Here is a 278525-nt window from a genome sequence, read left to right on the forward strand (position 1 = left end):
GAGTCCCGAGGGGGCCTGAGAGACCAAAGAAGCCTCAGAGATAACAAGGAGGAACTCCGAAGGGGATTTCAACAAAGTACGGATGTTGTCAGGGGTCCGGGGGCTGAACACAGGCATCCTAAATGGCAAAGAGTAAGATGAGAGCGCTCTGAAGAGCACACAAAAATAAAATTGAAAAGGAGCTAAAGTGCTACAAGAGTGCTGTGGAGTACAAGAAAGGACTTGGAAGAATTTTGAGGGGGCACAGTGAGAAAAGAAGACTTGGAGTCGCAGCAAGGGCCTTAGAGTCTCAGGAGGGCATCGGGGTAGACTACAGGTGACTGAGAGAGGCACCGAATGGAGACACCCTCGATGGCAGAGAGAAAGACAAAGGAGCACTGCATAGCAAAGAAAGAAGGGAGGCGCTGATGGAGCAAGACAGAGAGAAAGGGCGATAAAGTGCCACGAGGTGCTGTGGAGATCGAGGAAGGTCTCGGTAGGCATCGTGACTGTGAGGAGAGGGGTGTCGAGGGGTGCTAACGGACAAGCCAAGGCTTGGGGATGACAAGGAGGAACTCGGGTGATCGTCTGAGCAGAGTACAAATGGTCTCAGGTGGTAAGGGACTGAACACGGAAATCCTAGATAGCATAGAGGAACAAATGAGTGTTCTGTGGCTCAAAGATGGCCCCATCTAAAGTGCTAAAAGATGGATGTGGCGCACAAGAAAGGTCTCTGGAGGCATCGTGACTGGGAGAAAAAATGTCCTGAGGGAGCCAGGGAGACAGAAAAAGGATTGGGGAATCAACAATTAAATCCAGAGGGCGTCTCAGCCAACTAAACGTGTCATCAGACGGCCAGGGAGCAAGTAGATGCGTGGCTAGAGGGAAGAGAGGAGAGAATGACCGGGCTGGGTCACAGATATGGACTCGGGAAGTCTTCTGAGGGAATGAGAAGGATGCGACATCCACCACAAGGCTAAAAGTGTGCTAAGGGCAACCTCGAAGACATTGTGACGCCATTAGAGGGGTCCTGATTGGGCCAAAGATGCCAAAGAAGTCTCAGGGATGCAAAGACGAAGTCTGGAGGGGATCTGAACAGAGTACATATGTCCTCAGGAGGCCAGGGACCAAATGGAGGCACCCTAGATGGCGGAGAGGATAAAAGCACTCTGCGGCACAAACAAACCCGAGGACGGCTTTCTGAGGGAACGAGAGAGGATCAAAGTCTGCGACAGAGCTAAAACAGGGCTGCGGTACACAAAGAACGTCTCGGGAGGCACGGTGACTAGGAGCGGAGGGGTCATGAAAGGCTCAGAGGCATAAGAGAGATTGAAAGGGAGGTAAAGTGCTACCAAAATGCTGTGGAGCACAAGGAAAGTATCAGGAGGCATCCTACATGGCATAGAGAAGAAAAAGAATGTTCTGTTTTGGGAAGGGAGATCTTAGGAGAGGTGTGATTGCGACAAAACGAGTCCAAAGAGGGCTTACAGAGCTAAAAGTCTGCTGCAGAGAACATCTAAGACCTCAGGAGGCATTGTGACAGTAGCAGAGGGGTTCTGAGAGGGACAGACAAAAGAAGGCTCAAGGACATGATGACATCGTCCAGAGGGGATCTGAACAGACTACAGATGTCCTCAAGGGACCAGGGACTGAGCAGAGGTATCCTAGCTAGCATAGACGATGACATGAGTGTTCTGGAGATGAAAAATGGCATCAGGAAAGGTTCTCAGGGAGCAATGTGGAATTATTGCTGGAGGCGACTTAGAAGTTAAACCTATATTTGCATTTTATAGGGAAGGTACAGCATTGAAGCAACTTTCAGGGTGGAGTATGGCGGTCATGCAAGAATTCCATCCCACAGAAGTTCCCTAGGCAACCTTAGGTGTTGGCAACGCCAGGGGAGCTTGGCGTGCTGACTCTGTACAGAGTGCTGACTCTGAAACTGTACGGAGGGTGGAGCGGAGTGGAGACACCGCGGCCAGGCTCTGCGGTAAGATGGGAACTGGAAGGTACTATGCAACAATGAGATGGAGACTCACCCTGATAATTGGGATATGTACCTGGTCAAAGACAATGCTATTGTACAAAGATACAATAACCTATTTAGTGTGTGTAATGGTGTGTAGAGGTGTGCCTGGGAATGGGCCCACAGTCTGCCACCTTTCGATAAAAATACTCATTATAATCTCATTATAATACTAAAAAACACACCTCCATCCCAAAGCTACCCACCTCCAAGGTGCAACCACCCCTCACTGAGCCTGTGCTCTGAATTTTTCTTGGTCTATACCTTTAAAAGCAAAGCGAGAAACTTTTACACTGATTACAGCAAAGACATATATGACTATAGTCACTCAAGCTCCACCTGTAAATTAAAAATACCATAAAAAGGCTTAAGAAAGGAGCAGTGTTAGGGAAGATACCATCGCAGACCTGCTCTGGCATCTGGGATCCGTTGACGGGCTGAATCTCTCTTCCCCCCCCAATAGGGACGCCTTTGGGTAAGATTTGGACACTTGGCTATACCGAGCGTCCCTGCCCCCGAGAGATTTAGCAACTTCTATAGAGTTGTTTTGTGATTTAATGCGCTTGTAGCTGGCTATATTTCTCATATTAACACTTGGCTATACCAAGTGTTTCCCCGGGAGATTTAGAAACCTCTATAGAGTTGTTTTGTGATCTAGCGCGCTTGTAGCCAGGCTATATTACTCATAATCTTGCTATTTGTACCACCTTTGTGGGCAGTAGTTCTATCACCAGCAATCCAAAAGAACTTGTGCATCTGTTGCTTTAATAAACTACACTATCCATTAATCTAGCCGTAAGAGTTCTCATTGAACGCGACCAAATTCCTTAAGGGTGGCTGTGCTAGTTCATGCAACGTGGCTGGACTGAAAGCGTATGGAGTTACAAGTGCATCCGTAATTGCTGAGATTATATATATGTGTGTATATATATAGAACATGATTGGACTTGTAATACAGGAAACTGGGCATCACTCAGAATCTAAGCCTAGCCGCCCCCAGCCCCTCTGATATCTGAGGACAAGCTAGAACGCAAGGGAGTTTATTTTCTGCCAAATTGCTCGGTCCTTTAACATGACAAGCGAGAAGGGTGCAAATTGTGCTACAGAGACAAAAGAGGGCTGTGGGGCACGAGGATGTCCTCGGGAGACACAATGATGGCAGGAGAAGGGCACCGAGAGTGAAAGAGAGACAGAAGGCAGCTGTGGGACACGATGCCAAACTCGAGAAGGTGTCCCAGCAATGTACAGAGATCCTCAATGGATGAGCAACAGAATGGAGACATCGTAGACAGCGACTAAGGTAAGAAAGCTGTGGGGCACAGACAGCCTGAGGAAGGGTTCTGTCTGAATAGGAGAGATACAAAGAGGGCTGCAGAGCTCCAAGGGTGGTGACAGGAATGAGAGGGCTGGGGGGGCAGGGGAGCATGGACACGGAGACAAAGGACTGCTGACACAACAAGGTACTCAGGAGGGGATCTGAACAGAGTACAGATGTACTCAGGGGACCAGGGACCAAACAGAGGCATCGGACGTGGCAGAGGGGAAGGTAAGAGTGCTCTGGGGCAAAAAGAAAGCCTGAGGAGGAGTTGTCTCTGGATAAGAAAGATACAAAGCCTGCTGTAGAACTGAAGGATGGCCGTGGAATGCCAGGATGCTTGCACGAAGCATTGTGACAGAGATAGAGGGGTGCTGAGGTGGCCAGAGAGACAGGAGAAGGCTTGAGGGACAGTAAACTGAGAGAGAGATGTAGAAAGAAAAATTAAAATGCAAGTGACACGCGGAAACAAACTTCACAACTCACAAAGAGTTAAAGCAGGTATTTTTATTGCATCGGCAGGTGCAAGGGGATTTCTCCTCAAAGCTTGCACACAGGGTTAAAATCATGACAGGTATTTAAAACAGTTAACAAAGTTAGTTACGCCTACTGGTTCTACCCGTTAATTAACTATTGGTTAATACTTTTCTTACTTCATCTTAAAGTTACAGTTCTCTTTTAATTCACCACGCATGCTCAGAGAGTAGGGGGCTTAATTGGGTTGGGGCTTTTCTAGCTAGGAGGTGTGTTCCTTAGTATTATAACGAGACAAGTTAACTCTAGGGCACTATTTTGGCAGTCTATTCTATTTGTCTATGATTCATCCTTGTGCTAATCGTTATTGCTAGTTAGCAAAGAGTCAGTGAAGACAGTCTTTATCTCTAATATGTCTAAGTGCCAGGCGCAGTTGTTATGAAGTATCTTCTTTACATTCTTCTTTCTTACTTTTAACCCTTGTTTTTCAAGATGCCCTGTAACACAAGGGCACTAAGGAAAGAAGAAATAATTAAAAGAAAAGACAGCGAAATACAGCAAATGGGATAAAAGTAGAAAATTGTAAAAGTGATGGGGATTACGGAAATAAATGGAAAAAAAAAATAGGGACAGCAAACTAAAACAGATGTGGAAAGAAAATTTATAAAGCACCGGCACTAAGGAAGGACAAGTAATAATTAAAAAATAAACACCAAGAACGGGATAAAATTAGACAGAAAATTGTAAAAGCAACTGGGATTAGGAAATAAGGAAAAAATTAAATCATAGCGGCATTGAACTAAAACAGAGAAGTAGACAGAAAATTTAAAAAGCTACAGCACTAAAAAGAGACAAGAAATTATTAAAAATAAAGATATTGTGGGGGAAAAAAGTAGGCATAGAAAATACATTTTAAAAGCAGTGGAAATTGGGGGGGAAGGGAAAATTAAATAGGGACAGCAAATTAGAACAGATGTTGAAATAAAATTTTAAAAGCAACAGCACTAAGAAAAAAAATATTTTAAAAATAAAGACAGTGAAATAAAGACAGTGAACAGGATAAAAGTAGACAGAAAATTTTAAAAGCAGCAGGGATTAAAGAAATAAGGAAAAAATTTAAAATAAGGATAGTGAACTAAAACAGATGTAGAAAGAAAATCTAAAAAGCAAAGGTACTAAGGAAAAACAAGAAAAAAATAATTTAAAACTGAAGACAGCAAACAAGATAAAAGAAAATTTTAAAAGCAATGGGGATTAAGGGAATAAATTGAAAAAATGAAATAGCAACAGTGACCTAAAACAAAGACATAGAAAAAAATCTAAAAAGTGATGCCACAGAAGAAAGAAGTAGTAATTTAAAAAAGACAGAAAAGGGAATAAAAGTAGACATAGAACACTTAAAGTGAGGGGGATTAGGGAAATAAATGAAGTATAAAAAAAAGGGAACAGTGAACTAAAACAGATGTAGAAAAAAAATTTGAACAGCGACAGCATTAAGGAAAGACAAGACATAATTAAAAAAGTAAAGGTAGGCATATAAAGACCATCTATGGGATAAAAGTAGAGAGAAAATGTTAAAATTTTAAAATTTTCAATGGTGATTAAGGAAATAAAGATAGTGACTAGGTTAAAGTAGATGTAAAAAAAAAATGTAAAAAGTGACAGGGTACATGATAGCCAGGAAAGAATTAAAAAACAGTGATACATAGCTTGATACAAGTAGTCATAGAAGGAAAATTTAAAGTGATTGGGTACAGGACAAACAGGAAAATTTTAAAAAATAGTGACAGTGAACTGAGAAATAGAAAGGAAATTTAGAAGTGATGGGGCACAGGACAGAGGAATAAATTAAAAAATGAAGACAGTGAACTGGGTAAAAGTAGACATAGAAAGAAAATTTTAAAAGCGACTGGGTACACGGCAGACAGGAAATATTTTTAAAATATTTAATATATCTAAAAATATTTTTTAAATATTTGAATATTTAAAAAATAGCAATAGGCAGCTTCATAAAAGTAGACATAGCGTTGTGGTTTAACCCTGGCTGGCAACTAAGCACCATACAGCTGGGATGGGGGAAGAATAAATGTGAAAGAGAGACTTGTGGGTTGATATAAAAAGAGTTTGATAAAAAGAAACAAAAAAAAAAAGGAAAAAACCCAAACAACAAAGAGGAAAATAAAACCCAAGAAAAACAACGATGCAAATTAAAACAATTGCTCACCACCATCCGACCGATGCCCAGCCAGTCCTGAGCAGCCGCCCCCCCCGACCTCCACCCCCAGTTTTATTGCTGAGCATGACATCATATGGTCTGGAATATCCCTTTGGTTGGTTGGGGTCAGCTGTCCCAGCTGTGTCCGCTCCCCCAGCAAGCTGGCTGGCAGGGCAGGGTGAGGAGCAGAGCAGCCCTTGACGCTGGACAAGCACTGCTCAGTGATAACTAACACATCCCTGTGCTATCAATGCTGTTTTCAGCACAATCCCAAAATGTAGCCCCATACCAGCTACTGCTAAGAAAGCCAACTCTATCCCATCCAAAACCAGCACACACAGAAATAAAATTTGAAGAGTTCTGCTACAGGAAACAGGAAAAAATTTAAAAAAGGGGGACGGGAAACTAGATAAATGGAGATGTAGTAAGAAAGTTTAAAAAGTGATGGGGTACAGGAGAGACAGGAACACAATGAAAAATAGGGACAGCAAACATAAATGTTGATATAGAAAGAAAATTTAATAAGCGATGGCATTAAGACAGGAAAAAAAATTAAAAAAGGATATGGTAAAAAATAGAGATGCACATGGAAAGAAAATTTTTAAAGTGACATAGTACATGACAGACAGGAATACATTAAAATATATGCATAGGGAGCTGGATGAAAGTAGACATAGAATGAAAATTGAAAAAGCAACGGTGCTCCGGACAGACAGGAAAAAATTTAAAAATAAAGAGATTGAATTGGTTAAAGTAGACACAGAAAGAAAATTTTAAAAGCCACAGGGTAAAGGACCAGCAAGGAAAAAATCAAAAATGGGGACAGAAACATGGATAAAAGTTGACATATAGCAAGATCGGCTGCTGGGAGAATGTGACAGTTCAGACGCATCTTTCTCTGTCTCTTTCTCTCCCCATCTGCCTTCCTCTTCTGTAGCTTTGGTCACTTGACTGTCACCCGCCTAGAAGACTAGATTGGTGTTTTACAGGTCTTACAACGTGAGACTTCCCAGATACATAGCCTCATACGCGCACATACCACATAGCCGTCCCGTGCTTTTGGCTATGCATACAGGCTCTGCCGTGCACACTGGTGATCGGATCTGCCGAGGACTACACTAAGAGGGATCCTTCCTCACCCGGAGAGGCAGGCTGTCTCCTGTTTGCAGCTGGAGGCAGCTGTCAGCTGGATCCCCCTGGTTTTATTCTTCAGCTGCTTTACCTTTTTCTGGCCTCTCCAGCTTCAGCAGCTCCTGCCCACAGTCAGCAAGCCCTCCACTGTCCCTTTTCGCCCAAGCTGCTGGGAGGATGAGGGCAAAGGCAAGCCACACAAACCTGAGCCAGATGCGTGAACAACATCCCTGGAGAGGAACCCACAACCGAGTCCTCGGTGCTGCCTCTGGGAGAGGGAAAGGACAAGCAACTGTTACCCACAGTGATTACTGCAGCTCTCCTCAAGCAGGAACCCCTCCTTCTGCAGGTGCTTCTGGAGACACCGCTCTTTCCCCGAACTGATGATAACGGCACCTGCATTTATGGAAAATAATTGCTGCTGTGAGGACAGGGCTTGGGGGCAGTCTGTGGCTATGGGACAGGCTTCAGGGGAGGCACCGGAGCTGGGGGCAGCTGCGTAGGGTGAGCAGGGCTGGAGGAGTTTTGTTGAGTTGGGGAGGCACCCAGCACCTTTTCCAGGGGGTGGGAAGGCCTCCAGGTACCTGGAGGGGTGGGGGCAGCCATCTCCTGCCCCTCTTCCTGCTTCCTCTCCACCAGCTCTCAGAAGATCCCTGGGATGGGGCCGGACTCCAACTGACCATCAGCCTGTGTCTTGGAAACACCCTTGTGCCACTCTCAGGCAGGCATGTCCCAGCAGCACCAGCCCCTAGGGCTGCAGCCCTCTTACACACTGCCATCAGCTTCACTGGCCCTCAACTGGCAGCCCACAGCCCCTCACACCCACTATGTCACCAGCTCCCCTAGACTCTCTGACAGCCACTCACCAAGTACAAAGGACTACAAACACAGCCATGAGCATTTATCTGTTAATGCACGTAAGTCCCAGGAGTGAGCCTGCTCTGGGGCTCGGTGCCTGTACGCTCACCCTTTCCCTGGGACAACTTGGCAGTCGTTACTGGAGCAGCAGATGCAGAGAACAAAAACACATCGATGGGGAGCACGAAAGAGGAAGAGAAAGATGAAAATAAGATGAGGGAGAAGGACTGAGGAGCGGAGAAAGAAATGTACAGGGAAAAGGACAGCAAGATGAAGAAATCAATAAAAAAAGGGGTAAGGAGCCCTGAAAGGACATAGCAGAAGAAAAACAGTGTCAGGGAGCAGGACAGAGGCAAAGAGAGAGAAAATGATGAGCAGGAAGCAGAACAGACAGATCAAGACAGAAATTTAATCAGAGGATAAGGAAGGAGGGAGGGAGAGAAAAAGACATGAGACAAGCCAGAGGGATTGAGGGGAAAAAAAAAAAGAGAGAGACAGATCAGGACAAAAAGATGGAGAAAGAAAAAGCAGTGATGGACTGCAGGATGAGAAAAAAAGACCAGGGAGCAGGGCAGAGGGGAATAATGGAACAGTGAGCTGGGCAGGGGGACACAGCGAGAAACAATGAGACAGGCAGTGGTATGGAGATATATGGGCAAAAATAAATACATTAACAGCAAAAAGGGGACCAAGGAGGATCTCCATCCTCTACTGGATGCGGCGGGGAACATTGTCACGAAGGATGAGAAAAAGGCTGAGGTACTTAATGCCTTCTTTGCCTCAGTCTTTAACAGCCACACCAGGTATCCTCAGGGTATCTGTCCCCCTGAGCTGGATGACAGGGATGGAGGGCAAAATAGGCTCCCCATGATCCAGGAGGAAGCAGTTAACGACCTGCTATGCCACCTGGACACTCATAAGTCTATGGGGCCTGATGGCATCCACCCAAGGGTGCTGAGGGAGCTGGCGGAGGAGCTTGCCAAGCCGCTCTCCATCATTTATCAACAGTCCTGGTCAACGGGGGAGGTCCCGGATGACTGGAGGCTTGCCAACGTGACGCCCATCTACAAGAAGGGTCGGAAGGAGGATCCGGGGAACTACAGGCCTGTCAGCCTGACCTCGGTGCCGGGGAAGGTTATGGAGAGGCTCATCTTGAGGGCGCTCACGGGACACGTGCAGGATAACCAAGGGATCAGGCCCAGCCAGCACGGGTTCATGAAGGGCAGGTCCTGCTTGACCAACCTGATCTCCTTCTATGACCAGGTGACCCGCCTAGTGGATGAGGGGAAGGCTGTTGATGTTGTCTACCTGGACTTCAGCAAAGCCTTTGACACTGTTCCCCACAGTATTCTCCTAGAGAAGCTGGCGGCCCGTGGTTTAGACAGGTACACTCTTCGCTGGGTAAAAAACTGGCTGGATGGCCGAGCCCAGAGAGTTGTGGTGAATGGGGTGAAATCCAGCTGGCGGCCAGTCACAAGCGGAGTCCCCCAGGGCTCAGTTTTGGGACCGGTCTTGTTTAATGTCTTCATTGATGATCTGGATGAGGGGATAGAGTGCTCCCTCAGCAAGTTTGCAGACGACACCAAGTTGGGAGGGAGTGTTGATCTGCTGGAGGGTAGGAAGGCTCTGCAGAGGGATCTGGACAGGCTGGATCGATGGGCTGAGGCCAACCGGATGAAGTTCAATAAGGCCAAGTGCCGGGTTCTACACTTTGGCCACAACAACGCCAGGCAACGCTACAGGCTTGGGGATGAGTGGCTGGAAAGCTCCCCCGCAGAAAAGGACCTGGGGGTGTTGATCGACAGCCGGCTGAATATGAGCCAGCAGTGTGCCCAGGTGGCCAAGAAGGCCAACGGCATCCTGGCTTGTATCAGAAATGGTGTGGCCAGCAGGAGCAGGGAGGTGATCATGCCTCTGTACTCGGCTCTGGTGAGGCCGCACCTCGAATACTGTGTTCAGTTTTGGGCCCCTCACTACAAGAAGGACATAGAGGTGCTGGAGCGTGTCCAGAGAAGGGCGACGAAGCTGGTGAGGGGTCTGGAACACAAGTCTGATGAGGAGCGGCTGAGGGAGCTGGGGTTGTTTAGCCTGGAGAAGAGGAGGCTGAGGGGAGACCTTATCGCTCTCTACAACTACCTGAAAGGGGGCTGCAGAGAGGTGGGTGCTGGTCTCTTCTCCCAAGTGACTAGTGACAGGACTAGAGGAAATGGCCTCAAGTTGCGCCAGGGGAGGTTCAGGCTAGATATTGGGAAAAAGTTCTTTACTGAGAGAGTAGTGAAACATTGGAATAGGCTGCCCAGGGAGGTGGTAGAGTCACCCTCCCTGGAGGTATTCAAGGAGCGTGTGGATGTGGCATTGTGGGATGTAGCTTGATGGACATGGTGCTGTGTGGTGTTGGGTGGGTTGTGGCTTGTTGTTGTTGTTGTGTGGCGTGGGTTTTGTGGTTTTTCTTTTTGTGGTTTTTTTTTTTTTTTTTTGTGGTGGTGTGTTTTTTTTTGTTTTTTTTTTTTTTTTTTCCCCCCAGGTTGGACTCGATGATCTTACAGGTCTTTTCCAACCGTACTGATTCTGTGATTCTGTGAAGACAGAATAAGAGAAAAGAGACCGGGAGCGGGGCAGAGATGGAGAAAGAAACATTAGAGACAGAGAGAGAAGGAGAGTGACAGGACTAAGGCAGAGAGATGGAGAAAGAAAAAAAAAGACAGTGATGGGTAGCAGGCCAGAGTGACAAGGAAAGGCAATAAAAGAACAGCGGAGGGAAGGGGGGAACAACACAAAACAAACCACATAGCTACACACTACAGAGCAAAGAGTGAATAATTAAGAAATAGGGACAGGGAGCCAGAAAAAAAAAGAGAGCTGGAGAGCGAAAAGAATAGCAATGTGTACAGAAAGAAGAGGGGGGAATTCTAAAATACGGTGATCAGGGAGCCACAGGCAGTGTGTGATGGAGAATGGAAAAAAAAAAAATAGCGATGGGCTACAGGGAAGAGGGAGGTATTAAAAAACAGGGACTGTGAGCCAGACAAAGACAAGAAGAAAGAAAAAAAAAAAATAGTGAGCTACAAGACAGATAGGGAGGAAATAAAAACTAGTGGCAGGGAGCCAGGCAGACAGATGGAGAAAGACAAACAAACAGCATGGGGCTATGGGACAGAGAATGTGGAATTAAAACATGGAAAAAGGGAGCCAGACACAGAGAGACACCAAGGAAAAAAATCCAGACAGGTTATGGGGGGCAGAGGGAGGAATTAAAAACTGGGGACAGGGAGTCAGACAGAGAGAGATGGAGATCACAGGGAATAGCAGTGGGTGCAGGAAGAAGAAGGAGGAATTCATAAATAGGGACAGGGAGCTGGCCAGAGAGGGATGAAGAAAGACAAAAATAGCAGGGCAGAGAGGAAGAATTAAAAATGGGGTAGTGAGAGAGACATAGAGAGATGGAGAAAAGAAAAAAGCAACAGGCTACATGGCAGAAGGGAGAATTCGGAAAACAACAGGATGGGAAGCAAGAAAGAGTGAGCTGGAGAAAGACGAGGCAGAACCCGCGCGACAACAGGACACCGGTGGCCTCAGCCCTCACCCACCGCCGCCTGGACCCGTGGGTCCCACACATGTTCTGCAGCTAGCGGCGCACCAGAGCAGTCGCAGCACGAGGCCGCACAGCAGTGCCGCATTTCGGCCAAAAGGCGGCAGCAGCGGAGGCCGCACCCCCATGCAGTGCCAGTACTGCAGTTCCGCACCTCATGTGAGGAGCGCGCACAGACACAGCCCAGGCATCCCCAGTGGATGACACGCTGGGATAACGCACAACGGATAATCCCCTCTAGATGACCCTGCGGGGATGACCCCCAGTGAAGCCCCTCAAACTGCCAGCGCTCCAGCCCCAGTTTTCCCCAAACAGAGGGGTTTTTTGCTTTTCCATAGTACAAAACCTAGGCTTGGTCCAAATGGTCCTCATCTCCCATTGGTAACCTCGAAAACGAACCACAAACACTTGGGCTCTGAACTTGTTTAGACAACTAAAAGTTCCAACATACACTCACTCTCCTGCTCAATCTGGCCAGAGCTCAGCACTGAAATTGCAAACGTCCAGCGATTGCTCCTACTTTCAAGGTGCCAGCACTGAAAGCTGTTGCTGGTCCTCATCTCCCACTGGTAACCTCTAAAACGAACCACAAACACTTGGGCTCTGACCTTGTTTAGACACTCAAAGGTCCAGACGTACGACCACTGGGTCTCGCTAATTCATGTCAGAGCTCAGCACTGAAATTGCAAACGTCCAGCGATTGCTCCTACTCTCAAGGTGCCAGCACTGAAAGCTGTTGCTGGTCCTCATCTCCCACTGGTAACCTCTAAAACAAGCCACAAACACTTGGGCTCTGACCTTGTTTAGACACTCAAAGGTCCAGACGTACAACCGCTGGGTCTCGCTAATTCATGTCAGAGCTCAGCACTGAAATTGCAAACGTCCAGCGATTGCTCCTACTCTCAAGGTGCCAGCACTGAAAGCTGTTGCTGGTCCTCATCTCCCACTCGTAACCTCTAAAACGAACCACAAACCCTTGGGCTCTGAACTTGTTTAGACACTCAAGGGTCCAGACGTACGACCGCTGGGTCTCGCTAATTCATGTCAGAGCTCAGCACCGAAATTGCGAACGTCCAGCCATTGCTCCTACTCTCAAGGTGCCAGCACTGAAAGCCGCATTGTCTGTCCCTCAGCCCCGGCCCCCCTGTCTGTCTCTGTCGCTCAGCCCTGGCTCCCGTGTCTGTCTCTAGCCCCAAACCTGGTGTCGGTCTCGGACCTGGCCCCTGTATGTCTTGGCCCCAGTCCCCATCTCTGTCTCCACATCCTGGCCCCCATTTCCATGTCCTGGCCCCAGCTATGGCCCCCATATCTCTTTCCCTGCCCCAGCCCCCATGTCTGTCTCTAGCCCCAGCTCCAGCCCCTCGTTCATATGTTAAAATAGAAGGACACTTGTAATTAGCTCATATTTGCTGAATCAATATTACAATACGTACCTTGTCTAAGCCTTAGATAGTGACCATATCTATTGTAGAATCCTTAAGAGACTCGTTATGAAAACCCGTGCTTGTGATGTTCACTGCCAAGGTTGTTGAGGAACTAACGCGTCAATTAAAAGAAAATTATAGTTGGATTGATGCTTGTTGAGGAACTAACATGTCAATTAAAGAAAATGATAGCAGGAACACTAACCTTGAAACCAGCTAAAGCTAGTTAGAAAATGCAGAATTTGCCAAGTGTCGAGGAATATGCATTAATAGCCAGAAGTTTGTCCAAAGGATAAGAGAGGACGAAGATGATGAGACCCTCTGAGGAAGTAAACGACCACCGGAGCCAGATCCGAGCATGCGCAAAGATAATGTGGACATTTTTAGAATTGATGACATAGGTATTTTAATTACTCCACCCCATTTATGAATATCGATGATTTTTCTTATGTAATCTCATGAATATGTATACTTTTGTGTAATAAATAATTGCCTGCTCGCCGAAGGAGTGTGCAAGCTTTGAGGAACAATCCCCTTGCACCCCCGCACTGAAGTAAACATACCTACTTTATAACTCTTTGTGAGTTGTGAAGTTTGTTTCCGCGCGTCACCGTCTGTCTCCCAGCCCTGGCCCCTCTTGTGTGTCCTGGTCCCCAAGTCTGTCTCGGCCCCCATCTCTGTGTCTCCCAGCCCCCGCCCACATGACTGTCTCAACCCAGCCCTGGACCCCATGTCTGTCGTGGACCCTGTGTCAGCCCCAGAACAGCCCCCATGTCTGTCTTGTCCCCGGGCCCAGCACCCATGTCTCTCCCGTCCCAGGCTTGAGCCCCTGTCTCTCTCCTATCCTGGCCCCAACTCTGGCTCCTGCAACTGCCTCTGGGGCCCGGGCCTGGGCCCAGCCCCTGTGACTATCTCTGGGTCCCAGTCCCAGCCCCATGTCCTGGCCCTGGAACCCCTGTGTCTCCAGGCCCCAGCCCCCGTGACTGTATCCCGGCCCAGACACTGGCTCCGCAGTGTCTGTCTCCCTGCCCTGCCGCACCCTCCATGTCTATCTCCCAGCCCCCCATCTCTGTCTTGCAACCTTGGCAGCAGCATGTGTCTCCTAATGCTAGCAGCTATATTTGTCACTGCCCCGGCCCCTATGTCTGTCTCATCCCCAGCCCTGCGTAAGATAAAATGTTAACCTGGTAAGGTAAAATGTTTAAGGCATTATTTTCTTATCCTTTTGCTAGAGGGGTTCGGGTCCCCTACCCGAGGGGTTCGAGTCCCCTGCTTGGAACCGGTTTTAGTGGGTTTTGAATCATTGGCTTTGCGTATCAATTTATGGTCTTGTCTTTGTGATCTGATTTTTGTTCATCGGCTTGCAGGTTTGTTTTTGTGATCTGGCCTAGTTAAAATCTAAATCAAGATGGGTTTGGGGCAATCTATGGGTGGAATTTCAAAGAAATCACCACTAGGCTGCATATTAAAACACTGGAGGCAAGTGTGTTTGGGGGTGTCTTTCAGGAGGAAATGTGATGCAGTATAATTTGATTAAGTATTGTAATCAATATAAATATATATTTATATATATAAATATATTTATATAAATATATATAAATATATAAATTGGATGAAGGGGGAAAATGGCACTTTAAAATATGATACTTTGCTGCAGTTGACGTTGTTTTTGAGGAGGGGAAGAAAATGGGATGAAGTGTTATATGCTGATATGTTCTTTAAGAAATCATGCAGAGCGGCAGAAAGAAGGTGTATAAATTTGGCACCTAGTGATCCTTTTGTTTTGGCTTTAGAGAAAGATAAAGGTATGTCTTTGAGAAGGTGCTGTTCTGCTTGCAATATAAGACAGAGGTGTTTGAAAGTTAACGAGCAGGAGGAAGATGATACTGATTTGATGATTACACCATAACGCCATCTAGGGTCCCAACACAACAGACGTGAGGAATCCGGGCCAGATGACACAAGGAAAGACGGCAATCGGAGAGGTGCAGCAGGACCGAGTGCAGAGGGATTTAGCCCAATTGCAGGGCAGATAAGAAGCGGGCAGAGAGAAGTTATAAAGGCTCCACTGCACCAAGCTGTGGGGAATGATGGACCAATAATGATAAGAGTTCCCTTTTCAATCACTGACCTTAATAATTGGAAGCTGGTGGCTGGGAATTGTAGAGTCGATCAGGATAAGGTGGCTAACGCCTTTGAAATTATGATTAAGACACAGGATCCTGACTGGAAGGATATTGAGGCCATTATGCAAGCATTGTTTAGTAGTACTGAAAGGGAAATGATTCACAAAGCAGCTAGGGCCCAGGTAGAAGCACAAGTTGCTTCCGGGAATCTGCAAGGAACGGTGGAAAATCACCTCCCCTCCGCAGACCCGAACTGGCATCCGAACATAGATGGGCACAGACAGCTTCTGACAAAGTACCGGAAATGGATCTTGTTTGGTATTCAAAATGCATTACCAAAAGCCAGCAATTGGTCTAGATTATACAAAATTAAACAGGATCAGAAAGAATCCCCACCGATTTTATGAATAAGCTAAAGGAAGCTGCCCGTAAATACGCTACAATTGATCCTGATTCAGAGGAAGGTAGAAATCAGTTAGCTCCCCTCTTTATAGGGCAGTCTGCAGATTATATAAGAAGAAAATTACAAAAATTACAAGGAAATGATGCCCGTGATTTGGAAATACTATTGGATGCAGCTTGGACTGCATACAGAAACAGGGATAGTCAGAAGGAAAGAACAAACAGCAGATTAAAGCAGTGTTAGAAGAAAATGCTCAGGGTAAAGAAAAAGGATTATACCAAAGCAGGGGACTGGAGAAGTCTCTCCCAGAGGAACCTCTGGTTAAAGCAAAGCTGGGAAACAAGAAAATCGAATGGTCGACAGAGGGGCTACATATTCTGTTTTAAATACACTAGAGGGAGAATTAAGTACTAAAAGCACAAATGTTATTGGTGCAACAGGCAGCTGTGATCTGAGCAGAAGACAGCCATCTGCCGGCTTCCCAAACCTAGGACAACTACAGAATTGCGAGCCTTTTTGGTAACAGTAGGGTGGTGTCGCCTATGCATTGCTAGTTATGGGCTGTTGGTGAGGCCTCTATATGAGTTGTTAAAAGATTCTCACAATGGTTATCTTGATTGGACTGACAATAGTAGAGCTGCGTTTAAGCAGCTAAAGCAAGTTCTGATGGAGGCACCTGCTCTTGGATTACCAAACCTTACAAAGACTTTTGAACTCTTCACTTACGAAAGAAAAGGAACGGCCCTTGGAGTTTTAACACAGTTTCTCGGGACACAACGGCGGGCAGTTGCATACTTTTCTAAGCAACTGGATAATGTAAGCCAGGGTCGGACAGGCTGTCTCAGAGCAACAGCAGTGACGGTGCTGTTAATTCAAGAAGCCCGCAAGTTCACCCTAGGACAGAAAATTACTGTATATGTTCCACATATAGTAATTACTGTGTTAGAACAGAAAGGTAGACACTGGTTAGCACCCAGCCGCATGCTGAAATACCAAGTGGTGTTACTGGAACAGGATGATGTTCATCTTAAAACTGCTTCTATTGTTAATCCTGTGGTTTTTCTCTCAACTGATCGGGCAGAGGGAACAGAGCGTGACTGCTTACAGACCATCGAAGAAGTTTACTCCAGCCGACCTGACCTCAAAGACACACCAGTAGAGTAGCCAGACTGGGAACTTTACACGGATGGCAGCAGCTTCATTCAAGATGGAAAACGAATGTCAGGATATGCGATAACCACTGTTAATTAGGTAATAGAGTCTCGAGCTCTACCTTCAAAGACTTCGGCCCAGAAAAATGGATTGATAGCTCTCACAAGAGCACTGGACTTAAGTGAAGGAAAAAGAGTCAACAGATTCCAAATATGCCTTTGAAGTAGTACATGCTCACGGGGCTATTTGGAAGGAGAGAGGACTTTTATGCGCTCAAGGGACTACAATTAAACATACCTCTCAAATTCAAGAATTACTGGACAGCATTCAGAAACCAGCAGCAGTAGCAATTATGCATTGCAAAGCACACGAAACAGGCAAAACTGCTCCAGAATTGGGCAATTAATTGGCAGATAAAACTGCAAGGGAGGCTGCAGAGAAAGGAATCCTAGCACTGATCCCAGAAAAGGGGATAGTGTTACCAGATATCCAACCAAAATACGATTATAAGGATAATGAAATAACTACTAAGTTACAGGCTAAGGAACAAGTAAATGGACAGGCTGTTACACCTATGGGACAAGTAATTGTTCCACCCTCATTGATGGGGGACATCACTAGAAGGGAACATAGTAAAGTACATTGGGGAACAGAAAATTTAGTGAAACATCTTCAGAAAACTGTGATAAGTAGAGCAATGGTGGAACTTATTCAGTCCATCGCAGAAAAATGCAAAACTTGCCTTAAAAATAACCCGAAGACAAATAACAAGCTAGTTTTTGGAGTAACCAAAGGGGGAAACTCTCCCAGAGATTACTGGCAAATAGACTTCACTGAACTACCTAGAAGGGAAGGATACCGATACATTTTGGTATTGGTTGACACATTTACAGGGTGGCCCAAGGATTTCCCTTGTCGCACCAATAAGGCACGTGAAGTAGTCAAAACTTTAATAAAAGAAATAATTCCATGATTTGGTACACCTTTAGGAATGTCATCAGATAATGGGCCAGATTTCATTGCTAAAGTTGTGAAAAGAACAGTCTCCTTTGAAACTCAAACTCAAAAGATTACGGTAACAATAATGGTGTTTTTAATATTGGGCCAGGTAGCCTCACCCCACACCTTCAAGACTTTAAGCTTACCTAGGGAGAAAAGGAGCATAAGAGATGGAACATTGGGACGAAAATACCCATATACAATGGGTAAAGAAAATCTCACTGGCAATAAATGCAAGTGAATGTTGGATATGCACTAAATTTCCAGAGCACAGCACTGCCGAGAGAATTCCACTAAATGGCATTCCAGTCCTTTTTTAATACTGCATGGAATGATCTTTGGGACAGGCCCGATGAGCGTTTTGCAGAAAATAGTATTGATTTGCAGACTGGGGAAATAGAGATCCTCAGGCTAACAGAGAAGATAAAATGCGTGACAGATAACTAATCTTCCAGGTAATTTCTCAATAGGAACTTACCCACAATGCCACTGGCTTTTCCAACTTCAACTACAAAAGGGGCAAGAGCATTAAAGGGGAAAATATTGGAAAATTCCCAAAGGAACTGGATGGTACTGGTTATGCGGGGAAAAAAAGAGTGAGAAAGGCACTACCACCCTGGTGGGCAGGGTTGTGTACATTGGGAGTAGTCCTCCCAAGAATTCAAGCAGTAACTCAGCTTTTTGGGACTGGATGGATAAGATTGCCTATGGGAAAACAGGAAAGTATAAACAACCCATTAATAAAAAGACGGACAGCGTTCCACTCTTTTGTTAGATGGCTTATTCCCACGTTAGGAGTTAGTGAATTAGAGAAGGCTATAGTAAACATATCGGGCATAATGGAAGAAATTGGAAATGCCACCTTTGATGCAGTAAGAATTCTACAGAAAGAAGTTACAGAAATATCCAAGATTAGCCTCCAGAATAGAATGGCCTCAGGTATGATGTTAGCCTCACATGGAGGGGTGTACGCAGTTGTAAATTCTAGTTGCTGTACCTATGTTGATGAAACAGGAAGAATCAATGCGGATTTCGGTATCGTTAAACGACGACTTGGTATCCTACAGGAAATACAAAGAGATGATTCTTCATGGGGATTTACTGAAATTTGGGACAAACTGACTTCCAGGTTACCTGATTGGAGCTGGTTAAAAAACCTGTTTATCATTATAGTAGTGATAACTTGTGTTTGTGTTTTAGCATGTGAACAATGGTGTTGGGAATGTAAGAATATGTATTGAACTATAGATTAAAGTGATCCATAGTTTCAAGAAAAGGGGGGAGTTGATAACATATGGAACACGTCTTGAAATAATTTGGTAGTTAGTGGACGCTCTTGACACATACGATGTGAGCAATTGCCAGAATAGCCAAGGACAGTAGATATTGTGCACAGGGGAAAGAGGAGCCTAAAGATAAAAACAGGTAAAGAATTGGTTCTCAAGGCTAGAGCCTGGGCATAATGAGATGAGAAGGAACTGTGCAGACGCAAGAAGGAAGTTCAACTAGCGGACACTAGAAAACGACCCCCAGAGACACCCCCCCCCAGAATTCTATGCCGCATGTGTCAAGACTATGCAAATATGTTAATTAGTTCCCGGAAATAAGATGAATATGTATAACAATTGCAGGAAATCTAATGCATATGTATGTACTATGCCAATATAGGCTGCAAACTAACACTGTTTAGGTATGCATGCTGGGTGGAATTATCTCTCGTGCATCTGGTGCCTCAATAAAGAATGCCTGCTTTCTAACCTACAAACAAGTGTTAGAGAGTTCTTTTACGACCGACTTTTCCAGTAGCATTAGCACCCGTCTCTGTGTCCCAGCTATGATCCTGGCCCCCATAACTGTCTCCAGGTCCCAGCCCCCACCTCTGTCTCTGGCCTATGCCTTTGTCTCACGACCCTGGCAGCCATGTATCTCCTGGCCCTGGGCTCCATCTCCCAGCCCTGGCCTCAGCCCCCGTGGCTCTCCCTCATCCCCAACCCCCATGTCTGTCCCAGCCCCGGACCTGCTGTCAGTCTCCTGGGCCCTGGCCACCTTCTCTGTCTCCGTGCCCTGTCCCCAGCCCCCATGTCTATCCTAGCCCCTGGCTCTGTCTCCTGGCCCGGGCCTCGGTCCCCATGTCTCTCTCTCGTCCTCAGCCCAGGCCTTGACTCCTGTGTCTCTCCCTCATCCCCAGCCCCCATGTCTGTCCCAGCCCTGGCCCCCATGTCTTTCCTGGCTCAGCCCCAGCCCTGGTCTCCATGTCTGTCTCGGCCCCAGCCCCAACATCCGTCCCAGCTCCTGTGTCTGTCTCAACCCTGGCCCCGGTCCCCATGTCTGTCTCAGCCCCAGTGTCTGTGTCTGGGTCCTGGCCCCCATTTGCCTCAGATCCCATGTCTGTCTTGGCCCCAGCCCTCTGTGTCTGTCCCCCAGACCTGTCCTCCCTGTCAGCCCCACTCCCCATCACTGTCTCTGGCCCAAGCCCCCATCTCTGTGTCACCCGGCCCCTATGTCAGCCACAGCCCACGTGTCAGCCACAGCCCACGTGTCAGCCACAGCCCCTATGACTGGGTCCAGTCCCAGCCCCCATCTCTATGTCCTGGTCCCAGAACCCATGTGTGTCCCAGCCCCAGAACCTATGTGCCTTGTCCCCAGCCCCCATTCTGTCTCCCTGTCCTGGCCCCCATTTCTGTCTGTCTCCTGGCCCTGGCCCATGTGACTGTCTCATCCCCAGCCCCCACCTCTGAGTCTTGGACCAGGCCCCAGACCCCATGTCTGCCCCAGCCAGGTCCCCATGTCTCTCCCATCCCAGGCTCCAGCCCCTGTGTCTGTGTCCTGACCCTGTATCCCAGGCCTGGCCCCCACCTCTATCTCAACCGCGGGCCTGGCCCCCACCTCTGTGTTCCAGTCCTAACCCCAGCCCCTATGACTGTCTCCGGGTCCCAGTCCTGGCCTTGGCCCTCCCACTGCCCTTTCCGGCAGCCCTCACCACTGGCTCTGACACAGCATGGCACCACAAAACCATGCTGCCGCTGCTCCATGCCTCCAACACGGACCCCACTGTCCCCCCACAGGCACTGCTGCCCTCCTCAGGGCTTTCCCCAGGACTCTCCAGTCAATCATGCAGCCCTGCTCACCTTCTCCCTCGGTGCAGCTGCAGCCCAGTGATGCTCAGCAACTGCTCCACTCCTCCCTGGGTACACACCAGCCCCTCCACAGCCCCCTGGGACAGGGCAGCACCAGCCTCTCCACGGGCAGCCACCCCTTTACAGGGAGGGGCCATCACCATCACTGCCCACACCTGGGGCTACTCCAGCCCTGGCCCACAGCTGGAGCCCAGCAGGAACAGGGGACTATCACCCAGCCCCCACAGCGCATCACCTCCTCCCCTGGGCTCCATCACAGCCCCTCTCCTGGTGTGTGTGAGTGCAAATGCAGCCAGAAGGGCAAAGCAGAGCGAGAGGTGGCCGGCTGGACAGTGAGGGTGTAACAAGAAAGCATGAGGCAGGGAACAGGACAGCAAGAGAAAGATGGGGACAGGGAGCCCCGCAGAGATGGAGAAAGAAGCAGCAGGGAGAGAGGATGAGAGGCAGCAGTAAGAGGGAGCAGGACAGAGACCAACAAAGAAGGACAGGGAGCAGGATAGAGATGCAGAAAAAACCTGGGACAGGCAGCATGACAGAGAGGGAGGAAAAAAGAATAGGGGCAGGGAGCCAGATCAAGAGAGATGAAGAAAGACAGAAACGTCACAAAGAACAGGGCAGAGAGGGAGGAATGAAACAACAGGGACAGGGAGCCAGGACAGCAAACGATGGAGGGAAGGGGCAGCAGGCAGGGGAACAACACAAACCAAAACACATAGCTACATGCTACAGGACAGAGAGTGAAAAATTAACAAATAGGGACAGGGAGCTGGGAAGAAGAGAGCTGGAGAGCCCCTGTGTCAGCCCCAGCCCACTGCTGTGTCTGTCTCCCAGCCCCTTCTCTGTCTCCGGGTCCCGGCCCTGGAACCCGTGACTGTCCTGGCCCCGACCAACCCGTGTCTGTCTCCCAGCCCCAACTCCCCCGTGTCTGTTATGCATGAGGGCGAAACACACGCCTATGCCTTCGAAATAGGCCGGTAGCACAGAAATCGCGTTCTCATGTGTGGCGCCTGAGCTGCAGTACCACTATTCGGACGCAGGGTGGCGCGCTACCGTGCATGTACTCTTCAGGCGCAGCCACACTGCTTGTCAGGGAGCGTCTGCAGCTGAAGGCCTGCAGTAAACCACACAAAACTGGCAGCAAAACCACACCTCATGCTACGCTGCAGGGGCCATGGTGGCAGCAAGGACTACGCCACACCGCACATGCCCAAGAGCAATGTGGCTGCCCAGCAGCCAACTCCGCAAAAACTGCACCAGCCGGCATGCACTAGCAAACACAGCATAGCCACCCAGAAGCTGAGTGCCAGAAGACATCTCCTGCCATGCTCTGGGGAACTAACACGGCTGACCGGAAGCCCTGTGACCCAGGACCCAGCTCATGGCATGCCACGAGAGGCATCCTTCCCTGCTTTCTGACCCTGCAGGGACACCATTCCCCCCTCCTCTGCCAACCAACCCGGAAGCCCCATCGAGCCTCAAGCACAGCCCAGTGCTCTGCAGCACAGGTCCAGGCAGCCCTCCTATGTCCCCCCCACCTGGCTCCATCTCCGGCAGCCCCCACTGCCAGCTCCAACATGACGTGGCTCCCCACTCCCTCACCACCCAACTTCCAGCAGCCCTCACCACTGGCTCTGACATGGCACGGCATGCCCAAAAGCCTGCTACCACCACTCTGTACCTCCAACACAGACCCCACTGACCCTCTACAGGCACTGCCACCCTCCTCAGGGCTTTCCCCAGGACCCACCACTCGATCGCACAGCCCTGCTCACCTTCTCTCTCAGTGCGGCTTACAACCCAGCAATGCTCAGTGACTGCTCCACCCCTCCCTGGGTGCACACCAGCCCCTCCACAGCCATACAGGACAGGGCAGCACCAGGCCCTCTACCAGCAGCCACCCCTTTACAGGGAGGGGGCTATCACCATCAGCCTCACTGCCCACACCTGGGGCTACTCCAGCCCTGGCCCACAGCTGGAGCCCAGCAGGAACAGGGGACTATCACCCAGCCCCCACAGTGCATCACCTCCTCCCCTGGGCTCCATCACAGCCCCTCTCCTGGTGTGTGTGAGTGCAAATGCAGCCAGGAGGGCAAAGGAGATAGCAAGTGTTTATTCAGTCACGCATGTAACAAGTACCAGGAGCAAGTCTGCTCCATGGCTCAGGGCCCCCAACGCTCCCCCTGCCCCTGGGACACCTCAGCAGTCATTCCTGGAGCCGCGTTCATCGGTTTGGCAGGGAACAGATGGTTGGTCGGCTGGCTCCTGGAGCAATGGGCTGCTGGGCAGAGGTGGAGGCCGCCAATGATGCGGAGCAGGGTGCAGGACACAAGGGAAGAGAAAAGAGAAGGAAAAAGAGAAGGAAAAAGGGAAGGAAAAAGGGAAGGGACCGGACCCCAATGTCTGTCTCGACCCTGGGCCCGGACCCTCTGTCTGTCCCGGCCGTGGCCCCAGCCCCTGTGTCTGTCTCCTGGCCCCCGTGTCTGTCTCGGCACCAACACCTATGTCTGTCTTGGCCCCTGCCCCAGCCTCTATGCCTGTCTCCTGGCCCCAGCGCTGGCCCCTGTGTCTGCCCCAGCCCTGGCCCATGTGTCTCTCCTGGCCTCGGTGCCATGTCTGTCTCAACCCCGGCCCTGGCCCCTGTGTTGGCCACGGCCCCCATGGCAGCCCTGGACCGGCCCCCGTGTCCTTCTCTGTATTGGCACCAGCCACCATGTCTGTCCCTGCCCCAGCCCCGGACACCATGTCTGTCCCTTGGCCCTGGTCCCCACGTCTGTATCTTTTCCTCTGCCCCGGTGTCTGTCTCGGCCCAGGGACTGGCCCCTGTGTCTGTCTCTTTCCCTCGGCCCCATTCCCTGTGTCTGCCTCAGGCCCTGGCCCCCATGTCTGTCCTGGCCCAGGCCCCGTCTCCCAGCAGCATGCGTGGCTCCCAAGCTGCAGTACAGCATTTTGGTTGCCAGGTGGCAGCAGCGCACGCGGCAAAGCGTGACAACGCGCATGCGCGGCACCCGAGCGGCAGTACCGAATTTTGGTCACCGGGTGGCAGCAGTGAGCACCAGAGAAGGCGTCGCCACGCATGCGCGGAGCCCGAGCTGCAGTATTGACTTTTGGTCGCCGGATGGGAGCAACGAGCACCGCAAAGCGCTCCAATGCGCATGCGCGGCGCCCGAGCTGCAGTACCGAACTTTGGTCACCGAGTGGCAGCAGTGAGCACCGCAAAGCTCTCCACGGCGCATGCGCGGCTTGCAAGTGCAGTACCAATTTTTGGTCACCGGGTGGCAGCAGCGAGGGCGACAAAGGACTAGACCGCGCATGCGCGGCTCACGAGCTGCAGTGCCGAATTTTGGTCGCTCGGTGGCAGCAGCGAGCACCCCTAAGCACTCCACTGAGCATGCGTGGTGCCCTAGCTGCAGTACCTAATTTTGATCACCCGGTGGCAGCAGTGAGAACAGCAAAGCGCTTGACCGCGCATGCGCAGCGCCAGAGCTGCAATACCGAATTTTGGTCGCTCGGTGGCAGCAGCGAGCACTTCAACGCACTCCACTGCGCATGCGCGGCGCCCGAGCTGCAGTACCTAATTTTGATCACCCGGTGGCAGCAGTGAGAACATCAAAGCTCTTGGCCGCGCATGCGCAGCGCCAGAGCTGCAGTACCGACTTTTGGTCACCGGGCGGCAGCAGCGAGAACCGCAAAGCTCTCCATTGCGCATGCGCGACTCGCGAACTGCAGTACCGAACTTTGGTCACCGGGTGGCAGCAGCGAGGCGGCAAGGCACTAGACCGCGCATGCGCGGCTCGCGAGCTGCAGTACCGAATTTTGATCGCTCGGTGGCAGCAGCGAGTACCCCAAAGCACTCCACCGCGCATGCGCGGCGCCCGAGCTGCAGTACCGAATTTTGCTCACTCTGTGGCAGCAGTGAGCACCACAGAGGGCGTCACCACGCATGCGCAACGCCAGAGCTGCAGTACCGAATTTTGATCACCCCGTGGCAGCAGCGAGTGCCGCAAGGCACTCCACCGCGCATGCGCTGCGCTCGAGCTGCAGTACCGAACTTTGGTCACCGGGTGGCAGCAGTGAGCACCACAAAGCACTCCAACACGCATGCGCGGCTCTGGAGCTGCAGTACTGAGTTTTGGTCGCCCGGTGGCAGCAGCGAGCGCTGCAAAGCACTAGACCGCGCATGTGCGGCGCCCGAGCTGCAGTACTGTCTTTTGGTCGCCGGGCGGCAGCAGGAGCTCGGTCGCATGCACAGCGTCCCCCCCTGCAGTACCGCGTTTCGCTCGCCAGACGGCAGCAGTGAGCACGGAGTGGGGGAGGCTGCCGCGCATGCAACGCATGCACGGCGCTTCTTCTGCAGCACCGACTTTCGGTCGCCGGGCGGACGCAGCGAGCGAGGAGGCGCACGCCAACGTACATGCGCGGCGCCCCTCCTGCAGTACCGCCTTTCTTTCGCTAGACGGCAGCAGTGAGCACAGCCGCGTGCCCCACAGCGCAGGATCGTCACCGCACCTGCAGTAGCACCTTTTTGTCAGCGGGCGGTAGCAGCGAGCGCGGTTGCACGCTCCACCGCGTAAGTTTGGCGCCCAAGCTGCAGTATGGCTTTTTGGTCGCCGGGCGGCAGCAGTGAGCACAGGCGCGTGCCCCACCGCGCATGTGCTGCGTTCCGCCTGCAGTACCACCTTTTGGTCGGGGGCCGGCAGGCGCGAGCCGCCTTGTGACAGGCATCACCAGGGACCGAGGGCCTGAACGGAGGCATCCTTAGTGGTGTAGAGGACAAAGAGTGCTCTGGGGCACAAAGATGGCCTCAGGAGGGATTCTCAGGGAGTAAGAGGAGACTAAGGGGCATTACAGAGTTAGCAGAGGGCTGCAGGGCACAATGAAGCTCCGAGGAGGCATCACAGTGGGAGAAGAGGGCTCCAGAAGGCACAGAGACAAAGCTCTGGGATGGCCCGAGAGCGTCAGGAGGGGATCTGAGCAGACCACAGCCATCCTCAGAGGGTCAGGGCCTGAACAGAGGCATCCTAGATGGCATAGACAGAAAAAAAAGTGTTCTTTGGGCAAAAAGATGGCTATAGGAGAGGTTCTGGGGGAACAAGATGGGTCCAAAGTGTGCTAGAGAGCAAAAGTCTTAAGGGGAACCTGGATGGCCTCAGGATACATTGGGACAGGGAGCAGAGGGGTCCTAGGGGAGCAGAGTACAGATGTGCTCAGAAAATCAGGGCCTGAACAGAGGCATCTGAGATAGCATAGAGGACCATTAAAAAAAAAAAAAAAACTCCGGGCACAAGAAAAGCTTCAGGACGCAATGTAATGGGAGCAGAAAGGTCCTGAGTGGGGCAGGGAGATGAAAGAGAGATCAAGGTTCTCCCAGGCCTTGCAGGAGCATGGGGGGCACCTGCTGCCCACTCTCTTGGTCCTTGCAGGGGAACGAGGGCTAGGCAGCTAGGTGAAGACATGGGGGGCTGGTCAGAGGGATGGTGAGAAAAAGAAGGATCAGGCATAGGACAAAAAGTGATACAGAGCAGCAGAGGACAGAATGACTTGGACAGACATCTAGACCAAGTTTCACTTTTATGTGAACACAGGACACCTATGTGGTTAAACGGGAACTGAACTATCATGTAAGGCATTGTACCAGCAGCTTGGGGATCCAGCATCTCCCTGGCTTAGGACAGCAGTGCTTTCTACTCATACTTATTTATGGTGTAACAAGTGGTGGAAAATTAAATGAGAAAACACATTGATCCTTCCTCTCTCAAATGCAGGTAAGGACATACACATCCACACCATGACAGATTCATCACAGCCCAGTGTTAAAAGCGAGTGTCTCTTTCCTTTACTGCCTTTTACACCCCTTGTCAGAGGCATATTGCTGAACACTCTAGAAACAGGAAAGTAGTAGCCATAAACTCATTTTATTGTTTTTGAAAAATGGAATGTTTCACTAACAGAAACTTTAAGTGATGTTTGAGCAAGAACACTTTTATTACAAAAAAAAAAAAAAGAAACCAAACCAACAAGTTGACATAGTATTTGGCTACAATGCAGCAGCAGTTTTGCTTTCTGTAATCACAAATTCAGGGTGACCCTGGTTAATAAAATTCACCACACCATTGTCATCTGGCATTAAAAAAAAAAATAGATATTTTTTTATATATATATATATATAGTGCTTTCAGTAGCGGCGGGTAAAACGGGGTTCAGTCGGTCTGTTTGTCCGCTCCTGGCCCGCAAACACTCCTTGTATTCCGCTACTCTGCATCATCTGGCTCTGGTTTCCAACTTGCGTGAAGCCTCCACGCCTAAAAACACCACCAGACAAATTGAAAATTGCCCAGAAAAGTTAATATTACTGTGACTCTGAGAAAAGATGATTGCTTAGGTTTTTTTCTACTTGCCAATCCATAGTCAAGTAGAAGCTGAAAGTATCATTTTTCCACAATCAACACAGGAATTTCTTCTTTTATATAGATAAGTTAATTATTATAAAAGCATTATAAGCACTCTGACAAAGCTTCTTACCCTGACATCCCTCCTCGATTCATCACATGGCCTGGTCCTGACTGACCAGGCATGCTTCTATCACCACCTAATTTAAAAAAAACAACAAAAAAAAAAGGACAGACTTTTGTGTTTTCCTAATATAAAAGCCACCTTGTTCCCAGAATTTCATTTGCTTTCTCGGTAATGCTGTTAAAGCTCCACAGGAATTTTAACTACCACTAGAATTTCAACAGCAGTAATTCATAGAAAAAAAACCACGATCACACTGGTAAGCAGCAAGTGTACCTTGCCATCTCTCATGATCCCGTCCCATCATTCCTCCATCCACATTTCCCTGCCATGAACGATCTTGGTGCCCCTCTAACTTTCGACCATGATCTCCCCAGTCACGTCCATCTCTTAAAAAAATAAAAGAACATCTTCTAGGTGTGTCCCTTATCCATTTAGCAGCATAGGGTAAAGCCAAACACCATACCCCAGAAAAAAGTGTATTAAATTGTTAATCAAGCTGTATCCATAGCCACCCAATCATTGCAATAAAAACTGGTCAGAGTAATGACAAGAAACTTGCTGAACAGCATCCTTTGCACAACAAAGCTCGTCTTTTTCTGATCTACAGCGACATAATTGGTATTGCAATGTACTAAAATACTTAAAACATGAAACAATTTATTGACTGCCATTCCTCTGTCTGATATATTTATGTAGAACTGAACATTATGCATCTGGAATATTCCTAGCTCGACCAGCCGGTTTAAGGAGAAACCGCTACAATTCCAGACGAGTCTCAGTTGCCCACCCCCACCATTGCAGAGATTCTGACTTGATTTCCTTAAAACCTGACGGCTAGCCACAAATGAGACTTTTCTAGGCGTTGCTGGAGCATCCAGTAGAGGACTGAGTATCATCTGTAGAAAAGAAAGTTATTTACAAGAAAACCACAGTTATGAGCAGCACTTCTTTACTCACTACAACGCTCCATTCTCTTGATGCACAGGGGAGCTACATGTGTGAATTCCTTGCTTCTCCAGCTGCTCGAAGAAACTATCCAGAGAGAGGATTCACGCTTGTCAAACTGCTTCCACTGTCACTCTTCAAAGGTTCACCAAGTATTAACATTTTAAGAACCAAGAAATCACTTCCCTTATTTCATATGCACTAACCGGGTTTGTGGAGGTATCCCTCTCCCTTCACTCATTCTTCTGTCAGACCCATAGCCACCCCAACCATCCCTGGAGTGACGATCGGGTCCTCCGTGGCGTTCATCTGGGTAATGCTGGAAGGCAAATGGTACAGAGTTATGCTAAGAATGAATACAGGTTTTCTTTTAAGACTGCAGAAATTCAGCTCCTCAGAGGCTGTCTTTCTATAAGCTGTCAGAAAATAAAACAGTATCTGTCTTCATTTTTTACTGGTTCCATTGTTGCTACTAAGAGTTGTTCACTCCAGGCATTTATTTCATTTCACAGCACAGATTCTGCTCCACTCATTGGGAAGAGAAGGCTTTTTGTTGGGTAGGGTGGGCTTTTTTTAAGGCTTACATATGGGCTCCAGATTTTTAATTTTTACATAGAGTATCTGCCTACTTCCTACCTCTCTTCAGAAATGAAAGGTTTTGTATACCATTGTGGTACTGGTTTTCACACCTGTCCTTGTACGGTCATCTGCCTTGCTCCATTATGACACCAGTTATTTCCTACAAACCATTTAAACAACAAAGAAGGGATCCCTTGCCAGCTAAGGATAAGACGCTACAGTGACTACCTCTTAACACAATACAGACACCTAAAATGGTTAATCAGAAAAACTTTATCGTCATGTACCAGCCTGAAAAGATGCTGTACCGTAGCTCCCATCGCTTGGAGGTTTCCCCCGCCCCGATCTGTGGCCACTGCCCTAGCAAGCGGATAACTTAGTAACTTATGTTCCACCCATTTGCACACAAAATCAGTTGCTGCTTGAACATGTGCTCCGTTTAAACCCAGTGGTGGTTGCATTAAAGAACTAGGCAGCATGTGCATTGTGTTCGTTCTGCTTTGGGGTCGGTTTGTTTGGCTTTTTAACTGAAGCAGTTATTTGGGTATAACCCACCTGCCCATCTCTATCTGGTATTCCTCTCGAACCGTCTCTTCTGGAACAAAAAAGAGAAGTTTCAGTTGAATCAACACGGTAGTCATAATTCCAATGTATGTATGAAATAGCGCATGAAAATTTATCTTCATTAGGCTGTAAATCTGAACGGCAATGTTCAGTGGTAAGATACTCAAACGAGTTCTTGTTTCACAGCATAGAAAGAGATCAAAATAACATCTGTTATTGTAATAGGGGTAAGCAAGGCATCACTGAGCCATGGTCAGGCACTCAATGGTACCAAGGGAGAATACTGAGTGAACCTACCAGTATCAGAAATGAGTGACAAGCAAAAGCAAAGCAGTATGGTTTTTGCCAACAATCCTTTGAGAGCAAAACAGAAGTCTCAATAGCACTATGCAGAAAGTATTTTTGCATTATGTGGAACTAAAAATCTGCATTAGCTAGGCTGCAAAGATGAAAGTAGGGAAAGTTTTAAAGCAAAAGGAAATGGCTAAATCTTTGGCTAATGAACAGGGATTCATAAACCAGGTTTCCATACGTGTCAAAAGAAGCTGTAGGATCTCCCTTGGCATCACAGCAGACTACATTAGGACTTGGCTTATAATCTTTATGCAGCCTCTTTCTAGTATGTCCGTCAACAATGGAAACACGGGATTGCAAGCACGTATAAAATTAGACACGAGAAATGCACAAGGGTCATTTGTTTTGCTCTTCTCTTTTGGCACCCTTCAAGCCATTAGTAAACCACAAAAAGACACCTAATTTCCATAAAGGTATAAGAAGAAAAGACACCGCCTTGCCAACCTGTCCAAACAATGATCTTGGTATCGGCCACGATCCCTATGGTCAAAGTCGTGGAAGCGGTCTTGACGACTAAATTCAGAATGATACCTATCATCCATTGACATTCGTTTCGCCTCTGGCCAGTACGGGTCATCTCGCCTGCAATAAAGGTTACGATTAGTAGTAATCTCAAAACAATCTTCCTTTCCTGCTCTGTTGATATCAAAACTCATTCAATCCAATTATCCAAACAATTATTTTTCATTTGTAATTATAAAAGCCTTGTGTGTTAAGCGGGCATCACATTTCAGTTTCAGAGGAAGCTAGGTGTATTGACACTATGCAAAAACCTTAATCTCAGCATGTGCTGACGTGAGAAGAGAATGAGTATCCATCCTGCTTTAGAGTCAATATGCTCAGTTTCTATTCTCGGTCTCTCCTCTTTGGGAAATAAGAATTTTAAACCTGCTGTAATAAAATTGTCCTTACAGGTATACGAGTATGACATTTGCTCTTTCTCAAGATCGCTATTAAAGCGTTAAAAGCAACATGTAAATAGTCTTTCAGTTCTGAGCTCCCATGACTGCTTTAGCAAGAGAACTCACAGTTTACATAGGCTTTAGAATGCTCTATCTGCAAGTGGATGTGGCCAAAGAGTTTGGAATCTCATCGCAGTTATCGTTACCTGCCGTCAGCATCATAAGGCCTTCTCATGGCAGATCGCCGTTCTTGTTCGTAGCGTAGCTGTTCCTGCTGACGTCGCAGCTCTTCCCTCTCTCGCTGGATTCGTTCCTGTTCTCGTCTCCTTTCCTGCTCTATGTGTATTCTTTCTCTCTCCAATCTCTCCCTCTCCAAGCGCTCTCTGTCAAGACGCTGCCTTTGAAATTCAAGTCGTTCTCGCTCTCTCTGGAGCCTCTGTCTTTCATCCCGCTCATGAATAGCTTGAAGACGTTGTTCGCGTTCTCGCCTCTCTCTCTCTCTAATTGAAAAAGAGGTATTGTGTTTTCAATTGAGACTTTTAAGTCTAAGCTTTATTGCTTCATTGCTTCTTTGTTTTGAGTTTCTTGTTTGCTTTTTTTTTTAAAGTTTCTATGTTCTTCCCACTACCTGCTTAAATGTGAATGATCTCTTCTCAACTAAATCGCAGTTGCTTAGTTGGGGGGGGGGGGGGGGGGGGGCAGTCCACACAGATGAAAGAAGCAAGGCTAAGCATTCTGCATAAGTAACAGGGTATCTACTCCAAGTCAGCTCTGAAAAAGCTTTCATAGAGCACAGCATGTCCTAACACAGAAGTCTGACAAACAGAAAGTATTTACGAACTTCCAGGGAAAAAGCAAGTATGGAAATTCAAATCTGAGCAAGCAGAACATGAGACCTCAAAGCACCTATGAAAGTTCTTATTCAAGAGACTCCCGAAAAGCACAGGCTTAGAGAAGATCTATTTCAGTAGTAAAAACCTTCATAATTTGGCATTATGTCTGTTCTAGCAATAGATTAGTATCAAAACGATCCGAGATACTTATGTTGGAGGGCCGGCACGACATTACTTTGCAGCCTGTTCAAAACACAGATAAGGGAAGTAAAAACAAATGCCATTCCAAGTTTAGAACGAGCTGGGAAAACTCACCGGCGTCTTTCTGTTTCCCTGATTTCTCGCTCCCTCTGTCTCTGACGTTCACGTTCTCGCTGTTCTTTTATTTTATCAAATGATAAAATATCTTGCTTTTCTTTGCTCTCAGATTTGCGATCCTGGCTTTTTGTACTCTGAGTTAAATCAAAACAATACACTAGCTGAAAACAGTGTATTTTTTAGCTAGAATTCCTAGGCGAAAGGCCTACCTTATGCCAACCTGAACAAAACAGACTATCGCACCCTCCCAGAGGTAAATAATGTTGGAATTCCATGGAAAAGTAGGTCAGGAAAAAGTACCTCAAATTTGGCTAGAACTTCTAAGGAGTTTAAATATATATATAAACACTAGGTGCACATGATCTGACTTGCACCGGTGGCAAATGATACACCACTTTAAAGGTCACCAGTCACCACTCTCTGCGCTCAGCAGAACACATCATCTTAACACCATTTTCATATTGCAACTCTACCTCTTCAACTAGGACAGCAGCGACAAAAACTATAAAGAAGGTGAAGCATAAGGATTTACCTTTGCAGCATCATTAGCACCCTAATGCTTTCTAAAAAGTGATAAAAAGATAACTGTGCCCACCACACAAGGCAGAAAACCCCTTCAACTATATGCATATAAAGCTGTTTGACACCTATTTTTACACAAAGACTTCTCTGACAGTTGTACTTACCCTCTCTTTTGATGTAGAAGTTTTCACACTAATAACTGGTTCTCCTTTAGATTTGTCCATTATCACCGTCCTTTCTGTTCCTCGACTTGCTAGAAAACAAAATACATCCGAGAATAAATAATACGCAAGACATTAAAAAATTCCTGCGAGATTTCAAACCATTGAGATACTAAGCAGTAAAAAGTTATTTTATTGAGGTTTTACGTAACTTATGGAAGAATACATTCATGATTCAAATAGCTTACCAAGATTTAGCCAAGTTGGGGATGGGGGCAGTAAAGCTATCACAAAATTACAGTAGTGTTTTCTGGCAGGGATGACAGTTAAAAGGAAGCAAATTTAATTTCATTCTTCTGTCTGCAAAATACATCCCTTTTCCACACTTAAATAAAACAAACCCAAAACAAGCATACAGAACTGCACACTGTGTCAGGTCTAAACCCAGTGATAGTTCCATGAAATTCAGAGTTTACCATTTCGAGTATTTAAAGTCCAGTGATCATGAAAACTCTGTTGCTAAGTTACTAGCTTTCTAAGTCAGAAAAAAAAGTTTTCAAGGTATTTTCTCGTGCTGGCTTTTGTTCCCTGGGAAAACCTCGGTATTACTAAGTACGTTTCATGGTCTTTTTACTGAATTATGAATGACATCTAATAAGAACACTGAGATTTGCAGAAGCTGAAGTCCTCTAATCAGCCACGATTCTGAATGTTTACGTTTGTTCTTCCATTTCCTACTTAGCTGATAAAGGAAATTTTTTTTGATTCAAAGTAGAAGCTTTATCGCAGTTGCTTATATTCTTTGTGCCATTTTTTTTAGATTTGGTTTTTAAAACGAGTATCCTTGAAAACATTTCTGAAAGGCAGCTAGAATTACCTGATTTGCTTGCCCTAGATCTATCAGAGGATCCAGCCTTTTGTTCATCTTTCTCTTTTCCTTCTTTTTCATCTTTTCCATCTTTTTCTGATTTCTTAGCATCATCTTTTTTGTCAGTCTTCTCCTCCTTCTTAATACCAACAGACCTATAAGTAAACTTTGCTTTAATAGAGAACCTAACAAAAAGTGCTATATAACCACTCTGATCAAGCCAACCGTATCAAAAAAACACCAACCCAAAAAACTGAACACAAAAACACTCCAAAAAATACTCTCAAAAAACCCACTCCCAATCCTTTCCATGCTGCTGTGCTGAAGCCAATGCATACTTGTATGCACGATTAAGAGTAGCAACCAATACTAAGCTAAAGCTGACTAAAAGTGAGAAACAACAAATAACCCTTCTGAATATTTGGAGATTTCAAGTGCTAGAAGTCAAGTCTTCTGTTCTGCCTATAAGTAAAGTTCGTGCTTAACACAGCGGGAAGAGGGCCCACCCAGATAGAGGTTAAGCTCCACCAGAAGGGCTTTTATAAACAAATACCTTAAACACCCGATACAAGCAGGCCAGCCTGCCAAAGCAGCTCCTTTGCCAAATCTTTTAAAATTTTATGAGAGAACAAAAAGTAGTAAAGCAACTTTCAAAAACAACAGACCACCTGAAAAACAAATACTGAAGTAGCACTCACTAACCATGCAAACAGTCAATCAAAAAGATAGACTAAATCCTGGAAATATTTGTCAGTTAAAAGAGAAGACCAAGCCAGAGTCAGATCAGAGGATGAATGATTCTGATAAAAATTATGGTTTATCTAGAAACGAGTTGATTGGGTATCTCCTGATATAACTGACAAGTTTTGGTACTAAGCCCTGAAGAGCTCTGTATTTCTGAACAGAGGGCCAATTAAGAGTCACTTACTGCTGCAGCACACCAATTTCAATGTTTCAAGCATTACTGCTTTTTCAGGTGCAGTATGAAGCAGCAAATCAAGATTTATTAGTTACTGTTTATTTTGGTCACGTGGCTGCATTTTAAATGAGTGGCCTTTAAACATAGAAAAATACCAAAAAAACACTTTACTTCTCAGATTTGGACTCTGCAGAATGGTGCCTGTCTTTTTCCTTCCTTGTTTCACCTTCCTTTTTGTCTGAAGGCTTTTTCCCAGCTGGTTCATTTTTTGCCTAGAATTTTAGCCAGAAATATTTTTTATAATAAGAGACAGACATTAAATTTGCACACTTTTATTTTCATTACACTGTCATGGAATAGCTACCACCTACCTTTTCTACAGAAATCATTTTTCCATGCAGCTCTGTTCTGTGGAGATGATTGATACACTTAGTGGCTTCTTCAGCTGTAGACATTGTAACAAAGCCATAACAGCGGGCACCAGGACTGCGAGCATTTGTCACTACTTTTGCACCGACCACCTTTGGGAAAAAAATTATTCTGTGTTTGCAGATCCATCACCAAATAAGTTCTAACTTAATCACCATTTGAGCAGCTCTGTCTACCGGTACCACACAGTATAGCACCTATCCACTTTTCACAGGGAGGAAATAGGCTCGGCACGCAACATTCCATCAGCATTCTCAGAAGACTACATTGCTAGGCTCGTTTGACAGGCAGCAAAGGAAAGGTTATCGTTTTAACTTGACCTCTACACTGTTGAGCCAATCACGTTCTAGAAGTGCCTCACTAAAGACTACTTCTCAGAATATGATGTGAACAGCATTTATACTCAAGTCAACAGCAATACAAACACAGCTGAAAAGACTCAAATTTACGATTATTCCACATGTGTTCTGAAAAAAGTGTAATAGTAACACAAAATTCTATGAAACAGATAAATCTGATTGTGGAACAGACTGTTGATACAGCTCTGCTAAAAAAAGAGACCACCATAATAACCAGCTCAGAAAATTTATCTTCAAGTTGCTGAACAGGTCAATAACTTAGGGAAGACATATATAGGCAGGGGAGAGTGGGTGTGTAATAATAAAAATAATAATAATAAAAAAACTACCAACACTTTGTCTTTTCTTACAGGACACCTCTGCCAGTTTCTATCCACAGATGACAATCTCTGACAGCGCAGAGGCACACTCTTAGTGACACAAACATTTAATATTACATTCAGAAATGTGTTAAGAGGAAAGGGAGATGGTCATGGAAAGAGTTCCCTTCCACAACTTCTGCTCTCATATCCTAGCTGGCACTGAAGAACAAATGGAAGCCTGCCCTCAAAGACCAGATTTCTCAAAGGAATACCTCTTGAAATGGAACAGTTGAAAACAGCATTAACTATCGCTAGGCACCCAAGAGGTATAATTAGACTACAGCGCACTAGATGATGATCCACTAGTCTCTCCTGTCGAGAATTGTCTCATTTTTACAGGCATCTGTACAGAGATTCTCCGAAACCTGGACTTCTGCCCACCCACACCCCCATTTCAGACAAACTTCTTTATGAAGTATGCTACTTTCAGATACAGAGTTTCAGAAGTACACAAGAAAGCTAAGCGCTTAGCCTACTCAGTTATTCATTAGGAAAAATAAGAGCTAAATTTAAGGTCATCCTTTTAAATTGATACAATGGTTTGTTAATTTATGTATCTGCTACATACCTTTCCATACTTGCTGAAAAGATTCTTCAAGTCTGTAGCTCTAGTAGAGGATGAAAGTCCACTAACCCACAAATTTCTGCCAGAACCACTACCCGCACGGCCTAAGGTACAAAAAAGCCAAACATAAAAGACCGCGTAGCACAAGAATGCAACAGTGAAAAAGTAATTGCCCTACAAACCCCTCTTTTTTTTCCTTCATAAATCTCTTCAAATGCAATTTTACTTCTACCTCTTCCAATCAATCTTAAAAGCAATAGACACATTGCAGCCTGCAAAAATAAACTTCTGAACTCCATACTTGATGTGCATTTGAATAGTTTTAATGAGTTTTCATCTATTTATTGTCTTCCTACACTTCAACCACTTTTATGAGAATTACAAAGTATTAAATGCTAATTCACAAGAGACTTTTTTTTAAAAAAACCTTTGTCAGTTAATAAACTTACAGCAGTTATATGAACTGACATTTACAACTCATGCTTTGAAGGCTTATGTTATAAGCGTATTGAGGGTTCACTGAATTAACAGTCCTCAACAGAACTACCACAGAGTATAAACCTACAGATTTAGGCACCTGTTGAGATTTTTCAGACAAATCCTGGTCTTGACAGTACCTGTCACCATCCACAAAGCTAATGGGACTCCAATATAACTATTACAGTTAAGATGTATGCATGCTTAGGGAATTAACAAGACAAAAAATGAGCAATGCAAGAAAGGCAAGTCAAAATGCGAGTAGAACTATTACTCCATTCACTCCTTTCAATGCTTACTTCCTACAACTGACTCACAAGTAATGGTTAGATTTGACCCAGGAACATTTTTTTCCAAGTAATTTGTACTTTTTTTTAAAAAACACATACCTTTCTCGTCTTTTGAGATTATCTTTGTATCTCTGTCCTCCTCAACAGGGCTAAAGACAAAACACCACATTATTCAACTGATCATATGCAAAAAGAACGTTAATTCTAGATTGCGCACTAAAATTGGATACCTACCAGTAAACTAGCTCTGAAATAAACGCTATCTTTGCAACTTTATAGAAGAGTGACAGGAAATATGGGGTTCGTATGCTTAAACGGACAATTCTGTTTTGCAGATGACAGAAACAGAGTAATTTAAGAAAACAACCTTTGAAGGTTGAGGAAGGAAAGAAATCAAACCCTCTGTGTTTAAAAAAAAAATAAAATCTGCACATGGAGAAATAAAACAGACTCTTTAGGAATAGGCTACAATTTCATCAGTCTCGGTGGCCAATTGAAGGAAACAGCTTATTCGCATCACTTAATGACCAATGAAAAAAAGATAGCATCTGGTCTATAACGGAGAAAAAACAAACCTCTTTTTCTGATCACCGCCCTCACTGGTTGAGGACTCTTTAGTAGCAGGGGATTCCTCAGAATTAGCTTTGTCTTCCGTTTTCTTGGCATCTTCTTTGCTATCTTTGGCTTCGGGACCTGCGCCTTTTTCCGCTGTTTCCCCACTAGAGGCTTCCAGGCCTTGGGAGCGTTTGCTACTCTGATCTCTTAGGGTCTCTACTACTAAAGATTCAGAGTCCGGTTTCTCTTCCTCTATTGTCTGTTCACTTGTCTCCCCTTTTGCTACAACTAAACGCTTTGCTTCCTTCCTTGCCATAGCTTGTGCTGATTTGCTGTCCAAATCTAAAGCATCTTCCTCCAACTGAGCGGCAGCAAGAGCGTCCTCTTCCTCTGCTAGCCTCTTGCCTGGCACCACGTTACTTGCTTCCTGTGCATGCGGCCGCTCTGCTTCGGAAGTTTCTTCGTTAAGTAGTTCAGATTTACAAGTTTCCCCCAAAATGTCGAGTATTTTCTCATTTTCTACGGATTTAACAGGAATAGAATGGCACAAGATTTAATCACCAGGGAAATACAGCAATCACAAATGTGGAACTGGCATGGCTGCCACACTAACACCAAGAGAACTTCTAAGCTACACAGAGATTGGAAAACCCTAGTGTACACAGTGTTAAAGCTACCACGCTAACTGCTGTCTGACAAACTACCAAATCAGCCCTAAAATGTTACAGGGAAGAAAAATGCCCCCACAGATTTAACAACAACCTTCTGGCTGATCCTTGATATTCTTCATGAAACCATTCAAGCTCTGTTTCTTCTCTATAGTTAGCTTCCAGAGTCCGAGATGCTTAACTGAACGTATCAGAGCACTGAGGGTTCAATTTCCAAATGTTCTGTGAAATTCTTTTAGCAGACAGTCCAACATGAGAACTGGGCATCTTCTGATGGTGCATGAGTGTGTTTGCAGTCCAGAAAGCGAATAGGATCTGTAGAAAATTCCTGTGATGACAGTGTTTTCCTTCTTCCGAAGTCCAGTCAGTCTTTAATTTCTGTTCTGTACCAAAGCTTTGTATTACCTACGTTCCTGTATTTATGTTCATAAACTACAGTACAGTGTGATATCACAAGATCTGTTTTCAGAACCTTTACATCTTTAAGGCTCATTCCTGAACTCCACTATAGGTAACAGTTCTATGGAACCATTTCATCACATTAAATACACGTTTTCAAAAACCAGTTATTCACAGATCTGGTGATATTACTGGGTTTCCAATCTCTATGACCCTGCATGACCTGGATTGTCCACCATAACAACGTACACTACAGTAATGCATTTAAAAAAAAATACCAACCAGGGACACAAAAAGAATTAAATGAAGAATGAAACTGTTTCAATGCCCAAGACTTTTTTTTTTTTTTAATTTAAACAAACAAAAAACCCAAACAAACAAAAAACCAACAAAATCACAAAAACAAAAAACAGTACCTGGCTCCAAAGGTAACTCTTGAAGTTCCTGCAGTGAAAAAGATAAGAAAAGGAGAAATATCACCATTTCACAAGAAGTCAGTATGTTATTATGAATGACACCTCTTACCCCTCCGAGATAGGAGAGTATTTAGGGAAAGAGATACTGTAATTTAGCCTATTTCAGCTTTGAAAACATTGGCTTTTAAATAAATTTCTCACTAGAAGGTTTCTTGTTACTTTTTAACATCTTCAAGTTTTAAGAGATGTGTAAAAACATCAATATTCCTCAAATTCAGACACCTGTTTAACACACGGTACACATTCCCCTGGGTAAATAAATCAACAAATGTAAGCAACATAGAGCAAAGCTTATCTTCATGTTACCCTTCTCTAGTCTACTTTACGAAGCCTGCTTTCTGGGAACAGGATTGATAGAAACACCAGCTTCACCTGGAGCTGCAAGTGTCCTTAACCTACCATGACTAATCTGGAAACAAGGCCAGTATTTCAGGAATAGACCATTTTCAGCTTTCTAGTCAACATCGGATATGTATACTTTTAATGGAAGTTAAATATAAGACAAGACACTGAGTTGGTTCATGCAACAGCTAACAAGAATCTAATCTACCACCCAAACTCAGTATGATATATACATCATATATATATGACCTGATAGATATATGTATATCTTTGTCCATATGATTAAATTAGAAAGGCATTAGTTCCTATTCTTTGCAGATTAAGAATGCACCCACTGTGTACTACCTGTACATATACTATTTCAACATACAGTTTATATGGCATATATTATGCCTTTTTGTTTATAAAGAAAAATTGGTTACCATTTACCTTTATTACAGTTAAATCAGATGAAGAAGCATCTAAACTGTTTCCAACATCTTCAACCTCTACCTTTAAAAAGTCAACGGAAGACATTTTGTTAGCTATGAAAGAATGGTATTGTGAATGAAACCTGAATGAGAAATCAAAAATTTTCTTTTCACTGACAACTGATATTAAGCAAAGATATCTAGCATCCAAAACAACCAATAAGGGTAAAAAATGACCAATGACCCCCATGCCTCTTCCCGATCCCCACCAACTGAATAAGCTTTCCCATTACCTCTCAAATGGTCGGCTCACAAAAATCTTTTAAGGACGGGGATTCCAACAGTAAACTTTCTCTTAATCTTTCTCTCTTATTTACAGCAACAACATAGAGCCAAAAAGTCTATGGGACTCAGTAACCGTTTTCTTTACTGATAAAAGATGACCGCAGGATCTGACCTGGACTCCGGTAGTTTAGTCACTGAAAAAAACCTACTTTCTGGGTATTTCTATTTGACTTGTGCGGGGCAGGGATATGCTTGGGGATAGGGGGTTAAGCTTATTTCTGCTACTTTCAGATTTCGGAGGGGAACCACACAACTTTAGAATCTTGTAGTCCAGACTGATGACACAATGTGCACACACAACAAAGAGCTATGCTTCTTATTAGATGGGGCCAAAAGAACTTTCTTCAAATGCTTTGTTGTACATTTCAGGAGATAAAGAATTGACGTTGGGGGAAAAAAATTATCTTCTAGCCCAGATGGACAATGTCATATAAGCAGTGCAACAGCCATACGAACATGGAAAGCCAACACAAAAATATTTTCAACAACTGAGTAACTGTGAGACCCTATCTTAACAGAAAAATAATCTAGAATATAGTTCCCAGAATGTTGCTGTTCAGCTGAAGTAAATAAGGCCACAGCATTTGTATGCCTCACATGTCCTCCTAAATAAAGGAAAGATATGAAAATAGGAATGTAAACAGAAGGTAAAGCAGAGAGTTCAAAGCATGATCAAAACGAATGCTTTCTGGATTACTATTAATTTGTACAGTCATATGTGCACAAAAAACATTTAAGCATTTTAAAATCAAGAATGCTATTTCAAAAAAAAAAATGTAAAGAAGAAAAAGCAACGATCATGAGAACTGGTAGAGCCCCAAATTGTTTCAAATACGCTTTAGCTACTGTTTTGCTATTTAATTAAAAAAAAAAAAAAATTAAAAAAAGAAAAAGGAAAAAATAATCTGATTCCACACACATAAGAGATGCATACCATCACTACTGGTATTTCTCTTGATTCTTCTTTAATTTCTGAAAATTGTGGGGATGCCTCCAAGTTACCTACAGCATATTCTGTAGGCTGATCTGGAAGTTCTTTCACTTCTGCATCAGTATTTTCTTTACTATCAGACAGTGAGTCAAGAATATTATCAGCACTGTAATCCTCTCCGCAATCTACCGCATTGCCATTATCTATGTCAGCTTCATCTAACACACTAATATCCATCATGTCAATATCCTGCAAGTTATCCAAACTTGCTTCAATATCCTCCTGTAAAAAAAAAAAAAGTATATATAATAGTCATTGTAATTTGAAAGCAATGCTATCACTACTTCGCTTCAAACACAGCCTCACATACCTGTCCATCTCCCGAATCCTCTTCCAGGCCATTATCTTCTACTCCCTCTTCATCTGGTCTACGTCCTAACAACATTATCATCGTTAGAATGAAAAGAAGGTAACAATATGTACCCTTCAAGTTTTATTTTTTCATCAGAGTTGGTGTTCCATTCAGTTTAGTTATCTGCTATTTCCTTATTTTCCACAACCGAGAGTTCATACCCCAGTTCAGTAACTGACACACATGCTACAGTCCAAGGTCTGTCACGAGTTCAGGAAGCACCGCTGTGCACTCCCCAGAACATCTGGCTCAGCTGAGACTGCAGTAATTTATTATCTCAACCTTTCATTTCTTTACCGCATTTACTAAAAGGAAAAACAGAAAAAAGCAACCAAACAAAAAGCCCAACACAAAACAATGAAAAAACCCACTCTACTTGTAAGCATTACTGCAGTGCTCCGTTCACCAGCTGGACACAGAATATTGGAACTGTCATTACTGAAAACAGTACGCTAGTTTCAGCACCAAATAGTAACTCCTCAGAGTTAAGTAATTGTTTCATCTTTCATGATTGTTATTCTCCTCTAAAACTACAAGCACATTACAATAAAACAGGGAAAGGGGTTTTAGAGCTAAGAGGAACAGCTCATCTATTTCCATCCCAACACTAAAGGTGTTGTAACATGTTAGGTGTTTTTCTGAGACTTGAAAATGAATGTGATTACCAAAGATCTCTCTGCTTTTACCCACAGTTGTGACATTTGTTCTTGTTCCAGGTAAGATTTCACACTTTAGTTTGCAAGCAAACATAACATCACTCCAAATTGGATGTAATGACAAAAATCTGGGTCAAACAAATTAGTTGGCAAAACATTCGAGCTTCATCTCACAGATTTACATTTTGTATAAATCAAAATTAATAACTTAATTAAAATCCTTCATCTAAACTAGTTATTCTGCTCAGCTCTAATACAAAAGTAAGTTTCAACATAATTTGATTACAAAATAAAAAAATCAAACTGTGCTAATTAACTAGTTTTAGAAAAATAGCAATTATCTTTTAAAAATAAGGATTATGTAAGACTGTGCCTCACCATTAGAAAAATCATGCCTAGAAAAAAATACCCAGTTTCAGGTATTGATTAAAAACTAGTCTTCTGGGGAGAAAAATGAGACTGCCATTAGCTATGAAGCATAAGCATAACACACTACAGACGTTATTTTGAATTTGCTAGAAAGTCTGCATTTCTACCTCAAACCCCCCCCCTTATATTTCTCAAAAGTAAAGGTACAGTCATGTAAAAAACCAATTTTCTATTTTAAAAACACTGACACTGCTTCAGCGTTACTTAGTAATTCCTCATACAAATTTCAGGGAACTCTGAGAACAAAACAACAGATCCTTTGAGTGGACCAATTCCTGCCTTATTAAATTACATGAAGCTCTGTGAATAAATGACCGGTAAATTTAATACCATACCACCCATCCCTAGAAACCTGAGCACAAATGGGGGGAAGAGTACCAGTAACACATGGCATTAAAGGTCAGAACTAAGGAACAGAAGACTCAAGTGTGCTTAATTTCTTCCAGAGGACCAGTTTTACCCAAATCTGACTCAGGCAAGTAATGTTAGCTATAGGTTTAGGACTGCAAAACATTCAGCAACAGTGCCAAAATTAAACCAAGCACTTTTCCAAAAGAAAAAGCAGACTTCAGAAAAAAAGATTAGCAAGGTTCCATTTCATGAGTAAAAGTTGCTAGAAAACTCAAGGGGGACAGGATGGAGAGCCTCTCTAACTGCCCTGTACCTTTGCTGCTTCTTTTTGGAGTTTTCTTCATGATATTTTCTGAAACCACTGGAATTTCATCAGGATTCCCCCCTTCCTCCTCAATAGCCTATTAAGGGGAAAACATAGATATCAAGACAGAGACAAAAATTCCATTTGTGCATTTCTGTTAAGTTTAAGAGCTGGACACCAGAGGCAGAAAAATACCGAAACAAGAATTCAGCACTTTGAATTAGACAGCAGCAACTTGGATATGCAAACCAAAGAGTACCAGATCAAAGCAACAAGCACACAGGAAACAGTAACATGTTGGTGTAAAGTTTCTGTAAATCAGTCAGCAGTATAACCTATAGGAAAAAAAAAAAAGTCACTCCTACAGCGTTTGCAACAGTGCACAGATATCCGGGGTGCTGAGACAGAGTAAGAACCTCAGCTCTAGGAGACAGCAAACATCAGTTCAATGAAGGCAGTCCGCATGGTACTAACATACCAAACATTCTGATGAGGATACAGCGTACAGGCTACCAGTTAGAAAGCCAGAAAAAATATCAGTATGCAGCAAAAAACCTAGTAGACAGTATATAGAACTGTAAATCCAGGAGCTCAACACATGGTGGAAAGCCCAGTGATGCATGAGGCTAGAAACACTTGGCCCGAGCGAGTACCACGACAGACACGCTGGGCACGTCTAGGAAATCGGAGGGGGACACGCTGCGTAGATGGAAACGCCAGACTCGCACACATACACCCCACCGCTACTACACGAGTCCGGCGGTCTTAGGGGCGAACCTGGGATGGCCATATACGGGGCCCACGCTCGCCACGCACGGAACGCTCACGGTGAGCCTGGCGGGCTCCACGGAACCACCCCCCGAGTCCGGCGCACGCCCCCTGCTCCCCGCAGCCCCATTCCCTCCGCTCTACGGCCGTTTGGCGCCATTTTCCTCAGAGGCGCTTGGCGGGCTAGGGTGTCGCAGGCGCCGGCTACGCCTCCCCCTCAGGCAGCCCCGGCGCGTCTCCGTGCTCACCTTCTTGAGTCGCTCCATGAGGACGCTCTTGTTTCCACCACTGTCCAAACTGCGGCGCTTGAGTTCAGCCCGCAAGTCTATCACGCGCAGCTCGCTCAGCCGCCGCCGGTTTTCAGACTCCGAACTGGAGACTCCAGACCCACCCAGGGACGCATTTTCTCCCTGCCCGGCCGCTGACTGACTCTCCGCCATAGGGCCGTTGTTTCGACTCGCACGCACAGAGCAAGGCAGAATAAAAATAACGGCGAAAAGCCGCAGTTGCAGCACAAAATGGTGGCAAAACCGAGACGCACTGAAGAGAAAGGGGGAGGGAAGGAAACGAACCGCAGCCCGCACGCGCGTTGACCAGACGACCCGGACAGGTCGCGCGCATGCGCAGAGGAACCTCCCCCGGAGCCGGCAATGGCATGTACGCATGCGCACTAGTTCCTTTGGCTGCCTCACCCCAGGAATGCGCAACCGCAGTCTGTTTCGGCCCTCGTAGGCATGCGCGAGAGCGCGCGAGCCGCCCTTATATGCAGGCGACGCTGTCTGCGCCTGCGCAAGAGTTGTCATTCGCGTTTTCGTCCAGGCCCCGCCTTTCCCCTCCACCCTGCTCGCCGTCGCCCTTCGCTCCGAGCCTGCGCGGTGCGGGCTTTTTTCCCCCCTCCCCTCGGCGCGTTTTGGCCTCCCCACCATTTTGTGCTGTGATCGCAAGGTTAGTTGCTTGATTGTGCTGTATTCTCCCGTACGTTCAGGCTTGAGGCGGAATATCGAAGGGGCCTTGATGGCGGAGAGTCAGTCAGCGGCCGGGCTAGGGGACTTCACATCCCTTGGTGGGGCCGCGGCTCTCGGCTCAGAACCCGAAACACGGCGGCTGAGCGAGTTGCGAGTCATCGACCTGCGGGCCGAGCTCAAACGCCGTAACCTAGACAGCGGCGGCAATAAGAGCGTTCTCATGGAGCGGCTGAGGAAGGTGAGGCGCAAACGCGGCCGGAGAGGGGGCGGGGGAGGTGTCATCCGGGTCCTTTGTGCTGGGCTCGAGGGCGCTTGGCGCATGCGCGCTCGGGGTCTAGCCCGGAGTCCTGAGTCGGGGTGCCGAGGGAGGCCCTGAGGGGAGCGCGAGCTGGGCTGCTGCTGCGGCAGCGGTGTGGCACCGCGCCACCGTGCCTCTCCGCTGCTTCCCAGCGCTGGTCCTAGGGAGCCGCGGGGTGTCCTTCAGCACCAGCGTGCCCCTTTCCTCGGACTGCTGTAGAGCCGTTGCCCTTGCCGGGACCTCCAGCAGCCCCGCCGCTGCGCTGCTTCTTGTCACCGTCCCGAGCCCCCCAGCGGAGACCCGTGCCGCTGCCCGCACCTCAGCCGTTCCTTTGAAGTGCTACTCTGATTTCACTCCGTGATGGCCCCAGTCTTTTGCTCGTTCCCTGTCCCTGACGTACGCGCATCCTTCCCCGATTTCCTCTCCCCTAGCGTATACGCGCTCCCCTGTCCCGTATCTCTTCTCTTGCTTCCCCTATACACGCTTCAGCTGACTTCATTTCTCCCACCTCTCCAGAATGTATTTTCAGACTTCAGTGAGGCCAGAACAGCATAGTCGGTCCAGACTCTTTTATGCGTTCTAACAGGCCAACATGTTGAAAAAAAAATACTGTCAGATACACTTGAGTTCCTGTAGCAGTCACTTTCAGTTTTACAGTAAAAGCACTTATCTGCTGAGTAGGGAGCCTTGTTTACAGATGAGGGGAACTTTGCTCCTCAATCATAGCTTGATTTGGCTGTGGGGTTGTGTTACAACACCTTACTATTCAGTGTTTCTAACCGCTGATAGGGCTGCCTGGCTATATGACCTGAACTAGGGTGAGACACTATTGTTTCCATCTGACAAATCCTTAAAAATACTGCCGTGGTTTAATCCTAGTAGGCAGCTAAGCACCACATGGCTGCTCAGTTGCCCCCCTCCCCCCAGCAGGATGGGGGGGAGAATTGGAAGTGTAAAAGTGAGAGAAAACTCGTGGATTGAGATAAAGGCAGTTTAATATTTTTTTAAAATGGAAGGACAAAAAAAGCAACAGAGGAGGAAAAAGAAAACCACACCTAAGAAAAGCAAGTGCTGTAAAAGAAAACAATTGCTCACTGTCAACTGACTGATGCTGAGCTAGTCCCCAAGTAATGGCAGCCCCACCAACTTCCACCCCCCCCCAGTTTTATTGCTGAACATGACATCATACGGTATGGAATATTCCTTTGGTCAGTTGGGTCAGCTGTCCTGGCTTGTTGTACGCCTCCAGCCTGCTCACTGGCAGGGCGGTGTGAGCAGAAAAGCAATAACTAAAACATTCTTGTGTTATCAACACTGTTCTCAGCACAAATCCAAAACATAGCCCTATACAAGCTACTGTGAAAAAATTTAACGCTATCACATGGAAAAACAGTACAAATACACACCAACAAACAATACAATAGATGTCGTGCTGCTGTCTCCGATAGGCCATTGAGGATGAAGGAGGGGATCCTGATGAAATTCCAGTGGCTTCAGATCTGACCAACAAGAGAACGCCAAAAAGAACTAGCAAAGGTATGGAGTCTAGACAAATACAGTTCCTTTGTTTCCATGTAGCTAGAACTTAGCATACGATGTTGATTTCTTCTGTTTCATTAGTTTAATTTTTAAAAAAATGAAGTGCTTTTTGTTTTTCCCATGTGGAAAACAGTAAAACTCTGTTGCGTTAGTGAGTGATAACAAGTTTAAACAATAATATGACACCTAACCATACTTCCGTTAGCAAGTCTTGAAACCTGTAGGTAAGACCGTAAGTTGCAGGTGTTTCTATACTTGTGACCGTGAGTGTAGTATTGTGTCAGGTATAGAGCAAGCAGCTGCAGCGTAAGTTCCCGTGGAAAGCTCTGCCAATGTATATTAAGGTGGCTCCACAACATCCCAGCTACTAATTTCCTTGCCGTAGCTATATACATTTTCCTTTTTTCATAGAAGTCCTTGAACCTCCATCACCATTGGGATACGTTTTTAGATGCGAGAAATTACAGAGGGAATAATTACAACCATTGTTGCACAAATAACAAATGTATAACTTTTGTTAGTTTCATATTTCATTTTATAACTGTTTTGAAAATAAACTGTTCTGAAATAGCTCATTAGTGATTTAAGTATATTTTCCTTCAGAAACATTAAATTTTGTGTGGGCTGTGTTACATGTGGTTTACTTGAATTGCTCATAGTCAGTTTTTCAAAGATACTTTCTGAAACTTACTTTTAAGCTGCTTCCTTTAAGATAACAGGGTAAAAATAGAGAAAGAGCAGTTGTTTTTGAATAGCAATACAAGTTTGCTGGTGACAGATGTGCCTAAACGTGATCTGTGTGTGCAAGATCTTAAAAGTGAAGACTAATTCTAAATCAGTTTAATTATTTCATTATTTAAATGGTAAGAGGAAGGTTTTTGTAACAATGATAGGGTGTTTCTTTTAAATGGAACACCTTCCTAGACAGTGTTGATTTTTTAGGTATTGAAGTGTTGTGGAATGAGAGGAGTGTAGCTGTTGAAAAATGTAGCTGGGCTACTTACTCCTAGTTCATACTCATGCCGTTTGCTTGTATCGAGTGGCAAGTCATCCTCCGTTATATCCAGACAGACCCAGACTTCTGAATCAGGGTCTTAATGCCTATTTGTTGAAACAAACTCAGTATTGAATGATAATTCAGTGAAGAGTAGACATGTTATGAAATTTAGTGCTATATCTCACTTCAGTGATACTATTTTTAGGAAGAAAACCAGAAGAAGAAGGTGTTGAAGACAATGGACTAGAAGAAAACTCTAGAGATGGGCAGGTAAGTGAAATCATTATTGCTGTTACTAAGAATATGCATTATTTAACCCACGATAAATAGACATCTACCCTTTTTCTTTCTGTAGGAGGATATCGAAGCAAGTCTGGATACCTTGCAAGATATCGACATGATGGATATTAGTGTATTAGATGAAGCTGAAATAGACAATGGCAGTGCTGTAGACTGTGGAGAAGACTATAGTCCCGATAATATTCTTGATTCTCTGTCTGATAATAAAGATAATGTTGAAGCAGAAATGAAAGAACTTCCAGATCAGCTAACAGAAAATGAGGTGAGTAGAGATCTTTGTAAATTTTCAGAAGGTACTTAATAATTATATGGGCACATGAACAAGTTATTTCAGTGTAAGAGAATATAGGACATGAATGTGTTATTGATTCTATTTTGCATTAACAGCTCTCATGTCCTACTCTTTAAGTGGTAGATGTTCTTGGACCTATCGGAGGCTTGAAATGTTCACAGTTGGCAGGTCACAGCCTTCTTTACCTTGCAGTAAAGTCTTTGCTTGCCATGAAAGAAACCTGGAATTGAAAGTAATGTATTAGTTTCAGTGTTTGCTCTTTCCATCTAGATATTTATATATGGGGGGGAGAGAGAGAGAAAAACGTTTTCAACTCACAGATAATTTGGAAATCTTTTCTGCAGAAATAATGCTCTGGTTTAAAGAATTTATGTTGTACATTTTTCTCAGAGAGATTAATAAAACAAGATCTTTGTGTTGTGCGTTGCCCTGTTCTGACATTGCTGGGCTTTTGACTTACTTTTGAGAGCAACTTGCAATGTCTTTTACAGACCGCACAGTCTCCTGCTAATGAATGAACAGGGTAATCTATATGTTACATTCACTCCCCAAGTATTATCCTTCCTTGCATCCTTCTGGTGTTTTTTTTTTTTTTTTGTAGGCTGTTCAGTCCCAAAACTGAACATATTATCCTTCCTTGCCTCCTTCTAGTTTTGGTTTTATTTTTATTTTAGGCCTGCGGTGTCTGTCTCAACTTTACATTCATTTACCTTCTGAAAACAGTCATTGCGACAACATCCAGTTAACCTGAAAGGCAATTCTCTGGCATTCTGTAAATTAGAGCTGTTGTGAATTATGTAACCAATGAGCTTTGGTTGAGTCTTACCATCAGCTCTTAAGGAAGCAAGATTTTGGGGACGTGTTTTGTTTTTGGAAAGTAGAAACCTAAGTCATCTTCATTTCTAACTTTTATCAGTTAGAAACTAAAGAAGTAAAGAAGTGGGAAAATGGAAAAACGCATTATGTACAGTAACCTCAGAAATGTGAAATAAATTTCCTTTCTAAGTAAGAGTAACTTTGAAGTAAACAATTTCACGTTGAAATTAAAATTAAAGGTAACTGGAGAAAGGTATTTAATCATCAAGAATATTTATATGTTGCTCCTCATTCTTGGGTCACAATCTGAAGTAGCAATTGAGATCTGTCAAATACTGGAAAATATTTCTCATATTATTGCTAGGGAAAATTGAATACAGTAGTATTTCTTCGTAAGCTAACGTTACTTTTTGTAAGAAATGCTATAATTCCTTTTTTACTCTTTTAGGAAGATTATGATGAAATTGAAAACAATTTAGATGCCTCTTCTTCCGATTTAATTGAAATGAAGGTAAATTGAAAATGTAGCTGTATTTCAGATTGTTACTAACAGTATTCACTCTGTGCTCATACTACAAAAAAGAAAACATGACCATAATATGAAACTGTAACAGAATCCAAGACATACATGATCTTGCTCAGAATACAGTCTGTCAAATGAGAACACCCTGTGTTTTTTCCCTACTTTTCAGTCCGCTATGAAGACTTCCACCACATTTGTGGCAAATAAAAATGGTCTTGTACTATTGATTTCTTCTTTCTCTTGCTGATTATATCAAGTAGTAGCTGGGTTTGGTTTTCACTCTGCAGTTGACGTGGTACACAAAGATACTTTGTTGGTCTCTTTAACATTCCAAGTTAGATATAAGAACGCAATTGTGGCTGATATTTTGATTTGGTTTTAATATGCCAGAAAAATTACCTATATAAAATACTCAGTTCCAGTGGATGGTGAAAAAAAATGCTAAATGTAGTAGGTGCGTTTGTGTAGTTTTCAGTCTTGGGATTGGGCAGGGGATTGCTATTGTTCTGTGTTACAAAATACATTTTATAAAATGGTCATTCTATGTTTTTTTCCCAAACAGAAAATGGAGAAGCTACACTTGGAGCCAGGTACTGTTAAAGAAAAACATATTACTGTCTTTTCAACTAATACTTTTTAAACCATTAACTATTAAAAACCCAAGCAAACAAACATAATTTGCATTATTTTTATGATGGACAATCCAGATCATGCAGGGTCATAGAGATTGGAAACCCAATCATATCCCCAGATCTGTGAAGTGATGCTTGTCATCGTTGAAATATTTCCAGTGAAATGAAATGGTTTAAAAACCTGTTAAACTACATAAATGGATTTAGAGAAGTTATTCACAGTTTAAAAGCTAAAGATTCTACTTGTAAACAGATCTTGTGATATCACACACACCTTAACTCTGTTATAAGTAGAGAGCAGTGAAAGCAGTAAAAAGATACTGTAGGGCATTAAAATGTAAAGATTAGTTACTGGATACAGAAGAAAGAAGAGTTTCTTCATGGAAATTTCATACAGATACTTTTCACTTTCTGGACTGCAAACACACTCATGCACCATCAGAAGATGCCCAGTTCTCATGTTGGACTGTCTGCTAAAAGAATTTCACAGAAATTTAAAAATTGAACCCTCAGTGCCTTGATACGTTCAGTTAAGCATCTCGGACTCTGGAAGCTAACTAGAGAAGAAACAGAGCTTGAATGGTTTCATGAAGAATATCAAGGATCAGCCAGAAGGTTGTTGTTAAATCTGTGGGGGCATTTTTCTTCCCTGTAACATTTTAGGGCTGATTTGGTAGTTTGTCAGACAGCAGTTAGCGTGGTAGCTTTAACACTGTGTACACTAGGGTTTTCCAATCTCTGTGTAGCTTAGAAGTTCTCTTGGTGTTAGTGTGGCAGCCATGCCAGTTCCACATTTGTGATTGCTGTATTTCCCTGGTGATTAAATCTTGTGCCATTCTATTCCTGTTAAATCCGTAGAAAATGAGAAAATACTCGACATTTTGGGGGAAACTTGTAAATCTGAACTACTTAACGAAGAAACTTCCGAAGCGGAGCGGCCGCATGCACAGGAAGCAAGTAACGTGGTGCCAGGCAAGAGGCTAGCAGAGGAAGAGGACGCTCTTGCTGCCGCTCAGTTGGAGGAAGATGCTTTAGATTTGGACAGCAAATCAGCACAAGCTATGGCAAGGAAGGAAGCAAAGCGTTTAGTTGTAGCAAAAGGGGAGACAAGTGAACAGACAATAGAGGAAGAGAAACCGGACTCTGAATCTTTAGTAGTAGAGACCCTAAGAGATCAGAGTAGCAAACGCTCCCAAGGCCTGGAAGCCTCTAGTGGGGAAACAGCGGAAAAAGGCGCAGGTCCCGAAGCCAAAGATAGCAAAGAAGATGCCAAGAAAACGGAAGACAAAGCTAATTCTGAGGAATCCCCTGCTACTAAAGAGTCCTCAACCAGTGAGGGCGGTGATCAGAAAAAGAGGTTTGTTTTTTCTCCGTTATAGACCAGATGCTATCTTTTTTTCATTGGTCATTAAGTGATGCGAATAAGCTGTTTCCTTCAATTGGCCACCGAGACTGATGAAATTGTAGCCTATTCCTAAAGAGTCTGTTTTATTTCTCCATGTGCAGATTTTATTTTTTTTTAAACACAGAGGGTTTGATTTCTTTCCTTCCTCAACCTTCAAAGGTTGTTTTCTTAAATTACTCTTATTTGTAAACATCTTCCTAATATAAGTCTGTTTAAGAATCTGACTTCATTATTTCTTGTCAGATTTCTTAAATCAAGTATACAAAGGTGTGTTTTCGTTTGCAACATATTTTCTGGTAGGTATTTAATTTTAGCATTTTTCATTATTTGTAGTTAGTCACTTTTCTTTCTGACTTGAATAATGTGGTGTTTTGTCTTTAGCCCTGTTGAGGAGGACAGAAATACAAAGCTATTTGCAAAGGATGAGAAAGGTATGTTTCTTTTCAAAAATAGAACTTTAATGATTGCTTGGAGAAACTGTTTTTGTATTGGATGGGGTATTTCAGTGGAAAAGCGTTGGAATCTGTGCAGTTGTTAAATATCATAAATTATTGACCTCTTTCTGGATTTTCTAAAATCTATTTATGCCAAAACTATTTTCCTTTTATGCATTTTGTAAGGATATCTGTGTTGCACCCTTTTGTTTGTATCTTGATCGTCAAAGGTAGATGTTAATACGTGGCAAATATGTCCTTCATGGTACCGAAGATGCTTACCAACAGCTGTTAGTGAGTCAAGAGCCTTTTGCAATTGTGTTTGCTCTACTATACGCTTCTGATTCTTCTGTTTTGCTGAAATAATTTGGAATCTAGTATTCATGTATTTAAATGCCACAGACAGTTATAGCTTAACATTGTCTTCAAATTAGATAGACGTTACTAAATCTTTGTCCATGCAGATCCTATTTACGGTGCAAATATGCATCATAAGCAAGATGAAAATTTCTTGGTCAGTAGCGTCAGGTGCCTGCTCCTTCTTTTCATCATACTTCTTCCTTTTAATACATCAGGCTGCTGAGTCTTTGCAGCTCACCCCCACCTCTCTATTCTCTCCTACCTGACCAGGGCAGAAAATTTTGAACTGACTGTTAACATCCTTATGTACTGCAGGCAGGTAGTTCAGCAGTGTAAGCATGGAAGTTCCAGCAATTCCTATAATAGGCAAGAAACTCATTATGAGATCTGTCTACCTACTGGGCAGGAAGAATTTGTTTGGTTTTAATTGGGTTTTACAACACAGACTGAACTCATTGTTGGCTGCTTTTTGCAAGATCTAGGGTTATAACTGTGCAAGCTACTGGACCTCACCGTCAGCTCCATTAGAGTCTTACAGTCCGTAATCTTGTGTCCTCTTATTTCAGAATATTTAAAGGAGTGTTTTGTGTATGCTGTCATTTACCCAAGGACTCGAGTGTATTTTTTTGTAGACTAGGAAAACTCTTCTTGAAGTTTGCATTCAAAATAGCCTTCAGGAACTTGGGTGTCTGATAACAACCTTGCCCCTGCATACCTTCTTCCAAAGGATATGCTGTGTTCCATAACACTTGTTTAAATAATTTTCTGGCTTAGTAAAAGTACTGGGGAGAGGTAGCTACTTGATTATGTAACTCTTTATGCATGCAGAGCAAAGTGGTTGAGCCCAAAGAAAGGTACAGAACTATATACAAGTCAGTTCTGACTCATACATTGCTATTTCCACACCTGTATGAAAGGATTTTATTTAGGATGAGGAGTTTTCCGTGTTCCATGCATTCATTATGAGAGCTGTATTAATAAGAGTGTAGGAAAAATAAATTTATGAGCTCAGAAGTCTGGGGGACTTAGCAGTCGATTTACGCATTATCTGAAAGATGTCTCCAGTATTGAGGGTTGGCTCCCAATACCTATATCGTTCCAGTTTCTAAGTTGGAGAAGATTTTATAGTCCCAGTCTTTCCTTGTCTTGGAAGTGCAGTACCATTGCAGGAGCACCTCTTTAAGTCTTATGGGAGGGCAAAAACTAGAGATGTTAAGGCTGATAGAAGCTTATTCAAAAAGGACGTTAACATAGTTTAAATAATCTAAAAGATCATCGGTAAAGTAGAAGAAAGTGCTCATTTTTCTCTTTCTCCAGGATGCTGGTGCCAGTGTAACTGCAGGTGGCCATTTTAAAATTCTAGAGGAAGTGTGTGGAGTAAAAGCATCAAACCCACCGGCTCAGCTTTTTGAAACACCAAAACAATGTATCTCCCTTGTCTTTGCAAGCATGACACACCTTTGTCCATGCAGTTCTTGAGACTAGAAGATGACAGGTGTAGATTTAGTCTCCTTTATACAAAAGACCTCTTTTTTTTTTTTTTTTTTTTTTTTTAAGAGATTGGCACAAATGATTGCATGCTTCCTCTCGTGGTTTAGCCCCAGCCAGCAATTAAGCACCACACAGCTGCTCGGTCACTCCCATCCTGCCCCTGGTGGGATAAGGGAGAGAAAAAAAATAAGTAAAACTCGTGGGTTGAGATTAAAAATAGTTTTAATAAGACCAAAAAGAAAAAAAAAAGAATATACAGAACAAGTTCTGTACAATGCTGTTGCTCACCACCTGCTGACCAATGCCCAGCCCATTCCCAAGCAGCAGCCATGCCCCCCCACCCGCGTTTTTCTTCAGCATGACATCATATGGCATAGAATATCGATTTGGCCAGTTTGGGTCAGCTGTTCTGGCTGTGTCCCCTCCCAGCTTGTCATGCACCTGGTAGTGCAGTGTGAGAAGCTGAAAAGTCTTCGACATAGTATAAGCACTGCGCAGCAACAACTAAAACGTCACTGTGTTATCAACATTATTCTCATCCTAAATCCAAAACACAGTACTATACCAGCTACTAGGAAGAAAATTAACTCCATCCCAGCCAAAACCAGGACACTTCCCTAGGGAACTTGTATAAATATTAACAACAATGTTCTCAGATGTTCTCAGAGATAAGCTCATGTTTGAGACAATGACAAAAATTATGAGGAAGTAAGAGATGGAAAGACACCCGAATAAAACAGCATTTTAGAAAGGTTCTGGAATAAACATCTCCCCTTGAAAGCAGTTCTGAGAAATTCCATATATCACAAAAAAAAAAAGGCAGATGGTTTGGAAGCAGGTAGCTGGACTGAAATGTGCTTCACTCCAGTCATTGAAGCCTTGGAACTGGACACTACAGAGACTGATAAAAGGACAGTAAAGACATTTCAAAGGAGACTGTAAACAGTATCCCTGCATTAAGTGCTTCACACTGAAATGCAAACACTAAAACTTGGAGTTCAGCTCAAACACTTTTTAATCACTACACGTTGAGTTTTCAGACTTTACAAGTACATAAGCATTAATAAAATTATCTTTTCTAGTTTAGATGCCAAATTGGACGGGTGTTCTGTAGTTCTTGCATAGTTAAAGAAAGGTAGGTCTTTTCTGACTCCTGTAACTGAAGTCACAGACTTCATATCCCAGCTGTGGAATCTGTGTGGGCAGAAATCAGAGAGATTTCTTTATGGTGAATGTTTTTCCTTGAGAGGTATGGTTAATCTGCATGCCTTCATCGTTCCTTTGGAGTTGAGGAGATAAGGAGGGCAAGACATGAGCATACATGGGTACTAACAGAGTTCCCGCTCTGGCAGGTCTTCTGTCTTTTCCTGTAAGTGCAAGGTTACTGGGATCTATCCAGGAACATTCTGAAGAGCCACAGTTACTTCAGAGATGCCCTAGTCCAGTTTCTTTCTTGAAGAATAACATAACATACTTCTGTTGCACATATCAAAGCTTGTAGTTCCATCTTAAAGTTTTTGGATTTGTAATACCACTTGCCTTCAGGAATGTGAATCATGGGGGGAGAATGTTATGCATTGCATTTAATTAGGTCTATGATTTAAAAAAATAAAAGATTTTTGGAACTGCTCCTTTTAAATTCAGAACTAGTTACTGAAATAATTAGGATTTGGGGTATGTTTTGGTTTTGTTTGTTTGTTTTCCTAATTAGGTCGCACTGCTAGCGGTTCTGGTAGAAACTTTTGGGTGAGTGGACTGGCTTCCACTACCAGAGCTACAGATCTGAAGAATCTGTTTAGCAAATATGGGAAGGTAAGGGGTTTTTTTTGTTTTGTTTGTTTTTTTTCACTTGAAACTGTCTTAATAATACTTCTTAAGTTCCTGTCACTGAAAATACAGTGAAAGGAATCAAATTATCAAAAATGTTGTGGGTATCACATTTTTCCTTGGATATTTTTCCTTGGAAAAAATTGCCGAAGTACATGCTGAATGACTGCTTTTTTATTCTGTCGCTCACTTCTGAACAAATAAAAAATTCCATTTACAGTCCTTTATTTGAAACAGTCAATGAGTGTTTACACACACTTCTGTCTCCTGTGCTGTAGTATAGTATCTTCACCCATTGGAAGTTCACAGTCAACTGTGAATTTAACATTGTTTATTAAAGACTTCCTTAGGACTAAGTAAACCACATGGTAAATGTTGAAACATAATTATTGGGGAATATCTTAAGAATTGCCTTGGTACCTGAAGTTTTATTTTTGTCTAGAGTTGGCAATTGCTTCAAAAAGCACTTGTTTGGGTAGTTTGGAGTGGGGGGGGGGGGTGTCCTATAGTTGTTGCTAATGATAGACAAAATGGCAAGTTAAATCTCCCTGTCAGTTGGGAAATTGAAAGAGCTAGTTTAATACAAGACTGATGACAGAGACAATCAGTAAGAACTTCTGTCAAACTGTTGAAGCCTATTTAAAGATGACTGTCAGCAGATTGTGGTAAAAGAGAACTGTATGTGCTAGCAACCTGCTGTTGAATGTTTAGCTAATGAAAATACTCTAGAACTTACATGCAACTTTACAATAGGTAGAAAAATGGATTAAGTGTAGCACAGCTTTGAGTTTGTCTGAAAGTCGTGAGACTAGTAAAACCTTTTTAACGTTCCTCGTAACAATAAAAATGCAATACTTTCCTTCCATTTATTTGTTCAGAATGCCATCTCGTAACCTGGAACATTGATCGTAGAGATGTACCATAAAATTTTAAATGTAATTTAAAACTATGCAACAGCCAACCTAGCATTTGCCTCTACTTAGATGCCATGGTAACATTTAGTCATTTTAGAAAAATTGCTGTTATTTTCTTTGGAGTATTAGCAGAGGCAAAGCTTCCTAGAAGTAGATGTACATCTGCAATAAATCAGATGCTAAAATGTATGTTCTTTATTCAGCTGTACTTTAAAATACGTCACCTCTGTAAAATATTATTGATTTCTGTGATACAGTGAGCTGTATTGAATATATGAGCATAAGTAAGCACCACTTATTAAAACAGGTGTTTTATGTGGGCTTTTTCAAGTTATACTTTTTGGGGAAAGTTCCTGTTTCTTAAACATTGTGGGTCTGCCTCTTAGCAGTGACGTGAAAACATTTTTTCAAGGGGAGATGGGACTAAGCAGTTCAGCTAATATTAGCATGGGGGTAGAAACTGGCTTACAAATTTTTATTAGGTTTTTACTTCTTTATACTTAAGCAAAATGATGTTGTTGATATAAAGTTAGCCTCTCTTTTTTTTTTTTTTTTTTTTTAAAATGGGCTTTCTTCAGAACAGAATTCAGTCTTTGGCTCCCATCTAGCGATGCAGCTTTTGCAGCATTGCATTGGCAACAGAAGGATGATTGGCTCCAAGCAATGATCCTTTTGTATTTGTTAATCTCTTAAAAATAGAAGTTTCCCAAATGATGATGGACAGCAAAAAAACAGAGTAGATATGGAGCTTGTACTTCTTGCTGTTAAATGGTGGGCACTTGTTACAGTGAATGTAATACCCCTTTATTTTGTAAAGGTGGTAGGTGCAAAAGTGGTCACCAATGCTCGCAGTCCTGGTGCTCGCTGTTACGGTTTTGTTACGATGTCTACAGCCGAGGAAGCAACAAAGTGTATTACTCACCTCCACAAAACAGAGTTACATGGGAAAATAATTTCTGTAGAAAAAGTGAGTACTGATCCTCAAAGATATTCCATTACCATCAGATTGTACAAATGACTGAGACCACATTCTCAGCTGATGATGTGCAAAATAAATTTCAGGCAAAAAATGAACCTGCTGGGAAGAAGCCAAGTGAAAAGAAAGAGAATGAAGCAAAGAAAGAAACAGTCAGTGAGAGGTACTGTTATAAAAATTCTCTGTCCGAAGGTGTTTTGCTGTTCTTCAGTCTATGTTGATTTGTCAGGAAAAACAAAGTTACAGCAAGAATTTCTGTGGCAAACATTCAAAAAGCGATAGATGCATTTCTCCAACTTCTACTGCAAGATAAACTTATGTTGATGTTCACTGCCTAACTTAAGATGTTTCTGTTATGTGCTTTAAGGTAGGCAATGGAAAGTTGCATTTTCAAGCATACCTTTTAATTTAGCTATATTTGGTTTTTAGTAAAGATTGTGGTGCTTTCATGTCACAAATCTATAGGAAAGGCCATTTGACAATTTGATCAGTATGTCGCTGTTTCTTTGTTAAATTTTTCTCTCATTGGAATAGGGCTTTCTCAGGTGGTTGTGCTCACAAACAGTTAAAGATCAGTTGTCCAAGATGCTGTTTGCAGAACATGTTCCTCTTCAGCATTATGCTTTTTCTCTCTAGCATTACTGAAAGTAGCCGAAAAAGACACTAAGAGAGTGAATAAGACACTAAGTCCTTTGCTTTAATTGTCTTCTTGAGGCATAACTCCTATTAAATGCTCTTTGCTGAGAAGTTTTTGCCTTTATTTCACCTAGTTGCCCAACAAAAATGATTCACATTGGCACTTCATAATTGTCCTGTTGTATAAGAAACTTTGTGGGCATTAAGCACACGGTGGTGTGATTTTTTTCCTTTTGCCTCCAGTTGAGATATCTGAATTACGGCCAAGTTTTTATGACAACTGCACAGCATGGTCTGATTGTCTTAATTTACGGTGTAGGAAGTTGCAGAAGGAAATGTTTGGAAATCTAATTATGACTGTCTTATCACATCAGAATTCTATTTGTTACTGTGTTGCTAGCATTCTCCTCTAATTTTCTTTTCTCTTACTCTGTATTAGTCTAATCTATATCAATATCTATCTATAGACCTGGCAGTGTTAAAAGGGATGAGAAATCTGACCAAAAAGATGATCCTAAAAAGACAGAAGACAAAGATGAAAAGGAAAAAAAAGATAAAGATGAACTGAAGTCTGGCTCATCAGATCAACCTAAAACAATTAAGTCAGGTAATTTTGCTATTCTTTTTTTCATAGAGTAAAAGATGTGATGAGGTATGAATAATTAATTGTAGGCTGTTCTTTCCAGAGAACTGCCAATATTCTAGAATTATTTCCAGTTCTTAGGTGGAAATCCAGAAGGTATAAAGAGGCGGGGGGACGGTGTTTGACATTGTGTCATCCTTAACAGAAGCACTTGGAATAAATGTAGTGAAAAAACGATTTTTGAAGAGAGGTTTAAATGCCCCCATTTTAGAGAACATAACTTCTGGTATAGCAATGAGTGGTGTAGGTTATGTAGTTTGATTGTTTTTTCCATCTCTTTCCGCTCAACCTCTGATTTATTTAGGAAGTAAAGGAACAGAGAGAACAGTAGTAATGGATAAATCCAAAGGAGAACCTGTTATTAGTGTGAAAACATCGACTGCATCAAAAGACAGAGTAAGTAATGTTTCTGCATGGGAAACATTATGTGTCAGTTTTCCTTAGAAACAAGTACTGAATCCTGCTAAGCTACATGTAACCCACGCTTGTCTTACTGATTTGTCCAGTTAGAGTTTCTATAATGTGGATTTAGATCTTAATTAGTAAAATATCTTTCATATGGCTGATACCATATTCAGCAATTAAATCCTGCCAAACAAATGTGGGAAGGTAAGTATTACTGTGTTAATATATGGTGTGTCTGTAATGTTAAAAAAAGAACAGCTTTTTTTTAAAAATGGGGGGACCAAGCTTTGAGACATGATATTTATGAATGGAAACAGAGCTTAGAGTATTGTTTGTGACAGTTGTCCTTTTATAAATGTACTCCATTAAGTTTCTCTACTTCAACATTAAATACAGAGCATTAAGAGCCAGGATCGCAAATCAGAGAGCAGAGAGAGACAAGGCATTGTGCCATTTGACAAAATTAAAGCACAGCGAAAAATGAGGGAGGCAGAGCAGCGCCGGTAAGAGCAACAGTGAAATTGTTTGAATTTTTTTTTTTTTTCTTAGAATGAATATAATTTTCTTTTGATTAAGATGATTAAAAGATAAAGAGGGATTTGATTTGGTTTTTGCTTGTAATTTGTTATGTGTTTGTGGGTCATATATCTATTGAATTGGGAAGGCTCCAATTATTGACTCAGTTAATATTAAGCTTGAAATTGTGTTTGGGAAAAAAAAATGCAGTTTGTTTTTTGTTCTTTTTCCATTTTGTAGATTTTGTGGTTTAGATTGATTTAAGTATGCTGCTCTCCTTAGCTGAGCATGCATTATAGTAGAGATGAAACAATAATTCTAAACTTGCTACACTCAAATATACAGGGAAGGACCAGGAGAAAAGTTGTCTTTCTCAGAGTAAGACCTTGTCATTCTTGTCATAGCATTCAAAGTCTCCATAGTGTTTGAAATAAAACAAGATTAATATTTTTATATTTAAATACATTGTGTCTATAGAGAAACTGGGGGATTTTCTAGCAACCCTTCAAAGTTTCCACATTGTATCTTTTTAGTTAAGAGCTTAATTCAGGTATTTAATTATTTTTGGAGAGCTTTTATTTCTGTTTGCATGACCTTTAATACAGGATAAAGGTGGTAATGGCCATTCTTCAAATTCCTTGCTGAAACTGTGACCTGAATTACATGTTAAAACACTTTCCACACATTACAAAACTTTTATTAGTTACCTAAAGTAGGTTGAATTGGACAGGGAAAAATGCTTTCATCAATCTACTCATAGGTAGATTTCTCAGCCTTAGTGGAGCCATACTATCCAGCATACCATTCTGGCTTCTTCAGAGTTGGATATTTTATTTGAGTAGAAGGAATGAGCTTGGGGCATTTGGATTCAAATTCTCCTGACCATACAGGATTATTTGCCCCCATAGGTGTGTTTTGTGGGAGTGATATGATCAGTCTCTAAATACAAGTAATTCGTGTGTATGCTGAGTGTCTTCACTCCGTGCCCTCCCTCCCACATCCCCCCCCCAGGTATAATTTCAAGGAGGCAATGCGTGTTTGCAGTCACTGTGGTTTTAATTCTTAATACTTCTTTTTCCTTTCTTTTTTTTTTTTTTCCTTTTTAACTTCCTTTATTTGTTGAAGTATTAGATCTGTAACCTTTTGTTTCTGTTAAAATAGCACACGTGAGCGTCGGGAGAGACAACAGCACCTGCAGACTATCCGAGAAAGAGAAGAAAGGGAGAGACTTGAGATTGCTCGTGAGAGACTGGAAATTGAAAGGCAGCGTCTTGAACGAGAACGGATGGAAAGAGAAAGACTGGAAAGAGAACGAATGCACATAGAGCACGAAAGGAGAAGAGAACAAGATCGCATTCAGAGAGAAAGAGAAGAGCTGCGACGCCAGCATGAGCAACTGCGCTATGAACAAGAACGTCGGTCTGCAATGAGAAGACCGTATGACATAGATGGCAGGTAAAGCCAGCAAATACAAATGATGCAAGTGGAAAATGTTGCTGCCAGGTTCTGTCTCATCAGCCTGTGCTATAGAAAGCTAACCGTATGCTCTCAGCTTCCATTATTCAGCAGTTGTTGATTGCATTGAGATGATCATGTTTAATAGCCCCAGTCAAACTATCCTCTCTGAGGTTTTTCAACTCCCTTTTGAACTTAATTACCCTTCTTCTGGTTCGCACAGTTTGGAAGGAGGGAACAATATTAAAAGTGATCATCTTGACTAAAATTAGTATGTTCTCCCTTTCAGGAGAGATGATCCATACTGGCCAGAGGCAAAGCGAATGGCAATGAATGATAGGTACCATTCAGACTTCAGTCGCCAGGATCGCTTCCATGACTTCGATCACAGGGATCGTGGCCGTTATCAAGACCATTCAATAGACAGGTTGGTGTCTTACCTCCACTGTGTTGCCTGAAATCAAAAGACAAAAATGCATTTAATGTCACATTTTGCTGCCTTTACTGTGTGTTTGGTTTGCATTTTATTTTTTAAGTGTGGCTTAGTGACTGTGGACTTTTTCTTATATAACCATGAAGAGATCTGTACTATGCCGTGAGTTAAACCTTCTGGCAGGCTTGTTCGGAGTGTTCTGCTTGCAGTGCTGTTTCACACATTTGTAGGATTTTGAAAAATTTCTAAATAATATTGTAGTCACCTAGCATCTTAACAGGAATGTTCTGGTTTATACCTTAGGACTAACTGGGTTTTCCAGGAGTCCAAAATGTGTCATGGTTTCCATACGTTCCAGCTGTTTGTGCCTTTTGTAGATAATGTTGGCACTATATGGAAGCAGGATTTCTCATCTGTGTTGTTACATAGATGGATTTTTATAGACTGCTCTATGTTTTACTACCACAATCTGATTTTAATTATCTGTTCGTAGGAGAGATGGATCAAGGACAATGATGGGAGATCGGGATGGACAAGTGAGTTGCTTTATAAAGCTACAGAAACATCTTAGTTTCTTAGAACCTGGTTTTCTATAGTGTGTGTCAGATTAAATTTCAGTAGTTAAGAATTAAATTATATCTCCCAAAGTATGTGTTAATAACCAGATTGTCTTGTTTTCTTTAATAAGATGAAATTTAGTTCAAAGACATGTTTATTATAAAAGTTAGATATAGTTATTCTGATACAAGTCAAACAAAACAAGTGAATTGTGTCAAAAAGGTAGAGTCCAAAAGATTGTGTAGAAAAGGCAAAGGTACAAAGTACGCATAAAATTAACTCTGTGAGGCTGCATGGGAACAACAGCAAAACTAGTAGAGATGTTTGCATGTTTTTGAGGGCTGGGGGGAAAGACCCTCAGGGCACATTCAAGCAGTGAGAGATTAATTTTGTGGAGTCACGGAATCCTCAAGTGCCCTTTGCTGATGGCTAAGCTGTGAGACTCAGAAGGACCTGTATAGGCTGGAGAATTGGGCAGAGGGAAATTCCATTAAGTTCAACAACAGGAAATGCAAAGTCCTGCTCCTAGGGAGGAATAACCCTGTGCAGCAGTACATGCTTGGGACCAGCCAGATGAAAAGCAGTTTTGCAGAGAAGGACCTTGGAGTCGTGGTGGACAACAAGCTGACTATGAGTCAGCATTGCACGATGCTGGCAAAGAAGGTCAGTAGCATCCTGGGCTGCATTAGGAAGAGTGTTGCCAGAAGGTCAAGAGAGGTGATCCTTCCTCTTCACTTGGGACCCATCTGACGTACTGTGTCCAGTGCTGGGCTCCCCAGTACAAGAAAGATAAGAGCTCACTGGAGTAAGTGCAGCCCAGGGCCACTAAAATGATTAAGGGCCTGGAGCGTCTTTTGTATGAGGAGAGGCTGAGAGACCTGGGACCGTTCAGCCTGGAGAAGAGAAGGCTTAGGAGTTATCTTATCAATGTGCATTAATATCTCACAGGAGGGAGGGTATGGAGAAGACAGAGCCAGGCTCTACTCAGCAGTGTCCACTGACAGGACAAGAGTCAATGAGCACAAACTAAAACACATGAAATTCCATCTGAAGACAAAACAAATCACCTCTTTTTTTTTTTTTCTTTTTTTTAAAAAAAAAAAAAAACTGTGAAGGTGGTCAAACACTGGAACAGGTTGCATGGGGAAGTTGTGAAGTCTCAGGCTGTGAAGATACTCAAAACCTGATGGGAGACTGTTCTGGACAGCCTGCCCTGGCTGACCCTGCTTGAGCAGGGGGGTTGGACTAGATGATCTCAGGAGGTCCCTTCCATCCTAAATGATTCTGAGATTGAGTAATTACAGCTGGGCAACTTTAAACAATTAGAGAGTCTGTTGTGGGCAGTCCTGTAAGTGTTACTTGCCTTTTAGCATTATCCAGATGAGCGCCATGGAGGGCCAGACCGTCATTCACGAGACTCTCGGGAAAGTTGGGGTAGCTATGGATCTGACAGAAGAATGAGTGAAAGTAGAGGGATACCCCCACAGTCACGGTTAGTATGCTTAACTGAAAATATTTTTTCTTGCACATTTAAGGAATTTTTCCATACATGAAAGTGGGCCACAGTTTTTGGAAGTACGATTCTTTTTTTTCAACTTTCACCCCTGAATCTGTTCTCTGTTGGATGGACTACAAATGAGTAGCTCTTTCAGCTTGCTTTGTGCATCAAAACATGCATCTTGGCATGATTTTTTTTAACAACTTCACATCTGAAAGTCTTCATGTTTTCAATTAATTTTATCTAACACTACTATCAAAGCTTGATATTTTCAGGGCAGTGGTTCTTACCCAGTTTGTAGTTGTTGGAAAGGAAAACAAGTTCATAAAATGCTTACAGATTGGGGGTGTGGGGGGTGTGTTCTGAGGTTTTGTGTTGTGTTTTTGGTTTTTAATAAGTCTGGTGAGTAAGCCAGCCTACAGAAATGACCAAAAATAAATTGACCGGTCGAAACAAGCTAGGATGTTCGGAGTAAACTGAGACATCAATGTAGCATAAACCACATTAAGAAAATCTTACTTTCTTATTTGTTGTGTTAGTTGGATTGAACAGAAGGCTTATTACTGAGATTTGACTTAACAGATAGCAACATAAATACAAGATTTGCACATACCTTGGTAAAGCATTTGAGTAAGTTTGCGACTTAGTTGTTTTACTTGGATCTATTTTGTGTACTGTGACTAATGTGAGAAGGTATGAATTTCATACTTTTGCAGGGATGGACGTGATTGGGGAGATCACGGTCGAAAGTTTGAAGGACATCAAGATCGTTCATGGCAGAGCAGTGTGGATGGAGGCATGATAGGACGGGATCATGAGAGATGGCAAGGTATGCTTCTTGCACAACAGCTCATTAGTTGTCCTATGTAAAGCAGAAAATACAGGCATTATTATCCTTGGAGATGAAGTAAAACTATTACTGTGGATATAAAGGAAGCACTTGAACTTTTTCAGGTGGAGGTAGAGGCAGACCTGGCCATGTGATGCATCGTGGAGGCATGTCAGGGTAAGAACTTAAAAAAAGCAAAGTGTTTGTTTCCCTTTTAAGGGGCATCTCTTCTATTTAAATTGGGCAAAGAAACATCTTATGGGAGCATCAGTTACCTGATTTGTTATTTAAATGTCAAGGAATAATAAAATCCTATGATTTTTTTGTAGTGCATCTTAATGAAGAGTGAAAAAATCACGCAAAAAGTTTTAAAAGAAAACCCATTATATCAACCTCACTACTGGAGTCATAAGAGAAAATTAAAATGTCTGAATTACTTTCTAGGCGTGGAGGTTTCATGCAAGGTGGCAACCAAAGTCAGATGATGCATGGAGGAGGAATGCAAGGAGAAGGATTTGCTGGCCAGGAGAGAGCAAACAGACCTAACGATCCTCGTTTCAATCGTCGCTACTGAATGTGTTTTTAATTTTTAATGCAAGGTGGCAACTGAAATGAATCTGTTACCCAGGGTTACCATTAATTGTAACTTACGGGCTACTGTAAGTGTAATTTTTTTTTTAAGCTGCTGCCATATTATGTCACTCAATCCAATGTGAACTCATCTGTTTTGTAACGTGTTGTTCATATCCCATTTAAAATGTTTGTTAATGAAGCATTCCATTTTCCATTAATAAAAGCCAGTTTACAGTTAATTGCTGTGTTTCAGCAGTCCCTGGAAAACTAATTTATTCAGCTCTATGTTAAACCATGTAACTTTCTTTCAAAGGTGAAGTATCAACATGCCTTACAGGTGTCCCTTTGCACTTTCAGTAGCACACAGCTCCCAGAAATACACTGAAATACTGTGTTACTTCAGACATGTCAAAATTAACTAGTATACACACCAGCATGAGAGAATGTTAGTAGACTGCAGTTGTCAAAGTTCAAACACCCTGCCACTGCAAAATTGACTTAGGATCCTGTAGGACAAGTGGTGAAGAATTTTTTTCATCTTGTCTTATGTTGGTAGGTACTGTGCAACATAATACTCTGAAAAAGGCTACATACTGAGTTACCAGCACAGCTTCTATAAGAGAAAATGCACAGGTACTTGTGAAAGTAATGACTTTTAAGTGCAAGTCAGAATATTTTTTGTTTAGCTTCTGATAGATCAGGGTAGTCCAAAGTTCCACCAATTTCAGGCCAGTAATTTTACCTAGCAATCCATAATTTACTTGAAGAAGTAGATTAGAAACAGCCAGCGGCTGTGCTTTGGCATCATTTTAAGAATGTGTTGAGAACTAACATGATAAAGATTGGTGCAAATGTTCTGTTGTTTTGTCATATTCTAATTTTAATTTGTCTTTGTGCAGTCATCTCTGGAGCAACATGGCCTTAGCGTTACCCACCAAAGATGGCTTTTGTGATGCCAAGGGAAAAAATCCTGTTACTTTCATTAGTAGGGTCACTGGGTTTTTTTCCATCTTCAGAGATTTTTTTTTTTTTTTTCCCCCCCCTCAGTTACCTAAAGATTTTTTTCATTCATTTCCTACAGCCTACATTGTTATGGAAAGTGAAACTCTTCAGGTCTTTTCCATCAAGGTTGAGACTTCCTACACTGGAGAAGGATCCCTGTGGACAAACCATCTAAATTCTAAAAAGCTGCTTTGATTACAGTGGGGAGTTGCCTGAGGCTGTCTGGATCACACGGACATAAACCTCAGTGTAAAAGTTAGGGGGTTTTTTTAATGGTGAAGCTAAGGCCCAGAAAGACTTGAGTCATTTGTTCAAGAATACACACTAGGAATGCAAAGAGAAAGAATAGATTTCCAGACTGCTACGCTTAGTAGCAACTAACTAATAATTCTGTGGGTCTGGATAGAATCCAGTGCCTCCTTGCTTTTAATCCTTCAGATGTTCACCTCTGATACAGAGAAAGAAAATAGCAGTGACAGCCCCAGACCTGCTCTGCTTTGCCTTTCCAAATTCAGATCATTGACCACTAAGCATGAGGACAAGGGAATCACTCCCACTAGATAGAACCTATGGTTGTCCCTATTATTGTATCTGGACCTTCTTTGCAGGAATTGCATGGAAACGTGAAGCTCCAGCACAACTGACCTGTCCATTTAGAGCTTTAAGGAGAGCATCTTTCCTTGTCCTCAGCAGGTATGTAGCATCCCAAAAGGAGTTAATGAGATTTCCCCTCCAGCCAGGGCAGGCTCTATTTACAGCACCACACAGTCATTTATAAGCATGAGGAACACTGCCATCTCTTGGTCTACTATTTAAGGAGTTTGGAGAAGTCGAAAAAGTCATGCCTGTGACTCAGACCATTGCATCAACAACTTTCGTAGAGACTGACACCAAAGGGATAGTATTTTACCATCTGGGGGAGATAATTATTCTAATAAAAGAACCTTTTTGACCACCATGGGAGGAAAAAAAACCAACAACCAGCCAATCAAACTGAAGCCTCTCATTATCTCATTATGATGTTTACTGCATCTGAAAATCATATTTACTTTAGGATGAAGGCTTTTTTCTCACCAGGTTTTTAACTGAACTGCATGTCCCTCTAGTTGCGCTAGATGGCCACGCTGGCAACATGCATGTTTCTGACACGGTAGCAGCCAATCCCTCAAACCTTGACACCCAGGCAGTGGCTATCATATCTGCCCAGTCTTTATTAAATCCAGTGCACGGAAATGATGGGACAAATTCTGGTTTTGGGTTTGTGGGTTTTTTGGTTTGGTTTTTGCCTGGTGCAAAGATTTCTATGGGCTATTAAAAAAAAAAAAAAAAAAAAATCCACCCAGCATAGGTGGAAACAAAGCCAAACAGCTGCCTTCTATTCCCCAATCCCGAATAAACTCAGGAGAGAGACAATGTGACCCAACTCTAGCAGAACCTCAGAATGTCCACTACTGGTGTAAGTAGGCAGCATCTCTGTGGTTAATTACTGCTGTAATCAACTGCTGTAACTTGTAAAGCACACAGTAAAACATAAATATGCTGATTCACTCAGGTTTGCATAGGGCTTTTTTTTTTTTTTCCAAACAGCAAATGTGAGTTCCCTGATTTTAAGAAATCCTCATTCATTGAACTTTTGCAGGCTAGAGTCCTCCAGGTAGTTCTAATGAATGTTACCAAAAGCATTCAGGTGGTTTTTTGTTTTTTTTTTTAAGTCTGTTAAATTAATCAAAAACAAACAAAAAAGTGATTCTAATACTGCTTATGCCTGCCTTACTCATCAACCTTACTGCCTCTGCAAACCTGTTAGAAGTCTCAGCAATGGAAAGACAACTTCTAGACCAGTCCCAACCTTTCTGGTCCTTAAAATGAAACCAAATGAAGCATGCAAGCTCTGTGATGAGAAAAGCTAAGTAATTGCATTCAAAGGAGGTGGAATAATCCTACTAACTGAGAAACAAAAGCCAGGTGTGTTTTATCATTCAAGGCACTATGGCTAATGGTAATCTCCCAGCGATTTCAACCTCACAAATAAAACCTGGCCTGCAGATGAAGAATGTTTGATGCTAACAAGCATGCAAGCAGTATCCTGAGCATTTGCCTGTTTCCAATTTAACGGTGCCCTCCAAGGAAAGAGCTAGTTACCACAGTGCAGCAGAGTGAGCTGCTTGCCCTACCATGTTTGTCCCTCGGTATTTTAGTTTAGTTTTATTCAGTGTTGCTGTTGTGGCCTCTCAAGTTGGTAGTTCAGGTAAAGAAAGTTTTTGCTTATGTTTGTCCGATCTCTGAAAGCTATAGCAATGTCAAATGTAGCTCTTACTGAGTCTGTCAGCTGCTGCTTGTTTTGCAAAGGAAGAGAGACTCCACTGGGGCTAGCTAATTGAGTCACCTAACAGCTCTGTCCAAATGGAGAAAAACATCTCCAAAAGTTGTGTGAGGTTCACGTTTGACCTGGTATTGCATAACTCGGAATGAAACTCGGAGAAAAACATCTCCAAAAGTTGTGTGAGGTTCACGTTTGACCTGGTATTGCATAACTCGGAATGAGTGGTCTGTGCTGTTAGCGTAGAGGAACTTTCACAGCACCTAGCTATTAAAAGGCCACCCTAGCATGTCTACACTAGAAGCCTAGCCTCTCTTTATCATCAGTGGAGGGAAACAGTTTCTAACTGTTTTGGAGGCTTTCACTCATTTTGGAAGTCTGTGTAACTAATCTGATGCCATAATTAAATGGCATAAATCCTCCATAATTCATGTTTACTTCATAAACATACTAAAGATGCTGGTGGTGCAGGGTGTCATCTGTGCTTCTTGGGAACAGTGCTGGAATGACAAGGCTGCAGGAAGTGTGAGGATGAGAAAGTACACCTCATGCCAATTCTCTTGCCTTAAGCAGGCAACTGAAGCATTTGTGCAAGCCAAACTAGGATGCTTAGTAAGTGCTGACATACAAGAGAACTGTATTCACTTGTACATACCTTTCTCTTCTGTTTAGTAAATAACTTGAATTACTTAAGAGCATTCATAAAATACCATTGAGAAAGCATATTACAATGAAGACGCTTTAGAAAGCAATCATGAAAGGGCAAAAAAAGTGGTAGAGAAGATCATGAAAAGCATGGAGAACTGAAGTTCCAAGCATGCCAGAGGTGCAGTATTCTACCTATTTGTACATAGTGTGTGTACATAAACCAAGACAGTGCTTTGTTTGAAGTGATTACATCTTGTTTTTAGCAAAAGCTAGAGAGATGAAGACTCTCTCGATGACAGTGTCAGAATTTTCTTCGTAGGAGGTCTGGCCTGGTGGGATGGGGGAGTAGAACCATTCACTGGAGTCCTGAACCTCACTCTACCTCTCCCCTTATCTTCTGGGACATTCAAGCTGAGGGTAAGCGTTTTCAGAAAAGACTTGAAGATAAGCACAGAGGCCATCCTGGAGACAGGACATGATTCTTTTATTACTTACAGTGATTTGCAAGGCAAAAATGAAACACTGCTCTGGAAAATCAAGTCCTCCATTTTACCAAAGAGCAGTGAAGGGGCAGTCAATGGTAGACTGAGCGTCTCATGCAGACTGACCCTTACTCTAGCGGGAGAGATGGGAGGTCTGTTCCCATAAACTCACATTCCCAGTGCATCTCTAGCTGAGCTATTTGTTATGTGAGATGTGCTGCTTTTCAAGGTCAGTTGCCTAAGCCACAGTGAGCTCATTACACACAGGCTGTAAAATGGCAGACAGCTCCTGTCTCACAGCTGGAGTTAATTTGATTATGTACTGTAATTGCCAGCATGCCCAGGAGCCAGTCTGCTAAATAGCAGCTCTGCACAAGTATCTTAGCTCCATAATTTTCTGGTGTGTATGCATGGGTAGCTGTGACAGAAACTCCTGCTAGAAAAGCTGTGCTGCTTCAAGGGCAGTTGCTATTGGGAAGCCAAGGAAGAAATGGGGATATTGATAGAGGTTATCAAGGTTCTAGAATGAGGTGAAGCACCTGCACAACAGAAAGAACAGAAGGAAGGGGGACTACTAGATAAAGGGCTGAAAGTAAAACAAGACTTGCCCATAGGTCTGTAGTGAAAAGCTTGCAACAAAGAGAAAAACAAATTATTTATGCTTAAGTCACTGCATCAGGCTGTTTGAGAAATGCCTTGTTCAGTTGCTTTTTCTCAAAAACCACACCCTGGAGGCCGTTCCTCCCTCTCAGCAACATCCATTCAAAAAGAACACCCTAACTTCTCAGATACTAATCACTGTAACTGTCGTGTGTAATACCTAACTCATTTGTGTTGAAAATAGTTCCAGTCAGCACCTGTGCTGCAGGCATGGCTGCTTTCAAACCTTAGGGGGAATTCTGCCAAGGGAAGATAGACCAGGCCTTTCAGAACACTAACTGGGCAAGTTGAAGAAATGCTCTGTACTAGCTCCCAAGGTCAATTAGCCTTTCTGCAGCATGGGGAAACAAATCTGCTTAAATGGGGTTAGTAAAAGCTGCTTGTGCTTTCTTCCCCCTCCTCTTTTTTTTCTTTTCCCCTCCTCTTTTTTTTTTCTTTTCCCCTGTGCAGCCAGAGATATTAAGGGCTTGAAAAGACACCAGTAAGTTTGGAGGTGGGATGGGAGCATCCCATAATTCTGCTTAGTGCCACAATGCTGCCAGATGTAAACTTTTTATCCTTCTGTAGGACAGGTCCACTAGAGACAGCCAGAGTGCCTGATAACTGGCGACAGAAAAAGGCAGCCGGTGAAAGTCATTATTACAAAACCTCTATGAGGCAAAAAGCTAAAAACTGGAAAGGAGGACTGAGTATTTATGCAAAAATAGAGTACACAACTACAAAATGCACTGAGGAGTTTTTAGACCTACCCACTAATGCCAACTCTTTTTGTGAGGAAGATATTCCAGAACTGTTTGGTGTAGTGGCACCAGGCCACTCTGCAATAGCCAGTGTCACCATGTTCAGAAAGAGAAAAGGTAATGAGTGAGCTGAACAAAAGTAAACACTTTTTTCTTGACAGGTCCCTTCCAAGCTCAAAGATTCTGGGAGCTGCAGCACAGGTACTATTTTAACAAGTCAATTTCTACACTGCCACTTGTCTGCTCAGCAAAGGAATCTGATTAGCACCCCGTCTTACCTACAATTATTTCTATAGGTCACAAACTAGACTTGGCAAAACATGCAACTTAAATCCAGCAATTGTATGAAAGGATCAGTCCCTTATTGAATGTGCACATTGTCATCGAGATGTAATAAGAGAATAGATGTACTGGGTCAGATGAAAAAGTCCTTCCCACCCAGTACTCTTTCTCTTTTAGAGGCAGGTCCGTAAAGAAAAGTATGTTAGAACAGGGTGCATGTAGAGCCATCCTTCATCAGGTGATAAACTCCCAGCATCTGGCACTCCAAGGTTTACTGAGCTGTAGCTTCCATCTGGACCATTAGGTTTAAGAGCCACTCCACCAGGAATTAACTTAGGCGCTTTGTAAAGCTATTTATACCTTAGCAAAACCCTCTAAAATCTCTTGGCACTAAGTTTCATCATATAACTATTTGTTTAAAAAAAGAAACAAAACCCCTGCAAATCCTTCTTCCTTCTTATGTTTTAAATCTGCTTCCTAATCTGAGTAAGCACTCATCCTACTCTCCCTACCTATTTCCTGTCCTGTAGCTGTGTCTTGGCTCATTCTGTAACTGCACAGACTAGAACAGTGAGACTGTGTTAGCACATCAGTGTGGGAGAAATGCTGCCTCTGCTGCCAGCAGCCAGGACAATCTCTGTCCCTAGTTTTGGAAGCATGAGCGGCAGCTCTGGGACAAAGAGAGACTGGAGGACAGAGAGGTTACAAGCTGCGTATTTACAACAACCCATCCGATATACATACAGATGCTTCCTGTGAGGAGGGAACAGACTCATACTAATGCTATGCCATCTCTTAATGACTTCTGCAACCTCATGCCACAACCCCATTGCAAAGGGCTAAAAATACAGACTAAATCTGTAACTCCATCTTACAGTATTGATGCCCTCTAGGCCATCAGTGCTCCTTATATATATGCCTTGGCTGTGACTGAAAAATGACCTCGGGAGATTTTTCATCAACATTAAAATTAAAACATGCACAGGCCACAAACTGGAGCATATTGCAAGCTAGCAAAATGTTTCATGCAGATACACTTTGCTCAATTACTTTCCCCGTGCTTGTATAATGGCCCTAGGCCATGCATGCACACATGTCAGCCCATCCATTTCTCTACTGGCATATTACTACAATGCTACACAGTTCCTGCAGACACCAGCTTCCTCCTGCAGAGGTAAGATGGCCTACTGTGAAAAGTTCCACATCTGCCAGCACGTGGATGAAGACGGACCCAGAGCAAGAGTGAGCAACTCCATTTTAGATCTTACTGAGTTGGAAGACACTGCCACTTTGAAGGTGAGCATCAGTGAAGGATTTTGCTTCTCCACCTCAGACCAGCTTCAGAAGTGCCAGTAGGAAGGAGAGACTAAAGCACGGTGAAGGTGCTGAAATTCACTTCTTGTATACAATGCTGCAGCTGAACTGTATCAAGATCTGATAGGTCCAAGCTATGTGACTCCAAGACTCCCTCTGGAGTCCAGCCTGCAGAGAATTGGCCTTTAATGTGTTCTTTTTTTTGTCCTCCGGACATGCTGGTGGATTGCACTTCTGACAGTCCTCACTCTGGCATTGATAAACTCCCAGTCTTCCTTTTTGCAAGAACCCTTCGTAGCAGCAGGGTAAGAGGTAACTGCAGATAACTGATGAGCTGCTTCTGTTTCCTGCCTTTTCACGTCCTGGGCATGGCTGGAGAGGTTAAAAAGTAACATGCATTAACAGAAGATGTAGTTTATGGCCTGTTCTAGGGAAACCAAAGCAAACAGCTCACAATGCAGAGCACAGCGCAGTGTTGCAGGAGCTGTGGAAATTGCTTCCCAGCTACTTTGTTAATGCTTGGGGGGGAGTGGGGTGGGGTGACGACTAGACGACACATGGCAGGACTGAACACATACATCAAAAGTATTTTGGAATTAATTACTGTAGATGTCCTGCTAATGAGCCACTTCGACTTCTAAACCTGCCATGCTACAGCCTCGTTCTCCATCCCTAGAAACACCACTGTGATAAAACATCACTTTAGCTTTTACAGCAACCCTCATCCCTGCCTGGCATGTGCCCACTAGTATTTCCACCACGAGAACAAAATGTTAGTACCTAACCCATCATGGTATGTATGTTCATTTTGCTCACATGAAAAAAAATCCTCAGAAAACTGATGGCAGGAATGAGTTGCCAGGAATCCACTTTCTGCCCAGGCCTTAATTTAACTGTACGTTCCACGCTTCTGTTCTACCAAAAAAGCGTTGACTGCTTCTTCTACAGAGGTCTACCACCAGCAAACAATTTTCTTGCTCTTAACTCTGGTTCTTCTCCATATGTCTCCGATAGACAGTTACTTCTTCATGATGGTACCTGACAGAGTGAAATTTACCCTATTTCTTGTGCTGATTTGACAGCTAGTTGTTACTTTCGGCATCTTCTGGACCTACTCATATTTTGGCAGGGAACTGAGAAGTGCCCTGTAATCTTTGCTCCTTCTCCTCTTCAGAGGAGCTATCTGTCTCCTGTGGAAGAAGAGATGGATAGCAAGAGAACGTTCTTGCTTTCTGGGAACGTCCCTTCCCATCTCACATTTTGTATTGCTTCTCATCAGCAAACAAGGTTTCTGTTTGTTTTTGTTTTTTAAAAAGTCACATTTCTGGTTTTATTCATGCAAAATCTAGGAGAAAGTCTGGTAGGAAAACACCGCTTGAAGTCTCCAGGCATTCAAAAAATAAGAAAATGAAAAAACGTCCACACAGATTGCAGAGTTATTCACTGGCCAGCTCCAAGTTTAGCTCATGTTCATGTATTTGTTCATAGCTCAGCTGCAGAATAGCATTGTTCCTTTGCAAAGAACTTATAATACACAAAGACAGTTGCAGTCAAAGGGCTCTGTTCCTGAGGTACCTCTGCCTAATTCTTCATGGGGGCACCAGGTTTAGATGAAGTAGGAAATCCCTCAGCCTCATTCTCCCTTCCATGGGGACTCTGCTGTGATTGGAGATCCTTCCCATTTCCATTTTCTCTTGCTCAGTTGCCAAAAAGCTTTACACACAGAGGTGCCAGCATTCCAGCCCTATTTTACAGGCATTTAAAGAAGCCAGCAGACAGAATACTTTTTCAAGTCGAGACAAACTGAACCCACTTAGTTTTAGCCAACAGCTGGTAAAATTTAAAATCTAAACCCTTGCCTCCAAATAACCTATGCTGTGGAGCTGAGAATTCAGATACAGGTGTAAATTTGGCAGTGCTACTGGTCATTGGCTATGCATCCAAGGGCATATTTGGATCAGTTACTGGAAAAGTTAAAACAGTACTGTGATTTTGCTGTTTAAGCTCAGGTACTAGGAACACTGGCAATACCCACAGGCCGAAATAGACTTGGGGGGGTTAAAAGTTTCCTATGACTTGCTAGCGTTTTACATCACAGACTTACAAACTCCCTTCTATTGCACACTGTCATCAACAACTATTGCAACTAGTACTGGCTACGCCCAGTTGGGTGACAAGTCACAGACTTCACGTCAGATTTCACGTCAATAATGTGCTCTTTGTCTGACAGAGGCATTCCTTCCTCTGCTAGCTTGAAGACAAGTGCTTTGTCTTCGAATTATATCTTTTACTGTTACCTTGGATTTCTTAATTTTTTTAAAAGTCTTGTTGGCTTGTTTTGAATTACATGGCATTCACCTTCAAGATGAATTCATCTTCAGAATAATCTGTTTAGTTAGCAAGCCTGGCAGCTTTAGAACACAGGCTACACCTCAGCATATGGCCGCCACTTCATTACAGCTGAGCCATGATCTCTGCTGAAGCCTCTGATCACAGGTAAGACAGAAAGCAATTATTGCAGTCTGTATACTAAAACCAACCCAAATACAAATGGAAGTTCCAAAGTCTTTTATTGTAGCCCTTGCATGGCCGAGCTGCTCTCTAGGGGGATGGACTATGCATCATCCCAAAGACAACATAAGATGGAGAGAATCATGAACCCTGGAGAACATGTTCATTTGACAAGATCCTTCAAATACTTCCAGCCTTCCACAGTGTATTCACAGGCCCTGGTGGGAGCTACAGACAAGGCAGACATGACTGTCTGCACTCCTGCAAGGAAAGCAGAGAAGAATTATCCCAAGAAGAGCATCAATTCAATCCAAATTTCCTAATGTTATCCTAGCATTGTAGATCTCTTTAAACATGGAGAGAAAAATCTAGCTCTGTATCAGAAGCTTTGAGACACACTGAGGCCTGAATGATCCTTGGTTCAAGTACAGCTTTATTGTCTCAGTAGCATTTGTGACACAGAGAAATTCCAACTTCAGGACCAGTATAAGGGATAGACAATTCCAAGACTGAAACAAAGAACTGAGCTAAGTTCCATTTTTATTTCTGGCCTTGCCACAGACTCCATGGGTGATGCTGGACATGTCACAATATTTGTGGACTGTGTTTCCCCACAATTACATGAAGACTTTTTCCTGCACCATAAAAACTATAAATTAACTTACTAGGTATTTATAACACGCTTTGGCCTTCAAACAAGATCTCTAAAATTCTAATAATAATGGGAATACTCATCCCTTCTGAAAAGTTAGAGGCTGAGTTCAGACATACTAGCATCTGAAAAGTTTATAAATTTCAATCTTTAACCAAAGGTTCACCTTTCTTTAGAATAAGTCATCATTTATTTTTATGCTCTAGGTCCCTTATCACTACCAGTGCTGATGAACTCACTGGTGCATAAACTCTATCTATTTATTGTGGGGGCCACAGGCCTCCCTAAACACTTCACTGAAACATTCAATCCTAGATTCTAGGATAGCATAGGCATGCCTGTCTTGGGGCACTGGTGGGCAGCAAGCTTTGCAGGTAAAAGAAACACCAGCTCCTCTGGTTAGAAAAGGCAGACAGGTTTATGGGCACACATCCTCCTCCTTATTTCACAGTTGGAACAACAAGAAATTAAGTCCAAGGTCACTCAATGTGCTAGGGGTAAAACCTGGTGCAGAATACGCTTCCTTACTCCCAGTCCCAATGCTCCTTCCACCAGACTGTAACATCTATCACCTCCTTCTCCATCATTCAATTTAGGAGGACAGTATTGAAACAAGACTGGCATAAGCTACATCACTCTTGGCCCCTTGCTATTTCCGGGGTTTGGCAAGAAGTTACGTTTACCTTTATTCCAGGAATCAGAGGGGGAAAAGTCAAATTTTGGAGTGGGTGGGAGCTAGAAAGAGAAAGAGAGACAAAATATCAGCACTTGAGGGGTTTCACTTCTAACAGGATTCACATCACCTTGGAGAAGCCTCTTGACCTCAGATCGCAAAGATACTTAGGTGTCTCAAAAGGGATCAAAAAGTCTTAAAGTCTGGACTTTGCTCTTTCCCCCAGTATAAAGCAGGGGCAGAAGGTAGTACTTATCATTTGGGTGCTCCTGGGAAATCATCTCCATGGCTGTCTCCTTACAGTTATCTATTAGTTTAGAATAGTCTCTAATATGAAAAATGCTTTTCAAAGTTTCAGCAAAGGCTTCTCCTGTTCTGAGGATTTTAAAAACTAAGAATTACTCAAAGAGAAGGGTCTCTTCAGGCAATTTCATCTTGACAAACTGTTAGCAGCTTGAGAAACTGGGAGGAGAATCTTTTCATTCATTTTTTAAAAGCATGTAGGATCCTTCAAGAAAAGCAGCTTAGGAATACCACTACATAGTGAAATATCTCCCAGAACATGCTTGCAATCCCCTCCTTGACCCTGGATAGGCTAGTTACCCCTTCTCCTTTGAAATAACATCTGTGAGCAATGTCTCTCCCCTAAATTTAAAATTTTATCTTCCTTTCATTTCAATCCTCTTCAAAATATTCTTCATGTGAAATCCAGTTTCAACAGCAAAACTCCTGCCAGCATCACTGGAACCAGAATATCACCCCAATGTTTTCTCCTCATTCAGAGGATGTGTTTGTTTTGCTGACTGTGTTCATCTGCACAGTCCTTACCTCCCAGCCTATGTAACTTGTCCACTCTTGGATAGCTGGAGGCAGTGCTGCTTGAGCTTTTTTCAGGGCTTCAGCAGCTTGTGTGCCACTGCCCAGCAGCCCCTGATCATACGCCACGTATACAGCAGCTCCGGCCAGGCTTCCTTTGATGACAAACCTGAAAGAATCAAAAGCAGCAACAGTTCAGTTCACGTTATGACCATCAATGCATCTCTCTCAGTAGGTTGTGACAATCAAAGGGAGGGTATTGATAAAGAAATCTGAGCGTCACAAATACTCTACTGTAATGTCTTATTACAGACAAAAAGCAGCAGAAAAAGATCTAGCTACCTTCTTTTTCTTCCTAAGCCAACTATTGCCTGTCAGCCCCTTGAAACCATACCCATTCACATTTTATCAGTGAGAGTTTTCAAGAAAAAATGAGTGTCAAACACCTTGGAGTATGTGGCACTTTTTAAAGTCTGAGAATTACTGGCATATACCTTTGATAAAAGGAACTAAAGGATTTTGCAGTGGGTAAGACACCCATGTTAATGATGTGGTTCTTGCTGTCTTGTTAATAAGTAATCTGATTAATTTGACAGACACCAATATCTTCTTAAGGTCATTACAGTCCAGTTAACACCTGGCCATGCCTGTTCCTGCATTGCCTAGGCTTTTGAAGTTTACCAGTAGACTGCATGGAGTGCAAACACTAGTTTTACAGCTGTAGTGGCAACCTGCAAAATGGAAGCCATGAAGAGAATATTTGACCTCTATTTACTTTTTCATTATAGACAAGAGATTTGGAGAGACTGACTTTTTTAAATTCACAGGGCAGAGAGTTGTTTCCCCTTCAAAAAAACCACAAACCTATTGCACATCTAGGAAAAAAACAGCAAACCAAACAAAAACTTGCCAGATAGCAGTACTGCAGTAGTAGATATGATAGATACAGCCCTCGAGGGAGGCGAGAGAGAGTCAATATTTAAACCCATGTATTCACAAGTATTTTGGGGAAAAGGGATTTCCCTGTTAAAGATTTACTACTCGCTCCCAAAAGCGCCCTTCCACACCTTCTCCCTTCGAGGGGGCTGTATGTCCAGACCTGAAAGCGTTCCCTCAGCAAACCAGCGCCCTTGGGCGGCATTCCTGGTTTTATTTTACGTATTCATGCTCGCCACGAGACAACCGCCAGGCTTCTGCCAGGCACCTGGAGACACACAAGAAGCTGCCGAACGGAAGTCACGCCTGGCACGAGGGCAGACGAGGTCAAGGGCGCAGCGCTGCAAGGCCAGCCCCGCAAGGCCTGCCGGTGCCCTGGGAACAGGCCCGGGAGAGTCGGAGGAGACCCTCTCCGCACGGGAAGCCGCGGCGGCAGAGCGGGCGCGGGCCGGGCGGTGCATGCGGGGGGAGGGTGAGCTCTAGAGCCGAGCTCGCCGGGCAGAGGAGCGTGGGCGCAGGGACTCACTTGACGGCGGGGAAGAGCCTGACGGCCATGGCTGCAGCAAGGGCAGCGCGCTCGGCCGCGCGCCGCAGGGACCTTCCGGAGCCGGTCACGTGGTCAGGGGAGCGCGGCGGCTCTGCCTGTCCCCGCCTCCTGCTTGGCGCGGAGCGGCGAACGCGGGAAGGCGCGGCCGCCGCGACGGTTGCCATGGCAGCCGGGCCGGCGCTGGGGAGGCCACGCGGCGGCTGAGGGGTGCGCCGTCGCGCGCCCCCTCCACGCGCCGCGGGGCGCTGGGACCAGCCGCGCGCGCCCGGGTGGGTCGGGCCGCGCGGGCGGGGGTGATGGGGGCCCGGGCTGGCGGCGGCGGAGGGCGGGGCCGTCCCGCTGCCCGCGCTCAGCGCCTCCGCGGGCCGCTCCGCGGTGAGCACGCCGCGACGAGAGCTGCTCGCGAGGCCTCCGGCACATCTCCCTGCCTGCCATGGTAACGGCCCTGGCGGCAGTTTTCCGTGCTGTGCCGTAACATGCCGGTAGACGGTCTCTTGCTGCTCCTCGCGTCTCGGCGGAAACTCGGCCAGGGCTTCAGCCGCCTTGCTCCTGAGAAGTGCCGGTTGTCCTGAGGTACGGCTGTGATCAGCTATGAGCGCAGTAGTTCTTTAATGAATTAAACGTTCTGTAAGACTGGAGATGGGGGTTCTCCCCTGTAGACGAGGGAGAACTGGTGTGTAGAGGCTGGCTCAGTTCGGAGAGCTGGGGTATTGCTAGTGAAAGATCTTTTTCTTAGAATCAGGTGCGTTCTCTTTGTCTCTTTCTTTTAGTACTCTCTCTCTCTTTTTTTTTTTTAATTTATAGAGCTCCTAACCTTTTAGTCGTTGTACATCCTTACATAAAATTTGGCCAAAACGAGGCCAGCTCTTGCTGTGGGTGCCTGTTGCATTCGGAAACCATCGCAATTCTTATTGCAAGCATCTGTTTCTCACTTTTTTCTTAATCCCGAGAAATTCCAGACGGGTCCAAACCAGAACGTATTTGTTGTTTTATCTGCCTTTAAGCAATTTTAGATGGTCTGAACTACTGATACTCAGCTGACCTGGATCCTCTGTTCGTAACAGGGGAGTAGAAATAGGTACAATTAATAGAAATAGAAAATATGTGTTGTGTTGTCAGATCACATTATGCTTTTAACTTAAAACTCCAGAGTTCCAAATCTACCTGCTAACTTCTCAACTTCAAGAATATCTACTGCACTATCTCAGAACCTTCCAGCTGCCGAAGTTCATACTTGTTCCCATTTTTCCCTTTCACCTTCTCCAGGCCCCAGTCCTGCAAAGACTTCTGTCCTCGATCGTCTCTGTACCCTGGGTAAGACTGTTAATTTCATTATCTCAGTAAGTATGAGCCAGATCCTGATATGCTGTCCCCCCAAAAAAAGCTAGTTTTAAACGTGTTTGCAGAACAGTGGAAGTTGATGAAGTGAATTTTGCAGAAGATAGCTGCTGGAACTACTGCAAAATTTCTTTTTTAATTCCTCCTATATTCACTGTATCTAACTGCTTCTGGCTACTAAAGAATTTGTGCAGACAGAAGAACTCAGAAAATGTAGAGAAATAGTACTGGCTAATGATGCTGAGCTTGGTAAGTGAATGCTATTAGTATCAGTAAGTTTCAATACTGACTTAAGTTTTGAATTTTCCTTTTGCAGGACAAGTTCTAAAGAAGAAGAAGTACAGAAATAAATCCCTCACCTTTTTCCCTGCCTTGTACACCATTTTACGTATGGCAGGCATGTATAATTCCCAAAGCATGGAAAAGCACATCTAAACCTAATTGGTCAGCGATCTGTTTTAAATTTTTGTTGACAGCTGCAGATAATATTTTTGAAAAGAGATAATAGTTTAATTAATTTTGCTTTTCAGATTTGATGTATTTTTACATCAACTATATCTGTGAGAATCTGAAATAGAATGCAGCAATACAAAATGCAGAAGACTTTTACAGTAAAATCAGACTTTCAAGTCATGGTTTAAATGAGGAATTGGTGCTGACTGCACAAGTTTCTGTGGAGTATTCCATTAGGGACAGGCATTTTAGAAATAATTCCCCCAGTCCAGTTCATTTAAGACAGACTGAATGCCAGCTGTCCTGGAGCAAACGAAAGGCTGAGAAAACAGTAGTTGAGCAAGGCAGGAAAATAGATGAGATGATTTCTTGAGCTTTCTCCAGACCTGTTTTGTGCCCTCTTTGGATCCCTTCCTCTCGTGTGAGAGCAGGTTTCATTGTCTTCAGGCCTGCAGCTTTACATTTCTCATCCTGCTAAGGTTACTTCCTCTGAATAGAGAGTTGCACTGCTCGGCACAGCCAAGCCCTAACCTTTCTTGGGCAAATGCAAACCATTCGCAGGACTGTGGTGTTCCCTCCCTTCAATAGGGAAACAGCAACTTCTTTGCAGCTTCTTATGAAAGTGTTGATTGTCCATGTCCTCCCTATCTTCCGTTCTTGACAAAGGTGACTGGCTCCGAGTGGAGAGACTTCTCAGATGGAGTCTCAGTTCTGCACAGCACCTCTGTTACATGCAGGACAGAAAGGACTTTACATGCCTCTTTCAGGTTGGCTTCCAGCATCAGAGGAAGGAGATTACAATATTTTGGCTGGAGTGCTCAGCTTCAAGACTTCACTTTATACTTGGAGGGATATGAAGCCAATTGGAAAAGTGCTTTGTGCCGCAGGGATCGTAGCTGGGCTCCTAGCTTTCTTCTGGAAAGACCCTTTTAACCCAGGTAGGTTCACCAGGCGGGTCATTCCAAACTGGAATATAAACCACATAAGAGGATGAATTTCCAAACTCTGACTGGTGGTCTCATTCCTGCCCATAGTCTTAACCAGAGTTGGTGGCAATTGGAAGCAATGCTTCATTCCCAGAAATAAAGAGAAGCTTGAGACAAAGAAGAGGATAAAATGGTCTAACAGCATTTACAAGGCATCCTGCTGTCTGTGTGGGGAAAAAAATGACATGTACTTTGCCACTGCCTTTCTCTTTTTTTGTTTTGATTGCAAACTCCTTGGGGTCAAGAGACATCTCTATAGATGTGCAGTGCCCAGCACAAGAGGGCTGACATGTCTCCAGAATGATGGCAAAGAATAAATGATACGCAGAAGGCAGGAGGCTGAGAGGCTGGTTTATGTTGTACAGGTTTTTATAATGTGAAAACCAACTTCATCCTTGAAAGATACTGGTCTAGGAATGCAGGCAAAGGGCATGTGACATAGCTAGCTTGCATAATCATATCATTATTCACTGGCAGTGATAGCCTAGGCATAATGTCCACAACAAACATGCAGTAATAAAACAATGCACCTCTTGGGCAGTTGGGCCTGGGGGTTATTCCTTGGCAACTGAGCCATGCCGGCTGCATGGTTTTATCCATTATTCAACTCCATGGAAGAATGCTGAGCTGGGGCAAAGGGATGGGAATGGTGAAGCAAGGCTTGGCTGTTTGGTTTCTAGCACGCCAGCTGCTGTCTGAGTAAAGTGGGTGAGACTGAGCCTCCTGCTCCATCATTGAAGTATGAACCTGGGGGTTGTCAGAATGGAGGAGGGAACTGGCTGTTGCATGGTAGTGGAGCTAAGCCAAGCTGACTGCTGTGTGCTGGAGCTTGTTGAGCTAGCCAAGCTTTCCTGTGACCTGAGCCAAAACAGATCAATATGGCTGGCTACTTGACATGAGGGGGCTGATGACTAACCTTTTTGTTGTAGGCACCTGTCATAAGGGGAAAAACAGCTCATTCTTCAAAGATTAGGTGATTTTTTATTATTTTCAGTCTAGAAAGAATTGGAAGGTATTGTTAATCTCATGGCTTCTTCAGGTCAGTCCTGCCTCTTCTAGTTTTGGAGAAGCATCAAGACTTTTGACCACTTACACACACCTTTCTACTTTAGAGCTCTGCCAGTAGTTAAGGGCAGCTCCTCTGTCACTTCCTTCACTTACTTCTATGTCTTTTATTCTCTTTCCCGTAAATAAGAGAGCTTGTCAGGTGCCCGCGTCCTCCTGACTGGAGCTAGTGCTGGGATTGGAGAGCAGATGGCATATCATTATGCCAGATTTGGTGCTGAAATTGTTTTGACTGCTAGGAGGGAAGCTGTGCTGCATAAGGTAAGAACTTCCGTGTATGAGGGAAGACATAAGAGATATGGACTTTTACTGAAAAACCAACAACAATAAATTAGTTGTCAGCGTGATAAAATTTTCCTTCAGAACTGTTGTTGAGCAAAAACAGCTTAGTTACTTTCGAAATTCTTTCCACTTGTGTAGAAAGATGGAACATGCCAGTGATATGTTTTGAGCCTCATTTGCTGGCAGTGTCCTGTGCCATTCTTCTCTGTAACTGATCTGGATGGGCTACTTTGTGTTGCCATACATCAGTGCCTGCTGCAATATGCCCGGTTTTTCTTACCAGAATGCAGTGACAATGCATACTGGGAAGCTGTAACCTAGAAGGGAGCTTGGCCTGTACCGAAGATGCATATACACTGCCTGAACTTTTTACTGCCTGAACATTTACACGAGGAAATGGTATGAAGCTGCATCAGGGGAAGTTCAGATTGCACATTAGGAAAACATTCTTCACTGAGAGGGTGGTCAGTCACTGGAACAGGCTCCCCAGGGAGAAGTGGTCATGGCACCAAGCCTGTCAGAGTTCAAGGAGTGTCTGGACAATGCTCTTAGTCATATAGTTTTGTTTTAGGTAGTCCTGTGAGAAGCAGGGAGTTGGACTCTGTGATCCTTATGGGGCCCTTCCAATTCGAGATATTCTATGATTCTATGAACTACAGTTTCTGTGCGATACTGTGCAGCTTTTCAGAGTCCAAACGGTTCTATTTGTAGCTGTTTTGTTAAAGACTCAAACCTTTTTGTAGGTTAAATAATTTTTGACTGGCTTGAATGGATGAGACTCCTTTATCTGTAGTTTATAAAATGGGACAATATTTAGAGAAGGTATCTCTTAAACTGTGCGGATAGCTGACTTGCAAGAAAAGTTCTTCACTATGAAATGGCGCAAAAGGAGAGTTGGGGACAGTGAGCGTAAGAATAGTTCCTAATGCCTGGAAGGCATTATTTCAGCAAATAGCTAAACTGTGTATCATTACGGGGCACCTTCACATACTCAACATAGCAAAGGAACTATGAAAGATGAATACTGCTAGAAACTTACCAGGTATTTTGGAACAAAAAGAAGAACTTAATGTAAAGCATAACCCTTATTCCAGAAGAGTTCTCCTGAAGAAGACTGTCTTTTGGGTGACTCTTGATCCTTTTCCAAGGTGGATTGAATCTGCATCCTGCTAAGAGTTACCTCTATTTAAGTGTCTGGTTAAACAAAGTCTGGATGCAAAATGGGCTGAATAGTGGTAGATTTAAAATTAAAATGTGTCTTTGTCCAGAATTGACTCTCACTGACTGAAGTATGGGGAAAAACCAGTGCCTTACAGTGCCATTATTTCTATTCGTTTTACCCCACTCCATATTGTTTAATCTTTAGGTGTGTTTTCTTTTTCAAGGTGGTGGAGAAATGCCTGACACTTGGAGCAAAAAAAATATTTTATATCCCTGCAGATATGTCTTCCCCTTCAGAGCCTGAAAAGGTGGTTCAGTTTGCTGTCCAAAAGCTGGGTAAGTATCTTGGGCATCTCTTTGGCTTTCAGGTATATAGACAGTTCTCATTCCAGTAGGAGCTTCCTGCTTCAGTTCCCCCATATATGTTCCTCACTGAGGGGGATGTTTAGGATGGGAGTGTGTGGGACTTGTAAATACCAATCTGGATGTGGCTGTCTTTCTAGCTGCCTTTCATGGGGAGGGCATGTTTTTTGCTAGAGGAGAAAAGTACTTGCTCACAGTACTTCACTAAAACCACACCCCATAGCAACAGCTGCAGTACCTCACCTGCCACAGGGTGCCACACGTATACGCATTTGCCTTATGTGAGTGGGTACCAGCTGCACGCACCCAACCCCGAACATAGTGCCTTGTGTTGAGAGAGACAGAAGCTGGGAGGTCTGAAAGCAGTGACATGCCACTGTCGCAAAGCTCAGTCCAAGACTGTATAGAAGGGGAAGGAGGTCTTATTTTAACTAGAACCGATTCACACTACTCCCACTGTCATGCATTCACATTCACTCATTCTTTGGTACTCACAAGCAACAAGATGCATATGGCCAAGTACCTTGGCCAAGCTTACTTGTGGTGATACAAAAGACAAGGGATGCCCGCTGTCCTCATTGTGTCTTCTGGGTTCTTGGTTGGTGACCATGTGCTGATTTTTGCTTGTCTTTTGTGCCCTGTAGTTGAGTGATTATGATCTTTTGCCTCTCCATTTTGTCTCATTTCGGTCAGATGGTCATCAGGCAGCATTTTCTATTATACTCACTATCCTTTTACCCATTATTTGAGTGTCTTAATTACTTCATTATGCTCTTGATTTTCCTGATGTGGGTGTCTTAAGAGACTGTGTGTAAGTGTGCTGTGATCAGGATGACCTGCCAGTCCAGCAGCCATCAATTCATACCTTTCTTTTAAACCTTCTGCTGTTTCTGCTGATACATTCCCTTACCAATTGTAATTTTTCTGTTACAAATTTGTATACTTATAACTTTGAAAATAGAGTGTACCACCAGAACTAGGTTCCAAGTCTGCATTACCCTGAAACATCATTTTGGAGAGCTGCTGTCAAAGAACAGCTTTCCTCCCAATTCTACCCTTGAAGAGCAGGCAGAGCTGCTCCCAGATGGACCTATTTCATGTATCTTCATGGTAAAGCACTTCTGGCTTTCTGAGGGAGTGGCTGGTTGGTTCAGCCCTCCTGCCGGCATTTCTGAGTTCTTTGGTTACTGATTAGGGGATGGCCCCTTTGTTTGACTGCTTTTTCTCCTGTCCACAGGGGGACTGGATTACCTGGTGTTGAACCACATTGGCGTGACCCGTTTCCAGATGTGGGCTGGAGATGTGGAATACACCCGCTGGCTTATGCAGGTGAGGTTTCCCAGCAGGAAGAGCTCACCTGGAATTGGGTGAGTCTGGGTTCTCCTGGGGCAGCTTTGGGAAGCTCAAAGGCAAATTCAAGTCTATGGCAATGGTTGAGAACAAACCTTTTATTTCATTTGTGTTTCAAGTCAAATGGTTTGGAGGCTTTGTTACTAGACAAGTGTTTTGCTCAGTTGTTGTATATGTGTGCAGAGGAATGACTGGGAAGAACTTCACTTCTCTCCTTCCTTCTGTCCTTATCTCCCATTAGCCCAGGACTGTTAGAGATTGATGGGTAGTTACGGGCAGTTATGCAATGTATGTCTAGTTTAGGAAGACCAATAGGTGAGGAGCAAGCACTTCCTAATAATCTATACCAAGTGCACATGTCATTGCAGAACACAGTAAGGTTGTTTGAAATGGTGTTTGCCATTTGAGTTTCTGCTCACAGGTTTAGAGTTTTCCTATAGAATCACCTTGGTACCAGGTTTTGGGACCATGGAGATGAAGAGCTGTTTTCTTGATTCAGTCTTCTTAGGTCAGGTGGGTCATATTAGTTCTGTTTCATGTTGGAAGAAACCTGTTTGCTGGAGAGTAGGGAACTTGGGATCACAGGTAAGAAATTTCTTACAAGTTAGAGAGCAGTCAAGCTCAGAAGAGATGCCGAATGTTATGCTTCATTGTAGTCTGAGGTCATTCAAGAGAAAAGGGGAGCAAATTGACACACTGATGGTGTCCTTGTTGCTGGATAGGGATTGCAGAGTAAAGAATGGCATATAGAGCAATCAAGGACAGCTAATTGTCGCTTGTCAAGAAATCTGTATGTTAAAGCCCAGGAATAACCTTTGGTCTGACTCTTTGTTGCTTTTTCTGGAATCTGAAGGACTTCATGGATGCAATGTTTGTCCCCATCTTCACAGAGATTATTCTTTTCACTTGATGTTTGAAAAAGCAAATCCAAGCCATGCTCTTTTCCATTTCTGACCACTGTATTGGCTTTCTGGCTCATGCTGACCTTCCCTCCAAACCCTCTTGCTTTTTCCATGTCTACTTTTATCATTCCAGGTGAATTTCTTCAGTTATGTGGCACTCGCAACAGCAGCTCTTCCCACCCTGGAGAAGAACAAAGGTTCTCTGGTGGTTGTTTCTTCCCTCACAGGTTAGTGTCTTTAACTGGCATAAGTGCTGGCCTTGTGGAAACAATGGTTCCCAGCACGTCATGTTTCTCTGTGTCCTTCAACCCCTCAACACATTTTCAAGCTGTGCATTTTATAGTAGCAAGGAGGATGGTGGCTGGCTGGCCTTACTGTTTTCTGGAAGACCTTCGCTGTGTTGCACCATTTTGCATTCCCTTGGAACTTTGCTCTTCACTCACCATGTGCCCAGATCTGGTTGTTTGGCTCCTGTCCCTCACAGCCAGGCCCATCTCTCCTGCATTTCTGACACAATATTAAGACCATCCTGCCACTCTAAGGCCTTCTGGCTTTGGCCAGCCTGAAGAGCAGGCTGCTGAGTAGCTGCACCTACTGTACGGGATGGAAAGGTAGGAGAAAGTCTTCAGTGTGTGCTCAAGGGAGCTGCATCACCATACACACGTTCAGACTACGGCTCATCCATGCCTTGTGACCTAACGTGCCTTGGTGTCAGGGAAATGTCACAGCCAGATGCACCAGCATGTGACCTAGTCCACGTGTTTGCATGTGATGGGGGAGGGGAAGTATGCAGGTAGACCATCACACTGGGCTTTTTTCCCCAGCATGTGACCTGGTTACTGTGTAAGTTACAAGAAATTTCCTCCCCTTATCCACATATGTGGTGGCTCTTGTGCTGGGATGTGCTCACATGAAGTGGTACAATTTTCTAAGTGCCTGTGTGTGACTAGAAATAGAGGGAAACTCACGTGAACGGAACATGGGTTGATGCAAGATGGCAAAGCCTCTGTCTTTGCCCAGATTCCCTCTCCGTGGCACCATCCTCCTTACAGTCACTTTCCTGGTGTTTTCCATTCTCTACTTTTCCTTTCCAGGGAAAATACCCACTCCCTTCACCACTTCTTATTCTGCCACCAAGTTTGCACTGGATGGATTCTTCAGCTCGCTGCGCCATGAACTCATCATGCAGAAGAGAAACATCTCTATCACACTGTGCATCCTGGGCCTGATTGATACTGATATGGCATTAAAGAATACCAGGTGTGTATTTGGAGGAGGATGTAGGAGTCTGGGAGGGAGTGTGTCTGCAGGAACATGTCTCTTCTTGAAAGCATGCAAAAAATGCACCACAACTGTGTTTAAGATGGTGTGTGCATCTGTTTGGATGTGCAAGAAAACTAATGGAAAGAGCACATCTGCTTGGGTACATCATGGAGGTTGTGCATGTCCACCTCAGCATGAAACATGAGCATGCAGAACCCTGTGGCAGTGAGTCTGCACAGTTAAAACCACACCAAGGATTGACTGGCTTTGGGTGATCCTCTGACTGTTTCCTTCCAGGGGCAAAGTACACCTAACTGCTTCTCCTGCTCCTGAAGCTGCGCTCGCCATCATCCGGGGCGGTGCCACACGGGTGCAGGAGGTTTTCTACCCATGGTGGCTGCAGCACGTGTGCTGCCTCTGGGTTTTGTTCCCCAATAACCGGAACCAGGTTTTACAGAGTTACTATAACTACAGCAGTCCTTAAGGGATGCCTAGTCTCAGTCTCCTCTCCCACCCATCCTACATCCCTCCTAATCACATTCCCCCCGTCCCACCAAGCATCCCATTCAACCACTGGTGTCAAGCAGGAGCAAGGCAGCAGTGGTGGCAAAGTAACTTTGCACCCTTCCTTCAGCCTCACCTGTCTGCTTTTACTGCCTCCAGTCCTATCTCAGCTCCAGCTTTAACCTCTGTCTGTACAGGATGTCCTGTCCCCTGTACATTCCTGGGACAGCCTGCTCCACTGCTTCATTGTTTTGTGGATTCTGTGAACCTTCTTGCTTCCTATAAATAGAATTTTAATCTCTATTTTAATTAAACTGGGTTTTTGTGTGTTGGTGTTACATGTTGATGCTTCTGTGAAGGAAGACTAGTGACCTGGCTTCTGTGAGCACAGGCCTGTTGGTAGGTATTTGCTGACTGCATGGGACCTGTTAAAGCAGCTCTTCCTTGCTGTAAATGCCAAATCGGGTTGATAATTCCTGCACTGAACACGAGAAATAATGTAGAGGGAATACTTCCCTAACACGTTATTCCTATGGATATGTGTCATGGCTTGTAAGTTCTGGCAGCTGAGAAAAAACAGTCTCTGCTTGAAATCTCCCTGGGCTGGGGATGGATAAAAGATCCTATGTGGGCTCCTTGGTGTCTGAAAGGGTGGTTATTTTGTGTGTTGTACCCATTTGCAATGCATTAATCCTGAAGGAATTTTAAGTAGCTTTGAAAGCTGAACATTTTGTAGAAATTTGTTAACAGGTTTGGAATTTATTGGAACAGCCAGGTATTGCTTAAAAACCAGGCTGTCTAGGGAATATAGAACTACAATGGAGCATGCAGAGCCTTGCCAATTGCAGTCTTTCTTCAGTCATAGCTGGTCTTCTCCAAGGAGAGAAAAAAAGCAGGTTGAGGGGTACACTCTAGCTGGTGAGAGGCGGCTTCCTGGGAAAGGGTCACTGCATGGCCCCCTCCTTCTTTGCTCTGTTGACAGCTAGGTGCTAGACTAGGTACACTCTTGTTCTGAGCTAAATATAAAAACTTGTGTGCCTGCAAGAGATGTCACTGCAGCTTCAGTTCTTATTCTTGTTACTGGGAATGGTGTGTGGCTTTTAGTCACAAGTACATTTTATTCACATCATAGGAACAGGCACCAGCTGAGAGTTTTCCTTCCTCCCTCCTTGCCATTGACTGGATTTTGACATGACAAAGCTTTCTACAGAGCTTTGTGGAAATAAGAACTCACTGCAATTCACAAACTCTGGAGTTTGAACTTGCCCCTTCTAAAACAGACACTTGCTTCTCATGACAGTTTGCAGTATACGTCTTGGCTCAGTTACTGCAGAATTGTGTTGGTGCAGGGGCAAGGAGGCATAAAAAATTGAGGTAGTCCTAGATTTCATTCCTTGCTCATATTCTGCCTTTCTCCAGCACCATTAAATAGGTGTTTCAAAGCAGAAGAAAGTCCCAGGAACACTGGTGTTTTTACAGAAGGCGGGGCTGAACCATGGACATGGCAAATGGAGTTCGTTCTCTACCAACGCCAAGCATGTTCCTCACCTTCAGGGCAGAGAAGAGGAGTCTGTGCATTTGCTTTCCCTTTTCCTGGTTCTGTGCATAGCACCAGATGGGGTGGGCTCTGGCTCTCGACTGATTGATTGATTTCCATCAAGGTGCTGCTGAGAGAACTAGTTTTGTTCTCTCAGGTGTAAGCAGAGTACACAGGAGTTATTAATTGATGTCTGGTATCTGCACACAAGAGCTGTGACTGATTTGTGTTTAGCTCTGCTGGAGCTTGGCTGTTGAACTCACTCATTGCAATTGGGCTAATACAACAAACTTGCACTTTGGGGATCATCATATGCTGAAGACTGGAATAAAAAATCCACAGACAGCCTTCTTAGAGACACAGGGACACTGTGTGGTGTTCAGAGTAAAGCACGGTTGTATTCTGTAGGACTTGGGCTCTGTCATCCCCCTGTGAAATGCTGTTTAACTGACTACACAGATGATTTGCTGAATGGAAATAGACTTTCCTCGCCCCAGGCCTTTGGTGATTGTCTTCAAGTGTAAGCATTATGTCAAAGCAGGTGCAACTTAACACATGAAGTAAAACCCCAGTTACTTAGCAAGTAAAACTTTTATTAAATAAATTTAAGATTTTTTTTTGACCAGAGTGAGGAATTTGACATTGACAAAGCTTATATCGCACCTGCAACATTGTACAGTCACATCAGTAACTGTGATGGAAGAAACTGTAAATGCTTGTTTTAAACCAGCTTGACCTAGAATTTCCAAAGTCCTTTTCTTCCCCATTTTGCATTTGTTGGTCTTTTTTTTTTTGTTTTGTTTTGTTCAAAATTAGATTAAGTTTAAACTTCATGAAATTACTTGTAGCAGAAATAAAGTACATTATACAAATCACATACATAATAGATGTTAAGTATAAAAATGGTATTTACAATAAGTAAACATGGACTATAGAAACACACAGACTTGCACAGCTTCGTCCATCTCGTAAACTCTCGGCATCAAATACAGAGGGGTGGTTAAGGAGATGTGAAGGTACTTTAAGAACTGTGCCACAAACATCTGAACAAAGAGAAACTGGAGGAGGATGAGAATTGGCTGAGGTTCTCTGAAGTCCCCATATCTCGCTTCAGTATCAGTTGCAGCAACCTTTCTCCACCAACCCTCTGTTCATGTTTGAACGCAGACGCGCACGCGCACACACACACACACAGAGGGGAATGTTCTTGGTACCTTAATCACGTTCTGGAATATTGAAACTAATCATTCAAAAGGTTTGTGGGATTGGTTGTTTTTTCTTTCCTTATTTTGGTAGAAACGTAAAGAGACTGTTTAAAGTGGTTAAAGGGATATGCCTTGTCAGTATGACTCTGAACTATGTTCTGTGCTTAAGTGTATGTGTATATAGCTGCATCTATATATGCTGCATAAGGTATAATCTGTCCTTTGGAGGGGATGGTGGCGAAAAAAACAGAAGGGCAACCCTCTTTCATCATACTGTCCTTGTGTCTGGTTGGGAAAGCTTTGCAGAGGGTGTAAGAGGTGAGTCCTCTTGCTAAATTCAGATGGAGAAAATGTTCCGTTTCGTCTGGGAATCGGAACTGGCCGCTAACCAGCATTAGGTTACTTCTGACATGGGGGGGGCAGTGTCTAGTCCCTAGGAGGCTTCTGTCACTCTGGTTTTGGAGATTGCATCTGCTCACACTCTCTCATCTTCTCTTGCCTTGATCAAGAAAATGCTTCGTTACCATGGAGAGCTATGAAACACGGATCTGTGTCACGTGTGGGGAGGCAGTACTGTTCCTGTAGGTAAAGGGACTGGTTTCCTGTGCTTTCAGCCTAATCGAGGAGTGCTCAGGATAGGCTTTGGCACCAAATTCCAGGAGCTTTGTCTGCAGAAGTCCTTGGAAAGGTAAGACTGAGAGCTCTTGAGATCCTTAACCAAGCTGGTGCTAAGGTCAGTGAATGAGTGACTCGAGCTAAGCAGCTGGCTGTACCCTAATCCTGGAGGTATGTAGTTCTCTTTCTCCTTGCGTCTTGCTAATGTTGAGCAGAGAGATGCGTGCTCTCTCTCTCTCTTGCTCTCTGTCCGTCCAAGCATCCTCTTAAAATGTTCAGGCCTATCTGCAGTGCTTGCTGGGAAGACACTGTTGCAAAGGTAAACCCTTAACTTCCAATCCCTCTTGCAAGGAGTCAGTCTCTGAATGGAAAAGTTTGGTCCTGTGAGCCACTTCAAAAAAAAATAGAGACTGTGTATATATATATATATTTTTATATATATATATATATTTATCTATGAAAGGGCCAGAAGACAGGGCAGTACGGAGGGAGAGATGGAGCTAAGTTTCCATATATCACTGCAGTAACCTAGAGACACAGCAGTGGATTCTCTTGGTCCACGTACTCCAGGCATACCCCAAGAGAAAGAGCTTCGGGTCCCCAGGGGCTGCTGGTTTTCTGGTCCCCTTGCTATGCACCAGATTAGCAGCAAATACGCAAGTCCGTCATGGCAAGAATCTTCCTGCTGGGCAGGTACTGAGCCTTCTCTTTAATTGCATGTTTTGGGGAGGAGGGCAGAAGGAGGATGGGGTGGGTAGGTGGGGAGCAGAGGAATGAAAGGGGTGGTGTCAAGAGAGTTGATAAATTTACTGGTCTCTGTGTAAATCAACCTGAAGCAGAAATTCTTCCTCTGGCCTTTCCCTTCACCTGAATAGAAAGGGAGGAGGGAGGGAATTGGGAGATTAGGAGGACATCTATGCAAACCTCAGGCTTTGAGTTGCTTGCTGTTGCTTAAATGTGGAGGAAGATGACCCCAAAATCACCCCTCCCTTGCTTCTAGTCTGTTGGCTGGTAGGAGCTAGCTCTTTGACAGCTAGCTCCCATGTCAGGCAGCTCTTCTGTGGCCCTTCAGGGTCTCACCTTTTCTCTGCTTTTCTGTGATCCTTGTGAATCATGGGATTGTCTCTTCTTACCCTGGAAAGCATTCTCTGCAGACTAATTTCAGGGCACATGTAACAATTGAAAACAAAACTATTGGGTTTTAAAACCTTTTTGGGAAGATGAATGCTTTTTGGGAGTTGTCAGAAAGTAGACTGAAACCTTGCTTAGACTACAGGCAGGTAATTTGAACCCATCTGCCTGTCAGGACCCTGAGTGCACTAATGGTCCTTAATGGCCTTGACCAGCCTCAGCTGCAGCTTTTGTCCACACTCCCTGCTCATGGGCCCAGGAGTCTCATTACAGCTCAGGCCTGTGCCTTCAGTCCTTGTCTGATCTACATTGCGGCAGTGGCGGTCTCCACCTGTCCATGGACCTGTCCTGTCCATGGATCTTACTACCTGGACTCCAACCCTTGGACTGTCTTCCCATCTTGATGTCAGATCTGTTTATTATTCTCATTATAGACCTGCCTGGCAATCACTGGACTATGTCTGACCCTGTTTACCTCCAACAGACCTGATCCTGATCTTGACCTGCAGATTGACTCTCTAGCTTGGCCTTGGGCCTGCCTCATTGCTACCAACTTGCCTGATGATCTAGACTCCTGGTTGAACCTGGCCATCACTTCTGGGCCTGCCTTGGTCACCTTGCTCAGCTGCTGGGGCTGGGCCCTGGCAGGTGAGGCCTCTGCCCCGCTAACTGTGTTACTGCAATCAGCTTCTGGCTTCCCACCCTGTAGGGAGCAGCCAGACCTTGCTTCCCCCTGACACTGGCTGGCACTGTGTAGGAACTGTGCTGTGATGGTGCCAGCTTTACCTGTGCTGTGGAAGTGACTCCTGCTTGCTCACTGCCGTCAGTAGGGATGGTTAGCATCCTTGGGTCGTTTTAACTGGACCTTCAAACGTTTCATGCCAATCTGGAAGCCATTCATGGCCTGGATAGCAGTCTGTGCACTGGATGGGTTGTCAAAGCTTACAAAACCTGAAGGACAGGACACAGGCACGGATAATAACGGCACTGCTGGTGCCATGCCCAGTGCATGAGTGTCCTAGTTATCCATCATGCTTCCCTTGCCCGCTGGTGTCAGCACTCACCAAAACACTTGCTCTGGTTGGTGGCACGATCCATGAATACCTTGGAGGAAATGATGTTGCCAAAGGGCAGGAACATTTGCATCAACTCATTGTCTCCAAACTCCTGAGGGAGATGGTAGATGAAGAGATTGCAGCCTTCAGGACCTGCAGGCATGGGGGCAATGGGGAGGGACAAAACAGAGAGCCCCCAAAGGGAAGGGGAAGAGAAATGGGCTCAACTCAGAGCACAGCATGGGAAGAGAACCCCAGCACTGCCTCCTTCTGTCTTGACCTCCCCTTGCTTGTCTCTCTCAGTCACTGGTCCAGAAAGGGTTCTGAGGGCTCGCTAAGAGCAGCTGGGAGGCAATACGCAGCGCTAGAGTTTCTGGACAGCAGATTCACTTTCACTTGCCCCGTTCCCAGGTGGGGTGCTGGAGACAACAACTCTGTTAGTGTCTGGGTGCTGTTTTGCTGGAAGGAAATTAGCTGAGGTGACAGCTCCTTGTTCGTAGCTCTCCCAGTCTTAGGAGAGCAGCAGACACTGCTATGTGAAATCTGCTGCTCTAGTGTTCCCTGCCCACAGCTATGCAGTGGTTGCCTTCAGCCCATAAGCCACAGCCTGAACTGGAAATCTGGATGCCACACATCCGATTTATGGGCTGACCTAGTCCTGCCCACTCCTTCACTTGCTCCCTGTGAGCCTGATGAGCACAAGGAGCTGTCCCCTCGCTGACACCTGCTGTATGAAGCAGGAGCAGACAGAGGATGCCTTTGCCTCCAAATTCTGTCCAGGCCAGTTTTGAAATAAGCTGAAAAACAAACTCCTGAGGCTAGGAAGGCTGAAGAGAGAGGACAGTATGTTGGAGAAGCTGGTTTGACTGGTACCAGTGTGGTGCTGGCATCAGTAAAGGTGGGGAGGAAGTGCTCCTTTTCCCCTGCCTGCATAGGGAAGGTGCTGACTCTATACCCTTTGGTGTCAAAGCCTGGTGTTCTAATGCTTGCTGTCCCCTTTGTACTTGGCAGCATCTGGCCAGGGATGAGCTCAAAAAGTTTGCATGACAAGCATCCTCTGAACCCTTCCAGTCTATTCACTGCAGAGACATGGTTGGTTCTGTAACCCAGCTCCAATATGAAAGATTAGCATGGACAAAGATTAGTTCTGTCTCCTCGCCATTGGTTCTGTGATGCAGAAGATGAGCTACACAAATCCCACCCCCGCCAGACACACACATTCCCACCCTGATCCTCACCTTCTCGTTGCTGCTGCTGCAGGATGGGAGGTGGCTGAGGAATGCTCTGAGCAATGGGGGTGATGGTAGGGGTTGGATACACAGCTGTATTTCAGGAAGACAGAACAAACTGTTTACCTGAGGATCTGGTCAGTCACACAAGGGCCTGAGGGAGACAAGGGAAGCTGGTACCTGCATACTGCTGAACTCCTGTGAAGGCTGGGTGCAAAGTCTCTGCTACTGAAGGGCTCTGGGCTGCAGAGAATAACATAATCAGAAACACAGCAAAGGTAATCACTCCTGTGTTCTCTCTGTCTCTCCCCCCACCCCAACAAGTGAGTCTCAGTGCCTGGCTGGTAGGGAGCTAGAAAAAGTGTTCTGTGGGGGAAATCCAGAAAAGAGGAGCTAATTGCAGTTCCTGAGGTTTCTGGGTGTTTGTGGTTTTTTTTTTTTTCTGCGCTGCGTACCTGAGTATGGCACAAGGCCATTGGTGTAAACTGTTTCCAAGGTTGGATGCCCATTTGGGAATGGTACCACTCCAGTGAAGCCATTTGAAATGGGTGCCACCAGTCCTGGCATGGCTGCTGTTCCCAGGAGAGGTGGTGAATGTAGCCCTGTAGAGCATGAAGAGGACATCCCATGAGAGTCGAGGTCCCACAAAGCCCACGCTCCCTCCTTCCATCTGTCTGGCAAGACTGCTGTGTATGAAGCCATTATCTCTTCTCGTTGGCACATGGAGGTGACAGACTAGTGCTAGAGCCTTCACAAAGTTAGATGCAGCACTAGTGAGAAGAGTGTGCGCAGCATTGCTAGTCCTCCCTGCTGTCAGAGCTTTGGGATGGAACATTTTCAATCCAGGTTTGTACCACACCTAGCATGATACAGCCCTGTTCTTGACAGGTGTTCAAACCTAATAGGCATTATTGCTGTTACTGTGGGACGAGGATAATGAACAATAGCACTGCTGTACTCAGAGTCAGGTGCAGTCCTGGCAACTTGGTCCTTCTTTACTACATCAAAGGGAAAAACTGCAGCAGAGAGGAACAGCAGCAGGACAAGAGAACGTGCGTTGAACATGTGAGGGTGTCACGGAGGTTGCAGAAATACGCACAGACCTAGGGACTGCTGTCCTCAGAGGCTGCATTGTTAGAAAAGAGTGGCCTAATCCAGATGCTGAGCCCGGAGGGATGTGGGAACTGTTTTACCTGTATGAGCACTGTGCTGAGTGGTGGGGCAGGAGGTTCATTGGTAGTGAAGGACTTGCTGCATCCTGGCCCACATCAGGCCCTCACCTGATGTTGGTGCAATAGGAGTGGCTGGCAGCCCGTTGAGACTGACGGCACCGATCTGTTGGATGTGGCAAGGCGAAAAGGCGACGCCTGGGCTCAGGTAGCTGCCGTGGGACGTGGAGAGAACTGTCGTCTGCTGCTGCATCAGCTGCAAGGCAGGACCATGCAGTCAGGGCCCCATGCTGCCCAGGGCTTCGCGCCACTTAGGGCCTCGCGCTGGCCGGGATCTCACTCCACTCGGGGCCACGTACGGCTCAATGGCTCGCTCCGCTCACCCCAGGCCTCGCGCTGCTGGGGGCCTCCCGCCATCAGGGCCCCACTGCAGCCGCGGGCGGAGCTCGGGGAGGCTGCGCAGACCACCGCGGCCTCCGCCTCTCCCTCGCCGCTGCCTGTGGCCGGGGACGCGCCGGAGCTGCGGCCCCGCCATCTCCCCCAGCCGCCACTGGGGGTCGCCGGGCTCCCGCTGGCTGCCCCGGAACTTCCCGCGACTCAGCGGGACCCGCCGGGGCGAGCGGCCGCGCCGCCGTCCTCTGAAGCCCCGCGCCCCGCCCGGCTAACGGTCCCCGCGCCCGGGGGCCCCCGAGGTGCGCCTGGAGCTCCCTGCGGCTACGTACTCACGCAAGGGCTACCCCTGTCGAGGCGGGTCGGCGGCCTGGGCCAGGCCGTGCGTGGAGAGCTGGGCACAGCTTCCCGCCCTGCAGGCGGAGGTCCAGGCGGGCAGCCTCGGAAAAGCCGGGGCCATAGCCTGACAGCCCTCCACCCACCCTCGCCCTCTCCGCATGCCAGCAGCCGTGAGGGGTCTTCACTCACTCAGCTACGCGCTGGGCCGTAGGGATGGGCCCTTCCTGCTCAGAGAGCTCCTGCACTGGGGAAGAGGGCAGGGGAAAGGGTATGCTCCTGGCACCCAGCAGCACCCTTTCACCACAGGCCCTACCACTCCATCAGGCACAGCAACGACATTGCCTCCCTGCCACACCCCCTCCTCTGAGCACTGTCACGTCAACTGGGACAGTGCCAGGTATTAAATAACACAGCTTTGCCTTGAGGAATGGGGTCCGAATCCCTCTCCTTTTGCCCAGCCTCAGCAAGGAGACCGTGCTGCTGCTGCTGGGAGACACGTGGAGCTCATTCTGGTATGTGCACCCTGCCGTACTGCCCAGCTCTTACTGCATGCTTTGCTGTCTGAGGTCTGCCCCATGAGCCACTAAGCTCAGTCTTTGCTCTGGCAGAGGCCTGCACACTGGTTGGGGGATAGCAGCTCCTTGTGGTCCTATAACACACCTGACTAGGCAGAGATGCACAATGCAAAAAAAAAAAAAAAAGGGGGGGGGGGGGGAGTGTGGGACATGAGGTTGGGAGGAGGGTTAGGAGGAAGAAGAAAACTCCTTCTGGTCCTATTTGGCCATCAGCTGGTGCTCTGGAGCATAAGATTAAATCAGACTGCACTCAGAGTGCAGTGATAACAAAGACTGAGTTGTGGATGCAAAATTATCTAGACACTTTATAAGCCTTGTCTTCACCATCAAGCAAGAAGAGCAGGGGAGGCACAGGCACAGCTCTCTGGAAACTGTACAGTTCCACAGGAGGAGCTGGGGGATGGCACATGGCAAAATCCAAGAAAAATACAAATCCTCCTTACATTAACTACAACAGTATCCCACAGTCTGCTTTGCAACATAAATATACCCCATTCAAGCAACCTGCCTCATCCAGAAATGGCTGAGTCAGTAAGCCAGTTTGGCCCAGGTCTCAGCTGGAGAATCTGGTAACTCGGAAAAGTTTATGGCTAGCTAAACGTTCCCTTAGTTTCCTCTACACAGAAGCTGATTACTGCTGTTGTGTAAAAAGAAGAGGAATTGCCTAATTTCACGGCATTGCTGTCTCTGTAAGCTGGCACAAGCAAAGCAGCTGGGGTGGAACTGACTCTGCAAAGCAGCGCCGGGAGAGGGGAGAGCCCTTTTTGGGGCAGAGGTGGGACACTCCCAGGCACACCACAGAGCAGGGTCTCTGCAGGCAGGCAGGCCTGACTGACAGCAAAGGAGTTCACTACCACTTGACTCCAGAAAGCAAGCGCCCTGAAATCACCTCATCTATTTGCTGCCACATTGTCTTTGGAGTGATTCCCCTGAAGCAGCGCTCACTCCCGTTACTGGGAACCAGTCACCCTGAGCCAGGATTACAGCAAAATATGGCCTTCCTGAGAGCACAAAACTCTTCTAAGGAAGGTGTCCCTATGGCAAGCAGTCTGGACATATTCCTGGTCCTATCTTCACACTGTTCCCATTTAAGGATGCAGGAACCAATGCCTTTCTTATTTACTAGATGAATATTGATTTTCTTTTTTCTCATTAATGCCTGTTCTGTGCCAGGCTCTAGCTGAAACAAGACCTGTATCCAACTGCACTTGCACCAAACTAGCATTCTGAAATTTTCATTACTTAAATAAAATTACCATAATGAACCATAAGAGCAGAAAGAAAAGGGGCGTGTGTGAACAAACTATGTTTTGTGTTTAGAACTAACTGATTTATGACATACAAGAAAGATTCAAGCATTATAAGCAGTTAGTAAATTGCACTGGCTGTTAGTAACTGGCAGTTAGTAAACTGACTTCAGGCCTCTTTCGTATTGACAGATTATTATTTTTTCAGCTCCCACTCAGTTCCCTGATTCCGTCTGAACTAATCACTGAATTCAACTTGAATAAACTGAAATTAAGGAAATACTCACTTTTCACTTGCAGAAGAGGCACCTGGGATCAAAACCTGGTTTAAGCAATGAAATAAATTGCTTCCAGATGCTTAGCCAGTCATATTTCCCAGGTAAGTATGAGAATTTTTCTTACAAACTGTATCAGCTAACATGTAGTATTTGGCTATTTTTAATATCTTATTTTGTATATTTGAGTAACAGAATAACTTTAGACCTAACATAGTCTGTGATTATTTCATGTTTAATTTGAGACAGTTTTTACAGGAAAATGCAATTAATATAAATTTAAAACATCCAACTAAAAAAAAAAAAACCAAACCCAAAAATCAAACAACCCAGGTTCCAAACTTCTTCTTCCTAGGCCAAGGACTCTGGGGACTGCTGTGGCTTGGAGAGGCAGCACATCCCATGGGGACAGGGAGAGAAAAGTTGTTGGCATATTAAATTGTGAATGTAAGAACCAATGCCTATGATGCACAAGTTCACCCCAGCAGCACACGTTCCTCTCAATCTGATTTAACCACATACGTAATTGTTAGCTGCATCTCCTGGGCCTGTGAGTAACCTTGGGTGCAGCATCTACTACTCCAAGCCCTGCACCATGCAAGCATGAACTATGTTGGAGTTCCCTTGAGTCCTGGCTTACCAGTGTTCCCAGCTCCCAAGAGCTGCCCATGGCAGGTATGCTGGTTTTGGCTGGGATAGAGTTAATTTTCTTCATAGTAGCTAGTATGGGTCTATGTTTTGGATCTGTGCTGAAAACAGTGTTGATAAAGCAGGGATGTTTTAGTTATTGCTGAGCAGTGCTTACACAGACTCAAGGCCTTTTCCGCTTCTCGCACTGCCCCACCAGTGAGCAGGCTGGGGGTGCACAAGGAGTTGGGAGGGGACACAGCTTGGACAGCTGATGACCAAAGGGATGTTCCAGACCATATGACATCATATGACATCATGCTCAGCGTATAAAGCTGGAGGAAGAAGAAGGAAGGTGGGGATGTTCAGAGTGATTGTGTTTGTCTTCCCAAGTAACCGTTAATACGTGATGGAGCCCTGCTTTTCCTGGAGATGGCCGAACACCTGCCTGCCGATGGGAAGTAGTAAATGAATTCCTTGTTTTGCTTTGCTTGCGTGCGCAGCTTTTGCTTTACCTATTAAACTGTCTTTATCTCAACCCACGAGTTTTCTCACTTTTTACTCTTCAATTCTCTCCCCTGTCCCAACCGAGGGGAGTGAGCAAGCGTCTGTGTAGTGCTTAGTTGCTGGATGGGCTTAAACTATGACAGCAGGACATTTGGAGGTGTTGTAAGGAGGTTCAGCAAAGAAATCCCTCCCTTCTGTCCCCACTTCCAGAGATACTACATGGCATTTCAAAGGGTTGATACCTTCTCCCTCTGATGGGGACACTGTATGCATATGAGAACTGGCTAGAATCTCTCCTCTGGGAGAAGGGAGACCAAAGACTGGGAGAGAAGAAACAATCAGGTGTGAGGTCAGTGCCTCAGAAAGAAGAAGGAGAGAGAACCAAAACCTGTGGAAAGGAAAAGGAGGAAAAAACCTGAAAGAGTGTGAGACAAGCTGAGTCTTGAGTCAAGGGGAAAGCCAAAATAAAGTCACAGAGCAAGAAGGCCAGTGAAGACTCAGAGACAAAGCAACAAATTTACAGACAGAACTGAGGAGAAAGAAGATGCAGATAAGCAAGGAGCACAGCCTAGGTCTGACTGGCTTCTTGTCATCACCAGGACTTTCTGAAGATTGGGGGGCACTTAAAGACCAAGTCTAGAAGGTCTCGCTGCTCTCCTTCCTTACACACCCTGGACCATAAGCTAATTAAGTGCTTTCTGCCACCATAACCTCACTGTGTGGTCCATTCCTGCCTCCTTCACCATCATATCGTGCCCAAGTTAGCACCGTCTCCATGACAACAGAAGATACACCAGAATGACCATCTCATAGCTGACCCACAGCTGAGCTAAGCTACAACCTTAGACCTCAGGTACAGCTGGCTTGTGGATTACACAGCTGGATAGAAAAGATTGGTCCTGGCAAGAGATACTGGTGTCTGGTCAGAAAGGGTTCTCCCCTCTAACCCATTCGTCTGCTGGAAGTCTTGGTGCTTGGAATGGTATAGCTGTTAGCCTCATTACACAAGAAGAATCAAATAATCTGTATTGGACAAATTCTACGTTTGGTTCCCAAAATTCCCCAATGGTATGGAGCCTCATATGTATTGCCTCTTTTCTTTTCCTACTCCATGCTCTTGCCACACACTCAAATGGCATTTGGCAATTTCTGGGGATTCTTTGAGAGGAAATGGCCAACAACTGAGAAACAGTTCCTTCTCTGTCATGTAGATGGAAGGGAGATGCACCAAGTAGCCACTGAAGCCAGAGGTGGAAGAGGTGTCCACATATATGAGAAAAACAGGTTTATTTGTGTTCCTCCTCCCCCCCCTCCAAAAAAAAAACAGTAACAACATCTACTTTTGAGTTCTTTCTTTGACACAAGCACCTCTCATGTCTTGAGCAATGTCTGAGCCTCCTTCCATGGGCTTTATACTTGGTAGCAGAGACCTGAAAGTGACAGTCACCAAGAAGACCCAAAAAATGCTCCACCACAGCTGATCGGGGCTTGTTGAGTTCGGGGCCAACCTCAAACATCAATGGTAATCACCACCATTGCTCCAAGGCAATGAGGTTCTCTCAGTAAGATCCAAAGCACAGTCTTGCCAGCGGAGGCCAGACTGCTGAAACACCTCTGACCCTCTGCCACCCACTGCTCCCTCTGTAGCATCCTGCAAACCCCACAGTCACACTAGCCAAGAGAGAAAACCCTGGGAGCCAACGACAGCACTGGGGGGATTAGGGCCCTCCTGAGAATTTCAGCAGAGAAATAAACACATGAGGCTGGGCCCAGGGCTCTCATGGTGCTCCAACAACAAAGAGAGACACACATTTGTGCCATAGACCCAGAGGAAGAGTTCACAAGCTGGCAGACTGCCATGTCTGGCAGACATCACCCAGGAATCATGGCTCTGAGCTGTCCTCAAAACAAGACAGAAAGACACTGGATCATGCTTGACCTGTTCCCAGACACCTCCGCCAGTCTACACCACATCAGAGAAATCCAGCCTCACTTTGAGAAGGTCCCAGCTCTCTCCTGTCACCCCTTCCAGGAGATAAATACACAAAGACTAGGCTGCTGACCGGAGAAACTGAAGCCAGGAACAACTCCCAGGTGCTGGGAAGCTTTCACGCATTTGTTACAGAGACCCATTTGTGGTCTCCAAGCCCAGGTACGTTGATGCCCCATAGCCAAGAGGGCAGCCTTTCCCCCCCACACACACGCGTGATACTCACAGCCTGCGCATAGGCGCTGTATGGGCTGAACGGCAAGGTGAGAGATGGAGTGAATATCCCCAGCTGCCCCACCATTTGCTGCATACGACGCAGGGTCCTCTCCTTATCTGTGTCAGCAAACTTCACCACTAGACTGGAGGAGGCGCCCTAGGCACAGAGAGAGGAGACAGACAGAGGAGGCAGGGGGAGAAGAGGCGATGGGACAGCCAGAGAGTCAGCAGTCAGGCAAGGTGGGATGGGGCAGAAAAGGCAGCAGAGAGGAGTGGGAAGAGGAGCAGAAGAGCAAATATTGGCGTGAAAGTGCTCGGGAGCTGCCTGGAACCTGGGCTGTGCCCTTCCCCATCCATCCATCTGTCCATCCAACCCTTCCCTCTCCCGCCCTTCCCCTCACACCCTGGGCCTTGCACAGCTGCACAAGTGGGTGCACACACCCCTGTCTGCATTCACCAGGTGATGGATGGTGCAGCCAGGAACACCCAGGATGCTGTCAGCCACAAGCACCATCTTTCCACCACCATGAGCTTGGCTGGATAGGCAGAGCAGTTCCTGGCAGCTGGAGCAATGCAGCAATACAGGTTAGAGATTGTGAGAGACAAGATCACAACTGCAGCTCCACTTGCACAAGAAGGCACAGCTGCGGCTACACAACCCCACACAATGCACGAAGCGTTCCCATCCACACCCAGCCTGCCCCAGAGGCCTCCTCTACTGCCTAAATAAGAGAAGGTGGGGAGCGTGCTCAGACACTGGAGTCCTGACTGGTCACGTAGCTCAATTGTTAGGCTTGCACCCCGCTCAGTTTTGAACTACTCCAGCTGGCTGTCTCCAAGACAAATTTGTGGCCTGGTTCTTGGCTCTCTTTTATTTAGCCTTTATAGCTATAAGTGCTGCCACTACCAGTCTGGACAGACATAGATGCACACACACCAGCCCAGGAGACAGGATGGTTCCCCAAAGACAAGAGCACAGATGTGCACACACACACACCCAGCCCCCACAACCACACGAGCTGGAAACTGCAGTTGAACCTGTCATCGTTTTGGACAGTGAGGGGAGGTCCCTGCAACAGGGTGATGGGAAGACGATTAGGACGAGGGTAGGTACCCTGGCCTTATACTCACGGGCATTGTCTGGCTGCCATGGAGTGCGTGGATTGCTGCCTGAGCCTCTGTGTGAGATGAGAACTTTACAAAAGCACAGCCTGGAAAGGGACAGAAAGAGCACAGGAGATTGCAGTGACAGGACTGCTGTGAAAGTGTCCCTTGCATCATCACGCAAGAGACAGTATCTGGATCTCAGGCAGGGCAAAGGAAAGCCATCCGAAGAAAGCAGGGAACAAAAAGGATGACTCATCCCAAGCCCTCTATCCTGGAAAAAACAGGAAGGGTCTCAAATTGCTACTTCAGTGATATACTATGTAGATGATGTCACCATCTCCATCCTTGCCCCTGCTTACCTCTTCCCCAAATTCTCTGTGCACTCCTAATTGTGGGGACAAACATTTCAAATTGCAGACCCAGACTGAGCCAACAGGCTCACTAGTGATCCTGATAACCCAGCTACTCATCGTGCTCTGCTTCCCCTCCTTTCATCTCAGTCTCTGCCCATCTTCCCCAATCTTTCCTTGCAGCAGACAACTCTCCTGCCCTGCTCCCTATGCTTGGCTGTGATATGGGTTCCTATAAAGATGGGGTGGGGGAATAAGTGCCCCAGTGGAAAGGAGGCACAGGTGGTGAGGCAGGTGAGCACTACCTGAAGAGCAGGGAGAAGGGCGAGACACACAGAGGGGTTCACACCTTTGCTGTTACCATCAGGTCCACGGAGCACCGTACATTCATCAATCACCCCAAATGGTTCAAAGAGCCGGAGTACGTCATCCTCTGACTGTTGCTTATTTAACATGCCCACAAAGAGCTTCCTGTCCCCTAGGGGCAAACACAGAAACATCAACCTTCTATGAGGCTTACAGTCCAAAGCAGGAGGATAGGGACACATAAACACAAAACAGCCTAGTGTTGAAAACATGCCTGGCACAGAAATAATTTGCTGTTGGCTGAAATGCTTCCAGGGGTGAGTATGCAGGGTCCTCCCAAGCTCCTCACACCTGCAAAGGTTTCTGTGGCTTCCCCTGCCCTACCCTCCCCAAAGGAAAACAAAAGGCTAATAATTTCCTTCTATTCATTAGCCCTTTCCTTTGAATGATCCAACACAAATGGTAATAAGTAGAACTGCCTGGGCAATTATACTCTTATTGAATAATATGTGAAGTCCAAAAGGTATCTTAGGAAATACAGCAGACCAACCCAGGCAGGGTGAATAAATTCCAGGACCCTTGGCTTATGTTTCCTTTTCCTTCTCTCCAAGATCACTGTTTCCACAGCTGCTACGTAACCAAGCATCTTAGCTTCAATTTGCCCTTCCCTACGCCAGTCTAACCAGTATGTCTACCGAGCTGTCCTCTAAGGCCCGGAATAAACCCTGGCATCCTGGGTCCCAATTTGCCTCACGATAGGATCAGCCAAATGCAAGACAGTTGGGTGAGGGCCAACAAACAGCTCCATGGTTCCCACTCCCTTTCCAAGGGCATTTTGTACCCATGTCACACTGGCAGGGGGCTGGAAGGCTGGCCAACACATCCAGGATTTTGAGCTCAGGGTCCTTCTGGGTTCCTCCATCAGAAGGGAGAAGTGAGGGTTATGGTTTTGTTGGGATGGCCAAGTGTGACGGTGGGAAGAAAGGTACATAGTCCTTTCTCCCCCTCCCTACCCCCATCAGTACACACGGGGGCCCATGACACAGCCTGATGCCATCCAGCACAAACACAGCAGTGGTTGGGGCAACATCCTCCACAGATTGCTGTGAACAGCTATTAAAATAGCACGTTAAAATCCCAGCCTAAATGCCAGCCCAATCTCCATTTTTCACAAGGAGATAGTTGTGCCCACTACAGAGTTAACCCTCCCCCACTGCCCCAAATGTGCATGGGGAGACATGGCCCATAGGAGCAAATGTGTCAGGATATGGCTTGGGAGGAGCAGTGAGAGAGGATTCCTTATTGTTAGCGACAGGATCAGAGGGGCTGGCTTCAAACAAAACCAATGTAATGTGACGCACGTCAGAGAAAATAGCAAGGAAGCTGCTATCTGTTTGAGAGTGCAGTGACCTGAAAAACAACAGGTCTTGGAGCTACAGCAGCATAGCAGGCTACAGGGGTGGTGGTGTGTATGTATGGCAGGAATGGATGACACATTAGACATTCACACTGCTGGCAAAGCACCCCCCCAGCCCCTTCCTTTCTCTGCTTGGCCCAGAGGATGGTTCCCGCCCAGGTAAGTAAGCAAGCTGCCTCGCCCACGCTGCTCTGCCACATACAGCCACACTTGGGAACACATGCAGGAAGTATCTACACATGCCATCGGTCCCTTGCAGAAAAGCAGATGCACACACACAACATTAAAGTACAAGCACATAGGCTCATGCATGCACAGGAACACGCTTGCACATTGACCCAGCCTCAGCAGGTGCCTTTAGAAACAAACTTCCTCAGTGAGCAAGAGGGATGTGCAGACAGATGCACTCTTCCACCATGCAGTCACCACAGGAGCCACTTCGGCTGCACCACCCCACAGAGCCCAAGCACAAGCTCATGCAGGTACAGCTCTCCACTAGGCACTAGATGTACATGTAACACAGATGCCAGTTTGATCCATCACAGATAAAGGGTTAAAAGTGCTGCATCTAAGGCTCATACCCAGTCCCGGACAGATACTCCGGATTTGTATCACTGGAAGTAGCTGAAATATTTTTTAAAGGCCAAATTTCCCAGCTTCCCCATTTTCATGATTCCCTGGATAACTGAACCTGTGGGAATTTCATCTCCTTCCATTTTCCTTGCGATTCTTTCTACATTTCTCCCTGCACCTGCATGACAATGGTTCCATTTTGGAGACACTATTTCAGCTGATTGAGTCCATCCAAAATTCAGTGCTCTGGCAATGCCCAGTAATCCTCAGCCAAGGCACAGGAGCTAATAAACCAGATGCTGTACAGCTGCCTTCTTAGCAGTAAGACAGCATCTGCCCCCACCCAAGGGACAGCTCAGAAATGCTGGTGGGCAAACCAGCCAAAAAACAGCACATAGAGAAGGTGAAAAATCTGACTGGAAGGGGAGTGGAAAAAAATGGGACTGGTCAGGAACATATTTACTGGGAGGTGGAGAGAAGAATGGAAACTAAAGGAGCAGTAGCTCTGTGGTCCCATTAACATCACCTGGTGCCATATGTGATGCCAGTTTGGCTATGGGAGGGGACACTTGAGCTCTGTGGTGTTCCCCCTTCCTCTATCCTGAATCTATATTGCAGCTGCAGCCAGGCCTTATTTCAGATATGTGCGCCATGCTGTGGCCTTTGGATTGCAAACACAGCAGGAGTTCCTCAAAAAACACATCAACAAAGGGGAGAAACACACTGGGAAATATTTGTACTGACTTTAGATGCTGCAAAATAACCCTCTGTTCTTTGAACTAACAAGCAAATAATTGTGGAGTAAGACTTAACAGCCAGAAATGCACTCGATGGTCTTGCCTTGCTCTTTAGGGACCCCAGCAGGTTGTCTGGCTGTTTGGGTCAGGGTGGCGGGGGGAGTGTCAAGACAACTGGGAAATTCAGTTATATTAGAAATTTTAAAAGCTGGAACTCCAGGTACGGGAAACATACAGCTACATGGACGTAATGTTACTTTTGTAACATTGGCCTTTTGTTTCTGGATCTGATTTTGTGTAAAGTGAGGTTTTTGCAGAAGAATAGTGGGTAACCAGCGGAGAGTCAGGTAAGTGGTTCCAGTTTTGGCTGACCACTAATTCAGCGCGAAGACCTGATGGTTACCACAGCCACCCAAAGCTTAAGTCTCCGCCAAGCAACAGTCTAATGGATGCAAGAAGCAACAACTTTGCAATGGAGGCACTGAATGAAAAGGAATCTTGTCAACTTGCCATCAAATCAACATTAAACTATGAGTTACTAGTTGTTTTCTCTTTCAGAGGGCCTTGAAATTTCCTGGATAATTCTTGTGGTTTCATCCTCATATCATTTCTGTTGCATCAAAAGCATTTTTCTTTACCCTGCACTTTGGGAAAGGTCCATTGAAACAGTGGATGCTAGTCTCCATTCTTGCAGTTTCACTGCAGGTCTTCTGTTGTCTGACAGGGCTCACTACCGTAACATTTTGGAAGTCCTGTGTTTATGTGGAAATTTCAGCTTTCCTTTTTTAAATTTGGAAGGAAAAAATGTCAGCCTTCCTGGCTATGCAGAACAGGTTAAAACTGTGGTACCTGTAAAGGCAAATATAAAAATACACACCTATTGGTTTTGAACCTTTTCTGAATGCCTGGAACGGCAATATTAGAACGGGGTGAAGTCACTGACAATGTAAAAGAACGATTTTTTCACAGTTATTTTCATTTCATACAGCCCAGTTCCCAAGAATGCACGTAGGAAAAGGATCCAGGCTTCTTGCCCTAGGATGCCTCTTTGCAGCAATTGGGGACCTGTGAAAGGGCTCCTCTGCTGCTAACCTCTCTCCCTCTCCATATGTTGGAGCGGAACCCATGATCTAGTGCCCTCTTGCTTCGGGCAGCTTCCAAATAGGGGCGTTCCCCTACCAATAACCAAGCTCCCCCATCTCTCCACAACTGGGCTGAAACCCTGCAAGCCTTTTCACCTGATGTCTGCTGTCACCACTCTTAAAGGGGTCGATCCCAAATCAGCTGGCATCCTCAAGCCACTGCTGTGGGACACCGGCTCCCCAGCAGGGACTCCTGCAGCGCTGGAAGATCTTCTCTCCCCCACTTGTAACAGCACACCCTCCTCCTGCCATTTTTACTTCACTTTCTCTCCAGCTCTTGTTTTTCACCCTCTGATTAGCAATTTCCCATGCTGTCCAGCAACCAGGAAAATTGTCTCTGATCTCTGACTGTTGAGTTCCCATGGAAACATGCTCTGGACACAGTCAGTCACCCAGGCAGCAGGAGGAGGGCCAGTGCAGAGCAGGTTGCTGATGAAGATCCCACAGGAACAAGGGAGGGGTTAAGGCTGAATGCTTCGGCCATGAGAGAAGAGAGCACACAAGCACTGGACACTGCTGCTCTTTAAACCCAGTGGATTTAGGTCATCTGGCCAGCAGCTGTCAGCAGCAAGGATCAAGGAGAGGGAAGAAGCCCACTCAAGAAGTTGGCTGTGGGTGGGACACAGCAAATCTCTTTGGGTATGCAGAGAGCTTCCTTGTCTCTAAGGCAGTGCTAATGGGCTTGGGCTAGCTGTCATATCACATCAGTGCAGCAGAGTGCTCCACATCTCACAAGAAGCACAGACAAGCTCCTTTGCCCCCTCATTCCATCTCCTCCTAGCACTCCTGGGCTCACATCAGAGGCGTGAAGGAAAGAGGAAAGAGCTGACAAAGCCTGCACCAGAATCACAGGTCCCCCTCTGAACTAATGCAGGCAGCATCTTTTTACTAGTGAATTCCTTCTGCAGGGTGCAGTAACACTGAGCATCCAGATATACCCATACAGCCCCTGTGGGGCTTGGCCAAAACCGCCCCTTTGGCACAAAAATTAGCATCTCTTAGACCAGGAGACAAATTCTGGTGCTCTAACTTCATGTACTTAATTCAGGGTGCTTAATGTGAGAAATGTCAGTCCCTGAAGAGGATAAAAGAGGTTCCCTTCAAGGATAATGCAGAGCAGAGCCTCACTGATGCATGCAGCTGTTCCCTTGATAAATTCCTAGTCCAAGCAGTTCTGCCCTGCCCCAAATCTTTCTTTTACCTCCTGCCAGTGTGGGGCTATTGCTATAGGGAATGGCTCTTCCCGTATCTGCAAACTTGCTCATCCACTTCTCCGACAAGTGGAGCATCACGACAGAAACCTTTGGAAAGATCAATCTGACTCAGACAAACATAGGGTGCTGTCTTGATGCTGCTTCTGCCTCAGGAAAAATTCCAGTTTGTCATGGATCCTGAGGGAGCTACTCATTTCTAAGCTCTGCAGTGAAACTAGAAGGAAGCTAGGCACATGGGCTGGAGGCAGGCAGGTGTTCAGACTCCAAAGGCTGCTTTTCTCTATGACCTTCTCCACGGGAAGCCGAGCTGATGCCCTGACATTTGCAGTCATTAGAGGTTGTGGCACTTTTCATAAGCTTAGAGATTTCACAGTCCAGTGCCTTGACCAAAAGCTTGCCTCCAAATCAACATCCCGTTTTTGAACATGTTGGCCTATTTCAGCTCAATTTGACAGAGGAGCTGAGGCATCAGAGATGTTAAGTCCCAAGACATTTTGTCATACTAGGTGGCTGTGTCTAGAAGAGAGTCCCTAGTAGTGTCCCCACCAGCAAAAGAAAGACTGCAGAAATTACCTCAGCCTAGTATTAAACACCAGAGATTCCAGAGTCGCACTCAACAGAGATACACCAACTATTAAGAAAACAAAGCTGCAGTGGTCTGTTCACTGCCTGAATCGTCTGGTTTTACTGATGTTGTGCGAGGGCTTAATGCAGGGGCATCAGCTGTGCATGGGTGGTACTGGTGAAGGTAAATGTGTGCATTTGCCTATGAATGTGTGTGTCAAGTGGGCACATGTATGTATTTGCAAAGCAGTGCACATACAGGACATCCCTCTGTAGGTACAACTGCCTGTGTCTCTGTGCTGGCTGTGAGGGTTCTATGCAGCCATGTCTTACAGTCTGAGAGCGCACGGGATCTGCCACTGTGCATATGTAATGGTTTTGTGAGGTTGAGTTATTGGTACAACTGGCAAAGGCCTTCCTAGTCTCCTATGCCTTTTTTTTTTTTTTTTAAAGACTCATTAGGAATAACCTCAGATACAATTACACAATTCCTGAATTAATTAGAAATCTGGGGTGCAGATTTTTAAAATCAGTGTGGTGGGGGAAGGATTGACCACCTAATGGTTGTATCTAGAGGCAATATGAGGTGTCAGTGAGCAGCCAGCTTCCTCTATCCCCACTGCAGGCACCTCTAAAGGACAGCTCATCCACTCCTAATATTGGTGTCAAGAGTGAGAGAGTGAATCACCCTGAAAACACTGGTCTCTTTTTACTGTCTATAGCATGGACAAGGACCTTAAACTCAACCCTGAACCCAGGGGCTGAAGTAAGGTGAGATGAATTCAGTCCTATGTGTTTTAGGCATGCATTTCTTTGGAGGCTTAAGCCACGGTTCTTTTCAAAAGGAGCATGTCTATAGGTGGCACGTCTGGGATTCTCATTACAGCCCAAGGGAATAAAAATGTCCTGACTCCAGTAAAAGTCAGGTGTCTTATTCCTCAAGTAAATAATTAAAAGTCATAGATTCTATTTGGAAAAATGATCTGACTTAAACAGATAAACTTTCTTTTTTTTAAAGGAGGATCACACAACCATAAATACGCACATTCATATAAAATATCATAAAAGATATCTCATGTTCCTGCCAGTGCAATAATTGAAAGTCACTACATACTGCTTGGAAGTGACCCCTTAAAATTTAAAACAAAAGCCTTCCAAATCTAAACACAGCATGCAGGATATGCTGCCCTACAGGACAAATAGTCTCACACAAATTTTCCCCTCCCCACTGCTAAACTGCTTTCAGAGGCAGCACCAACAGCACAAGGCATGGAGAGGCAGATGCAGGAATGGAGAGAAGAGGAAAAGAAATGTATCGGTACAACAACGAAAAGCAGCAAAACAAGTTCATAAATTTGGAAAGGGCTGGAGTTGCAAACCTTCTCCACCTGGAGGAGGCATCTGAGCTGCTGTGAGCTCCCCATTAAATGAACAGAGATTCTCCTGTTCCCAATCTTTCAGCTCTGAACTACTCAGTATATGCTGCTCTAACCAAGCTGGTTCCCTGCAGGCTGACAGCACCTCCATCTCAGGCCTAAACTCAGGATCCTTTCCCTTCAGGCACTATTTCCCCATCACATGCTATTTTCTGCAACAGCATTTGGGCCCTGACAGTGTGATAGGGGCTGCTGCAGGACTGAGAGTGGAGAGGCTGAAACAGTCCAACAGTGATGGGGGAGGCAGAGGAGTGAGCTGCAGACAGGAGAATCAGCTGCCGAGCAGCTGATTAAAAAGCCAGCACTGCTGTAGGGATCTGGCGTTTATTGGGCTGATCAGGCATAAGAATTAAGAAACCTCTTCCCAACTGCTTACACCCTGCAGGACCCCTGGTGCCATACACCAAAGTGCATGCCTGCTTCAGTAACCTCCTGAGGCAGACAGTCAGGCTAATAGTACCCTCAAAGGGCTGAGAAAGAGAGTGGAGCGGGCAGCCACGTTATTACCCTTAGGACTTGGGTACAGGCTGTGCCAAGCTGAAGGCTCCCCATCAAAGCCTATCCCTAGACTCTCCTCCTCTCCCCCCAAATCCCTGCCACACACAAACATCCCTTCATACAGACTGCAGGGAGAGGAAGGCCAGGTCAGGACTCTGTCTCTTTGCTTGGTCCCCTTCACAAACACAAAACCACCAAAGAAGAAGCAAGGAGAGATGACAACTACCTCCACGGCTCTCGCTGTCTGCGGGTTTCACTTGAATCGGGCGCGCCATCTGCAATGAAAGAGAAATGCAGAGGGTTAGAGCTTAGCCCATCTGCCTGGCACATGGTGCTGATGGCAGTGGCACCAGGGTGCCCCTTTCTGCCTGCTGTGCAGAGTAGGAGAGTGGCAGAAGGGAACCAAGACATCATGATGGCAACCAGAACCCTTGGAGAAGGGACCACATGGATTGCAGACTTCTCAAAAGGAAACCTGGTGCTTTTCCCTGCTCAGCTGCTTGCCTGCAGGGAACAGCTTTCCTGGAAATGCCCGCCATGCATAAACCTCTGCCTCCTCAGACACAGCAAGTGGCAAAGAAAGGACTCCAAGGAAGCTGCTCATCACCATGAGACTGGAGCCTGGACAGTGGTCAGGGTGGCCTAAGGTGAGACTAAGCCTGCAAGCTCTTCCTATGCTCGCCCTGACTCAGTGCAGGCATGGCCACCTCACCTAATTGAGCCACTTACTTTCCTTGCAAGAGGGAGGAAGACTGCCTCTGAACTTGGCTAGGAGCAGTACAGCAAGCAGGCATGTTATGTTTCCCCTTCCCCAGCCCTCATGCAGTCAGAGCTCTGTGCATCAGAGCGGCTCTAAAGAAGGGCAGTGCTGCTTTCCAGCAACATCTCCTGCCCACAAGGGAGATGCTCAGGTTCAAAGTGACAAAACTCTTGTTTGCTTGTGGAGAAGAGCTGTTTACCTCTCTTGCACCCGTTAGTGTCATCAGCAATAATCCAACCACAAGCAACAAGCCTGAGGGGTAGCTTAGCTCACGTGATATGGGGACTCTCCAAGTAAGATAGAAGAACGCTTCTACCCAGGAGTAGCTGTATTAAGTAACCCACAGCTTTAACTGTCTGATTTGCAAAACAGGGCGAAACTCCTGTCTGCTGGAAGGTACGCGTGTCCTATGCCACCCAGAAAGGCAACTGACAAGCTGTAGCCTCCTTCTCAGGCTAGCAAGATCCACGTGAGCCAGAATCTCCTCCAAGGAACGACGTACAAGTCAGATTCCCACATTCACAGCACATCTCGTTCCATGTCTCTCAGCATCATTCACAGAGGATGACAGTGACTTTAATCAGTGACATTCATAATAAAAAACAATCAGAATATCGTAGGTAAAACCTGCACACAAGTTGCAGGTCCAGGCTTGGTCTGCTCCCTCTCTTAGGAAACACCGTCAGGAAAAACAGCAACAACAACAAAACAGAAAATAAAATCAAGCCATAAAAGTCATCAACTGAAATGTGTTTAGAAGCCAGCATGCAAAATGTGGACTGCTGTCAGTCTCCAAATAGTGGCTGAGCCAGACCAGCCAGAAACGAGGGGAAGAGCCCACATTCACAACAGCTGGAGGAAACTCATGAAGTAATTTGTAGTTCACAAGACAAAGATGCCAACCAGAAGGTGACAAGGCTGCCGTGGCATGACACACCACTGCTGAAGCCTAACTGCTGGGCATAGGAGAGCACTTGTGGCAGCTGGGGGCTGTGAGCTGGCTTCCACTGACTGGTGGATGTCAGGCAGGATGAGAAGAAGCTGGGACCAGCCCCAAGCAATACCATCCCTGCCTCAAGGAGCGGTATGGGACTGCTTGGCAGAGACTGGCTGGCAGTGCCCCAAAGGAAGGCCAAGCTGCTGCCACTCTGCACCTCGGTACGCAGCAGTGCCAACTCCAACTCCATCTCCCAGGACTTGCTGAGAGTCCCTTTCCTACCCTGGATCAGCTCCATGGATTTGCAGAGCTCCTAACATCCTGCTGTGCTGCCACGTGGCCCCAGCATGTGCAGCACTGGCACTCTCCAGCCTCTGGGCTGCTGCTCCCCCCAGGAGCTACCAAGGACCAGGCATCTCTTTCAGCCCATGAGCTGAGTGGGATGTGGAGCAGGGGTTCAGAAGGATGCGGTCAGACATTGCTCCAGAAAGCCTCAGATTTCCTTGCTGAGAGGCAGTGGCTCCTATTGCTGCTCACAGCCTCTGGCAATATGCCTGTGCAAGCGGAGACCGAGGGTGTTTCGGCAGCAGGCTGGGTGGGAGAGGGCAGGCAGCCCAGATGTGCGCTCGGAAGAGAGGGCTCTGTGCGGAGCCAAGAAGGGCAGCTGGCCACCTCACTCCCCAGTGCTCCCACAGCACTGAGAAATAGCTTTGTTTCTACCCAGGATGCAAAACCAGGATTAAGCTAAACAGATGGGGAGGGAGATGGAGGGACAGACTCGGATCTCAGCTTCTGTGAGGAGCAAATCCATTTGGGGGAAGGGAGGGAGGAAGGGATGCTGTGGAAGCCAAGAACATCACACCGCCATGTGAGCATGGATGCATCCAGGGATGCTGGGGCTGAGGGCTTGGGGCAAGGAGTCGGAAAGGATGGGGGGAGGTGAGGGAGGGGGTTAAGTACCTGAGGACATCTCCCTGTCCCCTCCCCCAACAGGGCTGTCACTCCAGCTCCCAGCACCTAGGGTAAAGGAGGTGTTGTCATGGAAACGGTTATTCACCACATGGAACCTGACATTTGTGGTTGCCATGGAAACCCGCTCTTGGGGGCACTCCCTCTGCTTTGCACAAAAGAGACGTTTTGATATGATCTCTGGGGAGGGGGCCCCCTCTACCCATCTGTCCACCCCTTTCCTTCCCCCCATCCCAGGGACTGCTACACAGCCTCAGCCGAGGGTGCACTGCAGGGCCTGTCCCTGGGATGGTGAGCCATGGCTGCCCCTGCTGAACCTGCCCTCCATGGGGGAGTGCATCCCACAGGGTCACACATCCTCAGCGGGGCGGCATGCCCACAGCAGGGCCGTGGCACGATGCCTGCAAGACAGCACTGGCGGTAGAGGTGCCAGTGCCGATGCCAGCACAGGGATGTGGGTTAGCCCTGGTGCAAGTCTGGAAGCAGTGTCTGGCTGTGGCAACAAGAGGAAGCAGGGCTGCCTAGGGCAAGAACAAGCATGTGGGCTGCTCTGCACCCCACAGCTGCGGCCACAGCTTCTCTCTTGCCTACCTGACACAGCACCTTGGCAGGGCACAGGAAGACTCACCCTCTGCCAATGTCAGACCAAGCCCTTGGTCAAGGGCTGCCCATTTCCAGAGACCTTGCCAGCTCCAGTGACTGTGAGAGCCACCCACTGAATTAAGGTCTGGTCTCTGGGCTGGTTTACATCTGCTCTGGAAGACGGGGATAAAGAGGAGAAACCAAGATACAAGAAGTTTGTCCACATGCTGAGGCTTGGAGAAGAGCAGCAGATTTCTCTGCCTGCTGCTTCCTGAAGTGGGAGGCCTCCCAGCTGAGGCAGAGGCAGACATGGTCCTCCTTGCAGAGAACTGGACACCCAGAGGCTTCCACAAACAGGACACCACCACTTTAATCCTTCTAAGTCCCATGTTGCCATTAAAGATGAACAAAATGACAAAGGCCTCTCAAGCAGAGAAGTGAGCCTACAAATGCAAAGAGAGTCCCCAATTGCTTTAACTCAACAACATAGGTCTCAAGGCCTTGAGAAGTGTCCCTCCCTCTGGGGTCCTAAACTTTGTATACAGGTCTCAGACAAAGAGCTCTGTCCCCTGCAGGAACTCAACGCACAGAAAGGATGGTCAAGATTTACCCCTTCCATTTGAGGGAGAAAGAGAGTAACAGGACAGCAGGGAGGACATGCTTCTGGCTTGCACAACAAACTCTGGAAGTACAAATTATTCTGGCCTCCAGTCATCATCCCAAGCTGCACAGTAATCAGAGAACATACCTGACTAAGAAAGCCATATTTGTATATGCCCATCTGGGCCCAGAATCCAACAGTCAGGATGTGCCTGCCTTAAATTCCAAGTGCCAAGTAGATGCACATGCACAGACATGCATGCCTTTACCACACAAGAACACAAACATATGTGAACACACATGTGGCACGGAGAACTTCAGCAAGTTATTTAAATGACTGCCTCACTAGCTGAGCTTTATTTTTCTCATTAAATTATTCAGCTGAGCGTTATTCTTCATTTCTGAAGAATATCACATTAACATTTAGCACATGCTGTCAGGCCACCATGGGTCAAATGTCCCCCACAGCTGCACTTCATGGTCCTTCCTACCCGCTGCTAATGTCAGACTAAGAGCTGTCAGCTCCATGACCCACTGGACTCAAGAAACCTTCTGGAGCCACATGCAGCAATGGACAACAGATGGGCAGCACATGGGAGGGGGCAAAAGTCCCACTGCCCCCCTTCAGCTTCTCCCTTACATTTGCCCTCCTGGCTGGATGCACACCTTCCCTTTCCAAACACAGCCATGCTCACCCTCCACAGCCCACAGCTCTCACAGACGACGTTCATCTGTCTGCATCATTCTCCTTCTCACAAGCACACAGCTTTTGTTAGCTTGCTTTCTTTGGGGTTACTCGTGGGAAGCAACTGGCCAGCCTGATGGGGACACGAAGCGATACTGATCACCGGAGCGTTACATGCTACACAGCACAGCAGCCACATTTCCTGCGTAGCCCTCAGGGAGCAGTGAGGAGTTACCTGGTGGCAAGAGAGTCACTGCAGCCCAAGAGGAGCCTAGAGGTTTCTAGGGAAGAAGCAGGGGTGAGAGGCCTTGCTGGCGAGTGTCTAGATTACATCCCACCCCATCCCCAGCCATCTGGTCAGCACAGAGAAACGGGGAACTGTGCTCTGTTTGGGCTTCCTCCCTGCTTTCAAGGAAATGCTCCCCCACCCTTGTAGCATTCTTGGTATCAAGGATCTAAGGAAAATTCCTGGCCCTGCTAAAGTCAGAGGAAGCTTTGCTATTGGTTTCACCAAGGCCAAAATGCACTATTTCCCTCACCGCATCCCAGAAAAACCCTTCTGGAGGTGAACTAGCTCCCCACATTTATGCCGATGCCCAGCATGAGCTGTCATCTCAGCAATTTGGTAGCCATGTTCTCTCCAAGGAGGAGCAGTGACCCCTAGCTCTCTCTTGCTCAGCTTTCAAACTGCAACAGCCAGATAGACGGAGAAAGCCTCCTGGGATGGCAGGGCAAGCCTCTCTATTAATTAGGAGTAAGTGATGTAAAATAGCCCCTCAGGTGCAATGCAGGGGAACCTCATAGCGTTAAGAGGGTCAGAGGCAGAGAGCATGAAATGCACAATGCAGGCTGGATCCTCTGGGACGTCAGGAACCAAAAGGCATCCAAGGCCATTGGCAGAATTAGGTCCTGGGCTCCTAGGCTTTGTAAATTGTGGGCTGGTCTTCTTCTGGGCAGTTAAAAATGCCCTGCCTGAATGATCACAACCACTTCTAGCAGTGCAGAGCACATAAATCCAAATGCTGATTTGCTCATTTGGATTCTGTTTCTGGTTGGGAACACAAGCAGTGATAGATTGGTGCCAGTCTCAGTGCTCAAGTCTCCTGCTTGCATCTTTCCACTGACATCTCAGTGTACCTTGGTCCTATCCAGAACCACCATCCTTCCCTGAGAAAGGGGAGCTGTCTCACACAGAAACATGAGCAACATTAGCACCAAGCACCATTCTGGCACAGCTCTAAAGGCTGTTTATGAATTCACCCCATCCAATCCCATTATGAAGGAGACAAAGATAATTATGAGTACTGTGTTACAGGTGGAGGAATCAAGGCACATGACGATGAAGGTCATGCAGGAAGTCTGCGGCAGAAGCAGGATGCAAAGTCCAGAGTTCAAACCACACAGCTCCTGCCTGCATGGCTAAGGCCATCTCTTTTTACATGAGCAAGGAAGATTGTTGGAGGACTGCTTTGTGTCACCAAGAAGACGACTCAAACTCCAACTCCTCTCACAACTTTCTTTGGGAGGTATTTTCCCTACCCCCAGCACAGAGGGCAAATCAGGCAGAGCAGGGAAGTTATCCCCCATTCCCCACCGAAGCTGAGTGCATGCAGGAATCAGCAAGCAGACATTGGACCAGCACGCGGGCCACAACACACATGGACTGTCTGCTTTGCTTCTTGGATTCTCTGCTGTGCTGTGTTCCTTCTCCCTTAACACAATCAGACATCCTTGTCCCCACTGTAGCTAGTGCTGCTCTGGGAGGAAGGCAAGTGACCTACCGTCCTGACTCGGAAAGCCTTTGGATCTCCCTGGTATTGCTACGGAAGTGACAGTACCATTACTGTGCATCAACATCAGACAACCAGCAGGGAGGCCAGCCCAACATAGCAATTACAGCCCCTATCGTGTACATGACTGTTTGGCGGACACATTTAAGTGTGGTCTCTCAGGACTCCATGGTCAGTCTGTCCTCATGGGGCATCTTCCTTGATGTTTCAGTGCACTGCAGGGCACTGTGGCAAGGAGGACATTAGATGATCTTCCCTGTTGCCCTGATCTCTTCTTGTCATTTGTGATTAGTGCCACTGAAGGTCAAAGGAGCTTTTAGGTGAGAAGAGGGGAATGCCAACTTTCTCAAATCCTTTTCTACAGCTGCTAGGACAAGTTTCCCCCAGAGGCAAAAGGAAGAAAAATCCTGGGCCAAATTCAGGCGAGTACCTTTCTGGTTTCAAGGGGCTTCTCAGCAGCGTGAAGAGTAGTAGTATCTGGCTCCAAACTTCCTCCTGCTCCTGCCCACTCGTGCAAGGCAGGGCTGAAGGAACCAAAAACCCCAAAAGCTCCTCTAGCAAGTTCGTCAAGACCACAAGAGACCATTCTGGCCACCAGAAAGCCAGGGCCTGGGGACCCAGGCGCAGCTTGGTGCTCAGTCCCATAGTCCTGTGTCAGCTGCAGTATCTTGCTTCAGCAGAGACAAGGTCTTGCCGTCCTCGGCTTGCCCAAGGAGGCCCTCATCACTGGAGCCACTCCCAGCTCAAAGTAAGGTGGAAAGTGCTTAGCAGGCCTACAAAAAGCAGGAATAAGATGCTATGAGATGGGTCACCAAGTTATTCTGAGCAAGTGCAAGAAAGCTGCAGAGGGGAAAGCTGGGAGCACTGCTACACTCACCTGGCTTTGATCTTTCTGTCAGGCTGTTGGGAGAAGGCATTCAACACCCAACTTCCCCTGTGCTCACTGGTGCACCACTGACCCTGCTTCACTGGACACCTGGTACAGTGAACATGCTCAGGTGCTTCTCCATGCACAAGTGGGAGCCTCCAAGGACCTCAGCAAAGAGGCAAAGGGCAGAGCGAGGGGCACGGGAAGCCTGAGCTGACAGACACAGCCAGGCCTGCAGAGAGCTTGCACAGGCCTCTCGGGGATGTGCTGGAAGGTTTACACGCTGCGGTCGGCCTGGGCCTGACAGTCGGGGGGTACTGGCAGTTCCTCAATGCTGCGGTGCCCCCACCTCTTCTCCCCCCATAGCAGGTTAATTACAGCAGCTGGAGAAAGAGGTCTCGCTAATTTAGCACACTTTGGTGGCTGCGGACAGGGCCAAGCAGACCGCAGCAGGGACCCTCCGCCCCGGCTCCAGCACGCAGGCTGAGTGCACCAGTTCCCATGGCAACCGTTAACGGTCCGAGCAGTGCAAAACCTCCTGCAGTAACAACGTGCCATGGGAAAATCCACTGAAAATGGGCCCGAGTCCCAGTGCCACAGTAAGAACCCCCTGAGCCACCTCTTCTCTGGGCTGAACCACAGAAGTTATGGCTGATACTAGATAAACTATTTCATTCTGGGGGTGCTCACAGGCTGGAAAAGAGGCCCAGAGCAGTTGCAGGATCTCCTTGGGCATATTCAAAACCCATTTGGAGAAGGTCCTCAGTGATCTGATGTAGTTAGCCCTGCTTTGCGTTGGGTTTGACCAGAGACCCCAGAGGTCTCTTCCCTCATAAATTATTCTGTGATTCTATATCCATATTCACAAACACTTGTGTGCACGCACACATACCAAAGGACCCTGGAGAGATGGGAATGCAGAGTCATGCTCAGGAGTGTGGGTGCCTTTGCAAAGATGAAGGTCTGCGTGGGTTGGTGTGCAGGTGCATGTGTGTGTGTGTTCACGAGCACAGGTGAGCTCACCAGGGAACATGCCAGCTCTGGGAGACAAAAGTCTAAGCTCTGTGCTACAAGGAGATGCGAATGCCCAGTTGTGCAAAAGGCAGCAATTTCCAGGGAGAAAGGGAGGCCCCTTGTGCACGGGACAGAGCCTGCACGTGTGCATTTGGTCAGCATGTGGGAACCAGTCCTGATCTTTAATTTCATTATCCTTCCAATTCCGTAGGCAGCAGGAGCCAATGTTTGCCTTGGCAGCTTGCTCTCCCCCTGCCTCTTCAGGGTATGTACTTTGTAAGGCTGCTGCCCTGCCTCACTGCTAGTTCTCAGCCCCTTAAGCCAAAGCCCCACCAGCATAAGCATTTGCAGTTCTCTCTGCAGTGAACAGGCACTTCTGTTGCTCCTTGCCCAGGGGCCGCTTTAGTCCCGTACCTTCATGTGCTGGTGCTGCCATTTCAATGAGACAGCCTTGACATGCTCTCTGTATTGCTAGCTTCTACTGATCATGTTGCATGGCTCTCATGAATTTGCTGATATTGTCTATCAAACCTGCAGGATGGACACGGGAAAATCTTCTCCACCCCACCCGGCCCAAAGGTTCAAACTGCAGAGGCCACCTCAGAGATTAACAACCGGAGTCCAGCTTCAGCCCCCAACCAAACATTCAGGCCCCCTACTCCACTCCTCAGCATGACTCCCAGCTTTGCCAGCTGCAATATCCTGTAGCGTTCACATGAAGAAACTTTGAGAAATACTGGTCCAGGGTGGCTTCACACCAGCACTTGTACAAAAGAGAGGGGAGGGGAGAATGAGATGCTTTGACCTCTCTACCAAAACTCCTCTAGTCACCTGTGTTCCCTTGTACCATCACAGGCTGTGGATCCTGACAGATGGACCATGGTGAGCCCTTGCTCCTGGCAGCACAGGAGACAGCCTGCCCACAGGGATGCCCTCTGCTCAAGCTCTGCTGGGTCTCTGCATTAATCCTTGTGCCCAACCATCTGAGTTAGTGCTGCAGCATCTCAACCCCTGGTGCATTCCCAGTCTCTCTCTGCTCTGATGCTGCTGCTCTCTGTAATTTTCCATTCCTGTGTCCCTGCATTCCCAAGCCGTCACTGCATCCATGAGTTCTCCCCCTGCTGTAGCCACATTTCAGTACCCCCATCACTGCTCTTAAACTGCCCATATTCCCATCTTGGATCAATACCAATTTCTGCCACTTACTTGCCTACCTTTCAGCAAGCCCTTCTTTGTTCTGCATAGAAATAAAACTGTAACTGTACCTTGCCAGAATTACTTTTTTAAACCTCCCTCCCTCCGCTTCCTCCCTCTATTCTTCTTCCCCTTCTTCTTCAGGAGCAATTTTATGTAATTTGCAACTGTCTGGCTGCAAATGAAAAGAGACACAAAGCGTTTCTGCGAAATATTGAAAAGCTGGCTGCTTTTCCCTCAAATTTCACTTAGCGAGAGGCTTTAACTTGGTGTGTGATCACTGTGTGTCATTAACAACCTCTCAGATTCCTTTCAGAACTCAGTAAAGTGAAGGCACAATCACGAATCAAAGGCATGGGTTATTGAGATATAATATCATTTCACCAAGCCAGGGAGGAGTGTGCCAGGGAGTGGGGAGTAGGTGAAACACTGCACTGCTAAGCTGGCTGGCAACTGAAGAGGACGCTACATTTAGGAAGAAGCATAAAGGCTTGATTCTCTCTCTGCTTTTCAGATCCAAAGATTTTGCCTCTGTTCAGCCTCCATGGCTTGTGTGTCTTTCCCCAAGCCCTGTAGACTGCTCAGGCCACAAAGGGAGCTGGTTTCTGTTTCGTTCCTCAGGCAGATCTGTCTCCATCTCGGCTGAGTCTTTGGAGCCCATCAAACTGCTTTATTGGGACTGAGTCAGACTTAATTGTGCAGTTCCCCAGCCTGTCCGCAGGGTGCAAAACTGGGGAACACGAAACAGGATCCTTGCACACACGCAGGACACAGAAAGTACTGTGAAGGGCAGGGAGGAGGAGTGTGTCAGGCTGCCTAGGAGGTGGTGCTGGGCAGCGAACTGGCCGCGATGCTGGTGCTGTCTATATGCTGCACCACGTGAGTCACCGCGAGCAAGGTGCGATGTGCTTCCTGCTTGTCAGGTGTACCGACTGGGTTAATGGGCAAACCTGTCTTGCTGTGTGCCAGCCCTTTGGCTGTGCTGAGGTTCACAGGGTGCTGTCCACACCTGAGGGCCCACACCACAGTGTGTGGAAACACACAGCCACACGGCAGGGCATTCTTCCTGCTTACCCCAGCTGACAGCAAGGGCATCCTTTTAAGCTCCTTATCAAGCCTGGGTGATCAGACACTTCTGCTAATTCACCAAGAATGCACTTTACCTCTCTGTTCTAGGAAGCTCCATCCTTCCTTCCCCAAAGGAAGATTCGCATATTTGTTACTCCAGACTGCATTGACAGCAATTCCCCAGCTCTGAAGGCAACACAGGTGTTTTAGATAATACAATATACAGCTGACAGTCTTCTTGCTTTACACCCTGAGCACACTAGCCCTTACAAAAGGGGGTGAAAGCCATAAATCTACCTTCAGAAAAAGATGCTAAGACTTACTGTCAAAAAGTAAGCTTTTTTGAGTTTAAATTCTTTAGCTACCATATATCCAACAGCCCTCAATTTAAAAACAAACAAGAATTTTGATCTCCCAAAAGGAGAACTTGCCAGAAATGCCATAAAAGCAAATAGAGACCATGGTGATTCCTACTGACTTATGTGGAAAACTGACAATATAAATATAAAACCTTAGGAAAGGTACACTGCAGGTATGGCCCTGCAGGAACAATGTGGCAGCATTCTTAGATGGGCTGACATGACTAGCATCAGACCTGGAGGGCTTAAGCAATACTTCTGTGGGCACAGGCCTGCCCAGTGACAGACTTGGAACAGAACCCAGAAGTCCTGCTCCAGCTGCCTGATCACAGCCTAAGGACCTATCAGAAACCATATCAAAACATTTCCATAAATCTGTCCTTCCCAAATCTCCAGTCTAGACTAAGAAAGCCATTTGTCTCTATTCAGGTTCATGACCCATTGAGATCAGCCACTGCTCTCTTCATTGAGACCAAGAAAGGAAGATACTTGGGTACTTGTGGCATCTATGGTTGCTTTGCAATACAATGGCAAGTGTAGGATTATCAACAAGATCCTTTCTATGCCAGTTTGATCCCTTGCTGCCTCTAAATATGCTGATGCTTGGTCATGCATTCAGATGACAGCTTGTATCACCCTACGCTGATGTCATACACTCAAACTTTCTTCCTACTATTGCTATGTGCAATAAAGAGATAGTAAATGGGTAAAATGAACAAGAAATTGCTTGTTTACCAGACTACGGCCTGTTTACTGAAATCCCAGTGATGTGGTCCATTACATTCTGTTCTCTGTCCTATGCTAGGGTCCTCATTATATTTCTGGTGAGAGGCTTTGCCACAGAGTTCATCGGAAGATCATCTAGATGTGAATGTACAGAGACGAAATTTCACGGCCTTGTTCCCAAAATAGGGAAACAATCAGTTACCTAGCACTCCTGCCTGTGACTCATTTCCAGAGTATTCTCTGTGATCAGTTGGGTCAGAGGGATGGGTGATACAGACACAAGCAAACCAGGCTAAGAAAACAGGGCTGAAAGCTACCTCAGGTCACCCAGCCCATGTCCATGCCAAGACCAACTCTATGCACATCAGGATGGAGGTCTGTTCCATTCTGGTAGTAACCATCTCTAAATGACCACTAAAATGACCAAAGAGAGAGAATCCTGCCTTCTTGGTCATTGAGAGACTTTCCAAAAGAGAAACTAAATGTGATGAAGTGGTGTATTGCCAGACTGAAAACAGACAGCTACAAATGCAGCACAGCTCATCTTCATCTTAATCCTGAAGCTTAATTACACCACACTGCTCATTAACTGTCTCCAGACAAACATGTTTGAAAGCACTCAGCTAGCACAGGCTTCTTACTGTTCCCAAGGAGCTTCTTACACCTCCCTTAACGTAAAAGCCTTTAAATCAACACATCACAGATAAATTGCTGCTTTAAATACTACTCCATGCAGCACTCTATAATCACTAAGAGCACAAACAGTAGAGAACATGGCAAAACATGCAACAAATTCCCGATGTAGAACTGCAGCAAAACTGAGATTGCCTTGAATCCACCTAGCCTCACGTGAATAACCTTTCAGAGTCCCTCTACAGGTACTAGGTAGAGATATGTCTGTCTTCTCCATTGTGTTACAGCACTATACCATGACTCATCACAACTGTTCCTCCATCACGACTTGTTCTTATAGACTCTGACAATTCTGCCCTGGACCAACACACACAGAAGATTACATTGCTTTAGCCTGTAAGGCTGACCTTCTCCCCTCACACAAAATTAATTCAAACAGTATTTGAACACCTCAATGTCTGCACTCTTCCCCCTTGCTGCCCTGAGATAACCTGAAACAGTAAAGAGCCTTTTAAGCGGTAATTAAGTTACGTGACTTTTCAGCCCTCAAATGCCAACACAGGCCCATGCAAAAAGGAAGCACAGGTAAGCAGGTACGGAAAAAGATGCGTGCATGTGGAGGTCTTGAGGGGAGCTGGGAGACGTGAGGGAAGCTATTTGGACCTGCATAGGTTAAAGAGGAAATGTTATGGTTAAGAATTCCTAACCCTTCTCCAGAGACCCCTGGTTTACATTAATTATTCTGTTGCCTTGAGCACTCAGGGCTTCCTGTGAGCTTCTGTCTATAAGTACCCAGCTCCTCTGCCTACTCACCTCCAAATGAATCCTTCCAACATGCTTGATCAACCCCCTCAGCGCAGCAAGGGAACTGTCCAGTCAAAGCTCTTGAATCATACCAAAATGGGAATGGCAACAATTCAGAACTCCTTTCAACTCACCAGCAGGTCCCACAGAGGCAGAGGACTTACCTATGAGGAGGGACCTGTTCCACAGTGCCTGGTCTCCTGTGATGCCTACTGCACTTTGCTCCCAACACCAGCTGTGGAGTGAGCAGGACCCAGCAACAGACCACAGCTAGTTCAGCAGTCTTGGTCTCACCTGTATAACCCATTTCTCTTCCAAACAATGGGATGTGGCAAGTGTATTGTTTCTCTTCTGAGAAGCTGATCCAACTCAGCCACTGTACTCAAAGTCATTTTGTGTCCTGCACAGAGCCACCCAACAAATTGTCCAGGCACCCTGCAGAGCGATGGCAGACTAGGAGCAGATGCACCAGGAAGTTCTGCACACCTGGAGGAAAAGGGTTTGGTACCTTGTCTTGTCTCCTGCCAGCTTTCCAGCATGCCCACTGTGCAGGCTGGGCCCACACACTTCACCCCAAAGCCCACAGCTCCCTAGTGACAGGGACAGATACGTGAAGATGTCATGTCACACCAAAGAGACCAAAGAGCAGCACAGAAATTGGCTTGGCTGGACTTACACAGGGCAGCCTTGGCAAGGTGAAGAAAAGAGCAGCAGCTCTGTGAAGAGCTGTGCTTTGGCTCCCACATCCCTGTTCTAACCCCAAACCCACACTTCTCTTTCACAAGAAGGAAAATTAATCTAAGCCACTTCTCACCCTCACTCCCTCCCCTGACAATCCCCCATCCGCTTGCCCGTGGTATGAGCTCCATGCACAATTCACTGGGACTTACCCCTGGCAAAGTCTTCTGTTCATGCAGTGCTGTCTGGGCTTTGATGGCAGAGTCTCTGGCACAGTACGTGAGGAATGCGCAACCTGCAGCGGATACAGCAAGAGTCAAGTTAGACATGCAACTGCAGACGCACATCGACACAATGTTCCTCTTTGGTAGCAGCAGGGGACTGAAGTACAAGAACTACAGATGCTGCCCCGTTCCAGCAGACCTCTGTCCCAATGTTTCTGCTCAGGTACAGAGGAAGCGCCTAGGCCAGCCCTTGTGCGAGACCTGACTTTTTTACGGGAGGGGCAGAGGGGGAGGCTTGCTAATTAAAGGTGCAAATGTTACGTAATTTTGATGTGTTGAATACTCTAGGGAAAAAGACAAAGAAACAACATTAAAGGACTTGCATGCCCCATCCAGGGTCTGTTGAAGTCATGGAAAAGGGTCCCAGTGAATCAACTAGGTTTGAAACAGGTGTTGAACAAGGTGAGAAACAACAGAAGAGCAAAACGCAGGCTAACGTTGCCTGTGGGAGAAACAGCCCAAAACACAAGGATCAGAGGAGATACAAGGACCAGTATGATTATTGATACCCAAAAAAAAAAAAAAAGGCAAGGAACGAGGAAAACCATATGGAATTTTAGGCTCATATGAAAGTTCCATGGTCCAGATCCACGGAATCATGGAAAGCTACAGAAGGAGAGGCCTGGCTTTCTGTGCCATACATACACCCGTACCATGTGCACAAACACAAACAAATAGATACATGCATGACAAGGGAAATACAGAGAACAGCAAAGCATAATGCATTCTGCAAGGGCCAACTTAAGAAGCAAGATAAAAAGCACGCGGAAAAGGCCAGATCCTTACATTCTTAGTCAAGATTTGACTCAACATCTTTGCCTAATACTGGAGCCAAGGGAGGAGGGGAGGAATTGTAGCCCCTCCAGGAAGAAGAGGGATCATCTTTGGGTGTTCTGACGCTAAGAATAATCAAATGAAACCAAGCAAAGGAAAAATTTGGCTGGTTATCAAGAAACATTTCCTAGCAGAGAGAGATTTATTAGACTGTGGAATGATCTCCCCAGGGAAGTGCCTGGAGCTCTGTCACTTGAGTTGTTTCAGATGAGGATGGGCAAAGCACTAGAGAACGACTCAAACATTAGAATGCATCTGACTCCCTCACTCATCCCCCTCCTGTTCGCAGTGGCATTTCACATCCTAAGCAAAGACAGGACAATGTCCCTTCAGCTTGCTGCTAAATGTCCATGTCTATATTGTTGTGCTGGGGCTGCAGATGCATTGTTATGGCCCAAATAGAGAGGCCTGTTCTTTTGCCCCCACCTTCTCGTGCCTGGCTTGGGGTACTCCAAAGCCGCTTCAGCTCTCCGTGGTTCCAAAGTCGGATGCAGGACAGGGGCTGTCCGGATCTCTCCCCTCTGCCCCAGAGTGACTCCATGGTAGGCAACACTTTTAGGCCACATGGAAGCCAGCTGCTCAGGACAATCCCAACCCACAGCAACAAGATTATGCTGTTCTTTTATCCCAACTCCAATAAGTCGCTGCAGCTAAGCAAATCACATCTGTCCTCATAGCTCTTCCTAGGGAAAGAAAAACCTCCACAAACAGCACACAAGTATTAGATAGGTAATTAGAGCTCCTTATTGCCCAGGTTTTGAATGGAGAATGCTGCACCAAGGCCAGATGTGGGAACACCAGAAAATTTAACAAATGCAGTGAGGCCAGGAAGCATGCAGGTAACCTTCGCTTCTCATGGCAAAGGCAGCTAGCGCTACTGCGTAGGGGAAGCACACCTTTGCTTTCGCTCTCCCCTCGAGACTGCTAGGATGCCAAGCATCAGGAAAAGCCTCAAAAGCACCTGTATAACTAGAGAGTCCAAACCCTATTTCTAACAGATTTGGAGGCCTGGTCACCAAAGTCCCAAATGCAGATGCTTGCCTGATTCCACCTGCTGCTCCAGTCCGCTACTTTGCAAGTCACACGAGACCCATTCTAAGATAATCAGGCTCAGGTTTAGCACACAAAACTCTGAAGTCAGGAGTTGGGAAAAAGCAATTTATTCCACCGAGCGCTTCAATGCACTGGTACCACGTCCACATGCAATGAAGACACCATCCTTGCCTCAGGAGAATTAGCCATCAAACCTATGAAAACTAAGGACAGGAGAGGAATAAGTCTACATGAAGCTACCTGTTGAGTTAAGCACTCAAACCCAGTCCCTGAGTCCCAATTCCAGTACTCAAGAACATCAAAACTGAGGTAATGCACACTGGCAGGCTCAAAAACCTCAGCCCATGGGAGGACAAGGATAAAATAAGGATTGGACAAAGGTGCACCATTTAGTGGGGATAAAGGAGAGACACTTCTCACACAGGGAGAGTTATTTTGCAAGGTACTGACATCATGCCAGATCAGATATTTGTAAAGCCCAGCAACACCCACATGCACCAAAAAAGTGCCATGAATCCCCTCCCTAGAGCCCTCTGGTCCTTCTCTTCCCTACAGCAAAGGCAGCCCAAAATACTGTTCATCTTTTAGGTGCTTGGGTATCTGTACCAAAAGGTAGCAGCCTCTGGAGACAGAAGCATCCTGCAGCTATGGAGCCTGAAGATGCCTCACGCAAACCTCCTGCTTCACTCCCAGGGCAATCCTTGCTGCTGCTGTGCTTTTCAAGGATGTGGATATTTGCTCAACAGGAGCCAGCTTGTACTCCCTCCCTTCACTCAAGCGTGGAACAGCATTTGGGCAGCCTCTAAGAACAGGCTGTGTCTGGGCTGGAGTGGGACAAGCAAGCCTATGGGCACAGGACAGCCCTGTCCACTGCTTCGTCCCTGAGCTCTCCATGTCTCCAAGCTTTCAGGACATTCAGCTCATTCATTTAATCTCATTCCTGCTTCCCAAATGGCAGAAATGTGGGAGACTGTACTGGCTGTGGAAAGGAGGCAGCTAAAGAGGTCAGCTACGTCCTTTGGAAAACATGATTACTGCCCTCCACAGCCAGATGTTCTGGAGGTAGGACGCAGGAGTCAATTCTATTCTCTTTGCAAAGTCCTGGTCAGAAATACAGAAAGGGGTTTTGCAGAAACACTACACTCTAAGCCTAATTGTGTAAACAACTATTTGGGAAAAAGAATCTTCCTTCCTGAAGAGACATTATCTCTTGCAAACTAACTCTTCAGCTACTCCTTAGGATGCAGCAAGTAAGTGAAGCACCCGGCATTTTCCACAGCCTCCCCTTGTCCCCTGCCTTTGCCCAGGTGCCTGAAGCTTACAGAAGTACCAGAAGCTCAAGGAAGGCCACACTTTCCCAGCTAGGAAGGGTTTCCATGCTGTGACAGGACCCTGCTTACCATATCTTTCATGGGTTCTTCAGGCTCCTAAAACTTTGAGCCTGACAGAATCACCCAGGGATCCACCCAGCAGTAAGGAGATGTCCACAGAGGTGCAAAGGGGCCCGTCACTCTCACTAGGTTTTCTCACTTCCACATTTCCTGCTTTAGTTAACGGCAAACTCAGGTCGACAGGCTTATGCCCCTTTGGGCACTTTTAACACCAAGCCAGTTATGCCTGCTGAGACATGGGCTATGGTGTTAAGAAGTGCTCAGGGTGTTAAAAAGTGTCGGCCTTGAAGGTCCCAGGCACCCAGCCAACCAGGTGGTGTTGATGATGCAGTCTCAGAACAGGGAAGCGTAACAGCACCCAGAGCACTGTCTATAAAATCAGGCTGTTACAAGTCCTAAACGGGGGAACTTGGAGCTGTTGCTGGACAGCGAGAGCCATGACCCCGGCGGCCAGGGACGCCTTCACCATCGCCTGCTTCCTCCAAGGACTGAGTGGCTCACCTTCTTTTATATGACTTTCAAGCCTAGATTATGATTGTTATATTGATACATCAAACCATGTATTAAAATCTGACCCGATCTGCAGGGGGCCCAGGTGACAAGAAATCGTAAGTGAAGTTGTATTATAAATTCTGTAATATGCTACTTACACATTGTACTATAGTGATTCTGCTTGTAGAAATCCTGTGCCATTCTGATCATAAATTCTGCGCTATACTAATCATAAAATTCTGTTAAGAAAATAAAGCTTTAAGTGTAACTATGACTTAGTGCCATCATCATTCTGCCAAGGATCCCTAAAAGAACCTGCATGTCCCCTTAGTGTCGGGTGACACCACCCTACTCCCACTGGCTCCAGGAGGGTTTCCAGCTCCCTGTAACCAGAACCCAGCCTAGTTCCACTTGCAAGATACTGCAGCAAAAAAAAAAAATATATTCTGTGCCTGATCCTCCATACAACCCACACATTGACTCTGGGATTTACAGTCCCTTCAGATCCTAAACATTACTCCAGACATCAGCAGTCTAAAGCCTTGAGCAAGAAAAGGCTGTCAGTTTGCAGAAGAGAAGGGTCTCTAGATTCAGCTTAGCATTAGAAATCACATCAAATACTTCAGCAGGGGAAGCATCGAGTCAGCAGGGAGCTTATCTACAAGCCTGCAGAAGCTGAGTCAAAACTCAGCTGCCAGTGAGGCAAGTTAGGCTGAGGTTGTTATTGCCCCCCTTGCCCTTTGAAAAAGCCACCCATCTGTCCACACACTGTACGCTTCTCCATACACCCTGCGAGAGGGCTGCTCCTGTCCCTGCCATGCCCCTGCAGTTCAATTCAGTATCTCACGCTCCAGAATCTCTCCACTTTCCCTACCACGGGCAGTGCTAGGAAACCCATCCAGGAGAGTGGAGTTGACACTTGTGGAGGAACTGCCTTCTGCCCAATCCTGGAACACAAGGCCAAAAATTTCCACTTGACTCTCCCTGCTAGGTCTCTTCTGACCCATTCCTGTTTAAAAGCCTCCCTGCTCTTCCCATGAAAATATTAGCTCTAAGACAAACACTGCCATTAACATGCAAATGTATCTGTGATTAACATAAACAGAAAAACTGCCTCATGAATAATATTAGGAGGCTGGAACAGCATCAACTACCAGTAGTCAGGTTGCTGAGACATGAATAGTCAGGCACTAACAGAACCATTTCGTACCAGTGCTCATGTTTCTAGCAGGCCCGTAAGATCCTCCTCTGCCTCCAGTGAATTCATCATTTCTCAGCACCTGTACAAGACAGGCCTAGCCAGCTCTTGGGCTCTCGGACTCTGCAGCCCAATTCACACCCTCCTGTCCCTGGCAGGCCTTTTCCACCCTTCTTTGCTCCCTGGGGGCAGACACAGCTGCTCAGCTCTGTGTCGAGCTGCAAGGATTGCGAGAGAGGCTGCTGGGCTTTACCAGCAGTGCTGGCTTCTCACACAACTGCTTCTCCCCATTTAGGGAAAGAAAGGGAAAAAGCAGATGGAAGCCGCACGTGAGCTGTCAACTGGATCTCCCTGCAGATCAGGGGACATGGGGAGAGAAAACTGAATCTGCTCTAACAACTGCCCCAGAAAGATTATGGCTTCTGTATGGCACAGGAATGAGTGCACAGTTACCCAGATTTACCAAAGCCTTCCCCTGATCAGGGGCCGTGAAGCCCTGGCCAGCTCCTGTGACAGTGTTTCAGGCTGCTGTGACTTCTGGGCCAGGCCTGGCACCCTCCAGGCTGATACTAACGGGAGCGGCGGCTCCTCGCCAGGTTGGCCTTCTTGCATGAAGCCTAAGCCAATGCAGTCAGACCTGATAAGATGGGAGGGGAAGGCTGGGGTCAGGGTTGGCTGGATTGTGGGTCTCATTTCTTCACTGCATGCTAACCCCCCCCCACATCCTTGTGGTGGAATGACTTCTTTGGAGAGGTATATTGCCTATTCCCAAACGAGGTTGAGAGTCTACATGTAAACCCATGCCACCAGGAAAGGAATCCCAACCTTTCACTTTGTACAAAACGGGGCGGGAGCAGAGGAAACTGAAGATCTGTGAAAAAAGCCTGTACAACAGCCACCAGAAGAACCAGCACATCTCAACGGCCTTTTCTGGACAGAACAGAGCACCAATAACCCCTGACCAACACCTGCATCCGCTCAAAAATGTGAAAACCAAAGGGATATATTTATTTTGCTGTAGGACTCCTGCATTTAGCAGCAAGTTAACGTCACACAGATCTGGCTAATACCAGTGCTGCCCCCTCTAATTTCCATATCTAAGTGACAGATCCCTAGAATCTGCCTCCTGGCTGGAACCTGACCTCAGACCACACAGTCTATATTTAATATATCAACTGAAATGAAATGTGCAATTGCCTCTTGCCTCAGGCCCGTTCTCCTCTCTGGGTTTGAAACCTGGCAACTCACTGTCAGATGGTAGCACGTTTGGACTCACTCCCTTGCACACACAGACACATAAGCACATGGCATTTTGGTTCTGAAGTCCCAACGAGACATACTTCTTCAGCTAAATTCAAGCCAGCCCAGCTCCCACAGGCTTCAATGAGGAAGTGTTTTTCTTTTGTGCTGGGGTTAGATTTGGTGCTTTGTTTGAAAATAAACTTATTTTTCTGTTGTCCCCTTCCCTCTCTGTTCAGTCTAGAATGGTTCAAGTTGCCACGGCACTCACACTTTTTCTTACCTCTCCCGGTAAATCTGAAACCAGAGGCATCAGGACTGAATGCAACTCACACTCCCTCCAGCAGGCACCAACCCAGGACCCCATCACAAACCGTTTTAGGGCACAGAGGCCCAGGCTGAGCACTGGCAGCTTTCAAGGTACTTGCTGTGGGTTCCCTGCAGGCTTGCTCTACATGTGCCAGGGAGCAGTGCTGCAATCACTCTCTCAGATCGCAGAGCAAACGGGCTCCCATTCACGGCTGGAGCTGTGGAGATCACAAGATCACGAACACCTGCTGGGGGTGGGCTAGAACCGCTCCACAGAAGGGAGCCGACATCCCGAACGCCACGGCTTTTCAAAATACAGCTTTCCAATACAACAATAAGCGCAGCTAAACAAGCCCCCTCAAACTTTTTAGCATCCGCTAAAGGTCTTTCAGCGAAGAAAGACCCCTCATCTATCCCAATCTGTCATCAAGAAGGCCCCTCATCTATCCCAAACGCCACTGGCAACAGCAGATTTGCGGCCGATATTCTTTGTTGCGCGGATTTTGAACCGTAGCGCGCTACTGCTGCCTGGGAGGAGGTCTGAGACCGCAGGGAGGATGGCTGGCCGCTCACCGCGGGCCCCCGCTTCAGCCCCAGCTGCGCGACCTGCAGCAGCCTCAGTCTGCCCCACTCTGCACATCGGCGCTTTTCTCGCAGCACCCCACGCCCCGGCGCCAGACCCCGGGCTACCAACGGGGTGCCGGGAGCGGGGCAGGAGGGCTGCGCGGGCGCGGCCGGGCTTCGCGGGGCTCTGGCGCGGGGACGCCGACCCCCGCCCGTGGGCGCCGCGGATGCAGACCCTTTCCCGGGCCGCCGATCAGGGGCTGCGAGCCCCCGCCGGGGCGGCAGAGGCAGCACGTCGCGGTAGGTCACGCGTGGACCGACCCGAGGGCGAGGGGGGACGGTGGGACCCGCCGGCCTTTGTGCGCGCCCCGGGGAGCGGGCCGGGCCGTGCGGTGGGGGCCGGGCTCACCCTTGTGCATGCCGGTGTAGCGGTCCTTGAGCACGGTGAGCTCGTAGATCTTGCCGAACTGCTCGAAGAGCGGCTTGAGGTCCTTCTCCTCCAGGTTGCGCGGGATCTGCCCCACGAAGAGCTTGATGGCATCCAGGTCCTTCATGCTGTCGGGCTGCGCGGGGGGCTCCGCGCCGCCGCTGCTGCTCATGGGGGAGGCTCGGCGCGGCGGCTGCGGCGCTGGCGGGAGCGGCGGCGGCTGCCTCCTCACCTCGCCCTCGGTGAGTCTGGCCATGCCCCGCGCCCGGCGCGGCTGCGGGCGGACGGGGGAGGCAGCGCAGCTGGAAACGGCCCCGCCGCCAGCGCCGCCGCCGCGGCGCCACAAAGAACCGCTTCGCAGCGCCCCCTGCGGGCGGCTGCGCGGGGCCAAGGCGGGGCGCGGAGGCCCGAGGGCGGGGCGGGGTGCCCCGAGGGAGGGGCGCGGGGACCAGGGAGGGACGGAGGAGAATCACAGAATCACTACGGTTGAAAAAGACCTGTAAGATCATCAAGTCCAACCTGGGGAAAAAAAAAAAAAAAAAAAAACACACAAAAAAACCCAAAAACCCACCACACAACAACAACAAGCCACAACCCACCCAACACCACACAGCACCATGTCCATCAAGCCACATCCCACAATGCCACATCCACACGCTCCTTGAATACCTCCAGGGAGGGTGACTCTACCACCTCCCTGGGCAGCCTATTCCAATGTTTCACTACTCTCTCAGTAAAGAACTTTTTCCCAATATCTAGCCTGAACCTCCCCTGGCGCAACTTGAGGCCATTTCCTCTAGTCCTGTCACTAGTCACTTGGGAGAAGAGACCAGCACCCACCTCTCTGCAACCCCCTTTCAGGTAGTTGTAGAGAGCGATAAGGTCTCCCCTCAGCCTCCTCTTCTCCAGGCTAAACAACCCCAGCTCCCTCAGCCGCTCCTCATCAGACTTGTGCTCCAGACCCCTCACCAGCTTCGTCGCCCTTCTCTGGACACGCTCCAGCACCTCAACGTCTTTCTTGTAGTGAGGGGTCCAAAACTGAACACAGTATTCGAGGTGCGGCCTTACCAGAGCCGAGTACAGAGGCATGATCACCTCCCTGCTCCTGCTGGCCACACCATTTCTGATACAAGCCAGGATGCCGTTGGCCTTCTTGGCCACCTGGGCACACTGCTGGCTCATATTCAGCCGGCTGTCGATCAACACCCCCAGGTCCTTTTCTGCGGGGGAGCTTTCCAGCCACTCGTCCCCAAGCCTGTAGCATTGCCTGGGGTTGTTGTGGCCCCCAGAAGAGGGGCGCAGGGACGGGGGAAAAGGTGGGGACGGGGCGGGCCCAAGAGAGGGCCCCCTTGGCGAGCAGAGCCACGAAAGCGCTTGCAGCCATGGGCAAGGAGGCAAGGCAGCTTGGCCTGCCTCCCGAGGGCCGAGGAGGGGACACAACGCCCGTCTTTGCCGGGCAAGAGAAGAGGCACGTTTTTAGGGCCCAAGTTCTGGAAACGCTGAGGCCTTGGGAGCAAGGGGGGGAAGAGCTCTGAGCACCCACGAATAGGCTCCGCGTGCTCAGCAGGGGTGGGAGGTATTATTTGAAGGACCTGGTACGTATCTCAGAAGGACAAATTGTCATCAGTTGTCAGGAAATTGGGCATTAGAGCTTCTTCCACAGTAAGAGCTTGCTCTTGTACTGCTAACAAAAGACAAGGTGGAGTGCCCGTCTACATCCGTATCAGAAATCAGTGTTTGACCCCTTTTTCTCGGTGCTTCAGCACCAGGGTCTGGAGGAACAGAAATTATTTAAAGCAGAAAATTTCTAACACAGCCCTCCCCCAAAGTGAAGAAACTGTGACAGGGCGGTGAGCACAGCCACAAGCACCGATCCTGGAGGGGGCTTAGCTGCACTGGGAGGTGATACAGAGCCCCAGGTCTACAACCCTGGCCAGGTGTCTCCGCCCCAAGTCCCCTTTCTTCTGAAAAGCTCAGCTCCCTCCTAACTGTGGCTTGGCAGATGTGTTTCCAGCTAGGTCCCATTCAGACTGTGCCAGACGGTTGGAAGCTGGTCACGTATCCACATTGAAGCATCCACTATTGCTACCAGGGTCAGAACTCCTCACGTGAGGATGTGGATTGGTCTCCCACCAGCTTCCCCAGTTCTGACAGACGACATGAGGCAGCAGGGGATGTCAGTGCTCTGAGCAGCACCGTCCTGGCCCAGGCTGTCTCATCTCTCTGCTCCACCTCTGTTATGCCAGGGTGATATTGAAGCACAGCACACCCAAAGCTCATGCTCCACAAGGAGCAGCTGCCTTCAGCAGCGCGGCTGCAAGGACACAGCCCAGCCCAGCTCTGCGGCCCACGGCCACACACTGCTTGCATATCCCACAGGGCACTTCCTCTGCAGCATGCACAGCTCTTGTCATCGCACCACACATTTTAGCCTGTCATCCTGCCCCAGTGTCCCTGAAGATGAATGGACTTCTGTACCCTTGTGCTGAGAGGAGGGAGGGGATGTGTTTGCTGGATTGTTTGCAGAGATAGCTTTGGCAGAGCCAGGTGATCAGCTCTCCTCAGCATGCCAGGCCTGAGGCTTTATAAAGGACTGTGGTGCAGGCACAACCTGGCCTCTCTTCCCCTTGCTTAGTCTCTCCACTAGGAGCTTTCTGTCATCTCCCACTACTCTTGCCCTGGATCCTGCAGATGGAGGCAGTGAGTGGAGGAGGGGACCCTGCTATCCAACACACATACCCAGTGCAACAACAGCTCCATGCTCCCACACAGCAGCCCAATTCAGCAGACTGCCCTCTTGCCTGCTCCCCATGTCCCATCCTCCTTCCCGCCCTCACCCCACATACTAGCTCACACCGCTCACCTCCCAGAGCACTGGCTCGAATACTACCCTGATCTGTTATTCTTGATTTTACCCAGAAAGGTAGTGGGCTGATTCCAGGCCCCTGCAACAGGAGACACTTGTAGCAGGTTTCAATGCTGATAGCTGTGCAGGAAAGGTTAGGAAAAAGGGTGTGGGTTATCAGGGGAAGAAGAGGGGTCCCAATCCTATGGAGCAGAGGGAGGAACTGCAAGTACTGTTCATGTATGAGCACCCACCTGGCTCCCAGGCTAAGTCACAGCAAGAATGACAGATGACCCTGCAGAACCAGAGGCACATGCTGGCCCTCAGCAGGAAAGCACCATGTATTCCTTCCTCTTCTCCCTTGTGCTCAGCAGAGAATCTCAACCTTTCTCCAAGCTACAGTTCTGTACCCTTCTTTCTCCAGCCCTGGCTAGTGTCCCCACCTGTGTGTGGAGCTGCCAGGACATGTACTCAGGGCCAGCAGGTGCAAGAGCCTGGAATTTGCACCCAGGCTTTTCACTGAAATGGACTCACAGAGGCCCTCAGCTTTTTGCAGGCTAGCCTGAACCCAGGGGCCATTGCAAGGTGTCTCAAGACTCTTGCTGTAGAGCTTCCTTGTGTTTGAGGGTGGTACTGCTCCTAAAATTCACCCTGAAAAAACAGAAGTCCTCACACTGGTCAAACTTTCTGTTTACATCTCTTGTAGAGACTGCCAGGGTTCTGCCATCTATTCGGAAGCCACAGATGCATCAGCTGGGAAGCCTATGACAAGTCAATCTGTTCTAATTTTTAACAGCTGCAAACAGATAAGGCAATCTTAAAAACAAGAGACCATTATCACAACAGCAGCAAACCTCACCTTGGATGAATCATGGCTAAGCAAGTAATGTTCTCAAGTACCTTTCCATGTCTAGCCTGCCTTTTCATGTCAGCTGCTGCAGCACAAGCTGTTCTAGGCTTATGTTACAGCTTGAGGGACCCAGAGCCTCAGGTAGAAAATGTCTACTTAGGAGGAAATCTTTCCTCCTGGATATCCAGTATCTTTTGGAGTCTGTGAATGGACCTACTATAATCACCCCGACTGCAGTAGAGAAGAAAACAGACATGAAAATACTGCTGGTATATGAAAAATAGAAAAGCTGTCAATCAGCACCTGGAAAGAGTTTACAGAGCCAGACAGAGAATTATATACTAGAGTAACAAGATTAAGGGGTAGATAAAAGATAGTCATAGCACCAAGAGAGAGTGAAAAAGGGAAATGACAGGTCACCTTTGCAGATGAAGAAACATGTTGCATCTGTCACTGAGGAGGCTGCAAGGGAGAGCTAGAAGGGGCACAGCAAAGCTCAGATGCATGATTCCCAGAGGATGAAGGAACAGATTCTGCCCAAACCTGAGACTCTGCTTCAAAAAAGAACTGTTAAAAGAAAACCACATTGTGTGCCCAGAAGTTTCTCTTCTGCAGAGAGACATTTGCTAGTGAAAAAAACCCAGGGTGTTTTCTGTAAACACATCTATACTTTCCTGGCTTCTTGGGGCATATAAGTGTTTTGATTTAGACAGAGGCAGCTTAAGATAAAAGGTGAAGAGGTGCAGTCCAGCGGCCCAAATTTGAGAAGGGCTCAAACTAAGGGCGCAGGAACAGCAAGATACATTTTGCATTAGGAGTGCCTGCCCTTTCCTTCCAGCTCCTAAAGGCATCAAGGAATGGAGAAAATACAAGCTGGAGCTCTGAATTTCCACATCACCTAGGAGACAGCACTCAAGGCAGGAAATCCTCACAACAGCCCAGAAAAAAAAGGGGGGGGGGGGGGGAAGTATCTTCCAAGGATCCTTCAAAACAATCTGCCTTCCCTTACCTATTTGCTCCCCAGACAGAAGAGCCAAAGGACTAATTAAGACAGTCCTGGCAGAAAATATCCAAGCAACAATATAGTATCTCAAGAAGATAAAAGTTCATTCCTGTAATGTGATTTTTGCTGGTCTGGAGCAAAGGGTTCTGCAGAGAAAACTGCCCCAAAACAGCCAGATTAACAGCTTAAGAGAAAAACACCCTCTCTGTGTAGAAAAGATTACAACTTGCTATAAGCTTTCATCCTCCCTTATTTACCAAGACCTTGTGGTTTACCCTTCATTGGTTATCTGTTATCCCAACCAATTTAAGATTAGGGTTTTTTTTAGTATTTTAACTTTGGAACAAACCAAAAATTAATTAAGTTTTAAGGCTTGTGGATTTTATGACCAGAAGTTGTCTATAACAGTGGGTAGATTAGAAATGCACATCAAAGATTCCAGATACCTTTCTGATGAAGAGCATCTGTTCTTCGCTGATTAAAAAAAAAAAGCACCTTGTTGCCTGTTACACAAAAATTTGGGGCTGTTTGCAAACTGTTTCTTCCAACGCTTGAAAGAAAGCTAGTCAGAAAACAATGGAACATGGCCCTCCTTTCCCAATTAAGGGAGGCCACTCATCAGCTCTAGAACCATGCAATATTCATTCAGTTGAGCTGATCAAGTTCGGTTTGGACCTGTTTTTAATCAAAGACATTAAGCTCTGCTGATTTGATCTGGCTTCTCCCTCTGCCCCCCAAACACTCCTGGAGCATGGATCATGGACAGAGGTGGTTGTTTCTGTCACATGCTTTAATCTGGGTAACCCAGGGCTGGGACAAAATAAAAAGACTGAGCATCCCTAGCATCTTCGGTTCATACCTACATCATCTGCTTCTCTATCATCTCTTTCTTTTTTGTAAGTAAGTTCTTTATCTTCCCATTACCTTTAGTCTCTGAACACTGTAGTAAGACATTATGTAATAAATATTCCATGGGATTAAGTTTACAGCATGAGCAACCTGGCTTTGAGACATAGTCTAGTATCCTCATGCTCTCTCTCACTTAGTTGAGAGAAAGTAATGTGACACTTGAATAGAGAATAGCTGAACACAGGATTAGAGGAGAATGCCTCAGTCATTAAGTCTACTACTCCCCACCCCTGCCCCAAGCAACTACAGCACTGAGCCCTTCAAAATTTTTTTAAGAGACAGTTTTATGAAAAAAATTTTTTTTTTTTTCCTATCCCTAGTGAAATGTCAACCCAGCAGTTACAAATTCAGCATTTAGGAAAGCCTAGTTTCAATTCGCTGCTCCACCCCACATCTTCCATACAACCCTGAGCGGTTACAGCCCCAGCACCTCTATAGAGCAAGGGCTTTAGTACCTCCTCCTTCACCAAGGTGTTGCAAGTGTCAGATATATTTAAGAGCATGAAGCATTCAGATACTATGGAAACCAGGGCAACAGAAAAACCAAAAATAGATGGAAGACACAAACTGTTGAAAAGTCTAGAAAACTCTTGCTGAGGAAGGCTGTGCTTGCTGCAGCTGATCCCAGAGTGGGATCCATTTAGAGCTCAAGCATAAAAAATATCCTCTCTTCACTCTTTCCATACCTTGTAATTTTTCTCTGCCACAGGGAGAGGAATATTCTTTTTTCTCCTTAGGCCTTTAATTTCCCCTCTATTTAATAGGCCTCCTAATTACCAGTTCCTTTGAATGATTTGCATTCTCGCTTGCCCTTCCCCCATGACCTGGAGTAGATCACTGTCTGACTGCTTCTGTATAGCAGGATTATTGGGAACATATAATGAGAATAAACACTGCAGAGCACTCCCCTTCTGAAAGAGAAATCCAACAGCGACCTACAAAGAAGGGTGCACCGTAGTGATTCTGTGATTCTGTGTGCTTGAAACAATGAGTTGAGGTACCAGCCTGTGAAACACCATGCCTCTCCTTTTTATAATGCAAACACATTTATTGTGCATATCCACCCTCTACAGACAGACCAGTTGCTAAAGGATAATAATCCCTTTCTTCACTCAAAAAACCCCCACAAAACCCAAAAAACACTAAACAACCCTCACCAACACAGAAAGTACTTGAAATAGCCTGAATGACATGTGGAGGAAACACAGAAGATGCCAACATGAGGTATACAAACCATCTTACTCAACAATCAACCAACTGGAAGACAGTAACAGATGTAGAGCAGTTAAAACTCTCCACAAGGTAGACTGAAGCCATCCACCCCTGGAAAGCCAGGTTGGGGTCACGTCCCTCACCAGCACAGACCTCAAGTCTGCTTGAGACCAGAGGTGCTGAAGTCTCACTGCACAGTACTGGCTCTAGTTCCAGATGCTCATTACAAGCTACTTCTTGAAAATAGAGGAATCCATGGTCTTTTCAGCATGACCACCACCACCTCAGTGAGGAAACCCCAGCAAGGTGAGGGGAAGGCTCTAGATGAGAATCCTTGGCTTTACAGTTGTCTTTGCACTTAAGGGAAAGGAAACAGAGCGAAGGTGTCCAAGATTCTTCATCTTACAATTTCTTGACTGCAGCATCAATCTCAGGAATGATCTCCTTCAGCTGGTTCCACTGTTCTGCAGACAGGGCAATCCCTAGAAACAGCAGAAGGAGAGGTTTCGGAGGATTCAAGGGGTAAGCATCAAACAGCACACCAGATCCGCTCCTACAGACTAGCTACAGAAGGGAAAGTTGGAATCTGAGGCAGGGGCACAGACCAGAAACAGCAGTAGCCCTCGAAGCATGGCAGTTGTGCCAGCACCTTAGCACCCATATCAAGAAGTACCATATGAGAATATAAGCTCGAATTGCCTTTCAAGAGTCCCACAGCCCTTCATAGCCTATTCCCTAATACAAATTCCCACCCACATGAGCTGGGAAGAAATTCTAGGAGAACCTTACTCCACATAGCAGTTAGGACACCATCCTTTCAACTGCCCAAAGGGAATAATGCCAACTCTAGCTCTATTTAAAAGAAAAAAACCCACAAAACTGCTGCTAACAAGAAATCAGTAGTGTGGCTTAAACACTAGAGAAGAACTGGCTTCTTTTTAGATGCAGCAGAGATAAGGTCTTGATGTCCTGTCCCTCTCCCTTACAAAACAAACACGGGAGTGGAATTGCTGTGTGGGTTCCAGCCAGATGTTGTCAACTTGTTCCTTTTGGCTTTGTTAAGAATCACATTAAAGAACTAGGGCCCAAGCTTTATTAAATTCTCTAGCTAAAGGTTAGGGGGCAAGAACTCTTGAGAAAAACAGCAAAGGCAGTATTTAAATGAAAAAACATTTCTTCATGATCTGTTTTAACTGACAGATCTTCTGTCTTGCATTGTGGGTGTGCTTTTTCCAGCCTGGAAGGAGTCCACAATGCTCGTTTCCCTCTTTGTCCCCAATGGCACAGAAAAGCTTGAGGGCTTTGCTTCCCATTTTCATTACAGGGTACACAGTTCCCTCTAAGTGAGTTAACTTATACTTGTAACTTCTCTGAAGGAAATTAATTTCTGGAGGGAAAACCATACTTAGTGGTTATGAAGCAAACCAAGCTGAAACAAATTCATCTGCCCTGACACAAAAAATCTGTAGCAAGGACCAAAAGGTTCCTCAAGAAACCCCACATTAACTGAATCTTTGCTGGGCACAACACACAGAATAGGTGAAAAGAGCCCAGGGCCTGTGAACTATGAGGCAAGCTGGCAAGTCACTGTCAAAGTCCCAAAGCAAAAGGCCTAAGCTGAGTGGCGACTCATCAGCTGAAGAGCTCTGGAGAAAAACATGTCTTCCCTTCTCTAGCTGCCTTTCCTTGCATCATCTACTCAGGTAGTGCCGCTGTGATGGGCCACCCAAGTCATGCCACTTTATCACATTATCAGATACCTTGCTGAAAGAATAAGGAACACCTAACACAGCAGCACTGGAGTGTCTTGGTGGGGATCCAGAAGGGTTTTAACCTTCCTGTCCCCGCCTAGATAGGGAAGGATGGATTTACTTCTGGGAGGCTCTCCCTGCCAAGCATAGCTCCACCAGTACAGATGAGGGGCAAACACACAAAATGCCACCTTTTTGCCCTAGGCATCACCAGTACCAAAACACAAGTTTTTCAGCTAGCAGTAGGACACAAGGAAGCAACATCAGAGCCAGTGTTTTCATCCTCCCCTCCTCCACCTTGCAGCTCTGCCCCTGCCAACAGCCAGAGAAAGGCCTAGTGATCAGAGGTGGAAGCAGAGTCCTGCACAACAGCTTCCTGCACTGCTTCTCAAAGGGGTCCTGCCGAGTTCCGGCTCTCACTGGAGGCTCACACTCACTCATTCTTTGTGCTTTTCCTCAGTTGTTGCCACCCAGGCTGAGAAAGTGCTAAACCCTCCCGTGTGGTTTGCTCAGCTCCCCAGTCCCTCAGCACGGCATGCACAGCTCTCCCTACCACCAAGGGAGACCGGCTAAGCCAGAGCTGGAGAGCCAGCAGCCGAGGTGAAGAGGCCAGCATGGCCCCCGCCTGCCACCTAGCAAATGCAGTTGTACCTTTCCTCCCCGGTTTCATGCCGCCCTCCTTGTCAGCGTAGAACTCTCTGATGTCCACGAGGACCTTCCCCTTGAAGCAAGACACTCTGACATAACGCATCTTCCCAATCTGCAGTGACACAGAGCCTGCATTAAACCCAGCCCTGCAACAAGCTGCTCCTCAGCCCATAGGCCTGTTGAGTCACCCAACATGCCGGAGGACTAGTGAAGGAGCAGCAGGCAGCCCAGGCAGCCAGCTTGGCTACAAAAAAGCTCTGCTACAAGTAGAGGAGGTAAAAGGGAGACCTGTATAACGAGAAGGAGGAAGACACATTCCCAGAGTGGATCCCTGCCTTCCATACCTGGAACATGCCCTCCTCTTCACTACCTTGTCCCACAGGTTTTTCTGTCACCTTTGAAGGTTTGGCCTCTGTTTTCAGCCTTTTCTCTGACTTAGAAGACATTTCTTTCTTTCTTTTCTAGAAAGAGAGATCACCAGTTTGAACAGCCTGGTCTGAGGAGCCACAGCCCCTCTCCTGGGCCATACCTGAGCCTCCACAGCACACCAGTTTTGTGGTCCATGAACGAAGCGCACATGCCACTGGGTGCACTGCAACTGCCAGGTGCCTCTGCAGCCGGCGGGGGAGAGAAGGGGCGCCGCCGGGCCCCTGCCCCGCGGTGCGGGCGGGAAAGGCGTGTCACCTGCCGTCAGGACGGACACCCGACCGGGGAGCTCTGCTGGCGGCTCTCCCTCCTCCCCGGGGTGGCAGTACCTTCCCCTCTTCTTCTTCCTCCTCCGGGCCGCTCTCCGAGCTGCTCGTCCCCACCAGCTCCTTGGCCTTGGGCATCCTACGGGAAGAGCCGCGCGTCACGGCCCGTCCGCCCAGGAGCGCCGGGGCCGCCCCCCCGGCGCTGCTCGTACCTGAGAGAGCGCGGCGCGTGCGGCAGGCGGCCGGCCCGCGGCCTTCTCGAAGAGCCAAGCCCCGCCCCGCCCCGCCGTTCCCTGCTCTTCGCCCAGGGCCCGCGCCCGCGCCCCCGCCATCCGGCCAATCGCTGCGGCGCTGCCCTCGCGCCCCGCCTCGTCCGCCGGGGCCGCGCGGACAGCGCCGAGCGCCGCGGGCGGCCCGGCCGCAGCCCCGGCCGCGACAGAGCTGGCAGCGGGGCTTGGTCTGGGTTTACGAGAACGCTGTTCTCCCTGTGCCCTCGCGCTGAACCGGGCAGGGAGCCCGGAGGCCCGCGCAGCCCGGGAGGGCAGGCCACCGCCGCCGGGCTGAGACGCAGCGAGCAGGCGCCGGCCCGGGTGCGGCTCTGCTGCCGGCGGGCACCAGGACGCGCTCCAGCCGCCGCGGAACCAGCCCGGCAGCGGGCCGCAAGTCCCCGCAAGGGAACAGCACCGGGGAGGCAGCAGAGAAAGGCATTCCTGGGGCTTGGCAGATTCACCCAGCGGCTCCAGGGCCCCAGCAGCAGAGGGTCTGGCCTCCTTCAGACAGCCCCCAGGGAGCCAAACATCCCGGCCAAGCAGGGCATGCACCGAGACTCGACTTTGTACATCCTTACAACACATGTGGGAAGCTGGGGCAGCTGATGCTTGACAGGAAAGTCTTGCCAAGGAGAACCCCTTAGATACTCGGTCACTATGAGGAGGCAGAAATGAAAGTACAACCTCCATCTTTTCCCTTCTGTTGTGTTTCAGTCAGTCTCCCACCCTGCAACTATGACCACTGTGGTTTGTAAGACTTGGACTGACGCGTGCTCAGGGAACAGGTCTCTTGCAATGTTTATAATTTGAATAAATAGTTTATAAGTGTTCAAACAGTCCTTTGGTAATTGACAGAGGCACAACAATCTACCACTAGCATACGCTGTGTTGGCTTCTCAGGTAGCCACTTTTTCCACAGTATTGAAGCTGTCTTGCATAGAAACTTTAATTGCTTCAAATCAGTACAAACCCTTTGAATAAACAGGAATTTGCTCACCGCAAGGTGCTAGAGTCTTGCTCAGGGTCTGTAAATGTTTTCTGTCACACTATTTTACTTTTGACTATGTAAGAGCTTACATCATCCCTTCTAAACACATGCATTTTCTCCCTTTTTGCAGGGGGTCTATTCCTTCAAATAATGCAATGAGATTCCAGCTTTTTGAGCTTCCAGCAGCAAATAGTTCTCCAACAAACCTGTTCATCAAACCTACTGACTTGGTTTATTTTTCCAAGGGAAAAAGGGACAAACAAAGAAAGAAATGAAAAATGTTTAAATACTTAAATATTATTACATTTATAGTCAGAAAAAATATGTAAATCAACTGCACTGAATTTTCTATTAGCTTTTAAATATTCAGCTCAATATACATTTGTTCTTTAGAACACACAAGAGATAAATAATTGAGTTAACATTGCTAGATAAATCGACTCTTTTTCCTGAGCTGCAAATATTCAAGATTATAACCTTGAAGTTGCTATCCAGTAACTACAAATGGAAACCAAACAGATCAAAGTGAGCAAGCAAGAGCCCACACTTGAGTATCCAGAGGCCCAATTTACTGAGACACATAGTAGCACCCCCATCATTTCAGATTGGTAAGTCAAGACTGAACGGCTCTTAAATGTAAAACCCAGTTTGGCTACGAGGTGCAGGAGAAGCTCGGTATTTTGGCTTGTGCTATGAACAACATGAGAGTGCATGATTTAAAACAAACAAACACCACCACCCCCCCCTCAACCAAGCCCCACAACAATTTTAGGTATCCGTGGTTTTAAGCATCTAGATTGTGGTGACTCCTCCACCCACAGACAGTGGGGCACCTAGCTCCATTTTGGCTTCGGAGTCTTTTCTCTTAGTACTGAGTACAAGGCTGGGGTTCATACTGCACAGTAGTACTTATTTCACAACAATGAATCAACCTCTCTTATTTGGGAGATCAACTGCAATAGTCCAAACTACTTGCATACAATCCCCATTAGTGCCTGTGTGGGTGGGACTGGACAGAAGGAATGAACAGCTTCAGTGCTTAAAACCTGTTGGAAAACCAGATTTTTGTGAGCTGCAGACTTTGACAGCACCAGGACAACAGGTAAAGTCAGACAGACAGCAAAGAAAATTGTTTTATGGCTAGAAGCATCAACTGCTAGCCACTACTGTATATGTGGACATAAGCTTTCCATGCTTCTTCCTTCCAGGTCAGGCAAACTCCTGATAGAAAGGCTAGGTAAAAATAGGGGCAATAAGAATCAGCTACGCAGAGCTGCAATGTTGTGGAGAACTTTTATTTTACTAGAACAGCTGTTGGATTTCTGCCTTTGCATGTCGTGTTGGTGACAGAATTGATCAGATATGCTGCAGTATGGATCAGCACCATTTTTCTTGTTTTTTCAAAACCTAGCAGAATAGCAGGGTCTATTTACAAGCTTCTCTGCCAACTTCCCAAAGGAAACAGCAATGTGGGAACTAAGTTCACTCCCAGGATGGGCAGGCACTCTGTTCTAACTATGAGAAAGTTGGAATTTGACTATCTCAGATTTGAATATATAATGTTTCAGTGCACATGCACTTTGATCAAAAGCATAAACCCTTATCTGTAGTAAAAACTACTTTCTATGGCAACCAGCTACAGATACACAAAATGCATCCAATCAGATTATAGGACAAATTACCCTTGTGTGGGAGACAGTGATGTACAATCCCAACTGCCCTTCAGGTTTATGAACTCTCATTTACCTCTATCCACCTTTCTTTTAGATAGCTGCCACTGGCTTCCGGCACTGCATCAGGAGTGTTAGCAGTTTATTGTTGAGACCACAAGGAGCTGAAGTGTTTGCTTTAATGCTACAACCTTGACAGGGACATAGCTGCAACCACACTGGGTTGCCTTGGTGGAAGTTTTTGACTCTGAACTTTGAGCTTCTCATCTGGAAGACTGAAGGTTGACAGTCTCCACTGCAAGGAAGAATGCTCCAGGCCCGTTCTGTTCTCTGTTGCCCACCACTTGCAAATTTTATATGCATCAAGTCAAGCTGCAGCAGGATTGCTAACGATAAGTAATCTGCTGGATTGGAGGGAACACCTCCTCTCCAAGTGTAACACACTAGAAATGTATGATGCAGCTGGAGGCCTCTGAAACTACTTCCAGATATTCAGAACGTAGAGAGAAGTTCTTCAGATAGTCACCGTACCGTGCATGTTCTGAACCTACACAGTCCAGAGCATGCACCTTCCCATAGCACAACATATGTAGTCTCTAAGGGCAGAGCATAAAAGCCAGCGGAAACAATCAAGGCTCGACTTCCAGCCACTCCAACAATTTCTAAAATCATAAATTCATTTGGCAGAGGAGTGTCACAAACACTTCATGCATGCAGAGAGACATATTTTAAATAAGCACTCAAAAGACCAGAAAAAGGCAAGTTTCCCTGTAGGACTGATATTTCAGGAGCGCTTGGTACCATGCCACCTTCTGATATTACAGTGAGCCACTGACATCAGCATGCTCTCCTGGAAAAGACCCTTTAAAGAACAAGTTGCTACACATCTGAAGTAGCAGAAAGCACACATCATGGGGTAAGGGTACTCCAAGAAGGAGACTACAGTGAAACAAAGAAAGATGGATGGAAATCAGTGCTTTGGTCCCCATCCAAAGGACAAGGACAGTGACTGGCCACAACAATCCCTTTTCTAACAAGTGCACGCGCAGCAGCTGTGGTACAGACAAGGATGCACAGCTTGAATTTTCCTTGCATACAGAAAAAGGGTACACCTTCATTCAAACCCACAAGAGCTTTTCAGCCTCTGTAAAAGATGCTATTTTAAATATAAGTAGTCATTTTAAAAAAAAAGGTAGTCACCATGGCCTGTGAAGAGACCTCATGTGCACAGAACAAATTACAGAAAGGACTGAAACATTGTGGAGTGGCAGGACAGTAGTATTCAGCCAGGACACCTTCTAGAACTACAACTAGCCTAGGACTTGTAGTCAGCATCTTGATATGTTTTCCAGAACTTGAGGGTAAACAAAGTGCAACACTGCCCAAAAAGGGCATTCAGCTATCATCAGAAAGTGGTAACAAGTATCCTGCTTACCTTGGATGGTAGAATTCAGGAAAGACTTAAACTTAAGATGATGACAATGCTTGAGCAACTGGTTACCTGGCCCTCCTGATCTTTGCACAGCACTGGCAACTATTTTGGGCAACTACATAGCGCTCTCCATCCAGAAGCATCAGCAAACTAAAAATAAGGCTTGCTGAAGGATAAAAGTAACAGACAGCATATGTTCCAAGATACATTCTCTCAGGCAGAGTTCCAGAAACAGCCATGTTTAAAATGACATTCATAAAAATGCATTCTTTGTTTTGTTTTGCTTTTTAATGGCTAAGTGACCTGCCTCCCTTCATACTGTGGGCAGCACATGAAAGGACAGCAACAAGCACTTTGGGAACTTGCTCATATGTGCAGGCCAGGAACAGAGTTTCCAGAAATAATAGAGCTGAAAAATGTGAAATGAGACCCTGAGATGCAGGTGAACATGCGAAAACACCCCAAAATCCAGAACTCATCTGGAAGTGAAAACTAAGGAATGAAGATTGAAGGGATTACAGACCACAGGTCAGCAGGAGCTGGGCTGCTCTTGCTATTAATATAACCAGCTTGTTTAAATACATGGAACAGTACAGAACACAATCCTGCAGCAGTTGGGACTGTAGAACACCCCTTAAAAACCAAGCAAAAGTTTAGCACAGAGTGGTGGCAGCCATGAACTGTTCAAGGACCATAAACTTTAAGAGAAATCAAGTACACAGCAAAATGCATCCTCCAACAGAGACAGGAGAGAACCTGTCCTGATAAGAACCCTAATGCAAGGAACCCGTTTTAACAATCTTCCCTCATTCTGTCAATAACAGTCAAGATCGTTTACAGTGCACCTCCTGAAAGGGAATGAGTTATTGCACAGTTTAAATAAAATGCAAGACACTTGCTGCAGACACTGCTTGCTCAGCACACCTTTGTAAAGCCAGGCAGTGAACTTAAGGAAGAGGTGCCATAAGAAAACATGCTAGTAGTATTCTCTTTAATTTGCATGTGCACTTTTTTTTCTTTTAAACAACTGCTCTGAGTTCTTGTTTGCTGGGCAGAGATAACACGTCACTCTACTCTGTAGTTTAGTTTCCAAGTTGGTTGTATGGCACGTGTGTCTATGAAGGTGCTGGACTTGGTTTTACACTCATAGAAGCTGCTCAGAATCAGCTGTTCAGTGTTTAAACAACCTGCAGAACTACTGAAATTTCTGAGCCTCTCCCTCGCCAAAAAGCAAAAGGAAAACAGACATGGTGCAAGTCAGGGGACAAAGGTGAAGAAAAGCACTTAAAAAGGTGCACAAGAGTTAAAATTTCATTTTCTTTCTGCCTTCCTCCCCTCTATAGAGTAGCAAAGAGGAGACAGAGGAAGAGAAACAGCAGGATTCAATGGAAGGCAGAAGGTTCTTGATGGGCTCACCGATGGCTCAGTGCTGCTGTATGGGTGATGACTTGTTGCTTCACTGCTGCTTGGTTTTAAGGGATAATCTCTGTATCATCTTGTAAAGGAGACCAAAGTGCTGGAAACAGAAGGAAAATAAGTAACCATGAGTCCTTATAAATTCTAATACAATGACTGTGTTCTACACAGAGAGAAAACTTACTAGAAGGCTTAAAACAATACTCATGTGCAAATGCAATACCTCGTTTGGATCATCCACTAGCACTCTCATCCTGAAGACAGAGTGGGACTTGGTGAATTAGGAGGAATTATTACCACGAAGCCAGTTACTTGAAGTTGTACAGAAAGTGACGGCTTACAGAAGTGTTTGTGCAGGCCTGTATCACCCCCATTGTGAAGATGCAAACACTTGTTTAAGATTTTACATTTTTGATGCAATTCTGTTCCTCCTGAAGGGGAGGAGGAAGCTTCAGATTTCAACACCTGCATGATACTGGTCACTACAGAAACACTGCTGCTAGCAGTTTCAGGAATGTAAAAGCAAACCAGGCAAACACAGAGATTCCCAGTAGTTCACAATCCTTTAACTGGATCTTCTCTTTCACCATTTCACCAGTGGCATAGAAATTCACTTAATTCCTCTTTCGATTCTGCTTTGATTAATTGCATTTTGATTCAGTAACAGCTACTGCAGATATCTGACAGATATAACAAGATCCAGGTTTCAAATAATTTGTAATAACAAATGTGATGAAGACAGGTGACGGAAATAAAAGTATATGTTTTCCGTCCTGTTTATGTTGTTACATTGGATTTTTAAATGCTTGTTGTTTCCCCAAACAAATAATGAACACAAATAACATGAAGAGATCAAAATTTAGATTGACCCAAAATGCTTCCCTTTCATTCATGTTCTTCAGAGAACCTGGCCAAGATCAGAAGCCTAGCTCACAGTGGCTTTGTTAACACTTAAGCAAAACCACTAAATTTAAGCTGGCTGGCCAAGGCATGGAGTATCATGTTTCCAGGAGTATGGACACAGGATGTATTTATGGTTTCATTGAAAACAAAACAAACCAAAACCCTGAAGATGCATTTCTAAGCTGCATCCCTAAGCTGCATCCCAAGTTCAGATACTGGAAGGATCTCCTAACACTCCTAACTTTCTACAAACTGCAAACCTTTACCATTACAGCAGATTTTACTCACCTTGAGAAGTTTCAGTCTGAAGCTGTTACATAGACAAAATAGCTTAACAAGTGAGTTGTGCATGTCCTTGACCAAGAGAAGGTCATGTGCACGACCTTGACTCTATAAAATAGTTTTGCACTAGAATGGCAAGAGATTGCCTGCAGCACAGCCAACTGAGATACTAAAAAACATACGTATCAAAACAGCCAGACATTTTGGATTACTGCTTTTAGAGTGGGGTGGCATTATTGTTCCAACTTTGTTGCTCAGACTGTGTGAGCACCAGCTACAGTAGCTAATGTGATTTATGAGAAAAATAATACATCTGTCTCCTGCTTCTCTTACCTGCACTGCAACATAGGCAACACCAAGGTAGGCTGCAATACAGACAGCCAGAAGCAGGTCAAAGATCGCTGGCTTGACCCTGCAACAAAGAACGAAGACATGAAATTGCTACAGCAAGTACTGCCACAGAGTGAGACAACAGCCCAACATGCCCAAGGTAATTCCATACCTGTATGCATTCATCACCTGTTTCAGCTGGTCATAGAAAACAAACTCAGGGTCCCTGTGAAAAGAAGAAATTCTTCAGGTTGTATTACACTTCTTGACACTGCAGCAAGGACAGCCCAGACCTCTGCTCTCAAGGAGTTCATCGAACCAGAGACAGGTAAACACGACCACCTTGCATACCAGTTTTGAACTGATTTTAGTTGTCAAGTCTGTCTTTTCCTATAATCAGAAGCCTAAGGATACAATTCAGAACACATGCTGTTCAGATGTCTCAGAAGAGGCACACGGAAGACACCTCACTGGGTTCATTAAACAGCTTCAACCCAAGCACGTTAGACAGGATGGAATCTGCCTTTTTGCAATTAAATAAAGCTTTCTAGGGGACCTTAGTCTTTTCCTGCATTCAGAGAGAAGCAGCACTCAGAGTGGGAAGGGTGGAACCAAAACAGTGAAAAAACAAGCTCTTCAGACAGAGGGAGCTGCTGGGACTTGTTACTGTGCCGTGATGAATGATAAGAGCTTTCTCTGGGAGAACAGAGACCATGAAGCAAAACTGACAGGAGAGCAGGAAAGAGCAATCATTTCCAGCTACACGCCAAGAAGCCAGAAAAGCTGCAGCTCAGAAACAAAATTCATTGGGGGGGGAAGACCGTTTGCATGGCCTGGTTGGTTCTTTCATCTCTTTTCTTACCGTTTGTCTGCCTTTACATGATGCTGTTTGACATCCTTCAGGTAGCGACCCATATAATATTCTAAGGTGTTGAGGAAGGTGCTGTCTTTATCAATCAGCTGGGCAGCCCTGGGCTGACTGCTCAGCCAGTCCATCACCGATTCTAGTTGCTCCTGCTGGATCTGCTGCAGAAAAATACCACCAAAGAAAGGGAGTCAACCACACATATGCTGAGACCAGACCTCTCTCCCAGACTCTTGATTCCATCTTCCCACTGGTTACAAAAATGCACTGTGCTCACCATCTGATCCGTGAAGATCTGCAGATCTGCAGGTGCTCCCTGCAAGGGAAAAAAACCACCAGGCTACTGGGGAGAGCAAGTGTGGTTGGGCAGGACAAATCTGGCTAGCACTGCACGATGGGCAGCTCTTACCTTGTCTGTTAGATTGTAGATGACCCTTGTCAAAGCCTCAGCAATGATCCTAGTATTCCTGGTTAGTGCCTTAGTGTCTATTCGTGCCCTAAAGCAAAAGAGGGGATTATGGACTTGTCAATGGGATCAGCTTCCTCTAGAACCCACCCTTTTCCACCGCATCAAGCATGAGCCTGAATCCAGAGCCCAACTCCCAGTGTTTTTTCACCCATTATTTGACCATCAGAACAGCACAAGCAGTCATGAGGCCAATTTGTGTTTATGGGCTGGATTTCAACTGCAGCCTTCCCTAAAGCCTCTAACCTCCTATCCATGATGCTGTTGCGCAGGCTGTCCCGATGGCTCTCCAGATGGGAGATGGTGAATGCTGGCAAGCGTCGGATTGCAAAACGCTCATGCTCCCATGCCAGCATGTCCTCAGCCAAGTTTATCTTCTTGTGCACCATGGAAAACTTCACGTCTGGAAACTGGCTGGCAACAACCTGAGGGAAAGGACAAGCCATCCAGGGTGTCATGCTGCCCACTGCATAGTCCCATCTTGCACTGTCCAGTCCACCTAGACTAATTTTTTTTGTGTTCCAGAAGGTAAATACAATTCCACTGTAAGGTGCAGTTACTGCCATTAAAAAGCTGTTTTCATGTCAAAAAAGCTGTTTTAACGTTACTACAGGGTAGCTTTTGCAAGCAACAAGCCATATGGAAGTGCAGTGGAAAATGCAACAGATCTAGTCTGCTTCATTTGGGACTGTGGCATGACGATTTGTCTGCACTTCAAATCAAGTGACCATAAACAATACATGAAATATTCCAATGGCACACCCTTTCTTCACATCTTCCTTCCTTCATTCCTCTCTTGGAGAGCTGCAGCTCCCCATAGTAAGTCCCAAGTTCCCATCTACTGAAAATGTTCTCATTACCATCTCCAGTTCTTTCAGAAATGCATGCTGCAAGGTCCCCTCCTTGGGAGGCTTTGAGACATGGAGATGAAGGCTATTGCCTCGGCCCAGAGTATCAAGGCAGAGAACAAATGCTACGTTGTCCTGCAGCAGGCTGGAATCTGGAAGAGAAAAATCCAAACCTTTATTGCTATGTTTTGTGCTGGGATTTCCATCCCAAAAAAGCAAGGCCTGCACAAGGAGATTCTCATAGGAGGGCTGACATACTAGACACTTAACACAATCGTATTAACAGAGGCCTTGACACAGAACATGCTGGAATGCCAGCCCCTTACTCACCAGTGTGGTCCAAATTGTCTTCCAGCCACCGCTTGGTTCCTTGATAATTAAACTTGCCACCTCCAGATGCAAAGAACAGCAAGTTATACCTGCCCACCAAAGAAGACAGAAAAGTGTTAGCACACTGCACTCCATGGCTACAGAACTCCTTTACTCCTTCTGAGCTGGCTAAAACAAAATCTTTTCTCCAGCAGTCCTAAAGTTAATAATCATGAGCAGCAGGTCAGTAAGATAGTAAAGCTATTTACAAGGGAATACATGGAAGGACTGAACTGACTTGTGGTCAGACAAAAAGCTTCAGCTTCTACCAACACACTGTAGTCACTTAACGCACTCACCACACTTGGAGGTGTGGTGAAATCACAACAGCTAGCACCTGACATTTAAGGCAAACTGTCCATCAACAAATGCTTCCTACATGCCACATACTAAGGTAATGGCAGGACAGGGGTAAAAGGAGGGAATTCCCAGTGCCTGAGGATGGCCTCTATTTCCCACATCATTCCCTCCACTTGTCCCCAAGTTTGAGCAGAGCTACAGCAGAGAAACCAAAAGAAGGAGCTTGGCCATTAACAGCAGCTGTACTCAGAAGGAAGCAAAACAGAGCAAAAGTAGTAAAAGACTGCTTGTAACACTCTACAGGTCTGCAGCAAAAGCCCTTCTTATCTGATCTCAGCTATGCACATTCAACTAAGAATAGGACAGTTTCTTACCCAGCATGGGTACGTCTGTAGGTGTAGAGCCGTGAAAACAGCCTGGCTAGTTCCAGTAGCACTGAGATACCACTGCCATTGGAGTCAGCACCATGTGACAGCCACTGCAGGATGAAGTGTGACAGAGACAAGGTGACAACCCTACATTTATTGTCATATACCAGAATAGGCTTCAGGATAGCACACCACCATGCTCTACCTATAACTGCCCCGTGTCTCTAAGGCCAAGAAAAAACATAGGGGCAGAGGCCACATGGGAAAAAAGACAGGAATACACAGTCAGAAACAGAGAGCTGCAGGAAGAAAGAATACTCACTGGAGCCACTCCAAAAGAATCATAGTGGGCAACTATCACAACAGTGGGCAGGTCTTCTCCACCCAGCCCCGTAAGCCTTCCCTGCAGAGGAAAGAGATCAGTGTCACTCAGCATCGCCCTTTGTGTGCCTGTACAAAACCAGCCTGACTTCTACACACCTGTGAGTCTGCAGTGACCTCAGTTCTGAGGACTTCAGATACTTACCTGGCTGAGACTCCCCTGACTTCCCCTGTAAGTCCAAATGTCTGATGAAGTCCCAATAAAAGAAGGCATCCCATCAATGCTGCCAGTTTGAATCCATACACAACTCACCTCCACACTGGGTATGAGCCAGTCATTGATAGCTTTGCTTTGAGCCCCACTGGTCACCATCTGGAAGCCATTGGCAGTTGCCGTGTGCAGCAGAACTAGAACAAAAAAAATAAGTACACCTGGAGAAGTCTCATCCCTTTTTTTCCCTTGCTAACTGAACTCTGGAGAGACCAGCTTTAAACCGTTTAAGCCCTCTCACTTGTCGCTTGTGTTTATACATTGACACGGAATCCTGGTGACCATGCGTTTTCATTCTGGCCTGAAATCCCAATATTTTGAGCTGGCTAAGACAAAATCTTTTCTCCAGCAGTTCTAAAGTTAATCATGAGTAGCAGGTCAGTAAGACAGTAAAGTTATTTACAGGGGAATACACGGAAGCACTGAACTGACTTGTGGTCAGACAAAATGCTTCAGCTTCTTCCAACACACTGTAGTCACTTAACATCTCCAATGTTGTTTTTAACTTGAGTTTTGCTTTCTATCTTACTTGCAACAGTGTGAAGCTGAGAACTCACTCCAAGCAACTGTATTTCCAAATACAGTCAAGTAATTCTCTTAAACTGTGTTTTCCTTCCATTAAATCTCAAAGCACTTTAACAAAGACAGAATAAACATGAAGGCAACAGAACACTGGTTCATGGTGCGTATGACACAGCAGACTGCTTCCAGAGGTGGGATCAGGACTATCTTCCTCTAAACCTTTCCCCCACTTGTCAGAACTCACCTTCTGCAGCTGAAGCAGAACCCTGAGATGCAGAAGCAGCCCGTGTTTGTTCATAGATAGACAACAGCTCTTCATCTTCCACTGCAAAGTAGACTGGCACAATGGTTTCCATAGCAAGCATTTCCGGCTCTATCTCCATGAATTGCTGAGGATTTAAGTGACACACAAACTTAGCATCTGCTAAACATGCAAGAGGGCAGAAAAAAATTAACAACCGAAGCAGAGAGAGAAAGTTTTAAAATTAGAATATGATTTGTTGTGCAGGAGCATTCAGTCCTACAGCAACCCAAGACTCTTTCCCTCTCAAATACATCTCCCACTGGAAGAGAAAGGGAACTTTTTTTTTTACCCTTACAACATCCTGTGGGACAGAAGAGATAGATCGCGGCAAGATGATCACCACAGCACCAGCTGACTGGCGGAGAGCCTTCTGGTACTGCTCATAGGAGAAATCCACCAGCCGCATCATGACGCAGCGGCGGCTCAGGACATCCGCTTCTACAGTGCGGGCTTCAGTGTTAAGCACTGCGCTCCTGGTGCCTGTGAGGAGAGAACAGTAAGAGGTTTTGCAAGTGATTTCATCGCATCCCCTTTGCTTGAGCCTAGCTCTTTCTCAGAACAGTCTTGGTGACAGTCTGATGAACTTCAGAGCAGCCAGGACCTGCAGAAAGCTAAGTTCATCTCTTACCCCTTGTCCAAGAAGGAACAGAGATCTGTTTTTTTTCCTTGCATCCATCAGAGCAACATCTGTGCAGCCATGTCCTGCCAGGCTCCCCCTACTCCAGCACTACACAGCCTTGACCACCTTCCAGTCTTCCTCTCCACCTCAACCACGCAGGCTACCTGTTTGCTCACCTGCACCCAATACCTGCAGACAGCAATACATGTGGAGAAAGCCTGGCCTCTTGCTTTGCAGCCTACTGCATCCTCCAGCTGTAGGATCATGTCTGCAAGCAGAGGATGCAAGCTGTGCAGAACCACTTTGTGAAAGGACACAAGGCTACCCCATGTCCATCCAAAGGGCTGTTCTAGCTCACCCACTGGGATGTTTCTGTGGCTAAGAAAAATCACAAATGAGCAAGCTGCTTCTAACTGCTCGCTCTTTCCTACTCTCAGTTTCAGCATATCAAATCCCCCACAAGAAAATGCAATCCTTTGGAAGAACAGCAGTCTGGAGGCTTGCCAGCAGCTCCAGCATTTTCCAAGAGAGGACCACAAGGAAATCTTGTATAAACAGAGACGTTCAAATCCACTTTACGATTTGTAATGCTCCAAATCCAATTTCTTCTTGTATAACTCTGGCACCTACGTTGAAGACTTCATCACACTGGGTCCCCAAGCAGCCAGGGAAGGAGCAAGATGCTCCAGAAAGCATCTCAGCCTATACCAAATAGGAGTGTTCCTAAAGATTAGCTTTAAACCTGGCTTAACTTAACTCTAGCTTTAGTTTGGTCTCATCAAATGTCAAATCACCTAAACAAGAAAAACCTGTACTTCCACTGCATAGTATCAGTGAGGGCCATACACCCAGAAATGGAGTTAAAGCATGACCTGAATTCTCCACACAGAGCTTCTACACTGTATAACAAACAACTATTAACAGCAGACCCCTGCCCCCAATCAGAGAAAAACAATTCATAATGAGGACAACTCCTCCACTATTCCCAAAACAATGATGTGTAAACATAGCAAAGTGTGGATCCAGAGTTCTGCTCCCAGCACAACCCTCTGATATCTAAGCAGAGCAGACCCAACAGTATTTTCTGACAGCACAGCAAGTCAAGTTGATTTTCTGTAGCTTCACTACAGAGAACTGTTTAATAATAATTCATTTACAATCTAAAGAACTCTACTCTAACAGTATTAGAGGAAGTCCAAGTCTGTTCTTCAACTGCTCTATGACTGATGTTGACAAAAAACTCTTCTCCCCCCTGCAAGAAAAGGCTCAGCAGCAATCTCTATTTGGTCTTTTTGGAAAAGAATATGAGAATCTGGAATAACAAACAGCTTTTATCCTGAAGGACATCTGGCCTCAGAACACACATGGAACAGGAACATCAGCTACCCAAAGGGGCTGGTAAGGAACAAAGGAAATACATAATCCACTGAGCTAAAAGGCTCCAGAAAAAGAAACAGCATAAACAATTAATTGCAAGCATCTTAAAAAACAGCGTGTGGCTTTTTGAGAGTTCACAAAATATTCCAAAATATGTTGTGAGCGCTTGGCTAGAGAGAACACTCATGCAACCAAAGTCAAAGCCAGCTGAAACACATGCCTCCTGCCCCCATCAAGCCTGCCAACAAAGATTTACCACCACATGAGAAAAGAGATAGCTTAATATCACCATGAGAGAGCCTACCTTGGATCTAGTGAGGTTCTCAACAACAGAGGTCTCAAGATGTGGACACATTTTGAGAAACTGTGATGGAAGAACCCAGGAATAATTTCAGATATTCAGAAGCTACCAGTAGCATCTGTAGTTTATACAAAGTGTGCAGGCATAGCTGGCATTTCATAACTTCTACTGATGTTTGATCTTATGAAGATCTGAAAGATCTAGAGACCGAGTCTCATGGACAGTACAGAATAAATGTCAGGCTGTAATGCCAGACTGTTAACAGACATCTGAAACTTAGGCCACAAAACAGACAGCAGGAAGAGTCACTCATGGACAGAATACATGCCCTGATCTGGAATAAAATATCTACAGAAGACTCAGAAACAACACTTGATGCTGGGTTAGTGAGTACAAGGGGGTGGAGGCTAAGGGTTACAACACTTCAATGATTCACAGAACAGGTTGTATTTCTGCCCCAAAGAAAGGTGTTGCACAATCGGCAGCCTGGAAGCAACAGAACAGAAGAACTGAAGGTCAATTGTAACATAAAAGAACTGTAAAAGAAAAGACTCTTGAATGAGGAGACACTAGAGCAATAGACACTGCTAACTGAGGCTGATGAAGAGGCTGAAGAGCAAAGAAAAATCAACCTGTCAATAGAGGAGTCAAAGGCAAGAGAATAACACTACACTTACAACCAAGTTCCCCAGTATGCAAGAGGACTGCAGCTGACTACTTGAAACACAGGGAGTTCAGCCCACAGACAGGAGCCTGCAAGGGCACAGCAGGGTCCTTGGATACCTCTAGGTCACCATGTGGGATCTCTCAGCACCCTCCTCCTCGTGCTGAGACTGGGCAGTAAAACTCAACGGGACGGGGCCCACCTACGGCCTCCCCTAGGTCTGGGCCCAGAGCCGGGCCCGGCTGTAGCCTCCCAAGGCCCTCCGAGCTCTCCTGCAGCCTCCCCTGGGCTGGGTCGACCTCCCCGAGCCGCCTGCAGCTTCGCGGCCTACCCTGGGCTTCTCCCCGAGATCGGGGCTCTTCTCAGGGCCGCATCGGCCCTGAAGCGGGCCGCTGCCAGGATTCGTCCTCCCGGAGGACCGAGGCCTGGCGCAGGCCGGTGGCGGAACCGCGCCCGGCCAGGCCGTGCAGTCTCTCACCGTAGGGCTGCCCGCCCAGCTCGTACTGCTGCATGCGGTAGACCGTGAACTCGTGGGCGGCCTCGGCGGCGGGCGGCGGACCCAGGAGCAGGAGCACGGCGGGCACGAAGAGCAGGAAGCTGAGCGGCAGGCACGAGGCCTTCAGCACCGACTCCAGCACCTCGCCCGCCTCCTCCAGCATCGCCGCGGCCCCGGCCCCACCGCTGCGGCCTGCTCCACCGGCACGCACAGCACGCACGACGCAGCACACACCACCCGCGTCTCCCGCGGTCTGCCGGGAGCTGTAGTTCGTGAGCCGCCGCAAGGGGCGCTGGGAGCTGTAGTCGCGGCAGCCCGTGCAGCGGCGTTGCCGCCCCGCCTGACCTGCAGGGGGCGCTCCGCCGCGGCGGCCGCTGCCGGGTCGGACTACGGCGCCCGCAGCGGGGCCCGCCCGGCGCCGCCCCTGGCCCGGGGCAGTGGCTGCCTTCCCCAGCGCTCCCTCCCGCCGCCCTCCGCGCCGGACAGACGGGCAGGGCTTTCCGCGCCGGCCGCCCGCGGCAGTGGAAAGTGTGAAGCGGGCCCGCGGGGCCATGTCACGCGCGTCGCCGAACAGCGGCGGCGAAAGTGCCCGGTGCCGGTGCGTGTGCGGGGCACAGCGCAGCACCTCCCCGGGCCGTGCTGCCGCCGGCTGTGCCGCCTCGGGAGCGGAACGGGGGCCTCCCGCCGCCACCGGGAGTGGGGTGATCCCGCTGCCCCGGGAACGGGACGGGGGGGCTCCAGCTGCCCCGGGCCTGCGCACGCTTGGACACGGAGGGCGCAGTGGCGAGGCCTTGCACCGAGCAGGGAGGTGGGCCCCAGCCGAGGGGCGCGCTGGGCCGGCAGCCGGGCCCTGCCCCAGCTCGCAGTCCTGTACCGCACTGGCCGCCTCGGTGCCTCCCTTGGCGGTATCAGACCTCCTGCCCTGCTGCGAGGAGGCCCCTTGCCTACAGGACCCGCCGCTGGGTACCTGTCCTGCAGGAAAATCACAGCAAATCAAACAAAGGCTTTCTTATCATCTAGATTTATTGCAAAACAAACGGGCTGGAAGCTCAGCACCTCCTGCTGATGGGCTGGGCCAGCAGGTTTTAAGTCTTTGGGAGCTTCTCCGCCTCAGTGCTTGGGTGGCTTTGGTCTCCTTGCATGGTGAGAGGAGGCATTTGGGTGCTGCTCTGATTTTTCACTTGGTTGGGGAATAGAAGAGCAGGAATCTGAGGTGCAAGCTGGCAGTGCCTTCTGAGCCCCACTGGGTCTCTATCAGACCCAGGCAGGAATGGGACTATTTTGGAGCCAGACATTTTCCATAGCACAGAACAGCCCTCCCAGTACCAAGGATGAAGCCTGGCCCCAATGAACTTCAACCTGCAAGCCTGGCATGTGGGTGTCCTTGTGCCTGCCTGCCCCCCACCCCCCACCCCCCCACCCCATGCCAGCAGGCATTCTGCATGTTCTGTTGGCTCCTTTGGAGCTGCTAGTGCTCCTTGACCCCTGTCACAGCCCGAGCCCTGCTGCAAAGGTCTCCAAGCCCTGCAAAAGCCTCTGCTGGCCCCAGCCATCCTTGCCCTGTGAGCAGTTCCCACACACACACTGCCATGCAGCACAGCTATCTGCCTGCCGACAGAAACATCTGTTTCTGCTGCCAGCTGGGCTGTGTCCATGCACAACTTGGCAGCCTCTTAAGCTTCCTGCCCATGAAGTTGCAGCAACTTGGGATCTCTCCTGCCACTTCAGAGATACCAGCCAGCAAACTGACGGGGCCAGAGGCCGCAGCCAGGCAATCGCTGGCCTGCAAGCTCAGGGGAGAGAAGGCATGGCATTCAGAGAGGCCAGGGCAGCAGTGCTCAGCCCTGGGGCAGCAGGGAGAATCCATATGTGACTGCTGTGAGCCTGGGGTCCTTAGGTGCTTTCTCTGCTGTTGATGCTGCCCAGTTCACGGCAGGTGGAGATCCTCAGAACATTTCCTCGGCAGAGCATGGGCAACCCCCTTCTCCAAATGTAGTAGCGCTTAGAGCAAACATGCTAGGATAGACCCCTCCATTCCTTTCCCCAGCTGTGCTGAACTTCAGAAGGGCTTGGGGCAGGCTCCACGCCACTCTTGCCAGGTGATGACTCTGTTCCAGCCTATTGAAGTGATTCTTGCAAATCTGTTCTGTTGCAAACACTGTTTTCAAAAAGGTTTCTGGAAGGACGCAGCCTTTTTGGCCCAAAAAGGAAGAGGAAACAATTCCTGCTGCTGCTTCTGTTCAGGTGTGAACCAAACCCCACTGGAGACAATAGAATGCAAAGCCATGTAGAAGCTGCTGTTCAATCTTCCAGTGCCCACCCACCACAGTGGGCACCTCCCCCCGTGTGGGGACCTTAGAACTTGGCAGATTTGCTGGAGCATGACCAACGTCTGTGGGAAGCCACAGTGCTGTGAACCCTCTGCTGTACAGGGTTATGATGTTACCTGAGAGGTTCAGCCAGATGGGAGCAGGTAGCTTTGCCATGCAGGATGGCACCAGACTCCCCAGTCACTCTGAGTACCTCCTTCTGCCCGTGGTGGTGCCAGGGCAGTCACTGCAGGTGCAGCCCCATGGCCAGAGGCATGCAGGGCTCTTACTTCTTGCTGCCAGGCTGTAAGCACTGTCGCACCATTTGCCCAGGCACAGTGCCCAGCCTCTGCACGCTGGTGAGGGACTGGGCTGTTGCTGCAGCCCTCTGCCATCCTGTGGCTCATTTGTGCTGCACTACAGATATAGGCACTTTGTTCCTGGCCAAGGGTCTCTGACCTGCCCCACAGCTGTACACACTTGCACTTGCAACCCAGTTGTTCTTGACTCCCTGGCAAGACATCAAGCCTGCATCCTTTCTAGCAGTTGTGGCCATCACGTCAGTTCCTGAAGGCTGTAAACTGCAGGAGAAGACTCAGGTATTGCCTCCAGCCGTGCATGACATGCAGTGGCAGCACTGCCAGCCCAGCCTGATCCCAAGGGGTTGGGGGGCAGTCTGGTTGGAGATACCCACACTATTCCTCACTGTGCCCTGGAGCAAAATACCCTCATCTGGGCACATACAGCATCTATATACATGCACACACAGAGCAGGGTCCCCTTATAACCTAGGCACAGCAGTTGTCTCAGCAGTGCAACTATCCCAAAATGTGCCCATATCCTTCACTCCCATCTTAGTCTGTCCCTATGCTGCACCCACACTGAAGCAACATCCCAGTCTGAAGGGGCTGGAAATCCTGGCCACAGTTAACAACTGGGGTGGGACTGCACCTGGTCAGCCTGAGATGCGTGTAGACTACAGTTCTGCCAGGCCAGGACCAGCAGCATGAGGTCCTGGTGGGCTGTCTGGCATCTCTTGCTCTCCCCATGGCCTCTCAAAGGCTGGGGAGATTGCTCATCATGCTGGAATTGCTGGAGAGAGGTGCTCTGGGCCGGGCATTTAGTGCTACAGAGCTGCGGAAGCTCTCCCGGTAGCGAAGGGAGCTCTCTGTGGATGAGCCAGAGTTGATGTCTGTGATGACCAAGCAGTTCCCAGGCTTGCAAAGCCCAACCCTGACACAGCAGCAGCACAGCAGGCTTCCCACAGCACGGCGCACCTCCACGCTCCGGAGGGAGTAAATGATGGGGTTAATGCCTGAGTTAAGCATGGCCAGAGCCAAGGTCCAGTCCAGGTTGTGGAGGTGTGTGCAGGTCTGGGTCTCACAGAAGACGTCAAAGAGCAACAGGACAAAGAGAGGGCTCCAGCAGATAATGAAGGCACCCAGGATCATCAGCACAGTCTTGAGCAAGCGCAGGGACCGTTTGCGGCTGTGCCGAGAACTGGTTTGCTTAGAACTGGCCTGGACCAGCTGGAAGATGGAGATGTAGAGGCCGATGATCCCCAGGAGGATGATGCTGAACATGACTACGGAGAAAAGGATGTAGTTCTTGGAGTAGAGAGGCAGGAGGACAGAGCAGGCATTGAAGTCACACAGACAGTTCCAGCCCAGCAGCGGAAGCAGTCCAATGATGAAGGCCAACAGCCAGCAGAAAACAATCAGGCTGCGTAAGCGCAGGGTCTTGCTGGCTTCATTCTCAGCAATCGGCCTTACCATGGCACTGTAGCGCTCGATGGCAGTCACAAGCAAGCTGAAGGTGGAGGCAGCCAGTGCGATGAAGAGGATGCCTTCCCGCAGGAACCAGAGCTGAGGTGACAGCTGGAAGGTCTTCTTGCCCGAGAGGCAGAGATTAGAGAGGTAGGCAATCCCTGCAAGCAGGTCGCTCACGGTGATGCTGGCAATGCAGGAGTAGACCCAGCGGCGGGCTCGCAGACACCGCAGGATGGCCAGCAGCACAAGCAAGTTCTCCAGGATGATGATGCAGCTGATGATGGCAAAGGTTGTGCGGATGAGACCCATGCCCTCATCCCCAGACTGCCGGTTGGTCAGCTTGCCTGTGAAGTTGTAGTGCTGCAGGATGATGTTCACATTCCTCATGGCAGCCAGCTGCAGGCAGGAACCTTTCCTGTCGAGCAGGTCATGTCTGAGCTCAGGATACTGAGCAGAGCCCAGTGGAAGGGGAAGGGAGTGATTCACCAACCAGCTCAGCTCTGGACCATCCATCTTCTGAGCCTAGGTCAGCAGCCAAGGGATGCACGATGGAGCAAGGGTTGAGGTGGGCTTTGGAGCAGACCCTCTATTTGAGGGCTGAAGACAGCTGTGAGACTCTGCCACACAGGACCGTCTCTGAACCCAGCAGCCCTACCCAGCGTGGAGAGTTAGAGCCCTGTCTGCCAGCCCCACGGCACTGAAAGAGCAAGGGGAGAGGAGGGTGAGGTGTTTTGTAAGTCCACACATGAGCATGGGCTTCCTGTTGTTTAATAAAGTTTCCTGTTGTGAGCTAGAGTATTGACATAGTTTCTAACAGCTGTCATAATTTCTCAGTAAGGGTTTGGCTATTCTCAGCTTTGCTGTGGTTGTGAAGGTGGGACATGAATTAAATAATGTGTCAGACCCCTCTTTGAGTCAGGGCAGGCTGCGTTGAATGGAGTAACACCTCCCACCTTTATGGGTAGGGTGTGTTGGGCTGAACAAGGCCAAGTGCTAGTAAAAGCACCCAGACAGCCTGAGACACTAAGTGCTTTGCCTTTTGTGGTGTTAAATTCACCTCTGAGCCTGGCAGAGAGCAACTGCCTCTTCATCAACTGCCCTGTGCACCAACCATGCCCAGATACATCCTTCTCCGAGAGGAAGCTCCATGCTCTCACCCCTCTGGGCTCCTCCATGGGCCCAGATCCTGCCAGTCTCTCAGGACACATCCATCCAAGTCCTGCCCTGTCAGCGCAGCAAGTCCAGGCACCTGTGTGTCTGAAGCTAGGGCTCAGCTCCATCCAGTTCAAAGGAAACCAGCTGGTCAAAGCCCTGCATGTGCCCTGACACTGCACCCGCCACCTTCAGGTCTCCAAGGACCTGCTAGAGATGGGTCAGGTTCTTCCCATTGTCCAGGTCACAGGGAAACAGAGGCACAAAGCTACTGCCTCTTGCCTGGCATTGCAGAAGGCGCAAGGGGCTGCACTGAGACCAGAACCCGGGAGTCCTGACATGATTGTAACATTAATGGCTATCATTGACCTATTCCCTGCGTCTGCAAAACTTGACTGGAGAGAAAGTCTTGCAATGTGCTATTCCCAACCCTGGCTGTTGAATTTGCCTTATGACTCACCTGTCATGACTGGCCTGAGGCTCTTGCTGCCGGAGGGAGGTTCAGCAACTAGCAGTGCTCTCCAGCTGCTTGTCTGAGGCCCAGCACAGAGTACGTAGTGGGGAGGGCTCCTCGTGTGAAATAAGTGAGACTTCTACCTACCAATGTGGAAAAAGGGAAGTTACAACATCAACCACATTTCTGTGCAGGATGGACCCCACCCAAAACAGCTGCAAGGGGACATAGAGAAAAGACAGACAGAGCACCTTTTAAGTCAGGATCACAGCAGAAGCTGTGCCCTGCTTTCTGCTTTCACCTGTGTTCTCACTCCAGACTGGCACAAAGCCACAGAGAGGTCCCCAGCTGAGAGCAAAGAGTGGTGATTTCTTCCATCAGCATGGCAAGCAGGGACTTATCCTGGGAGTCCATCCAGGATGAGTGGAGAGATCCCAGCCTGGATCACAGCGTAGACAAGTGGAAAATGAAAAGGAGGTTCCTGCTGCAGGAAGTCATGTGCAGGCAAGAGTGGTTCTCATCAAAAGCTGAGGGCTCCACCCTCCACATTCACCGTTTCAACTGGTGTTTTGGGCTTTTCTATCAGCAACATGGAAAAAAACTTACGCTGATAAAGTCAGAAGATGACCCCAAGATTGAAGGAGCGGAAATCAGCAGGAAGGCTGGGCCATGAGCGCAGTGCAATCCAGAGGAGTGCAAGGTTGCACATTCAGCACAAAAAGCATGCTCCCAAATGGGCTGAACAGATGCTCCTGGCACAGCACTGGAATCAAAAGGGTCAATGTGATTTTTGCACATCACCCCTGCTGCCTTCTTGCTTCAGGCTGAGCCTCCAGCTAATGTGTGTGCTCAGGACAGAACTGGTGGGTCATCCCTAAAAGATCAGAGGATGAAGAAACTTGCCTTGTCAGCGGCCCTAAGTAGCTTCTCAAACAGCTGGCAGCATGTGAGCAGTCTCAGGAAAGAGATATCTGACAGGAACAAGCTCTTTGTCAGTGAGATCTGTAGAGAGTGTGGGGCAGGTGGGAGGCAAATGCTTTTGATGGCAGGAGGGCTTGAGGCAGATAAGCAGATAAGCTCAACTCACTCACCCATGGGGTGACAGGTCCTCCGGACCAGCAAAATATCATTGGCTCTTCCTCATGCCCCTTCCATAAGCACAACAGGAGCTGCCTAAAAGGCAGGATTGATTATTTTGTCAAGACCTGTTCCAGTGAGACAAAACCTAGTTCCTTGCTCTGTCCTAGCACCTGGCTTGTTTGGCCTTTCCATAGCGGAGGGGACTGGGTACCTGTGAGGCACACCACAGTTTCACAGCGAGTTGTGAGGGGGACTGGCTCTGGGAAGCTGCCTGAGCTGTGTCCCAGCCCTTGCTGCTGCCATTCCAGCACCCTCTCACTCCTACTCCCCCAAGAGCCTGCCGAGCTCCCTGCCTGGTGGCAAGTCACCCACCACACACCTCAAACACTGCTCCCACCCCACAGCAAGTCAGGGCACAGTCCCGTAGCCTGGGGCGCCTGGGGGGACTTGGGTCCCCTCTACTCCATGCAATCAGCTCAGCAGAGCGGGACCTCGCTGGCTGGCACAAATCTGGCCCCACACCCCCTCAGAGCTGCTGCCACCAGACCCAAGGCAGGGAGTCCCCAGCTGCATGGCTGGGGGCAAATGAGGCTGCCCTTGAGCTGGGGACCAGCACGAGGGAGAGTTCCTGTTGTTCTGCAGTGGCTCCCCATTGCTGTCTGCACAGACGCAGGCTGAGCTTTATCTTGGTACTTCTCCTTTGTTGCCATTTCAGTTCAGATGTTCTTTCTCTGAAATGAAGGGGGGTGGGGGAGGGACACCCCATCTGCAATGTTTCTCATCTCTTTCCTTCAGATCAAGACCACAATCTACTTGAAACTGCCTGATAGCTGCTGAGTGCTGGGCTTGGAAGGACCAGGAGAGGTATGGGGGCCAGCTGCAGCCCCCTGAACCCTCTGCCAGAGCCATGGCCGTAGCAGGTGTTCACGGATGCTGAGATGGGGTGCCTTAGCTGCAGAAGCTCTGGAGCTCTCCACAGCCTGCTCCTACCGAGGCCAATGGGAAGGCAAAAGCACCTTGGCCCCAGAGGCAAAAGTTTGCAGATAGAGACACCCAGAGAGGAGCAGGGCAGGAGCAGCCTGGAGCCTGGCTCCCTGGCTTTGCGGCCAGTGGCATGCCCGGTCACTCCTGCCCTGAGACTGCCCACTCCCAGGAGAGTGTCCAGCTCCAGATTGTGGGGGGTTACGAGCAGCCGCGGGGGAAAGACAGCAAGCTACAAATGCAAGATAAAATACCGATGATTTCTGTTGAGGTTTTCCTGCTGTGCTGCTGCACAGTCCTGATTAAAACTTGTCTTTTCAGACATTCTGATTAAAAAAATCCCTGGGTGAAGCTCTGTGGAGAGCTCTGCCTGGTGGGCCTAGCCAGGCAACCCCCAGGCTGGCTCATTGACAGCTGGCATCTCCATCTCTGTCCCACAAGTCTCCCTCCCCACCTCCCCACCCACCCATCCTGTCTCCCCCCCTGTGTGGCCCCAGCACAGCCCAACATCAGCCAGGGCATCCATTCGCCCGCAGGTGTTTTTCTGCTCCAGGAAGGGTGGAGTTGTGCTGGTTTAAAAATGACTGATTGTTCCTGGCAGTTGGTTGGTTGCCCTTCCCAGCTTTGGTCTCTCTACTGTGCAGCAGCAGAGGGTCATCTTTCCAGTGGCGCATCCCAGTGTCCAGCATGGTAGGATGCTTCTGGCTCCGGAGGAGCTGGGAAGAGCCAGCGAGGCCCCTCTGACTTGGGCTGATACCAAACCCTGGGGACCTGGCCCTTCACAGTGCTCAAAGAATTGTCCCAGGCACAGTTGTGCCTGGGTGTCAGTTAAATGAAATTGGGTGGTGGTGATGGTGGGTCCCTGTGGGAAAAGAGTCTCTGCAGTGCATCGCTGTATTTGAAGGAAAACAAGAACATGAAAGAGAAAGTTTCAGGATCATCTCCTTTAGACCACATTAATGACCTTAAATGGCAAAGTTTTGTTGATTTTTTTTTTCTTTAGGTGGCTTTTCTTTAGAAACTTGTGTTTCCTCAATGCAAAAACATGAAACAGAAGGCAGACAGCTGCATAAAATGCCCCTCCCCACCTCCCCCCCAAAAAAGATAATTACTTGTCATCCCAATAAAACATATCAGCAGTGGGCCAGCCTAGATCCTGTCTCCCATGGTGTCACACCTTTCCCTCCTTTGCAACAGGTTTGAGATTTTGACCTTTTGGCTGATCTGCAGTGAAAGGCACTGAGTGTTCCCAGTGCTCAGTGCCTGTAGGATGGGAGCTTTGGAGGCACTCATGCCTCAGCATCCCTCCAGAGTGAGAATGCCACAAACGTAAACTCACGAGTCTCACTTCTTTACAGTGTGGCATTTCATGCAGCTCCTGACAGCCGCTGGCAATTGCCAGAGAAGCAATTCCTCCCCTCCCTGGGGCTGGATTTTAGCCTGGGTAGCTCAGAGGGGCTGGAGAAGCTGGACCAGCTCAGTGCCTGGTCTCTAAACACTGCCCAGCACTGGCTCTCTTGGTGTGCCTGGGACAAACTCAGCTTCCCCCTAGCATCTTCGACCGTGTAACCACGTCTCCAGTGAGCAGTCACGTCCCCAGGAGCGAGGGAGCTGCGGGGTGCTCCCACCACCCCCACTCAGTCTGACATGGCCAGCCATCGTCAGCATGGCGTGACCAAGGCTGTGAGGCTGCTCCAGAGACCTGGGTCCCCTGTGCAGGATCCATAAAATCCCTCATGTGAGCTGACCAGCGCTGCTTTGCACCCTCTGGGGCAGGGCCTAGCTCAATGCCAGACTTGATGCCACAGGCTCAGAGCTGAGAGCTGTTTCTTCCCATGTTCATGTGGGGATGGCAGGGAGGAACCAGTCCTCACACAGGAAACGTGCCAGGGAGGGCTCAGCGTAAACAGCCCAGTGATGCCTGCGCAAGGGGGAGCTGGCAGGGGTGTGGTTCCAAGCACTGCGCAGAGGAAATCGGGCTGGTTTGAAAGTTAACCCAAGCACTGTAGAGGAAGGACAAGCAACACACCTCCCTGCGGTTAGTGCTGCCTGGCTGGGGCAGGGGCAATGTGTTTACTGGCAGCAAGGTTGGTGCTGCTGCACTGTGTCTGGAGAGCATAAATTTATTCCAAGCTCTGCTGCTTACCATTCTGTGCATCACTTCCTCCACCTGCTGTTTCTCCTCCCTGCTTGTTGTACATAAGAACACCAAGCAGTTTGGGGCAGAGAACTGCTGTGTGGTTTCTACTGTCTGCAGCATAGCCTGGCCCTGGTACTGCTGACCCACCGGCTGTTACAGAGCAATAATGGCCCTGGGCATCTGAGCTTGGAGCTTTCAGCTCAGCACCACTGGGACTGAGAAGAAAGCAAGACCTTTGCACGAGGTTGTTTCAGGATACAGACTCATGGAGAGAGCTGCTGCTCACAGACAGAAACTAGGGATCAGAGTGCGGTGGGAGCCCTGTATTTGGAGTACAGTTTTAATCAAACAAATGCCCTGATGTCCAAGGACTAGTGTGCAGGATAGCCTATGCTCCCAGACCTCCCTGCCCAAGTTAGTACAGCCCTACCACGAACGAGCCCAATGGCTCTTCTGATGTGCTGGAGACTGCTCTGGGCAGTAAGAGAGGGATATATTTATCTGTTGGTTTGTTTATACCTACACACATATTCTGATTTTATTTCCAGGAACTGTTTCAGGGGTTTTCCATTCTCATACCACAGCTCTCTGTCAAATGCCCTCCTCCCAGCAATGCAGACTAACTGACAGATCAGCCCCACTGCCTCCCTGTGCCCTCCTGGGACACTTGCCCTGTCAGCTTGCCTGTGTGCCCCCAGCATGGGTACCCAGCTGTCACCTTGCCCAGAGTCCCCCAGTTTTGAGCCCTGACTGGGAACAACGAGGACTGGCCCAAGCAGACAGGGGAGGAAGGGCTGGGAGAGACAAGTGTTGAGCCTCTCCGACCTGTGAGCAGGGTGCCAGAGGGCATCTTATCTGAGATGGCAAAATCAAGCCAGCACCAGCTCGCCGTGCACACGGTGGGCAGAGGCAACAACAGTACCTAAGCACTGTGCTTGTGCCAGGCCCAGCAGCACTGCCTGCACAGGGCATGTCTGCCACGAAGCAGCACCCTTACTGCGTGCCAAAGGGGTTTTTAGGACAGGTCTTCCTCCTGATCCACTCTCCTTTGCTGGGAGCCTTGGAGCTGTACGCGTTTTTTAACCTGAAATCACACTCAGCAGGAAGCAAAACTGATATCATGTCTCGGGCAGGCACAGCTGAGTTTAAACCACTTGTCACAGACCTACATTAGGACTGGTAACCAGAGACTGCTCCAGAGATGGTGATTTAGGATTAAACCAAGCCTCATATTCTTCAAGTGATGTGCAGGCCCTTGAGGAGAGTTGGCAGAAAGTGTCCCAGGGAATGGGCACGCAGGCAGGGTCTTTGGGTAGAAAAACCTCCCATAGCACAGAATCATAGAATCACAGAATCATTAAGGTTGGAAAAGACCTGTAAGATCATCAAGTCCAAACATCAACGCAACACCACTGTGCCCACTAAACCATGTCAAGCAGTGCCATGTCCACACGTTTTTCGAACACCTCCAGTGATAGTGACTCCACCACCTCCCCGGGCAGCCTGTTCCAATGCTTCACCACTCTCTCCGTAAAGAAATTTTTCCTAATATCCAGTCTAAACCTTCCCTGGCGAAACTTGAGGCTATTTCCACTTGTCACTTGGGAGAAGAGACCAACACCCACCTCTCTGCAACCCCCTTTCAGGTAGTTGTAGAAAGCGATGAGGTCTCCCCTCAGCCTCCTCTTCTCCAGGCTAAACAACCCCAGCTCCCTCAGCCGCTCCTCATCAGACTTGTGCTCCAGACCCCTCACCAGCTCCGTCGCCCTTCTCTGGACACGCTCCAGCACCTCAATGTCCTTCTTGGAGTGAGGGGCCCAAAACTGAACACAGTATTCGAGGTGCGGCCTCACCAGAGCCGAGTACAGAGGCATGATCACCTCCCTGCTCCTGCTGGCCACACCATTTCTGATACAAGCCAGGATGCCGTTGGCCTTCTTGGCCACCTGGGCACACTGCTGGCTCATATTCAGCCGGCTGTCAATCAACACCCCCAGGTCCTTTTCCGCCGGGCAGCTTTCCAGCCACTCGTCCCCAAGCCTGTAGCGTTGCCTGGGGTTGTTGTGACCCAAGTGCAGGACCCGGCACTTGGCCTTGTTGAACCGCATACAATTGGCCTGGGCCCATCGATCCGGCCTGGCCAGATCTCTCTGCAGAGCCTTCCTACCCTCCAGCAGATCAACACTCCCGCCCAACTTGGTGTCGTCTGCAAACTTACTGAGGGAGCACTCAATCCCCTCATCCAGATCATCAATAAAGATATTAAACAAGACTGGCCCCAAAACTGAACCCTGGGTAACACCGCTTGTAGGACCAAGGATTTGGGGCGGTGGGGGGCATTGAAGCCTCAGAATGCTAATTGTTCTATTGCCTTTGACTGTTGTGTTTTTTTTATCAGTTCCTGGCTGCAGTTACAAGCCCAAATTAGCTTATTTAAACCAGACGCCTGCAGAGAATCTGTAGTGACCTCAACCAGGCTTCTGGGAGGATTCCTGCTTAGGTGAACCAGATTGAAAGTACTCCAGGGATTATAAGGAGGCATTATCCCCTACGCCTCCAGCTGTCCCCATTCTGTCGATAGCAAATTGTTCATCTACACAGTAGAGGAAGGTGTTTTGGAGTAGCTGCTTTGCTTAAGAATGGCTAGCAGCTGCCCACAGCTTCACTGGGCATGAGAGGAGAGGAGAGTACTGCTCCAGCTTTAGCAACTAGCATGCTGGCCAGAGACCTGGCTGCACTGCCTGGCAAGTGCTCACACAAGCCAGTGGCACTTCCACCCTCTTGGGCTCTGTCCCTCTTGTCACATAAGCACAGCCTCTGGGGATGAGCAGTGGCTGCGGGCGGGCAATTGCCTCCTGGTTTGCCCCTAAGACAGACTTTTGTGCCCATGGCACAAAGCAAGGGAAAGGGCTAGACTTCAGGGCTCAGAGAAAATTTCTGGGGAGAATCTGAGGGAAGGTTTAATCCTGACCAACACTCAAAATAGGAGGAATGAGGCTGGGTGCAGGAGGTGTGCAGAACCTGGATGTGCTCTCATGACAGCTCTTGCCCTTATGGCAGCAGAGAGGCCACACGGCTCCGGTGTGCACTCTGCCCCCTCCTCTATGGCCCCTCTCTGCTATGGCTGTCCCCAGCCCCTCGGATGCTCTTGTGCTGGAGCAGAGTCAAGAGTTGTTGAAAGTCTGTAAGCATGGAAAAGATGTCCTTCCAGTATGCCACGTGCAATCCCTCCTAAGCAGAGCAGACACTTCACAAAGCCTTAACCCTAATAGAGTCACACTTTGCTGTGGGCACACAACTGCCCACAAGCCCCAGGGAGCAAGAAACAATGCAGCAAACTGGGACAACCTGGCAGTGGGGAAAATTAAGGTAGATAAGGGCTAGGAAGTGCAGACAGGAAGGACAACTTTAAACAACACAGGACTGTATGGCACAGCTCCCTCTGAGGTTGCAGCCTGAGAGTCAGGCAGCTCTTCGCACAAAGGACAACCTCAGCTGCCATCACAGGACACATGTAGGCATTTGGAGGCCCAAAGATCAGAACGGAAGTGTGGACAGCCACTAGCTAAGGCAGTGTGAGAGCCAGGAACAGGAAGAACACAGGTGTCCTGAGCACCAGGTCCGTGCTCTTGACACAAGGATTTGGTCACCTGTTTGAAACAGGGTCACCTGGGGCAGCCCAATGGTGGTTTCTGTTCAGGACCACAATGCCAGGAAGGGACAAATGCGGCAGGATTGGTGCTCGGTTTAGCATTTAATCAAATCACACTTTGCTAAGGGCAAGGTGAAGACAGCAATTGAGCCTGGTTTGCATTTCAGGTCAGGGAAGGGAGAGAGCAGGGAATCCAGAGCAGGGCAGATGAAGGCTTAACCCTGGTCCCATTTGAACAGCTGTGCCAGTGGTCAGACCAGCTGCAGAGGGGAAACCATAGAGGTGAAAGAGCATCTGCAGTCATTGTGCTTGCCAACAAAGCATAAAATGACCTGACCACCCCCAGGAACAAGTGGCATGAACTACTGAAGGTACAGTATGAGACAGCCTGATTGCCAGAGCTCAAAGACACCATGCTTTAAAGCAGATGGACATGATTTGTCCTGCTGCCAAACTGTGGGAGAAATGCTAAATCACACCTCAAAAATACCCAAGGACACCTCTCCTCAGCCTCGCTGAGGCTTTGGGGCTGTGGCATACCACGCTCTCTCTGCCCTGGCCTTTCTGTCCTGCTCTATCACTCATCAATCACAGCCTCGTGGTACGTGGGACGTGTGAGCAGGCCGGGGCAGCGGAGATGCAGATAGACCTGCAGGGATGCTGCACTGCTCTGATTAGTGCAATCAGGCCATCGCACATGGTTTTCTGGCTGCTGGGTACAGCTGGCCCCAGAGTATAAGACCAGCCCTTGGGCACTAGGAGGCTCAGACTTCCACACATCTTGGAAGGAGTGTCCAGCTGTGGGAAGAGATGTGCCAGCCCCAGCTGCTGCTGGCCCTGCTGCTCCTGCTTCCCTGCCCATGGGCCAATGCCAGTAAGCTAGGGTGCTGCAAGCTGCTATGAGTGAGGCTGCTGGTCTGGGCTCTGACCTCAGCAGCCACCGGCTCATCCTGCAGTGGGGTGTCTTGCAGGTGCTCTACAGGGTCAGATTGTGGGAGGCCATGAGGCTCAGCCCCACTCCCACCCTTACATGGCATACCTGAAGGTAGGAATGTTAGCTTGCGGAGGCTTCCTGGTGGCCCCTGACTGGGTGATGACAGCCGCACACTGCCTGGGGTGAGTACTTTATACAGGGGCTTTATCCCCTTCTTCCTCCCCTAACTTGTGAGGTCCATCACTGGAGTAATTTTGGAGTAGGTTCCTCTTCCTCCTGTGCTAAGCAGCTCTCCCCACCTGCCTGCAGAAGGGGAGGGACGTGGGTGAGACCCAACCTGTTTTCTCCCTTCTCCCCGCTGCTGCCATGGCCAGTAACGCCACAGTCATCCTGGGGGCTCACAACATCCACGAACCAGAAACGACCCAGCAGATCCGGGGAGTTCTCAGATACCACCAGCACCCTGAATACGACCCCAACGCCGTGTCCAATGACATCATGCTGCTCAAGGCAAGGCAGGGCAGCAGGCAGTGGGTCGGAGGGTAGCGTGGGGCTGTGGGTCTAGCAGGGTAGCGTGGGGCTGTGGGTCTAGCAGGGTCTAGGCAGAACACATTCTTGCTGTTAGCTCCTTCTGCAAACCATCAGCTGCTTCTGCCCATGAGTGCCGGAGGCAGGCAGGAATGGGAGGGACCTGGGAGGGAACCGTGGGCAGGGCTTGGAGCCACATGCCCTATTCGCAGCAGCTCACCAGACTTTGCAGTGCTGTGTGTCCTGCTAGACCGCCCCTACCACTGCGCACAAAGTGTCCTTCAGCTGTTTTGCTCATAGCCTTCTCCAAAAACCTTGCTTTCTCCCAGCTGACAGCGAAGGCCACTCTCAATGACTACGTCAAGACCATCACACTGCCCAAGACAGTCAGCGACCTCCCCACGGGCACCAAGTGCAGCATAGCCGGGTGGGGCCTGATCGATGACGACCAGGCAACCAACAAGCTCTTTGAAACCAAAGTCTCCATCTACAGCCGCAGGAAATGCATCCGCTTCTATCCACATCTCAACACCGGCACGGTCTGTGCTGGCAGCTTCCACGAGCTCAGGGATTCCAGCCAGGTACGGGCTGCTGACGGGCTGGGGGCTTGGCTGCGGGGCAGGAGGGTTCTCTGGTAGCAGGGGCTGCTGCTGGCACAGACTTAGCTGGTTCCCAGGAGAGGTCACAAGCATTTGATATGTAGCTCCCATGTGGACTAGCTCTCTGGATGCCCTGATACCACAGTCCATGCATAGTCCCAGGGGTGGAGTCCCAACTCACCTGCTCCTGACAGCTCCTCCAGCACGTGGGCAAGTGGGGCAGGAGTGGAGCTGCAGATCTGAGCAGAGACACAGCCCTGCTAGCAGTGCCTGGGCAGGGAGGGACCGATGTGGAACCAATTGCCACAGGGAAGAGGCCTTTAAAACCAGTCTCATCTGTCCTCAGGGAGATTCTGGTGGGCCCCTGGTATGCAATAAGGTGGCACAAGGCATCGTTTCCTTCGGGTACAACACCCCGCCTGGAGTCTACACCCGCATCTCCAACTACCTGCCCTGGATCAAAAAAACGCTGAAGAAGTAGCAGCAGCGGCACTTGCTCCAGCATTGGTCCAGCCCTGGAGACTGCAATAGTTTCCTTTTTGCCCCTGCTGAAGGCTTGACTCCCTCCTCTCTCCTTGGGAACCTGAGTGACCTGATGGGTCCACACAAAGGTCCCCTTCTTTCTGTTCTGAGGTTGCTGGCCATCTCAGGCAGCCAGTTCAGGGCCATGTTAAATCACCCTGACAGGAGCAGGGACCGTCCCAGATGGCACCAGAAAGAGTGGACCCCGTTTCCTTTAGAGATAACCCCATCCCTGCTTGAACCTTGCTGCACTTAAAACACCCACAGTAAACTCAGAGGTGCATTTCCCAGCATATGTCTTCTCCTTTCTCGTACCTTGCCCCAGGGAGAAGGGAGGGAAAGGTCTAGCTGGTCAAAGTGAGAGGTCAGCCTGTTGGGACAGAGGCAGTTGTAGCTCTGCATCCACTGAATTGCTGGCAGACTTGGAGGACAAGAGCTACAGTTGCCCTTCCTGGGGTCATGGGGATGAGTGTGTTGCAAGAAGAGAAACTGTCCTGGTAGAAACGGGCTGGGAAAAGTGATGTGCACACACTCCATTCACCAACTTCAGGAATGTCACCACCTGCCTGGGAGCAGCTGACAGCCAGGATGTGGTGTGTCAGCAGGTACCAGCGGTCAAAAGCTGCCATTCCTGCAAAGTAATGACTGTCCCCTCTGCAGGGACCTCGTGCCTGGGCAATGTTGCACCCTAGGACATAGGGCAGCCAAGACAGCAAGCTGGGTCACAGGGGAAACCAGGCTAAACTTTTCAGCTGTCTTAGCTGTGAGAGGCTCCAGCAGGTGAAGGGAGCCAGACTTTTTGTAGACTGTGCTGTTTCTGCTCCCCCTTGGGCATAAGGCAGGTGGCAGCTGAGATGCCAGTGATGGGGCTTTAGGATCCCAGAGAGGAGACATACTCAAAGTCCCAGCTGTTGCACACCAGTGCTTTCAGTCTTTGCCTCTGCCATTCTCCAGCAGTCACAGTCCTCCATCTCCTGAACAGCAACATGATATCCTGGGTAGAGACATGGATACAGTCTCTGAAGGGATTGTACTGAAAGGACCCGGGTTCACAAAAGCTTCTGACCCCATGCCACTTCCTCCTTTCCTTCCATGCCAACTACCATGGGGGAGTCCGACTCTTTCCCTGGAGAAGGCAAGGGTGAGTCCTAGCTGGGAGCTGTCTGCCTTTGGAGCTCCCTGGCATGTTTCTGTCCCTCTCAGGAAGGCAAGCCCAGCCCTAGCAGTACAGCATGAGCAGAGACTATTCTAGCAGTAGCACGAAAGCAAAAGGGCTTGAGACTGTCCCCTCAGCCGGGTGATGCTCAGAGGCAAGCTTCCCCTCCCCACAAAAGATGCTCTAGCACTGTTTTCAGACAGCCCCTGCACTAGAGTCTGAATAGCTTGCACCAGCCCCTCCTTCCATGGCCTGCGCTGGGTGTAAAGCAACCTGCCCAGACTCTGAGCCCTAGTCTCCTTTGTTCCAGCTAGCTTCTGGTGGTGTCTCTCATACACAGATAGGAGAGTGCTAGACACTTTCCTGGAAGAAATTACACGGGGCAGAGACAGTGTATTGGGAAATAACTGAGCTGCAGAACTCCTGGTGCAGGATGACAGATATCTGTGCAAGTTCAAGAGGAGACCAGACTGGTTTGCTGCGGGGAAACCCAGTGGGGAATTTTAAGCATACAGAAGCTGTGTGCAATTCAAGGGAACGGGATGCTTGCCCTCTTCTCATCATCTCTCCTGGGCTCCCAGTAGCCACCTCTGTCAGAGAGGAGGAGATGGCTTGCAGTCCGGCCCTGGATGTGTGCTCGTATGTTCTCCCTGTTCTTGCCTGGGACGAAGGGAAATGATGTTGCTTTGCCTTCAGCACCCATGTCACCCTGGGGAAACTGAGAAGGGTCCACGGTTTGGGCTTCTGCTAACAGCTGCTATCAGCTAGGAAATCTGCAAGTGAAAAGCCTGCAGCTGCTTATCTGTGTAGTACAAATCTTTGTCACGTCAGGGTTTTCCTTGAAGCTCCCTTGCTGCAGTCTTTGCACGAGAATGGCAGCTTTTAGCTTAAAAATGGGGTTTGCCCTGTGGGACTGGGGGCAGATAGGAAAGCATATTTACCGGCAGCCAGTGCCCTGGCAGCAAGGACGTATCAGCCCCATTTCGTCACAGCCAAGGAAGGAACTGATGACCATCTTCCACCTTTCGCTGGAGCCTGCACTGGTGCCAGTGGGGAGGCAAGAGGACGTCCTGGCGGGGGTGGGGAGCGTGTTCAGTGATTTGCCACCAGCCCTTCCTCCAGCACAGTCCCTCTCGCCGCAGGCTGGAGGAGGAGGAGGTACAGCTGCCGCTGGTTCTGGTCCAGGGAAGACAGATCCCCACCATGCGCTGCAGAAAGGCACCTGGGGCTTGTTTCGCATTTAAAAATCACCGCCTGCCAGGGAGGGGGCAGCGCTGACTGTGACACACCTGGACATGACCCTTCCCAGAGGAACAAGACCAGCTTCAGGGAGACGTGTCATTGGGTTATCTCTAGCTAGAGAAGGGGCAGAATCCCAAACCTGCGTCCCTCATCTCCATCCACCCTCAGCACATCAGAGGGAGAGTGAGCCCTTGCCCCAGGGTCAAGGAAGTGTCCTGTCTTCTCTCACATTGGCTGGTAAAAGACAGCGAACTCCCCAATTTAATGGTGAACTGTTACATCTGGAAAGAAACACTTAAAATGGTGTCTTTTGCTGTACAAAGCAAAGGCCTAAGTCAGCAGCTGGTGCAGAACAGAGACCTCACGGCAACAGCAGCAGTCACACTGCTGTGGGCCATGCTCGTGAAGCTGCCATAACAACTTTTTGCCCTCATATATCCATGACCAGTGTGGCGTTATAAATGCACTCACACTAATTTTGCTCTATTAGGCAGGACTGCACCTACTGAGAAAGAGCAGGAAGGTCCTCAACTGCCACTGCAGAGTCTTTGGAACTGGTACATCGAGTGAAAGAAGTCTTGTTTTGGCAAGACTCATGATAAAAATCAAGAGAGTTTGCAAGTGCACAACAAATACAAGCTGCAAGGGATGAGCCCAGTGGCAGGCAAAGTGATGAGGGTGGGTATAGCTTCCAGCTCAAAGGCAATCAAAGGCAATGGGTTAAAATTGGCTCTGGGTTTAGAAGGATGTCAGATACCCCAGATCAGGCCCAAGATGAAGGTGGTTGATGCCCAAGGCTAAGGCTGACTGAATTCCCCTCTCAGATCGCTGAGGCATGCAATTTGCAGATAGATTAATCAGATGAATCTGACTTCTGTGGTTTCCTGGAGTCTAGTCTCAGGCTATAAAACCTTGCTGGGAGCAGGAAGAGACCCCAGCTGCAGCCTCACCTCCAAGGGATCCACTGAAGCTGAGAACGCTATGATGAAGCACCTGCAGAAACTCCTGCTCTCCCTCCTGCTGGTGACATGCCCCTCGGCCAAAGCCAGTAAGTACAGTGGCCCAGGGGTGCGGAGAGGGCTGGGGAAGGAAGAGTCCCAGGCAGCACGTCCTGTGTCCTGTGTCCTCCAATCCTCTCATCCTCAGTCCCGTTCATTGTAGATTATTCCTGGAATCAGATGGAGGGAGGAGGTGAAGCCAAGACCCACTCCACACCTTACATGGCATATCTGCAAGGAAAGAACAACCAATTCTGCGGAGGCTTCCTAGTGGCCCCTAACTGGGTGATGACAGCGGCTCAGTGCTTCGTGTAAGTTTTTGCTATGTTTATACAGCACCTGGCATGAGATTGTCCCACTGACGTGATCCGGGTAACATCTCCTAGGTGGAGGTCTAACAGTTTGAATCACTTCCTTCACAGCTGTGGCCAAACTCTTTCCCTAGCAGGGAGTGCAGGCTGCATTGCTGGGACAGGGCAAGGCTGTGGGGGCTAGCACCGTCACAGCAGGGGTCTGGCTGCAGCTCTGCCTCGAGCCATCCTTCCCCATGTCCCTCCCCAGCCCATGTTCAGATACTTACCTTTATTTTTTTATTCCCCCTCCATGACTCATTTTATTCTTCCCAGACATCAACAATGAGAAGTCAGACCAGCTTCTTCCCTTGCTGTCACTGACCTGCTGGCATAGCAGGGATTGCTGGTCTCAGGCTTTGCCCTTTCTGCCACCAAAGACCTTGAAGACTGTTATCAGAATTAATAATCTCTTATGAGCAAGGTGCTTGCCTAGCTCTCTTCCATCCCTCCAGCTGGAGAAACCGGGGCATGGAGAGGCAAGAGGGCTTTTCTAGAGGCGCGTGACTCTGGGTGTAGCTACTACACTCCTGAGGGCTGACAGCTCTGCCCCGGTGCCAGTAACCCAGGCTCAGGGCCAGTCCACACATCTGAGCAGCAGAAAGGAGGATCAGCAGAAGCCAGGAGCCCGGATGCACAAGTCCCACGTGCTAGATTGAGAGGGACTCCCACCCATACCCAGGGTCCCTCCCAATTTTCCTAAGGCAGCCACTTCTGCTGATGATGTAGAGGCCAATAAAGGTACATTGGCTCAGAGCAGTGTTCTGATTTAGAAATCCCTCCTTGGTGCCATGGACTTTCATGGGCCTATGAAGCTTGGAACAACAGCCCACATATCTTAGTACACAGCAGCAGCATTGGACCAAATCTGCTCAGCTCAAGATCCAGAGGTAAAATAACCCTTGCAGAGCTCCAGTCTGTCAGACGGGAACTTGATCTGCCTCTTGGCTAGGTAGATTGACTGGCAGAGCTCCTTGCTCCCACCATTCTTCTTTAAAGCCCAGCCAGTCTCTTCTCGCCATGCCCCTGGGAGATGCGCCTCAGTGTTACTGGGGAACACAGGAGGAAGCTAATGACATACACTGTGCTTGATTTTACCAGACACAAACCTCTGACTGTGATCCTTGGAGCCCACACAATCCAAAGGAGAGAGGAAAGCTGGCAAACATTCGAAGTCCAAGAGTATCACTGCCACCCAGACTTCATAAGTCCTAAGAAGGGAAATGACATCCTCTTGCTGAAGGTAACTACTTGCCTGGAGCACCTGCATGGTCCCATCTGCCCGACATGCAGGGCTGAGCTGTAACCCTGGAGCGGGAGGGGACAGCCTTTGTCAGAGAGCATTCACAGACCAAGCACTTATTTCTGTATTTTCTGTTCCTTTGCCCAGCTGAAAGGCAATGCCACCAGCAACAGCTACGTTAGGACCATTTCCTTTGAAAAATCAAAAGTCCCTGGTGGGACTACATGCAGCATAGCTGGCTGGGGCTACAAAACACCTGCTGCCACGTTACGCGAAGCCACTGTCACCACCATCAAACAAAGGGACTGCCTCAGCCACTACCCTGGACTTGCTGACAACTTGATTTGTGGCCACAGTGGATCTGCTGGGGTACCTGAAAAGGTCAGTCTCTGACTTAGGCTGCGGGGGAGGTTTCAGCCAGGTGCTGGGCACAAACCTGATCTGGGCTGAAAAAACTTCACTGAAAAGGTACTGTCTAAAATTGCTTCTTGTTGTCTGTTCACTCACCCCCATCTCCATGCCCCACCCCCCACCCCCACCCCCCGCCCCATCACTCAATTCTTCCTCACCAGCATCCCTCTCTCATGCTGCCCTGGCACAAGAGGTGCCCTGGGTCTTGATCTCTAAGGATCAGACCCTCAGAGAATCAGCAGTATTCCTGCTGACTTGCAGGCATCACTATTGTGCTCAGCCCTGGGCCAAGCAGAAGGGACAAGGGGATCCTTGTCTTCCCACAGCAGAGGACCTAGGAGTCAGCAACATCACAGCAAGACAACAGCTTGGCTGAAGAGGGGTTTTCCCTAAATCTCATAGCTGGTCTGGGTGCATTTTGCGGTGTTCTGCAGCCAGCAGAAAGGCAGAAATGAAGCAATACTTTAAGCTTCAGTGTTTGCCCAGCTATAGCTGTGCTAGATCCCGTGCTGGGTCCCAGACAAAACTGCCAATGATCCCTTTTGGACCCAGAGCTATCCACATCCATTGTGAGTCCAAGCTTCTCCTGGGGAATCTCTGTCCTGATATTTAGATCCTCCCTGTTCTTTGCAAAAGCACCCTTTTCCTGGGGACCCCACATAAATCAACACTGATCTCTCCTCCCCCATTTTACAGGGCGATGTCGGGGATCCACTCGTCTGCAACAACAAAGCCTATGGCATCTTCTCCTATAGGCATAACAATTGGCTTGGTTTCTACACACGCATTGCTCCTTACCTTCCCTGGGTCAACAGTGTCATGAAGTCAGCATGACCCTACTCTCCCCCCAGCTGCTGCCCTGGAAAACTCATGCTTCAGGGCCCCATGCTCACCTGCTTTTTCTTCTTTCTCCCTGGAAAACATCTTCCACTGATCCTCATGGACATGGCAAGCATGGCAAGGACTTCTCTCTGGCAAAGCCAAACTATGGCAGTGGGGGGCTTGGCACAGAGATTGCACCTCGACTGTGTTTGTTCCCTGTGCCAGCCAGGGAGTGCCCATTGACACGGTGTATGCTCCCACACTTTGCTGCTCTGATTTACCCCTTTGTCAAGCTGCTTGTGGCTACAGCTCTAGAAAGGAAGCAGCAGGACAGCCCTGAGTGAGGTCACAGTAGCTGTTGGGATGTCTGCCGCCCTTTGGGAAGGCAGTACAATTAGATCGGGGCGGGGGGGATGGGGATCCAAAGAGCAGCTTCCTCCCTGCCCCTTGCATTCGTGACACCAGATGCGTGGGTCTCCTTTGCCCAAGCCCTGGGGTTAGAGGGTTGCCTCAGCTCCAAGGAGGACACTTTCAGCTTCTGCTTCACTGCTGCTGCTGGCCCCTACCTCTGAAACCTGCTGCCTCCTTTCTCCCCTCTTGCTGTAGCACCAGTGTGTAAGAATACATAAAAACAATAAATTGCATCTGCATTTGAGAGCCTTTTTCCTTCTATGATTTGGATTTCTCTTGGCCTCTGGCTTCAGTCCTGAAACGCTCAGAAGAAAGTCACTGCTCAAACAGCTGACTCCCAAGCTGTAAGTTTCTACCCTAATCACTGGCCTCCATTTTCTGTCCCACCTAAATCCCCAGATTAGGTGGTGTCAAGCCTGGTTTTCAGGGCAGGGGAAGCCTCTTGGCCTCCTCTCCCCAGTGTGGAATGTTCAGACAAAACTGAAAAAGATGGTACTCAGTCATCTCCTGGCAGAAGATCGTCTTTCCCCTATATGCTGCAGTGTGAGCAGGCAGGAAAGAACTCGGGGGGCACCGAGAACGAGGGGTCCCCGGGGCTACGGGAGCGCTTGCAGCACGTGCCCACCAGTCTTGCGTGGGGACAGAATTAGCCCATCTCATCACAGGGCAGCCTGGCCGCAGAGCACAGCGAAGTCAGGAGCACAGAGGAGGCTCTAGCCTCTGCAGTGCTCTGCCAGACAGGCTGTGCCACCGGGCTGTGCCAAGCCCTCTGCCGCCTCCGGCTCGCTCAGGTTCTCCGATGCCCAGGGGAGCGGCAGCCCACCTTGACAACACACGCGTTTGGCTGCTCGAGCCATGCAGCTGCCTGAAGGAGCACGTTACCACAGAAGGTGGTAAAGTATTGGGCTGTGTCTCAGGCAGCAATCGTGTCCTCCAGGAGGTTTTTTTGCTCAGAAAGAGGATCCTCGGTGTGCTCTAGAGCCAGGGCAGCCCTGAGCAGAGGCAGGCTCTCCACCACCCTGCTGCAGTGATCTGGGTGCATGCAGAGAATGCTGTCCCTCTGCTCTGACTTCTGCCCACCCACATCCATGATCCTTCCAGGCTGGAGAGTCAGCCAGAGGCTGAAGTACAAGTGAATGCAGAGAACCTTGTCCTCTCCTGAATTTTGAAAGCCAGAAACAAAGCCAGAAACTTTTTGAGTGAAAGCTTCAGATCACAGAAGCACAGACTCTTCCTACCAGTAGAAAGTGACAGTAAACCTCTTCTACTCTCTACAGAATTACAGGGGAAAAAGCCAGAAGAAAGCTTTTTTGAGAAGGCCTTTCCCCAGACACAGCAGACGTGCACAATGCAACCCCACTGAAGTGAGAACGAAGGAGGAGGCTGTACAACCACATCAGCCGCCTTTCACAGGAAGGTAACTGCTGCTGACAGGGGAAGGTGAGGGAAGGAGCATGATGGACAGTGAAATGGTAAATGTATTCTCTTTTACACAGACAAAGGGCATTCCAAGACCTATAACTTTGAGGCTTGTCTTTGAACAGATATGAAAACACTAACTTCGCTTGCTTTTTCTCCCCACATGGATTTCGAAACATACCAGTTTTGACTGGGATCCCAGGTAAGACATTGGCAAAATTCCATAGTCTATCCAATCTTAATGCACGGCAGGGAAGAGAGGAGGAGTTTTATAACAATCATCTATTTATGCAGATTTCCTGTGCTGTAAGCAAGCCTGGTTTCTCTCCTCTGTTTGCTACAATAACCACTCCCACCAAAACCACTGGAGGTTCAGGCTCTCAGAGCTGCAAGGCACAGGAACCCCTGTGAGTGTCACACTGCAATGACACTGCCAGACTCAAGAAAAACTGAGCCTGCACCTGCAGAACAAACATCTCACTCACTCTCCTTGATGCCACATTTGCTTTGGCCTTAACTATGGCTGCACACTTCGGGACTTACAGCTGGGGAATGGGAGACCCAGCTCTCCAGACAAAGAACAACAGAACTTGAGTCTTCAGAGACGAGATGAATTTGACTGGAATCTGCCCAGCTGAGGTGTGGAGCTTTACTCATACCCAAGCAGTGGGGATGCGCCAGTAACAGAAAAAGCAGTCAGAGAGCTGAAGACATTTAAGCAACCGTTGGAGAAAAATGGGATAAAATCTGACTCTATTATTAGAGGCACCCAGGTGGTTTTGCAGTGCATAGAGGTTTTGAACTTGACAATATTTGCATCCTTCTAACTGCATAGAAAGGAGGAGAAAAAAAAAAAATATCTGTTTAAAGCACAGGAATCCAAGGTATTTCTTGAGATTAGAACAGACAAATGAAATTCTAAAATCAAAGACTAGGGGACAAAGTTTACAAAACTACTGATAAGGACGTCTGTCTTTTTGATGTGGAAGTTTTGATCAAGCCCAGTTTCACCAACCAGCTCGTGTTCTGAAACCATTTTAAGCCTATAGGTACACTTCAGTTTGCAGGTCACAACAAAAGTTTCCTGACTATAGAAACACAATCTCCAAAGTTTTTGAAAAGCAGCAGTCGGACTGAAGTTTTTGTGTTAAAAGAAAACCCCTAATGGGTTTTATTTTTCAAGATGTGCTTCTGGGCAGTGTTTGTCTTTCCTTATGTTCACCTTTGCACAAGGGTGACTTGTTAGAGCTCACATAATTATCTGCGGCAGCCCTGGATACAAAACACTAGGCGATTTTAAGATTCCAAGTACTTTCCAAACCTAGTAATACAAAACATCTTTAAAGCCCCCCACGTCATTCACGTGACTAAAAAAAGCTATAACTGAAGAAAGTTATCGGTGATTTTTGCTGCGGATGATGATGTTGCACAAGGAGAGCACGCCTATCCTGTGGGTTTTACACGCACACAGTGCCCTCTTTAGGTTAGCAACAGCACGTGTTCTTCAAGGTTCTGTCCCTAGGCAACTTCTGAATTGCTCCAAAAAAGCTTACCTCTAAAAAACCTCTTTCAACAAAGCATAAGATTGCAGTTTGGAAGCAAATTCGTGGCTAAGCTGAGAAAGGCACCTCTTTCCCCTAGGGTTCTTTACAACATTTGATCTGCTCTGAATCAAGTGTTGCAAAGCTGACATTGAGCTGAGACTTCTTTTCTAATCAGGCTGCCAAATCCTTTCCAGAAGAATTCCAAGGATGTTCTCATCCTACATGGCCTCTACTTTGCAAAGAGCCTCACTGAAGCTATCTGCTCTTTGCAGTATTAGAGATTGAAGGTCTGAGCCACTGGGAGGGAAGATACGAACCGGCATAGCAGGAGAGACCTGCCTTTTGGATGCTTCATACAAGCACCATTTATTTCCATGGCCAGGAGCTATAGACAGACACCTGAGATGAAGGGAGGAGCAATTCTGGGAGCAGTGCATAGGAGCGGCCAGTGACAACGGGTAGTAGCACCTGACTGGGCATGCAGAACAGTCTCCAGGCTGCATCTGTAGTCCCTGCTGAGCCGTATCCTCACCCATCTCAGGAGCTAGGTTACCTGGAACCTTTCAGACAGCCCAAATGCTGAGTCTTGTCATACAGTTCAGTATGGGAACCACAAAAACTCTTCAGAAGCCTTGGGTACCATGTGCCTCTGACCTGCATGCCATAGATTGCAGAGTCCTGCATAAGGCAACTTAGGGTCAGGCTAGACATGGGACAGAAAGCTGAAGTGAAAGGAGGGAGGCATTATATTCCTGCTTTATAAAATTTCATACGACATTTTATTCTTCTCATGCTGAACAGATGCTTCCCTAGCTTTCCCAAGAGAGCAAATGTAATGCTCAAAGAAGAGAGCTTTCTCCTGCTACGAGGATGATGGCTGTCCAAAGGCACGTGAATCCCAAATTCTCTCTTCTTTGCCCTCTTCTTCTGCATGGGATTTTTTTTAATATAAAAAGATGGAAATTGATTTCCTTAATGTCTGGGTCCACCTATGTACACAATCCCAAGGACCTGTTCTGGTGTGGGCAGTGACGTCCAACAGCCAGGTTCGAAGTGACTTGCAGCACTAACAAAACCCCAGTCCTGGGGCCAGCACACCTTACCAGAAAACTCACCTGGTCCACAGCCCAGTTTCGACTGCCTTTTTTTCCCCCAAGAGTCCCCTGAGAGCAGGATGCAGGCAAAAGGAATTGTCCAGGCAGAAGCAGGCTGTTCCATGCCACAGTCTCTCCTGGGTTCCCAAGACTTCTCCTTGCAGGATGGGGTGCTTCCTGCCCGGGACAAAGGAGCTGAGGGCCTCTCACCCCCAGCTGCTGAGGTGGAGGTTAGGAGCTCCCTGTCTTGCTGGAAATGGTTTACTCAGTCTGTTTGAGGGGCCCTTGGGAAAGATAGCAACTGTGAGCAAGCTGCATGGATTGTTCTATTGGCTGCTGCTCCCAGCTGCCTCTTTCCCTGGGCCACTCCAAGACAGGCAGGGACTCAACCTCCTGCATATAGGCTGAACAAGCTGCAATGCTTCAGAGACAGCACCCGTACTGCACACCTGCAGCGAGTACGGGCAGTTTGCACACATATCATGGCCGGTGGCTGCGAAAGGCCGAAACACAAGGCCCTCTCGCAGTCAGTCGGGAATACTGGGCATTAGCTTTAAGACCTTACCTTCTTCCTTGAAGAGTCTGAATCTGTCACTATGCTTTATTTAAACGGAGCTCTTTGCAAAGAATGGCACAACACATGATCCACATGGAGCTGAAGGAAATAAACAACAAACCAAACACACTTCTTTCAGCTACAATTTAATGCTTTCCAGCTGGTGAGAACGCAGAGCTACTGAGAAAAGCAATGTACACTCACCCTTAATTAGACAACAGCAATGACACAAATACCTGCCATTATTATGGCCAACCAGATTGGAGTCATCTTCCTGGTTCAAGACGAAACACAGCATCTCAGGTTGTCCAGTACCTGCAACTTCACCTGTGCATTAAATGACATAGAACAGAGCAGAACGTCCTTGGTTGCAGCTTCCTGAAAACACAGGAAACCTTACAGAGGAAGTTAGACATCTCTACCCACTCCCAGTTGATTTAATCTTAAATTCCTGGGGAATGATCCTAGGGAAGGAGAATTAAATTCTAGGAACTCCATCCCAGAAAATCCCTTTGTGAAAGCTTTCACAATCATCCACCCCTGGACTCCTAAAGGGATAAATTTAAGCAGTGTTTCATATTTCAGTCCATGTTGCTAACAAACAAGACTGAAGGAGGTCTGGTCCCACCACCATTTCTGCTATTGTTAATGTATATCCTGCAAGAAACGTGCCTGAAATGTGCTGACGCTACAGCAAAAGGCAACAGCGAATACTGACAACTTCACTTAGCAATTCTACTCCAAAATCCTGTAAAAATTTAAGTCAAGGTGCCACCATTGCATCCCTACGTCTTAAAACCCGTCAGCCACTGTTCACACTTGAGTTCCAAATTATTAGTACAGTATGTTATATATAGTTGTTGCATATTATGTGCAATATTATATTTATATAATACATAACATATATTAATGTAATTGCAATATTATATTTATATAATATATTGCATATATTTATGCACCTTATATTTACCAAAACACACTTTGTTTCTATGCCTCAGAGTCCTGATTTTCTGAGCAGGGACAACATTGCTAGCTAGGAAGGCAGAGTGTGCTTCAATCAGATGCAGGTACCACAGGGTACAGAAGTTGTTAAGCCAACCAGAAGCAGGGATAAAGGAGGGACAGGAGTGAAGAAACACATGCATGACCACCACGGCTTTTAGGAACAAAATTTATTCCAATTTCAAACAGAGAATTTATTTCAGGAGAAAGATATGAAAATCAACTTCCATCAGATATTTCTGTAATAAGGGTTGTTGCCCAGCAGTCAGAGTGGGATCATTCCAAGAAACAATCACACTCCTGGACTGGAATGAGACAGTTTGGAGCCTGAATAGATCCTGACACTGGGCATCTTATTCAGAAACTCCTTTACCCTACCCTCTTCCCTCCCCCCACCCCAACACGCACAACAATACATGCATTGCAAATGACAAGGTTTAAAAACAGCATTTTATATAGTATCTTTTTAAATAGGATAATGTTTAAATTGTCTTAAATCAGGATCCTATAATATACAAGTATAACCAAATAATTTCCACCACATTGGCACTTGTAAAGAGTCTCTGGCACTACTAAAGAAGGGGCATTGGCACAAACCATACTCTTATAAAACTGGGTGCTGCATAACACACTTTATCTCTGCTGGACTCTAACAACCTGGGCTCTGTACAGTACAATACAATGGTCAGCACACTCCGGAATTATTTTTTTTTAAACCAATAAAACACATGAAGAAAAAAAACAGTTGAACGCAAGGCCAACATTGCTAGGAAGCAACAACAAGAGACCAAAGAATCCAACTCCGGGAGAAGGGGAGACAGGCAGAAAGGGCAGGAGCTATCTGACATGCTGAAGCAGTAAGGGGCTGTTGCTCACCAGGTAGCCAATCCACACAGAATGGTGCAAAGAAATGGGATGGTCCTCTCCTCACTGACTTCAAGTTTCAAATTGGTTCAAAGCATGTTGGTTTCTTCAGCAGAATGAAGATAAAAAGTGCACAAGGAGCAGAGGTTAACCAAGAGACTACTTCCTCAGACTCAAGATTCTAGATTCTCTACAAGAACCCAATTCTACCTCTTCTCTGAAGGTCAATCTGTTGTCTCAACCTGTAGAAAGTTCTGACGGGCCTCACTTTCAGAAAAGATGATACAGGCAAATTTGGTTTAAGGTTTGGCACTTTTGCTAGGGCAGGCATTTGCCAAAGGGCCAGCCAACAGAGACATGAACCAGTTCTGCAGGAATGCTTCACTGGCCAAGCTGGAGGCACACAGGCTACTGCTTGCTAAGAAAAGCATGTGCTAACACTGGTATCTTCTCACATATAATATAGTCTGCAGCCAACTCCAGGTCATGTCTACAAATCTGACCCATTCCTCCCCTAATTCAGAATAAGGTTTCAGAAACTCATGAGACAGCCATCACAATGTTCTCCTCTTCCCTTTGCAATAATCACCATACTAAGTCAGTTATCAGGCCAACAGCTACACCAAGCAGTTGCTCAGTAAGGTACAGCACATGCCTAAATCCTTGTGCCCATAGCCTCCCACAGTTCCCCACGACAATGCAGATTCACTCTGCAAGAGACAGAAGTCAAGATCCCTCCTCCTGTGCCAGGGCAGCAGCTCTTAAAGAAGGGGAGGATACAAACCAAAAAAAGTTTCTGATTCAAGTGGAAGTACCACCATCATTCACCTTGGAAGAAAAACTTCTGGGAAGTTATTTCCAAGAACCTATATATCTCAGTGCCAGGTTCATTGCTGGCAATAGTTGTAGTGTGAACCATTTACAAGAGGATCACAGAAGCAGAAGAGGCTGGAGCTGCCATCCGCTTTAGATGAACAGCACGTAGAATACACGAAGATGATTATAAATTCCTCTTTATAGGACAGTTTCTACAAAATGGATCATTTTGGCATAAAGACAAAAAAAAGCAGTAAAATTGATGCAAAGCTGTCTGACACATGGGAATCCCTCTCATTTCTCCCAAGTGTTAAATGCAGTCCAGAGCATGGCTAGTCTAAAGAAATGCTGCGTTTCCTTCAGCATCATCACTCTGCCAGACTGGCTCTTCAACTGTTGGTCCCATAGCTACTGTTCCAACTTGAGCTCTCTAATCACTCTTAGCAGAGCTTGCTTTCTTCTGTAGTGCTCTGAGACATACAGAGGCTTCCCTCAGCTATTCTGGAAAGCAAGAGGGACCTATAAACAGAATTAAGCAAAATTATGTCCCTCCGTATTTTAGTGTTCTAGATGAAAGCATCTTAAGCATCTCAGACAGTTAAGATTTACTCTTACATGTTGTGCAAAACACTGATGTAGTGCTCTGTCTACAAAAGAGACAAAATATCAACAGCCCCCTTCAACAGTGCAGCTCATTTAGTCTTTATCTACTGGCAGCCTGCTAGCCTTCAAGGGGGCAATCTGGTTGATCCAGAGAATTTGGACCCAATGCTACTTGTTGGAATTGAAACAGAAGCATTAGTGATGGCTAAACAACACACATCCAGAGGTGGGTCTCATTTCCCTGTTTCCTACTCACTCCTTCCCTTGTCACTGCAGTTATCTTCCAGGCCAGCAACAGGTCTTCAGCACATTTGTTCACTTGCCTTAGCTCCTGGAAAAAGCTCTCTAATATGCAAAGGCTTCACATCCTTCTGCTTAGTGGAGTTTCATTTGGCATCAAGAATCCAGAACTACTTTCACTCTACCTTCCACCTGCACCAGCAAACCCTGCTGTCTCTGCCTCTACTCTCCTGCTAAACAAAAGTGCAACCACAGCAGGGCTTTCTGGATTCCATAGCAGCCGCGTACTCCAGCCATGATTACTGTAACTTGATTATCACATGCACCCTGGAGCAAGTATGTGTGCAAGTCTTCCAAAGAGGATCCATACTCCTCTAAAGAGGAACACAGCAGCATGTGCCTCAGGGGAATGCATAAACGGGAGAGAGAGAATTGCCACTCCCTCCAAGAGCTATCCTCAATCTTTTCAAGTAAGAATCCTACCTACGTCCCGAAGTTTGTCACCCACCAACTCTGGTCCTTTCTAAAAATCTGCAAGCTGGACAGGACCGAGGAATTCTTACAAAGTCATTCAACACACTGGCACAAAATGCAATAAACAAGGCTTGTTTCCTACTAGCAGCAAGAAAAGAACTAGAGAGTGGCACGAGACTAAGATTTTCAATCCAGCCAAAGTCTGATGTTTAAATGCCACAATTACTCAGTGTGCTTTTGATATTTGCTGCATAGAGAAGTTGCTCGCTTGATGTCATATATTCTACTCAACAAAACGTAGTTTCTCTCTGCAAATTGAGCCTTGTGCGCACACATGCGCTTGTGGTGTGAGAGGGATGTGTGTATGTGTGTGAAAAAAATAAAAACAAAAACAAAATAAAAAAGAACAATTACAGTCAGGCACTTCCCCAGGCTCAGCAGCTATTGCTCCAAGAGCTTCCATCATTTGTAGTCCATGAACAAAATACAGCAACACGTAGCAAACTATGTATAGAACATCAATAATTTAAAAAAAAAAAAAAAATCACAGTCTCCATACCTGTTATAATTGATAAGAAAAAAATAACTCAGAACTAGAACATATAAAGAATGGAAAAGTAATGGCTTTTTTTGTTTTGCCTTTTTCTTTTTTTGCACAATAGTTGGAGAGCAATCACTCCTCCCCAACATTTCATCACAGTGAACCATGGAGCGTGTCCTGGGGAAGGGAAGGGGTGGGGGGTGGGTGGGGGGGAGAAGAAAGCAAGCAGGATTAGCAAATTACACCAGAGGCACCCTATAGCACAAGGCAAAGGCACCAGTAGCATTCTGCACTCCCACAGTCCAGTGAATTCACAATCTCGGCTGGAAAGTTGGGGGTTTTTTTCTATATATACCCTGGGAATGAAAAGGGGGAAAAAAAAGTGGCTAAGCAACAAAGGAAAGCTCAAGATGAGACTGCCTTAGCTGTTTGGCAAAAATTAAGAAGTAAGCAAGGTGCTGAAGAACTGAGGCATATCCCCGTTAACTGTGAAATAAAAGCAATTTGTTAAAAATATGAAATCAACTACTCTGTGGACAGAGACATGAGACTCCAGGATAACACTGAGCACTTGCCACTCCACAGATCAGACAATTTGCAATCATTACATCATCAAAAATTAAAACTTTTTTCCTGTCATATTTAAAATTTCTTTTTTTGTCTTTTCTTCACAACGAAGCCTCTCAAGGGGCCAAGAGCAGAGCAGGTCAAACCAGGTTGTACTCCTTCAGGTTGAGCTGTAGGATGGTGTCCTTGACAGCTGCAAAGACGAAACGGATGTTTTCTGTGTCTGTGGCACACGTGAAGTGAGAATAGATGATTTTATCGCTGTCTGGATTTAAATCCACAAACATCTTCAGAATGAACTCACGGGCTGCCTGTGCATCCCTCTGTGGGCCTGCAGCAAACAAAGAAACCAGTTAATGGATTTATGCTAAGTGCATTCCCCGGGTTGATCCATCAGAATAATTGCTAGCGCACTTTTTCTTATGGGTTACAGAGCTATAAAGAAGAAATTAAGATCATTTATTGCATAAAAAGTCCCAGGAGCTGAAGTGTCTTATGCTTTTCAGTTATCTAACCAAAACGTACAAACGGCATTTTTCCAAGGCTGAGAGTTTTGACAGACACTAAGGCGTCATTTCAGACTGTGGTTTGAAATTTGATATAACCCTCTATGTGCTGCGTTCACTAGATAACAGCGACAGATGCTGGATATACATAACACAATGCTCTCCTCTGGAGATGGGATGTATATTTCTTCCTAATATATAGATGGATCTTATGCGCTGAAGGACACAAGCGCATGTTTTGCGAACAAGAGTCATCTTCAGCCAACACAGCAGTCTGTCCTAACTGGCTAGTCAATTCACAGGAGCTAAAACCTGGAATTTTTGCCAGTATTTACTTCATATTGCTGACAACTCCTCAGAAAAAAGTCACCTACTGATATTTCTTTCACAGTACTGGTGTTGTCACATTCTCCACGGCAAGGACCATCTCTTGAGAGGCGGTCTGATGGGCTGCCTCCCACTCACAAGCCATGCAGCATCCCTGGTGGAGCTACAGTAAATACTTATATGAAAAAAACTGAAAGTATATGACACTTCCTGATGTTGCAATCTTGTCTCCAGCTGTCAAATTAGAAGCATGCACTATTTGACCAATAAGCTCACCAGCCATTCCCAGCCTGCTGTAAAAATGTAATGTTTTTCACCACTGACAATTTCAGAGTGCTTGTGCTTTCAGACAGCAGGGGGCATGAAACTCCAGGAGTGGGAGGACAACTAATAAGGAGCAATTTCATTAATCATTTAAAAGAAGAAAGCTGTTTGCAAAATGACAATTCTTCCTTTACCTTGTATTTTTAAAGCACATAATAACAGAGTTAATACATGAGAGCATGGCAAGAAGTGTATTGCCTGATCTTATTCTCCACTACTTTTATTTATTTTCAGCCCTGTACAGATGTGTTATCAGCCAACTTTAAAGGCACTCAACTGAAGAGTTTGAAATGCTATTTTGGCTAAGGAATTTTGTTTCAGATGGGAATTTCTCTATTTCACATAGCTATTATTTTTCCACAACTGCAGATGGCACACTAGTAAGAATTTCATGCTACCTGAGATTTTTCAGCACTATTATTTGAACAAGTTGAATCCTTATTTTGAGAAACTGACTGGTCAAATACCCAAGTCACCTCTTGACTAGAGGGTTAAAATGCCCAGTATACCAGCAAATTGTCACATGTTTATGAAACATGTTATGTGCACAAGCATACAAGTAGAAAAGTTAGACTTCCATTATTTAATACTCTAAAGTGCATATTTGGGGGGGTGGGGGAGTAATTCTTCATCTAGGAGAGGTTCATTATTTGACCATTCTATCAGATTCCAGTTACCTACACATGATTAAGACATTTTTGTGACATTTTCTCATTGCTGTAGGTATTCCTTCTCAAATTAAGATGTTTCCCCCATCTCTAGATCTGAGTTTTCTTTTTAAAAAAAAAAAAAAAAAACAAAAAAATTCTAACCAAACCACTGCCACCTCTTCTGCTAGATATAGAGTGTTCCTCCTTAAAAATAACTCACCATCAAACTCTGGGAAATAGTCAACAAGGTGGGAATATAGGATCTTGTCTTCCAACAGATCTTTCTTGTTGAGAAAAAGGATAACAGAAGAGTTTTGGAACCATGGATAAGTGATAATGGTTCGAAAGAGAGCTTTACTCTCTTCCATCCGGTTCTGAAACAAGAAAAAGAAAGCCTTGTCACAAATGAGCACGAAGGTGCCTTTCTGCTACCTGCACACGTACTCAGATCTATATCGATCCAGCATCTCAGATACTGTACACAGAATATTTTGGCCCCAGGTAGGTTCTGGCTCAAGCTGCACCAGTAAATGGAAAGGAAATGCAAGATCTGATGGACTCAAGCTTCATTTAATTGGCAAGCCATTCATATCAAAAGGCTTGAAAGTCATTTTATGCTTTGACAGTCATGTGAGGACTGGACGCAATACTTTGTGATCATGTTTAGTCTAGTAGAAAATGAATAACTGCTGTTACCTAATTGCATTTTGTTAATCTATTAGCAAGTGCAAAAATTCAATATTGCTCCTTCAAAGAGACCAATCACCATCTAACACAACAGCAGTCACAGCATGAAGTAATTCAGCGTGGAAAAGAGGAATGGGTGATTTTTAAGAGCACGCCATCACATTGCACAGTACCATCCAAGGCACACAGAACTCCGCAATTTCAGAGTATTTCAGTATTACTTGAGAAGTACAGATGATTTGAATGCACTGTGCATTTTCCATTCTCAGGGACATCATGACCCATTGAGGCTCATGTTCCCTTTGCAATAGGAAGAACTGAAGGCCAAAACCAACAATATTTGCTAATCCAATTTGGCACCAACCACTTTGGTACCAACCTCCAAGCAGCTAGACAGACACTCCTCCTTTCCTTCCACCTTCCTGCAGTTCCTATTCTTTGGCTTACCTCATTATCAGATTCCACCAGAACTTGGTCATATTCACTAAGTGCTACTAAAAACATGATGGAAGTCACATTTTCAAAGCAATGGATCCACTTCCTTCGTTCTGATCTTTGACCTCCAACATCCACCATTCTGGGGAAGAGAAATACATACAGTATCACAGAAGTAGCTGCAGTTCTCTATCTGAATACAAAGGAGCAGCATACAATGAGAATGAACACGGCTCTTACCATTCAAGTTAACCTGGCATGGAGATGTAATAATATGTACTTCCTAACAAAACCATCAAGTCTACAAAATATCCTGTTCCAGAAATGTATCAATCTGAAGAGATGGCCATAGGCGAGTGATACCAAATTCAAATCCCAAGTATCAGCATTACCATTTTTGGTTGCATTCTGCTCTGGTTTACTAAGTAGCAGTCCTGAGTCTGAAAAGACAAGTCCTTCAAAACTCTGCTCTGTCATTTGCTCATTAGCAAACTATTTTTATTTTTCATTAAAGCATCTGCTTGCCTCAAAACTTCTCTCGCACAGAGAGCTTTCTTTACTTACTAAACTTTTCTTAGAACTTGCTGTTTAACAGTTACGCACTTCAGCTCCTCAGTTTTAAGTTCCACCTGTATAGTACGCCAAAATTATTTTGTCACTCACCTGAAGTGCAACACACCGGTCCACCTTTGCTAAAACCCTATACCTATTTCACAGATCAGCAAACCAGAACAGGGAGAGGAACTTCCTGTATATCTGTAACTGAATGGTTTAAGAGAGAGGATGCAGGCTTCTTTATTCCTCTCTTGTAATGTCAACACTGCAGTAGAGAAGCGCGAGGAGCATGTAAGTACTAGAGAGCTAGAGAGACAATTGCTTTGCAATACACAGGCACATCATTGTGCCCTTTATGCCATGCTCGATTGCTGGCTTAAGCCTCCAAATATCATCTATTGCTGCAGCAGCATAGGCAGCAAGTTATGGTGCCATCCTGAGAGCACAAGCTAGGCACAGAAAACCATCTCTGAAGGCAGATGCTAGGTATCAGATACAGGGAAGTATTCCTGCACAAAAAGTGGTCTCTTTTTGAAGGAGAAATAAATGGTCAAAGTTGCTTGAGCTAAGGATTCTCAAAGGGAAATACGTTTCAAGTCAAGCACTGCCCAGAGCAACCTTCCCTCTCCTCCCCTTGGTGGCTTAAGCTACCAGCAGTTCACTCAGCTGCCTCACAAGCCACCACTTCAGCCTCAGATGCCAGCAATGCAATCCTTCCCAGGAAGGACACCAATTCCTGTGAGATGGTTAGCTGGGCTTCAAGTGTCACTAATTCAAAAGCACATTCTGTTTTGTGACAATCAATGCTTCAGCTTGGAGTTTTCCCTTAATCAGAAAAAAATGTTACACTGTCCCCATTACAGGAGCACCTGTCAGCAGATACTTCATAATATCACAGCACATACATCCACTCAAGCCTCTCAACTAAGCACCTGGACACTCTAAAGCAATCCAGAACTCATCCTTCCTGAAACGATATCACCCCTCTCAGTTCAGCTGTAACATGAATACACTTTCAGTACCTGAAGATAATATTCTCTAGGTCAAAGGGGTACTCTATGATACCGGTTGTAGGAACTCTAACCCGTAGCACATCTTGCTGAGTTGGTAGATATCCTGGGGTAGCAATACGATCCACGTCGCTAAGATAGCTACAAGAAGCACAATGGAAAAAAAAAACCCTTAGGTTGCAGCACATAAATACACAGATTTAAACACTGCTACATTTAGTCTTTCCCTAGTATAACAAGAAAGTCAGAAGTCACCTGAACCATTTAAAATGTGATGTGGAAAAATAACAGAATACATCTTTGGGGAACAGTAATTCACCAGCCACCCCCTTCGGAGGATAAACAAATACATTAAGGACAACTTTATCAACTCTGTATAGGAGTGTGGAAGACAATCTTAACTACAGAGAAAGTTTAAGTACAGCGGATGCTTACATTTCAGAATCAAGTCTTATCTGAGGTTTTCTATTTATAAAAACAAACCTATGTAACCAGACTTAGATTTTGTTAATAATAAATCCATTAAGTTACACATCCATGTACACCTGTAGGCCAAAGGACAAACCTGAAGAGAAAGAGCAACACTGCTGCTGCCTAAGAGTCAGGACCAACATAGATGGCACAAGGTAGAGATTCTAGCCTCAGGTATATCCAGAAGCAGATGTGTGAACAACTGCCTTTATCACCCACCAGAACACCTCATACCCTTATGAAAAGTAGCAAATGGTAAGGAATTTCCAGATCTAAATCTATCCCCAAATAAACATAGCTTCCCCCATCTCCAGCAAAGTTCTTTGCCTTTCTGGAGCCAAATTCAAACAAGTTACCAGTTACCTGCTCCCCCTGCTCTTTCATCTTAACTTTTCCTAAGGATACTTCTGTCTGATAGAGGCAAAGTGCCCCTCTCATATGCCCATGATTTTTATCCCAATACACGTAGCCAGCAGAGACTGTGCAGCTTGTCTAAAACGCTAGCAAGACTCATCCGCCTCAATGAAAAAGATAAAAGGTACTTTAAACAAACTATGTAGTGAAATCTACAGCAGTGTTCCTGCCCTTCGAAACAAACTCTAGGCTTTAATAAAAAAATTGGACAGTTATTATTTGTTAGACCATCACTACCAGTGCATGCCAGTGATGATATACTCACTATTTAGCTGAGTCAGAAAGCTGATACTCTCTTCTCCTGTCATAACACTCTTGTATTCCAGGGTCGTTCCACAATGTTTTAATTGCACTTACATATGGCTGCTCAAATGTCATGACCTTTTCTACATCCACTTCCCGGATCAGCACTGCATTGGCCTGGTGATTCAAAAGCAAAGAGAGGGGGGAGCAGGGGTCAGGAGCAGGGGGTAACGGTCACAGGCAGGCAAAAAAATTCTCAGATGAACTAAATCCTTACACTATGACTTCAAGGATCCACATGCTGGTTGTGGATCAGGTTGCTAAGACCAGAGGGACAACAGGTAAACTACACATCTAAGACAGAGCAGACATCAGCAAAATTCCCCCAAAGCATCATACACTCCTTCACAGAATAAGCAGCAGGTTTCACCTATCATTAGATCACCAGGTGTTTTGAAACACTGGTTTCCAAGGCAAAGCATTCCCTGTGAAGAACCACAGACTGCCCAACTTCTGAGGTTAAACTGCAGTTGGATAACAAGTTGCTATCCCAGGTTTCTAACAAAAAAAGTTACATTTTGAATAGCAATAGACATTGTTTCGACGTACTTCAATCATGATCCCTTTTGAGAGACAAAATAAAAACGCCCACCCTACAATCTATAAGCAAAGGAAGGACTACAGTCATTACAACAGACTGTGTGGCATCTGTGAGGTTATTATCCACACCAAGCTGCTTTCTGAAATCTTTGGTACACTTGCCACAGGAAGGGGCTTTTGCCTATACCAGCTATACCAGGAAGAATAAAAAACAAAGCCACGCGTTATCGTAAGTAAAAGTTGGCAGATTGTATCTATCAAAACACCTCCACCATGCCCCACGTAAAGCACAGGCAAGGCAAGCTTCCTCACACCCTGCCTATTTTCATCACTGAGTTGCAGAACCTCTCTAAAAGCAAAAAAGGTATTCAGACTCAAGAACTCCTGGTGCACCACCCAGTCCCTATAAACAGTTATTAAAAATCATCTCCAAGTTACTGTGTAGCAGAACAGATAAAATACAATTTCACTTAAAAATATTAAGGTACTAAGCACTAAAGAAGCAAAACATGCTAAAAAAAGATCTAATTTCCTGGTGCACCCTCACCCTCCCCATCCTCCCCCAAAAAAGCTAAAATAATTTAGACCAGATCTGGCTGAAAAATTTGTTCCTGGACCCAAAAACAGTAAGCCAGACTTCAGCTCAAATCACGTTTCTGTGGTTGAGACCAAAACCCTTCAAAAAAGGTTTGTACCTTTGGTCACTACCTATGAAAAACACTGACAGATTGCAGTAATAGTGGTAACTACTAGTAGAGGTGTCTTTTGGGTCCACCATGTATTTTGTCAGCTTCAAGTTCCGATGTGAATAGTAACTCATGCAAAGAAAAGCCCGACATATTTAACAATACTGAATCCCTGAAATGAGTAAAAAGGACACCTCTCCTATACCCTGTATCATATCCCAACCCCTTGCTCCCACCACTCACCATGCAGACCAATGCACAAACCATCCTGAGAAAGTTGCTCTATCCCTTAACACAACCAAGTAAATGGAGTCAGATATCAGCAAAGTGTCATAAAAAGCAGTCCTCAAGCACAAAACATTTATGGGAAAGAGTTCAGAGAGGTTGAGATTGCAATGCAGAAGGACACAAACAAACAGGAACTCAGGAGTCAAACTTCAGAATCCTCATTGCCTAAAAACATATGCAAAAATTGTGAGAAACTTACCTTGTTCTGTTCATATTTGTACAGAATCTTCAGGGTTTCCATGGCCCTGATCATAGACTGCATGGCAGTGAAGATGTTTTGGTACACCAGCTTGGTGAAGCCTTTTTTGTCCTCTTCAGAGTAGCCCGAACCATGAATTATACGCATTTGCTTAATGAACGTGCTTTTTCCACTCTCCCCAGTGCCTACAGAATGCAAGAGAGAGAGTTAGGAGCCATCACAAGCAAGGCTTGCTACAGAAGAAAGCAAGCTAACATTAACCACATCATACCCCAAGGTTCCTATTACTATACCCAAGTACACACTACTTCCAACCACTTTTTTAGCCGCTTTCCAGAATATTAGAAGACAGTCTGGATGGTCTTGCTCATCCCCACTATGAACCTAACAGCGTGGAAGGAAGACATCTTGTCCTTTACAGGAGCCTTCAAAAGCAGCTCTGGTACTTATTCCAAATCTCACATTACAGCCACTCCCACACGTTCTGCGTCAAAAGGCCCTTGTCCGTCACACCTGACCTATTCCCAGATACTCCAGCAAGATGCTACAATCACAGCACCAGCCAGAGAGGGCCCAGATGCACTCTCAAGTGGTAAGTACTGCAAACTGAGATGATAGTGAGTGGGCTGGGGGAAGCCTATTTGCACAGTAAAGAGCTAATTTTCTTTCGCTGTGATTTGGCACAAAATGCTCTTTACCTTATAGACTACGTGTCTTTTCATAGAAAAGAACTGAACACAACAGAAAAAAAAATCAACTCGAAAGGAGAACGGAGCTCAAGAAACTACTTGCTTATCCATCCGACGTGAACAATCCAGTCAGTGCATCTGCCTAGTATCCCAAACTATTGTGCAAACACAATGTTTGCTCTTAAGGACTGAAACGATAATCATCATTGTGGCAAGATATCTCTGATACTGCTTCCAGCCTTTGGATATTATAGAGTTAAAAATAGCAACTGTCAGGGAGAACAGAGTAGGACATTGCTCACAGCTGTCTGCACCCTCTCTTCATCCATAACAGACAGCAGGCTGCTCAGCAAGGCTACCGGTTCCTTATTACACAGGTTTACTGCCCCAGAGAAGCTGGGTCTTACAGTAAATGGAAGAGCAAGACACACTCGCACCAATGCCAGTGCATTAAACAGACTAGCCCGCTCAGCACCTGCTTCCTGCACAGTCAATTGGGCAGGTCATCTCCTACATTTATGGCCCCAGAAAAATGTCATTTAACACGTGAAGGCCAACAGACGATATAAAAGGACGGTGGGAACTTTCTAACATGGTAAGTATGAGGGAAAAACATCATCAGGTAAAGTATCCATGCCGTTACACAGCCTTGTTAAATTCATGATTCAACTGGTATTATGGAAAGTACCCAGCAACTCTCATTCTATATGTACACAGTACCTTTTGTGGAGGGGACATATGGGTCAAGTCTTGCATGTGATTAGCATACCTCCTCCACACTTCATCCCACAAGCAACAACCTAAGCGTATACCATTGACACTTCTGTTGAGTGCTTTTGTTCAATCTTCTAAAATTTGCTATTGATATGCAGAATACAAAAAGAAAAAAAAAAAAAGACAGCTCTTTTTAATACAGTGGCCCAGCTCACTTGACTCCTGAGAGCAAAAACTAAAACATATCGCATGAGTGACAAATCCTTTTGATCTCCATCACAAATAAACATGCTGGCAGAGCCCTGGCTTTCACCACAGGAACCACCAGGTACTCACCTCACACTAGGGGATAGATATATTAAGACAGGATCTCATTCATCACAATACACAATTACTACTCACATGCAGATTCTCAATTACTCATGTTTATAGTGCCAGGCTAAAAGGCAAACAAATAAATATGCTCAAATAAAAGCAGCAAGCACATTTAAAATAAACAAACTCTCTCCATATCCAAGAACTGACAGAAATTATATCAGCATAGTTAAAAATTACAAACACCATTAATATGCAGCAAACTAACTCCATCTCAAACAGAAAGCTACACCATAAATGGGGGGAAAAATGGAAACTGAAATCTTTTGTGGTTTCTCTCACTGTGGTGAGAAATACTTCCTTGTCTTTTACCACAGTGACCAAAACTGAGAAGAAAAAAAAAAAGTGGTGCTTCAAAGCATACCAATAACGAAAACATAACAGAAAGCTCAGCACCAGCCATTCACTTACTGCAGAACTTAAGAGTTCAAACACAGATTCTTCCTGTCACTCCATCATCACCTGTTTTTTGGTGGGGTTTGGTTGGTTAGTTGTTTGGGGTTTTGGTTTGGGTTTTTTTTGGTTTGGTTGTTTTTTTTTTTTTTTTTTTTTAAGGTGACTCCTGCTTTTAGCTAGGCCATCAACAATACAGAAGAGCACTACACGAGAATGTTATGAGCTCTGGTGGGTATGGTCTCCTACATTCATGAGCACAATAACCTTTTTTAATATGACAATGTTGAGACAAGGAGATAATCCGAATTCACCATTTTTTCTGTCAACACATGAAAGCAGCAGAGTTTACAGTAAGTTGCTAATGACCCCCAAGTACCTGACAGGCACTTGTAAATACATCACTCAGTCAATAGTATCCCGTGCCTAATCACAAGTAATTTTTGTACAAAATATTCTCCCCCCTCCCCGCCCAGTAAAAAGACGAATGACTACCTTATACCAGAGGGAAATGCCCAATATCTTGAAATCAAATTTCTTATTACCAGGTTCATCACTGTTTAGCACTGTAACTCTTCACCCCAGTTTTCTGTTTCAGGGTTCAACAAACTAACTGTCACTAGATGTAGTGACAAGAAAAATTACCAGCAAGGCAGAAACTCTTTCCACACACGCACTCTTTTCAAAATTTTGAAGACTTGGGAAAGCCCTCTCACTAATATGATCACTAATACTTGTGAATGTAAGAACTCCACATAATAGGAGCAACACAGAAGAAATCCCTGCAGGCAGCAGTTACGTCAAAGAGAGAGAACACACATTACCTGTCACAACTTAAGGTAGGCAATGTGCTGTATCCAGTGAAAAGCATCCAGCAAACACATCCTAAAACTAGGAGTGTTGCTTATCCAATATTAACCACCTCATGTATATTTTTTCTTTGTAAATGTGATGCTGAATCTTACTTAACTGTATCTTTTAGAAAAGCAGAAAGGATTCTTGAACAATTTGAATTGTTTCTAAAGTGAAATCTTTAGATCCAGTGGGATCTTCTTAACCCAGATCTATCCTATAGTGCCAACCTATTTTGAAACAGCTGCTTCTGTGGGACTGTTTTAGGGAAGCATGAGAGCGAGAGACACATTCCCTAGTCTACAAGAAGCCTCACAGAAGCTGACACAGCATCTTCAAAGAGCACAAACGTTAAGCCCTCGATTTTACCTTTCACCTGAAGAACAGCAACATATTAATCGTCGGTGAGATTCATGGCAAGAAGGAAAGCCCTGGCCTTCACTTAACAATTATCACTATGCAACGTCAGTATTGAACACCTCCAAAGGACTGGGCAGATATGGCCTCACTTCACCTGTGTAAAGTTTTACATTTGTTTTTACAAAGATCATCCTAATTCTTCACCTGTACCATAAGGGCTAGCCAACTCACAACAGACCCCAAGTGAATAAACTCAGTCCAGCAGATCTGCTTCATATTTCAGCTTGAGATGATACAGTATTTAAGACACAAAGCAGGATACATACACAAGCAATGATAAAGCACAGTGCCATGAAAACTGTAACTTAAATTTGAGGGCCACCTGGACGTGAACATCAAACTCACTGCTGAAGAAGGATGTAAATGCCTGAAATCTTAGCTGGCTGCTCTTGTAACTGATTACCCAACCCTATAAACCTTATCTAAACATGGAATAGTTATCCACCTGCACAACCACAGAACCCTACTATGTTTCCATCTGAACACCTACACCCTTATCACTGAACAGGTGATCTCTACCTCTGAAGGTAATACTAAACACTATAGCCATTTCCTCATCAGACACAGAACTCTTGCATTCTCACTGCTTCATCTCCCTTCAGATTCGCTACACCAAGCTCCTAACCCTGCCGGCCCTCCCAGGACTGCGCGAGGGGAACTCTGTGATTTAGGAGCTGGAGGCCAATTTCTCCACAGGCGTTCACTCAAGGCCCAGGAGTTCACTGGCAATAGTGAAAAGCATCACCTCCATCAGTGAATTTCCATACACTAGTAAAGGCCAGCACGCTCTGGGAAGCATTTCCTCGAGACAATTTTCACGCGTGTGTGTGCGCGCCTGCATTTAGAACCAGTCATTTCAGCTTCATAGCTCCTGCTTATGTCAAAATCCATTTTGACAGAGAACGCATCACAAAAAACAAACAAAGGGCAGCCAATGAGACGGCCAGCGCCGGCACCGACAGGAAGGCCGCCCCGAGCGCAAGGGACAGAGGCGGGGATCGCTCGTGGCTCCCGCCACTTCCCCACCACACCCGCTCCCCGCCACAGCCCGGGCACGGCGGGCCGCGCAGCCCCACCCGGACCCTGTCAAGCCCCGCGGCAGCCGCGAGCCCGGAGCCGGGCGGGCGGGCCTGGCCCCGCGGCGGGAGCGGCGGCCCCGCGGGCCGGGCCCCGGCGCTCCTCACCCAGCAGCAGCAGCTTCAGCTCGCGGCGAGCGTCGCGCTTGTCCCTCCGCAGCTGCTTCTCGATCTCGGCGTTGATGCGCTTCGACTCCTTCACCTCGTCGCTCAGGCAACAGGCCATCATGGACTCCAGAGTCATGGTCGCGCCGCGGCCGGGACGCCCCCGCCCACCCCCCACCCCCCCGGCACCGACCACCGTCCTCCGCACGGCCGGGAACCCAGCCCGGCCCGGCCTGGCCCCGCGCCCCCTTCCTTCCCCACCCCACCCTCCCTCCCTCCCTCCGCGGCGCCGGCCCGGCCCGGCCCGGCCCGGCTCCGGCCCCGGCCCCGGCCCCCGCCCCGACTCCTGCGGCCGGGCCTAGCGCCGCCACCGCCCCCCTCAGCGCGCTGCCCTCGCCCGGCTGCGCCGCCCGCCGCTCCCTCCTCACACAGCCCCGCCGAGCCAGCGACGAGCCGGCGCAACCCAACCCGCTGCCGCCGAAAACAAGCGCTGACTGACAGCCGCCGACGCCAGTGGGAGAGCGCGGCGCGCGGCGGGGCGGGGCCGGGCCGGCAGGGCGGGGCGCAGCGGCCAACGGGAGCGCAAGTTTGGTTGGCCGGTCGCGGGGGAGGGCGCTCGGACGCGCGTTCCCAGAGCGGGGCGGAGCCGCCGGGCATTGTGGGACGGTGGCGGACCGGGGCGCCCATCGTGGGGCGGGCCGGGGCGAGGGGGCGGCCAGCGCGGAGGCGGGTCGGGGCGGCGGGCCGAGGGCCTTGACGCGACGGGGCCTCGTCGCAGCCGAGCGTGGACCTGGCGCCGTGCCGCCCTCCCGCTCGCCGCGGCCTTGCTGCGCCGGGCCGTTAGGGCCGCGGTGGCCGCTAGGACGGCGGCGCAGGGCGGGCCCGCGGCCCTGGGCGTTGTGGCACTTCCCGCACCTCTCGGGGCCCACTCGCCATCGGAGGTGCCCGTCCAGGCCTGGCCCTGCTCGGGGGAGGGCCCACCTCAGCTGTAGGCCTCGCAGACCCAGCCAGCCCGGCCTCTGCCACCCACGACTGCGGCAGTCCTCGACTCAGAGGAGAAAAAAACGAGGCACGGAAGTGCCAGGCCAGTGCTCCCAGGCTCTGGCTGCTGCCATCTCCTGACTACATCCCACCAGAGCTGAGCCACATAGGGACAGAGCCTGTTGGCTAAGCTCTCTAGATGCCACCTCCGAGTCTTCCCTCACTCTGCGTCTCTCCAGACAGGGGTCTCAAAAGCTGTCTTTAACACTGTTTTCCCCATTGCTTCTTACTAGGTCCCTGTTGCCCTGTAACAGGTACTCCAGCCAGCAGCTAGATGCATCCTGTCCAAGCCACAGCCACGTCTTCATCCTTCCGTTGCCAGTGGAGCTTTGTTTCTCTGAGCTACCCCACCACGCCCAGCAGGAGCCTGCCCCTCAGCAGAAGACCTGCCACCTGGACCCCCCCCACGCACAAACCACTTGCAAGCACCAGTGGCTGCACACCCATCACCCTGCCTGGGACCCTCCAGCTCTGCTCCTCCACCTGCAGAGTCAGTTTCCCAATCACAGTTCACCCCTGAGCCTTCCAGAAGAGGGGTGGCAACAGCTACAGGTGGAAGGGGAATCAAATCAGACCAACCAAGTCCCACCCCTGTATCCCAGTCACCCCAGGACCATTTTCCTTGGGTCAGGTGTTACCCACGGAGCAGCGGGTGCTGACAGGGACTAGGGATCTGGTACCAGGGTGCTCCAGCCAGCCACGTGCCCTCCCCATAGCCCTCCAAACAGAAAGACAGAAATCTGGAAATTCAGAAGATTCTCTTTTCCATGGCCAACTCAGGCAGCACAGATGCTGCCAAAATCCACATGCTGCAGCTCCCACCTTCCTTTCAGATGGATGCCAGGGCTCCAGCTGTTACAAGCTGTACTGGGATGGTCATGTACCCTGATTCAGCAGGCGCCTCTCCATCCCAGCCCTATGGATCTGTAAGTGCTTTAGTACATGCCTCTCATTTCAAATCTCTCCTCCCAGAAGGAGTGGAGTAGGCAAAGCAAGACCTCTGCATGTTCCACGTGGCAAGGTAAACAGATGTACACTTAACTTTCCAAAAGAGAAGGCTCTTCCCACCTCCCTCTCCCCCTGCTTGTCTTAGTTTCTCTTGCTCCATCTGGTGTTGTTTCTTTGTCTCACTTTCAACTTCCCTAATCCCTCAGTTTACCCAGAGACCTTCTTGTTCTTTTTGCAGGTGCTTCTGCTGGTGTTTTGGAGTCCTTATAGACACCCAGCTCCAACACTGCCCATTCTGTCTGCTTGCAGTGTGTTCCCACACCTCCTGGGCTGGGCTCACTCACCTTTCCTAGTCTATTCTGCCTGGAGAACTGTATGTAACCAGTCTTTTTGAAGGTCCAAAAAGGCATGATGGAGCTGTTACATACCTGTCTTCCTTGTTACTCGCCTGGCTTGTGCCGTGGCTTGCCAGTCCCTACCTCACAGCAGTCTGGCTGAGACAGAAACATAAGATATTCACAAACAACAGGTTCTGTTTTCCACTTAAACTCCACCTGCTCCTCTTACACCTGTGCTATTCCCATGAGATCTTAGCCTCCATTAAAAGAAGATTCTAACTTTTTTTTTTTCAGTGGTGGCTCCATAGTTCGGCCTTTCACAGCATCAATACTCACCTCCTATTCTTATATTCTCTTACTTTCTCTTCCAGATGCCCAACAGCTGAGAGACCACTGTTACTCCCTCATTACTGATCTCTGGTGAAGGAAATGTAGTCATTTGCTTTGGCAGCCAAAAACTATTCTACAGACAGAGGTGCTCAGGACATCCAGAATTGAAGTCACAGTGGGCTGCTCAGTGTGACCTTCTGCCCTGTGGAACTCTATCTATGGATGGTGCTTAAGGAGGCAGGAAGACTCAAGTTCTTATAACTCCTGCAACACTGCTCTGACTTTAGGCAAGTCACTTAACATCTTTACATGTCCTCAGGCTGTGAGTGCAAGATAGATACTGTGTCTCAGGAGAGTGCTAAAGGGTTATCTAGTTAGGATTGCTAGGCTGCTTTGAACCACAAGGTGCTATACGCTAGAGGCTATTGTTTTGGTTACTTTCCCCAGGCAGGATCAAAATCTAAAGGCCAGAAGATCCTGAAGAAACTTTCACAGCTTGCTGAAAGAAAAGGACTAACAAAATTTGCATCCATCCTCTGGACCATTTGCTTGGTTCCTGCTGACAAGACATCAGTTCTGATGAATCCTGATCAAACTATCCATTTAAGAATGACAGAACTGCTAGTCTCCAAGCAACAATAGTCTGTCCACTCCTTCCCTTTCTGCCCTAATGGAAAAGTTTCAGTGCTCAGAGGGCTTACCTAGAAAACAGGAGACCTGGGATTTCCCTCAGCTTTGTCACCAGTGGGCTGTGCAATTCCCTAAGCCCCAGTCTCCATTTCCCTGCCCCACCTGGGTTGCCGTGTCTGTAGTCTCAGATGTTCCTCTCCTTACCTTTCTCTCCCCTCACAGCCTCTCGAAAGCACTGCTGTCAGCAGATGCCACTGACTTCCAGGCATTCTCCCCAGTCCCCTGCTGCTGCAGCTCTCCAATAGTATTTGCTCAGATCAGCAGCTGCTTGCCTAATCAGGGGAGTTCTTGCCAGTCTGTCTAGCCTCACCTCTATTTTCCAGCAGGCTGGCAAGGGGTGGGAGGGAATCCTTGTGTTTTTTGTGGCTTCCCAAGTTCTCCATGAAGGACTTAATAAGCAGCATTTCCCAGAAAGCTGATCCTGAACATGTCAGGCCACTTCAGAGCAACTACTCTCACAGCCCACATTTGCAGCAGTTAATATTAAGCACAAAGATGACCCCCATTCATTTATAGAGAGGAAGGTCCCAGCCCTTGTAAAGGGTGTTCAGTCACTGGGCCCATCAGGATGCAAGCACACCTTGCTAGATAGCATCGCAGACATTTCAAAGTCCCATTCCCTTTCTCCATTCTGGCCGCATTTCTTAGGTGCTTTTGAGTTCCAGATGCTTGAGAGCAGAGACAGCCCATCTGCATTTTGCTGCAGCTGCTTGATCAACAACTTAATTGAGGAAGATTTTCCTTGCTTAAAAAAAAAGCAGCTTGCAACCAGATGATGAGAACTGCTCCCATCTTAATGCAGCAACCAGGTGCTCTGAGCACAAGATGCCCGGTTCAGCTGCACATACACACACAGGGATATATACTGGAAGCCAAGCACATGCCCCTTTCAGCACATGCTTTGTGGAATCAGGACCCTGATTACATCTTCTGCTTTGCAATTATTTTGTAAGTTGAACAAGCATTTCCTTCAGGAGCTGGAAAGAACTAGTTACTACAATTCACTTCTCAGATGAGCTTTCAGTGGCAGAGGTGGTACAGGGTTATAGATCTCCCCCCGACGTTGGGGTGATGTTTTCTGTCAGCTGGAAGTGCCCTGCTGCCAGTCAACGTTTTATACCTACTAGCTGATGGAAAATTGCAGCATGGGGTTTCACTCCTCAGTGTCTCTCCAGGAACTGACAATCTGTGCTGGGTTGACCTGGCTGAATGCCACGTGCTCACCAAAGCCGCTCTGTCACTCCCCCTCCTCAGCTGGACAGGGGAGAGAAAATATAACAAAAGGCTTGCGAGTTGAGATAAGGACAGGGAGATCACTCGCCAATTACTGTCATGGGCAAAACAAACTCGACTTGGGGAAATTAATTTCATTTATTACCAATCAAATCAGAGTAGGATAATGAGAAATAAAACCAAATCTTAAAACACCTTCCCCCCACTCCTCCCTTCTTCTCAAGCTCAACTTCACTCCCGAATTCTCTACCTTCTCCACCTGAGCGGCACAGGGGAACAGGGAATGGGGCCTGTGGTCAGTTCACGACACCTTGTTTCTGCTGCTCCCTCCTCCTCAGGGGGAGGAGTCCTCACACTCTTCCCCTGCTCCAGTGTGGGGTCCCTCCCACAGGAGACAGTCTGCACAAACTTCTCCAACATGAGTCCTTCACACAGGCTGCAGTTCTTCACAAACTGCTCCAGCGTGGGTCCCCCATGGGGTCACAAGTCCTGCCAGCAAACCTGCTCCAGTGTGGGCTCCTCTTTCCACAGGTCCTGCCAGGAGCCTGCTCTAGCGTGGGCTTCCCACAGGGTCACAGCCTCCTTCGAGCACCCACCTGCTCCAGCGTGGGGTCGTCCACAGACTGCAGGCAGCTATCTGCTCCACCATTAACCTCCAAGGGCTGCAGGGGCACAGCCTGCCTCACCGTGGTCTTCACCAGGGGCTGCATACAGGTGCTTAAGGAACAAAGCAAGGCAAAACAACTCCTACTCAGGTGCTTGGGAGAATACTTGAGCTATTTCTCATATGTATGTTTTTAAAATGAGCTCACAATTAAGGGCCAGAGCATGCTTTCCATCCAGCCTGGAGACCCACTGACCATAATCTGCAGGCACAGGGGTGAGTGGGTTACCAACACCATTTCAGTTACTGGGTGGGATTAATTTATTTAAAAAAAAATAACAAAGCTCATTCCCTCCCCAGCTGTAAACACTGGGCCTGATTCCCACCCTGAGTACTCCCCTTCTCACAGAAGTTCACCACTGCTCCTTGGAATTCCCCTCTGTCTGCTTTTGCCATCCACCTTGACTCCTCTTTGGCCTGTCTGCCCTTCACCCCCATCCCTTGCCAGCACCGTGGGAGCTGCCCAAGTCCTTGAAGGAGCAACAGCAAGTTCCCACTGTCATGGGACAAGAGTTACTCCAGCGTTCAGCCCTTCCCTTTGGGCAGACTGAAGCAGCATGATGTGCAACCTTGCTGTGTCAAACACCCTCCCTACATAATCTGCAACGACATTCAAAGCACATGGAAAGACAAGTGCATCCCTTCCTCCCCAAACTCTCTGCCATCACTACCCTGAATGGAGACACAGGTTCCTCTGGGCAGGAGCTGCATGCCCAATGCTTGCTGGGGGGCAGGCCACAACAGCGAGGCTGCATTAGAAAATACCAGGGTCTTTGCATCATGTCTGTGATCTGAGGACCTGTTCATACATCGGTGGCACATCCTGGGTTTGTGCCAGCCCAATTGGCACCCCTGAGAGCACAACCCAGGCACTGAGAGGGTTTTCTGATCCAAGGAGGACAGAGGTAGAGCCATTACAGAGAAGCAGGAAAAGCCAGGGGCCAACAAAAAACAGGGCATGTTTTCCAACAGGGAAGAGGATAGGGTCACTGAGACCTACAGCCAGAGGGTGGTCCAGCAGTGCCTACCAAGAGCTGAGGACAAATTGGGTCAGTTCAGCCCACATCAGACACCCGCACGTGCCAGCAGGTCACAGAGAGGCTTTTCTCACGGCACCTCATCCTGAGCACACCCCATCACCCACAGCACCCTGAAACTGCCTTACCTCAGTCTCCCCAGCACCACCTCCAGCCCTGGGCATGCATCCAGACCCATCGGCCCCAGCACACCCCAAGGAGCCCAGGGCACCCACCATCAGCCTTGCCTCCCACTGGAGGGCACTAGCAAGCCACAGTCCCGCAGAGATGCTGCCAGCCTGCCTCCAGCCAGCTCCACCTCTTTAACACCTCCTTCCCCTCCTAACCCTGGTGTTTCAGGTCAGGATCGGGTCCCCGCCACTCTTTAACCCCTTCCTGGCCAGTGCACGGCCAGCAGTTCTCATCACATGCCAGCACAGCTCTTACAGTAAGGAAAAGGAAAGCAATATATCATTTGATAAATGAAAGCACCTTTATACCAGTAAAATCGTGACAGTAGTGCTAACCTTGCATAAGCTGCGATTCCCCCCACATCAGCTCCTTCATCTCCTTCCTCGTACTGCAGGTCCCAGTCTGTAAATGCTGCCCAGGAGGCCGCAAGAGGTACTTAATAAGTACCTGCAAGGTGCGTAGAGTCTCTTCCTAAAGCCTGAGCGTGCCAGGTGTTATTACAGCAGAGCATGTGTCAAATGTTTCGGCCTCCCCCAAAATTATTTTTACAAGCTCTTCAATTGCCTGTCACAGGAAGATGCCACAAGGAGACTTGAGTTCTCTGAAAAGCGGGGGAAAGGCACCCAGATCAAACACGCTGACAAATGCAGCCTGTGACAGCAATTGCTGGATTACAGTTTTTTAAACCTTATGTTTCGCATCTGGTTTGTCACGGCTGTTGTAGGTGGGCTCAGTGCACGGTAAATCAGGATAACAAACCTACATTTACTGTGATCCTTTCATCCCCTAGGATCCCAAAGCACATCATTTAATTGCACTCAACCTGCACATAGATTTCATAAATAAAGGAATGATGAATTAGCACAGCTGCTGCAGCATTCACACAAGTTACTAAGACACAATCTCCTTGTGCAATCAATCCAGCCTCATGCTTCAGTGTTTTGTCATAAATTGAGGTCAGGAAGAAATGTTCTCCCTACCTGGAATGCAGTGCTGCTAAACCAGCTGAGTACAGGAAGACACTTAAGGGTGTAGCAATTTGTCTTCCCTGTGCAAATCTCAGAAATCATTGCAAATATTCATTTGACGGAGCTCGCATGCCGCAGATGAGCACTGATCCTGCACAGGGGCAGGAGGGATGTGATATAGGGGAGAGATTATCTGCCTCACATTAGGCAGGAGGAAAGCCTGGCTGATCCCTTTGACCTTAAAATTGGTATCTCATTACTCCCTTTGTCCAGCAAGGGAAACAGAGAAGGAGAGAGGCCAGCGTCCTTGCCATGCCCATGACACACAGCAGGCCTGCTCTAGAAGCCCCTCCCTTGCCCATTCCAGCCCCTGCTGATCACCCCCTCCATCAGGTTGTCTCTTTTTCATATGCAGAGGGATTCAAATGCTGCTGCTGGAAACTAATTGACCGAGTAGCCTCCTCATGGTCAGAGGGTCAGTGGATTCCCCTGGACCTCCTGCCCATGTTATAGTTTCAAACTTCCTGTTTATCTCCCACCAAATGCCTCAGAGACACCACCCAAGCTAAGGCCTTCTCTGGAGCTTGATGCTGTCCCAGCCCTGGCCCTGGAGAAGGCAATTTCAGGCATCCTTGCCATGTGCTTCCTCATCACGCCTCAGCTGCAAAATCCCTTTCCTGGTTCCTGCAAGGAGTGTGAACTGTTCCTTGCACTTCAGCTGGTAAAAAGGATGATAATTACCCCTAATCAGTCTGCAGCAAAAACACAGGCCACAGCAGAAGCAGGGGGCAGCCACCATGAAGAATGGAACCCAATTATTCCAAGTCACTGATAAAACGGGATCAAAGAGGGTGGAAATGTTTTACCAGCTGTAAAAAGCCTGCCTGGACCAAGGCTTTTCCTTGGAGAAAGGCCCTTTCTGCCCACAGGCCATCCCTGGCTGGGACCTATGCACATCTGTGAGGCAGTTTGTAATTTTTCTTCTTGGTATAGGCAGGGAATTTGGGATGAGGTTCATTTTTGCCTCTGAGGGCAAGAAGCAAGACAGTTTCCCCAGGAAAAGAGCAGAGTAATGTGGGGATACGGTGCAGAACAAGTGCTTTGTCTGCTGCCCTGTGCAAGAGCTGAGTTGCTGGGGGTCTGCTGTGGCCTGTCACAAGCACCTGGGTGTCCCGGGGGACAGAGCAGTTGGGGCTGGGTGGTGATGGGGGCAAGGGACAGCACTGCAGAATGGCATCTGGGGGGTGCACTGCCAAGGCCATGTTTGCGTGGCAGGCAGTGCTGTGCTGCTGGCTGCTGCAGGTCTTCCTCACCCCCCCGTGAGCCCGCGCTGCCCAGCACCCCAGCCCCGGGTCACTGCAGTTGAAATCAGGGGAAGAGAGCACTGGGCAGCGTGTGGGCTGGGGATGTGTGGCAGATGAGCACCTTCGGGAGCAGGCAAGGAGATACCAGCAGGTCACCCCAGGCTGTCCCAGCGCCATGTGCTGGGCAGCCTCTGCAGCAGCACAGGTACTGCCAAGGCACTAAAAGGGTAGCACACGCTTTCTTCCAGCTCCCGGGGTTATCAGCTGCTCCTTGGAGTTTAAGACAAAGAATGACCCCAAAAAGCCACCCCAGCCAGCGCTGGCCCTGGCTGCGGAGCTCCACCTCTGACCCCTCTGCCAGGCACAGGGCCCCAGCTTTGGTGGGGGAATCTCGATGACGAGCAGTGAAATCTGCCAAGGGATGCAGCAGACAGAGCAGCCGTTGCACCGGGACCCTGCACTCAGTCTAGGAGTGCAGGAACCTGCTGGTTTCCTCTTCTCAGCCAGGCATGCAGTGCTGCAGCGGGCACAGTGGGACTGACTGCAGGAACCAGCCCAGCTTTGGGGTTCAGAGACAGCTTCAAATTATCGCTTGAGTAAGGTGTCAGTAACTAAACCGGGAGCCTGCCCTGTGTTTGCTGTCCAAATGCTGCACCCTCGTGTCAATTCCCAGGACAGTGTTTAAGTCAGCAGTTGTAATGGAGGGGTTTTGCCTCTCTGGCCTGCCCTGACACCTGGCAGAGCAGAGGAGGCTGTGGGTGACTGCAGAGGGCAGGATCAGCTCAGTGGCTCAATATCTGTCCCTGACGGAGGCCAGCTGCGGACATTTCAGAGGAAGATGTGAGAAATACGATAATGGACAGGGGGGCGCGTGCCAGGGGACATGGCTACACCCCCGTGGGATGCAGCCACCTGACCCTGGTGCTGCCATCCCGGGCAGTGGCGTGGGTGAACTGTCCTCTGTGGGGCAGCCCCATGGCTCGTTCCAGACCTCTGCTGCAGCAGGGAGATTTGCATGGCTGATAAAGGCGACGCAGGGAGAGTTGGGAGGTGGCGAGGGAGAGGAGGAAACAGCCCATATGTTAGAGACCACAGCGACAGATTGCTTATAAATCACTCCTGGGCCTGCCAAGCCCTTGCCAGGCGTCTGGTAGATTGCGTTATGCTATCTGGAGAAAGTTTAATATAAAAAGCCAATAATCCCTGTGATAAAAGGGGTGATAAGGGACAGTGTGGCCTCAGGTCCCACAGGAGCTGGCCTGGATGTAGCAGGGAGCCGGGGCTCAGCGCCCAGTCTCTCCCGCCGTCCCCGGCACCAAGACCACCCCAGCGCCTCTTGCCTCCCCAGGCGAAGCCGGTCGATCAGTTGGGCAGGGAGCTGGGGCCCTGGCCCAGCCGTGGCGGGTGGGTGGTGAAGGGGTGGGCTGCACTGTAGGTGCTGCACGGACAGCCTGGTCCCCAGGCCCTCAGCTGTGAGATCTGCCTCCACATCAGCCGTGAGCGCTCAGAGCAAACCAGGCAGCCGGCAGAGATCACAGCGGCTCCTGGGAGAGGGAAGGGGCAGGAGCAGGCGAGGGGCTGTCAGAGAGCTCAGCAATGTGGGACCCTGGTGCCAGGATGCCAGCCCCCTTCCAGCCTCTGCTCTGGCCCTCGGGGATGCTGCCGGTGTCCTGCAGGCCCCTGACGTCCCTGCGGGAGCCTGACCTGAGTCACAGGCAATGAGTCTGTGTGCGGCCCATCACAGCAGTGTGTGTAGAGGGGAGAAAGCGACCTCTGCTCTGGGAGAGCAGGGCTGCCTCACGGGATGTGTGGGAATGGCCCACAGGCAACTCACCCAGGGGATCCCGGCCGAGACATGCTCCATGAAAATGCCTCCCTTGTCCCAAGTGCCTCTCCTTGTGCCCCAAGAGATGCTACCCCTTCCCACACTGTCCCTGCTGACTGTCTGCAACAGCAAACTGCTGATGGCAGGGTGCAAGGAACCGCAGAAGGAGAAACCTAAATGTAGTCCTGAGAGGCTGAAGCAAACGCAAGAATTAACCCCTGCAGCTTCAAAGCACTGGTAACCACGCGGTTCCACATTGAAGTCAGCAGGGAAACTTTGCACAAGGGTTTTGCTGCTGTGCGCAAGCCATCAAGGTCAGGCGTGTACCTGGCAGGGCTGCTGGTGAGCAGAAGCAGGCAGCTCCTCTGCCCAGCCCCAGCCAGAGCCAAGCTGCAGGGCTGGGCGCAGCAGGAGCCGGCCCCGCTGCCTTGCTGCTGGCAAAGATGGGCTGGGAAAACAGGGAGGGTGGAAGGGGAGAAGCTTGTGAGCACCAGCAGCGTGCCGTGGGCTAACAGCCTGCAAGCTGCCAACCGCTGTACCTTATAAAATGCTTCGCAGATGCCTGAATATGGGGTGGCAGTGGCGGATGGATGGCACTCTGCAAAGCCAGGCTTTACATCCTGGGGAGGGACTGGGATTTGTTAGCAGCTGGTGTATGGATGGCAGCTGAAGTTTAATGAGTTTGGTGGGTCTCAGTCCTGTTTCTACTGGAAAGAGTCCACAGCATTCAAACCACAACTGAGAAGTGAAGGAGAGGCTGCTGGCTGAATCACACTACCTCCAGCAAGGTCCTGTCCACACTGTGCTGAGGCATGCAGTACCCAGGGAAGCCCAAATTTCTCAGACTCAGTCCTGCAAAGCACTTGTGTATGTGGTCAGCTTTAGGTGTTGGGACTCAAGAGTGGTCCTGAGGCCGGGGGGCAGGGGGGAAGGAAAAAACCCTTCCTTGTCTCAGGGCCTGAACTGCTGCTGTGCCTTTTTTATTTCTTCCTCTGTAATTCCAGGTAAAAGAGATGGTATTCTCAGGGTAAAAGCAGGATCTTAGAGCCTACATTTCCATTGCAATGACAGCATGATTTCCACCTTGTGTCCAGAGCTTCAGAGAAGAAAGTGTCTGTACAGCCTCTCTCCTTGAACCAGTGCTGGAGTGGGATATAATATCTGAATAATTTACAAAGGCTCTTCATTAAACAGATTTATTTTTGGCAGCTTTGTTAGACCGCTCCTTTTAGGAATGAATAGGAAGTTGTGCTGGTCTCACTAGGACATCCCTGTACAAACCCTTCCTGCTGGGGCCAGGGACTGTGACAGCCTATTGCTCCATTAGCAATGCTAAATATAAACTCCCAGTCCCTGGGTAACTAGGCTCCAGCGCCAGTGGCCAGGCGATCTGGCGAGCGAGGATGTCCCTAGACACACATGTCACGGGAAGTGGGACCAATGGCAGGATCTTCTCCCCAGCCTCTGCAGGCACAGACCAGCATGGAGGCATGGGAGAGGTCCAGTCCTGCACCGGCTCTGAGCCGGAGACTGCTCCTGGTCTCTAGCCACACAAGCCCACAGGCTTGGGCAAGCTCAGGATGTGGTGAAAGGCAAAGCTCAGCACGGACATGGTGTGGTACAACCTGAGGACACACAGCTGGGGGCAGATGCGAGGCCAGCAGGCATGCTGCAAGGTCACCACGCGTACCGCAGTGCCTTACAGCGATGCCAAAGGCAGGCATGGCACCTTCCTCCCTGGAAGGCTGATGCCCAGCAGGGTGCCACGGGAGAGGTGGAAGTGGCTCCTCCAGCCCCTGTGTCCTGGTCACCCTGGCCTGGAGACCCCTTTGCCAGCCTCCCACACCAACTCCCCGTGCAGTGTCAGGCCCTCGACTAAGCTGTCGACGTCAGCAGTCAAGTCCCTGGCTGCCCTCTGTGGCCCCCCCAAAGGGCGGTCCAGCTTCCCCAGGAGCAGACACGCTCCCTGGAAACCCACCTGCAAACTCAGCCCAACCCCGATCCAGCCCTGGGTGCAGTGAGAGCCTGGCATAACCTTGCTCCTGGCCGAGGTCTTGGGGCAGTGGGGGGGATCTGTCCTCTTCAGCTGCAGCTTTCCAACATTGCCATAAAACAGCCTTGTAGCAGACAAATGTTGGTTCTTGGAGAGTTCTACACGCGTGCTCAGAGCTCCCTGCCTGCGCTGGAAAAACCCTCGTTTCCTGAGCCAGGTCTGAGGTGGGCTGTGGGAATCCCCTCCTTTTACCAGGTTCTGTTTAAGGCAGACTCCTCCACACGCTGTTTTGCTGCTGTGCCCAGGCCGTATTTGCCCCTGCTGACACGTGCAGGCCCACTGCCTGGGCGAGGTTATAATTCCCCCTTCTGCAGATGCAGATCCATTGCCCGGCTGGAGACAGGCCCATTAAAGAGTCATTTACTAGGCACAAGCGAGTTTGTGTTCCCCTGGATTGGGATTTGCCAAGATTATACCATAAATTAGTGTGTTTCCTGGAAGAAAGTAAGGAGAGGGAAAAAAAAGATAAAATGGAACATTTTGTAGCCAACATAAAAGCCAATAAAGGAACATTTCATTTCCCGCTTGGAAGGGAGCGACTACAAGTTGCTGCAAAGAGAGGGGAAGGCAGCGCAGGGCAGTGTGAGCAGGGCTCCCGTGCTTTCACCGTGACCAAGGGAAGACTTGAGATGCACGTTCTTGTTGCCCCCCACTGCTGGGGAGCCCAGCTGGGGCCAAAGCTGCCAGTGAGCTGGCAGTGTGGCTGCCCAGCCATTCCCCTTGTCACGTGCCTCGGAGAGGCAGCGCTGGCCCTTTCCAGAGGCCGGGGTCTGAGCTGGGGGGCTGCGTGGCAGAGCTGTGGCGGGTGCGCGCTGCTGAGCCGAGGAAAGCTTCATATTGGCAGCCCGGGGCCCGGGAAGAGTGCATCTGCCTCGTCTTCTGGGAAGTTTAATCTACTCTTGTAATTATTATTGGTGTTTAAAGAAGTCCATCATCCACAGAAAGAGCCCAGACCTGTTTGTATCAAGGACAAATGCTTCGCAGCTTTGGTAGTACCATCATTAGGAATACCTGTTGTTTCAGGTTGCCACGTGGCAACTTTGCTCCTTTATCTCAACTGGAAAAAAAGGAATTCAATTTAAAGAAGAAATTATAATCCCTAGATGAGCAATGAAGGGTTGAGCTGGAAAAGGAGAGCAGAGATGCTACCTGGCTTGGCAGGCAGACAGATATTCCTGAGTGTCTCACAAAAGTGTGTACATAGCTGTGCTAAAAGGCAGCCACCACTGGGTAAAGAACATGCATTTGGCCCTGGCTGCCCTCCTCATCTTACCTGAGGGGACTGATAAAGCAAGACGTCCACTCTGGAGATCTCATCTCAAAGTTTGTCCTGCTCTGCATCATGACCAATCCCTGCAATATTCTGGATGGGAAGATATTAACAGATAGCAACCGCTCTGCAGGCAGAGCACACCAGATCATCCTTCAGCACCTCTAACGTCGGCAAAGTCTGTAAAATGGGAGAAACAACCTGCCGTGTATTTAGGGGCCATCTCTTCTTATGTGCGTGTACAACATGTTGCACAGGGCAGTTGACATTGTGGTTTAGGTCTTTAGCTGCTGCAGGAATACACATAATCTGTTCTTCCGAACTAGCAGCAAATATTAGCCTCCCTACCCACACACACCCTCAGAGGGGTTTTTTAACCAGAAGGAGTAACCTCTTAGAACAACCCCTTCTACAAACCAAGCAGGAGCGGTCTGAATGGTGCAGACCTCACAGGCAGCAGCCATGCAAGAGGATCCCAAGTTCCAGTGCTCCCCTTGGGATGAGCTGGCCCAGCCCAGAAGCCTGTCAGTGGCCACATGCATGGGCTCACAGTGATGGACCTTGCACTTGCACTCCCACTGCAGAGCACAGGAGAAAGCCCACAGCCCCTGATTTCCAACACGTGATTTAAAGCACAGCATTTGCATGCTGCACATTTCTTCTGCAATTAACATAATCATCTCTATAATAGATACCTAATTCCTGTAATGGAGTGGGGACTATTACCTGCAAGGCCAGTCTGTTCTGTGCTGGGGACCAGGGATGGTAAAGCTCTCAACCCAGGCACTGCATATCTGAATTATCACTTAGCTGAGGGCCAAACCCTTCTGCATCCCATTGTCCCTTCCTTCCCCTGCATGGCAGCAAGGTGACAAGCCTGACAGGGAACATGAGACATGCTCCAGACTTGTTCCAGTGCCTCCCACTGAGGGTAGAGCTCACTGGAGAGGCAGGCCTTAGCTTTGCAAGGAGACAGCAGTGACCTAGTCTGGTCTCCTGCACACACCAGTTACAAACTGCATCTCACTGCCCTCGTGCAAAGCCCGAGCTAGGGTGGCTCAGTTTCTCTACATGTGAAAAGGGGACCAGGATGCTGACCAGCTGGGGGGAGATTGTCTACCCTGTTTTCCAACCCTTATTCTGCAGGGACATAAAGCCTGCCTGCACTATTAATAATCCTTGGCACGAAGCTGTTGCAGTTTTCACTAATATGGAGATGTTGAAGTGAAAAAGCTACTGCACAATATGCAGGAGGTGTCACAATAACTCAGCTGCTATATTGTTCTCTTTAAAAATAAATACCACAACAGCCCCGTCTGCATTGCTGGAGTCATGACGTGTAGGGTTTTATTTTTAATCAGAAAATGTACTGATTTTTAAAGATAGACACAGAGCAGCATCTGAAATTGATGAAAGCTCCCTGTGCGCTCGCGCACGCCAGCCGTATTCCTGCCTGTTATTCTCAGGCTGGCTTCCAAGGACCTGATCCCGCCTCAGCTCAGGCATATTTGTGTGTGTGGCTTTCAAGAGGCCCCATGGCAACAAAGTCCTTCCAGCAATAAAGTCTGTGGCTAAATTCTCCACCTCTGTGCTCTCTGTGGGCTCTGCTCTTACTCCTCAGGCAGCAGGTTTAGGACCAAAGTTTGCACCCAGAGCAGAATTTTCCATTGTTTGGAGATGGGAGGTTTGTTTGGGGCCAGTTGCAGGTGAATTCCCTTGCCTTTGCCTTCCCTCACGCTCAGCAAAGGCAGGGTTGAAATAAAGCAAAACAAAACCCCTGTGTAAACAAAGCCTGTTCTCCTGCTTGGGGCAGGATGTGAAAATGAGCCGCATCTGATGGCATTCCCTGCGTTGCCAGCACGGTTCAGATCTTGCGGCGTCACATCAGGTTTAGGAACCTGTAAGAAACTGGAGTGGTGGCTTCATTAACAGCAGATTTTCCCCTTCCCTCCGACACCACGTAATAAAGATGCAACGCCAGGAGCCACAGGAATTGTCTTTGCTGGATAGGCCAAAGCAAGAGAGCCGCGAGAGGCGAGAAGCCTCATCCCACGGGGAGACCCGGCGCTGTCCAGAGCTCCCGTGGCCGGGTGCCAGGGCCTGCAGGTACCGAGCTTTGCCCCGCAAACCCCTGCCAGGCGTCAGTCCCAGAGCCACCCCGGTCCAGGGTAAACCCACGGCCTCCGCAAAGAGCCGCTGCGGTGGCTCAGACGGCTGCGCCTCAGATCTCGGGCCCCGCGGGGCAGCACTCCACCTCCGCGGCGGCCGCTGTTGAGCCCGGGGCCCTGCCTCGGCACCGGCGGCGAGGAGAGGCCGGGGAAAGGGGAGCGACCTCCGACAGCCCGCAGCACCGGGAGGCTGCGGGCAGCCCCGGCTGGACTGCAGCGGCCCGGGCTCAGGGAAGGTGGGGGCGCGGGGCGCTCGGGGCGCGGGGACCCGGGCACGGCAGGAGACGCCGCTGGCGGAAAGGCCCGTCCCGCCCCAGCCCCGTGCTCTGCCGCGCTCGACAGCGCGGCGGGCGAGGCGGGCGGCCGCGCGGGGCCGAGGCCCGGCGTGACCCCCCGCTCGGCTCCCGCGTCCCGGCCGAGCCCCGCACCGCTCGCAACGGGCAGGGCCGCCCGCAGCCCGCAGCCCAGCCCGGTGCCCGCGGCCGCCGGCGCTGCGCGGCGGGGGCGGGGACCGGCGGGGGCGGGGGCGACCGTGGGCCCGCCCGGCCCGGGGAGGCGGCGGCGGCAGGTGGTGCCGAGCAGCCGCAGGACGGAGCCGGAGCCGCAGCCGCCATTAGACAATAGGCGCCGGCGGCGGGGCGGCGGGAGCGGCGCGGGGCGAGCGGCGCTGCCGGGGCGGGGCGGCCGCAGGGCCGGGGCGGCCGGGCCCGGCGCGGACAAAGGCCGACGGCGGCGGCGGCGCGGGGAGCCGCGGCAGGCGCGGGAGCGGGCGGCGGCACCGGCACCGGGCCGCTCCGTGCAGGGGCCGCGCCGCAGCCTGACATGATGTTTCCACAAAGCCGGCACTCGGTACGGCGCGGCCGGGCGCGGGAGCCCCGCGCGGCCGGGGCCGCGGCCGGGTCGGCGGCGAGGCCGCGGGGCGGGGCCGGGCACAGGGGGGCGGCGGGGGCCGCGGGCCGGGCCGGCGTGGGGGCGCGGCGCGGGGACCGCCCGGCCTCCCTACGGCGGCCCCGGTGGGGCCGAGGTGACCGAGCGCCTCCCGCCGCCGGCGACGAGGGGGCGGGGGTCTCCCCGCCCCGCAGCGCCGGCCGGGCCCCGCGCCGGCGGAGCCGCCCCGGCCGCCGTCGGTGCTGAGGGGCGGCGGGGCCGGAGGCAGCGCCAGGGGAAGGGCCCGGGCGCCGGCGGCCCCACGGGTGACCTTGGGCGCGTCCCGGGCCTGAGCGCGCCGGCCCTCGGCCTGCCCCGCGCGCCCTCTTGCCCGCGGGCCCGGCCTGCCCTTGCGGCGGCCCGGCCCCGGTGCGAGGCGAGCTGTGCCGGCCGTGTCCGGGGCGGCGGGGCCAGGGCGGGCTGGGGGCAGCTGCGCGGGGGGGACGGGCGGGCTGCCTGCCCCCGGCGACCGGCGCTGTCTCCTGTTGTTCAAGGGCTCCTCTCACCTGCCGCAGCAGCTGAAGTTCACGACCTCTGACTCCTGCGACCGCATCAAGGACGAGTTCCAGCTCCTGCAGGCCCAGTACCACAGGTACGTGCTCCCGCGTGCCCCTGGGCCCGGCCCGGGTCCGCCTCGCAGCCTCCGCGGGGCTGGCAGGCGGCAGCACGACACGCAAGAATCGCTTGGATTCTTCTGCTTCCTTGCTTCACTGCGCGCAACGCCAAGGAGGGGACTCGGTCACGTAGCTTGGGTCACCTTTGGCTAGAGGAGGGCCTAAGGCAGGGGATTAGTCGTGTCTGCTTGGGAGCCCAGCGAGGAGAACGTGCGTCTTCCCTCTCCAGCCAGCGTCTTTCCTCTGAGTACTGCTCGGCCAGGACCGCGCGGAGGCTTGCCAGGCCTCCCGTGTCCTGCTGGGAGTTTTCCGCGGTTCTTCTCACTGGCTGCCATTCTTGGACAGCAAATGCTGCAGGGAGCACTTAAATCCAAAAGCTTCCGCTTTTCTGCATGTGTGTGTGTGGAAATACTTCTGCTGACCCAAAGCTGGCTTGTGGCAGTCTGTTGCTTTGTGCGTGTGTGTGTGTCTGAAATAAACGTGAAGCTCTTGGGTCAAATCGACTGGGTGATGCCCTCTGCCATGGCCTGGCAGGTTGCAAGATGCTGGTTGTGGCGTGTGCCTCGGTGCCATGCGGCTGTGACTTCCCTGTCTGCCTTCCCCCAGCCTGGGTTCTGCTGGGCGGCTGGCTCACAGGTTTGCGGCAGTGTCGTTCTGGCAGGAGCAGGCAGAAAAACTGCTGGGAAATGGCTGTTTCCTGGTGTCCCTGTGTCTCTCGGCCCTGCCAGTGAGGGAATAGGGGAGCCCAAAAAACATGCCTGCTGGAAGGGAAGCTATCCCCCTACTCCACTCCCTTGGACTTAATCTGCTCAAGAAGCAGCAGGTTTTGTGTAGGTGAAACTGTTTCTTGTTTGAAACATAAAACCGCAGCACATGCTGGCTGCAGTTGCTCGGCTGGTGAGTTGGAGTCTCATAAAACACTGGGAGCAGCAGCACTTTCTGTGAAGGGTGTGAAGAACCTAGGGGAGAGAAGAAATCCTTTCTTCTGGAGGGATGTGCTGCACTTGGGCCTCCCCCCCACCATCCAGAAATGGATCTGGCTTTGGTTTTGAAGTTGTGTTGGAGATCTCTTGAGTGCTGCAGACAGGCCCATGCTAGAAGCTGTCCCCAGCTGCCAGTGATCACCTGAGGAAAGGCAAACCCCTCCTGGCACAGCCACTTCTGCTTCTGCCCAGCTTTCTGCTTCCTGCCGAAAGGATTTGCCTGGGGGAGGTTGGTGACCAGCTGATGGATAGCCTTGTGCTGCTTCTCCTGAATGTGTGTTGGTGGGACTCCAGCTGGGAAGGTGGGAGCGGGCTCTGTTGCGGGCACCGCTGTGCCAGTACAGAGTGGCCCAGCTCCAACAGCCCCTTGGAGTCTGGACGGTGGTGTCCGAGAAGCCAGCCTGGCCAGGATGGGGCCGTGCAGGAAGCAGCTGCTCCGTGGCGATCAACTCTCTCACCTCTTGTTTGTGGTTTTCTTACTGTTTTCTCGCTTTTCAGCTTGAAGTTGGAATGTGACAAACTAGCCAGTGAGAAATCGGAGATGCAGCGTCACTACGTCATGGTAAGGACTGGCCCTGGCAGCCGAGAGCACGTGGGTGGCACGGGTGTGGGACTCCAGCAGTGAGGTGCCTGTGCCTGGGTTTTGCCTGGCAGGGAGCCTTCGTCCCGTGGAGCGGCAGGTCTCTAGGCAAGGCTGACATTGGCTTTTCTGAAACTGGGGCTTTTTTTATATTTTGTGTTGTGTGCATGCAGTGGATTGTTGAAATGCAGGGAATTGTTGGACACAGAAAACCGATGGGCCCGGTGGCTAACTGCTTGATGGGTGGTGATGGGGTCCTTGGCCTTGCCACTGACTGGCTGCTTGACCTTACTCCCTGTGCTCTGGGGGAAGTGACAGCTCTTACGCACCCAAGAAATAGCTGCGAGGTGCTGGTGCGCAGGCATCTGGGGACTCCGGGAGTCATGGCTGTTGAAAGACAAAGCAGTGCCCTGAGAAGTCGTGAAGCTGGGAAACACCACAAGCCTGCTGGGAGTTGGAAGCAGAAACCTGCTGGGAGTTGGAAGCAGAAACCTGAGCTAAACCCGCTGCACCTTCTTGTGACCCCAGCAGCCTTGAGGAGCCGTGGTGCGAAGTGCTAGCATGTCTCACCAGTGCATGTGTCCCAGTACAAAGTGTGCAAATCCCAGAGCAGTGCCTGGTAAAGGCATGAGACATGGTGCCACAGGTGGGCAGCAGGCTTAGCTGTAGCTCTCTAAAGAGAAATCTGCCAGGAAACAACCATGTTCTTGTAGGCACAGTGATGGTTTGCCTGCCAGGTAGTGCCTCTGTCTTCCCATGTGTGGAAAAGCTCTTGTAGCAGAGGAGAGGGATGCCAGGCAAGGCTGTGGTCTGTTCCTTTCCTATCAAGGAGTTAACAGGAGGTTGTGAAACTGTCCATAAAGATGAGGTGGTGCCTGCTTGCCAGCTGCTGCACCTGCCCTGAAGGAAGAGATAAGATGTAGAAATTAATACAGCAGCTCTTCAGAGGAGAGTTAGGACTTTAAAACCAGAAATGAGGGAGCTGGCCCCCCCATCCTCCTGTACTGCCTGTGTGTCTGGACTCCGAGGCTGTGGGGAGCAAGGCATGCTTGGGGCTGGCGCCAAGGAGAAGAGACCATAGCTTTGCTTATATATTAATGGGGAAACCTGCTCCATTCTCACTGATAAATGATTGCTTCCTGGGTCTTGCAGCCTGCATAGAGACTCTCATGTCCAGGTGTGGCTGAGATAAATACTTTTTTTTTTTTTTCCCCCCTTAATGCTGACAGTCACCAGAATTGATTCAGGTTACCACCAGCAGCAGAGGGGAAGAGCTATTGCTCGTGGTGCAGCACTCAGGGCTTTGCAGGCACAGCAGCTCCTGCTTCGTCTGTGTGGCTGAGCTGGAGTCACACAGAGTTGCTGTCATTCCCCACCACAGCAAGTCACAGGAAGCAAAGAGGAGGGTTTCTGTGAATGTGCAAAGCTGCTACAGCTGCTCTGATTTTTAAATAAGTCACAATTAGCAGCTTGGGGGTCGGGCTCCTGTTTCCTGTTCAGTCTTCAGAATGCAAAGAAGCCTTGAGAGCCAGCAGCGGTGTTAGAGCAGTCTGAGATCATGGTGATACCAAGCTGGGCACTTCTCAGACTCGTGGCATTGGTACCAAAACACCAGTGATCTTCTCCTTGAATTAAATGAGCGCAGATGTGGATTTTTCTTTCCCTTCGGAAGAATCAGGGTTGCAGCCTGCAAGGTGAGGGACGAGGTTTCTAAACTCTCAAACACCAGCCTTAAAACAGCTTCTTCCAGGGGTCAGGAATTAGCTTCTCCTGACAATAGATTTGTTCTGTAGCTGTCTGTTGTGAGTGTGTGGGGTTTTTCTGGGTGGGTTTTTTTGTGTGTGGGGAGGCTTTCCCACACAGCTTCTTCCCAAACAGCTGGAGCTGTGTGCAACTGGATGTGTTACTTGCTAGATGAAGCCCAGTTGTGATCTCTTCCGTTTGCTGCCGAAGCAGCCATGTGAGCTTTAGGATAGCTTGTAGAGTCAAGCTGCCTCTCTTTTGGCCGTGGATATGGAAGTCTGTGGAGCTCTGAGCCTTTTTCCAGGTTTGAAGCAGCATCACTCACTCTCACCTTGATGCAGACTGCTGAAAGGTGTCGATGAGGGGTGTTGCATGGGGCCCAGTTGGCAAGTTCCCGGGTCTCCATCTGCAGCAGTGTGAGAGTGGGCAGGAAGTGCCTGGGTACGGTGCTTCTGCCTTAGATCTGGAGAGGGTGTCCGTCTGTGTTTGCCTCCTGCTGTCTTTGTTTCCTAGGGACAGCCTCTTCTCTCTTTCCATCTTTGCCCAGCCTTTGTAGAAGACCTTGCTAAGAAAGCAGTAGTAGTTCCCAGCACTGCTGTATGGAGCCTCTTTACCTGGTGGAGACTGACTTACAATTTCTTTTCTTCTCTTCTCCCCCACTCTACAGTATTACGAGATGTCCTACGGGCTGAATATTGAAATGCACAAACAGGTAGGGGGAAGGCATTTCCAAGTGCTCTAATTCCTGGGGAGGGTGGGTTGTTTGCCGTGCTTTACCCTCTGTCACTTCAGTGGTATTTCAGGAACTAGAAATGCCATGAGCCTGTAAAACGTCAGAGCTGCCTCTGAAATGCAGGGACCCCCCCACCTCTCAGGATCGCAGTGCTGGACTGAGGGGTCCCACCCCAGGTTGCAGGCATGCTCTGGTTCTCCCCAGGGCCTGAACAGATATTTAAGCACGGGGCAAGGCAGTGCAGGCAGGGTGTGGAGCTGCAGCTCAGAGTCAGTCAGCAGATGTGAGCCCAGCGAGGAGGGCAGGTGATGACCCCAGGTCCCTCCCAACCCTCCTCCCAGGCCCTGGGTGGGTTCCTGGCCCTGCCGCCTTCCCCAGTGCCCGGGAAGGCTTGTTGTGATCACCCTGACATGAAAAATGCCTTTGGCTCCCGCCTGGCTCTTGCTGCAGTCAGGCCAGAGAGCACTGCTCTTGGGCTGTGGTTAGGTAATGCGATGGCAGACCTTCTAAGAAAGGCTCCTTGTGATGGAGACTCTGCTGCAGCCTGGATAAGTTTGTTCATTACCCTCACTGGTGGTTAAGTTGTTAATTATTCCCAGTGGCTAATTACCTGTGCTGTTAACAACATGAGCCTCCTCTGAGCCTGACTCTTGTCTGGCTTCGGTTTCCAGTCACAAAGTTGTCTGTGTGTCATAGCTCAGTTATAAGCCTCTTAGCACAATTCTGCTCCCCGCAGAGGCACTTGGTACCTCCAATCCCATCGCCCTCATTGGTAAGCCCACAAGACTGGCTTCCCCAGGAAAATCTGCATCATGGTAAAGGATCTGAGCCACGAATCCTCACTGCTGTCCCATAAACTGTCTCACAGCCTAGTCTGCTCCCCTGTGGTGCTGGTGGGGGGCCCCCTTAGCCAGTTTTGGTGCGTGCCTAAACCCTTTGGCTCTGTATTTCTTTTGACTCCAATGGAAAGTGATTTGCAAAGGGTTGGTAGCTTTACTCTTTCCCAGGAGAGAAGCATTTAACACCCCAAAATTTGCCACCTGCTTGTATGAGGCTAGTGAAGAAGCTGCCCAGTCCCTGTGGTCTCCCTGAATAGCCCCAGTCCTGCAGCTCAGCTGTGGAGAGGCTGGCAGTGGGCAAATGCTTGCCTTTGGGGAGGGGGGGTCCGAGGAGGCTGAGCAGCTGGTCTCTGGGGCAGCGCAGGGGTCTCAGTGTCGGCGGCATGTGTGTCTGTCCGCATGGCAAATGTAATTCAACACATCCCCACCTGGGTCTATAACAAGTTTCCTCTCTGGTTGCTCCTGACTTTGTTAAATGAATGTCGGAGAGCTGGAGAGCGAAGAGAATATTGAAAATCTGCTCTTTGCAGTCAGCAGCATTGATTCATTTAACTACGTAGGGAGGGGCCTTGGGAGTGAGGTGACCCCCCCATGGCACCAGGACACTGCCAGCATCTTTCCAGGGGGAGTGTGTTTTCTTAGGGCTGATGGAGGATTCAGGCCCTGCCTGGGGAGGGGGAAGGTGGGGCAGTCAGTGCTGAGGGTGGTCAGTCCCGAGCCACCTGATGGCTTTCCTCTCTGTTCTTCCCACCTTCTAGGCTGAGATTGTCAAGAGGCTAAATGGGATTTGTGCGCAGGTTCTGCCCTACCTTTCCCAAGAGGTGAGTCCCCCAGCTCGGCCTCGGCTCTGGCTTGGGGGTGCGTTGGCAGCGGGGAGCAGAGGCCCCTGTCCCGCTGTGGGGCAGCGAGGCACCACAGCCCTCCAGCATGAGCAGCTCCTTGCCCCTGCTCTGGGATATCTTGTTGCTCGCTCTCAGCCCCTGCACAGGGACAAGCCCTTCAAGACAGGTTTGGCCTGGAAGCATTCAGACAGCCCCCCCCAGGCGCTGTGCAGTAGCTAATGGGCCTGTCGGTCCCCTTTGTTGGCATCTGTGGACAAAGATAGGCTCTGTTCTCTCCTGTCAGTGATTCCTGAGTCGTTGGCCACTTCTGCACAGGCGGTGGGAGCTTCGGGTGGCTAATTGGGGGAGGGGGGTGTATAAAAAAAAAAAAAACCCTCCATATGGCTCCTCCTTGAGATCTGGTTCCTCTGCCTGATTAATTAATGCAGCTGATGGGCTCCTCCCACTCCCCTGAGAAATTAATTGGGAGGGCTTGGGAGTTCCTGTCTGAGGCAGGAGGAAGATGAAGCACCTCTAGTGCTGTATTTGTCCATCTCCCCACACAACCCCGCAGAGGCTAAAATCCACAGCTGTTCTCATGGCTGTTTTTTTGGTCAGGACTGGCTGTGGGATGGATGCTGTATTTCTCGGTCTGGGTTAGCTGTGGGGTTGGGGAATGGGCTGTGTTTTTCCCACCTACCTGTTCTCGGGGAAGACACAGTGGCTTGCTGATCAGATCAGAGCTGCCTAACAACTAAGCCACGACTAAACCTTTTGCATCTTAATGCAACCCCTTCCCCCTCCCCAACCCTGTCTTGCTGCCAAGATGGAAAGAAGAATCCAGTTGCTGGAGTGCAATGGGCAGGCCTGGTGTTCGGAGACCTTGTGCTCTCAGCGGAGCAAGTACAGTTGTCCTTTATTTTTTTAAAGTGTGTGATACAGCTGTTTTTCCTGCCTGTGTTTGGAGCAGCTGTGCTGGGCTTTTCCAAAGCAGCATCTTCCAGCTGCTGCAGTTGGGACCCGGGATGTGTCCCAAGGAGTGGGGAGCTTCCCAAGAGCTTCTGATTTTAGGGCTTGTTTTGTTTGTTAGGGGGTCTCATTTTGTGTCAGGTCTGGGTAGGAGAGGGGAGGCAGGGTGAGAGGCATTGCCCACCTTAGAGCCCCTCTGGCCAAGGATTGCTGAGCCTGTGCAGAGCGGGACAAGGATGGGAGTAAGAGGGGACCTGCTTAACTCTATGGTGAGGAACTGGAATGAGACAAGTGTGCCTCCTTCCCAGCTCCTCGCTACCATGGGCCTCAGTGGTGTAAGGTCCTTGTCACAAAGGAAGTGCGTGCAGGTGTCTCCAGCTGTGAGGTTAACCAGCCTGCCTCTGTGCCCTGACATCTTGGTGCATCTGAGATAACATACGTGTGTGTGTGTGTCAGACGCAGCAGGGCTGGGTCCCTGTTCTCCTTCCCTGTGATTCTAGAAATGACCCTGAATTCCTGTGTTCTCTCCACATCAGCATCAGCAGCAAGTCCTGGGAGCTATTGAACGAGCCAAGCAGGTTACAGCGCCAGAACTGAACTCCATCATCCGTGTACGTGATGCATGTTTTGTTTGGGTTCAGAGGAGCGGGAATCTGTGCCTTTGGCCTTCGAGACAGAGCTGTGCAGGGGAGTCATGGCCTGGGGATGAGCCCCACATGCTGGGAGCAGGTTGCTCCACATGCAGTGCTGCAGCCCTGCTGGGATGAGGCTGTGAGTTCTGGGCTGGCCCTGCTGGCATGGGGCTGGTTTTGTCCAGAATTGTTACGATGTGGGCATGAGTTTGCGGGGGAGCATAGATTCCTGCTCTGTCCCATCAGGGTTCAAGGAGAGGAGTTTTGGTTTTGAGCAGGAACCACAGCAGCTCCTTGACATGAAAACACCATCCGTTCTTGGTCAAGGTTGGGAGGGCTTTAACCGCATCCTTGGAGCATGCCAGAGTCTGAGGCCAGATGTCCTGTGGGCTAGGGGCTGTGTGTCATGCTGGGGACACGCTGTTGAGTCTTCTCTTGAGGCTGTCACAGCCCAAGGACTCTAGAATCTCTTCCCTTCCCCCTGCTCCCCAAGGCTGTGGTGCTCTCCAGGACCCTGGGGTCCCTGGTTTAAGCCTGGCTGCTGGCCCAGTCTGTCTGGGCAGCCCAGGCCCTTGGGTTGGGGTTCGAGTGCACTCAAAATGACAATATCCCTCTCTTGTCTTCTTGTCTGTCCATCGTTCTCTACAGCAGCAGCTTCAAGCTCACCAGCTGTCGCAGCTCCAAGCCCTCGCTCTGCCTCTGACTCCACTCCCTGTGGGCCTCCAGCCCCCATCCCTCCCCGCTGTCAGTGCCGGCACCGGGCTCCTCTCACTCTCGGCCTTGGGCTCCCAGGCTCACCTCTCCAAGGAGGACAAGAACGGCCATGATGGGGATGCCCACCAAGATGACGATGGGGAGAAATCGGATTAGAGTGAATGGGGGGCCAGGGGGAGGGGGCTGTCTGGGGGGTGGGGGGGCGGGTTAATGCAAAATGCAGTATCTCTCTCTAGTTGCTGTGCAGCAGAATCACAGGGGCTTGTGTTTGGTGGCAGCTTGCCAGGCCTGTTCCCATGGGCAGCAGTGCCTGCGGGCTGCCCCCACCACCGTCCCAGCGGATGGGCTGCTCCGCAGCAATGCAAGCGCCATAGCAGTAACCGTATGGCCAGTTGTGCTCTCCCTGTGCCCAGCCCGGCTTCCCTGTCCCTGCTCCTGCTCCGTCACAGAGCCGAGCCAGAGCCTGGCTTGGGCTGCTGTGGGGCTGCTTGCCCACCAGCTGTCCCAGATCCTTGGTGCCGTGTGGCTTCCCTCTACCCGCTGCTCACCCCTTGGTATTTAAAGATGCCCCTTGATCCTAATGGTTTCTGCACAACTGCCTGCTGGGATCCCTGCCCCAAAACCATCTCCTCCCTCCCCAAGCGCTCTTGATCTCGTTGCATCGCCCTGGCCCTGTCTCCGTCCTCCCCACGCCCGTCCTGCACTAATACCAGGCCGGCACCTTGCTGTTCTGCATGTATCTGTTATTAACCAGTCCCATGGCACCGCGGCAGTACAATGTGCTCTGGCCACCTGGATTTCTCGTCGTCTGCTCCTTGGCCTTGGGCTGGAGGGGGAGCCTCTGCCACACTCTCCCCTTCAGCATAGCACCCAGCTTCAGGGGGCTCCGGCAGCTGGGCAGAGGGGCAGACAGACTGAGAGCCTTTCCTGGTCCTCCCCCTTGCTGCGCCTCCGCCCCCATGTAGAGGATACAGCAGCTTTCTCTGTTCTTATCTCCGTGCGCTAGCGTGTCTTCTAAAAAAAAAAAAAAACAAACAAAAAATAATAAAATTAAATAATAATCTGGTGTTTGTATATAGTCCTTTAGAAAGATCTTGTTTTGCTTTTTGTGTTTAATCACTTGACCTATAATAAGAGGAACTGAAAATGCTGTATCAAGGACGTACAAGCTGTGCCTTTCAAATAAAGAAATAAGAAGGTTGGTTAAAACGGTGACTTGCTGCCTGCTTTCTTGCCGCCTTTGGGATGACTTTAAAATATTTCCCTCCCTCTCCTGCCCCTGCCAGATAGGGGAATCGATGGGGGAGAACAGGTAGCTTTGCTGGCTAACCTTGGACTCTGCCTCAGTTTCCCCATGTGCTGCCATGGCTCCCAGCGGGCTGTGGGAGGTGTCTGGAAGAGCTGCCCTCCCTCCTCCAGGTGAGCATGTCCCAGACCAATCCCTGGCTTACCTGGTGTGATGTACTGCCCTTCCTGGGGGGGCCCCTCTCTCTGGAGGTTTCTCTGTGAGCCAGGAGGAGGGGGGGTTAACGCTGACACTTCTGGTTCTGGCTTCTCTCCTGCACTTGTCTCCACAGCTGCTGGCAGAACAAGGACCGTCCTCACTGCCTGCATCCTGCTCCGGGACGCCATCCCTCCTAGAGATGGGAGCTGTGTGCCCATGCCAGAGCTTTGGCTGGAGTCTGCTGGAGCCAGGGCAAGGAAGATGCCAGGTCAAAGCCAAAACTGGAGAGCAAGATGAAAGCAGGCAGTGGGGAAAGGGACCTGGGAGCTCTCGGCTGAAAAGCAAGGAGGGCTGGAGTGAAATGCCACTGAGGGCTATCGGCTCTCTGCTGGAGCGGCATGGTTTGGTAATGCATGGGAATGGTCCCTGTGGGCTGCTGCAGGTCTGCTCTGTGCGTGCATAATTCATTTTTCCTGTGGATGCAGAGGATAAGCTGCTTCTGTGGGACTCAGCCCCTCTGGAAAATCTGTGTTGCCCTGGGGCTGAGATTGCTGTAATGGAATTGGGTCTTAATAATTAGAGCTGTCCTCCTGCTTCAGAGTCTGCTTTGCCCTCATAACATCTTCCCCTCTGTATCTCCCAGGCCAGCTGGAGTGGAAAAATTTTCTTCCCCTGGAAAGGAAGCTGGGGTGGGGATGGGGGTGGGGTCTTGGTGCCCCTGCCTGCCTGCTGAGGCCAGAGGAGTGTGGTGGTGCAGATGGGGGCCCTGGCGAAAGCCAGAAGGGGAGCAGCAGCCACTGTGCCTCTGTCCTGCTGGCGCTGGACAAAGATCAGGGCAGATGCCCGAGGGTGGGATTTGATGGTGTTTGCTGAACTGGCTCAGGCCTGGGAGAAGGTATGGCTCCAGAGTGGTGGCACTTCGGGCTGGGGCCATGTCTGCTGCAGTGGGTCGAGGGTGGGAGAGGCTTGAGGAAAGGTGAACGGTGCTGCATGAACGACTGCCAGGGCTGCAGCTCCACTCATCCCCTTCCCCGGTGCTGCTTCTGACGGGTTTCTTCTGGTGCAGACCAGCCTGCTGCAAAAAGGGGATGGAGGGACTGGCTTGTGGCTCCGTCCAGTGTCCTGGGAGCACCTGCCAAGCCTGGCACAGCTGTGCTGCAGCCTCAGATGGGTTACAGAGCCTGTAGGCAACGGGAGGGCTTGACAATGCTCCCGTTATCTGCCTGTGATGCCTTGCCAGCATGAACTAGGGGATGGCTGGTTCCTGGCACAGGCTTGCAAGGGTCCAGGCGGGTCTGTGGAGGAGCACGGCTCCGGTGGTGGTCTTTGAACTCTGGCTGCTGGCTGGGACTCTGCAGGGCTGCCTGGGGGTCTCAGCCCTGTTCCCTGCAAAACCAGGCACCCTGTGCAGAGCCCGATGCTCCTGACGCAGGCATCACCACTGGCTGCTCATCCGCTGCAGGGCAGATCCAGAGCGCAGAGCCCGTGGCAAGAGCAGAGCTGCTGCTGCATGGCAGGGGCTGGCCTGATCTCAGCACCCTTGGGGGGCTGGAGCACTGGGCAGAGAGGTCCAACGCCTGCCCCCCCCCTGCACTGCGCAGGGGCTCCTGGTCAGGAGCTGGCTGAAACACTACCGATAACTGCAGTCTGACCCCGTGGTCTTGCAGCTGCTCCGAGGGCCTCGCTGATGCTGAGCGAGCAGGTTTCTGATGTGAAAGGCCAACACAGCTCCGGGCCAGGAGCTGCTGCGATCTGACAGTTGCTAAAACCATCTCTGCTCTGTAAGTGCTGCTGAAAACCCCGCTGGGAGCATGCTGGCTGTGGGGAGGGCTGGAGCTTTTCAAGCGCTTTCACCTCGAGGTCACTGGTTCAAACTCAGCCTGGGGGTAGGGAGCACTGTAAGTGGATGTTATTCCTGATGGATGTGCAAGGGAGGAGGATTTAGGAGAAATTGGTCTGGGGTGTTTTCAGGCTGGCGATTTCAGAGGAACAGTCGTCCCTGTTGTTAGAGCTAATTAGCAGCCTCGGCTCGGTGGGCAAGGGGTCGAACAAACCACGAGGCTGCTGGATGAGCATCCTCAGCTGCCAGCAGGCTGGGGCCACGGAGCCGCTCCTGACTGGGCTGTGGATATCTCCTTGCTCCCTGCGGGAGACTAACCCACTGTAAAGTATAAAGACAGAACATTTGGGGTCTCCAAATCCCCTGCACATCCCTGCAGATGCTGAGCTGAACCTCATGCTCCACTCCTGCTTCTCCCAGTGACCCATTCCTGAAGCGTGATGGCTTTGCATCCAAAGCGTTTCTCTGGGTGGTGGGAGGCACCCTGATATCCCGTCCCATGGACAAGCAGCGCTGCAGTTCCCCAGTTTGCAACTGCCAGATTTGCTTCTGGATCTCCAAAGGGAATCTTTTCATAGGGCACCTTACCAGATTTGGGCTCAAATCTAACTGCATACCAAAATCTGCAAATCTAACCCATACCAGCAGCAAAAAAAGGGTTAAAACCACTTCCTTCATAACTCTCCCAGTAGCTGCAGACTTGAGGAAACAGCTTCTCTCCTTCCAAACAAGCTGCTCTGCCTTGTAACCTCTCTCATGATTGGAGCCGTGAGCCCTTCTCCTGCCTTGGCGGAAGAGACTCAACACTCCTGAGAAGTGGGTGATGTGGGGCCTCCAAAGCTCTGTTGATCAGAGATGGTTTAGGACTGGCTGCTAGCAGAGAAACTCCTTCTCTTTGTGCACAAGAGGTTGTGATGCAAGAGCAGGAGAGGGACACAGGCAGATGGGCTGAGAACCAGCTCTCTCCTTGGAAAAGCTTGGCAAAGCCCTGGCTCATTAAGGGGGGATAGAGAGCAACCCAGTGACAGCCACTGTCCCACTGTCCAAAGAGCTTTCAGCTGCAACTGATGGAGAGCCAGCTGAGTCCGGAGGGCAGGGGCAGGACCCCGTCCGTCAGCACCCTGTGCCCTGACCACAGAGCAGCACAGCATTTAGCCTGCGTTTGACATCGATTCCTGCTTGCAGCTGCCAGGGGCTTGGCAAAACTCTGCTGCCTCACATCTCTTCCCCTTACACCTGCCTGTCACTGGAGGGGTCATAAACCGGCATCTTTCCTCCCCAATGAGGTGAGCGGGTGCCAGTTTTTCACTGGGTGAAGGAGGTTTCCGCACCTGTTTGACTCTTGGTCCATCCCCTTCAGCTTTTTCCCATAGGACAGATCCCTGTCGCCTCTGTGGCAGCAGCAGGAATCGCCTTTACCGCATCCCCCTCCCGCTCCCACGCTCCTCATTTTTCAGCGCAGCTTTGCTTGAAACAATGGCACAGCCTGCAAGCCAGGAATGCTTTGCAGCGCGGTGGAGCAGGGCCTCCTTCCCAATTCATCACTAATGCAGGAACGCCAAGCCCTTCCTGGCTGCAGTGAGCACGAGATAAAAGCTAAAAGAGGCATCAATAATTAAAAACCACTCAAAGCCGGTAAGTGCAAACAGGAGCCAACATACAGATCGAAGGCAGCGCCAGAGATGAGAGTCTGTCAGCTGCTGGGTTGCTCTAAGGGCTCCCACGTCTCTCTTGCGGGTGTCCCCCCCAGTCCACAGCCCTGTGGTGACGAGGTGTCCCTGGCACAGTGGGAGCGCAGCAGTGCAGAGGCTGCAAGCAGGAGCGCATCAGCTGTGCAATGTGCCAGGGGGCCCTGCCTGGGCATGGCAGGAGACCCCCCCCAGCTCCTGCATGTAGTTTGCCTTGCAGATGTTCTGGGGACATGTGGCAGGTAACAGCACTGGCGTCCCAGGGATGGGCACCTGTGGTTTGGTCCCAGGAGTGTGGCTGGAGAACCTTGATTTCTAGGACAGCTTTGGCTCAGTTCTTGTGAACTTGCTGCCAGACCCTTCCCTCAGTTTCTCTTCTCATCTCGTGTTCGTTCCTGGACAGACTCCAGCCAGGATAAGGCCCCTGTTTGTGCCAGCTGGTGGTATAAATGCCCAGGGAAATTCACACTGTCTGAGGGTGCCAGGAACTCAACTCTGCTGAGTTCAAGGCTCCTTATTCAAGTATGCAAGTGAGAAGCTGAAAACAGGATGGTTTGGAAACGTCACGGTCATCTTTGCTCCCTGCTTCCACAGGCCAGGCAAACCAGTTGATTGAGTCCCAGTAGGGAGAATCTGAATCTTCTAAATCTGGTGACCCCGGTTCTGCTCCCCCTGCCCCATAATGGCCCTACTGACCCGAAATCCCTGCACGCAAACCCACCACCACCTGGCTACCAAAAAGCCCACTCAGGGCTGAGCTTGTGCATGTGCTTAAACCTAACGGGCCCCAAACCTGCACGGATCTGAAGAGGGAGGTGCAGGGAAGCAGTCTGCAAAGAATGGGGCATCCCCAGCTGCCATGAGGAGACTGAGGCAGTGCTGGGTCCTGGCCGCGCCCCCATCTCCCTTCCCATCCCTGGCAGTCTCCTGCCAGGCTGGCAAATACACCTGCAAAAGTGGACACACAGCGGCTTTGTGCTATGAGAGCAGCCCCCTTGGATGTGAGATGGTTGTACGTGGCTCTTCACCACCGACCTGCCCAGTGCCTGTGTTTGGAAGGGATGGAGCAAAGCAGAGCTGAGCAGAGCAGGTGGGAGAAAGGGCACCCGGGAGGGTTTCGGACTGGGGGCTGAGGAGAGACTGTGTGGAAGCTTCAGCTGCCCTGAGAGCGGCGAGCCCTGGTCGCCCATTGGCATCTCTGAGAACTGTGACGGTCTCTGCCCTTGACCGTCCAGGAAGTGCTGGGTATGGGAGGCTGCACAAAGGACAGGCGTGGGGAGAGAAATGACTTGACCCACGGCCCAGAGCCTGGACAGAGCCGGGGCTGCCCTTCTGGGCGGGAGACTGCATGTTCCTGTGCCCCAGGCTGGCATTTGGGGAGGGAGCTGAAAGGTAAAATCATCAGGGTAATTCCAGAAGCAGCAACCTGTTTTGCTTGGATCTGGGTTCAAACGGCATATGGAGCTCCTGAGCGTCCCGAAGCCCAGGCTTGTTTGGTTTCTCTGATGGTTATAAACAGAACTGCTGTTTACAGCACTCACCTCCCGATCCTGGCGTGGATTTCAAACACCCTCATCCTTTGGGGCTCTTCCAAGCACTGCTGCTACCAGGCACAAGTGTGTGGCTGCTGTGGGAAGTGGCTGGGCCCCCCCCCCCGGCTGAGCATCCTGCTGTGGGCGGTGGCAGCCGGGGCTCAGCCCGGATTTGCTGGTGGGGCTCAGCCGCATCCTCTGCCCTGCGCCTCATGTCTCTACGCCCAGAGGGAGGAGTGGGACCAGCTCCCTTTGCTGCTGCATCCAGAGGCCTGTGGGTGCAAAGAGTTAACTGTGGTTGTTTTCTCCCCAGTCCAAGCACATGCTGAAGCAAATTAATCTCTGGGTTACAGGCTGTCCTGCTCCAGGGCCCACGTCAATCATTAATGGAGGGTGATGAAGACACATGTGACATCCATCATTCTGGAGCTGCCTCTTCCAGGTTTACCTGTGTCACTCTCCAAGACAGGAGAACAGAGAAACTGCCTAAGGAAAACTGGCAATTTTTGGTAAGGAGTTTTGAAAAATGATGCAAAACATCTTCCCAGTCTCTCCTTCCCTTGAAACATGATCTGAAATGTTTCCAGCTTTTGAAAAAAACCTCCTTTCCTTAAATAAAAAAACCAACTACTCCTCCAATGAGGCAAACAAACCAAAAAAATAAATTTTCTAAAACTTTACATTTGAATTAAAATATGTGTAGTCACATGTGCAGATATATGTTATACACCTACATACAAGTGCATATATGAAAGCAAGTTTTTTCAAGGGCTTTGGGGCCAAGGTGGCGGGCTAGCAGCCCTCTCTGCCTGTGGCACTGGATCTGCCCAGTGAACACCCATGGCCAGGGAAGGCAAAGGGGAAGGGGCAGAGGCTGGGGCTGGAGTGGGGCTGGCTGCTTGCTCAGGGACCATTTGGGGCTGGAGGGGCCCAAGCCCAGGCAGCCTGTCCACTGCTGGGGAAGGCTCCCAGTCCCTGCTGGGGGACCACAGGGAGGGGGCAGTGGCAGCCCTGGGATGGCACGGGGCAGGGATAGGAGGGAGAGCCTCTGGTGCCCACCACCTTGCCTCCACCCTGGCCCCTGTGAGCATGCAGCAAGTAAATAACACAATGAATAAAAGATTAGGATGAAAGGTGAGGCATTAAATATTTAACCTTGTGCCTGCCCGTGCAGTGCCCAGGTACAGCTGGTTCCTGCAATATTTAAGGATTGTTCCACAGTCTCCCTTTACCATCCCCAAATGTGGTTGCTTTACGGCAGGCTGCGGCTGGAGGGCCGTGGGGGACGAGGAGGGATCGTGGGGAACGGGGAAGGGCCCCTCTGCAGGGCAGGAGGGGCTCTTGGGGCATGGTGCTTGGGACAGGCCGGGAGAGCTGCCCCACGGGGCTGGGGGCCATGCCCAGAGCTGCCTCCGTGCCCCGGCCGTGGCCTGGCTGGGGGCTCGGGCTGCCAGGGGCTCGCTGGGCTCAGGCGGGCGGCTGGGGAGGGAAGGGGGCTCACGGCTTGGAGCGGGGCCAGGATCCCGGCCTCGGCCCCACGGCGGGAGGCGCCTGGGACCCCGGGGGGCGTGATGCTGGCGAGGGGCTGCCCCGCTCCCCCGGGGCCGGGGCCGGCTCCCAACTCCGCGCCGCTCGCCGGCAGAGCCCGCGGGCTGCGGGCGGACCTTTCCCCGGCCCCTCTGCGGAGCGGGCAGCGGCCCTCGCCGCCCCGGGGGCACCGCACCCAACACCCTGCCCGCCGCGGACGGGCCGCTCTCCCGGGCGGGGGCTGCCGCACAGGGCGGGATCGTCCCCGGCTCGGCCGGCCGCGGGTTAAGGGCTCGGCGACGCGCCAGAACCGCGCGGTGGGCTCGCAGCCGCTCTCCGGGAGCCACCGAGAACCTCCCGCGGCGGAGCCCAGCGCTCCGGCCCTGGAGCCGGTCGGGGGTTTCCCTCCTCCCCGCGGCGACGGGGTTTCCCCCGTTCTCCCCCCGGGGCCCGCGGGGAGCCCGAGGCCGAGCCCCTTCGGGCCGCGGCCCCCCAGCGCCCCGCGGCCGCTGAGCGCCGCCGCGGGCTCCGCCGCCCCACGTTACTTTGAGTGGCAGCCGGCAGCCACCGCAAAGCCTTGTGGGCCGCGTAGTCCGCCCGCCGGGGCCGCCCGCGGCGGAAGCCCCGGCCGCCCGGCGGCTCTGGGCCGAGCCCACCCGAGAGGGACCGGCCTCGCCTCCCTGGGCCCCCGGCGGGCAGCGGGTGGGACCGGCCGGCCCCGGGCGGCCACCGGCGGGCACGGCGCAGCGAATTACGAACTACAACTCCCAGCGTGCCCCGCGGCGCATCCGCTGGCGCGCCTGTGGCCCGCTCGCTTCTCATTGGCCTTTCCGGGACGTGGCGTCACGAGCCCATGTGGGAACGGGGTAGGGCGATTGGCTGACGCTCCCGCAGCCGCAGCCAATGGCAGATGCGGCCACCGCCGCTGCGGGCCGTGAGGCTGGTTAAGGTGGAGCGCGGTCGCCGTGGTCGCTCCCGGCGGGGCTGTGCGGCTCCGGGGCCCCGCCCGTCGCGGGTGGCCGGTCCCGGGGACCCCCTGGCGTTGCGCTCTCTGCAGCCCCCGCTGGGCGAGCACGGCTGCAGCGTAGCGGCCCGGCCCGGCGGTGAGCCGGCGTCCCTGCGCACCGGGGCCCGCAGTCCCGGGGTCCCCGGCTCGGCCGGGCGCTGTCAGGCCGCCTCCGTTTGTGCTCTCAGTGCCCCCGCGCTGCCCCGCCGGCGGCCGATGCCGCGTCCGCCCGGAGCTGGTGGGCAGCGGCCGCGGGTGGCTGCGCTCCCGGGGGAAGAAGGTGCTCCCGGCCCCGGTGGCTGTCGGCGCGGCTCCGCTCCCGGCTCTGCCCGGCGCCGGAGCACGGCCCCGCGGGGCCGCCGCGCGCGCGAGTGGGGCTGGGCTGGGGGACGTGCGGGACGGGGCTCCCGGGGCGAGGGGGGAGCCCGGGGAGACGAGCGGGGCTCCTGCGGGTACGGAGGGCTGGGGCAGCGGTGTCGGCGGACGCCTCCCGGGTGGTTACGTTCGGCCCCGTAGCGGCGGCTCCACGGCCCGCCCCCCCCCCGGGACTGCCTCGGTCTCCGGCATCGCCGTGGGAGCGTGGGGTCGGGGTGGCCTGCGCGGGCCGCCGCGGGCGCGGAGCCGGCGCGGTCGGCGGGGCAGGAGCTCCGGTGCTGCCCGGGCGGGCGGCGCAGCCGCTCCCTCCCGCCGTGCCGAGCCCCACGGGCCCCCGCGCCCCCCCGCGTCCTGCGGGGACGCGCCACCTTAAGCGGGCGCCGGCGGACGGGGCGCTCGGGCCGGCGGGGCCGGGCGGCAGCTCCACCAGCCGGGGACCGCCGGGGCCCCGCCGGCACCGCCCGCTCCCGCCTCCTCCCTGTCCCCGCCCCCGGCCCCCATGGGGGGCGAGCGGAGACCCCGCGGCCGGCGGGCCGCCCCCCCCTGCCCGCCCGCCCGACGGCAGCCGGCTTCGCCCCGCCTGAGCCGCTCGGCGCCCCCGCCGCACCCCCGCCTCCACGCAGACCCCGTGGCCCGGCCGCCCTCCTGCTGCCGGCGTCGAGGCGAGGGAGCCCCGAGGACCGGCGGAGCCCGGCGGGGGGGCTCCCCCGCCAGGGCCGGGGAGCGCGGGGGCTGGGGCGGGGGCCGCCCGGGCCCTCAGCATGTTCCCGCAGGGACGGCACCCGGTGAGTACCGGGGCGGGCGGGGGCCCGGCGGGCCGGGCTGGGCGAGGGCAGCGCGGCGAAGCCACAGCCGCCGGCCGGGCCGTCTCTCCCCAGACTCCGCTCCAGCCCGGGCAGCCCTTCAAGTTCTCGGTCCTGGAAATCTGCGACCGCATCAAGGAGGAGTTTCAGTTCCTGCAGGCTCAGTACCACAGGTGAGGGGCGGCGGGGTCGGGGAAGGAGGGGCGGGCGGGGGACCCCTGTCTTAGGTGGGGGCGTAGGGCGGGAGGTGGCCGGGGGTCAGGCAGGGCTGCGGGCAGAGCTGAGCATCCGGAGAAGGGGTGTAACGGGGACCGAAGGCACGGGGGAGGACAGGGCACAGACCAGGGGGCGAATCGGGGCAGGAGAAGATGGAGATGGGGGTCCTGCTGAAAGGCGTGCCTGGGGAAGAATGGGAGAGGGGTCTAGGCTGCGGGGTAGCATGAAGCCGTGAATTGGGGCTCCAGGTCTTGAGTGGGGGTCCTGGGGGGGAGGCCACCCACGGTTTGTTTCCACGGCTGAGCTGGGTATGGGGTGATGTGGGGGGGACAGTAGCGGTGCTGCGGGAACGGAGCACCGGGTGGGTGCAATCGGCTGTCCGGGGGGGAGCGGGGGCTGTGTGGGCAGCACAGTTGCAGGGGTTCGGGTCCCCGAGTGATGGCAACACTAGTTAGGGGTGGGCATGTGACACCCCCACGGCCCCATGAGACTGCGGCGGGAGGTGGGAGATGTGCTGAGCTTGCTGAGGTCATGGGGTGGAAAGTGGGAACTGGGAGGACAGGACAGGAGATGTGGGTCCGTGAATGAAAACCATGGGTCCTCTTTGCAGCCTGAAGCTGGAATGTGAGAAGCTGGTGAGTGAGAAGACGGAGATGCAGAGACATTATGTCATGGTGAGCTACCCCTGCCCTGTCCCCGCTGCCTCCCCCAAGGCATCCCTGACTGCCACCCTCCAGTGAAGCCCTGGGCTCTGGGTCTTGCCCCCGGACTCAGCCACACAGCCAAATGCGCCAGTGGCCTCCCTGAGCGGTCCCTGCTAGGGGAATGTCTGACCTGGGTGGACGGGCTGAGGGGTGTGTGAGTTAGGAAGGAGTTAATCATTATTCCTAGCAATGGCTGGCTCTTCTGCTGATGTGTGCTGCCACTGGGTGCTGCTTGAGCCCAGGAATCCTGCCATAGGTTTTATCTCTTGTGTTTTATTTTTTTCCTTTTTCTATCTGGCCTTTTAAGAACTCTCTTCCCCTCTTTCCTGTCTCTCTCCCAAGGGGGGTGTATCTTGGAAGCGATACCCCAAGGCCAGTGTTTTGGGTGGAAGGGGAAGCTGCCTTCAGAACGAGCAGGGCAGGACCCCTCTGCAGTTGCTAGCACAGGGTTAACAGCCCCTGACACCTACTCACCGGGCGCCAGCCAGAGCCAGGCCTTCTGCAGGTAGCCCTGGCAGGAAGGGAGGTAGCTGCTGGAAAGAAGGGAAGAGGATGGGAACTGCAGAGCCAGAGCAGCATTCTGTCTCCTTCAGCATCTGACATTACTGGCCCCTCTAAGGAAGGGGGGAACCCAAATTATGCCATCCAAAGGCAAACAGACCTAAACAGGGGCAGCCCCCATCCCCCAGGTGATGACAGCCCCGTGAGGCTAGGGGTGTACTGGACTTTAATGGCACCGCAGGGCACGTTCCTGTCACCCATCAGCTGGGATCCCTTCCCACGTCCTGGAGGCTCAGGGATTCCCACAGGTGGGCTGCCACCTTTGAAATGGTCTTTGCTGGAGGAAGGCAGGTCCTCTGGTCCCCCCCTTCTCCCTGTCCTCAGGGCCAAGGGGACGGGGTCTGCTGCTGTCACCACTGCCAGAGTCACTAGTGACTGGTGAAAGGTGTAACCCGATGTCATCTTTGCTTTTGCGCAGGTATGGCCACCCATGTGACTAGATGGGCAGCTGCATCAGGGAGTGGGTCTGGGTTAGGAGTAGGAAGGGACAGGCCAGGACAGGAGGGGACGTGGGGGGCAATGGGGCTGGCTTACGCTGGCTTAAACTAATGCAGAAACTGCAGTGTAATCATCACGGGTGTTAAACAGTTGACACCGTGGCTGCTCTCTACCTTGTCCCAGGCTCATGGCATGGGTCTGGGCCCATGGTGTGCTGGACAGCTGTTTCTCATGGGCTGGGGGGAGCAGGGACCCCCAGCAGCAGCGGTGGAGTTCGGTTGGGGGGAGCGGGGGCAGGCTGGCTGCCGAGTCCCTGGCAACGGGCCAGTTGCTCTGGGCAGCTCTTAACCAGGCTGTGTTGTGATTTTGCTCTCAGTACTATGAGATGTCCTACGGGCTGAACATTGAAATGCACAAGCAGGTAAGTGAGGTGGGGTCCGGGCCAGCAGCAGGGGATGGTGGGGAAGAGGCCGAGAATGGAGACTTTGTTGGAAAATTACCTCCCTCGTCCCTGTGTAGCTGTAACAGCATGGGAGACGTGGCATAGTTCTGTGCGAGGGGCTGGCCTGCAAAGGGATTCAGCAGTTGTCAGGATGTACGCTATTGCATTCTGGTAGGTGCCTCGGGACAGGGCCTCCTCCCTGCCATCCCAAAGCACCTCTCAGAGCCTGGCCGTGAGCCCTGCCCACGTATCTCCCTGCAGCGGTTCCCTGGGGCCCCAGATATAGGAAGGAGCATGGAGGAAACAGCAGGAGCTGGAGCCCAGAGGCAAATAGAGTGTCTTTCATTTCTTTTCTCTTCTCTTTTCTTAATCCCCTTTTCCTTTCCTGAAGCCAGAGGAGTGTTTTCACCCTTCCCTGGTTCCCCTTTTGTTCCAGCGTTAATTTGCTTTCCCTCTTCAGATTTATCAATCTAGTCATCACGGGCTCTCTGCCAGGGAAATTAGTTTGGACCAATGCCTGACAAAGTGGCAAGTCAACTGCCATATTCCTCCAGCTGGCTCAGCCCCTCCGAGTTTGCTCCTTTTGTTAGCAGAGTCGTAGAGCCTGCGAGCACATTCCTGCCATCCCCATGTGCTCTGAGCTCCAGTGGGACTGGGACGCAGGGGTGGCCTGAGCCACACGGGGTGACAGAGGCAATGGCCAACTGGTTGGAGAGAGGGAGCCCTGGCCCACCTGGGTCCGGCTCCTGGCTCTGCATGGTCAGGAGAGGTCTGGAGGAGGGGGGGGTGTCTCTGGCTCCTGGGGTCCTGTGTGGGCATCGGCTGATGCAGCAGCCGGGACCAGGGTGCTGGTGGGCTCAAGCGTGCTCCCCAGGGTACCGGCAGCCTTTGAGCGCAGGAGGTAAATGTCCCCTTTGTTCTTTGCCTGCTTTGTGCGTGGTTTGACCTCTCTACAATGCTGTCAGGGATTGTCGGAAACCTGAGATGAGAAAACACTTTAGAGCAGCCAATTCCTCTGCCAGTGCCAGGGTGGATTTGCAGCGCAGTGGGCGGGGGGGGCGGGATCAAGTTTTCCCCAGAGGACGCTGGTTTTCTTTTGGAGAGGCTGGACTGGAAGCCACAGCCCCTTCCCTTGGGAAATGCCGCTTACCTCAGTGGGGACGTGGCCAGGCTATGGGTCTGTCTATAACCGCAGGCTGAGAGGACGCGCCAGGTCCTCTGCATTTCCTCATTGCCGCTTGCTTGCTGGGGAGGGTGCAGGTACAGGGGTGCTCTGTGCCTCCGCTGCCCCTCTGGAAGGAGCAGGGAGAGCTGCCGGTTGGCCTGGTGGGCCTGGTGCTTCGGCAGTGGTGGGAGCGGGAGCCCCTTATCCGGCTTTGGCAGGGAGGGCAGAGCAGGTACCACCATCGGTGCCTTGCAGGGCTTTGCTGGCACGATGCAGAGAGGGCTGAATTCGTTTGTGTGAATTTTGCGTCCCCCTTGCTCTCCCCCTGGCTTTGAGTCTGATGTTCAGGGAGAGAGCAAGCAGCATGCCGATGGCCCGCTGCCAGCGCTTGTGGCTCGGCTCTCCTCCTTCCCTGCCAGCCTGCCCGCTGGCTGCGAGAGCGGCAGCCCACAAAGCCAAGATGGGTTTGGGCTGAGCAAAGCCAGCTGGGCTGTGAAAGGACTGACAGTTCGGAGCTGGGCTTGGCTTGGATCCACGGAGGGATTTAGGAGTTGGGTTCCCTCCTATGTGCCTGGGGGAACCTGACAGCCTGGGAGGGTCCCACAGCCCTGGGCAGAGTCCTCCCTTGGCAGCAGCTTGGGAAATCCCAGCAGGAACGCAGAGGCAGCAGGAGGATTTACGCTGAGCGGGTGCCGGTGGGGAGAGTTTATCTCCTCCGCAGAGGCTGCTGTGCGTCTGCAGGATGCTTGGCAGGCCTCCTCTCCCCTGGAGGGGACGGGGCTCAGAGTCCTCCTGAACATGGTGATACCTGCTTCCTCTTTCAGGCAGAGATTGTCAAGAGACTGAGTGCCATCTGTGCCCAGATTATACCCTTTCTGACCCAGGAGGTAAGGGGAGAGGCAGGGGATGTGCACCAGACTGCTTGGGCTTCTCTCGAGGCCCTTGGGAAGGGGCAAACCTGAGTCCAGCCTGAACAACGGGAGGTTCAGGGGACAAAACCTCTGTACCTGGGCTGGGGGGATGGAGAGGGGGCTGCCCAGCCCTGGGCGGCTGGGGCGATGCTGGGCTGTGTGGTCCCTCTGGCCAGGAGCACGCTAAGACCTCCCCGTGCTCTTCCTTCCCAGCACCAGCAGCAGGTCCTGCAGGCTGTGGAGCGGGCCAAGCAGGTGACCATGGGGGAGCTGAACAGCATCGTCGGGGTGAGTCCCGCTGCCCGGCATGGGCGAAGGCTCTTTCCCGGTCAGGGATTCAGACCACGCGGTGCAGTGATGGGGGAAGCCAGGGTCTACTACTTCGATAAGCCCAGGGCTGGTCCCCTGTGGTGAGAGGGTTTGCCGCTGTGTCCCGAAGATGGTAGATGGCCTCTAGGATCCTCCCTGGCCCCCGCAGCCTGAGCAGAGCAGGGCAGAGCCACAGCTTGGGCTTGTCTGCCATGTGTGGGGATCACGTTGGCGGCAGGGAGGTACTCAAGGTGCCCTGGGTGGAAGGGGCAGGTGATGTGACCTGAACTGTGCAGCCTCGACAGCTCTGCTCCCCTCTTTGTCCTCGTGTTGTGCCTCATGCCATTGCGCTTTGCATCGCAGCTCGTGCCGGAAGCCAAGGGGTGTGGGGCATGGCTGGCTGTGGCTGTCTCCTCCGGGATCGAGGACCATTTGCTCTTTCTCTTTCAGCAGCAGCAGCTTCAGCACCTCTCCCACCACGCATCCCCCATCCCGCTGACACCCCACCCCTCCAGCATGCAGCCTTCTAGCCTGAGCGGGGCCAGCGGCACCTCGGGGCTCCTGGCCCTCTCAGGGGCATTGATGGCACAGTCTCAGCTGGCTGCCAAGGAGGACAGAGTGGCCCAGGATGGGGAGAACAGAGGTAAGGAGAAGAAGCACAGCTGGATTAAGCCTTCAAAGGCTGGCTGAGTCAGTGCTGGGCAGATGTCCCAGAGGTGCATGGGCAGTGCTGGGAGGGATCCTGCTGCCTGCTCTGCTTGTTTCCCAGGGCTCCTCGATGCCTGGCAGCTGCTCCCTGGGGCCCGGGGTAGCGGCAAGCACTGCAAATGACAGATCCAACTAATTAAATATCTGCAGCCCTGGGAGGGTGACTCTATTTCTGACCAAGGGAACAGCTGCCGTGCAGTGTCAGAGTACGGCAATGGGGAGGGTGGCTGCATGTGCACCCCAGACGCTGGGCAGCAGGGCTCTCGGCATGTGTGTGTGCACACATGGGTCTTCCTGCTGCCCTGGGTATTTCCAGTGTGTGAGGGTCCCCCCTCCACAAGGCAGCTGGGAGGGCATGAGATCCCTGCCACAAGAGAAACCCTCTATTTACACCAGGGCTTACACCAGGTAAAGATCTGATGCCCAAAGCTGAGACTTTAAGGGAGAATACTGTTGCAAGCCCCTGGTAGAAATTGTGGGAGCCATGGGTCTGTGGCAAGGAATTTAGAAAGCAGAGCCTTACTGGGTATGTGGTGCCTTGTAAATAGCAGTAATTCCTCATCCTTATGGGTGCCTCCTCCTATCAGGATCACAAAGTGCTTTACAAACATCATCAATATTTAATCATCGTTAAATCAGTGCTCTGAATGCTACTGGCAGGCCTGGGCCAAATTAATAACACCACCCAGCTTTGCTCGTGGCTTGTTGCTGTTGAAGTGCTGCATGAAGGAGAGGCTGCTCGGAGCTCAAGTCACCTTCTGCAGAGTGCAGGCATCAGGTGTTTTTGCTGACAGGAAGATGGGCAAGGACCGACGGCTCTGGGCAGCCAGCAGTAAAATTCAGCAGCCATAGTGATGCTCCTCTGCAAACCCCTCTGGGAAAGGTGCTGGCTGCTCCCAGTGTCCCCGATTCGGGGCCTGGAAATGCTGCTGGGACAGGACACAACTGTAACAGCAAAACTGGGCAGTGGAGGGGTTTGTTGCATTTTCTTAATGATCCCATTTTGCTTGTAAGATTTCAAGGTGATGACAATAGCAGCAGGAAACTGTCCGTGTCTGCTTTGTGCCCCTGTAGGCAGGTGTCTGCGGTTTTAATTCTGTCAGTGTTTCTTTAAGGTTGGCCTTCCCCCGAAGGAGAAAAACAAACTCCAGAAGAGGATAAAAGCAGGCTGTGCTGTGCCTGCCTTAACCCTTAGAGGCCCGGGCAGCCTGTGCTTCCAGCCGCAGCTCCTGCTGTGCCCAGCCCAGAGCTGCTCCTGGACAGGAGCATCCAGCCGTGGCAGAGGGTGCAAACGCACCCAGAATAATTCCTTTTAAAAAAAAAAAAAAAGTGAAATGCTGCATATGGCTTGGATTAATCCCCGGTGCTCTGCCATAGTTAGCCAGACCTGGTGTGGATCAAGCTGAACCAGGGCTGAAGTGCTGATGGCAGGCACCCGGCCCTTCTCCCTCCTCTTCCCCCGGCTTCGTGCTGACCATAGCCTTGGAGCAGCTGCTGCATGGAGAGTCCCTCATCTCCTGATACCCGCCTGCCTCCTTTTTCCAGCAGAGACTGGGACGAGTTTGTTCTCTCCAAATGCTGATGTGATCATTAGGAGTGAAAATCAACCAGGGAGGGTTGCTAGACTCCAGCCCATAACCCCATGCTTAGGTTTGTAGCAAATGCCTGGCACGTCTTCCCTGAGCTGAGGGAGATGGACCTGTTTTGTTGTTCATGTAAAAAAGCCATAGAGTGTTTCCAAGCAGGGCTTTTTAGCGTGGCTTCCTAAGGAAATAGGATGGGTGTGATTCAGGAGGTCTCAGCTGGCTGGCCGGCTCCTCCCCTCCCGGCAGCCTTGGACCCATCGCCATGTCCAGGGAAGAGATTCCAAAGCTGGAATGAATTTCTTGAAGGTCGGTGGGTGGATAGAGCGATTCTCCCTGCTTCCCTGAGGAAGACCAATGTGCTCACCTCCTATTAGACATCAAAGAAACCATGCTGCAGATGGGCAAAGTGGGAAATTGTGTGTGATTTTTCAGCCCATGTCCCGCTGTCTTCTCCCGTGTTGCCCTGCAGTGCCTCCCTCTCCTCCCTACCCGGGTACTTGGGGCACAGCCTCCCCATTAACAGCCTCTTCCTCTCCTCTCCTCCTCTCTGCCTCACCAACGGACATGCCTGGATGGTCTCCCTGCTGCCGCCTGGGCTCCAGAGCGCACCCCGAGCCGGGTAAGTTGTGCCGGCACGCCTGGCTCTGGCTGGGCCGGTGGCCTCAGCTGGCCTCGATGCATGGGTGAGGGAACAGGCTTTCCCTCTGCAGGGCCCTGCCCGGCAGCCTGCCAGCACCCACTTCGAGCATCTCCAGCATGTTCCAGGCAGGAGGCAGAGGTGGCTGCTGGCTCCGGGGAAGGGCTGGGGGTGCTGGGGGAGGGCACCCGGCACAGGGGTGGGCTTGGCTTTGGGGCAGCTGGGTGCTCGTAGCTGGGGCTGGCAGCCCGGCAGGAGCAGGGGCTGTGTCTTCTGCAGGCGCTGCAGCTGGCTCCCTTGGCAAGCACTGGCAGTAGGATTTCCAGGAATGTTTTGTTTCCTGACCTTTTCAAAGCAAACAGCCCAGAGGTAGCCAAGCTGTCCTCTGTCTGGTGGCAGTCTGTGAGGCCGCGCTCCCGGACAAGGGGAGGCAGCGACAGGGATTGGGATTTCGTTCGCGCGTGGGGCCAGGTTGGGGTTGTGGGACTCCTTGGGGAGGGGAGGCAGCTCTGGGCAGAACAGGTCCGTGTTGTTGCCTTGTACCCCACAGCCCAGGCACCCTGCTCTCCTGCTGTGGGCTCTGGGTGTCCCATTCATTTCTCCCGATGTGTGGGCTCCTTTCCTCCCCCCCCTCCCCAGCTTGGTGGGTAAGTGCAGGGGACATCCCCCCCTGCCACCATCAGTCACCTTTCAAGGCTGTCTGTGTTTGCACATGAGGTGACGAGGGTAACGGGCTCCCAGGACTGGCCTTCCACTGGGTACTGAGTTTGCAAGGGCTCAGCATGGCAAGAAAGTAAGGGCAAGCCCTGAAGCTGGGTGTAGGTGGGGAGAGGGGCTTGGGACAGCTCTGCCCTCTCCCACAGGCAGCGCAGGGGTCCTCACAAGGCTGGCCCAAGTCTCTGGATTTGAGGAATTTTGGGGTCATCCCTATTTCTCAGTGAACCTGATTTCCCCAAGGGCTAGAAAGAGCCTCCTTCCAGGCCAGCCTAACGAAGGGGGCCCTGACGCACATCCAGCTGTGGATTCCCACTCTTGTTTATCCAGGGCACAGTGTCCAGCCCTTCTGCTGTCGCCCATGAGCAGGGCCCAGTACTTCTGCCCTGGCTCCTGGGGCAGTCCAGTCCCTCTGGCAAACAGCACAGCACATGCAAACCCAGCTTGAGCCCCAGGGGTGTGAATGCACAGGCTCCAGACCTGCCTCTGCACCTGAGCTGGCATCCACTCCACTGACACATGCATGGTGGAGGCAGCGCTGAAATGCAGCCGTGTCTAGGGTGGAACAGAGCCGTGTTTGAACTCCACAGTGCTGCAGGCTGGAGAGTAAATCCAGCTGCAGTGTGGAGGGTGGGAGCAGCCAAGTGGCTAATGCGTGTGTGTAGAGATGTAGGGGAGTCCAGGAGAACATCTGCTTGGAGAATATAAAACAAAGGGGCTCTGCTTATTGTAGTCCCCATTCCCTTTGCTTTGCTGGCTTGGGTGGGCTGTGTTTGCATTGGGGTTTTGTAGCTGAAGGTTCTGGGCCACCTCAATTCAGAGTCTTTGATGCAAGGATCTAAAGGTTGAGGGCTGCTCCCAAAATAACCAGCTCTGTCCTTTTCAAGGAGTTTCCAGTTTAGGAAACAGGCTGAACAGGTCTCCTTACCTAAGCCCAGTGCTGCCAGCCCCTCTGCAACCCTTGGCTGCACCCTCCCTCTTAAGATACCCCCCAGCCTGCCATGAGTTCCAGGTCTGTGACTCCCTTCTCAGGCTCCATGGCTACAGTAAGCCAGAGCTCCAGCTCCTGGTACCAGCAGGGGAAGTAAGGGTTAAGGAGCCCCTCCATTGGGGAGCAATTGGCATTGGTCTTCATAGGCTTGCAGTCAGGTGGGAGGGGAGGGGAGAGATGGTAGCTGTGTTGTACAGGATGGATCACCCCTGTGATCCCATATATAGCCGGGTACCTCCTCCAGAGATCACCCAGGGCACAGGGAGCATCCTCTCTGCTCGGTGGTTGTATGTGTTGAGGCTCTTAATCCTACTGTGCTGGAAACAATCGACCATGTGGGAGCCCTGGCATGGGGCATTTTCTTGCTGACCCCGGGCACGAACAACTCTGCAGAGCAGTCCTGGGAGGGCTGGGGAGCTGCTGCCCCAGAAAGTGCCCTGGCCCAAGCACCCCAGCTGCTCTGGGAGGAAGGGCAGCCTCTCTGGTAACCAGTGTCAGCCTGGTGTTCCTCTGGTTTGCATGAGGGCCAGGGTGCTGCGGGTGGGCAGGTACCACTTGATTGCATTATCATCCTCCGAACAGTGAGCGTGGCGGGTGGGAGGGGATGTGAGACATCCCTGCGGCTGCTGGCGGCATCTCGGGGAAGGGGCGTTCATCCTGCTCGGCCCCATCCTGCTTCCCAGCCTGCTGGCTACTGCAGCAGCAGGGTTAAGGTGAAGTAAACACATCTCCAATGGGGATTTTCCACTTCGCCATGCCTGGTTATCTCCCGAAGGGGCGGATCTGCTTTCCAGCTGCGCTGGGGATGCTGCCTTGCTCAGCTCCTGGCTTCACGCTGCCCCGAGTGCCGGTGGCTGGGCCAGGGCACGGCTGTGACTCCGGGGCTGTTGCCCCTCTGCTCCGTTGCCCAGCCCTCTTCTCCGGCAAGGAGGGGGAGCCTGTGGCTTTGGGGTTTTGGGCAGGGCTTTCTTCTCTCCCTCTTCCTCCTGCCCGCCAGCCAGGGAGATGCTTTGCCAAGGTGGAGCTGGTGATGGGCTGACAGACCGGCTGTGCTTTCCCTGGGGAGGGGCTGGGGTGTGGGACCTGGCCCGGTTTGAGAGGTGAGGGGTGGGTAGGGGAAGGGGTGAGGGCAGCTCACTTTGGAGTTGTTCTGGGGCCAAGCTGGGAAAGGGAGGTGATGGCGTGTTGGGGCTGCGTGTGGGTGAGTCTCTGAGCACCCTAAAAATGCATCTGCCTTTTGCCCACACCAGGAGACTGTGGGCAGCCAACCCTCAGGGACTGTCCCCATCCTGCTTCCCTTTTCTCTGCCCCGTCAGAGTTGAATGGATGAATTTGGGCTAGAACTCAGGGGTCTGGTACCATCTTCCCCAGCCTTGCTTAAAGTGCCAGGCTAAACCCCATCTCTGCACCCCGGTCCATTTGGATCTCAAAGGACTCTTGGCCAAGGGTGCACAGGATGCCAGTAAGGGGATGCCACAGGTACCTGCGCAGAGCGGGGGAGTAGCGCCTCCCCCTTTAGCCCTGAAACCTGCTTGGTGGGGGAAGGGGACCCCTGCCCCCCAAACCAGCTGTGGCACAGGTTGCACAGATGGCTGGGTGCTGGACACCATCTGGGCGCAGCCAGCAGCCCTGGGAGGTGTCTTCCCAAGAGGAAGCGTGGCTGGCAGGGCTTTGCGGGCTGTCTGCTCTCTCACCGGCTCACATGCCTTCCTCTCCCTGTCTCTGGTTCAGAGCGTTTCTGCTTCCCCTCCCGAGAGCCTGCAGGATGAGGAGCACACAGGAGGCATGGGGCTGAAGCGGAAGCGGGAGGAGAAGGACCTGTCCGGGCATTATGTGAGTGCACCGAAGAGCCTGGCCACGGGAGATGGGCCCAGGCCCTGGAGGTGGCCGGGGAGCTCTGTGCCTGCCGTGGATGCCGAGGGCTGTAATCCTGCAAAAAGAGATGAACAAAATGAATAGCCTGGGGGAGGCCTCTCAGCCAGAAGGTTGAGTCACTGCCTGCAGGGCATGGTGCTGGTCCACAAGAAGTGATGTGCAGGAGAAAATGGGCTCTCTGCTGGCTGGGGTCTTGTGGGGCAGAGCCCAGAGCTTGGTCCAGCCTTTCCCACTCCTGACTGAGCCTTTCTGGGTTTCACCCCCCTTGCAGGATAGCGATGGAGAGAAGAGTGACTACAACCTTGTGGTGGATGAGGTAAGCCCACACCCTGAAGGGCATGCTGAAGCCTTGCGGGGTATCCAGCTCAAGCTGTAGTCATCAGGTTTAGGACTCTGGTTCCTGAGCTTTGGGGTTTGTTAGGCTCCGAGTCATGGCTGCTGGGCTGGAGTGGCCAGCCCGGACATGTGCCAGCCCTGCCCTGATGTGTTCATGCCAGCCAAGGCTGATTCCAATTTGCAGTGCTCCGGGTTGAAGGTTGTGCCAGCCAGGGCTCAGCTTTGCCAGCCATAGACTCTGCTCCACTTCACAATCCCGTTTCAGCCCCTCTCCTGTAGCATCCCATGTGGGGAGGCTGATAAGCTGGGATGAGAGCCCTAGGGAGCTGGGCTTGCTGCCTGCAGCTCACACACGTGGAGGTGGCAGGAGTGCGCAGGCATGCTGTGCTGCCTTTGGCAAGAGAGCTCGCAGCACACCCCCGACCCTGTCCAGGCTGCTGCATACAGTGCCTGGCCTTAGAGCCTTGACTTTAACACACTGAGCCTGTGTCTGTGACTCAGTGCAGGGGGTACACTGAATTTCAGTCTCTTACAGCCAAACTGCCAGGTGCTTCTGGTACAACCTTCCTTGACCACCAAGGCAGATAAAACAATACTTTATCCCAGTCCCAGCTATTCTTGGCAGAGGTGATGTTTTCAGGGACATCCCTTTTCCTCCCCTGGAAGGCTGAGGGGAGGGACAACACATGTGATATTTTTTTTTTTTTCCTCCTGCCACTTCCCAAGAAAATACAAGCCCTGAAAGGAACATCAGCAGGGATTTCTGCAGAAAATGACACTTAGAAAAACTGCTCGTTGGTGTAATTATGGTGATAAAAATCACAGCCCTAATTGAATGGTTATAGGAGTGTAAGAGCTGATGGGTGGCCTTGGCTCTGAAATGCTGTCGAGGGGCTGCCAAGGGGCCCTTTCTCAGTTCTTTAGGTGTGCTGGTCGCCATCCCTCCTTGTGAAGGCATCCATGGCCACCAGTGTCCTCTGAATCTGTTGTCACCTCTAATTTTGTTCAAAGAGAAAAATCAGGGAGGTTTCTCATCCAGGGGACCGTGGAGCAGAGCTGAGGCCTCTAAGCGGATGCTCCTTGTTAGTGCTGCTCAGGCAGACGCGGGACACGGAGCGGCTGGATGAGCAGCTTGCCCTGCGGGCAGGGGAGAGCAGACGGGGGCTTGATCATCCCTGCTGGGCTCCAGTCTGGCAGGGGCTCTCTGGGGCCCCTGTCGTGCCTGCCCTCCTGCGCAGAGCGACTGGGGTTCCTGCTCCCTGGAGACGTCTTCTTCCCCCAGGACCCCCCCTCGGAGCCCGGCAGTCCTGGCCACACACCCAGCAGCCAGCTCCCACCAGCCTGCCAGGAGATGCCAGAGAGCCCTGCCTCCATCGCCTCTAGCCGAAGCACAACACCCCTCAAGCTGAAGGATCAGAGTCTGGTAGGGAGGCGCGTGGGCAGCCTGGGCTATGGGTGGGCAGTGGGGCCGGGGAGGTGGCCCCAAATTTCTCTGTGGCCCATCTGCCGCAGCCTGAAGGCGGGCGAGGAGATGCCAGTGCCGAGTGTTTGGTACCCACTGCCGAACTCCCCAGCACTGGGAGCAGAGGTCTGTGCCCTTGGAGGGAGGCTAATCATCTGCTAGGCAAAGGCCTGGCTATGCAGGTATTTTCCATCTGGCTGCCTGCAGGATTACCCAGAGCTGCTCATAGCTATCGATTTTTCTTTGGGCTTTTTTTTCCCTTCCTCCCTGCCAAGAACCAGCCCAATGCTCAGATTGAAACATCAGTGTGCGGGAAGGGGGAGGGACGTTTCTGCCACTCCTCAGCCTTCCCAGCCACCGCAGGGACCAAAGCAATGCATCCCCGTCATCCCGGGGTCAGGAGCTGGCTGGGGGCCGCAGGGAGCAGCGAGCAGTGGCTCCCTGGCACAATCGGATTAGAGCAGACAAAGCGCCCTAAGCAATCTGCCAGCACAGCACGTAGCTTTTCTCTGTTATTAATTTTTTTTCCTTTGCTGGTGTTGACAAAATCCCCAGGCAGAAAAAGAGAAAGAAATAGGAGAGGCAAGAAAAAAGAAAGGAATGAAATAGCTGTGGGGATCGAAGAGGCTGGTTCATCACAGGCTTCCTCCTAGTCCTGCTCCACACAGGTTGGGGACGGGGTGCCCCCCGCACAAGAGGGGTTTCACACAAGGGAGCAGAGCAAATCTCTGTGTAACGGCCCCGTGGGGCCTCCTGCCAGTGGCAGGGTGCTGCAGGGATGTAGGATTGTGTCAGTCTGGGGTGATGCAGGGCTTGTATTGGGCGTTTGCACCCGGGGAGGGAAGCGGAGTCATGGGGCACCTGCCACGCCATGGGAAGGGTGCAAGGGGCAAAGGAGGAAAGGAGCAGGGTTTGGGCCCAGGACGGCTGAGTCCCCGTCCAGCTCTGTCTGGGAGCAGTGCCTCTTGATGCCCCTCTCCCCTCCCGGGTCGTTCAGGGCTGTTGGCAGGCCTGTGGCGCTGGGGATCGCTCTCCCAGGCAGCGGTCCCACTGCTGAAGCTACTCTTCCCTCTGCCATGCAGTCTGACCCCCCAGCCAGCGCTCCCACCTCCAAGCCCTCCGCTTCCTCGCCACCCCACGACTCCCTCACGCCCGGCCCCGGGCCCAGCTCGGCCGCGCTGCTGCGGCAACCCCCTGCCAAGGCACCTGCCACTGACACCATCGGTGAGTGTTTGGGGATGGGGGGGGCGTGTCATGCTCTGCTGTGGACAGTGCCGTGGGGCTAGGGTGAGGGGAGGCAGGACGCTCTCTCCCATCAGCAGAGCTGGGGTGGCCGTTTTGCTCGACATAATCAAACACGTTGACCACGGCCAATGTGTGCACCTACGTGCAATTACCATGTACCCAACTGTCGATGCTTTCCTGGCGGGCTCAGACCCGCTGGAGGTGGTGTGTCTATGTATAGACCTCTTTGCTACGGGTGTTCGGGGCGGGCAGGTGTTTTGTCTGGAGATCGTCATTTTTCTCTGACAAATTGTCATTTTGCTGTTGCTATGTGAAGCCGCATGCTTCAGGGCTTGGCTGCAGGAGTAGGAGCGGTGGCCGAGTGCCACCACCAGCACACAGGGATGCAGGAGGCCAGGACATGGCCGGTCTCCCTGTGCAGCTGAGGATCTCCATAGGGGTGAGGGTCTGCATGCGCTGGGTGCTGCAGAGACCCTGGGCAGGATCCAGCTGACCCAGGAGCCTCTGTCGATGGCTGCTACCTTCTTCTGAAAGCACGGGGAGGGGGGTGAGCGCTCAGTAGTGGTCTCTGTGGTGGCTGATGGTGAACTGGTCATGCCCCCTTTTCCTACTACAGTTTCCTTGGAGACATTTAGGGAAGCCTTGGGAAGCAATCTCTGGAACAGCTTGGCCACTGTCTAGCCAAAGGGACCAGAAGGCGATGGGAGCAGGACAGCTAGCCAAAGGGAGAAATAGAGCCAGGACCGGGGACATTAAGCCCTTGTCTGGCTAGAAAATTACAGCAGTTTAGCAAAAAATTGAAATGGAATCGATTTCAATAAACCATTGAAACCCTGGAGGTAGAGCCACTTAGCCATTAACTGCAGTAGTTTGGCCTGGCCAAGACTGAAAAGGTTTTGGCAGCCGAGATGAGGGTCGCTGTGGGTTAGCGGCTGGTCCGTGATGCATCCTTTGGAGGGACGGAGTCATTTGGTCTCCCATGCTGGATCTGCATCCCACGTCCCTGACTGATGGGACTTGAGGGCTGCCCCCCTCCTTTGGTCTTTGGTTCCCAGTCCATAAGCTGCCTGCCCTCCTCCTGATCTGCTGGTTCCTGCCGGGTTTGGCTGGGCCTGGTGCAGAGGTGACGCTGGCTCTTGCTGCCTGGCTTCTGCCAGATGCCCTTTTCCCTCGGGCGATGCTTGCTCATACCTGTTGCCCAGGGCCGATGAGCAGGTCTTTTTTTGTGCAGCTCTTCGCAGCCCGCTGAACGTGTCCAGCCCCTACACATCCTCCTTTGGGATGGTGCCTCACGCCACCCTCAACGGTGAGCTCCCAGCCCCCAGCATGTATATGGGCATCCACCTCTCACCGCAGGTCAGCAGTGCTGTGATGTACAGCCGGTCCCCGATGGTAAGTCACCGAGGGACAGTCCCAATCTACCAGCACATGTTGGCTCTGCTGCCTGTCCCCTGCTGTCCTGGGCATGTACTGTCCCTGATGTGCAGTATCTGCTCTGCTGCAATGAGCTCAAGCTGGGGGGTGCAGCCGTAGGAGGGGCTCCCTTCTGGAGGTGTCTGGGTTGTGGGGCCAGTGGAGGCTGCAGAGCTCTCGGAGGAGCCCCCACTGGTGCATAGCTGTGTGTTTGGGAGCCTGTTTTGGCCTTTGTTGCTTGCATGTGGAGGAAGCAGCAAGCAGGGACCTTGCACAGAGCCAGGCTGGCCCTGTCCCCGGGCATGCAGGGAAAGGCATGAGCCCAGCCTTCGTGTCCCCTCCTGGGGGTTTGGCACTTCGCTCATCATGTGTCCTTTGCTTTGTGCAGGTGGCTTTTGAGTCGCACCCTCACCTGAGGGCTTCCACCATCTCATCTTCACTTTCCACCATCCCCGGAGGGAAACCGTAAGTGTGGCCGCATGCAGGGGCTGCAGGGACGGTGGGCAGGAAGGGGCTGAGCCGGGCAGCACAGGGTGGGCGTGCGGGGGGATCGCCTTTTCCACGGCTCATTTCTGCACCCAGCAGGTATAGGGCAGGGCAGGGCCTAGCTGGAGTTTCTCTCCACTTCTGACTCCAAGGCTGTCATTTTGTTCCAGGCAGCTGGTGGTAACAAGGAGCTAGTTAATCATATCCTTCATTAGCCAGAGTGCACCAGGCACCTTCCACCTGGCTCAAGCATGGCTAATGTGAGAGGTCGGCTCCTGCACTGAGGCATCATGCAGGGATTGTTCAGTCCTCTTTTCTACTCCCTTCCAGTGCCTACTCCTTCCATGTCAGTGCTGATGGGCAGATGCAACCGGTGCCTTTCCCACCCGATGCCCTCATTGGCTCTGGCATCCCCCGCCACGCACGGCAGCTCCACACCCTGACCCACGGCGAGGTGGTCTGCGCCGTTACCATCAGCAGCTCCGCACAGCACGTCTACACCGGGGGCAAGGGCTGTGTGAAGGTGTGGGATGTGGGGCAGCCGGGCACCAAGATGGCTGTGGCTCAGCTGGACTGCTTGGTAAGGAGGAGGAACAGAAAGGCATTTTGTGGGGTCTGGGAAGAGGAAGGCGCCCCTGTTACAATGAGGGGGGACAGAGGGTCCTTTCATGTCTGTGACGAGAACAGGAGATCTGTCTCCTGCTCCCCACCAGGCACTAATCAGCTCCTCCTTCACTTGCACTGTTTGCTGTAATCCCAATTCAGAACCGCGACAACTACATCCGCTCCTGCAAGCTGCTCCCTGACGGCCGCAGCCTGATTGTGGGGGGGGAGGCCAGCACCCTCTCCATCTGGGACCTGGCAGCCCCCACACCCCGCATCAAGGCCGAGCTCACCTCCTCTGCCCCCGCCTGCTACGCCCTGGCCATCAGCCCCGATGCTAAAGTCTGCTTCTCCTGCTGCAGTGACGGCAACATCGTGGTGTGGGACCTGCAGAACCAGACCATGGTCAGGTGAGCCCGGGGCAGGTGGCTGGTGGCACAGGGCAGGAACATGGAGGGGGATGCTGGCTCTTAGGGAGCTGGCAGCCCTGATGGCCATGCTCTCGCCCTCTCCGTCCCCCTCTTTCCCAGGCAGTTTCAAGGCCACACAGATGGTGCCAGCTGCATTGACATCTCTAACTACGGCACCAAGCTGTGGACAGGGGGGCTGGACAACACGGTGCGGTGCTGGGACCTGCGGGAGGGGCGTCAGCTGCAGCAGCATGACTTCAGCTCCCAGGTAGGGGCTGGGTCTGCCTGGGAGCACCACGGGGCCGGCTGGGACCTGCCAGGTCCCTGCCTGACCCTGTCTCTCCCCCCAGATCTTCTCCCTGGGGTACTGCCCGACGGGAGAGTGGCTGGCAGTAGGCATGGAGAGCAGCAACGTGGAGATCCTGCACGTGACCAAACCGGACAAGTACCAGCTGCACCTCCACGAGAGCTGCGTCCTCTCCCTCAAATTCGCCTCCTGCGGTACGCAAGCGCCATGTTTTTTGCTGGGGCTGTGTCAACTTTGGAACAGGGTCTGGCTCCGTACAGCCCCAGACGGGTCCTTTTGGTTCCCACCCCCACACTCCCCCCCGCAGATGCTCAGGCCCCTTGAATGGAGTCCCAAGTGCTGATCCACTTTGTCTCCTGCCCCAGGGAAATGGTTCGTGAGCACGGGGAAGGACAACCTGCTGAATGCCTGGCGGACACCCTATGGAGCCAGCATCTTCCAGGTGCGGTGGAAGCATTTGGACAGGGGGGATGAGGGCGGCTTCAGCCACCAGTGCCGCTCTCACCACCCACCTCTCTCACATTCAGTCTAAAGAGTCCTCATCGGTGCTGAGCTGCGACATTTCCATCAATGACAAATTCATCGTTACGGGCTCTGGCGACAAGAAGGCCACAGTGTACGAGGTGGTGTACTGAGGCCCTGTCCATCACCCTCCCTCATCCATCAGGGAAGGGGCCAGGCCGTGCCTAAAGCCACCGGGGGCTGAGGGAGGCCTCCTGTGCTGGGCCAGCCCTCCCGCAGCCTTGCTCTCCCTCCTCCTCCTCTCCTTTCAGCCACCCCACCAGGTCAGGGCACCAGCCCCGGTTCCTGCCTGAGGTCACAGAGGTAAAGGGGAGAGCTGGAGGGGAGCAGTTGTGGCCCGGCGTCCCCCTGAGCTGGGCAGGGGCCAGGGGCTGATCCGGGTGTCCTAGGTCCCGGCTGTGGGTCAGGGCTGGAGGCATAGGGAGCGGGAGGGCCCGCAGGGTAGCAAGATGCGGCCAAGAGTGATGGAGATAGGATTGCTCCTGGAATACTGCTACTGATTTAACGGCACCCCTTTTCTGCTGCAGAACCAGCTGTAAATGATCAGTAAAGAAATGTATTTAACTGTGTTTTCAACCCCTTACTAATAAAAAGGAACAAAAGAGTGGCTGGTCTGGTGGGGGGCTGGTATCATTGCAGGACCAACAGAAACCTGGCCCTGGGGAGCTGAGCGCCAGCCCCAGATCCCCTGAAATGGCACCTGCCACTGTGCCCACAGAGCCAGGGGCTCAGCCCCCTCCCATGGTGGCAGTTGGGGTGTGGGGCCCTTGGTGGGGGGAGTGGACACGACAACACAGAAGCAGGAGCTGTTCTCATCCCACACCCCCTCAGGCACCTCGGCTGTGGCTTCCCCAGCCAGCACTGCCTGGCTGGGCTTGCTCCCAGGCAATGGCTGGGGGGTGAAGTGTAGCTGGGGGGGGTCCAGGAGAGCCCCCCGCACTCCCTTGGCCAGCAACGGAGCCTCGGCCATGGGGGAGCTGCTCCTGCCCCGGCTGCCCACCCAGCACAGCAGCCCCAGCTCTGGCACTGCTACAGCCGCAGCCCTGTCTCTGGGCAGCAGCAGCACATTGTGGCTGCTGCACCACAGCTGGCAGCACCCCACTTCCCTGCCAGCCCTTGCCGTGGCCGCTGCTGGCAGGCTGCGCTCCAAGGCTCTCAGCAACAGCCCTGCTTCCCCCACAGCAGCTCTGGCAGGAAGCCAGCGCCGACTGCTCACATCTCATTTCCTTCGAAACACCGCTTCTTCCACCCTGCAGGGACAGAGGCTGCTCCAGCGACGGCACCGCACAGCAGCCGCCGCCGCACGTCCTTCCCCTCGCTGCCGCGCATCCTTCCCCTTGCAATCGGCAGCGCTCCAGACCTGGGTTGCTCTCTGCTGCACGCAGGAGCAATGCAGGGCTGAGTGGAGAGAGTGCAGGCGCTACCGTCCTGCTGCCAGGCCCCACGGCCCTGCCTGCAGCGGAGAGTGGAAGCAAATCTGCCCCCATGCAGGAAAGGCAAAGGAAGAGGGAGCTGTGATGGCCGAAGGGGACAGTGCTACTGCCCCCAGCTCCCCCAGTCTCACCCCTCCTCACCTGGCTCTATCCCACCACCACGGAGCACCGAGGCACAGCTGTGCTTTTTTGTTTGCTTTTATTATTAAATACACCCTAGGAGCCCCAGAGGGAGATGTGGCCAGAGCCCATCCGCCCCAGAACCTTAAAATAAAAAACAAAACACACTCCACCAAAAAAAGCTAAAAAAAAAAAAAGAAAACAAACAAAAAACCCCCCACAACACCCCAAAAAAACCCACCAAACCCTAACAACGCCAGACACCCTCCCTTGCCCACCCCCCCCACCTCCCCTAGTCCAGCTTTAGAAACAAACCAACAAATAAAGAACAAAACAAGGAGAAAGTCCCCAGGAAAATTCACTGCGAGCAGCAGCCGCCACCTCCCAGCCCAGCGTAATGCCTGGCTGTGGTCCCAGGGCCACCTCTACCCCTTGCTGCTCTCCGCCAGCTCGGATGCCCCGGCCACGGGCTGCACGTACTTTGGGAAGTCAGCAGCAGGGCAGGTAGAGTCCACCTGTCCGTCCACGTGGATGTCTGCCTGTCCACGCGCCGTGGGCCCTCCCCGCACTTGGCACCTCTCTCGCTCTCAGTAAATGACCTCGTAAACCGTAGCTTTCTTGTCCCCTGAGCCAGTCACGATGAACTGGTCATCTGTGGAGACATCGCAGCTGAGGACGGAGGAGGTTTCCTTTGACTAGAGAGAAGAGGGCAGGGGGGTAAGCTCAAGAAGCAGCCCCAGAGCATGGTCCTGGTACCACCCCTTGGGACTTAGAGTTGTCCCTGGTGGGACAAGGAGTTTGTTTATGGGGCTTATTCTTGCTAAGCTACATTACAGCTGGGTTGTACTTGAGCAGTTCTGCTCTGGGCAGCCTCACCCAGCAGAACATCTCCCCCCAGCCCTGACCACAACAGCTGCACGTGCCCCACACCTGGAAGATGCTGGCTCCGTAGGGCGTCCGCCAGGCATTCAGCAAGTTGTCCTTTCCCGTGCTCACGAACCACTTCCCTGTGGGAGGGACAGAAGGGACAAAGAGCATCCTGTCACCAAAACAGGCCCCTGTGCTGGATTCCTGCAGCAAATCGTACCCAGGTTGTGTAATGTAAAAAGGTGCTGCTCATTAGCCAAGGGGCTGTTTTAAGGCATACAAAGGCAAGTCCTGGGACAACAGAGCTGAGAGTGCAGCCACGGGTGTTGCTCAAGGAGGGATGGATGCCCCTTCTCTGAGAGACACCACTGGCATACACACAGGACCAGGCTGGCTACCGGAGACAGTGCTTGCCCCCAGCACAACGAGCCCCAGGACACACAGCCAAAAGCGGAGATTGCATCCATGAGCCTCCAGAGCCCGGGGGCCAGGAGAGGTGTGCCTACCGCAGGAGGCGAATTTGAGGGAGAGGACGCAGCTCTCGTGGAGGTGCAGCTGGTACTTGTCCGGTTTGGTCACGTGCAGGATCTCCACGTTGCTGCTCTCCATGCCTACTGCCAGCCACTCTCCCGTCGGGCAGTACCCCAGGGAGAAGATCTGGGGGGAGAGACAGGGTCAGGCAGGGACCTGGCAGGTCCCAGCCGGCCCCGTGGTGCTCCCAGGCAGACCCAGCCCCTACCTGGGAGCTGAAGTCATGCTGCTGCAGCTGACGCCCCTCCCGCAGGTCCCAGCACCGCACCGTGTTGTCCAGCCCCCCTGTCCACAGCTTGGTGCCATCATTAGAGATGTCAATGCAGCTGGCACCATCCGTGTGGCCTTGAAACTGCCTGGGAAAGAGGGGGACGGAGAGGGCGAGGGCACGGCCATCAGGGCATGGGCTGGGGCAGCACCCAGCAGTGAGGAGCGAGAGATCCCTGCTGCAAGGACAAGGGCTGTCCCCTGGCCAGGGTCAGACCATGGGGAGAGGTGGGGACGCCCTGGAGGGGACCAAGTGGTTCCTGGCCCAAGGAGCCCCAAGCAGCCCTGCCCACGCTCCCCCTGCCCCAGACTTACCTGACCAGGGTCTGGTTCTGCAGGTCCCACACCACGATGTTGCCGTCACTGCAGCAGGAGAAGCAGACTTTAGCGTCGGGGCTGATGGCCAGGGCGTAGCAGGCGGGGGCAGAGGAGGTGAGCTCGGCCTTGATGCGGGGTGTGGGGGCTGCCAGGTCCCAGATGGAGAGGGTGCTGGCCTCCCCCCCCACAATCAGGCTGCGGCCGTCAGGGAGCAGCTTGCAGGAGCGGATGTAGTTGTCGCGGTTCTGGGGTGCAGGAGGGAGGACCCCATTAACCCCTTCCCCTGCAGCCCTTCTGCACCCATCCCAAACTGCGTGGTCACCCCGGGGCCAGCAGCTCATCCCGAGGGCAGGAGGAGCAGCACCAGTGGGGCAGACCCACAGCCACCCTCCTGGGACAGCAGGGCTGGGGCAGGGGCAGCTGTGCAGCCCACCCCATCCCATGCCCAGAGTGGTCACCCTGGCTGGCCCCCACAGGAGCCCGTCTGTTTGTTACTGCTCTATGAACGGCCTCGGGGACACCCTCGCCCCCACAGCATCCCTGCCAACAGCTGACAGACACAGCTGGTCCTGGAGGAGATGAGGGGCAGCTGGGGAGGCAGCTCCAACAAGGCTGCAACAGCCCACGGCTCCAAGCATTAAAACACCATTTTCCCCTGCTCCTGAATTTCTGATGCAGCTTGAAATTATCATGACTCAGTCATTTCCTTGTTTATGCATCTGTATCTCCAAGGTCAGCACCGTCCAGGAATAATATTTGTCAGGCTGCCCAGGCCCCAAGGCCAGCAAGTCAAGGAGAGGACTTGGATTTGGGCTGTTCAAAGCAGGCACAAGGACTCAGATTCCAGCAGCCCATTTGAAAAAAAAAAAAAAACCAACCCTCAAAGAAGACAGGTTAAAAATACTCTCAGGTGATGGCTGTGCCTCCAGCTTGGCTCTGGTGAGTTCCTGTGGTCTAACAGTCCATTTAATTTATTTTTAAAAGAAATAGGAGTTCTCCCTCCAGCCAGACTCACAAAAGCAAAAGCAGAAACAAGGACAAAGCTGAATCCGAGTGATGCTTCAGCCCGTGCAATTCTGGCCCGTACGAAGATCTGGCCAGGGGGTTGACACTGGCAAAGGCTTGTCTTAGGGCAGGCGCTGTCAGACAAAGCAATGCCAAGGGGGGTGGGTGTAAAAGCCCCCAATGGCTTGGGAACACTCAGCAGTGCAGGGGAGCACACTGGCAGCATGAAGCCACCATCCCTCCCCAGCAGCCCCACACCACCCCCACTTAGAAACACACAGAGACTCTCCTCAGTGCACCTCATTGCTTTCAGACATCCCCTGCACCCCTGAGGTCCCTGATGGTGACCCCAGACTCCGTCTTCACCACAGCGCAGTGGCACAGTGCAGGGAAACAGAGAAACAAGCTGAGACAGAGAAGCGGCGTGCCCCTCCTTACCAAGCAGTCCAGCTGAGCCACAGCCGTCTTGGTGCCCGGCTGCCCCACATCCCACACCTTCACACAGCCCTTGCCCCCGGTGTAGACATGTCGTGTGGAGTTGCTGATGGTGACGGCGCAGACCACCTCGCCATGGGTCAGGGTGTGGAGCTGCCGCGCGTGGCGGGGGATGCCGGAGCCAATGAGGGCATCGGGTGGGAAAGGCACCGGTTGCATCTGCCCATCAGCACTGACATGGAAGGAGTAGGCGCTGGAAAAGGACAGAGCAGTGAGAACCACCCAAGGATCCCGTGCGGAGACTGGCCGGCGCCGCATTGGACCCAGCGTGCCCAACGCAGTCGGAACTGTGAGCAGAGCGGCGCCCGGTGAAGCCTGGCCGGGCACGCGACAGCCTGCCGCTGCTCATAATGCGTGCTCCCTGCCAAGGCTGCGCTCCCCAGCCCTGCCTGCACCTCCCAGCTCAAGCCCTGCAGGACCCCTCGTCCCCCGCCCCCAGCGCAGCCCCACTTACGGTTTCCCTGAAGTCCCCACTTGCATGCCAGCTGCCAGCCCTGGGACGCGCATGTGGGGGTGCGGGTCGTAGCCCACCTGGAGGGGACAGTGGGTGAGAGCAGCTCACGCCCAACGGCCCCCAGGACCCCGCAGGGAAGAGGCTCACGCACCAGGGGGGACCGCCCGTAGCTGCCGGCTCCAACAGCGGCCGCAGCCCCGTTGAGCTGCGGGGACATGAGGTGGAGGCTGGCGTAGGCACCGGTCCCCGCCATGTCCCCGTTAACTGCAGGGTGGGCCATGCCAAAGGCAGCCGAGTAGGGGCTCTGCACTCCCAGCGGGTTCCTCAGGCCCAGGGCTGCCAGGGGAGAGATGGCATGAAGGGACGGGGCCCAGGGTCCGTCCTCGCAGGTGCTGGTGGGACCAGCTCTCAGAGCGGCTTGCCCGGGCCCCGGTGGGGCCAAGCTCACCCAGCGGGTCCACGGGGGCCTTGGCGGCAGCAGGGCGAAACTGCTGGGCACTGCTGGAGCCCGGGGCCACGGCATCGCCCTGGGAGGTAGGGGTGCTGGACTTCAGGCTGGGCGTCCCTGCCTTCTCCACCTGCCAGGAACAGAGGAGGGAGATCTGACAGCCATGCTCCCGCCCTGCCAGGGAGTTTCCTCAGGTCCCCCCCAGCGAGCTGGTCCCTGTTCCTCACCCCTGACAGTGGCCCAGCCCAGCCAGCGCTGCAGGGTCTGCAGGACGGGACATGAGAGGGGATCTAATGGAGCAGGAGCCCTCCCTGTGCCCCCAGAATTGCCTTCGCTCCATGGGTTTGGAGGCAGATGGACCCATGTCCAGCAGCTCCGCCAGCCAAGTCCGGGCAGCAGGGACATAAGCACAACCCCTGAGTGAAGTGCCCCACTGCCCCATGCAGCGCACGTACCGTGGGTGCATCCTTGCTCCGGGACGGGGATGTGCTGCTCGAGGAGGCCATGGAGGTTGGGCTGAGCGGTACGGCCTCCTTCCTCCCCAGTGGGACCTTCTCCACTCCATTCTCCCGGGACGAGTAGGAGTGGACACTGTGCGGGGAAGAGGGGTCCTGGAGGGGGGAAGGAAATACAGCATGCGACAGAGCAGGCAGGAGTGCGGGGACGTCCCAGGCCATGGTGAGCTGGTGGCTCGAGTGAAGGTCAGGCTGGGAGCCTGGATCCAGGGGCTCATCGCTGCCATCAGCGAGGGCCGGTAAGCATGACTCGGGGGTCCCACTGCCACCTCCCCGTGCTGCCCACCTCCACCTGTAACAGCCTGTTAGCCCCTCACTTGGGCAGAGAGATGGGCAGCGCACGCTGACCCCAGCCCCCGGCACACTGACCTCATCCACCACCAAGTTGTCTTCGCTTTTGTCTGCGTCGCTGCCCTGAAAAGCAGAGGACAGCTGGAGCCAAAGGGGCTGAGGCTGCCCTCACTCCTGCCTGGGAAGTGCCAGGGATGTGGGCAGCTCTGCTCATCACCCCCCAAGAGGGGACGGGGACATCCCAAGCCCCCCAGCCCCCCTTCCCCAGGCTCACGTAGTCCGTAATGAAGTCCTTCTCCTCCACCTTCCTCTTCTTGCTGCTGCTCAGATACTCAGAGATGGCTCGTGCCCGCTCCCCGTTGGGCAGTGCCAGCGAGCTCTGGGGCGGGGGGACACAGTGTTAGGGGCCATGAGCTGCTGTGCCTGGCTCCCAGGACAGGCAGCACCAACACAGGGCTGCAGCTGGCTCCCAGGGAATGGAGGGCCCCCGTACAGCCCCCCGTGCCACCAGCTCGGGCTTCAGCTCCTGCCAAAGGAGCGAGGAGGGGGACGCTGCTTTGGGGGACAGCACAGTTTGCCCACATGACATGGGGAAGGGGTCCCCACGGGGAGAGCACCCACCCACTCTCACCCGCACAGCTGTGCTGGCAGCGGGGCCTCGGCCGGGGAGCAGGACCCGAGGACCTGTCCCCCACGCAGCAGCCCGCTCCCAGGGTCCCGCCTGGAGCCTGGGCAGCCAGAGGGAAACGGGTGCAAGAGAAGGAAAAGGCACTTACGGGGCCGGGGTCTCGCTCTGTCGCCGTGGCAACGTGGAGCAGCAGGAGAAGGAGGGAAGGAGGGACACGCTGTGACACCACCAAGAGCCCCCCGGGAAAGCCGCCCACTCCTCCCACAGGTGCCAGGGTGCTCGTGGCAGGGCCGGACCAGCGCTACAGCAGCAGGGTGGTCCCGGGCCCCCACCAGGGACGACCCCTCCAGCCTACCCCACTGCCCGCCCAGGAGGTGCTGCTCGGTGGGGGACATTTCCCACACAAACCCCTCCCAGCCAGCAAGCCCCCGCTCCGCCAGCCCGGTCGGGAGCCCCGAGGCACAGACAAGCCACCCCTGACCCAGCCCTGGCCCCCACCCCAGGGAAGTGCCCAAGCGGGAAGGGCACGGGGAGCAGAGGCAGCCCCGGGGCCCAGCACCACCTCTGCCCAGGTTTGCCTGCTGCCGGGAGGGTCATGCCAGACCCCCCCCAGCTCCTGTCCCCCCAACACTCACCCCTGGCCTCGGTGTCGTGGACTCCTCGGTCGTCTTTGGCGAGGAGCTGGGCCTGGGCCCCCAACGCCCCTGAGAGCGCCAGCAGCCCTGAGGCGCTGCCGATGCCTGCGAGGCTGGTGGGCTGCATCCCAGAGGGATGGGGGGTCAGCGGGATGGGGGGAGCGTGGTGTGAGAGGTGCTGGGTCTGGAGCTGGTGCTGGAGAGGAGCAGGAGGAGAGAGCAGAGCCGAAGGGCCACGTCAGGACAGCAGCAGGGCAGGGGGAGAAGAGGCTGCTCCTCCCCACCGGCAGCCCTGGATCAGCCAGTGGACAGGGAGCCAGGTGAGGAGGGGCAGGGCACGCCCCCAGGTGCCCCCAGCCAAGCTGCACGGACCACCACGTCCCTCCCACCGCCTCCTCCCACCCTGCGACAGGAGCTGCTGGGACAGATGGGGGACCCTACTTGTAGCCATATGGATGGGGGACCCTACCCGTATCTGTACCACCATAGCACTGCGGTCTTGGGGGGATGGTGGCGACTCCCCCCTCCACCCGGGGCCACAGGGCATCAGGACACAGCGACACGCACCAGCCATCACCCCCACACCCTGCTTCGACACCGCTGCAGCAGCATCTCCTCCACCCCGAGTACTGCTGGCAGCCCCCCAAACCAGCCTGGCTTGCCCTTCTCCTCCCCCCCCGACTCAGCCACGGGTGGGAGAAGGAAAGGGGGGCAGGCGGCTGCAGCCAAGCCCCCCGTGCTCGGGGCAGGATGGGTCTCTAGCCCAGGGAGATGCCATCGCCTGCAGGAGCCCAGCACCCCGACCAGGGGGCGGTGGGAAGGGGTGGGCAGAGGGTTGACGTACCCCGATCGCCGCGTTCAGGTCGGTCATAGTCACCTGCTTCGCACGCTCCACAGCCTGGACCACCTGCTGCTGGTGCTGCGGGGAGAGAAGACTGCGTCAGCACCAGGCAATGCCCCCGCTGACTCTTGCGGCGAGCAGGGCTGCAGCAGTCTTGTTTCTTCAGGGAATAGGGTAAAGCCAGCCCCCCCAGCCCGGCCCAAAGTGCAGAGCCCAGGTCCCCGAGCAGGGATGCTCCCTGTGCCCCGAAGGAGCTCTGCACACCCAATCGGGGCCCGAGGGCTCACCCACCTCCTGAGACAGGAACGGGATGAGCTGGGCACAGATCACGTTGAGCCGCTTTGCAATCTCCGTCTGGCAGCAGAAGAAAGGCAGCGCCCGTCAGGGCAAGGGGCAGAGCTGTCCCCACACCGAGTGCCCCGATGCTGCAGGAGACCCCACCCACCAAGGGCGCTCCCCAGGTAGGCAGACACCCCCTCCCCATCGCCCCCCAAGCAGCCACAGTGTGCTGGTGCTTGGCCCCAAGAGCTGCTGCTCAGCACCAAAGAGCAGAAACGCCCCAGGGGGGACCAGGAAAGCTCTCCTTCCTAACACCACCCGCCCAAAAACTGGAGCCCAGCATCCACCACCCCCACCCTGAGAGCCCCAGGATGGCTCCCGCCTCCTCCCTGCCAGGGACATGAAGCCCCATGGCCCATGCCACTGAGGGCCACCACCAAGCAAGCCCCCAGCCCCGCAGGTCAGGGCCCCGTCCGGCTCCCCTCCACCCTCCGCGCAGCCTCCTGCAGGCACCACAACCGCTAATTGCTGCTCTCCCTGCCCGCAGGAAGCCCTGGAGAGGTGCTCTCCTTACAGCTGCTGTTTTTCTGCAACACTTGAGTGCCACAGGCAATCAGCAGCGCAGAGCACAGAAGCAGCACAGGGAGGGAGCGCGGCGGCATGCCGTGCCACGCTCCCATCGCGCCCCACAGCCAAGGCAGGGCCCTCACCCATCCCGTCCCACGCTGCACGTCCTGGGCTGGGGGGTGAGCACAGACATTAAGCCATCCCCGGCCCCACAGACACATCCCTGGAGAGAACCCCCAGGGGCTGCAGGGTCAGACCCCTGCCCCAAGCACCAGTGTGTGACAGCTGGGATTGCAGACACAGCTCGAGGCAACAGCAGAGATGCCCATGCTGCTCCTCATCACGCAGAGCCGGGGACCCCACCCCACCCCAGCAGCGGAGAGGGGGCAGAGATCAGCAGCTGTCCCTAAACCCAGGCGTCCTCCGCTCCTGAACAGGCGGGGGATGCCCCAGGCACAGGGGTTCCAGGTGAGGTGCTGTCCCAAGCTCCGAGGAGCTCCCTACCCACCCCTGTGGGGAGGATGAAAGCATTACAGAGCCAGCACGGGGCTGCGAGGAGGGGGTCGAATCCGGACCCTCTTATCAGCATCAGGAGACCAAGGCTGAAGGGCCCCAACAGCCAGGGATGGAGCTAACCTCCAGATCTTCCCGCTGGGACCTTGGGCACGTCTCCTGTGCCCGGCTGGCGCAGGCACCGCAGTGCCAGGGCGAGGGGCTGCAAGTGCTGCCCGGACGATGTGGGGACACAGACCCAGGGACACCCCATGCTGCTCTCCGGGCCACCGACCCATTTTTGCCAGACCCACAGAGAGCAGAAACAATCTGGCACCCGCCCTCGCTTCCCCTTCCGAGGGAGGAAAAAAAAAAAGAGAAAGAAAAGAAAGAAAGGGGGGAGCAAGGAGATTTGGCAGCCAGCAGTTCTGGGAAGGATTTAGCTGTCTCCTGGGGCCGGCAGTGATGGATTCTCTTCCCTAATGCACTGATGGGCAGCAGCTCCTTGGGGAGAGCTGCCTCCAATTCACTCGCACTCGTTAATGTGCAATTTACTGGCACTTTAACGCTCTCAGCATGAAAAATGATCATGCTGTTTGCAGCCCCCCCAGCCGCCAGCACCGTCACCTCCCCTCTGGCTCACGGTGAGCAAGTCCAAGGCCAGGCAGATTCGGGGAGGTGGTTTTATAAAAAGCTACAGGCCCCTTCCATGCCAAAAACAAAACGACAATAAAAAATTAACATCTCCTGCTCATTCCTGTCTTGAGCCTCCCCTGCCGAGCCTGCCACCACAGCCAGCCCCCCAGCCCCCAGCCCCATCTCCCTCCAAACAAACCCAGGGCAAAACCACCCCGCGCCTCGGCCCTGACGGTGCCAGCACTGCCGACGCCAGCACCGTGGGAGCCGGGCGCCTGGGGAGCCTCTGGGGGATGCTGGGCTGGGCACAGCGGGGACAAAGGCAGCACCGCACCAAGGCACTACCCTGCCTTCGCCAGCGGCGATGGGGCAAGCGCTTCCTCAGGGGTCCCGGGGCAGCCGAGTGCTCGGGACCCCTGCCCATGCGCCACACCAGATTTGGGGGAAGGGGAGGAGAGACGGTGACCTGATCTCCCCACGGCAGCGATAACCTGCGGTTCCCGTGCAGGCGGTTCCCATTTTTCACACAATGGCCGCTGGCTGTCAGAGCAGACTTACGGGCCCTTGTTAAAAGTGCAGACAGCTCGCTGGCAGGCGGCCAGCAGCACCTGGGACCAGCAGAAAACACGAGCCTGTGAGGGCCGGGGGAGAATGGGCAGCCAGATGAGAGGAGCATGCAGTCCTCTGGGGAGGGGGCGCCGGGCCGGGCGGACCCTCAGCATCACCCCTCGCAAGGGCAGCTTCACGCCTCCTTCTCGGCTGGCTTTGCGCGGCGCAGATGGCGGCACGGGGCAGGGCGCGCCACAGGAAACGACAAGAGCGGCAGAAACACCCACCCAGCGGGCGCAAAGCCGCGAGAGTGGCCGTCAGCCTGCCCTGTGCTGGGGGCCAGCATCCCCGCAGCACCCACCCAAGCCAGCTCCCGCGCAACAGTTGGCAGAGGCAGTGGCGGGGTGGGAAGGAAGGAGGCCGAGGCTGCAGCACGCCTCGCCAGGCTCCTCCACAGCCTCTTTAAAAATAGATGAGAAGAAACCTTCTGTCTCAGAGCAGCTGGTGACCCGGAGCGCAGCATAGCGGGAGGAAGGGAGGGAAGGAGGGAGGGAGGGATGGGGAGGCAGCAAGGTGGGGGATGTGCAAGCCTGAGCCCTCGGAAGCCCACCCTGCACCCACGCCCCAGCCCCCTCCTCCCCACCAGCCCCCAGGTGAGCTGTCCCCAGGGCCAGTTGCAAAGGCAGTGAGCCAGAGCTCATCACCCAGCCCATCGCCCTGCCGTGATGCCGCAGCACCCCTTGCCCTGCAGGAGCCGGTCTCCTCCACAACAGTCCCCAAGCGGCCGCTCACACCTGGCATGAGCGGCCACGCAAGCACAAGTCCTCCGCTGCTGCTTTATCCCCACTGCAACAAGCACATCACGACCCAGCCAGGAAGACGCTCCCTGAACCCAGTGAGCAAACAGCAGCTCACACCGGAGCACACACGCGTGTGCAAAGAGCTGAGGAGGCAGGCCAAGGCCGTGACACAGAGCGGGGTACCGCTCCCAAAGCGCAGAGGAGGGAGCACATCCCCCACAGGCACAGCTTTCCCTGGGCTATGGCAGGGAGTGACCTCCCACGCTTTCCATGGGAAGGGACAATCCTGAAAGGCCCAGATGGCGAGGCGGCGACACAGGAGCCAGGACAACGCTCCCATCCCACCCGGACTCACCTGTTTGTGCATCTCTATGTTCAGGCCATAGGACATCTCGTAGTACTGCAAAGGAGAGGAGGCAGCATCAGCATGGCTGGGAAGCCCAGGGCGACTCGCAACCAGAAAGTCCGTGCCGGTGCTGGTGTGCGGGGTCAGTCCGGCCACAAATGTCCACACTGTGGCCAGGCCAGGAGGAGAACACTGTCCCCAGCTCTTCGTCCGGGAGCGGAGGTCTCTCTGGCACACAGCCGCAGCGCACAAAACGGACACGGTCCTCCCGGGGCTCCTGCTCGCTGCTCACGGGAGAGCAGACGACCCACATGGGAGCAGCTGCATCACCACCCCGCCAGTGCGAGCTGCGGCAGCAAGTCCTGCTCAAACACCACAGCTCATTTCAGGGAAAAAACGGACAACAGCCACAGGAACCTGATCTCAGGCCCTGGCCACGCAACCCAAACGCAAGGGGAAGCCAAAGCATCCCAGGGCTGTGTGTCCTTTGATGGTTCAGAGGAGACACCCCCCACCACCCTCATCTTTTCAGGTGGAGATCACTAACCATGACATAATGACGCTGGATTTCTGTTTTTTCTGTTGCCAGCTTTTCACATTCTAACTTCAAGCTGTAAAAATAAAGAGAAGAAAGAGAGAGGCAGGAAGAGAGAGGGAGAGACCCCCTGCTCCCCCCACAGACAAGATCTCCCGGGCTGGACAGAGCACGAGCCCTCCCAGCGCACCACGTGCTTCAGCCTCCTGCTCAGATTCAATCCTGTCTCCCAGCAAAAGCGAAGAAAACCACCTGAAAGAGGGTGGGAAGGGGCTGATAAAGAGGAGATGGACAGCAAAGGGATCCAGGCGTCAGGGCACAATCTGCACGGAGTTTTAACCCCCTCCCCAGCATCTGCTTCCCAAATGGGGCGAGCTGCAAAGCCGAGCTGCATTTCAAACCTTGCTCTGCCCAGCACCATGCAGGGAAGGGGAGGTGATCCTGGCCAGCAGCAGGGGGGATCAGAGGGGCTCAGGTCTGCTAAGTGATGGCTCCAGCTCAGCCCAGAAGCCAGGCCCTGGAAGCCAGCACCCTCATCCCAGGGCTTTTGGCAGGAGGAGGGCAAGTTTCCCCCTCCAACAGTGTCATTTCAAGCTACCAAGGTGGTGCTTGGCACAGCCATCCTCCAGATGGACCAGTGCCCGCAGCAGCATGGGACGGCGCTTCCCGCCAGCCCGCACCGATGCCCAGTGCCGAGGGGGAGCCCACCTCTTGCCAGCGCCGGTTAAGTGCCCAGCACCTTGCTGGCACGCGAGCTCTGGCCGCTTCTCACCTGTGGTATTGGTTCTGCAGGAACTGGAATTCCTCCTTGATGCGGTCCAAGGTCTCCGGGTAAGTCAGCTTGAGAGACTGGGGGTTGCTGGGGATGGCGCTGGCAGCAACAGCGGCTCCCGAGGCAGCAGAGGGTGCCTGTAGATGGGCCTAGGCAGAAGAAAGGACCTCCGGGGTCACTGCCGCTGGCCCAGCAAGGCTCGCGAGTGCCCCGAGGGTTTCTCGCACCCGGGGAAGAGGCTACAGGCACATCTGGGAGAGCGGCACATGGAGGAGGAGGCAGACTTATCGCAGAGGAAACTGGTTACAGCCAGGCACTGAGGGCAATCGTTCTCCGCCTTTTCAGCATCGGTTCAGCCACTGAGCTGAAGAGGATTAACAACCGCGGGTGGCACCGAGCGTGCAGCCTGCGTGGGCAGAACATGCAACCCCCCAGCCTTCCCGCCCAGCCCCGGAAGCAGGGGTCTGTCCTCGCCCGTGTGCCACGTGGCAGAGCTTCCCGCCTGCTCATCACCAGTCCCAGGGTCACATCCCGACTGCGATCCAGCTTCCAGCGTGTCTTAAAACCCAAATCGCCGCAGTTCTGGGGCTCAGCATCAGTTTGGGAAGAGCCACACCACCACTCCTTAGCGCATTACACGCCATCGGCGCAACTTTCCAGGCCAAGGCCGAAACCTCCTGCCCCACGAGGCAAGCGGAGAGCTCAGTTTGGGGGCGTAAGGGCCAGGCCAGCGTGACTGCCGCAGCACCACGTGCTTGCCCGTGGCCCGGAGGGGATGAGGCCGAGCCGCAGGCTCACCGGGGGCCTGTTCTGCGGGAACATCTTTGGCACCGGACAGGCCCAGGATCCCCCTCGCCGCTCCGGGCCCCGATTCAGGCTCAGGACGGGTGCCTGGGGACGCTTCCCAGCTCCGGATCAGGCCCTGGGAGAGAGATGGGGAGTCACGGCCAGGCGCTGCCCGCTGCCTACCGGTGCGCAGGGCCCTGCGGGAGCCACCGCAGAGCACGGCAGAGCCCCGGGGCACCAGCCCCACCCGCAGCTTCCCCGCGGCCGCCAAGACCCGGGATCCCCGCGCCACACGCCCCGGCCCAGCCGCTCCACATCCCCGCGGGGCCGGGGGGGCCCCAGGGCTCCTTCCGGGCACCGAGGGACCCGCCCGCCGCAGGACCCCCCGCCGGCCGCCCGCCTTCAGCGCGGGCTCCACCGCCCCTGGCCCCGCCGCGGGCACGGCCCAGGCCCGCGCCCCCCGCGCCGCGCAGACAATGGCCCCGCCGCCGCCCACGGCAGGTACGGCCGCGGGGAGGGACCGGCCTCGCCGCCGCCCCAGCCCCGAGCGGGGCCGGACCCCGCCCGGCGGGAGTCCCGGAGCGCGCCCAGAGCGGCGCGGCCGGAGACCGAACCAAACCGGACCGGCGCGGCGCGGGACGGGACGGGACGGGACGGGACTCACCGCGCTGCTAGCCCCGGACCCAGAGCCGGGGCCGGGCCGGGCCGAGCCGCACCGCACCGGACCGGACCGAGCCGCGCCGGGCCGGCGCCCCCTCCCCGCCCCGCCCCGCCCCGCCCGGCCGGGCCCGGCGCCCCCGCCCCGCCCCGCGCGCCGCGGCAGCCGCTCTGCGGAGCGCGATCAATGAACGAGCGCCAGCGCCGGCTCCACGTGGGGCCTGGCCCGTGCGGGCAATCGCCCCGGCCGCCAGCCAATGGGAGCGCCGCGGGAGCGGCCCGCCCCCACGTGGGGCGCGCGGAGCTACCTTCCCATTGGCCAGCCGGGCCGGCCGCCGCGGAAGGTGTCAATCTGGGGAGGCCGAGCAGCCAACGGAGAGGCGGTGCGGGCGGGGAGCGGCGATTAACCCGTGCGGTGCCGGGCGCCCGGCGGGCACCGGGAGGGCGGCCGCGGCGGGGCGGCCGCGGCGGGGGCAGGCCCCAGGCCGCCCCCCGCGGGCCCGGCCCTGTTGCCGGTGCGCGGGACCCACGGCCGGCGGGGCACGGCCCCTTCCCAGCCCCGCGGCGGGGATCACCCCCCCCGGCACCGCAGCTTCGCCCGCAAAACGGAGCCGTGAGGTTTGCACCGGAGGCCCTGTGCCACCCGCCCTGCCACCACCCCTTCCCGGTCGGACAGCGCTCTGGTGTTCGGGGCTTTTTTCTACTAAAGACCAAATACATGGAGTCCTTGTCCCCCGTCCCGTCCCCCCCCCTTTTTTTTTTTCAATCAAGAAAAGAAAGAAACCCCAAAATCCTGCTGTGGGGCTGCAGGTCCCGGCTCACCGAGAATCCCCTGCGTCATGTGATGGCGGGGAGCTGCAGCACCCCTCTCCCCTGACAGCATCCGGCGCTGGCCTGGGAAGGGCTGCTGGGTCCGGCTGTCTCCCGCGGCCCCGGGATCCCCTTCCCGCTCCCTGTTAGGGACCCCCATACATCCCTCAGCCAGGAGCAAGGGGGTCCGGCATCCACCTGGCCCGGATGGGGGGTCTGCCAGCACCCCGCTCCCCAGCTCCCTGCATCACCCTCCCCACAAGGCAGCTTTCCCCAGCTCTGTCAGCCCCTGGGGATGCTGCTCCGAGAGGCCCATTGCAGAACGGCTTTCCTTGGGCAAACTCAAGCATGGCTGGATACTTGAGCTGGGGAAAGGAACCCCCACGATGCCAGCCCACTCGCCCTGCACCAGCCCCAGTGCCCCGCCCCGTGCTGCCCACCCTCCTCCCCAGAGCCCCCCCGTGTTTCCAGCCAGCAGGCTGGGGTCCATGCAACCCACTGGGGTTTTCTCGTGGGTTTTCTGGTGGTTTTCTCCTTTCAGGGAGATCGTTCGTGGTTCAACATTTTCTGCTGCCTGCAGGTCAATCCGGGCTTACACAGAGCAGGAAATAAAACGTTTGAAGTGCAGCAGCTGTGAGGGGTCAGCCTCTCCTCCTGTTCAACCTTAATCCACAGGCCCAGCCCCTTTCCTCCCCACCACAACTCTGTCCTCTTGGTCCTGTCACCATCACCATTCGGGAAGGCAGTGAGGCCACCGGCCCATGGGACAGACCCTTCCTCTCACCAGAGCGCAGACACAGGCTTTCCAGGATGATCGAAGTGACTCCTCTGAGCAGAAAGCAAAGCAAATTCAGACACTTCCCCAGCCCCTTTTCCTTTGCCCAGATGGTGTTTGTCCAGAGAGACATCAGCTCTGGACATCCAGAAGGGAAACTCCCTCCCGCAGAGTTAAAATTTGCCGTTAAATGCACCCCTCAAATTACCTGAGTGTGGCGTCTCCAGAGCCTTCCCGCACCCAAGGGTGACTGCGTTTAAGGGCTCACCTCTGCAGATTGCCTAGAACAGGGACAGCACAAGGCTCTGCGTTTACAACAGGAAGGGGAAAATCCAACAGAAAGCTAATTATCCCAAAATGTATACACAGAGACACAGCCGCACACATAAACACATGCATGCACAAGTCAGGAAACAAACAGGGTGATGGGGAGGAAAAGCAACAACAGAAATGTACAAGTTTGATCTGATTTTCACATTTGGTTTATTTTGCAGCCATTTTGCATCTCCAGGACACCCCTGTTATCCCAGACCCCCTCCAGCTGAGATGGGGCTGGGGAGGGGTGTTTGCACTTGCCTTTGCCTCTGCTCCCCATCACCATCGCACCAGGGCACGCAGCCACTCACAACGGTTCCTGATGTGCTGCGGGGCAGCATTGGCGGGGGTATGCAGTGGGGAAACAAGAGCCCGTCCTTGGGTTGACAACTCACCTCCAGGCCCTGGTAGAAAATAACAGTAATAATAACCTCAACAAAAGCACTGAAATAGAGCATGACTGCGTAAAGGCCACCTTGCATGTGCCCGGAGGGCTCGCTCCGGAGTCCCGGGAGCGATGGGTTACCCTGTCCCCTTGGGCTGTGAGCAGGGTTTTCCAGCCATGAGCCAGGTCCTGCTGGCTTTACAGCGCCAGGGACCACCCTCAGTCCTCCCATGGGAAGCCCAGCCCGTTTCACCCTGTCTGTCCCCCTGCAGTCCCAGCATTTTCTGAGAGCAGCTGTGGTCTCAGGAGATCTCCCGTTACCCCAGTTCTGCCGAGGGGAGCCAGGGAGGGAGAGTCCCCCCTCTCTGGAGCTGGAAAGGGCTGAGGATGCGCCTGCCCTCACTGCACCGGTTCTCGGCTCCATACCAGTGACCTGTGGGGTTTGTGCTCTGTGGCGGGAAGGTGGCTGGAGCTGGGAAGGGGGAGCGGCAGAAGAGCGGTCTCCCAGCCCTTATTATATTTTAAAATGTAATAACAGCACAATGTCTATTTTCGTAGATGGAACAGATCATTTCTGGAAGAGGGCCATAAATCTCAAAGGGAGGGGAAATAATTTGGCCAAGGTCATGTTAAGGCAGCAAGAGTGGAAAAGGGAAAAATATTAAAATAACAAAAAAAAAACCAGCTGAGAGCTGGACTGCTGTGCCATCTCTGCCCCTAAGCCCCCTCCCAGCCTGGGAACCCCCTCCCCTCTGCCCTGCCATTTCCCAGCATCACCCCATGGGGCTGAGGGGGCTGAGATGGGCACTAGGGGCTGGCTGGGTGAGAGAGGTCAAAGGAGCAGAAGAGAACAGAGACCCCAACAAGAGGCTCCTGCCAGGACCCTGGTGCCCTTGCTCTCAGACAGCCGCTTCTTGCAGCCCCCTCGAGTCCCTCTCCCCTGTCTGCAGCAGACCCTGCACACTGCGCCATGCTTGGGGAGCACTCAGGTGCACCGCGCGTGGGACTGGGGACAGGCTTGTGACCCTGCATGCCAGGGGGGATGATGTGCTCGAGGTGGCACTGGGCTGTCACAGGGGGAACTGCGCTCCCCCCCAGCTGCACCATTCCCCGGCAGGAGGGCATGATGGTGGTAGAGCTGGGCAAATGCCATTGCAGCACTGAAGAGGCAGGCAACGAAGCTGCTGGCAGATCCCCCTGCCCTGCCGCTGCGGTCTCTCTTGTCCTTACCCGCTCCCAGCCAGGCAGCAGCAGCCCCTCTATCCCATCCCGGGTCCGGGTGCCGGGGCTCTGAAAGCACCATCCATCACTGTTGGCAGCCCATGCCATCCGTCCCGGGCAGAGGCCAAGCAGGTAGGGGAGAGGCGCAGGCTTGGCAGGGCCAAACCTGCTTGCACTGTGCGGGTCGTTTCTTGTCCAGCAGCCAGCTCTCACACAGCAGCTCCCAGAGGCAGAGACATGCAGGCAGCGGGGTGATCCCTGCCGTCACAGAGAGGGACCTGCAGCCCCCGGTGGCCTCGCAGTGCAGCTCCGGTTTGGTGGGAGCGTCATGGTAGGAGCGTGAAAGGAAAGGACCCCAAGAATTCCCACCTCATCTGCCGTTGCACGGGTCAGGCCTTCCCCTGAGCAAGAGCCAGGGCCGGTGGGGAAAGGCCAGCCATCCTGCGGCAGGGCTGGCACTTGGCAGCCCCGTGCTTCCAGAGAGCACGTCCCTGGCAGCACCACATCTCCGCGCGGCTCCTGGCAAGCGGTGGAAAACAAACTGCTGCTCGTACCCTCTGGCTGCTTCTCCAGGCTTGGCTGCCAGCTCCTCCATGCCAGAGCAGCTCTAGCAGGGCTGGGGTTACGCAGCGGGGAGGGCTCCCAGCGGTGCCGGCTGCCCCAGCCGCTTGCTCTCCCCAGCCAGCTCCGACCCCTGTGCCAGAGCCAAAAGCAGGATGACCCCGCACGCTCCAGCGGGATGGGGCACCGGCTTGGGACAGGCTCTTGCCTGGCTGCTCTAGTGAGAAAGAGGCATCATTCAACAGCTTCCCATGGGAGGGCTTTCCCCTCCTCGTTTCCTCCTTCTTTTGCTATTTAATTTCTTCTCTAGCCCCCTCCTTCCCTTACTCAGTGAGATCAAAGGAGTCTGTGGCACCGGGCACATTTCATGGGAATCGTCGATTAAAGGATGTGGGGGGAGGCGGCACTGATGGGATCGGAGGAGAGAGGAAGAGAAGGAGGCGGAGGAGGAGGAGGCGGAGGAGGGGGGAGAGGCGAGGCTGGAGGGGGCACCCGGGCTCTGCGCGAGGTCCCGGCAGGCCGGGCCGGGCCGGGCCGGGCCGGGCCGGGCAGCGCGGAGAGGGCGCGGGGAGGGTGCGGGGAGGGCGCGGGGGACGCCGGGGCGCGGGCGGCGGCCCTGCGGTGCTGCCGGGGGCTGGGGGCTCCTCCGGCCGTGCCCCCCAGGGGCCCGGCAGCCCCGGGCCTCCCCAGCCCCGCGCCGGGGCTGCGCCAGCGGAGCGCCCGGGAGAGGAGCCGGCTCCGCGGGCACGGGCGGCTCCGGAGGCCCCGGGGGCGGCGGCCGGGGCTCGGCGGCGGCCGGGGCTGCCGAAGGGCTGGGGCTGCCGGGGCGGCCCCGCGCGTCACGGCCCCGCTCCAGCGGCGCCGCGGCTCCGCCGGCCTCGTGCTGCCCTCTGCCGCCGCCGCCGCGCCCCGGCGCTGAGCACGGCTGCGGCAGCCGGCGCCGGCCCGGCCACGGCCGCCGCGCCCCGGTGCTTCCAGCCGCCTCTCCCTGCGGAGCCCCGCCTGGCCGCGCTGAGCGGGGGGCAGGCGGGGGCACTTGCCGCCCGGTGATGGGGTGGGACGGCGCCTGCTCCCGGCTGGCCGGTGGCCGCGGGGGAAGGCAGGGGCTGATGCCCGCGGCGTGGGCCGCTCGGGGAGCCCGGTCCGGGCACCAGCCCCTCGCTCGCAGCCGCTCCGGGCCCCCACAGCCCCCGCGGGCCATGCTAAGCGGCGCTGCCACCTCCGGGGGCCACGGCCCGGGCGTCCGGGCCCGGACACCCCGGCTTTGCCCCAGCGACGCTGAGGAGGAGAGGCCCACGCGACGTGGCGGCCTCCCCCCGTGCCGCTTCCTCGCAGGCTGCGCTCGGGCACGGAGCTGCAAACATCCCCACCCGAAGGTGCGACCTGCTTCACCCGCAGGCATCGGTCCCTTCACCCGCAGGCATCGGTCCCACTCCCGGCGCGTCCCGGAGCAGGGGCCACCTCGCGCTCCCCCCAGCCACAGGCTCATCTGGTGGCAGCTTCCTCCCGTGGCTGCCGGCCAGGGAAGGGGATGTTTAGGGGATGAGTAACATCCTTCCTGGCAAGGCCTCTGCCCGCTCCTGGAAGCGTGCTGCGGGCACCAGGAAGCTCAGCCCCTTCGCCTGCCTCTTGCCCCAATCAGCTGGGGAAAGAAGCCAAGAGGAGGAAGAAACCTGGGGATGGGGCCAGCGCAAACGAGTCCAGACGAAGTGCCCTGAATCGGCAGGAGGAGTCCCAGGTGCCAGGGAGAGGGGAGGGAGGATGCTGCGTGGCAAGGCAGGAGGCAGCCAGGAGGCACAGGTTGGGGGAGGCAGCCCAGGGCCCGCTCCGGAGTGGGGCTGGAAGCCAGAGCCTGGCTGAGCGCTGCCAGAAGCAGCTTATTTTGGAAAGGAGGCGTCTTGGCTGAGCACTCGGTGCGTGGAGCTGCTGACGCTGGGGAACAGGACGGCTCTCGGAGAGCAGGTCCCAGCCATGCCTCGCAGGCCAACGCTGCTTGGCTTCAGCCTGTGGCTGAATCTGCCCCAGCACAACCAGGACTGGATCCCTAACTCCTGAGTCACCCACTGCAAAGGGGTTCGGACACCCCAGTCACAAGCCGGCACAATGCCCAGGGCCACAACTCACCCCGAATGTGAGAGGAGCTGCCTGGGATCCACCAAGCAGGGTGCACAAAGCTCTTGCCAGCTCTGACCCACGGGGCTTGGTACAACCTCAAGCCTCAAATGGGGAAAGTGAGGCACACAAGCTGG

At 50.3% G+C, this 278525-nt stretch overlaps 13 protein-coding genes across 34 annotated transcripts; 6 read left to right on the plus strand and 7 right to left on the minus strand.

Moving 5' to 3' along the window:
• Positions 1-26821: 26821 nt before the first annotated feature.
• On the minus strand, positions 26822-44374 carry LOC104251576 (scaffold attachment factor B1). Of its 4 annotated transcripts, none has more exons than XM_059831950.1 (21): positions 44083-44374; positions 43076-43163; positions 41285-41349; positions 40990-41196; positions 39658-39720; positions 38827-38854; positions 37364-37862; positions 36888-36937; positions 36025-36125; positions 34678-34827; positions 34478-34578; positions 33397-33542; positions 32523-32611; positions 31834-31970; positions 30892-31179; positions 30228-30365; positions 29421-29460; positions 28493-28605; positions 27615-27727; positions 27348-27414; positions 26822-27127 (listed from the first exon to the last, which is right to left on the minus strand). In XM_059831950.1, the coding sequence occupies exons 1-21, from the start codon at positions 44272-44274 to the stop codon at positions 27001-27003; spliced, it is 2802 nt and encodes a 933-aa protein (XP_059687933.1). In that variant the 5' UTR covers positions 44275-44374; the 3' UTR covers positions 26822-27000. The 4 variants fall into 4 exon arrangements, with proteins under 4 accessions (XP_059687933.1, XP_059687932.1, XP_059687931.1 ...); XM_059831949.1 differs by having other exon boundaries at positions 30892-31185; XM_059831948.1 differs by having other exon boundaries at positions 30892-31185; positions 40918-41196.
• A 321-nt stretch (positions 44375-44695) lies between these two features.
• Positions 44696-65390, plus strand: LOC104259663 (scaffold attachment factor B1). The gene is made up of 21 exons (XM_059831923.1): positions 44696-45037; positions 46546-46633; positions 47839-47903; positions 47989-48195; positions 49490-49552; positions 50127-50154; positions 51055-51553; positions 51983-52032; positions 55598-55698; positions 57445-57594; positions 57690-57766; positions 58707-58846; positions 59187-59278; positions 59684-59790; positions 60965-61258; positions 61548-61685; positions 62185-62227; positions 63620-63741; positions 64464-64576; positions 64702-64753; positions 65021-65390. Exons 1-21 carry the CDS (start codon positions 44849-44851, stop codon positions 65148-65150), a joined length of 2748 nt encoding a protein of 915 aa, XP_059687906.1. The 5' UTR covers positions 44696-44848; the 3' UTR covers positions 65151-65390.
• A 9760-nt stretch (positions 65391-75150) lies between these two features.
• Positions 75151-78783, minus strand: MICOS13 (mitochondrial contact site and cristae organizing system subunit 13). Its single transcript, XM_059831886.1, has 4 exons — positions 78712-78783; positions 77262-77418; positions 76444-76495; positions 75151-75369 (listed from the first exon to the last, which is right to left on the minus strand). The coding sequence occupies exons 1-4, from the start codon at positions 78738-78740 to the stop codon at positions 75272-75274; spliced, it is 336 nt and encodes a 111-aa protein (XP_059687869.1). The 5' UTR covers positions 78741-78783; the 3' UTR covers positions 75151-75271.
• Positions 78784-80008: 1225 nt separating this feature from the next.
• On the plus strand, positions 80009-88417 carry HSD11B1L (hydroxysteroid 11-beta dehydrogenase 1 like). The gene is made up of 8 exons (XM_009812292.2): positions 80009-80046; positions 81291-81461; positions 82705-82835; positions 84242-84353; positions 85618-85709; positions 86766-86859; positions 87727-87892; positions 88193-88417. The coding sequence occupies exons 2-8, from the start codon at positions 81377-81379 to the stop codon at positions 88377-88379; spliced, it is 867 nt and encodes a 288-aa protein (XP_009810594.1). The 5' UTR covers positions 80009-80046; positions 81291-81376; the 3' UTR covers positions 88380-88417.
• A 5293-nt stretch (positions 88418-93710) lies between these two features.
• Positions 93711-133564, minus strand: CELF5 (CUGBP Elav-like family member 5). 13 transcript variants are annotated; one of them, XM_059831686.1, is made up of 12 exons: positions 133291-133564; positions 125730-125812; positions 112077-112125; positions 104313-104441; positions 103638-103717; positions 102517-102663; positions 96452-96596; positions 95627-95773; positions 95352-95414; positions 95181-95264; positions 93952-94095; positions 93711-93838 (listed from the first exon to the last, which is right to left on the minus strand). In XM_059831686.1, exons 1-12 carry the CDS (start codon positions 133562-133564, stop codon positions 93711-93713), a joined length of 1473 nt encoding a protein of 490 aa, XP_059687669.1. The 13 variants fall into 13 exon arrangements, with proteins under 13 accessions (XP_059687669.1, XP_059687668.1, XP_059687675.1 ...); XM_059831685.1 differs by having other exon boundaries at positions 112074-112125; XM_059831692.1 differs by lacking the exons at positions 125730-125812; positions 133291-133564 and adding exons at positions 107087-107103; positions 108881-108887 and having other exon boundaries at positions 94012-94095; positions 112071-112125.
• Positions 133565-144799: 11235 nt separating this feature from the next.
• Positions 144800-158762, minus strand: NCLN (nicalin). Of its 3 annotated transcripts, XM_059831767.1 has the most exons (16): positions 158582-158762; positions 155432-155622; positions 155083-155227; positions 154359-154453; positions 154047-154127; positions 153731-153834; positions 153018-153106; positions 152700-152839; positions 152086-152264; positions 151783-151870; positions 151651-151689; positions 151371-151534; positions 150681-150734; positions 150512-150590; positions 148994-149093; positions 145506-145521 (listed from the first exon to the last, which is right to left on the minus strand). In XM_059831767.1, exons 1-15 carry the CDS (start codon positions 158760-158762, stop codon positions 149034-149036), a joined length of 1689 nt encoding a protein of 562 aa, XP_059687750.1. In that variant the 3' UTR covers positions 145506-145521; positions 148994-149033. The 3 variants fall into 3 exon arrangements, with proteins under 3 accessions (XP_059687752.1, XP_059687749.1, XP_059687750.1); XM_059831769.1 differs by having other exon boundaries at positions 144800-149093; positions 151371-151531; XM_059831766.1 differs by having other exon boundaries at positions 144800-149093.
• A 3201-nt stretch (positions 158763-161963) lies between these two features.
• S1PR4 (sphingosine-1-phosphate receptor 4) lies at positions 161964-163190 on the minus strand. The gene has a single exon (XM_009817673.1). It carries the CDS (start codon positions 163188-163190, stop codon positions 161964-161966), a length of 1227 nt encoding a protein of 408 aa, XP_009815975.1.
• A 9756-nt stretch (positions 163191-172946) lies between these two features.
• Positions 172947-174678, plus strand: LOC104261578 (mast cell protease 1A). The gene is made up of 5 exons (XM_009817675.1): positions 172947-173010; positions 173108-173252; positions 173445-173580; positions 173928-174179; positions 174544-174678. Exons 1-5 carry the CDS (start codon positions 172947-172949, stop codon positions 174676-174678), a joined length of 732 nt encoding a protein of 243 aa, XP_009815977.1.
• Positions 174679-178101: 3423 nt separating this feature from the next.
• On the plus strand, positions 178102-180953 carry LOC104261579 (granzyme E). Its single transcript, XM_059831608.1, has 5 exons — positions 178102-178165; positions 178279-178426; positions 179567-179708; positions 179856-180089; positions 180816-180953. Exons 1-5 carry the CDS (start codon positions 178102-178104, stop codon positions 180951-180953), a joined length of 726 nt encoding a protein of 241 aa, XP_059687591.1.
• Positions 180954-190779: 9826 nt separating this feature from the next.
• GNA11 (G protein subunit alpha 11) lies at positions 190780-203231 on the minus strand. The gene is made up of 7 exons (XM_059831922.1): positions 203095-203231; positions 198468-198652; positions 196717-196871; positions 195579-195707; positions 194014-194143; positions 193100-193253; positions 190780-191403 (listed from the first exon to the last, which is right to left on the minus strand). The coding sequence occupies exons 1-7, from the start codon at positions 203228-203230 to the stop codon at positions 191213-191215; spliced, it is 1080 nt and encodes a 359-aa protein (XP_059687905.1). The 5' UTR covers position 203231; the 3' UTR covers positions 190780-191212.
• A 16679-nt stretch (positions 203232-219910) lies between these two features.
• TLE5 (TLE family member 5, transcriptional modulator) lies at positions 219911-228848 on the plus strand. Of its 2 annotated transcripts, none has more exons than XM_059831780.1 (7): positions 219911-219980; positions 220553-220650; positions 222154-222217; positions 224646-224690; positions 226309-226371; positions 227877-227951; positions 228621-228848. In XM_059831780.1, the coding sequence occupies exons 1-7, from the start codon at positions 219954-219956 to the stop codon at positions 228840-228842; spliced, it is 594 nt and encodes a 197-aa protein (XP_059687763.1). In that variant the 5' UTR covers positions 219911-219953; the 3' UTR covers positions 228843-228848. The 2 variants fall into 2 exon arrangements, with proteins under 2 accessions (XP_059687763.1, XP_059687764.1); XM_059831781.1 differs by having other exon boundaries at positions 228624-228848.
• Positions 228849-238848: 10000 nt separating this feature from the next.
• Positions 238849-257556, plus strand: TLE2 (TLE family member 2, transcriptional corepressor). 2 transcript variants are annotated; one of them, XM_059831914.1, is made up of 20 exons: positions 238849-238883; positions 238977-239074; positions 239728-239791; positions 241197-241241; positions 243252-243314; positions 243552-243626; positions 244098-244290; positions 246544-246560; positions 250015-250116; positions 250430-250474; positions 251777-251917; positions 253039-253180; positions 254433-254593; positions 255003-255079; positions 255431-255680; positions 255866-256113; positions 256234-256381; positions 256464-256614; positions 256786-256862; positions 256948-257556. In XM_059831914.1, exons 1-20 carry the CDS (start codon positions 238860-238862, stop codon positions 257053-257055), a joined length of 2229 nt encoding a protein of 742 aa, XP_059687897.1. In that variant the 5' UTR covers positions 238849-238859; the 3' UTR covers positions 257056-257556. The 2 variants fall into 2 exon arrangements, with proteins under 2 accessions (XP_059687897.1, XP_059687898.1); XM_059831915.1 differs by having other exon boundaries at positions 244101-244290.
• A 1358-nt stretch (positions 257557-258914) lies between these two features.
• On the minus strand, positions 258915-271625 carry LOC132319873 (transducin-like enhancer protein 1). Of its 3 annotated transcripts, XM_059831845.1 has the most exons (20): positions 271565-271625; positions 270767-270915; positions 270007-270070; positions 269469-269513; positions 266082-266144; positions 265794-265868; positions 264950-265145; positions 264463-264479; positions 263961-264065; positions 263765-263809; positions 263336-263491; positions 262881-263010; positions 262584-262768; positions 262433-262509; positions 261922-262171; positions 260476-260723; positions 260102-260249; positions 259869-260019; positions 259426-259502; positions 258915-259190 (listed from the first exon to the last, which is right to left on the minus strand). In XM_059831845.1, the coding sequence occupies exons 1-20, from the start codon at positions 271586-271588 to the stop codon at positions 259083-259085; spliced, it is 2313 nt and encodes a 770-aa protein (XP_059687828.1). In that variant the 5' UTR covers positions 271589-271625; the 3' UTR covers positions 258915-259082. The 3 variants fall into 3 exon arrangements, with proteins under 3 accessions (XP_059687828.1, XP_059687830.1, XP_059687829.1); XM_059831847.1 differs by lacking the exons at positions 264463-264479; positions 271565-271625 and adding an exon at positions 264387-264407 and having other exon boundaries at positions 262584-262764; positions 262907-263010; positions 263961-264063; positions 264946-265145; positions 270767-270882; XM_059831846.1 differs by lacking the exons at positions 264463-264479; positions 271565-271625 and adding an exon at positions 264387-264407 and having other exon boundaries at positions 263961-264063; positions 264946-265145; positions 270767-270882.
• Between the last annotated feature and the right edge of the window lie 6900 nt (positions 271626-278525).

Source organism: Gavia stellata, chromosome 32 (assembly GCF_030936135.1).
Source record: "Gavia stellata isolate bGavSte3 chromosome 32, bGavSte3.hap2, whole genome shotgun sequence".
In the NCBI taxonomy this organism is placed as follows: domain Eukaryota; kingdom Metazoa; phylum Chordata; class Aves; order Gaviiformes; family Gaviidae; genus Gavia; species Gavia stellata.

Excerpts from the sequence above, each read along its gene's own strand:
- LOC104251576 (XM_059831948.1), bottom strand. The coding sequence starts at position 44,274 with ATGGCGGAGAGTCAGTCAGCGGCCGGGCAGGGAGAAAATGCGTCCCTG. Across the intron at positions 28,606-29,420 it reads TACCAGATAGAGATGGGCAG|CATTACCCAGATGAACGCCA; the intron begins GTGGGTTATACC and ends TTTGCCTTCCAG. Across the intron at positions 27,728-28,492 it reads GGGATACCTCCACAAACCCG|AGATGGACGTGACTGGGGAG; the intron begins GTTAGTGCATAT and ends TATTTTTTTAAG.
- LOC104259663 (XM_059831923.1), top strand. The coding sequence starts at position 44,849 with ATGGCGGAGAGTCAGTCAGCGGCCGGGCTAGGGGACTTCACATCCCTT. Across the intron at positions 64,577-64,701 it reads GGATCATGAGAGATGGCAAG|GTGGAGGTAGAGGCAGACCT; the intron begins GTATGCTTCTTG and ends GAACTTTTTCAG. Across the intron at positions 64,754-65,020 it reads CATCGTGGAGGCATGTCAGG|GCGTGGAGGTTTCATGCAAG; the intron begins GTAAGAACTTAA and ends ATTACTTTCTAG.
- MICOS13 (XM_059831886.1), bottom strand. The coding sequence starts at position 78,740 with ATGGCCGTCAGGCTCTTCCCCGCCGTCAA. Across the intron at positions 77,419-78,711 it reads AGGCTCTTCCCCGCCGTCAA|GTTTGTCATCAAAGGAAGCC; the intron begins GTGAGTCCCTGC and ends TGATTCTTTCAG. Across the intron at positions 75,370-76,443 it reads CTCTGATTCCTGGAATAAAG|GAGTGCAGACAGTCATGTCT; the intron begins GTAAACGTAACT and ends CTTTCCTTGCAG.
- HSD11B1L (XM_009812292.2), top strand. The coding sequence starts at position 81,377 with ATGAAGCCAATTGGAAAAGTGCTTTGTGCCGCAGGGATCGTAGCTGGG. Across the intron at positions 81,462-82,704 it reads GAAAGACCCTTTTAACCCAG|AGAGCTTGTCAGGTGCCCGC; the intron begins GTAGGTTCACCA and ends CCCGTAAATAAG. Across the intron at positions 84,354-85,617 it reads GTTTGCTGTCCAAAAGCTGG|GGGGACTGGATTACCTGGTG; the intron begins GTAAGTATCTTG and ends TCCTGTCCACAG.
- CELF5 (XM_059831685.1), bottom strand. The coding sequence starts at position 133,564 with ATGGCCAGACTCACCGAGGGCGAGGTGAGGAGGCAGCCGCCGCCGCTC. Across the intron at positions 96,597-102,516 it reads ACAGCGCCTATGCGCAGGCT|CTGATGCAGCAGCAGACGAC; the intron begins GTGAGTATCACG and ends CCTGCCTTGCAG. Across the intron at positions 95,265-95,351 it reads AGGAGTTCAGCAGTATGCAG|CTGTGTATCCAACCCCTACC; the intron begins GTACCAGCTTCC and ends CCTGAAATACAG.
- NCLN (XM_059831766.1), bottom strand. The coding sequence starts at position 158,762 with ATGCTGGAGGAGGCGGGCGAGGTGCTGGAGTCGGTGCTGAAGGCCTCG. Across the intron at positions 152,265-152,699 it reads TTCTGAAAGAACTGGAGATG|GTTGTTGCCAGCCAGTTTCC; the intron begins GTAATGAGAACA and ends CCTTTCCCTCAG. Across the intron at positions 149,094-150,511 it reads TTGCCTATGTTGCAGTGCAG|CACTTTGGTCTCCTTTACAA; the intron begins GTAAGAGAAGCA and ends TTCTGTTTCCAG.
- S1PR4 (XM_009817673.1), bottom strand. The coding sequence starts at position 163,190 with ATGGATGGTCCAGAGCTGAGCTGGTTGGTGAATCACTCCCTTCCCCTT.
- LOC104261578 (XM_009817675.1), top strand. The coding sequence starts at position 172,947 with ATGTGCCAGCCCCAGCTGCTGCTGGCCCTGCTGCTCCTGCTTCCCTGC. Across the intron at positions 173,253-173,444 it reads ACAGCCGCACACTGCCTGGG|TAACGCCACAGTCATCCTGG; the intron begins GTGAGTACTTTA and ends TGCCATGGCCAG. Across the intron at positions 174,180-174,543 it reads AGCTCAGGGATTCCAGCCAG|GGAGATTCTGGTGGGCCCCT; the intron begins GTACGGGCTGCT and ends ATCTGTCCTCAG.
- LOC104261579 (XM_059831608.1), top strand. The coding sequence starts at position 178,102 with ATGAAGCACCTGCAGAAACTCCTGCTCTCCCTCCTGCTGGTGACATGC. Across the intron at positions 178,427-179,566 it reads ACAGCGGCTCAGTGCTTCGT|ACACAAACCTCTGACTGTGA; the intron begins GTAAGTTTTTGC and ends TGATTTTACCAG. Across the intron at positions 180,090-180,815 it reads CTGCTGGGGTACCTGAAAAG|GGCGATGTCGGGGATCCACT; the intron begins GTCAGTCTCTGA and ends CCCATTTTACAG.
- GNA11 (XM_059831922.1), bottom strand. The coding sequence starts at position 203,230 with ATGACTCTGGAGTCCATGATGGCCTGTTGCCTGAGCGACGAGGTGAAG. Across the intron at positions 196,872-198,467 it reads ACAAATATGAACAGAACAAG|GCCAATGCAGTGCTGATCCG; the intron begins GTAAGTTTCTCA and ends TTGAATCACCAG. Across the intron at positions 193,254-194,013 it reads TGGTGGAATCTGATAATGAG|AACCGGATGGAAGAGAGTAA; the intron begins GTAAGCCAAAGA and ends TTCTTGTTTCAG.
- TLE5 (XM_059831780.1), top strand. The coding sequence starts at position 219,954 with ATGATGTTTCCACAAAGCCGGCACTCG. Across the intron at positions 222,218-224,645 it reads TGCAGCGTCACTACGTCATG|TATTACGAGATGTCCTACGG; the intron begins GTAAGGACTGGC and ends CCCACTCTACAG. Across the intron at positions 226,372-227,876 it reads TGCCCTACCTTTCCCAAGAG|CATCAGCAGCAAGTCCTGGG; the intron begins GTGAGTCCCCCA and ends TCTCCACATCAG.
- TLE2 (XM_059831914.1), top strand. The coding sequence starts at position 238,860 with ATGTTCCCGCAGGGACGGCACCCG. Across the intron at positions 243,315-243,551 it reads TACCCTTTCTGACCCAGGAG|CACCAGCAGCAGGTCCTGCA; the intron begins GTAAGGGGAGAG and ends CTTCCTTCCCAG. Across the intron at positions 250,475-251,776 it reads ACAACCTTGTGGTGGATGAG|GACCCCCCCTCGGAGCCCGG; the intron begins GTAAGCCCACAC and ends TTCTTCCCCCAG.
- LOC132319873 (XM_059831845.1), bottom strand. The coding sequence starts at position 271,588 with ATGTTCCCGCAGAACAGGCCCCCG. Across the intron at positions 263,810-263,960 it reads AGGACTTCATTACGGACTAC|GGCAGCGACGCAGACAAAAG; the intron begins GTGAGCCTGGGG and ends TCTGCTTTTCAG. Across the intron at positions 260,020-260,101 it reads AGCATGACTTCAGCTCCCAG|ATCTTCTCCCTGGGGTACTG; the intron begins GTAGGGGCTGGG and ends CTCTCCCCCCAG.